Source organism: Chlorocebus sabaeus, chromosome 22 (assembly GCF_047675955.1).
Source record: "Chlorocebus sabaeus isolate Y175 chromosome 22, mChlSab1.0.hap1, whole genome shotgun sequence".
Taxonomy (NCBI): domain Eukaryota; kingdom Metazoa; phylum Chordata; class Mammalia; order Primates; family Cercopithecidae; genus Chlorocebus; species Chlorocebus sabaeus.
Genome location: NC_132925.1, coordinates 95,727,678 through 96,016,035, shown reverse-complemented (window position 1 = coordinate 96,016,035; position 288,358 = coordinate 95,727,678). Strand labels below are relative to the sequence as shown.

The 288,358-nt window shown below is 43.7% G+C and overlaps 1 long non-coding RNA gene and 1 pseudogene across 3 annotated transcripts; both read left to right on the top strand.

Moving 5' to 3' along the window:
• Positions 1–120,516: 120,516 nt before the first annotated feature.
• LOC103228631 (uncharacterized) lies at positions 120,517–245,801 on the top strand. Of its 3 annotated transcripts, none has more exons than XR_012090656.1 (5): positions 120,517–120,824; positions 124,912–124,971; positions 225,870–225,940; positions 235,658–235,790; positions 237,234–245,801. It is a non-coding gene; the product is annotated as an uncharacterized lncRNA (long non-coding RNA). The 3 variants fall into 3 exon arrangements; XR_012090655.1 differs by having other exon boundaries at positions 235,658–237,359; positions 237,562–245,801; XR_012090654.1 differs by having other exon boundaries at positions 235,658–245,801.
• Positions 192,587–192,686, top strand: LOC119626021 (U6 spliceosomal RNA; annotated as a pseudogene).
• Positions 245,802–288,358: the final 42,557 nt, after the last annotated feature.

The window sequence follows — 288,358 nt, the reverse complement described above, 5'->3', positions numbered from 1 at the left end:
CATCTTCCTACCAGGGTGAGCCACACGGTTCAGCAGCAGGGCTAAGTCTCACCATGCTGTGGGGCCCAGCTCACAGAGCCAAATCCATTTGCAAAGGAGAGGCTGTCAGAGCTGCTGTTTGTCTTCTCAAGGCTGTGCAACATCCTGCATTAGAGTCTCGGCAGCCTTCCAGGGGAGTTTTGCTTTTAACTGTATTGTAGTGGTTGGGCAACTTGGGAAATCTGAATTCCACTGACACATTTACAATCCTCTTGCCTCTCAGATCATGAAGAAAATCCATCTTATAGACACAAAGTCTTTCTTCGCTCTGGGTCTCTTAAAGGATAAAAACACTGTCTTATTGGTTGGGAAAGTAGAGAATTTCTGGGCAAAATGGTACCCAACAATGAAGATTTGGGTTCCCTGTCCTCTTGGCTTTTCACTGAGAGAGCAACTATCTGGTGTAGACAGTCTCTTGCAACTGCTCTTTGTTTACTTCAGTCACCACCATCAGCCCAAGGGCTAGGGAAAGCATGTTGGCAACACAATGCTAAAATAAAACTTTTTTTGAAATTAATATATTGATAATTAAACAGCTACAAACTGTAACATTTTGTTAGCTAGTCAACTGTAATTTAACTCATGTCCTATATTCACATGTAAATTCTATTTGCATAAAGGGTGGGCATGTTGTATATAATGTGAGATGAGTCCCTGAAAAGTCAGGAGGCTGTATTAGTCAATGTCCATTGAGGAAAACAGAATGGTCCAGGCCAAGTAGTTGAGATGAGGGGATTTAATTAATATGGGAAGGGCAAAGGGTCAGAGGAGCTAGCTGCAAAGGAAACAGGAAAAGGTGAGGCAACTGAGAGTTTGCTACAACTGGAAGGTGAGGCAACTGAGAGTTTGCTATCTGGAAGCTGCCACCACCCCTCGGGCTGGAAAGGTCAAAGGAGGAGGGGATACTCCCAAACTTGGGTTGTAGGGGCCACCAGATAGGACTTGGAAGGGGAGGACACAGTGGGAGGGCCTGTTGAGGGAAGGAGCTGAACCCATGGAGAACATACAGCCATGGCCAGAAACACTACCTGGAGCAGGGGTAGTGGGGAGAAGTACCCTGGCTCCTCCCTCTCTCCTCTCCCGATCTCTCCCCAGAGCCTTTCGATAGTCACATCTATCTGCAAGCCAGTGAGCAGGAGCTTCCAGGACACTCATTCGCCGGGCTCACCCCTCTGTGATGCAGAGAAGAATGAGGAAAAAGGACACGGCAGGAATATGAGAGCAAACTGCCCGTAGCTTAGGAGGGACATCGACAAGCAGAAGTGTGCTCGTAAGAGAGTGACAAAAGTTGTGAGGGACTTAGGTACCAATCGTATAAAGAAGAGGCAGGAATCATGAATTGTTGGCTGAACACAGACCTTCGAAGTTCAACCTACGGAAGACGTCCTTTCAGAGTGTCCAGAGAAGAAGAGGGCTGCCTTAGGAGGCAGGGAGAGATGGAGGCTGGGATGGGGAGCCAGGTCAGATGATCTCACAGACCTATCCATTCCCTGAGATTGTGATCCTGCACTCCACCACCATGATGCTGAGAGTCGGTTCATATGGCACTGGCTAGACTAGAATGCTAACACATATTTTGATGAGAGGTTTGCTGCAAAAATGACTCATAACAAACAGCCCTGATAGCTCAGTAGCTTATAGCAACCACTGATTTTGTACCCACCATGTGCTGGTTGGCTGTGGTTTGGCTGGTCTTGGCTGGACTCATCCGAGTTTGGATGAGAGGGGCTGACCCATGGCATCAGGTTGGGATGAAGGCTGTCCCACAGGTGGAGTGAGCTGTCCCAGCTTTCCGCTGGGGCTCAAGCTGAGAGCCAATGGTTTCAGGAATGTGCTTTTCTTGTGGCAGAGAGTGGAAATACCAAGAGGACTGGCAGGAACGTGCTATGCTGCCTAAGGCCTCAGCTCAGAATGACACACTCTAATTTCCATCCTCTTTCTACTGGCCAAAGCAAGCCATACGGCCAAAACCAAAGTTAAGGGTAGAGGATCTGCCCACGGGAAAATCATACCAAGGGATAGGAGGGTAGCAACAATTTCAGACAAGTAATACAATCTACCATGCATAAAAAGGATCTTTTAATAGTAATGTGGCAGTGTAGCAGAGTGGTTAAAGGGTTTGAGCAAACTGGCAAGGGTTTGAGCTCTGGCTCTGCTACTTCTGGACAAAATGGCCTCGGGCAAACTCTCTGGGCCTCCTTTTCCTCATCCAGAAAATGGAAAGCCTAGTATGCAGACCTTCCAGTGTGGCTGTGAGGCAGCGCTGGGCTGACAGATATGAAATGCTGAGTTGGGTGTCTGGCATCTAGGAGGAGCCTAATAGATGCTGGCTGGTGCGTTGTTAGGAAGAATCTATTGAAAATTGTGCCTTCTGGGGACAAGGCATGCAGCAAAGGTGAGGAGAGAAACATTTCAGGGAAATAATTTGAAAATCTCTGCATGGTAGGCTTATGAAAAAAGGAAATACCTCAGTAACTGAGTCATCCCCTGAGCTCTGGGAACAGAAAGCCTGCAGGCTGGCACTGTTCTCCACTGCAGAGTTGACAGCTTGTTGGAGGAGGAGTGGCACAAGGTGGGGAGGGGGGCAGATTTCCTCTCCCAACGACTTGCTCTGGTTCACCCACAGCCCCATGCACACAAAGGTCCAGTTTCTGGAAGCAGCCTTAGAAATTCTGTGGAATTTCTGGGTCCCAGGAACTGCCACTTTGCAATTTGAGAATTTAAATATATGTAGATGCTTAGTCTTTTCTTTTACAGAAAGATACAAATTCCTCCAAAAATACATCGTCCTCAATCATTTTTTATTCTTGTGCCTACCCAAATCAAGCCCTAAGCTGTTGAAAGAGAGAAAGTAAATAATAGGGAAAGAGACAAGCAAAAACCAGATTGAAGTCCCAAAAACCAGGTGAAAATCCCACCGGTTATCAGATGGCCTTGACTGGGGGCTAGGAGGGCAGGCATGGGTTTCCCGGGTCTCTGTGTGACACAGTGATTAGAACATGTCTTTTGGAGTCAGATTGCCTCAGTTCGAACCCCATCTCTGCTGGCCCCCAGATATGTGACTGGGTAAAGAAGCCCTGTGAATCGGAAGCCTCATCAGTTAAAATCAGATGATGTTAGCTTCTTTCTCACAGGTAATTGCAAAGTTTGCAGGAGATGCTAGTGGCTCTTGAAGCACTTGCTATGTGGTGGCCACATGCATTGCTTTTCTTTGTGAATGGTCAACACAGTTGATAAGCACTCCATTAGCCAAGGTCAAGAATTTTATTTCCACATGGCAAACAGAGTGTTTGCTTTGAGAAGAGATCAGGGGGGCTGAGGGCGGCATGCTGAACAAAATACAACTGCTGGCCAAATTCAGCCCATGGAACTAGTCTGCTGGTCCTCAGCTTTGGAGGCTCGGCAATTAGATTTGTTAACATAACTGTCTTAGTTTGAGTTCCCCAAAGCCAACCCTGAGATGAAGATTCATCTGGAAGCAATTCATTTGAAAATGATTTATTAGCAAGTGTTCCCTGGAAAAACTGGTAGACAAGGGGGGAAGCAGGACAAGAAGCAGGAGTGTGGCATCCCACCTGGAGGGTAACTTTGGCTGTTTCCCCAAGGTGAGCTCTGGAGATAGGGCAGGTGGCACCTCAGAGTGTCTGGGGGTGGGAGAAGCTGGGGATTGATCAGTCATTGGTCACAGGTGGCCCCAGGAAGAGGCACATCCCAGGCATTTCCAGCTCTCTATGCACTCAAAGTGGGTTTCAGCAGCCTGAGAGCTGTCCTCAGATGCTGGCTGTTAAGGAGAAAGCACAAGACATGTCTATGGGCACAAAAATGGTGAAGGGGATCCAAGGAGCTTGGGCAGAGCATAGCAGCAACTGGCACAACACCAAAGGTGATAGGTGCCGGGACTGACTTGCAGGAAGCAGACTCCCAACAGATGGCCACATTTCCAGGGAGAGACAGAACTAGCCAGCACTTCTGGTTCCCATGTCCAAGGATCCTCAGCCCATGTTCTCCAGGAAAGAAAACTTCTGTTATAAATGGGCATTACAGGGTAATGAGGCATTCACCACCAGAAGCTTGGTTGGATTTCATAATGGCTGAGTCCTGGAGCTTCAGTGGTGATAAGAGAAGGACAGCACTATTTGTGAGTCAGGATTCCATGTTGCCCTGCCAGAGCTGGAAGCAACAGCATCACTGGCAGTCATGTGGTGTAATAAAAGACATGCTGCACTTGGAAGTCAGGGGGAGCCACGTTCCAACCCCGTCTCTTTCATGTTTGAGCTGCGTAACCTTGGGCCTCTCTAAGCCTCATCATCTAAGATCTGTCTGGAATGCCTGTCACCCCAGCCCTGGTAGGGTCAATTCAGAATCAGTGTCTTATACCTCCTCCTTAAAGAGCCACAGGATTCCTGCTCTATTTGAGAGAGCTGTTGCTCAGAAAAGAGTACATGACAATTATTATTGCCTATGTCTTCCCCTTGGCTAGCCTCCCTGTATTTTGCTGCTCCTCTTTCCCTTTCTTTTTGAGAAAAGGGAGTTTGTCTGAAACTTCCCTGAATCCTGCCCCCTGTTTCTCCCCACCTGGGCTGCTACCCCCTCTTTTTGTCCCTCCCTTCATGTAGCCATTACCCTCTGTCTTCATTCCCCCAAGCACTGCTAACAGGATGCTGCTGTGTGTCATGGAATCTGATTGAGGCTGGGGAGTAATGAAGGGGGGTATGACAAAGCCCAGAACAGGAAGCAGCTTTCTCTGCAGTCCTGGAGATGACTGTACCGGAAGGCTGCCGGGCTCTCCCCACCCCTAGGGAGCATCTACTCTTCCTTCGTCTCCCCAGGCCTCCCCTCCCTCAGTGCTGCTGGACCCCTCTTGCATGACGGCCCTCTCTCCAGCACACCCTCCCCAAACCTCCCCCAGTGCTGGCTGCCCAAGGGCAGGTCTCAGTGCCTGTGACCCCATCAGGTGGCCAGCACAGCTATTCATGGTCTTTACCCCCTTTCCCTCTGGTCCAGGCACAGGAACCTCATTTTTCTCAACCATAAATAAACAAAAGAAAAGAAAAACAGAAGGCTTCCCCAATGTTTTGTTTTGCTTTTCTTTTTCTTTCTTTCTTTTTCTTTCTTTCTTTTTTTTTTTTTTTTTTTTTTTACAAATATACAGCAGAGCCTAAGAGGCTAAGAGGGACTTTGTATTTTTCCAAGACGTCTGGATCAAACGGCAGCTTGGTTTTCACAAGAGCGTCCCTTCCAGATGCTTATTGTTGCTCGCAACCCCACAAGCCTCTGGTTCCCTCTTCTCTTGTTCCCCCTGCGTTCCCCGCCCCCAACACACACTGCCTCTAGCTCTTGAATTCCTCCAATCACAGCAAGTCTGGGCTGCAGCCCTCCTGCCTCTTTAAGGTGACTTGGCATTTCTCTGTATGGATCCATTTTTGCATGCTTTATGGTTTAACTGGCAGAGGGATGTCTTATTTCCTGATCTCTGAGCTGTCTCAGGCAGTCTCTGCCCACACCCTGTGGCACACCATGGGTGCCCTCAGACCTTGTCCACAGCAATCAGCACCTACGCCCTCTCCCACTGCCTGGCTGCCTTCAGATGTCACCCTTAGGTTTTACCCCATCCATCACCTGCAAGGCTCTGGAATTCTTTGAAATATTTTAAAACATTTTTTTACAATGAGAATGCATGTTTATTGCAGAAGAAAAATTGAAAATGTGGGTAAGCAAATACAAATGTCAGTCTTAATCTACCATGTAGAAATAGTATCTTTTAATATTTTAGTAAACATTCTCCCAGATTTTATTTTCCATGAGTATGCATGCATATCAATCAAGACTCTCTTGGTTACAGGTGACGGAAACTCAACTCAGATCCCTCAGTACAGGCTGAATTGTCCCTTCCCACCTCCCCTCCAATTCATATGTTGAAGTCCTACCTCCCAGTGCCTCAGAATGTGACTGTGTCTGGAGATGGGGGTCTGTAAAGAGGTAATTAAATTAAAATGAGGTCATCAGGGTGGGCCCTAATCCCGTGTGACTGGTGTCCTTATAAGAAGAGACTAGGACATAGATTTAGAAGAGGGAAGATTATGTGAAGAAAGAAGGAAAAGGCGGCTGTCTCCAAGACAAAGAGAGAGGCCTCACAGGACATCAACCCTGCTGACACCTTGAGTTTGGACTTCCAGCCTCCAGAACTGTGAGACAGTAAATTTCTGTTGTTTAAGCTCCCCAGTCTGTGGTACTTTGTCATGACAGGCCTAGCATGCTAATATACTCCTCAAATTAGCCACAGCCCAAAGGGGAATTTGTTTGATGGATCATACATTGCAGGAACAACTGGTGTGCAGCTGGGCCACATGGAACAACTGGAATCAGGGATTTGAAAGCCACTAGGGGCTCACATCTATCTTCCATCTCTGCTTCTCTCTGACTTTGTCCTCCCAGAACCAGCTTCCTGTACATGGCAGGGAATGGCTCCCCAATTTGCAGCTTACAGCTTCATCACCTAGGAGGGAATGGCCTTTTGTCCCACTGCTAGTTTACAAAATCCTAAAGAAGGATTTTAATTGGCTGGCTTAAGTCATTGCCCAGCCCAAGACCAATAATAGACAAAGCAGCTAATTTGTTCAGCAACTACTCTGTGCTAAGCACTCCATTCATTCTACTAAATAATTTGCTAAACATGTGGGATTATTATCATTATGATTACTCCTTTACAGATGAGGAAGCTGAGTCATGAAGTAGTCAGGGAACTTGTCCCAGGGCACACACCGTGAGCAATATCCCTGAGTCCAATGTGGGGTGACCAATGAGGGCAGCTAGCAGGTCCTGTTTTTTGTTTGTTTGTTTGTTTGTTTGTTTGTTTTGAGACAGGGTCTCCTTCTGTCTCACCCCGGCTGGAGAGCAGTGGTGCAATCACGGTTCAACCTCCCAGGCTCAAGTGATGCTCTCACCTCAGTGTCCTGAGTAGCTGGGACTATAGGCACTTACCACCACACCTGTAATTCTTTCGTATTTTTAGTAGAGATGGAGTTCACCACATTTCCCAGGCTGGTCTTGAACTCCTGGACTCAAGCGATCCTCCCACCTTGGCCTGCCCAGCCTAGCCTGTCCTTTCTTTTTGTTGTTGTTGTTGTTGTTTTTGTTTGTTTTGTTTTGAGACAGAGTCTAGCTCTGTTGCCCAGGCTGGAGTGCAGTGGCGCGATCTTGGCTCACTGCAAGGTCTGCCTCCCGGGTTCACGCTACTCTCCTGCCTCAGCCTCCTGAGTAGCTGGGACTACAGGCGCCTGCCACCATGCCCGGCTAATGTTTTGTATTTTTAGTAGAGACGGGGTTTCACCGTGTTAGCAAGGATGGTCTCGATCTCCTGATCTAGTGATCCATCCGCCTTGGCCTTCCAAAGTGCTGGAACTACAGGTGTGAGCCACTGCACCCGGCCAGCCTGTCCTTTCTAAACCAATGAGTCAGTGCCACTCTCCTGTAGTCCCTGTAAATCTTGCCACACCTTTCAAGTATCATTCTTATGCAGCCACCTTGTCGGACAAAGGGTGCCCTCTGAGATTGTGAGAAAAGGCCATGATGACTTCCAGCTGGCAACTCAATCATGCCTTTTATTCAAAGGCTGCAGTGGCCAATACAAAGAGAGGCCAGTAGGGTAGTAAACAAACCCTAAATTGAGAGCCTGGGAACTCAGAGAGCCAGACCAGCGTCCCACCCTAAGCAGGCCTGCCCTGTGCTCAAACTAATGGAATCTCTGAGTTCTCCTCGGGCTTTCCAAGCAGGAGAGGAACTTGGCAGGTAGTCTGTAGAGTGAGTGATTCTTTTGTTTTCTACCTCTGCTTTCTCCTCTCCTTCTTTCTCCTATAACTTGTGGACTGAGACACATGCCTGAAGGCAGGTGTCCACTCTCATCCAGCCCAAGAAGTAGGCACTCCCGGGGCCCCTCAGCCCACCTCACCAGGGATGGCACTTCCTCTTAGGCCACCCAGGCTTTCTCCTTGGCCTGACTGGAGCAGGGAGCATGGCTAGAACCTTGGGAAACTGCGCAGTGACCCAGCATCTCAGGGATTCACTGGGCCTTTTCATGGAGATCACCCCACCCAGGATGCCACCTGTGTGAAGACTTGCTATATTCATATTTTTTTTTTTTTTTTTTTTACAACACTTAGTTTTAGAAGAAGAAACAAGGCCCAATGAAGTTTCAGAGCTATTCAAGGTTGTACAGAATGGTAGGGCCATCTTTCCAGCATGTCCATGCTGCTTTCTGGTACTGCTAGTTGAGCTCTATCCCCATGGACATCATTCAGATCATGTAGCTTGAGGACCCAGGTGGGGACTGTGTTGGGGCAAGAAAGGCATCACCTGGAGTGAAAAATGGAAGTGGACACCAAGAAACTCAGTAGTCAAGATAAATAACATTTTCATGCAATAGTTTAAAAAAAACATATTGGCCAACTGTGGCCCATGGGCGGGCTGTCTGTTTCTATAAATGCAGTTTTATCAGGGCACCGTGGGCTCATCCATCCTGCAGCACTTTGCTGCTATAACAATAGAGTCTGCCAAAGACAGAGTGAGCTTCCCTGAGACATCTCTTACTTTGGTGCTGAATTAGTCAGGGTTCTCCAGAGAAACAGAACCAACAGGATGTGTATATATATAGAGAGAGAGATTTATTTTAAGGAATTGGCTCGTGTGATAGTGGAGGATTGGCAAGTCCAAAATCTGCAGGGTAGGCCAGCAGGCTGGAGACCCAGGGAAGAGTTGCAGTTCAAGTCCAAAGGCGGTCTGGTCTGCTGGCAGAATTCCCCTTCTGATGGGAGGCCAGTCTTTTTCTATTAAGGTCTTCAACTGATTGGATGAGGCCCACTCACATTATGGAGGGTAACCTGCTTCACTCAAAGTCTACTGATTTAAATGTTAATCTCGTCTAAAAAAAAAATACCTTCACAGAACATATCGAATAACAAATATAGTTTAACAAAATATCTGGGTACTGTGGTCTTACCAAATAGGCACCTTCTATTATTATTGAATTTCGGATTGCCATCTTATTTTCCATATGCATACATTTTTTTTTTTTCCAGCAAGAGAAGAAAGCCCTGGATTTGGAAAGAAGAGACTGTATTTTACATGTCTTCCCATGCGCTTGTGTTTTCTAGCATAGTACTTAGCACAAAACAGACACTAAATGTTTGTTGTTTGATGGGAAACTATTAATTTGGCTACTTTTTTTGGCTTCTGAATTATTTATTTATTTGATCAGAAACTCATAGAAACTTGTGAGAAAACTTTGCTTACTTTTCAAAATCCAAGTACAAAATAGTTGAGGTACGAATATCAGAAAAACAGTCCTTTCAAGAATATTTTCTCTTGTTCTTCCAACTTGTGCCTTAAAAATCAGCCTCCAGCACTTGACCTTTGAGAGAGCTGTGTATGTGAGGAGCCAAAAGCCCAGGCAGTCTTTCTCTATGGAATGCAGGAACTATTCCTTTTGCAATTTCTTCCCTCTAAAACTTAATCCTAATAATAACGAAAGTGATTTATCAGATTAAGACACAAATTAATCCTGTCGGAACAACTCGATGTTATCACATTTAATTTCAAATTTAATTATTTTGGTATTTCATTACAAAACAGTTAATTACTTTATTGTAATTATGTATCTTTTTAAAGTAGAAAGAGGTCAAAAAATCCCTGATAATGGGCTACCCTGAGGCATAGCCATTTTTCGTTTATCTTTAACATGTATCAGCCCTGTTTCTTGATTTTCCTATAGCTTTAAGCTTCTCTCTGATGTACTTTTTAATTTCTCACTTCCTATTTGTCTTGGGTCTCTTCTTTACTCTCCTAGAAATATCCAAAGCACATTTTCGTTGCTTACACTGATTTTTACTCCTAGGCCCTTCAAAGCCTTTTGGTTGAAAATATCACCTTAAACAGCATCACTCTACCTAATTCCAAATTCTGAGAGCAAGGAGCTTGTGTGTGGTACTTTCAGTCGGGAGTTGCAAACTTCAGTGTTTTGAGTGTCATCCTGGCAGTAGGCATCCTATGCCAGCCTGCACCAGGACAGTAGTCAGCACGGGTGCTGGTCACAGTTCTGCACCACAGTCACTGGGTTTGCTAACTTTACCCCTTTGGGAATGAAGGTCCTAGGGAAGGTGCCAGTCTGGCTGATGGATGGGTTCTCACGGGGTTCAGGGAGCTGGCTGTTTACTCGCAGGCACGGGACATCTCCACCACTGGTAAAACTTTGCCAGAACACACTGCTTCAGCCTCATCCCTGCCCACAGGGACCAGGCAGGTTAGGAAAATGCATGAAGCAGGTGAGTGTTCCACGGGGGGCAGGGATGACAGGGAAAGGAGGATGTGCCCCACACCAAAAAAGTATTCTGGTGATGATCACAGCAGGAGGATTTTCCAAAAGAAAGCAAAAATCCAGGCTTTTTAAATGAGAAAATTTCAGATTTTAAAATGTTTGAAGTCAACTCAAGTTTTTGTTCAAACACCTGTGGCTCAACTGGAATATAGCCAGGGGTGGAGCTGGCCCTTGGGAGCCCCTTCCCCCAACTTTAAGCCAATGACTCTCCCTTCACCACTGGGGCTCTGTCCTCCCACCTTCTGTTTAAAAGTGAGGATGGGCTCTGGCTTCTGCTTAGGATGTAGAAAGCTGGGGAACATTACTCCCCTTATGATGAGAAAAAACTGACCATTGTGCAAATTCACAACTTTTCTTGAACCTATAGGAGAGCTGAGGCCACAGGGTAAACAACTCACTCAAAATCTAAAGAAACACAAGTACCTGCAAGGAAAGAGGGGATGTCAGCACTTGCTTACCTAGAACAGATGTCACCAGATGCCATACTAGTCAGTGAGAAGAGTTCACCTAAAATGTTTAATGACTTGCTAAAGGCTAAGTGGGGTTAGTGTGAAAATATGGAGCCCCTGGGTGCCACAGACACAGGTGCTGTATTGAAACTCTAATCCCTAAGGTGATGATATTTGGAGGTGGGATTTTGGGGAGGTACTTAGGTCATGAGGGCAGAGCCTCCATAAATGTGACTAGTGCCCTTATTAAAGGAAACCCAGAGAGACCTGGTTTCCCCTTCTGCAGCATAAAGACACAGTGAGAAGGCAGCGGTCTCCAAGGAAAGACAGCCTTCACCAGACAATGAATCTGCCAGCACCTTGATTTTGGACTTCCCAGCCCTCAGAACCATGAGAAATAAATTTCTGTTGTTTATAAGTCACGCAGTTTATGGTATTTTGTTATAGTGACCCAAAGAGATTGAGATACGAGGGAATTTGCACATCCTAGCAGGCTTTTCTTCCCTGATCTCGCCAAGCACTCATAAGAAAGATTTGGAGCCGAGGAAGAGTCCTGAGAAAGTGTCTCTCATGGTGCAGCCCTTGGGCAGGGGAACAGCAGCCGCCGCTGCAGGAACAGTAAGAGGTCCTTCCTCCCTGTGGAATGGTGGTGAGCTGCTGGGAGAAGGGCAGCGGACTCCACTGCCTTTAGAGCACCCATTGCAACTGGAGGAAAAGAACAGAAAAAAAACTCCACCCCTGAGAAAGAGGCAGAAATGCATCCTGGGCCCAAACTAATAAAGGTCTCCTACAGCTGGGGGCAGTGCAGAGTCATTTAGAAGGCCTCATTCCTGAGACACCGGCATGGTGCCTGCCTGACAGGTTGAATCAGAACAAAGAATGCTCCTTTTCCCACTCACACACTGTGACTGGGTCAACAAGTGTTGGGTAACAAGGGACACCATCTATTGCTAGGACAGGGACAGGAGCATTGCTAGGAGAGACAGCCTCTTGGAGGTGCAGGTGCAATAATACCTGAAGCTAAGGTTGAAGCAGACACAGAGAAAAACCCTCTGGAAACAATTTGCATGTCCTACAACTGGGGAATAGATTAAGAAACTGTGGTCTATTGAACAACAAAATACAAAACAGCAAGATGATGGACTGAACTGATACACTCAATGACACAGATGAATCGTACATGTGCTGTGCTAAATCCTACATACTGTAGGATTCCACATACATGACGTTCTTGCAAAGGCAGAACTATAAGGACAGAAAACAGATCACTGGTTGCCAGAAGCTGGGAGTGAGGCAAAGATTAAACACCAAAGGAGAACAGAGAAATCCTGGGGTGAAAGAATTGTTCTTTATCTTGACGGTGATAATGGTTCCAAGACTATACTTTTCTCAAGACTTGCAGAACCATACACTAAAAAGGGAGAATTTTACTCTGGGTAAATTATACCCTAAGAAAATAATTGGAAAAAAATGAGGGTCATGAAATTATCAGATCAACCATTAGTGCATATCTCTTGACCATTTTTTATTTTAAGTTGGTTTAGTTGTCCTAAAAGAAGTAGAAATCAATAGCAAAGGATGAGCACATGAATCGGTCAGGCTCCTTTTAACTGTAAACGACAGTAACTCAACTCTGTCTAGCTTAGGGCCAAGAGTAATTTGATGAGAGGACTGTCTGTGTCTCTCACAGATTGGCAGCCTAGGCACCTGGGACAGCGGGAAGCAGGAATCCATTTCTGGTCCTGTGTACATCACTCTCACTGCACACTGACTTCTTCTAAATGGAGGTGAACATGGCTCTCAGCAGCCCCCCAGCCTCACATTTCACAGCTTCAACAACAAAGAGTAACTATGTCTCGTACTCTAATTCCAGTTCAAAAGATCCCAGGGAGCATTCTGATTAGCCAACTGAAGCCAATCAACAGTGGCCAAGAGGAAGTGATCCTGTGATTAACTTCCATTCCACATGGTTGGAGGGCTAAGTACACAAAATATTAATTGTCTATTGCAGTTCAGCATAATTTTAATGCAAAAAATATTTTTTTCTTCTCCAAAAGATGCTGAAGTTCTCCTTCTGGCTTTAGGTCATTTTAGTTTTGTTTAACAAGCAACTATTGTGAATCTGCTCTGGGGTGAGAGGTAGAGGAACCAAGATGAGTAGGACAAGGTCTTTCCTTTCAAAAACCCACATCACAGTCAAATAGGGGAGACAGATACATAAGTAGCTCATTGCAGTGTCCTGTGATAAGTGCTCTGAAAGCATAGTGGGAGAGGAGCCACCTAAACAAGTCTGCGTCCCAGGCAAGGTCTCCTGTAAGAACTGATTTGGGATAGTCTTGAAAGTTGAGTTAGAAGGGGAAGGGCCTTTCAAACAGAAGTGTAAAATCCAAATGAGGACAGGGGCATTGCTCTCACAATTAATCAATTGACTGTAAATCCCTCCATGGGAGAGGTCAGGTCTTTATGATAAAGATACAAACCCTTTACTTTTTTTTTAATTTTTTTAGCACTTTATCATTTTCAGAACACTTATCTAACAGAAACATTACCACAAATAGGGAAATAAGAGCAAAACAAACTTCTGAGAAAAAGATGAGTAGATTTTCTTCAACAGTGCTCAGCCCACGCACGCCCCACTGCAGTCCCAGGAATAGGACTGGCCTGCAGGTAGGTTAATTGCTCCAAGATTGGGGCTTTGCAGGTGGGTGTGGTGGAATCTGAAAATGGCCAGGAACTTCCAAGTTGCTAAGCAATGCCTCATGGGGCCTAGACTGGGCAGGGAAGGTGGGTGCGGACCTGCGAGAAAAGGGAACATTAAGAAATTGGAGTTCTAATGAGGTTAAAGAACCAAACATGGGTATAAGGGCACAAGGAGTTGGAGGGAAAGAGGGTGAAGTCTGAGATGGAAAGATTTCTGAGATTGTGTAGTTCTAGCAGGTGGCATGCTCCACAGGACGTGGCTGTGCCAGTGGTTTGCTGAAGAGGTCATGGGGGAGATAGTTATTGGAGGTGAAGAGGTCAAGGATCTTTGAGACAAGACGTTGGATGTCATTGAGGTCATCGAGGTTTATGGATAAGCCTAGAGTGGAGAGCAAAGCCAAGAGGCAGGTGCCAAAGCCTTCAGGGAAGAAAGGAAATGACCAGGAGGCTATGAAAGATGGCCATTGGGAGGGGAGAAGGAAGTAGAGATGGATGACAAAAGCTTCAAGAAGGAGGCCTTTGCATAGGCATGGAAGAGCCAGGTCCGTGAGCAGCTGCAGAGTCGGTGGGAGACGGCCATTGTTCCACTGGCAAGATGCTCCTAAGCAAGACAGAAGAGCTGGAGATAAATGAGCGGCCCACACTCAGGAAGCATGTGACACAGCATCGGCCAGCCGTGAAGGTGCCAGCATAGCAAATATTTACCGAACACCAGATTCTGCCTGAATGTAAAGATCAGTTCAGTGTTCATCAAAGTGTAGCATTGCATCACTTTTCATGAGTGAGATGGTCATTTTCTCAGTTTAAGACTAACAATCTAAGACTAACATCTTATTCTACTGTGTATTAGAAAAAATATATGCCACTTTGGGAGGCTGAGGCGGGTGGATAACTTGAGGTCAGGAGTTCGAGACCAGCCTGGCTGGCTAACATGGCAAAATCCCATCTCTCCTAAAAATACAAAAATTAGCCAGCCATCGTGGAGGGTGCCTGCAATCCCAGCTACTCAGAAGGCTGAGGCAGGAGAATCACTTGAACCTAGGAGGCGGAGGTTGCAGTGAGCCGAGATCACACCATTGCACTCCAGCCTGGGCGACAGAGCAAGATTCCATCTCAGAAAAAAAAAAAAAAAATATATATATATATACACACACACACACACACACATATACACACACACACACATATATATATGCAATCTGCATGTTTACCTGGAGAACTCATAGATATTATTGCTTAGAATGAGGCTAAGGTTTAAAATAAGGCCAATTTAAAGAAAAATATCAACTAAATAATAAGACATGGTACACAGGTAAGGAGGAAAGTGCGAAGGTGGTATGCAAATACCCAAAACGTGAGAAACACTGGCTTATTCCATTTACTTTTCACAACAACTTGGTGAGTTAGATATAGCTGTCATTCCCATCTGTGTATCAGGGATTCAAGGCTTGGGGTGTGGAGTAACCTTCTTAACTACCAGGAAGCAGTGCAGCTAAGGAAGCTGCATCCCTGCCTTACAGCCCCGAGTCTAACCACCACGATACGCTGCACCTCCAATTCACACGAAGGAAGGAAGTCCCAGGTCTCTGTGCTGCTGAGGCCTCCACCAGTTTTGGTCCTGGGTATTCTGAAGATACACAGTCACCCATTGTATTTTTTACTGAAGTATTTTAGATGTTGGTTCAGCCTAATATCTTCTAGAAAATTTAAAACAAGAACAAAACATCCCCACAGCATGTGACCCTTCGTGTGGAACCTCGGGCTCTTTCCACAGTTGCCCCCATGCCCAGCCTGTGCCGTGATGGGCTCTGAGAAGCAGAGACCCTGTGGAAGGCTCTGGCTGCTTTCCCAGCTCCCAGACTCACATGATGAGCCATGCCGCCGGACACGGGGTCTGGCTTCCCAGAAGACGGGTAATGCAGCCCAGAAACACAAGAGAGTTGACTCCCTCACCCCTGTCCAGTGGGGGACAAGAGGTAGGAGAGAACCAGGGATAAATCCCCACTCCATTCCTCCATGATGGGCTGTTTCGAGGCATGGCATTTCTGTAAATCTGTTCAGAGACATCCCACACGGCAGAATGACCAGCTGGGCCTCTTCCAAAGCAGGGCCGGCTCAGCAAGGCAGCATCTTGCATTCCCCACACCCTTTCCCTGTGTGCCTGCCTTCACTCTCACTCTTGCTGCCCTGGGATCATACCTTCCCCTTACACAGCGCCTCACGCTCTCTATTCAAGGTTTCCATCCCCCCGCCCCCAGTCTCATCCATAGCAATTTTAAAAGCCAACTTCAGAAGTGCAGTGGGCTACTCTCTCACTTCACAGGACTTGCAGAGGAGTAAGGTGACCTGCAGGCAGGGGCTGGGAGGTGGAGTCTGCTTGAGTAGAGGGTGCCATAGCAGCCACTGTACCTCTGTAGGCCCCTCAGCATTCGGGTGGGGCATCCAGAGAGGTAGGCCACATCATCAAACGCGCAGAGATGGCAGGTGGACCCGAGTGAACAGGGTGAGAACAGCAGCCATGAGGCTGTGCAGCCTCACCCCCGCTGGGTGCTGGCTCTCCCTGCCCCTACTTGCTGGGCCATGGGCTGGCATTAAGTCCCTGGGATATTCCCCTTAGGTGGAGGAGGGGAAGCACCTTGTGGAGAGAGACCTTTGAACTGGACAGTGATCGAATTCCTGGATTAGACTAACATTTTTATTGGATTAGACTGGGCTTTGCTGGAGTGGACTGAATTTAGTGTTCCTGCTGCCAAGTGGGAATGAGAGCTCATTAAAGAAAGTACATGCAATTATTATTATTTTTAAGTGCAGTTGGACTCTCGCAGGCCCCACTTTAATTTGGCCAGGAGCCCTGTCCTTGAGTGTGAACCCTGAAGAGAGCCAACCAGACTCTGGCACTTGGACAAATAGGGTTTGTGTTTCTCTGGCTGGAATCACAAGGCCTCGGGTGAACCAGGATGCAGTCCGGCGGTCTAGCGCAGAACCTGTGTACACAAGAGGCTCACCTGTGCACCCCCGACCACAGAGCTAATGGAAATCAAACCTCAGCACTTCAAGAACACTTTTAAAATTCGATTTGCTATTTGTATTCATTGCGAACATAGTTCCAATATCAGTTTGCTGCGTTTTGTATGAGCCAGGTGTATGTGTGTGTGTAATGGTTAAGAGCCCAGGCTCTCTGATCAAATAGACCTGATTTGAGAACCAGCTCTGTCACCAGTAATGTAAGCTTGAGCAAATTCTCAACCTTTCTAAGGTTGAGCTTATCATCTGAAAAGTGAGCTAAACCATACCGACCTCACTGGACCATCGTAAGAAGCCAGACCCAGCCTCACACACCATCTCCACCATTCCTGCCATGCCCACAGCCCACCTCCTGCTGGCTACTGTCTGCTCCCACCCTGCCCCAGCCTAGATCCAGTCTCTGCCCAGATCTGTAATCTTGGGAAGGTGGACCCTGTGGACTTCACTGGGCTCCTAGCCCACTCGTCTCCGGTCGGGTTTGGCCCATGGCAGGAGCTAGCAGGGCTGAGGCAGTGGGAGGAGGGAGACTGAAGAATCTCTCCCTGCTTCTCCTCGCTCTGGTGCCCTGACTGTGTCCATGGCTGTGCCCCTTTTGTGGCTCTGGCTGTCAGTGGACTCTGATTCCCCGCTTTGACTCTTCAGGCCAAAGATGGCCTGGCAGCCCCCTGAGGTTACTCTCTGGAGACCTCAGCATTCTTTAGGGCCCCCATTTTCCCTGTCCCAGAGATCTGCAAATGATCCCTTCATAAGTATCGCCATGGGGATCTTCAGGGAGAATTATTTCTCCTACCTAACCTGGGGTGATGTGCTCCTGGATTAGTATTTAACTGGTAACTTTCTTAAAGAAGCTCGCATTTTAAGAATCTACACTAATTGTTTGACAAGAATTTCATTTCTCCATGTAATTATGGACTTATGCTGGTTTTAATCTTTCCTAATACACATTAAAATAAACAAATACCTTTTAAAGTAAAGGTGTTCACCACATTTCACCTAAAATCATCAGTGGTAGCCCCATGGCCGGTGACACCCCAGGAAAGGACTGAGTCACTGTATGTGAAGCTCTCAGCTCAGGGACACACGCTTTTTTGTCTGAATACTGTCCTTAAAATAAGGACCCAAGTTGTCACATGGCGGCAATCCAGACATATGGCAAACCCACACCACGGAGAAATGCGTTTCTTCTTAAACTACCTATACTTTTCACATAAAACACAACATATTCTCCTGTTGGTAATAAAAGATGAGTGCCTCCTACTTCACCAACACCCTCTTCTCCCCACTGCAGAAAGGTCAAGAAACGATCTACAATGGCCCAAAGTCCTGCCCCGTGCAAACATCAAGTCTTTCTGAAGTCCATCTTCAAATTACAAGCATTTTAAAAATAAACTTGGTGGAATCTTGCTGAGATTTTCAGACCAAGAGGCTGAATAGCTAAGACAGAACATACCCCTCTTTGTTAAAAAAGAATATACCCAGAAAGCTGGGTTCAACTTCTTAACTAGGTTGAGTTGCATTCTCCCTCCTCCTGCCCCAGCCCCACCCTCCCCACACGCATGCACACGCACACTCACACCCGCACCCTCACACCCCACACACTTTCATACCCACGCACAGCCCCTGTCTGCCCCCCAGTCACAGGGGCAGGGTGGCAGGTCCATTTCTGTGCCCTCTAGTACCAGGGGACTTGCTGCTTTCTACACAAATTGCCTCCGGAACAAAGCAAGCTGGCCTGTGAGAGAATTTTGCCACATCTGCTGGAGCAGTGTTGCTTAGGATCATGCAAGACTGATGACAAAACTTATTTTTAAAAATTCTTCTTGCTATTTAAGTCACAGCAGACGATGAGCTGCACTGAGATGTGCAGAGGGGTGCCCCATTGGGTGGGGAGCAACTTTGGCTTGATTTTAGGAAAGGGGGAGGGAAAATGACTTTAAGAAAAGAAACACACTTTGGTTTTTTTAGTTTGAGGCAAGCCTGTCTTCTGTACGAATACCAAATACCAGGACCTGCTAATCCCTGATGGGCTGAAGACAGCTATGTGGGTGTGATAATGCCGGGAAAACCTGGGCAACTCCTACAACCCTGAGGTCAGCTGGGCCTCTCTGGCCCTACCAGATCCAGCTAAGAGGACTGCAGACCCATAAGGCCACAATGAAGTTCAAGTTCCATGCCCTCCACAGATTTCTGCAAATTCCCAGCCCTTAGCCTCCTCCTAGTCCCCTCTGCCCTGGGAATCCAGGGTGCTGCCCTCTTTACCCCCTCAGCAGCCCTGATGTAAACTATCAACCCTTTCACTGATTTCCACAAAAAAAAAAAACCCACTCTACCCAGGCACAGCTCTTCCCTGACATAGCGTTCTCAATTTACCTCCCACAGAAAGGGCACAAGGCAAAGGGGTGTTTTGCAAAAAAGGCCTCTGCCATTTATTTCAGTTGGGAACATTTAATCCATTCCAGTACTCCAAAAGACAGTCCAATTTTTCACATAAATAAAATCCTTATAAGAAAAATCTCTAGTTATATATGAGGTGAAAAGTACAGATTTCTTATTTTAAACACCAGTCAGTTATTTCAGTAACCGAAGCAGCACCAAAAACATTCTGAATCAAAGTTTCTCATGCACTGTGAGTTTCTCCAGCAAAGTCCAGCATTCAGGCACCTTCTCTTTAAAGGCAAAACACAGCAAAGGAACAAAAACTAAAAAACAACCACCACCACAGATGCTATTATGGGGCCTCTCCTGAGTGTAGAAGTGAAAGACGGAGTTACAAGGAATCACAATGGCCAACTTTTGTAACTTGTCTGTCAGGGTTTGCTGAGAAAAACCAAGAGGGCAACATACAGGAATGGGAAGAACAGCTTCCCCACAATGACTGGCACTTACCTGGGCCAGGCATGGTGCTCAGCCTTGTTTTAAAATTTAATTCTATTTCTACCAAATTTAATACATACACATGTTTTAAAAAGTCAAACACTACTATAAGGCTAGTAAATAAACATACCTTCCCCATACCTTCCCCACCCCAAGTCCCAACTCTGCAAATACTTTTCATATTTACCTCCACTTTTCTGAGTAAAAGACATACTATTGAATCTTGACTTTTCCATTTTAGACATAATCTCCTGCCTTCTTGCTATGGTTGCTGAGGGTTTTAGAAAGGATACCTTTACCTTATCTACTTTCTCTTCTACATCCTCCCCATGTAATCATGTCACAGGTTTTGTTAAATCATTATTCGACGAACATGTTATTCTTATTAACTAAACATTGGTCAAGCTGCTCCAGAAAAGTGTTGCATTTCCTTTTGCATATGACTCTTGGTTTTCCCTGGAATTATTGACCTTGCTTCCACTTGTATAATTTATGTAGCCATCACTAATTCTCCCCACAAACTCTACGGAAGAGATGTAAAACTCCCCTGGATATACTGGAACATATCCATCCTGTCTGTACCTTGGAGATGTGCTTCCAGAAGCTGTCCTTCCTCCTGTTCCAATCAATCTGAGCTGGTGACCTGTCATCCTCGTTACCCAGTGGTCATCCAGGGGCTTCACTTACCAAACCCTGAATTCCCTTTGCCTCTCCTCTGTGTTGAATCCCTTTTCTGGATCCTATGGCATCCTCTTCCTTTGTTAATTCCTTTATTTTGGGATATCTGTACTAGCTTCCGGAGATCACCCTTGGTTGCTCAGCTGGATATAGAGTTCTAGGCTGGAAATGCTTTCCTCAGCATTTTGAAAGTCTTGTTCCTTTACTTTCTATATTCTGATGCTGCTAAGATGATTAATGCCACTCAAATTTCTCAAAAGAAGACATGCAAATGGCAAACAGGTATACGAAAAGGTGTTCAACATCATTGATCATTGGAGAAATGCAAATAAAAACTACAATGAGATATTATCTCACACCAGCTAAAACAGCTTTTATCCAAAAGTTAGGCAGTAACAAATGAGAGTGAGGATGTGGAGAAAAGGGAGTCCTCATACGTTGTTGGCAAGAATGTAAATTAGTGCAACCACTACAGAGAAGAGTTTGGAGGTTCCTCAAAAAACTGAAAATAGAGCTACCATATGATCCAGCAATCTCACTCCTAGGTATACACCCAAAAGAAAGGAGATCAGTATATCAAAGAGTTCTCTCTCTCATGTTTATTGCAGTACTATTCACAATAGCCAATATTTGGAGGCAAATTAAGTGTCCATCAACAGATGAATGGATAAAGAAAATGTGGTACATATATATATAGTGGAGCCATTAAAAAAAAAGAATGAGATCCTGTCATTTACAACAACATGGATGAAACTGTAGGTCATTATGTTAAGTGAAATAAACCAGGCACAGAAAGACAAACGTCTCATGTTGTTACTTATTTGTGGGAGCTAAAAATTAAAATAATTGAACTCAGCTCCTCTGATTGTCTGCTATTGGCTTAAATCCTCTATTGAGTCTCATGGTGAAAATTTGTTACACAGAAGTTTTTGAGAACGTGGAGCACTGCAGGTGAGCTGTGATTCCCAGGCAGCAGACTTTGTGGCCAGGCCAGGCACCTCACAAGGTGTCTGAGCTTAGACATGACCTGAAGAGAGAGTAGAAGGATGGTTACCAGAGGCTGGGAAAGGTATGGGAGGGAGAGTGGGGATGGTTAAGGGGTATAAAAAATAGTTGGAAAGAATGAATAAGACCTAGTATTTGACAGCACAACAGGGTGACTACAGTCAAACATAATTTAATTATACATTTTAAAATAACAAAGAGTATGAGTGGATTATTTGTAACACAAAGGAAAAATGCTTGAGGTGATGGATCCCCCATTCCCCATGATGTGATTATTATGCATTGCATACCTGTATCAAAATATCTCATGTGACCTAAAAATATGTACACCTGCTATGTACCCACAGAAATAAAAATAAAAAATAAAGATACAGGAAAAGAAGAAAACACTCATTATGCTGAGCACTTTTTGGGCCTGTTCAGTCTGGTAAATCACATCCTTTTGTTCTGAAATATTTCAGACTATTGTTCTCTTTGATAATTTTTTTTCTCCTCCATTTTCTTTATTTTCTCTGGAGTATTGGGCTTCTAATATGAATCTAATGTTTGTTATCACACTTTCTGAGACTTTACCCACTTTAGCCCCATCCTTTTTATTGCATTTTATTTCTGGTTTTTTTTTTTTTTTTCATTTTCAACATTTCTACTGTCCCCTAAATAGTCTTGTCTTACGGATGCAGGGCCTCCACTCCCTTCAAGGGTGGGGCAACATGATCTCTGTTTACTCTAAGTTCCTTTTCTCCTCTTGTTTTGATATTTGCTTTCCATGGTGAAGGTTTTCCTTGTAATCATTGGCTTTTCATTTATATTAGGAAGGTGGCATCCAAGGCTGGCTGGAAGCTCATTAAGTAGAATGAGCTTGCCAATGGGGTCTTTGCTGAGGATGATCAGGCAGGGGCCCTGCTGCTGTTCCTTTGGAAGATTCCGCCAAAATTCAGTATTTCTGCTCTTTCCTCTGGTTTCTGGCCTGGGGAATGTAATCCATTCTGGGAGCCTACTGGGGAAATAGGACTGAAGTGGGGGTAAAGTTGCACAATTTCATTTAACCTTGTTTCTGTCCAGGGCCTCACCTCCACCCCAGCTGTGCCTGGCAACTCTGGGTTGGAAGCCAGCCTGGATCAGTTTCTTCGGAGGGTAAAACTTCAGGCTTCTGCTGGGGCAAGGAAGGCCTTGAGCTCAGGTTGTGTCAGGCAGGGAGTTAACGACTCTTCACACAGACGTATCAAACCTTCTTCCTTCAGCTCCTATTACCCCAACTTTCAGAGGTTCCTGGTCCTTCAATTCTTGAGTGTTTCTAAGTGTCTGCAGCATGAATGGACTTGTTTCTTGTTGCCATTCCCATCTGCAGGCTTCCAACAGCAGAGAAAGTTGAGTGTTAATTAGGTTTTATTTCTTCTCTTAGTCCTCAAGGTGCATACTTTCTTATTACTTGAATACAAGTCCTGGTGAGTAGGTTCCCTGCATTCTGTTGGACCTGTTCTCACAACCCTAGGATGTAGGTACTATTATTAACCCCAAGTAGAGAGGAGGAAATGGAGTTTGAGAGTGGTAGGTAATCTATGTTAGGGCACACTGCCATGGTTTGAACCCGGGGGGCTTGACCACCCTTTCCCTGACCACCATGTTAGGCAGTCTCATAGGGGGTGCAAAACCAGAAGATGGGGGTCAAGGTGCTAGAGAAGAGTGATCCTGGAAGCTCCTCTGATTGTCTGCTATTGGCTTACATCCTCTATTGGGTCTCATGGTGAAAATTTGTTACACAGAAGTTTTTGAGAACGCGGAGCACTGCTATTGCAGGCGAGCTGTGATTCCCAGGCAGCAGACTTTGTGGCCAGGCCAGGCACCTCACAAGGTGTCTGAGCTTAGACATGACCTGAAGAAGAAAGCATTCTGAAATTAGGGGTTTTCAAATGTACCACATGTTACAATCGCCTGGGGAGCCTTTCACAATCCAGATGTTTGGGAGCCCTGCCTCCCCAAATCAATTAAATTAGAATCCTTAGGCATGGGACTTTGGAATCTATATTTTGTAAAGCTTCCCAAGTGATTCCAATGTGCAGCCAAGTTTAGAACTAAGGCTGTAGACCAGCAGTTTGCAAACTGTAACATGCCCCTGAATTACCTGAGAATCTTGTTGCAATGCAGATTCTGATTCACTAGGTACTATGGTCTGAATGTTGGTGTCTTCCCAAAAGTCATATATTGGAGCTTAATCTCCAATGTAATGGTATTCAGGAGGTGATTTGGTCAAGAGGACAGGGCCCTCATGAATGGGATTAGTGCCCTTATAAAAGAGGCTTGAGGGAGCCCTTGCCTCTTCCACCACGTGAGGACACAGCAAGAAGGTACTGTCCATGAGGAATGGGCCCTCACTGAACCAGACACTGAATTCGCCAGTACCTTGATCTTGGACTTCCTGGCCTCCAGGACTGTCAGCAATAAGTTTCTGTTGTTTATAAATTACCTAGTGTAAGGTATTTTGTTATAGCAGCCTGAACAGACTAAGTCACTAGGTCTCTATCCACCTCCCAGGTGATGCTGCATGTCCAGGACCACACTGTAGATAAAACTGCAGGAAGTTATTTCCTAGGAGGCAGCATCTAAGGTTGGCATTGAGGTGTGAATTTCAAGTTAACAGTTAACTTTTTTTTCATAATTACTATAAAAATTCATGTATTGCAAAACGGGATATAAATTCTATAACAGAGTTCTTCTAAAAAATGTAAGGAGAATATTCATTAGCAAAGGCTTTTATGCTTTTATAAAGCAGATGTCACTGAAGATTTCATAAGAGAGGTGATGCTGGTTTCCACCTCACATTAAGTTTATAACCTAAACAACCAGCTGAGCACCCCAGGCATCCCCAGCCTCAGGATATCCAGGGGCCACTGCACCTCTCTGTGGCTTTATGTCCACTCAACTCTTCCAGCCACTTTTTCCTGCTGAATCCCCTTCAAGAGCAACACAAAACCCCTCCCCTTGAATAAAAAAGGAATAACCTACTCTCTCCCTTGGAAGCACCACCTTGATGTTCCAAACACAGATCAATGCCTGTTCTCAAACAAAAGCAGTACTGTTTCTTAAAGAAATTGTAATAAGGTAAATACTCCTATGTCATTAGATCATGAGAAGAAATTTAGGTTTACAAAAATAATTATGTTTTTGTGCATTCCTATATGATGGCTAAATAATCCTAGATGCACCCCAAGGAGTCCAAACATCCAGGGAATTTCTAGGGCTATGAAATGACCTTTATTTATTTATCTCACCTTTCTCCCATCTCGCCTGTCTTCTCATATTCTCTTTGCTTTTCTCCACCAGCAGACACAGGTATCACATATCAGAGCGAAAGAATAGTTCCAGAGGAAGTTTGTATTGTCCTTATTTCATAAATTGGGTTTAATAATTCATCTAAAAGAGAATTTTTAGCAACAAGGTTTGCATAGAAAAGGAGAACATGCCTTCCCTAAATAGACATCTGTTACTCTTGCTGCAACGCTGAGTGGGGAGAAAAAAGGCCAGTTGGGTCCAAGTGCATCTTTCAGATTCACTGAGGACATCATGGTCTCCAGTCCCTTAGGCAAAAGTGATTTTAGAGCAAGCTGTGCAAGGAAAGGAATTTAAACCACACCCGAAAAGTCTCCTCTTTGTCACTGCAGAAATCCACCTAGAGGTCATTGTGGCAAACATGCCTATTCCTAAAACATCTGCAGATTATATGTCCGTTCATTTCCTGGTCATAAAATGCCACCTGCCTAGACCCCCACTGTTGCCTCAAACACCAAACCAATGTTGTCTTGTGGGGCAGACGGTGGCAGGTTTGGGGTCTGCAGGTCTCCACATGCACACACAAAGCTGTTTAGAATGTCAAGAAAATCAGTCATTCAAATAGCTGTGCTGCTCATGCGTGACAGGCTGACTTTAAATATTTGTCACTCCAACTTGCTGACATAGGGGGAGGGGAAGCTGATAGAATGAAAGGGGAAGAAAATTAACAGAAACCCTAATTACCCAGGTTTGCTGCCTTGAATATTTCTGCAGCAGCTCTGCGGCAAGCAGCACCATCAACGTTTTCAGACCTGACAATGGGAAAGTTGCCAGGGAGCCAAAGACCCAGCCAAAGAGGCAATTAATACTTCCTTTTTTATTTTAGAGACAGCATCTATCTCTCTGCCTTGAAAAACAAAAAATGGCTTGAGAATTCTTTCCTAGTTCCTTTTTCCAAAGTGCCCCTATTTTACCATGTCCTTTGCTGGGTCTTGTGCAGTCCTGGCAGCATCTGAATAAACTGAATTTCCCAAATGTTTCAAGTATCTGCAATCATATAAAGTTTTTCTCTTGAAACTTGGCATAGTCTAATGAAATAACTGAGGTATTTTTTTTTTTTCCTTGAAGGCTGTAATTTGTTTATTAAGAAAGATTGCCTGGGGCAATAACACCCAGAATTGAGAAAGAAAACGGGCACACTTATTCTACCTGGAGGTGAGTGGACTGAGCCCATCTTTCTAGATAATCGTTTGACCCCTTTAAAAGTGTGATGATCTTTGACCTGAAAACCCCTTTCGTCCTAAGGAAATAGTCATAGTGTATACAAAAAATTGTTGCATTCCGGCATCCATCATTTATAATAACAAAAATTGGGGAGCAACCTAAATGTCAAAAAAAAAAAAAGGCTAGTGGTAAGTCATGGCAAATCAGTGCAATGAATATGGTGTAGTCATTAAAAACATTTGTGGTAGAATATTTGATATGGGGAAATGTTCGGCACGTATTATTAAATATAAAAATTACAAAACACTATGTATATTATGATACTGTTTTAAATTCCTTTTAATCAATTTTATGACAGCATATACTTAGAAACAAAATCATTAGATTTTCAACAACGTATAGTATTATGGGGTGGACAGCTGAGATTAAAGGGAACTTTTAGTTTCTTCTTTGTCCTTTCCTGTATTTTCCTAATATAATGCATCACTTAAAGTCAGGGAAAAAAAAATCAGAAGTGTTATCAAAGTTTATGTATTGTCACATTTAAAAGATGCTACGAATCAGTTTAACATGCCGGTGCCCTTTATTTGATAAAGTACCGTGTGTGAGATCCCACTTTGCCACGCCAAAGTCAATGACTCTGATGTTTTCCGTGCCGCTGAGTCACACGGTGGGCTACTTCTGGGTTTTCGATGAACTGAACTGATATTTTAGAAGGCAGGCGAAAAGGATTCATTATTCAATGCGTTTCAAACCGGAGTCCGGGGGGGCCTGCGTTTAAAAAATAACGCGTAATGGGGTTAAGATGCAGATTCTGGAGCCAGACTGTCTGAGTTCAAAGGCTCCTAATAGCTGGGCGCCTTAACCTCTCTGTGCCTCACTTCCTCGTCCGGAAATTGAAGCTAATAAGAGCACCGACTTCCCCGGGCGGCGGTGGAGGGCTACCTGTGTGGATCTGAGCACAGCGAAGAGCGGAGCCTTGACCGGGTGAGCACGCCGGGTGCGCGCTCTCCCGAGCAGCCCAGCATCTCCCGCCTGCCTCGCTGCCCGCTCCAACCCGGCGCAGGGCGCCCAAGCACCCGGGTAACGCCAGCGCGCTCCCAACCTCTGGAGACAGAAACAATGTGCGCGCGCACAAGGCCCACGTGCACGCGCGCACGCCCACGCGGCACACAGGCGTGCACGTGCACACTAGCGCTTGCACAGCTCTGCGGCTCTGCTCGGGCCTCTCAGGCCCATCTTAGCCGTGCTCTAACTTACCAAACACCTGGCAGCCGGCAGAATGAAAAGGAAAATAAATCACCTGCGACGAAATAAAGCAGGCCTTTCCGCAGTCAGCCACCTCCAACAGCCAATTGGTTCCCAATGCTTTCTCGCTACCTGGCTTGGGCAAAGCCAGGAAAGAAGGGGATAGGATAGAGAGATGGGTTAACAAAGCGGGAGCAACAGACCAAAGTAACCTCCTTTTAATTTGTCCCCCCCACACCCCTCACCCCCTGGGGACACCGGCCTGGCTCCCGTGGGACCAGAATCGCCATCCCTGTTCCCTGTCCGAGACCCTCCGCTGGGCCGAGGGCCTGGCTTGGGTTTGGGAAGATGGGTGCCAGGGCCCGTGCTCAGCGACCTTCCAGAGCAACTGCATCAAATGATGGTGGCTTTCTTCCCAGCCAGTCCCCAGCCACACCCACAGGGGACAGCAATGGCAGCCCGGGACTCCATTTCCTGCCTACCCTTGGACAGCAAAGGCACCTGCAGGCGCCTTCACCTTGGTCCAGGTCTCACGCCGATGATTCAAGAAGGCCCTTTGGGAAAAAAAAATTGAATTCGCCCTTGAGAACACACATAAGAAATCAATAATCATTCTTGGTTTTTATGATGGAAACAGGCACAAAAAATCACAATTTTATATAGGTTCAAGACTGCTTCCTCTCAGCAACGCAGAGCTCTTTAAAAATAAAAATAATCTTTAAGGTTTTTTTTCTTGTGTATCTTATGGAATGTATATTAAAGTCCTAAATGCTAAAACTCCATTGAAATTTTATTTGGTTGGTGCAAAAGTAATTGCGAGTTTTGCCTTTTTTTTTTTTAATTAAATTACTTTTGCACCAACCTAAGTAGTTTTCATTATTAAGTGAATTTCACCAATTGAACAGACTTTGAAAGAAACACAAAAGGAAAATCAGCAAACACGAATATTAAAAGTCTACTATTATGTAGCTACCAATCCTGTTTGAAATCAATTCCTCTCTTTTTCTTCATACTGTCTCCCGGCCTCCCATATACTAGAGTTTTATAGATAATGTGGTCTCCCTCTGGAGCTGATTTGACCCCACTCCCCTTTTGGCAAAACTTTTATTTGCATTTCCCTTGTGCTCCCAACAGGTCTGTATATTAACAACATGCCTCGTTTTTGGCACAACAGCCTCATTAATTATGTCAGCAGAGAGCTGGCACTAGGGCTCCTCAGTGCCTGGTAATTCCCATTTCCTCACTGCTGGCTTTGCTGCCTCTGAACCACCAACCATCAGCAGCCTTCATTTTCCCTCTGCCTTCCCAGCACCCCTCCTCACTTCCATGACCCACGCCCCACCTCCTTGCCCACTTCCCAATACTGCAAAGAACAGAACATGAGGTCCCAGAAGAATGACACAGCAGAACTCTACTGGTTTTATTAATATGATTATTACTTGGCCTGAAAGTGGTAGATTTCCTGGATCCATATCCCAAGTCCTTCTGGCCCTCTTTGATAAGCTTTTAATGTTGATGATGATAACAATGGTTATCATTTATTGAGTCTTTACTATGCACAAGCCCCTGTGCTTAAAAAAAAAAAAAAAAAAAAAAAGGAATCCCGAAAACAACTTTAGAGGCAGCAATCATCATTAATACCATTTGACACATTAGAAAATTGAGGCTCAGAGACTTAAGGCCACAGGACCAATACCGGAAGGGCTAAGGTTGGACTTAAATGTGTCTACTGTCACCACTGCATGTCAGGACATTAGGTGGCCTCTTCTCTCCCAACATGAAGCAATGCTAGCAAAAAGTGGCTAGGCGCTCAGGAGGTGTGAAACTTGGAAGTTACTTTAAAATGTTAAATGGCAGATAGTGCAGTGGCCTTACAAAATATCAGAAAAGCCATCTTTAAGAGTGTCAATTTGTCAAAACAAATTATTGTCAAAACAAGAACAACAACAAAAAACTGATTATGTTTCATTTTGCTTTGTTTTTAGTTTCTCAAACTTGCAGTAAAATGCTGAGATTCTGGTCAGTAATTTCACCTTCAGACCTAACCTGCCTTGCCCAATGACTAGGTAAGTAGGGCACAAGCAGTTGTATTCTCATATTACACCTAATTTTAGTATTATACCATTGGCCAGACTACCACATTCCCTTCCCAACTGCATTTGGTATCTGGGTCGACATCCCAGGGAAAGCCTTTTAAAGAACTCAGGGCTCACCTCCCACCCCCGAAGACCTGCAGTGGCTGCCATATGGAAACAACTCCGTGGTCCTTAGGAATCCCTTGACTAATATGAGGTCTCAGTCATTTTTCAAAACATTTTAAAGTGTCAATTTTATATCAGGCACTGGGCCAGGCACTGTGGATAAATAAGTGTGGTCTCTATTCTAATTTTACTTAAAATTAATGTTTTAAAATAAATTGGAACAGCTGACTCATGGGGCAGACAGAAATCAGGGATGCAGGACAATTCATATTACATTTAAGAAAGCTAATAGCAGAAAGGATCCAAATGCATTCTGAAAAAAGAAGAGACGTTAAGGACTGGATTTTTTCATTGTTTAAAAAAGATGAAGAGACCTTCTCAGGAATGCACAGGACAGGTTTCTTGTTCATGCCACAGGGCAAGGCATCTGGTTTATCATAGCAGCAAAATTACATTACTTTCTAAAGTTACCAAAAGAGTATATGCTTGATGTGAAAAATTCAAGCCCTATAGAAATATTAAAAGGTAGTAGCCCTTTCACAGTATTAAAAGCAATAGCCCTTTCACAGTCTCCCCAGCTACAATTTCACTCTAGGGATGACTACTGTGAACAGTTTAGTGTTGAATCAAAGGAGTCTAGGCTTCTTTGCTGAATATGACAGAAAAATATAATCCTAAGGAACATGACCCAGAGGAAAACTGAGACCACAGAACTTATGGAGTCTCAGCTACTGGGTTTCAAGATCCTTCCTAGTGGGGTAGCTTATCCATGCCTGATCCTTGACCTCTGTTACCTGCATTGTAAAAAAAAAAAAAAAAAAAAAAAAAAAAAAAAAAAAAAATAGCCTAAGATGGATAACATTTACATGCGATTATCCAGGACTTGGTGACAGTCAACAGGGAAACTACCATTCCACCCTCTGGCTAAGGCATTCCAGGTTCTGGTTAGAGGCCAAATGTGTTCCTCTGGCTGCTGCCACAGTCAAGCCTTAGCCAACATTATTGTCTTTGTTAAATTAACTCATCACATTAGTGATGTACAGAATCTTGGGTAATGGAACAGGTACAATTTAAGGCAGGAGGAAGAAAGTGAGGCTGATGAATCAATGCCTGGGGTGAGGCACTGGGATAGGGGCTCTGGGCAGCTGGCGTTCTGGAGGGAATTTGAAAAGGAAAAAATGGGAACGTGGCTCAAGAGATGGGCTAGGTTTAGACCATAACTTCACTCACTTTTCACTTTTCCTTGGAGCACATCAGTATAATATGAAGTTAGATTTGGGTTAGTTTCCATCAGTTTCCATCAGCACAGATTTAACAAAGGACTCCACATATTCTGCTCCAGAAAGTTGACCTTGAAGGTTAGGAGGAGGAGGAATAGCCACAGCTGCCGCCAGGCCCCCCGATAGCCATTCTGCCCTGCACGGTCCATCATAGAAGGGAGACTACATGCCCCAGCCTCCCTTGTTCAGTGTGGTCATGTAACCCTCTTCTGTTGCAAGGTAATTCGTGCAAGGGATGTGTGCGGTATCTCTGAAATGTCCTTTATTTTAGGCTGGCTTCCCCAGAAAGAGATACTAACACAAAACCTTGAGTACACGTTGTTTGTCTGGGAGGTGATTCCAGGAAGCATTAGTAGGAGAGTGGGGGGAATGTGTTAGTGTGAGTCTTCTGAGAAGTAGTTGCCAAGATGGGATTACACATGAAAGGATTTTATTAGGGTAACTGTCAATGTGAGGGAGAATGGGGAGGGAGCCACATGAGGCTGAGAGAACTGCCATACCTCCAGCCAAGTCTGACCCTGAGTGAAAGAGAGGGGGAAAGAATGTCTTAGACTGCCAGGCTGTCTATGGAAGGGTCAGCAAAGCCATTATGGAACCCTGGAGCCAAAGCCAGGGTTAGAGGAGCCCCACATCTCCTAGGAACGACCTGCATTCCATTTGAGTGTCCCTGCTGTGCTCAGTCACTGACTGGGAGCAGCCCTTGGGAAGCATGTCCTTGGGCTTCCTAGTGCAGCAATTGCCGGGCTCTTGGTTACCAATACTCCCTCTAACTGAATGCAGGACTGCTAGGCACATTCTCATGGGCACTACAGGAAATGAGGTAGGAGAGGGAGGCAGGCATCTGAGCGCACTGGTGAGCAGGTGACCACTGCAGGCAGCTGAGGTGCTGTCCTGGTTGACCTCTAGGAGACTAGCATCTTCCTCACTTGAAGGGCACAGAAGGCGAGAAATAAACTCCCAATCCCTGGAAATCACAAATCACTGATTTGTTGGCCTTCCCTATTGCCGCTAGAGTCTTAATTAGCACTGGGGTTCAATACCAAGCGTGAATGTATTAGAGATAACCTTTTTGTTTTGTTTTTGTTTTGTTTTGTTTTGAGACAGAGTTTCACTCCTTGTTGCCCAGGCTACAGTGCAGTGGCATAGTCTGGGCTCACTGCAACCTCTGTCTCCCGAGTTCAAATGATTCTCCTGCCTCAGCCTCCTGCGTAGCTGGGATTACAGGCAAGTGCCACCATGTCCTGCTAATTTTTGTGTTTTTAGTAGAAATGGGGTTTCACCATGTTGGCCAGGCTGGTCTTGAACTCCTGATCTCAGGTGGTCCACCTGCCTCGGCCTCCCAAAGTGCTGGGATTACAGGGTTGAGCCACCATGCCCGGCCTAGAGATACCTTTTAAACTCCATTTTGGTAAGGCATTTGCACTTGCTCTTTCCAGGAACCTTTTCACCAAAGCTACTAACAAACTGAATGTATAACTGATCTAAATTATGTTTCTTCTCTTTCCACACTCTTCTCACACCTCCTGCTTCCTTACCTGCTACAGAATCAGAAATGCATGATAGCCCACAACGTGAGGAACACAGAGCAAGGGATTCTGGGTAAAACCATGCAGAAGAATCCATCCCCTCTCCTCCCCTCCATCCCATAAGGACATACTACTAAGTCTCTGATTATAACCATTTCTCTTCTTCACAACTCTATGTAAAAACTTATGTCCCTCCCCTCCAAAAAAAAAAAGGGGGACAAATGGAAATACACCAAAGCAATACCTGGTTTTAATAAGGTGGTTGAATTACAAATATTTTTCTTTTATTTCTTTTAATGATTTTCCATAATGAAATGTGATTTTTACCTTTTAAATTTAAGTGTTTACATTATTTTTTTCCTACTTTACACTTAAAATTTTTCATAATAAAAATTATGTTTTAAAATTTCAGAGCAATTGTACCTCTTATCCTTCTGTACTATTTCAGCTCAGACTGCTATAATAAAATGCCGTAGATCAGATAGCTTTTAAACCACAGAAACTTATTTCTTACAGCTCTGGAGGTTGGGAAGTCTAAGACAAAAGTGCCAGCAGACTTGGTGTCTGGTGAGGGCCTGCTTCCTGGTCCCTAGGTGGCCATAATCTAGCTGTAATTTCATGTGGCAACAGGTGTGAGGGAGTTCTCTGAAATTTCTTTTATAAGGGCACTAATCTCATTTATGAAGGCCTCATCCTCAAGACCTAATCACCTAACAAAGGCCCCACCTCCTAATACCATCATGTTGGGTGTTAGGATTTCAACATGTGAATTTGAGGAAGACACAAACATTCAGTCTATAACACCTTCCCACCTTTGCTACCTTAATATCCTCTGCTCTCTGGCCTTCCCTTCACTCCCTCATTCTTCCTGATGCCAAAACAAAAAACATACCATCTTCTCTAAATCCTTGGTGGTTGTTAGTTCACTTGTGATCTTGGGGCAGATGTCAAACCTTGGTCTTTCCTGGCTGAGCAGTTCATTGAATCTAAGGGGTGATAGTGGAAGTGTCTCTCCTAAGGGTATGCTGGCAAATGAAATCTGGTCTGAGTTTACATTCCTCTAATTATGTCACTTTCTGTAGTAGAAACTAACTAGCTGGTCATCAAATCTATCCTCTTTTCCCTGGGAATACCAGAGGACCACGTTCCCCCAAGTTCCCTTGCAGCTCACCATGTCCATGTGACAATTACAGCCAACAGAATATGAGTGGAAATGTTTGTGCCACTTTCAGAGTTCAAGATGAAGGGAGCAGGAGCATGGATCCCCAGTCACCATTTGGAGGGAAGCTGCCCACCCAGCAGGAATACCTAGTCTGGACTTGACTTGGCAGAGAAATGACCTTCAATTGTAGTAAGCCACAAAAATGCTGGGGCTTGTTTGCTACAGCAGTAAGCCTACACTAACCAATACACTGTTAATCTTTCATGTCTGCTAGACATGCCTCATAATGGTGCTCTGAATTCATGTAATTAGAAGTAAATTTGACTGCAGAGATCAGGAAGCTCTCCTTTTTGGAGGACTTGCAACCTGAGCAATTTTGTAATCATACTACAATAGGGAGGTATTGCCCTTGATATTTCCCATGAAATCTCATAGCATTTTCCAGATAACTGTATCTTTCCTCAATGGAAGCAGTTTTAGACAGGGAGCCTAGATTCTCTGCCCCTAATTATCAGCAGAATGATGCATGAATCAGCCAACCCCTACAAGCCTCAGAAATTATACAATCATTTTAGAGATGGACAATAACAACAGTTGTAACAACTAACTGTGGCTGAGTTACAGGTAGGGTTAATACATTAATAGACTAACTCATTTAATCTGCACAGGCACCAGTGATGTGGGTAATATTATCATCATTTCGAAAATAAGGGAAACTGAGGCACAGAGAGATTAAAACATTTCCCAAGGCCACAGCTAGTAAATATAATGAAATGTAATGGGCAATGTAACTCTAGGGTCAGAAACACAATTCTCTGGATTCTAAAATGCTGAGATTTGCACCAGGATGATTTTTTTCTGTGATTGTGATGTGCTTGGTACTGGTTTTGTGATATGTCTGAACTTGGCCATTTTCTCATGCCATCACTGTGTTGCCATCCTGCTCTTGACATCCAACCTTCTCCCACTGATGGCTCTCGCTCCGGAAATATACAGCCTTGCAAGGGAAAAGATGATCTCCTCTTCCTTGATCTACTTAATCTGATTAGACACAAACTGTAATATGCCTTGATTCAGAGAACTTCCTTTTGCCAAATGAAGTCCCCTGAGATCTCTCACACACAAAACTTATTTGTGAACAGAAGACTCTTGCAGTCCTCTGTGATTTTCTTTATTGAAACTATGCAATGCCAGCTCTCAAGCAAAAGACAGCCAGTGGTGAAATGTTGGTTTCCTATGAATTCAGGGAATTCAGAGAACATCGAAGGTCGTATGTTTCAAATGCAGAGTAAATCACTTTGACTTTACTCACCGGAATAACAATTAGAAAATGACAACCGGATGAGCCCTGGGCTTTAATAGGACACCTGGCTTAGAATTGAAATACTAATCAAATTATTTGTTATGACTATTTTCAGTAATTTAGCATTTCACTTATAAAATGTCTCATCCACTCTGAATTTCTCCAGTTGTAGTACATGGTGCATCATCCTGGACCATGATGAAGATAAAAATATCTACCACTTATTAAGCACTCACTATGTTCCCGACACTGTGTCAAACAAAGAAACTCTAATTACCTTTTCATCCCCATTCTGTAGATAAGGAAACTGATGTTTAGAGAGGTTACGTTACCTATCCAAGGTGTGGTAGGGAAAATAATGGCTCCCCAAACATGTCCATGTCCTACTCCCCAGAACCTGTGAATGTTACCCTGCAAAGCAAAAGGGGCATGGCAAATGTGATTAAGTTAAGAATCTTGAGGTAGGAAGATTATCTGGATTATCTAGTGTACCCAATGTCACCACAAGTGTCTTTTTAAGAGAAGGAAGAAGGCAGGAGAGGCCTAGAAGATGTGACAATGGTCAGAGTGATACAGTGCCGCAAGTCAGGAAATATGGACAGCTTCTTGTTATTATGAAGCTGGAAAAGGAAAGGAAACGGATTCTACCTTAGAGCCTCCAGAGGGAACACAGCCCTGTCAAACCACTTTAGATTATGACTTCTGGAACTGTAAGACATTATATTTGTGTTTTTAAGGCTGCGAAATTTGTCGTAATTTGTTACAGAAGCCATAGGAAACTGCTCCAAAAGGTCCCATGGATGTTGAGTGGTAAAGGCAGGAATGTGAACTCTGCTCCCTGTGATGCAAAGACCATGCTCTTTATTTCTAGGCTAAATGGCCTTGGAGTTTAAATATTTGACTTAAAAATTGTGAGTTTTATATTATAACAAACATATTATGAAGCAAAATATAAAACCTGAAATATGTTTAAAAGATATAAGATGTCAAAAAAATGAGATGTCAAAAAAATACAAAGGGACAGAATAGAGGGCAGAGAACCAGGCTCTTCTCTACCTGGTAAATTGGTATAATGATGAAGGTGGTACCACAAAGCCATGGGGAAAGGATGGATTGCTTAGTTGACGGTGGTGGGAAATGGGATCATTATGTGTAAGAAAGTAGCCTTACTTACACCATGGGGCTAGAAGCCCTGCCTCACACCCTCTGCAGGAAAATTCAGGGTTGATTAAAGTCCTAACTGTGAAAGGGAATACAATAGAAGAAAATATATGAGAATATCTTTGCAACCAGGAGATGGGCAGAAAAAGATAAAACCAAAACGTTTAGTGGATTCAACTATATTAAGTGAAAGCTTTTCTCTTCAACAGGCAGATATGATAAACAGGTGTCAGCCTGGGGAAAACTGGTTGGAATGATTTAAAAAGATAAAGAAGCCATTTTTATACTTTACAAAGAACTCTTGCAAATTAACAAGAAAAAGACAGAAATCCCAAAGAAACTAGGCAAAAGATATGTAGAGTCAATTCACAAATGAGATTCTCAGACTCACTAATAAGCAGATAAACACAACAAAACAATGGACATAACATAGCTCACCCATAAGAAGAGAGGAAAAATCAAGAGATAATGAGCAATAAGGGTTAATAAGGTTGTGGGGAGGTAGGTTTGCACACTACTGGTGAGGGGGGAATCTGGGACAGTCATTCAGGAAACCTATATGGTATATGCCCTGGGACCAATGACCCCCACTTCCTGGATAAATATCCTAAAGACCTGCTCAATCAGGTCTGTGAGGGGGATGTATAAAGGTGTTCACCTGTGTGTCGTTTGGGTGGTAGAGCATTAGAGGCCATCCAGGGGCCATGCCTGGGGCAGTGAATCAGTGTGGATGTACCCACAGCATGCTCTGCAGCAGTCAGCGCCACACTGGCTGCACAGTGATGTGGATACATCTTAAACAGGACGTTGAGTGAAAAAATAAAGAAACTGAGCAAGGTCCCTTACCCAATGCCATATGCACAAGTTAAAACACGAAAAGGCACTACATAGTCCACAAGGAAACATACATTTAAGGACTTTCATCAGATCCATTGAAGTGGGTGTCTGTGGGAAGAGAATAAAAGCGATAAGGAATAAAAAGGAAAATAAATAAAGTGAACTGGAGCGATGACTCCCACAGAGCCATAATGCTAATACAATATATAACCTGAGCTCTTTCTGCACCTGAAATAATCGTTTAAAAACGAGAGTACCCATTTTTGCAAGAAGCCACACCAAACTACAGGAGCAGGTTCCCAAGGGTAGCTACTTTTCATTGTCATGTTGGGTAGAAAATATGAAACGTGAATGTCATTTGATTCTCTAAAATACTTTGAGAGTCAGCAAGAATAAAACGGGGTGACTTGTGCCTGGAAAAGACCTCTTAAAGTAAATCCACTTAAAATGAGGACCAAAATGTCATTTCAAGTAGTTAAAAAAAAAAAGAATGGAGTATGCTTAAGCTTGAAAAGTAAAGCTAAAAATTATGAAGATGGATTTTATCTCATATTTTAGAAAGTTGTATTTTCAGTGTAACTCTGGTCTGCTGTATTTCTAGGGCTCAGAGCCAAAAATTGTGCAATACATATTTGTTGAGTGAATAAATGAACAATGATGACCAGTTCTTAGAACCAAGAATGAATCAAGGGTTACTTTTGTCCCCATAACTTCCTATCTCATTATTTTTTCAACTTTTAACTGGTTTAACTCCAGTTAATGCCACCACCCTCAGGTTAAAGTGACAAAAGGAGAAGGTGAGGTTAGCAGAGCCTGGGGACCGGTGTCACCTGGGAATGCTGAAACCACAGCAGGCCTGACCAATAGGACCTGAAGCCACAGAGGAGATGCATTGGCTGCTGAAGGCCCAGCTGAAGAATTTTAGTTTTTGCTAACTTTGCATGTCACTTTTGCAATTCTCCAACTTCACAATTGTTATCTTTATGAAATCCTGACTCTTTGTAGATACTGTGATTTCTCTTTACAAGAGGAACAGACAAGGGCATTTCAATGGGACCGAATTTTGTACACGATCATTCAGAGGTGACTATTTCATTATCTTTATTTCTGCTCACCGTGCTACCCTAATTCTCTGAGGACTCTAAGAATACTCAGATTACAGAAATGCTCTTGACTACCCCCACTTTGCAGATAAGAAAACTGAGGCTCACAGAAGTTACGTGGCTTGCCCAAAGTCCCATTGCTTGAAAGTGCCAAACTATGGAAAGCACAATGGGAGGAAGATCAGGAGAGACAGGCCATATCTAAAACCCTGCAGAGGGTATGAAGGGATGGATAAAGCTGGCAAGCAAGTGCTTTCTGTGTGCTCACTCTATTATTAATGAGTTTGTGATAATATAATAATAGTTATGGCAAGTAAAATATAGCTTCTTAGTCATATATTGAGCCATCCTTTCTCTTGGGCCCTTTATCCTGTAGGTGCAAAGAAACCTAACTGTGTCAATAGGTGATAGTTCAGTCCCTCTGAGTCCAAGCAGCTTCCTTTGAGTTTCCACTGCTCCTCCCTTCTCCGCTCCAAGAGGGCTGTTGGATGCATGGGGAGTTTACTGTGTGCAGGTGGCAGAGGGGGAGGCAGAGGGGGACCTGCCTATGTAGATCTGGCATCCCCTGTCCACCTGGCCACTGCCTGCCCTGCTGGCGTCAGCCAAGGCTGTGGCTGCTGAGGCTTGGGATCTGCACTCTCTTGGTTTATTCCAAGGGCCTGGTGGTTCTCCTGCTGCTTTGCCAGGGCTGCAGCCCTGGGGCTCAGTTCCCAGCCCCAGTGTCCAGACTTCTAGCCCCCATGGCGGTGATCCCTTCTAGAAGAAACCTCAGCCCTCTAGGGCATGTAACACCACAAGAGCTCTGAGAAGCTAGGAGTTCTCTGAAAAGACCACACGGCACTACTACCTTCCTCAGTGGTATGTCCCACAAGGGTGCCGGGTAAGAAACGTTCTCCTAGATCCCTGCTGTAGTCAATATTCAACCAGAAAACAGAAACTCCTTGGCGATCCAAAACAGAGGGGTTCTAGTACTGCTCAGTGGCAACACAGATGATGGAAGAGCCACGAGGCCAAGCAGGGTGGGGTAAGACACCCAGGATTAGCAGTGGCTGCCACCATCCTCAGGCTAGAGTGACAAAAGGAGAAAGTGAGATTAGCAGGGCCTGGGGACTGGTGTCACCTGGGAATGAGGAAACCACAGCAGACCTGACCAATAGGACCTGAACCCATGGAGGAGATGCATTGGCTGCTGAAGGCCCAGCTGAAGCAGAGAGGCAAGGGGAAACACCCCGGCCTGTTCCTTCCTCTGGTAGCCTGCCTTCCTCCAGGGCCTCCCATGAGCAGAACCTACCTGACACAGGAGACTGGGAAACAGAGCTGGCAGCAGACACCCAGATCCAGAGCTGGGCAGGGCAGGGCAGGGCAGGGGAGGGATGGGTCTGAGGGCAATGGGCCCAGGGCCAGCACAGCCCCCAGAGGGAAACAAAAGCCCCTCCTCTCGTTCTGCCCGCATAACATGCCATCTTCCCACCAAGGCTTTTACCTAGAGAAAAGAGAATAGGACCTCCGTACATCCCTGTCTGCTCCCCACTCTGCCTCCTGCTTTCTGTAATCCACAGGCAGCTTCCCACTCCTCTGTGTCATACTCTGTTCCTAATACAACCTTAGGGGAGTTATCTCCCAGGTCTTACTCTTGAGTGACCTAAAAGGAGTTAAAAGGTATTTTTTCTCCCTAATGCCCAGGTTTCAAGACAATTGTCTTAATATGAGCAAGCTGGCTTTGAGTCTCAAGTTGATCAATGACAACTTTTTCTCTTTCCTTGGGGTCATAAACCTCTTGGTTCACTTCAGCCTTAGCAGTGGAAGGCTGCAAAGTACATGATAAAGGAGGAAGTGAAAATACATCAGCTAATAGCCCCAGAAATAGTACACCCGTTATACTCCCACTTAGGAAACGGTTCCTGTGTGACAGCAACAGGAGCCAGGATTGCTGTCACTCATCAAGCAACTTTATCATGGGGTTTCTAGCTTTGGTTCCATTTTATAGATTTGGTGCTATTGAGGCTCAGAGAGATTAATTGCCCATCCAGAATCTTAAGAAATAGAATGAGATTTGAATCCAGATCAATTTTCAATCTTCATTTCCAGCTGCTGCTGCTTCTCCCTCCTCCCCTGGTTTCCCAGTTCTTAATTCTTGTTCACAATCTCATTCCTACCCTCCTCCCTGTACCATTCCCTCTTTAGGCTTTTGGAAAGTTTGATTCAAGAAATAGAGTGGTTGGTGATCATCTCTGATGATCAGTCCCAACTTGGCATTTTCATTTGTAAGTATAAACATTATTATTACAAAGTCTTTATTAAGCATCAGTCTGTACATGTGTCTTCACCTGGGTCCTCCCCACCCCAAAAGCAGACTCTGAGGGGGAGACTTGAGTGCACATGGGTTTACCTGGGAGGTGATTCCAGGGAGCCATAGTGAGGAAGAGTGAGACAGGGAGTGAGGGAAAGCCACTGGAAAATTGCCATATTGAGGTCATCACTAACAGCAGCTTGGGATAGACCTCTTGGGAACATAGAGGATGTTCCCAAGGCCAGAAGCTTCTCCCCTAGCCAGAAGCATTCATCCATCAGCTCCCGCCCTCCGTGGATTGAAACTCTCCTACACCTCCAGGCTGAGCATGTATGGTGGGTGCTGCAGATAACCCCAGACTCCCTAGCAGAGATGAAGGTTTATTTCCACAGCTGCCCTTCTGGGGGTGCTGCCTGAGAATGCCCCGAGATGCCAGCCCTCCTGGAGATGCTTCTAGTGATGAACACTGCCTCATCCAAGGCCATGCTTCCTTCCAGGGGGAAGCCCACACACTGCTCAACAATGGCAATATAGAAGCCTGGCCTGTCCCTCTAAGTCGGGTGACTGCAGGGCCTTCCCAGCTCCAGAGCTCCTGAGGGTCAGCTCAGGCCTTTATAGGGACTGCATCACAGCTCAACTTCTTCCTCTGCCCACACCTGCCTCCATAACTGCCCTTCCTCAAGGCTGACACCCAGAACACTTCCTAATAAGCACCCTGCATGCTACTCTGCTTCCCAGAGAACCACACCAGCCACAGGTGTGGGGTCCACATACCTACCCTCGAGATAGGGGAAGTCCTGGAGAAGGAAGCAGAGAACATGTGACTGGCAGAGAGAGGCCAGGAGCAGCAAGTGGCATGAGGACTCAAGGCTCACCCAGGATGGTCCACCATACCTGTGTCTGCAACTTAGGGCTGGGAGGGTGTAAGGCAGTGGCCAAGAGGCAAATGATACAGCTTGAATCAAAGCTGATTCCAAAACCACTGAACAAATCTAGATCTAACCCTATTGAAACTGAATAGTAATAATTATACACTGTCATTATTTTTTAGCATCTCAATGTGCCCAGGTGAAATGATGTTAATGGGAAGGAAAAGGGAAGATTATGATTTCAAGAACAGTCATGATGAGAACGGACATATGCCAGTGAAGAAAATCCTGTGCCTTTTGTGAGCCTGACAGCCGCCTTCAGTCCTGCTGGTCTGACCCCTGGAGTGACATCAGGAAGAGTCCAGAAAGCATCAGCATTCCACTCCCACTTTCCCAGTGCAGCCAGGAAAAGGCCTAGTCACCAAGGAGGGCCTGCTTCCAGTTCTTTTTTCCCAAGTCACTCACTGAGAGGAGCCGAGGCCCATAATCAGAGGAAGCAAAAAGGCTTCTCCCCTTATTGCCAAGAGAATCCTGCCAGGGGATGCAGAGTGGCTCCAGGAGGAAAATTATGCTGAGCTGAGGCTTAGCCATGGAGGAAGGCCCAAGGGCATCATCTATGAACGTGTACGAAGTCACCTAGGGTTTTACATGTGTGCAATGCTCGGTGTTTTGTTATTGTTAGGGGGTTTTATAATTACCCAAATTACCTTGTTTCAACCTATTTGACAATCATTTAAAGGAGCTCTCCTAATACGTGAAAGGCCAGAAAAGACAGCAGATTATAAATTCCAATAGGGGGCCGGGTATGGTGGCTCACACCTGTAATCCCAGCACTTTGGGAGGCTAAGGAGGGAGGATCACTTGAGGTCTGGAGTTCAAGACCAGCCTGGCCAACACGGTGAAACCCCGTCTCTACTAAAAATACAAAAACATTAGCTGGGCGTGGTGGTGCACGCCTGTAGGCCTAGCTACTTGGGAGGCTGAGGTGGGAGAATCACTTGAACCTGGAAGGCAGAAACTGTAGTGAGCTGAGATCGCGCCATTGCACTCCAGCCTGGGCGACAGAGCAAGACTCCATTTCAAAAAAAAAAACCAAAACAAAACAAAACAAAAAAACAAAAAAAGAAAAGAGAGAGAGAGAGAGAAAAAATCTAATAGGGGACACAGGAATTTTCTTTTATTTGCCTAAGAACAAAAGACAAGGAAACATTATAATAATCAAAATAATCCCAGCAAAGGTAGTGGAAAAATAGACTGGACCAAGATGATATTGAAGGACCTTCCCAGTAACTAAACTGTGTTCAAGATACTTAGTCTCTTGAATGGGGGCCAGTGGCCCCTCCCCGGTGAATATAAAGTCTGGGGGTCTGTGAATCCAGAGATGCTCCAGATTACATATGGGGAAAGAGAGAGTCACTTAATAAAGCAACAAAGGTGAATAATTGTACAAAATATCTAGTGATATCTTAAGTCATGGTTGTTTGGCATGGAGCCAAGCAGAGTGGGATTTTTCAACCTCTTTCTTCTCTTTTAAATGGAAATTTAGCTAACACTATTCAAGGGAAGAAATGTTCACAGACTCTGAGGATCTAACATGGCAAAAGTAAGACTCAGAATTTCCCACAGCCAAGTTCGTGGTAGTGGAAGCTTCTGGTAAAGTAGACCTTGGGTTTTACAAAGTCAGGTACCCCTCACTAGAGGAAAGCAACACTGGGAATTATCCAGATCATCCAGAAGACAAAGGCAAAACTATGTGGTTGTCACGTCACTGCTGATGACCTTTAATGGATTTTCCAATTTACCTACCTGAGAGAGGCTTTGCATGGATTAGTCAAGCCACACAATCACTACCTAACCCTCCTTCATGGAAGGAACTGAGCCTCCCTTTAAATGATTGAGTTTCTGAAGGGCAAGGCCTGGGTCCCTTGCCTTCAGCACACAGCCCATGCTGAGTCTGTTAGCTGAAAGGATAAAGGCAAGTGGAGGCTGCCGGGAATACTCAACCTCCCTCACTCTTCCTCTTGCCACCTTCTTTCATCTTACTCCCTATTCACAGATGACTCCGGGGCCTTGTTCCTCAAAACTATATTACCTACCATTGGGATTTGGTTTGGGCCACAATTTTTCAGATAATCATATCCAAGAGATCTGCAAAGCAAAAGGTTAGTGGCAAACAAAGATGTGGAACAAATTGCACCCATATTCCAACAGAAGAAATCCAAATCCTAAGCAATTTGAATACAAATTCAGGAGGCGAAGCAGGGCTGTGGAGCAGAGGGGGATCCATAATGCTGGTTTTGTAAAATTTAATAAAACGTATAATTGACCTTCATTAGATTTATTCACATTACCAAAAGAAAGCGTTTGCTAATGAGAAAAAGCTTTATTTCCCAAATTTCAGCTCACGAATTCATTTTCCCTCTTCTTTGCTGGTTTGGCACATTTTTGAATGGCTTGGTTAAAACAATTATTAATCCTAAATTAAATATCAGTGACGATTAATCCCCTCAGAGCCAAGAAAAGTTGCTCCTGCTTTCTACTTCATTTTCTCCCTGACCAAAGAGTTATTTTCTCTCCCCGATGCTGCTTGGGAGCTATATTAAAGCAGAAGAAATATGCTCTAGGTTAAAGGGACAAAAATAAAAAAAAATAAAATGGAGACAGTGAAAACATTTGTTAACTGGGCCACAGGCATTTTTAGGTTTGCTCCTGTGGACTTTCCATTAAGGATTATATTTAAATATGAAAAAGCAAGTTTTATTATTAGCTGTGTAACTCATCTGTAAAATATGAAAAATAATTGTAGCTCATAAATTGTTTTGAGGTTTAAATTAGTTAACCTATGTAAAGTGTATATGATAGTGCAGAGCTCCAAAGCCTGGTTCCCCATCAGCTGTTATTATTAATTCTGCACACTAAGTTCTCATGAGGCACTTAAGCTACTATTTTGGCACTCCTTCAAATAACATTTTTAAAAAATATCTATTCAACATTCAGTTTGTAGAGGCTCTGATAAACTAATTTTCTATTAATAAACACATATTTTTCTATGTTTAAAATTAAAGTAACTATTCACATTGGTTATATGCAATTTTCTGGACCAGAAAAATTGGGCAGCATTGGACATGGTTTAAATATTTAGATAATAAACCATTCCTGCCACTATACATTTTTCTGGTTCCAAATTTCAGCAACAATAGTTGCTAAATTCACCCAGAGCAGCTGGCTAGACTTGCAGTTGGTGGTCCTGCTGCTAACATTCCACCTCTCACAAGTAAATGACAAAAATACACAACAGAGTACAGCCCGTCTTGGCAGTGTATTTCTTCTCAAGGTCCTGCCTTGCTTGGCAGGAATGGGGCTAACTACTTTTTGTCAACTGTAACAAACCTCAATAGAGTTGAGGGAGGGAGGGTATTTTATTTTGGCTTGAGAGTCATCTTCCTCCCCAGCTCTCCAACTCCCGCCCCAAAGTAAGCCCAATTTACATTTTACCAGTCACACCAGATGTCACTTTTGGAAACCTGGGTTAAGGGGCAGCATATTTTCTGAGATATGTTTAAGTACTCCTTCCTGACTGGACATCTAATCAGTTGCCCTGGTGGTCCACTCTTTAACTTAGCTTTATATGACCCCCAAACCAACTCCAACCTGATTAACACTCTTTGCAAATTCTCCATTTGATTGAGCCTCATTCTTTTTGCAGAACCTTCACGTTATTTCACGCAGGGCCAAAGCCACCAGCAGAAAGCAAAGAGAGGAAGGCAGAGGTTGATAGGGCCAGAGCACAGGAGCGCAGGATTTCTGGATGCAGATTTCACTCTGAGCTGGAAATGATTTGCCTTTTGGGTTCCAGTAAAATCTGTGCCATTTATCCGCCAGCCTCTCAGAGGTTGCAAACTAGAGCATCTCCCTGCGGGTAGTCACCTTGACCGTGAAATGGGCAATTTCTATCCTTGTACCATTTCGTCCTCATAGCCGCTTTGTTTCAGTTGCACCCACAACTGAGAGAAACCTAAGTAGAGTGATTTAACCAAAATAAGGGTTTTCTTTTCCTCACGTGATGAAAAATTCTAGACACGTAGCGGCCCAGGGCTGGTACAGCTGCTTAGGAATCATCAGGAACCCAAGACTGTGCACCACCATCCCTGAGCAGGTGGCTCCCAACCTCCTTGTTGAAAGATGAATGCCCTCCCCCAAAACAGCATTTGTGCTCCAGGCGAGAAGAAAGAGAAGGGCAGAGAGTGAAAGGCCTGCGCCAGTTGGGTCTGTCTCTATTTATAAGAAGCCACACATTTATAAGAAGCAAGCTTCTGGTCATATCCCATTGGCAGGGGCTGATCATGCAATCACTGCTGGCAACAAAGGAGCCTGGAGAGCAGAGCATCTTAACTGGAACCACTGCCTTTCCAAACAAGGTCGGGATCTTGTGGATAAGAATGAAGGCAGAAAGGATGTAGAGGGGGAGCAGTGTCTACCATGGTACTATTCCTCTTTTACTGACGAGGAAACAGATTTGAAAGAGTTTCAAGACTTCTTCCAGGCATGCAACTGGTCAGTGGCAGAGCCAGACTTCCCATTCAGGAGCTCTGTCCATACACAGTGTAGTATGGGGTAATGCAGTGAATAGGAGAAAAACAAAGCAAAACAAAAAAAAACCCAAAAAACCCTTGGTGTTTTTCCTTTACCATGATATAGACACAGCCTAAATGCAAATGAGAGGAAAGACTGACCTTGTATGGCCCTGAGTAACCTCTTACAGTTATTTGCCTGCAAAGTGGATATATTGCTGCTTTCAGCTGTTTTACCAATGGAAAAAATTTCAAGTGACTTACTCTAGCTATTAGTCAGTGGTGGCCCCAGAAGCAGCACCAGACTTTTGATGAGTTGAAGAGAGACAGGCACTTCTTGGAGACATGACCCTGCTCCATGAAATATACTGATACTATTTGGCGCTGTGTTCCCACCCAAATCTCATACCAAATTGTAATAATTCTCAATGTTCGGGGAGGGACCCGGTGGGAGGTGATTGGCTCATGGGGGTGGATTTCCTCCTTGCTATTCTCATGATAGTGAGTTCTCACATATCTGGTTGTTTAAAAGTGTGTAGCACTTCCCCGTTCACTCTGTCTCTCTTACCACCATATGAAGATGTGCTTGCTTCCCCTTTGCGCTTCAGCCATGACTGCAAGTTTCCTGAGGCATTCCCAGCCATGCCTCCTGTACACCCTGTAGAACTGTGAGTCAATTAAACCTCTTTTCTTCCATAAATTACCCAGTCTCAGGTAGTTCTTTCTAGCAGTGCGAGAACGGACTAATACAGATACCCTAGAAAAACCAAAGAAGTAGAAGGCCTCTGGAGTCAATAAATATCTTCATTATTTTTCTTAAATGAGATTGAAACAAGAATTGAAAATTACTTCCAGGGGCTGCTGGACTTAGGTCTATGACCTTCAAAGAAGTAGGAGATGCCCTGGCAGAATAGGCTAGAGAGCTATTTGGTTCATTTCAGCAGCGCTAGGATGCCACAAGTATGTGTCTACTTTTACAGCCACATGAGCTGCACAGTGACTAAATCAGCCCCAGCACAAACCTCAGCCCTGAATTTTCTTCTTTTTTTTTCTTTTTGAGACAGAGTCTCACTCCATTGCCCAGGCTGGAGTGCAGTGGTGCAATCACGGCTCACTGCAACCTCAAACTCCTGGATTCAAGTGATCCTCTAGCCTTAGTATCCCAAGTAGCTGGGACTTCAGGCATGCAACACCACACCCAGTAATTTTTTTTTTTTTTTTTTTCAAATAGTAGATTCAGAGTCTCACTATATTTCCCAAGCTGATCTCAAACTCCTGGCCTCAAGTGATCCTCCTGCCTTGGCCTCCCAAAGTGCTGTAATTACAGGCCTGAGCCACCACACCCAGTCAGCCCTGAATTTCTAATTTGGTTCTGTCTTCTGATCCAGCTTTACTCTCCTTCTTGGCCATCTAGGCTCACCCATCCATTGCAAAGTCTCCCATTTGTCTTGTGCTGTATATATGGATAGCACAGTCCTGGTCAGCAGAGTCACGCATTCCAAACACCGCTCTTCAAAGGTTATCAGTTCATAAAGGTAGATCCATGGCCAAAACTACTGCACTCCTCTGATGTAGCTACTCCCATTCCATAGCTTTTGTCCATGAGTGTCCCAGCTACCTTCAAGCCCTTGCCTAGGTGAGACCATCTGCTAAACCTGACATTTCTTCTTACTATAGTCTCCACCAGATGAATCCTTTCTCATCCTTCAGTCTCCACTTAGCTATCCCTGGCTCTCTAGAAGGGAGTTAGGATCCCCTCCAAAGGACTGTTATAGTGCCCAGTTCTGTCCAAAGTCAGAACCAACCACACTGTGATTAGTGGATTTCTGGTGTGATCATGTCATTTTTCATCCAAACTAGAACGCTTGAGAAAGAAATGTGCTATTTTTCATCCTAACTGGAACACATGGACAATGAGCATAAACAAAAACATGTGCTCAACCCCACTGATAGCAGAGATGTTAAAATATGAAGAAGAAAGAGTGTATCTTAGAATCAGTAAAATATGGCATTTAACTTTTCAGTATTCTGTTTGGAGCAGTGAAACCATGATTTTACATGGCCTTTGTGAGTATTCTGTGGTTATTGTTTATTTATTTTGTTGTTGTTTTTTTTAATGACATGACCTAGAATCAGTGAGATTTGGAGAAGCAACCACTTTGGTGCACTGCCTTGTAGGAGTAGAAATTGGTTCGGTGCATTTGGATGATATTGGACACTGTGCATCAAAAGCCTTAAAATCATTCATGTCCTTTGACTCAACAATTCTCTCTGGACTATTCCATAATCCTTTGGAAATAATAAAAGTCCTGCAAAAAGAATTGTTCATGTTCATCATAGCATTTGTAAAAAACCAGTAAATACTTTAAATATTCAACCTATAAAGCTGGTTACATTATGGTACAACTCTCTCTCTCTCTCTTTTTTTTTTTTTTTTCAGACAGAGTCTTGCTCTGTTGCCCAGGCTGGAGTGCAGTGGTATTATCTTGGCTCAATGCAATGTCTACCTCCCAAGTTTAAGTGATTCTTAAGCCTCAGCCTCCTGCTAGCTGGGACTATAGGCATGCATCAGCATGCCTGGCTAATTTTTGTATTTTTAGTAGAGATAGGGTTTCGCCACGTTGGCCAGGCTGCTCTCGAACTCCTGACCTCAATTGATCCTCCTGCCTCAGCCTCCCAAAGTGCTGACATTACAAGCATAAGCCACTGTGCTCAGCCCAGTACAACTCTTTTGATATAAGGAGCTATTCAAAAATTATGTCATGAAAGTTGGTTTAATGGCATGTTGTCAAGTAGGAAAAGATTTAAAAAATAATTTATACATAATTCACTTTAATTTTTAAACTGTAAAAGTAAAACTATAGATTTTTTCTCTGTATGTCGGAAAAAAGTAGAGAGATGTATACATCACAATGTTTATAATAATTTTTTCCTTTATGCTTTTCAACATTTCCCAGTGGTAAACATAAATAACTTAAAATGACAAAACAATTCTAATATGTACTTTTAAGTAGAAAAAAAAAAAACCATTTTGGATGGTGTTTCTGTGTTTCTATAATTCCTCTGACTCTCAGAAAAGAGAGGTATTTTTGAAACACAATCCCTCATAGGCTGGGCACTGATTTGGGGTAACAAAGCCTATAGTGTCTTGTCTTGCCAAACATTCTCTTTCTGTCATACAAAGAGCCAATGTTTTATGTAAGATCATATTTTTATAGTTTTCTAAAGAAAATTTTAAGAGAAAAAATATGTTTTCATTTTGTCTTTTTTTAATGGAGCTGTACAAAATTGGCTTCAGAGCCACCTTTCATAAACATGTAGTGTTATGGGCTGAATACTTGTGTCTCCCCAAACTTCCTTTGTTGAAATTCTAACCCCAAAGTTGATGGTATTAGGAGAAAGGGCCTTTGGGAGGTAATTAGTCATAAGGGTGGAGCCCCCTTGAATGGGATTAGTGCCCTTGTGAAAAAGAGCCAGAAGAGCTCTCACACTTCTTTCCACCATGTGAAGATACAAGAACTCGCAGTCTGCAACCCAGAAGAAGGCCTTCACCAGAACCTGCCATGCTGGCCTCCTGATCTCAGATTCCAGCCTCCAGGACTATGAGAAATAAATTCCTGTTGTTTATAAGTCACTCAGCTTTAGTATTCTATTATAGCAGCCCAATTGACTAAGGCACACAGAAAACTTGTATGTGTCTTCCAGCAAAAAAGCTGAGTTCCTCCAGGCCTTAGGGCCCAAGATTCCAGCTGCCCTGAAGGATGATGCTATCATATCATGGTTAGTTGTAGCAATGAGAGGAACTTTTCCAGTGCAGATCCCAATGCCTTAGCATCAAGCTTCCTGAACATCAGAGGATCTGTGCTAAGCAACAGATCAAAATTTAGGATGGGTGTTTCCCTGTGCAGGTTATTTCTGTTGTCTTTCACCCCCACCCTTCTATATGCTGCTCTGTAAGTTCAGGGCTGGAAGACTGTAAACTATATTCCCAGAATCCCTGCTGGCAGGCTCTCTGTTAGGCTCGGCCAATGGAGACATTGGCTGAAGATCAATGGGAGAAGAGAAGCCATCTGCTTCTGGCTCCCATACTGTGACAGTAGCTGGTGGTGCTATGGTGGCAATAGGATTCCAGATTCAGCAGTAGAGTCAAGGCAGTCCTTTTCCATAGTTCCAGGCTTGGTCTAAGAATAATCTTCTGCGTCAGCATCTTCACAGCACAGCAGCAGGTGCGGGCTCATGGGCAGAACCCATACTGATCTTTGTGTAGCACTCCTTCTCGTTATTGCTCTTCCAGCCCTTCCAGGGCCTTTGTATTCAATTTTCTGTACTAAATTCTCTCTGTTTAATATACCTAGATGGTTTTCTATTTTCCTGATTGGACCGTGGGTGATATACCATTAGCAGTTTGGATGACCAAATTCAAGGTATTTATATTTTAACATTCTGGAAATTGATATTTAACCTCCAATACCCTTCCAAGAAGTTGGAAACCCCAGTTGGAGAATCTTCAACCTCCTCCATGTTTCAAATGCTCTTTGCCTTTGGGATGGGAGCAAAATAATGCTATGGCAACTGCTGGGTGTGTAAGGGCCTGGGGGCCATAGAGGGTCTGAGTGACTGTTTCCAGGTTGTAGCCAACCATAGTGAGGATTCCCCCTCCCCATACCCAAGACCCAGAAAAAGGACTGGACAGGAGAAATACCATTGATAACCAATCAAAATATGCCTGAGCGATAGCTGGCGGCTGCCACTGGAACTTTCTTTATATTGGGCTTGGGAGAATGGCATGTCCTGGAGGAGTGGGAGAGGAAAGGCTTACAGAGAAAAATGTAGAAGCTGAGAGAGTTTGAGTAGTTGGAAATTGAAAATGGAGGAACAGTTACATGGAATACTGTGAAAGCTTGGTCCCCCTAACAAGGAAAGTTAGCTAAACAAATCCTCTGAGTCTGTATGATTTGGGGTTTCAGACTGGAATTCTTTCTATAGGCATTGTTTAAAATACCATCAAAGGCCATTTTGTATCTAAGATACAGAAAACTAGCAAAGCATATTTAAAAGGGATAAATACCTATTTCTCACACACACACACACACACACACACACACTCCACTGTCTTCTGTTGGACTCTATCCTCCCTTCTCTCAGATTAGCAGAAGAAACCCCAAGCTGGAGAGACTGACCCATTCCCTTCATTTTTCCTCCTGCCCAGAAGACAGTGTGGGGCTCCCCCAGTATGTGGGGCAGAAAAGAGGAGACTGGGAAAAGAGTTATGATCCAATATTGGGATAACTGAGGGCCAGTTTCAGGTCCCAGTCATTTCTATAACCCAGCAGAATAGCATGTAGTCAGCACCCAATAAATGTTTATTGAATCAAATTCAGTCTGCGCTTCCGTGCATCTTCTCTCCAAGTCTACCAACTGGAAAGCACTTTGCAATTTTGTTTCTGAGCCAATATACACACCATCATTTCTTTTAGCAACCTTCTGGGACTTGGATTAGCTTTGAGAAATCCACTAGCATTAGGGAGTCCTATGAAAGGGTGTGAGGATAAAGAAAGACAGTGATCGATATATTTTTGCTGACTATGTGCAGCTCGGATGTTGATGAGCAGTATCAAGTGGGCAGGTCTCATCAGACATACAGCGGCAACGAAGTGGCTCACTTCTTGGGCGAGACTAACTTGAAATTGCTCTAGAAGAAAGAGGGTAGGAGATGAGCTTCCCCTTCCGAGAAGTAAATTGGCAGGGCTGACTAATTAAAGTTAAAAGCAAATGTCTGAGTCACACTTCCTGGCTTTCTGGCTCCCTCCTTTTGGTCTCCCACTTATTTCTGAAACATGTGCTACTCCACTGGAAAACACTGCGGATAACACATTTGACACTAATGTAGACACTAATGATTTTAAGTTTCTCCAACCAAATCTGAGGATTTGTCTGTGATACAAATAAATATGTGCTTTGGGCTGTGATTTTGGAGTTCCACACATTTGTTTTCTCCTTTTTTCTCTAAAGCACAAAGGTTTTCATAAATGCAGGGTGTCTGTATTGGGAGAGAGGACAATGTGGGAACTTACTGAGCCCTGAGTTATTAACATCCTGTGGGAATGTGAATGTCACTGTCACTTTCCTCACAGGTAAATGGAATGGAAACTTTCAATTCTTGGTCTCACGGCACACATTTCAGAAGCAGCCTCCTTATGGTTTTGTAACTGATTTTCAAATTGTTTTTTAAGTAAAATAATGCTACAAGTCTGGCAGTAAAAATCATCGGTTTTTTTCCTCTGCTTTCCCAACCCCCACGTCCACTCCCCAGAGACAACCACTTAGTTCAGTGTTTATCCCGAGGACTCACCCTGTTATTTCTAACTAACATGCTTATGCTTCAGTTTCTTGGTTTATAAGTGTTAGAAATGATCTATTGACTTTCTATTAGGTTATACGTGAATTTAGCCCTCTTAGAGATCACTGCCCCCCTCCGCCCCGCCACCACCCTGCCATTTTACCTGTTCTTCTAATATGCTATTTCAGAAATTAAATAAGTAGCCAGTGGTTATATTATTTATGACTATGTAAATATCAGTCACTGCTGAGGCAGGGAGATACTTTCATCTTTTCATTGCTTGTACAAGTTTTTATTTTTCCTGGAGCTAATCATTGCCTTGGTCTTTTCCATTTACTTCATTTTTTATGTACTTATTTTTATTTTTTTCTCATATCTTTCAGTGGATCTGTAAAGCCTATGAACAACATTTTCTAAATGACCAAGCATGTCAGATGCTTTATCAATTGTGTTGACTTCCTAGCGACCTCTCTTCTATAGCTCTCCATCCTTCTCCTTTATTCTGGACTGGTTATGGACTACATTCCTGGTTTCCCACTATGATTCTTTTGGACTGTTTCTCTGGCTTGTTGGATCTATTTTCTTCCTCTTTTTTTTTTTTTTTTTCCTGTTTTCTCTCCTCTTTTGCTTAAGCACATCCTCCAGTAGCTTCCCAATAATCACTTGCTTGAGAAGCAAAAATTTTCAGCTTGTACCCATCTAAAAATATTTGCTTTCAAATTTGATTGATAGGTTAGAAATATTAGTTCCTTGATTCAAAATTATTTCTCCTCATTCTTTAAAATGCATTGTTCCATTGTCATAGGCTCCCATTGTGCTCTTGAGAAGTTTAATGGCATTATGCGTCCCAATCCTTCATGTGGAACCATTTTTTTGTCCCTCCCTGGAGGCTTTTAGAATCTTTTTTAAAATCCCTGATGTGCCTTGATGTGGATCTTTTTCCCATTTCCTGAATTGGATGATGATTGTGTCTAAAGTCTGGAAATTTTTTATGTAATGTTTCTTTAATAGTTCCTTTCCTGCTCTTGTCTCTCATTTCCCTTTATGGAATTCTGGATTGATCATCTCATTTTCTTATCTCCTCTGCCCTTTCATCCCTATTTTTGACTTTTTGTTCTATTCTCTAGGAGAGTTCTTACACGTTATCTTCTAATTCTGCTATGTAACTTTTGAAAATTTTAGTTACATTTTTGATTTTCAAGGCTGCTTTTCTATTTTCTGTTGCTCCTTTTCAGTGACATTCTGTCCTTGTGTTTTTTGGCTGAGATACATCTTTTCTCTCTGAGGTGAATAACTTAATGCATATGCACATTTGTGCGGTGGGGGGCCAGGTCTAGGGGTATCTCTCCACTCTGAGTATGCGCAGAGCTTGGGAACTAGTCAGCCTCAGCAGGGGTGATCGGACTGCATACAAGCCTAGTCTCCAGCCCAGTGCCAGGATCAGAAAACTTTCTTCTGAGGTTATGCAGGTTCTTCAGGGGAACCTTCCCTTCTCCTAGCTTTCTGCCTGGAGTAGAGGCGCCCAGATCCCCATACTTAGCAACAAGGTAAGGAAACAACAGAGGACCCTGCTCAGGACGCAGACTTTCTTGTCACCTGCCTGCTGTGCACTCCACACCTTTGAATTGGAAATGTCTGAAGGGAAAGAAATCTCTCATTCCTGTGGCTGGTGGGTGGGACCTAGGGTTCATCCACTGTGTATGTAAATAAAGCTAATGTTTTACCCTTTGTTTTCCCTACAACTTCTGCAGTTTTGGTGTTTTAAGGCCCTAGACTTTTCCAGAATTCTCTAGGATGAACTGTCTCATTCTTTCTCGACACTAGAACTGAGACTGTCCCTATGTGCAAAGTCAGAGACCACACCCCCAAATGCTATTTCCAAAGATTTTTAGAAATCTCTCATCTGTGTCTTTTTGCTTCTTGTCCTCACTGTTAGAATGAATCTAATTTTATCATTTTGCTGTCATTTTAGGAGAGTTTCAGGAGGGAGAAAAGATAAAGATTTATTTAAAATATTTGCAAAACATATCTGATAAAGGTCTAGTATCCAGAATACATAAAGAACTCTTACAACTCAACTTTAAAAAGACAACCCAATTAAGAAGTTGCCAAAGGATTTGAATAGGTATTTATTCAGAGAAGATATACAAATGGCCTATAAACACATGAGAAGATGCACAATATCATTAGTCACCAGGGAAATGCAAATCAAAGCCACAATGGGATACTACTTCACACCCATTGGGATGGAAATAAGTATAAGTATACACACACACACACATATATATTTGAGTAACAAGTGTTGACAAGGATGTGGAAAAATTGGAACCTTCATATATCACTGGTGGAAATGTAAAACGGTGCAGCATTTCCCCCAGCAGGAAAAGAGAATCTAGGCTGTTAACCACCCATCCATCTACCCAGTCATGCCTTCACTTTTCAAAAGGTGTTTATTGAGCACCTACTATTTGCCTTACTACTACAAGGGATTCAGTTAGGAAAAAAAACAGACCCCATCCCTGTCCTCATATAGTTTTCAGCTAAGATGGGGAGATGAACACTAATCAAATAGGTGCACAAATATAGAATTATAGCCATGATAAGTGCTGCAAAGGAAAAGCTCTGGGTTTCTACAGGACAGTGTAATACACGGCTCGATTGGGCTTTGTGGGGACTGGGAAGGCTTCCCTGAAAAAGTGACCTTTGAACTAAATTGTGAAACGCAAGTGGGAGCTCATAGAGGTGATAAGAGTGTGGTAGGCAGAGAAGAACGTTCTAGATGGGAACAAAGACCTCAAGAAAATAGTGCATGTATCAGCCTGGGCAACATGGCGAAACCCTGTCTCTACAAAAAATACAAACAACTAGCTGGGCGTGGTGGCACACGCCTGTAGTCCCAGCTACCCAGGAGGCTAAAGTTGGGGGATTATCTGAGTTTGGGAAGTTGAGGCTGCAGTGAGCTGTGATTGTGCCAGTGCACTCCAGCCTGGGCGACAGAAGGAGATCCTATCTTAAAAAAAAAAAAAAAGAAAAAAAAAGAAAGAGAGAAAGAAAGAAAAGAGTGCATGTGGCGTGTTTGAGGAACTCACAGCAGACATGGTAGCCGGCACAGCTCAGGAAAGAGTGAGCTGAGGCTGAATCAGTGACCCAGGGCCAGAAGGGCCCTCGAGGCCACAGCCTCGAGTCTGGTCTTTTTCTGGAAGGTAATAACAGGTCATGGAATTGTTTTAAGCAAAGGAGAGAGAGGATCCAATTTTTTGTTTAGAAAACTACTTGGGCTTCTGAATGCAGGAAAGATTGTAGGGAGAAAGCATCAATGAGAAGCAACTGTTAGAGTGGCCCACGTGAGCAAAGCCAGGGCTGGGCAGAAGCCTGGGTGGAGTTGCAGAGAAGTGATATTTAGGACGTAAGTGTTAATAGGTTTTGGCAGTGGCTCTGACGTGAGCGGGGAGGGCGAGGGAGGTGTCCAGAGTAAGTGTTGGTGCCATTTGGGCAATCTGTGGAGGGAGGTTTGTGGAGGAGGGTGGGGAGAGCATGCCAACAGTTGGCATTTGCTTCCTGTGCAGCTGTCACATGTCTTAACAAGGGCCAGGTAACGCTGGCTTAAACAAGAAATTAAAAGACAGGCAGAGACCTCAACCAAAATCTACTCTCCGCAAATGAAGTCAGTAAACAGGCTGACAGCTCACCGCGTGCCAGGCTCCATGCTGGAGGCTGAGAGGGAGTTAAGGAGTGGGGCTGGACACTCCAGCTGAACCAACAGAGGAAACCCGAATAAGAACAGGAGAACAGACCGCCATGAGCTGCCATAAATCAGCACAAAGAGACTCCCCAGCGAGGAGTAGGAAGCACCAGCCTCCTGGGTTTCTGACTGGCTGTGGAAATGAGAATACCTCAGCAGGTGTGCACCTTCCTGCCTCATCCAGAGCCCTGTGGGCATGCTTCCATCACTGCCCCTCGGCTGTACAAAGCAGCCAAGGCCAGTCTTTCTCCTGTCCCTACACCCCACAGACAGCTGGTCTCTCCCACTCCTGTGGGCCACTCTCCTTTACTCCCTTCCTCTCTCATTCTCTCTTTCCTCATCATCAGCCATTTAGAAGCAGATGTCTTCATTCCTGTGTCCAGGGGGCATAAGGACTCAGTAAATGTGAAACTCAAAGCACACCCGAAAAGTAACTATTCCAGCAGCTGTTTACAGAGGAGAAGAGCTCCAGGGTGGGTAATGAAGCCCTGCCTCAGCATGCCCAGACAACCCAACCCCCGACATCCACCCCGGGGCCTTTGCTGTAAGGTCACCAAAGACCTCATGACCACCTCACAGTTCCCGCTGGCTTCCTGACCGTCCTGACAAACCTTCAGGCCAATACCCGACTTCTGCTGGCCTTGGCCCCTTCTCTCTTCCCTTATGCACTTTCCCTGGGCAATATGCTAGAGAGAGCAGAGCTCAACCCTTCTAGTCCAGTGACCCTCTCCTCAGGCACAGTCTCCATTCCTTACCTGAGCTCATTGGGTTGGACTGAGGATTAAATAAGATAGCATGTGTTAAAGCACATGGCAAGTACTCAAAAAAGTGATGACAATTTTAACATCTCTTAAACTAAACTAGTTATCTTTTCTCCACCTCCAGATATAAATGGAACTAACAAACTTCAGTGATTTCAGACTTCGTTTCCCTTGGAAATAACTCCCAAAGTTATGCCTCTATCTGTTCGGAATGCTTTCAGACTATGTAATAGAAAACCCAATTTACAGGGGATTTATTAGATACTGAGCTGTTTTTACTCGCAGCACTTCTGACACCAAATGTGTGGGTTTTTCCCTATACCAAACAATTCTCCAACTCTCTGGGCATCAGCTGGGTGTTCCTACAATTCACCTCTGACTCTACCCAGAGTCAGCATCAGACTCCAGGTTTAAGTGCTCAGTCCCACAAGACTACCCTCATTTCAGATGCCATTCACAAGTATTGGGTCCTCAGGGTACCCACACTCTCTCCAACTTGGCTACAAGCTGAGGATTACTGAACCACCCCCTCAGGTTTGATAAATTGTTAGAATGACACAAAATTTAGGCAAACATCTTGTTTACCATTACTGGTTTATTATGAAGGCTACAACCCAAGAACAGCTGAATGGAAGTGATGCATGGGCAAAGTGTGGGAGGAACACAGAGCTTCCAAGCTCTCTCTGGGAGTGCCACCCTCCTAGCACCCCAGTGTGTTCACCAACCTGGAAGCTTTCCAAACCCCACTGTTTGGATTTTTCAATGGAAGTTTCATTACATAGGCATGATTGATTAAATCATTGACCATTACCGATTAATTTAATCTCCAGCCCTCCCTGGAGATGGCAGTTGGGGGATGGAGGGAACAGAAAGTCCCAACCCTCTAATGATGTCTTGCTCTTTCTGGTGACTAGTTTCATCCTGAAGTTATCTAAGAGTCCCAGCCACCAGTTCTCTCATTAGCATACTAAAGACTTATCACTCCAGACAGTCCAGTGGTTTCAGGAGCTATGTACCAGGAAGCAGGGCAAAGACAAAATACATGTTATTTAGGAGGCCACAAATGCAATTAATTTTTTTCCAGTATAACAAGATCTGAGGGAAGTGATTGTAATAATCAGTTCAATTACTCAACAGGGTCTTAGTGGGCCCAGGTTCTGTCCTTCTGTTCTGCTGTTCTTAGCAGGTTGGCCTTTCTCCGTTGGTTGGAAAATGGTTCCCCTCATGGGCATAATATGGCTGCCATAGCTCCAGGCCTCATATCTGTATCCAAAGAAAGGTAAACAAAGGAAGGGAGAGCGCAAATGGCATCTGTCCTTTCAGTAGGAAAATCAATCTCCCCCATCCCCCCCATGCCTTCCTGTGTCTCTATAATACACAGAAAGGGTCAGACGATCATACGTATAAGTAAGTGACAGATCATTCAATCAATTGATAGGTAGATGCACACATATCACGTATACAAAAAATATATGTATGTATCTACATGAATATATATGTATATACACACTCATAAGGTCAGATGAGTTGGCACTTCTGCTTCCTTTTTTAAGAAAAAAGAAAATTTTATTTTAAGAGAAAAGAAACAAATACTTTTATTTTTAAGAAAAAAAAAATATTTTTTTTTTTTTTGCTGAGAGCCTTTCTGTTCCAAGATTTTGTGAGCACCACCTTGAATCCTGACGAACTACCAATATAAACTTTTTATTGTCCCACTTCAGAGCTAGGGACTAAACACACCATTGGTTGGTTGTCCTGGTAGAGCAGGGCTGGGCCATACACATCTTGCTGATTTCAAAGGCAGAAGAATGCAGACTGAGGACAAGGATTCCCCAGAGTAGAATGTGTAACCCTGGGAAAAGCCCCTGAAACTCCACTGAGAACTCATGCCACCCAGGGGAAGGGAAATGCAAGTTGTAGGGCTGCTGATGGGGACCCAGAACAAGAATCTTCCTTCCCGGTGTTTCTGGGTTGGCCTCTCTAAGGCTTCTCCAGAGTCAGCCAAAACTCTTGGAGTTTTTTAAGTTCTCCGTCATGGAGTATGTCTCATTTCAGGCACAACGGAAGCTTTTTTCTCTGGCAGGAGCTAACTGCTCCCCTGCCAACTAGAACCATTAAGCTAAGACTTGAGTCCACTCTAAGTACCACATAACCCATGTACTGACAGAGAGGCTCTAAGCTTGACATCAGAGTGCCCGGTGTGATGCTGAGTTGGATCTTGGACTGGGGAAAATAAATGTTGCTGTAAAGGATGATATTGAGGCAATTAGCAAAATCTCAATATGGGCTACATGTGAAATAAGAGAGTTGGAGAAATGTTAAATTTCTCAAATTTTATCCTTGAATTGTGGTTTAAGAGAATATCCTTTTTCCTAGGAGATGCACATGAAGTATTAGATACTTAGGGTCTTGGTCTCTACAATTTACTCTCAAATGCATAGCAAAAATAAAAATAGGAATAAGTATGAATAATAATGATAAATATGAAAAATTAATAAGTATGCATAGTAAAAAATACATACATATGAAACATAAAAATAAGAATAATGATGTTCATATTTTATATGGCTCAACCTTATATACTGAAAGACAGACAGAAAGAGCATGCATGCATGCATGCACATACGCACGCACAGCCCGCCTCCCACAGCAAAATGTAAGCAATAGGTGGCTCCATGTGAAAGATATGTTGGAGTCCAGTGAAATATTATTGCAACTTTTCAGTAGGTCTAAACATTTTTTTCTAAATACAGCAAAAGAGTTAATTAATTTTAAAAGGCCATAGGTAGAATGTACATGCTGTTTTGATGTAGTAGGCATACTGAAATATTCAGTACAAATAGGAGAAAGTGGTAGCAATAATTTGCAAGCTCTGCATTGGTGTTGCCTCCCCTTCTCCACAAAGCATATCTCCGAACAGATGCTTGGATCCTGCCCAGATAATTTCAAAATCACTCACAAACTTCCTAAAACCTGTAAGTCTCAGTAGTATTGCTAATGGGCTCATCTGCTAGAAGCTACATTTCTAGGTTCTTGACATTTAGCTTATGACTTTGCCTCTTTCTCGGTTTGCTTTGAAAGACTCTAAATGGTTTTCCAAATTTTGCAGAGTCCAATCGGCCTTTCAAGGCAGAGTCTAACATAAAGCTCCATGGGCTCGCACTTTGCATCTGCAAGTTCCATTATGTTTGCCTAAACTTCATTCCTAAGGGTTGCTCCACCTACTACTACCATTAATATTAAATGGATTGGCAAAGGACCTCTGAGTAAGTGTTTCTAGAAATTGGCACATCAGGTAGATCTTCCCTTAGGTCCTCCTCAAGAGCGCATCTTCCTGAGCCTGCTGAACCCACGACACCCAGAAGGGGTTCACTTCTGAAAGATATATTGGAGTCCAGTGAAATATTCTTGCAACTTTTCAGTAGTTCTGACTCTTTTTTCTAAATACAGCAAAAGAGTTAATTTTTGAAAGGCCCTAAGGTGGAGTGTGCATGCTATTTTGATGTAGTAGGTAAACTGAAATATGCAGTACAAATAAGATAAAGTGGTAGCAATAATTTTAGAGCTCTAAGACCCATCAGCCCACTTGAAAGGGAAGCCATGGTTCCCAGGAGCTGTAGCCACCTCTCTGCATGGAACGGCTCAGGGCGGGTGAGGTCACCAGAACCCACCAAAAAAGAGTCATTTAGAGCAAGGTGCTTTGAGAGCAACCTTCTGGAAGGGTCAAAGCCAGCCAGGGGCACCCTCACTGAGAGATAGCCAGGGAATCAAAGCCCTGACTTTACACACCTCCCACTCTCTCATCTCCAGCAAAGTCTCTTCTGCTCAACCCAACTAGAAGCCAGAGGGTCTAGATCTCATGAGGGCGATGATACACTGGCCAGCCCCCAATAGCAGAGTATGTGGGCAAGGCTGGAGTGTGAGTCTGGAAGAGCAACTGGAACATATTGGGCATATTCCATTTCCTTATCTGTAAAACAGAAATAATAAAAATAATACCTACCTCACAGGGTTGTTAGGATTAAATGAGACAAAGTTAAGTGGGCTGGCCTAATTCAGTGACTGTTGTTTTTATTTTATTCCAGGAAGGAAGCCTTTAGGGGAGGGCTCTGCCAGGAGGGATTTCGGTGCCTTTGCTTGGCTTCTCCAGTAAGGAGAGAGTGAAGAGCCCATTCGTGCTGCCAGTTGGAAGACTCCTAGTTCTTCATTTCAAAACTTTCTACAAAGCTACAGTAATCAAGACAGTGTAGTATTGGCAGAAGGACAGACATAGCTCAGTGAAATAGAATTAAGAGTTGAGAAATAAACCCTTAACAATTTGGTCAAATGATTTTAGACAAAGATGTAAGGTTATTCAATGGGGAAAAGAATAATCTTTTCAACAAATGGTGCTGGGACAACTTGATGTCCACATGTAAATAATGAATTTGGGCTCTTATGTCATAGACAAAAATTAATTGCAAATGAATCTATGAGCTAAAATTATAAACTCTAAGCAGAAAACATGAGTGTAAATCTTCATGACCTTGGATTAGGCAAAGATTTATTAGATATAACACCCAAAACACAAATTGACTTGAGAAAAAATAGACTAATTTGACTCTATCAAAATTAAGAGCTTTTGTACTTCAAAGAACACCATCAAGAACCTGAGAAGACAACTCCAGAATGAGAGACTATTTTCGCAAATTATATATCAAATAGGCAACTTGTATCCAGAATGTACAAAGAATTCTTATAACTCAACAATCAAATGACAAACAATCCACTTTAAAAGTGGGCAAAAGATTTGAACAGACGTTTCTCCAAGTAAGAGATACACATAGCCAATTTTAAAAGCACATGAAAATATGCTCAACATCTTTCAGTTATCAAGGAAATGCAAATCAAAACCACAATGAGCTACCACTTCATGCCTTATAGGATGGTTATAACAAAAAAGATGGACAATATCAAGTGTTGGCCATGATGTGGAGAAGCTGGAACCCTTGTATACTGCTGGTGGGAATGTAAAATGGTGCAACCTCTGTGGAAAACAGTTTGGCAATTCCTCGCAAAGTTTAATAAAGAGTTGACTCATCAATTCCACTCCTGGATATACACCCAAGAGAACTGAAAACATATGTTCACACAAAGACTTGTACACAAAGGTTCATGGCATCATTATTCACAATAGCCAAAAAGTATAAACAACTCAAATGACCATCAACTGACAAGTTAATAAACAAAATGTGGTGTATTCATACAGTGGAATATTATTTGGCCATAAAAAAGAACAAAGTATTAACACATGGTACAACATGGATGAACCCTGAAAACATTATGCTAAGTGAAAGAGGTCAAACACAAAAGGCCACATACTGTATTATTTCCTTTATATGAAATGTCAAGAAAAGGGAATGTAAATTATATCTCAATGAAAATATATTTCAAAAACTCAACGGACAAGTTGATCTAGGGGAAAAAATAATTAATAGATAGAAAGATAAAGCTGACATAATCACCCAGAAATTGCACAGAGAGATAAAGAGATGAAAAATATGAAAGAAAATTAAGAGATATGAACAAAAGAGTGAGAAGAACCAATGTATCTTCCAGAAGGAGAATGCAAGAGAGACTAGGGAAGAATTATATTCAAAGAGATAAGAAATTAGAGGGCCGGGCATGGTGGCTCACGTCTGAAATCCCAGCACTTTGGGAAGCTGAGGCGGGCGGATCACAAGGTCAGGAGATCGAGACCATTCTGGCTAACATGGTGAAACCCTGTATCTACTAAAAATACAAAAAAATTAGCCAGGCATGGCGGCGGGCACTTGTAGTCCCAGCTACTTAGGAGGCTGAGGCAGGAGAATGGCATGAACCCGGGAGGCGGAGCTTGCAGTGAGCCGAGATAGTGTCACTGCACTCCAGCCTGGATGATGGAGGGAGACTCCGTTTCAAAAAAAGAAAAAAAAAAAAGAAAAGAAATTAGAGAACATGAGTTCTTAGACTGAAGGATAACTTTAAATCTCAAATAGATTAAATAAAAACAAACGCATATCTTGTTACAGTGTGATGAAACAAGTACATTAAATACAAATAGAGTATCTTAAAAGCTACCGGAGATAAAAGGAAGATTACTATCAATGTGATGGCTATTCTTTTGGAAGTAGACTTCTTAGGAGCAACTATAGATGCCCAAAGACACAGAAATACTTTCCAAATGCTGATGGAAAATAACTCTCCAACTACAATTCTATCCCAGCTAAACTATTACTCAAGTGCCAGCAAAACCACAGATGCATGCTGACAAGACAATGAAAGCATATACTTTCAGCAGGGAAAAAAAAAAGAATCTGAAATAGTAGAATAGAAGAACAATTGAGGAGCAAAGAAATTGACTAAATGTTGGTAAATATAGACAAGTGTTTCTAAACTTGACCTGTTTGTGATCCCTTTGGGGTAATGGGCTATTCCACTCAACTCACACTTGTAATAAAAATTCGGGTGTCATTTTCATTGATTTTTATTTGTGGCCCGTATCTGTTATGAGACCTAAACTTTTGCAAAGGACATTAGTTTCTTTCTTCCTCATTCCTGCGCAGTGTCTCCTCAGCAGACCCTGCATCCCATGGAGATGGAAATTTTGACACCTTACTCACCTCTGCATCTTCTATCCCAGGACCTGGAACTTGGTACCTGCTCCATACATTTTTGCTGAATGAACAAATGAACTTGATCAATACGTAAAACCCTGAGTTTATTTGTTTTTAAAATCAACGGTTGTCTTCTTCATGTTTCTTGTTTTGCCATTGAGTGGACACTCTCCTCACTTTAGATGGGCTCTAACATCTCATACCAGGCTGCCCTTCTGGGGGAATGCCTTTCTCACTTTGCCCAAGCTCTGACTCCCCAAGCCTGGCTGCCCCTCTCTGTGGGCATCATCCCAATCCAGGTCTCCCCACCTGCCTGGGCTTTGATGCTCCTCTTTGAACTGTCATGGCCTTCCCTGGAATGAATGTCTACCTTGCTCTCTGCCTCAGCTAATGGGTTAGGACTGCACTGTTTGGGAAGGGAAGGGAAAAATAGGAAAACAGGGAACAAATGGGGAAAGCGAAAGAAGAAGAGGACAGGCTGGGTTTTCTTTTTCTAGTCAATCTTGTTTCCTTCACGAAAACTTTCTCTTTTTTGCTTGAATCACAATGTATTGTATTCATGCAGTTCCCTCTATTTGGAATCGCCTCTGCCTTTGTTTTTTGAAATTCGACTCATTCTTCAACACAGAGGACAAGTGTCTCTCTGTGGAGCCTTCTCTGATCTCTCTCTCTCTCTCTCTCACACACACACACTCACATATACATTCATGCACACACATGCACCAATATACACATGCACCCAAACAGAAAACCATTCACTAGTTCTCCTGGGTTCCTGCATCACTATGGACAAGTTTCTCTTATAATGCTTAAGAAATTGCATTATGGGACTGGGTGCAGTGGCTCATGCCTGTAATCTCAGCACTTTGGGAGGCCGAGGCGGGCGGATCACGAGGTCGGGAGATCAAGACCATTCTGGCTATCATGGTGAAACCCCGTCTCTACTAAAAAATATAAAAAATTAACCAGGCGTGGTGGTGGGCACCTGTAGTACCAGCTACTTGGGAGGCTGAGGCAGGAGAATGGTGTGAACCTGGGAAGTGGAGCTTGCAGTGAGCTGAGATCACACCACTGTACTCCAGCCTGGGCGACAGAGCGAGACTCTGTCTCAAAAAAAAAAAAAAAAAAAAAAAAAAAAAAAAATTGCATTATGGTTGATTGCTTATAGTCTGCTGGCCTTCATTAATGTGAGTTTTTAAAGGCTGGAGTCTTCCTTTGCTAACACCTAGCACAAAGAGAGCACATAGTGAACGCTCAAAAAATGTGTGCCAAATAAACTACCCAGTTGATTTGGCATTTATGGTCAATCTTTGTGTCAGAGAGTTGATGGGGTTTTCTGTACTTCTTGGGGGCAGTGTTCTGTGTTTTACAATTTAAACTTATCTGGGTGGTTTATTTCTGGACTTGTGCTGTAGGACAGTGGGGGGCTGATTTAGTCCCATCTCATGGCGACTACTGACACCACCAGAAACTCACCCACAGCATTCTCCATGTGAACTCCAGCACTCAGCAGCAAGCTAATTACTGTGCTCATCAGTTAAGAGAAAAAAAGAAAAAAGAAAAAAAAAACTGCATTTTCGGCCTCTGTTAGCTTATAAATAAATTAACATGACAAGATTTTCAATTCAGAAAACAATGCCAAGATATAAAGAACTGCATTTAAAAAAAAACAACTCAAGTGCAATTAAAGAGGAAGAATCCAATACATCCTACAGGAATCTTTCTAACCCTGAGTTCCCATGGTAGGAAAGACTCCCCAGTATTCAACATTGGAGCTAATTTAAGCCTCTATCCTGTAATTTTAAATTCAGAAACTTGGGTTGCCCTGGCATTCATAGTTTACCAGGCACAATGAACTTGGTGTCTACCAACATGTGTATTTAGTTTCACAGTTAAATGTACACATCAGAAGCAACCATCTGCCCCCTGCATTCCCATTTCTCTCTCCTTTCTTTTCCTTTCCCTCTCCCTTTCTCAGACTGCGCTGAGTTGGGTGGATCTGGCTCTGTCCCAACTTCCACTGAACATCTGGAACAATTTTTCTATTGTTCTTGATCTGAGTTTGAAAAACCACAAATAACTTTGCTAAGCACCATTTCTCCTTCATTTTTAATACCTAGATTTTAGGCCAGGCACAGTGGCTCATGTCTGTAATTCCAGCACTTTGGGAAGCTGAGATTCGTGGATCACTTGAGGTCAGGAGTTTGAGACCAGCCTGGCCAGCATGGTGAAACCCCATCTCTACTAAAAATATAAAAAATTACCCGGGCAAGGTAGCCCATGCCCGTGATAACAGCTTCTCAGGAGACTGAGGCCTAAGAATGGCTTGAACCCGGAAGGCGGAGGCTGCAGTGAGCCGAGATTGTGCCACTGCACTCCAGCCTGGGTGACAGAGCAGCAGGACTCCGTCTCAAAACAGAACAAAACAAAACAAAAAAGAAAAAGAAAACACCTACCGAGATTTAAGACGTATTTATTTCTCATGCTTCTGACTCGTCTATACCTTGCTCATCAAAGTTGTATTTTTTTTTTTTTCAATTTTTTAATGAGCCATTTCCTACCTGAAATTACTAGGCAATCTTTGCAGTCATTGTCAGCATCTTCCAATCTTTTTTTTCTTCCAGGAAGGCAGATCATGGACAGAATAAAGGACTAGGCCTCAGGAACCCACAGCACCCCCACCTCCCCAAAATGTGTACCCAAGAAAAGTTGATTGTCCGTTCAAAATCCAGAAGCCACATGGTCACTAAACCTTCAGCTTAGCAGAGTGGCCCTCCTGGACATGAAGCCGAGGACCATTAACGTTTTGTCACAATGTATGCAGAGAAACTAGCATGATTAAAGAAAAGCATTTTTGTAAATGAAATGAAAGCAGACATCACAAACATTCTCACTAAATCACTGTTTTTAAAAAATGTTTTTTGATGTGGGACATATTCACAAAACAAAACTTCCATTTTAAACATTTTCAAGTGCACAACTCAGTGGCATTAAAAGCATTCACATTGCTGTGCAGCCATCACCACCATCCATCTCTAGAACTTTTTCATCTTTCCAAACTGGAACTCTGTCCCCATTAAACAATAACTCCCTATTACCTCCTCCCGACCCACGGTAACCACCAATCTACTTTCTCTGTGAATTTGACTATTCTAAGTACTTCATATGAGTGGAATCATACCATATTTATCTTTTTGTGTCTGGCTTATTTCACTTAGCAAAATACTTTCAAGATTCATCCATATTTTAGATTAGAACTTTATTCCTTTTTAAGGTAGAATAATATTCCATTGTTTGTATTTATCACTTTATTATTATTGTTATACTTTAAGTTCTGGGATACATGTGTAGAACATGCAGGTTTGTTACATAGGTATACACATGCCATGGTGGTTTGCTGCACCCATCAACCAGTCATCTACATTAGGTATTTCTCCTAATGCTATACCTCTCCTAGCCCCCGACCCTGCAACAGACCCCAGTGTATGATGTTCCCCTCCCTGTGTCCTCACTGTTCAGCTCCCACTTATGAGTGACAACATGCGGTGTTTGGTTTTCTGTTCCTGTGTTAGTTTGCTGAGAATGATGGTTTCCAGGTTCATCTATGTCCCTGCAGAGGACATGAACTCATCCTTTCTATAGCTACATAGTATTTCATGGTATATATATGCCACATTTTCTTTATCCAGTCTACCATTGATGGACATTTGGGTTGGTTCCAAGTCTTTGCTATTGTGAATAGTGCTGCAATAAATATATGTGTGCATGAGTCTTTATAGTAGAATGATTTATAATCCTTTGGGTATATACCCAGTAATGGGATTGCTGGGTCAAATGGTATTTCTAGTTCTAGATCCTTGAGGAATTGCCACACTGTCTTCCACAACGGTTGAATTAATTTACACCCCCACCAACAGTATAAGCATTCCTATTTCTCCACACCCTCTCCAGCATCTGTTGCTTCCTGACTTTTTAATAATCGTCATTCTAACTGGCGTGAGATGGTATCTCATTGTGTTTTGATTTGCATTTCTCTAATGACCAGTGATGATGAGCTTTTTTTCATATGTTTGTTGGCTGTATAAATGTCTTCTACTTTGCCCATTTTTTGATGGGGTTGTTTGTTCTTGTACATTTGTTTAAGTTCTTTGTAGATTCTGGATATTAGCCCTTTGTCAGATGGGTAGATTGCAAAAATTTTCTCCCATTCTGTAGGTTGCCTCTTCACTCTGATGGTAGTTTCTTGTGCTGTGCATAAGCTCTTTAGTTTAATTAGATCCCATATGTCAATTTTGGCTTTTGTTGCAATTGCTTTTGGTGTTTTAGTCATGAAGTCTTTGCCCAAGCCAATGTCCTGAATGGCATTGCCTAGGTTTTCTTCTAGGGTTGTTATGCTTTTAGGTCTTACATTTAAGTCTTGAGTTAATTCATCTAGAGTTAATTTTTGTATAAGGTATAAGGAAGGGATCCAGTTTCAGCTTTCTACATGTGGCTAGCCAGTTTTCTCAGCACCATTAATTAAACAGGGAATCCTTTCTCCGTTTCTTGTTTTTGTCAGGTTTGTCAAAGGTCGGAGGGTTGCAGATGTGTGGTGTTATTTCTGAGGCCTCTGTTCTGTTCCATTGGTCTATATATCTGTTTTGGTACCAGTACCATGCTATTTTGGTTACTGCAGCCTTGTAGTATAGTTTGAAGTCAGCTAGCGTGATACCTCCAGCTTTGTTCTTTTTGCTTAGGATTGTCTTGGCTATATGGGCTCTTTTTTGGTTCCATATGAATTTATAGTTTTTTTCTAATTCTGTGAAGAAAGTCAGTAGTAGCTTGATGGGATAGCATTGAATCTATAAATTACTTTGAACAGTATGGCCATTTTCATGATATTGATTCTTCCTATCCCATGAGCATGGAATGTTTTTCCATTTGTTTGTGTCCTCTCTTATTTCCTTGGGCAGTGGTTTGTAGTTCTTAGGAGGTCCTTCATATCCCTTGTATGTTGTATTCCTAGGTATTTTATTCTCTTTGTAGCAATTGTGAATGGGTGTTCACTCATGATTTGGCTCTCTGTATGTCTATTATTGCTGTGTAGGAATGCTTGTGAATTTTCCACATTGATTTTGTGTCCTGAGACTTTGCTGAAGTTGCTTATCAGCTTGTGGAGATTTGGGGCTGAGACGATGGGGTTTTCTTTTCTTTTTCTTTTTCTTTTTCTTTTTTTTTTTTTTTTGAGATGGAATCTTGCTCTGTCGCCCAGGTTGGAGGGCAGTAGCGCTATCTCGGCTCACTGCAACCTCTGCCTCCCAGGTTCACGCCATTCTCCTGCCTCAGCCTCCCAAGTAGCTGGGACTACAGGACAGGCGCCTGCCACCACACCTGGCTAATTTTTTTGTATTTTTAGTAGAGATGGGGTTTCACTATGTTAGCCAGGATGGTCTTGATCTCCTGACGTCATGATCCGCCCTCCTCGGCCTCCCAAAGTGCTGGAATTACAGGTGTGAGCCACTGTGCCGGCAGGGGTTTTCTGAATATACAATCACGTCATCTGCAAACAAAGACAATTTGACTTCCTCTCTTCCTATTTGAATACGCTTTCTTTCTTTCTCTTGCCTGATTGCCCTGGTTAGAACTTCCAACACTATGTTGAATAGGAGTGGTGAGAGAGGGTATCCTTGTTTTGTGCCAGTTTTCAAAGGGAATGCTTCTGGCTTTTGCCCATTCAGTATGATAATGGATTTGGGTTTGTCATAAATAGCTCTTATTATTTTGAGATATGTTCCATCAATACCTAATTTATTGAGAGTTTTTAGCATGAAGGAGTGTTGAATTTTGTCAAAGGCCTTTTCTGCATTTATTGAGATAATCCTGTGGTTTTTGTCATTGGTTCTGTTTATGTGATGGATTACATTTATTGATTTGCATATGTTGAGCCAGCCTTGCATTCCAGGGATGAAGCCAACTTAATCGTGGTGGATAAGGTTTTTGATGTGCTGCTGGATTTGGTTTGCCAGTATTTGCTTGAGGATTTTTGCATCGATGTTATCAGGGATATTGGCCTGACATTTTCTTTTATTTCTTGTGTCTCTGCCAGGTTTTGGTATCAGGATGATGCTGGCCTCATAAAATGAGTTAGGGAGGAGTCCCTCTTTCTCTATTGTTTTGAATAATTTCAGAAGGAAAGATACCAGCTCCTCTTTGTACCTCTGGTAGAATTCGGTTGTGAATTAGTCTGGTCCTGGGCTTTTTTTGGTTGGTAGGGTATATATTACTGCCTCAATTTCAGAACTTGTTATTGGTCTATTCAGGGATTCAACTTCTTCCTGGTTTAGTCTTGGGGGGTGGTATATGTTCAGGAATTTATCCATTTATTCTAGATTTTCTAGTGTATTTGCATAGAGGTGCTTATAGTATTATCTGATGGTAGTTTGTACTTCTTCTGTAGGATCAGTGGTGATATCCCTTTTATCATTTTTTATTGTGTCTATTTGATTCTTCTCTCTTTTCTTCTTTATTAGTTTGGCTAGTGGTCTATCTATTTTGTTAATTTTTTCAAAAAACCAGCTCCTGGATTCCTTGATTTTTCAAAGGGTTTTTCAGTTCTCTAACTCCTTCAGTTCTGCTCTGATCTTAGTTATTTCTTGTCTTCTGCTAGCTTTTGAATGTGTTTGCTCTTGCTTCTCTAGTTCTTTTAATTGTGATGTTAGGGTGTCAATTTTAGATCTTTCCCACTTTCTCCTATGGGCATTTAGTATATAAATTTCCCTCTAAACACTGCTTCAGCTGTGTCCCAGAGATTCTCGTACGTTGTGTCTTTATTCTCATTGGTTTCAAAGAACTTATTTATTTCTGCCTTAATTTCATTATTTACCCAGTAGTCATTCAGGAGTAGGTTGTTCAGTTTCCATGTAGTTGTGCGGTTTTGAGTGAGTTTCTTAATCCTGAGTTCTAATTTGATTGCACTGTGGTCTGAGAGACTGTTTTTTTTATTATTTCCATTCTTTTCCATTTGCTGAGGGGTGTTTTACTTCCAAATACATGGTCAATTTTAGAATAAGTGCGATGTGGTGCTGAGAAGAATGTATATTCCGTTGATTTGGGGTAGAGAGTTCTGTAGATGTCTATTAGGTCCACTTGGTCCAGAGCTGAGTTCAAGTCCTGAATATCCTTGTTAATTTTCTGTCTTGTTGATCTCATATTGACAGGGGGTGTTAACGTCCCCCACTATTCTTGTGTGGGAGTCTAAGTCTCTTTGTAGGTCTCTAAGAACTTGCTTTATGAATCTGGGTGCTCCTGTCTCGGGTGTGTATATATTTAGGATAGTTAGCTCTTCTTGTTTCATTGATCCCTTTACCATTTTTTAATGCCCTTCTTTGTCTTTTTTGATTTTTGTTGATTTAAAGTCTGTTTGATCAGAAACTAAGATTGCAACCCCTGCTTTTTTTTTTCTTTCCACTTGCTTGGTAAATGTTCCTCCATCCCTTTGTTTTGAGCCTATGTGTTTCTTTGCACAAGAGATTGGTATCTTGAATACAGCACACCAATGAGTCTTGATGCTTTATCCAATTTGCCATTCTGTGTCTTTTAATTGGAGCATTTAGCCCTTTTACATTTAAGGTTAATATTGTTATGTGTGAATTTGATCCTGTCATTATGATGCTAGCTGGTTATTTTGCCTGTTAGTTGATGCAGTTTCTGCACAGCATCGTTGGTTTTTACAATTTGGTATGTTTTTGCAGTGGCTGGTACCAGTTGTTCTTTTCCATGTTTAGTGCTTCCTTCAGGAGCTCCTGTAAGGCAGGCCTGATGGTAACAAAATCTCTCAGCATTTGCTTGTCTATAAATAATTTTATTTCTCCTTTGCTTATGAAGCTTAGTTTGGCTGGATATGAAATTCTGGGTTGAAAATTCTTTTCTTTAAGAATGTTGAATATTGGCCCCACACTCTCTTCTGGCTTAGAGGGTTTCTGCAGACAGATCAACTGTTAGTCTGATGGGCTTCCCTTTGTGGGTAACTCGACTTTTTTCTCTGGTTGCCCTTAACATTTTTCCTTCATTTCAACCTTGGTGAATATGACAATTATGCTTCTTGGGGCTGCTCTTCTCGAGGAGTATCTTCGTGGTGTTCTCTGTACTTCCTGAATTTGAATATTGGCCTGTCTTGCTAGGTTGGGGAATTTCTCCTGGATAATATCCTGAAGAGTGTTTTCCAACTTGGTTCCATTCTCCCTGTCACTTTCAGGTACACCAGTCAAACATAGGTTTGGTCTTTTCACATAGTACTGTATTTCTTGGAGGCTTTGTTCATTTCTTTTCATTCTTTTTTTCTCTAATCTTGTCTTCATGCTTTATTTCATTAAGTTGATCTTCAATCTCTGATTCTTTCTTCTGCTTGATCAATTCGGCTATTGATACTTGTGTATGCTTCACAAAGTTCTCGTGCTGTCTTTTTCAGCTCCATCAGGTCATTTATGTTCTTCTCTAAACTGGTCATTCTAGTTAGCAATTCCTCTAACCTCTTCTCAAGGTTCTTAACTTCCTTGCATTGGGCTAGAACATGCTCCTTTTGCTCAGAGGAGTTTGTTATTACATACCTTCTGAAGCCTAATTCTGTCAATTCATCAAACTCATTTTCTGTCCAGTTTTGTTCCCTTGCTGGTGAGAAGTTGTGATCCTTTGGAGGAGAAGAGGCATTCTGGTTTGTGGAATTTTCAGCCCTTTTGCAATGGTTTTTCCTCATCCTTGTGGATTTACCTACCTTTGGTCTTTGATATTGGTGACCTTCAGATGGGGTTTTTGGGTGGACATCCTTTTTGTTGATGTTGATACTATTCCTTTCAGTTTGTTAGTTTTCCTTCTAACAGTCAAGACCCTCTGCTGCAGGTCTGCTGGAGTTTGCTGGAGGTCCACTCCAGGCCCTGTTTACCTGGGTATCACCAGCAGAAGCTGCAGAATAGCAAAAATTGCTGCCCATTCCTTCCTCTGAATGCTTCATCCCAGAGGGGCACCCACCAGATGCCAGCTGGAGCTCTCCTGCATGAGGTGTCTGTCGACCCCTGCTGGGAGGTGTCTCTCAGTCAGGAGGCAGGGGGGTCAGGGACCCACTTGAGGAGGCAGTCTGTCCCTTAGCAGAGCTCAAGCATTGTGCTGGGAGATCTGCTGCTCTCTTCAGAGCCAGCAGGCAGGAATGTTTAAGTCTGCTGAAGCTGCGCCCACAGCTGCCCCTTCCCCCAGGTGCTCTGTCTCAGGGAGATAGGAGTTTTATCTATAAGCTTCTGACTGGAGCTGCTGCCCTTCTTTCAGAGATACCCTGCCCAAAGAGGAGCAATCTAGACAGGCAGTCCGGCTACAGTGGTTTTGCGGAGCTGAACTTCCTGGTGGCTTTGTTTACACTGTGAGGGGAAAATTGCCTACACAAGCCTCAGTAATGGCGGGCACCCCTCCCCCCACCAAGCTCAAGCATCCCAGGTCGACTTCAGACTGCTGTGCTGGCAGCGAGAATTTCAAGCCAGTGGATCTTAGCTTGCTGGGCTCTGTGGAGGTGGGTCTGCTGAGCTAGACCACTTGGCTCCCCGGCTTCAGCCCCTTTTCCAGGGGAGTGAATGGTTCTATCTCTCTGGCATTCCAGGTGCCACTGGGGTATGAAAAAAAAACTGCAGCTAGCTTGGTATCTGCCCAAATGGCTGCCCACTTTTGTGCTTGAAATCCAGGGCCCTGGTGGGATAGGCACCTGAGGGAATCTCCTGGCCTGTGGTTGCCAAGACCATGGGAAAAGTGTAGTATCTGGGCCAGAGTGCACCATTCCTCACAGCACAGTCCCTCACGGCTTCCATTGGCTGGGGGGGGAATTCCCTGACCCCTTGTGCTTCCTGGGTGAGGTGACACCCCACCCTGCTTCTGCTCACCCTCCATGGGCTGCACCCACTGTCTAACCAGTCTCAATGAGATGAGCCAGGTACCTCAGTTGGAAATGGAGAAATTTCCTGCCTTGTGGGTTGATCTTGCTGGGAGCTGCAGACCAGAGCTGTTCCTATTCGGCCACCTTGCCAGCCACCTCTATGTACAATGTTTTGTGAATCATTCATCCGTAGACATTTGATTTGTTTCTACCTTTTGAATATTATCAATGATGCTGCTATGAAAATTAGTGTACAAATATCTGATCAAGTCCCTGCTTTCAATTCTTTGGGGTATATACCTGGGAGTGGAATTGTTGGTTCACATGATAATTGTATGCTTAACTTTTTGAAGAACCACAAAAATGTTTTCCACTTTTTGAGGAACCACAAAATTGATGGTGTAATCATGAAGGAGTTGGTTCCTGGGGTCTGTGTCTGAGAGGTCTTGGAGGTGAAGGTGTGAGAAGGTAACGGGGTGGTGAGGGAGAGACCAAAGGGCTGGACACAGGATGACCTTGTAAAGTGCAGCTTTTGTGTGGCTTTATTTACAATTTATGATTTAATATTTACACTTTTCCTCCTTTCTGATTTCCACAAAATGCAGCTGTACCATTTTACATTCCCACCAGCAATGGTGACTGATGTTCTTTTTAACAGTCTAGATTATTAACACCATTGTAACACACCCAACTGGAATCTAAGAGGATGATCTATTTGGACAGGAGAAGAGACCAGAGCCAGGTAGCTACTGCATCTCCTTGGTATGCAGAACGTCCATCAATCATTAAAGAAACAGCCCTAGAAGTGAATTTAGGATTGGATGTTTCAGAAAACTTTAGAAAAACTAAGGAACTCATTATATTCTCAGCAAGTATGAATTCATGGGGATCCAGAACCCTCTTTCTAACGTAGTCTCTTGTTAGACAGTCACTCATGGCCAAACACACAGACATTCTAGCTAAACTATATTGTATTTTTAATATACGTATCTATTCAGTAATCATGTCCCAGCTAAAGTCCCCAGTTAGTGCACTCCGCTGCCGGTGAACTAAGTCCCCCGGTGATTTTTTTGTATTGGTTTAGGAAGCATCTCATTACTCAAACTGCAAGTAGCCTTGGCCTCACCTAGAGGCTCGACTCTAAGTTTCCACATTACTCCTCACTGTGGAAGGGGCAATATTAAGGCTGTGTCCTCCAGGAGTCTGGGCAAGGCCCACATGATCTCTGATCTCTGACAGGGACCCCCCTCTGTGAGACCAGTTAACAAGTGAGAGGAGCTTAATGAACTTCCAGGTAAAGCTTCACTTTGGTTTGCTAGGCAACCCCCACTCAAAGGCTGTGCTTTACAAGGTCGTCCTGTGTCCAGACCTTTAGGTGTCTCCCACAACACCACTGATACCTTATCACACCTTCACCTCCAAGATCCCCTAGACACAGAGCCCCAGAACTAACCCCTTTCTGATTAGGGATGGAAAGTGTCTAGGAAGTGTCCTGTGAGACAGACAGCCCCGGAAGAGATCCCACACAGTCAAACGGTACATGAATCTGGGATAAACTCCAGCCACCACACATAGTGTCAGGTGTCCCTTATTTGTATACCCTTTGGCTGTGCTGGTCACCCTTACAGGGCCTGCCAAAAAAACGATCGACGCTCCTCCTCAGGAATGCTGTAGTTTTGAATCATTTTTCTTGTGGGAGAGGTGGGCAGGTTAAGTAACTGCAGACAGATGAGCCTTCCAAATTATAAACTGGGCCAGGGTGGCCCATTTCGAAGGCATTGGGTGGAGGGCCAAGAAAACAAAGAGGCAATTTCCTATAGCCACATCAGAGAAATGTTGGGCAGGTTGCATCTAAACAGTTGCAAAGAGCTTGGGAAATGCCAGGCCACAGGCAAACCACAGCCATGAATAATTACACCCCCACAGTCTCAGCATGAGGAGGGTTCCCACCATCTCAGGACAGAGCTCCTAGCTCAGCGTGTGGTCTCCAAGTCAGGCCAGAACGTTGGGAAAGGGAGGGTGACTGGAAGCTAGATAGAACCCTGGGGAAGGGGCACTGTCTAATCGGGAACAGAAGAGCATCACAAGTACCAGGAGGCGCTGGCAACCAGACAATAAGCAGAAATGCCCGAGAGATGCAGCAGGGCACATGTGGTATATTGGAAAGGGCATTGTTTGGGGGTTGGCCAAACACGGGCTCAAATTCCAGCTTCACTATTGCCTTATTTTGAGAGTGCCCCCCAGATACAGACTGTGAGACAATGAGTTGGATGCCGACTTGGGAGATGACCCCAAGAAACATCAGTCAGGAGTGGGAAGTGAGGGGAGGCATAAGTTAGAGTGAATTATGAAGCAGTTACCACTCCAGGAAGTGAGGTTCAGAGATGTTCCCACTCCCAGCCAGAGGCGAGAACTGGGATATGTGTCCCCTAACACCCTTCCATCATCGGTTGAGGACATTCACTCTCTGGCACTTCAACTTGTCCTATATGCCTTGGAGAGGCAGGGGAATCCTGAGGCAGAAAGTTTGGGGGGTTTCCCTTAGCATTTTTCAGTGTGGAAAGGTGAATGTTGAGGGGATACCCATGGGCCCTGACAGAATCTGCCATACCCACTTACTAGCCCTGTGACCTTGGGCAGCCCAACATCACACCTGTAAGACCTGCTCTCTTGATGTGTGAAATACCGATAATAACCCACTTTTTTCTGAGGAAAGTGGGTCCCGTTCAATGGAGGGTCCCCTGTTCTGCCAACAACCTATGGGCTTGGTTTGGCTCCTTGGGTCTGAAGGCAGCAGCTCTGTAGGGTGAAGGAGAATTGAGAGCTTCTGGAGTGATCCAGAGGGATGGGGTGTAGAAACAGAGATAATGGGAAGAGAAGAAAGGGGAGGCCAGAGAGACCCCAAGAACATGTGATTCGCAGAACCCAGAGGTCTGCAAAACTTGAGAAGTTGGTGGGAGAGGCTTTCTTTGGACACCTGTGAAAGGGCTGTGTTCTGAGACCAGGCTGATTCAAGTACAAATAAGAACAACATGTCTGGATGGATGAGCCAAGAACAGAGAAACCTAAAGGCCCCTAGGAATTAGTGGAGATTCTGGGGAGGCCTTTGGACCTCTATAGGCTGCAGAGTTCATGGAAGTCCAATTCCCCCCAAAGCAGCCTCTGAGATGAGAACTTGGGTGCACATATGTTTTTAGGGAGGGGAATCCCAGGAAGGGAGTGTGTTAGTGAGTAGGTCTCCATGGTGGGCAACTAGGGCTCCACCCTTCAAGGGATCCTCTGAGGAACTGTGCAGAAGGCACCTCAGAACTGTCCCACTGGGACAGAAGGCCAGATGTCTATCTGCAGAGCCCCTGGTTGAGAGCTGTCCCTGGAGGTGCAAACATTCAGGCTGAGCAAACTCCTATGGTGCAAGAGGAAGCCTCCTGCGAAGTGAAAGAGGATGCAGGCACTGGAGGAGGCAGCTGTCAGCCTATGGGTCCTGTCCCCGGGCAGCGTGGGACACCAAGATGGGCCTGGGGAACTGTAGCATCTGCTCCACCCACCTAGAGCACTAGGGACAAGACTGTCTCAGCAGCACATGGGGCACAAAAATAATGATTCCTCCAAACAGCAAAGGTGCTTGGGGGCTGGTGGCTTCTGTGACAGTGGAGCTGCAGCCCCAGGTGAAGCCCAAGGAGTTCAAATATTTTAGAAGGCAGGCTGGCCGGGACTGCATGGAAGCTCAAGCGTGCATGGGAAGGGGCTGCAGCTGCCATTCCCCAGCCACCACCCCCGCTCCCCGCCAAACAGGGGCAGGGGAGGCCAGCAAGGATTCCTAGTCCTTTCCCCCAGTTATTTCAAAAGAAAACAAACATTGAATTCAGGGGAAAATATTAGAACTGTGAAGGACTATATCCTTTAGGATTAAGTTAGTCTGTTAGTAACAAGAGACTCAAAGTCTGGTTGCTTAGACAATATAAAAGATTATTCCTCTCTCTCAAGTAAAAGGCTGGAGCTTCTAGTTGGGGGCTAAGGAACAAATTCTGCAGGGACCCAGGCTCCTTCTGGCTCCCTGCAGTGCCACCAGGTGTGGTCTTCCCCTCGTGGTCCAAGCTGATGACTCTCACACCCCATCCCAGCCATAAGACCAAGGAAGGGATCAAGAGAAAGGAAGGAGGGGCAAAGCGCAGCACCAACTGTTTTACAGGATGATTCCCGGAAGTCGCCATGCTGTAATTCCAGTTATACCCCATTAGTCTGATCGGAACGTATGGCCACACCCATCTTCAGAAGTGGTTGGGAAGTATAGTTTGCTTCCTGTGTAACCGTGTGCCCAGCAAGAAATTCTGTTACTGAGGGAGAAAGGGAAAATGGATGTCAGGTTCTACCAGACACCTCTGCAGCAGCAACCTTGCTAATCACCTTATAGGTCAGGATGCTGAGCCAAAGGTGGTCAAGTTCATATTGGGAACATAGATTATATCCTACATACTGCATGTTCTAAGCAATACGATACAATTCAGCCCACTCCAGCGTCCCCCACCCCACACAATGGGCTAACCCTTGCAGCAGACACTATTCCCCACTCTATATCCTCTCAGCCACCTGAGTTCATCTGCAGCTGAGGGGGACAGCTCCTGCATGATGGCTGCCACCTTCTCTACCTGAAACTTTCTCCAGCACCATGAGAGCTTGCTGTGCCACAAGCAGGCACAACTGAAGTTTGGAGGCATTGACATGCCTGGAGCAATCCTCAAAAGCGGATGCTGAGAGTCGATGGATGTATGTTCCAGCCACCCCAGGCTGCACTGGGACAATTCTGAGTGTGTTCAGCATGGTTTCTCAGACAGGCCCCAGCAGAACTGAGCCCCAGTTCTCCAGTTACCACATCCATTCTTGTATTTTCTCCTTCCCTGTCCCACTCACCCTACTCCCTTACCCCTCCCAATAAACTCCCTGAACACAGGTGCTTATTTCAGGGTCTGCCTTGAGAAAAAACCCAAACTAAGATACCTTTGGATGCCTTCCCTATAATCATCCACATAGTTAGTGGCTAAATTAGAATTGGAACTTAGATCCCTAGACTTTTAGACCAGATGTTCTTTCCATAGTCCTGGAACAAGAATATGGGGGAGTTTTTAAGAACCAGTACCTTGTCAACAAATTACAATCCTGAAATTGTTGCTCTGGTTTCTGAATCAAATCATTGGCCCACAAAGAATGAATGGAGCAGATTAAAATGCAATAAAGATTCAGTCCACGTATTAAAGATAATAGCCAGGACTGGTTTTGTTAATGAATGGAGCCTGCGCCTCCTCCTGCCCCAGCAATTCTGGGAATGGCTGTTTGATTTGGTTTATTGGTTTCTTTCTTTATGAGAATGCTGTGCACAGTGGTAGGAGCTGCTACACTCAGAGGGCAAAAGCTCCACCCACAAACACAAAAGACTGTGCTCTCTGACAAAAGGCCAGGGCAGTGAGAGACCCTTTGGGGAACTGTCAAAGTCATCTATAACCTCAAGGTCATCTGTTGACCCTGTGGCACAGGAGGGGGGCCCCAAAGCCTTCCACAGTCAAACCCTGCCATCCATTTCCTGTCAAATACATGTGCAAGTAAACTGAGGCAAATGACTGAGAGGTTGCCGGGAATCCAGGGATGGGATTCTGGTCTGAGAAAGGAGCAGAAGGGGTAACACTCAGGCTGGGCCAGATGGAAAGCCTGGTAGAGTATGGCCTTGAGATCTGGCCCTGCCCCATCCCAAACCACTGCCCCTGAGCTCCTGTAGCCCTGGCTCTAGGTTGCTGCCTGTGGGCACGGGCTCACACACTGTCCCCATTCAGAATTTGTGTCTCCAGCATTAATAATAATAGTAATAGTTTTATTATAAGCACAAAAATAACAACAGTATCAACTGTTTCTGCTCTTTTTGGCTTAGTGTGTACATAACAACAGCTTTCCAGTTAATACTCCCTTGAAACCTGATAACAATCTTTATTTTACGGATGTAAAAACTGAGCCTTATCAAGGCCGAGTGACTTGGCCCAAGTCGTGTAGCTAATCGAACCAGCCCATCTGCACCCCAGGCCATGTTTCTGACACCATGCCACGTTGTCTCCTGGTTGGCTTTATGTGGCCATCAGCTATTATAGTGCCCAGGCCCTAACACAATCTTCATTTTGACTCTTACCAATGAAGACCTTGTTACCTGATTCCCTGCGTTAGATACTCTGAGAGACGGTTCAGAATAGTCTCACCTGTCACGAGACTGAGCTGTACAGGTGAAACAAGGCAAGGCCCTTCATTCCTTGGGATGCAGAGGTTCTGAAGACGTGGTATACCTGGGCTGAGGCAGGGGGCTGAGACGGGAACTGGGGTCCTCCTATTCTTTGCCTCTTCCAGGAAAGCCTGCTTGCTTCTCCACGAGTATGCTGGGCAAAACTGTGGGAAGCCAGGTCCAGGACTGTAAAGTGGCTTTGAAGGGCCCAAGACCTTTCAAGCAGAGAGCTGTCCACACTCGTCAAATGGGCAGGGAGGGCTTCTACACTGGGCGGTTCCAGCTGTCCTCTTTCGGGGGCACACTGAGCAATACCTTAACCCTGCAGAAAGATTTCTCAGAACACCCAAACGAAGCCTCCACGGTGAAATTAGGGCTGATGAATGAGAAGAAAGAAAGAACAAAAATAGGGGAGGAAGGATTCTAAAATGATCTGGGATTCATTTCTTGGAGACAGCAGACTCCTTAAATTTTTATATATGACAATGTGGTGATTAAGTGCTGCTGCCACCAGTAGCTTACAGGAATGAGCAGAGAGACGGAGCTGGGGACAGCGGGTGGTGCATCTGACCAGGTGTGAATGATGGAGGCCGTACCTGGTGAGCGGCCTTGCACCACGATGGGACCGACTTCCGCTGATCTGAACTCCAAGGACATCTCCGTGCTCCTTTGGGCTCTCTCCTGCATTCCAAATCATGGGTCGTAAATCTTCTGACTCCTGCCTATTTTCTATTTAAAGTGTGTGTGGCGGTGGGAGGATGGATAGCGTACTACATCTTGGCTGTTTCTTAATAAAATGGGCAGGTTGGTGAATGGCCATGCATATGAAGGACCAGAGGAGTGACTGGAGCCAGGGTTTTCCTAATGCTATTAAAAGCTCAGTGAACAGAGGGCTGTCTGCTGGCAGTGTCCAGAAAACGGACACAGTCGCTAATGAGCCTGTGATGGATAGGGGCTGACTCTGGCAGCTGAGTTGCAGTCCCAGAGGGGCCAGTGGCCGGAAGATGTGACTTTCCTGCAAAAGCAACAGGTATGGGCTCCCCAGACCACAATGCAGAACATGCAGAAGTAAAGGTTTCCTGGTTTCTTTGTAGCAGAACTAAGCTTGGCCTTACACAGGGATGACACTCAGATTTTATGTACCAGTAACAAGAGGCCAAGCTCCAAAGCACAAGCACTTTGCAAGTCCTGCTTGTGGAACATCTGCTGATGATTCATTGGTCAAAGTGTCATATGGCCAAGCCCATATTCCAGGGGTGGAGAAATAAATGCCTCTTCTTTATTGACAAGAAGTGGCAAAGTCACATTGCAAAGGGGCACAGTACAGCGATGCATAGAATTATTTTTAGCCATATTTGCAAACAATCTACCACATAGCAGGTCTTGCCTCTGAGATTTTGAAGCATTCTCAGATTATTTTTGTCTCACTGCAGTTCATCACTCACTTTGGTTCAGATTTACATTTTGAAAGGTCACTCTAAGTGAAACTAATGGCAGCAATGTTACAAGCGAGGGGAGTGAGGACTTGCAAAAACTCTATTGTAAGGCACCTGCACTATCTGTGAAGCAGTATAGTGTTATCTGAACGTGGACTTTGATTAGTTGTAAGTCCATATGGTAAACTCTGGGGCAAACAATAAGAACTTAAAAAAAATAAGTATAATTGATATACTAAGAGAAGAGACAAAATAGAATCACATAAAATGCTCAGTTAACATCAGAGAAGGCAGAAAAAGAGGGGAAGATTTTTTTAAAGCACCAAAGAACAACAACAACACATAGAAAACAGTTACAAATGCAATAGTTATTAATCCAGCTATGTCAATAACCACTTTAAATAGGAATGGTGTAAATATAACAATTAAAAGGCAGACTAACAAAGTGGAATGCAAAAAACAAGACACAACTATATGGTGTTTAAAAGAAATCCACTATAAGTGTTTTGGAAGATCACTCTAGAGCCTTCACTCCTGTGCTCAACAACCTCTGATGTCTTCCATAACCCCACAGGTCCAAGCTTGCTAGCATGACACTTAGAGGATCTCACAACCTGGACTTCACCTGCCTTCTCAGCTCCACTCACCTACACCCCAGAACCCTAACTAGTCTCCACACGTGTCTTCTTGTCTCTAGGCCTTTTCACCTTCTCTTTCCACCTGGAAATGCTTGCCCTTTCTTTGTTTGGTTAGTATCCATGGACTCATGACATGTAAGAATTTCATTGACAAAAATTGTCTTGCTGAAAGAGAGAGAAAAAGAGAAAATTTTAGGCACTGTCAGTGATACTAAACTGAATGGGATTCTAGTATCAAAAGTGTACTTTCTGTCATACGTAAGTTTTCACCTTTTGTGCCAGCTTTGGACTCTCCCTCTTCCAATTAGGCATCATTCTGTTGTGCCACGCATCCTTCAAGCCCAGCAGACACAGGCCTCCCCGCTCCTGAAGCTTTCTGTATGCCCAGGCTGAGTTTGTTCTTCTCTCCTCTGTGTTCTTATGACAATTTGTGTCTCCAGCTGTTCTAGCACTGCCCCATCCGATGGTAATCATCTTTTTCAAGTAGACTGAGAGATCTCTGGAAAGAGAAAGGATATATTTTCAGCTCTGGATTCTCTTGATTTCCCTTCCCCTCTCCATGTCCAGTAGCTGGAACCTAGTAGGATCATGGCAGGATGGAGGGATGGATGGAGGGACCTTATTTAGATGACCCAAAAGCAGACCCAACGTAAGGACTTGGGTGCAGGTAGTTTCTCTAAGAGGTGATTTCAGGAAGCAGAAATGAGTGGGGAAAGTAAGAGAAGGAAGGCAGAAAATTGAGTAAAGAGCATATTAATAAATGAGCTGCCATAGGAGAAAACAGAGAGGCTCAGGCCCACTGGAGACTCCCTGAGGATGAACCATATTGGGGTCTCCAAGCAGACCCCATAAGGGGCTGGGACATTTCTGTACCTCTTTTCATCCCTCATTGGTTGGTGTAATATCCTACTCTCATTCACTTCAGGTTTCTCCTGCTTGCAGCCAAGACACTTCCTGTGGCATGGAAGCCCTCAGGCAGGGCATCAATAGCATCTGCTGCGGATGTAAGTGTACCAGAAGTGTGGGCCATCAGTAATACTGAACTGTAGAGTGAAAAGATTTTCCCAAGCTCTTTCCAACCCAGACATATTGCTTTCATTGCAGATGGTCAGCATTTACTTATTTACTTGCAATCTGAAGTTCCATACTCTGCTCATGTCATAGTTAGTGTAGACATCAAGTCAACAGAATGAAGTGCACAACACAGAATCACGTCCTCAAGCACCATCATACAGATGGAAAAGAGTTCAAACATGGGTGTCCAGGAAGGAAGTGCCATTTTGTTGCAACAAAGCTGTATGGTTTTGCTGATTTTCCTCTTAGATTCAATGGTCTTTCCAGCTGTGTGGAAGATACATAAGAGGGACAGAAAGAGCAATTTGGGGTGGCAGGGGGAGAGTGGAGAAAGAGCTGTCTGAGAGCTGATAATAGAATTGCTGGGTTGAGGCATTTTCTATTGTTTTGTTTTTCTTTTGCATTTGAGGATATAAGAGAATGGGGACTGAAGTGTTACTTGAATAGATTCTTTTAGCTCAGATAGAAATTCAGAGTCACTTCGACTTGATATTGGTCTTGTTAGTAACTGGAAACCTCTACTCATCTGGGGGCCCCTAGACAGGGAAAATCTGCCTATTGTGGGTTCAAAGGCACCAATCCCAGAGAACAGCACCAGTTTGCTAAGTCACAAACACTTTTCAGGTCACTGAAATATAGTATCAAGATACTGGACAGGACTTCGGCAGAGCACATCTGAACCACATATGAGTTCCTTCAGAAGAGAGTTGATGTTCTCACCTAAACAGCACTTGGAAGAAAACAGAGCCTGAGATGGGGATTCTCAGTTGGGGGTGCCCTCAGAGAAGAATGAAGGAGCAGGGGAAGGAGCTAAACAAGGGTGTGGTCTCAGCTGGCGACCAGTCTCAGCCTGTTCCCAAGGGAGCTCTGAAGCATGAATTGTAACCCAGAGTTGTCCCACCCTGAGGAAAAGGAGTTGACCTCTGTAATTCTGTGCCAGTCACTGGTCAGGTTTGTGGATGTTACGGTGACTTGCAACCCGGGGCAGGGAGGTGGCCCCTGTTCCCTAGGCTGAGGCCAGGCCTGGGAAACAGAAGCTATGAGCTGTAAAGGTGTCTGAGTAGAGTGCCAACAGTGTCCACTACTGAAGGAAATACCAAAGTTCAGGCTGTCTTCATCCACGTTAACAGTTGACATCAATAAACACGTTTAAAAGCAATGTGAATTAAGATTTCTTGGGAGATTCTTTAACATGACCAATCCCCAGCTTGTTGTGAAAGAGGGGCTCCTTAACTGCCTTATCTCAATTTCCTATAAGTAAATATAAGCTCCTCTAGATATTTGCCATCCATTAGATTCTGATATTTTAATTATTTTAATCAATAACTAGACTATTTGACTCTGGTGAGCTTTGCCATGTTGAACTGTGTATGTTTCTGAGATAGGGCTTATGTGTGCCCGGGTCTCAACTCAACTGAGAGCCAAACCCAGAAAAAAAAATGTTAGTTTGCCAAATTCAAATGGAACCAAATCCATATTCTTTCAACTGGAATGTGAATCAAAAGCCTAAACCAGAAGCAAATGTATACAGTTTCTGAAACTACTGAAACAAAGAAAATTCTGAATATCAAAATCCTCCCAAAACTGAAAGTGATGTTTTTGGTGCAATTGCATTTGGTTTGAGTCACTTGTGGACATTTGTCCCTGATCAGCAGCTGACTCAGTTCTGTCACCATGTTCTCATCTCAGTTCTATTCATTCTGCGTTCACTCAAAAATCTCCTCATTTACCTTTTCAATGTGCCCCTTAAAGGTGAAGGAGGGAGGGCGGGGAGGGGCTAGTTTTAGAATTGGTGGAATATATAGAGAGGAAAAGAGTTGATGAGAAGAAATGACTCTTGTTTAGCTGGAAACTTGCCTGGTTGCTTTTCCTGCATATTAAAGAACAAAATTAACTCCTCAGCTTATGATTCCCTTTCCTGCCTCTTTTATCATCATCCTTTGTTCCTGTAAGAAAACCATGCTGAAGTACATTTTGGCATTGCCCTAGACACGTTCAATTCCAGGCATCTTGCTAGAGGACTGCGGCGGAACAGAGCACAGTTATCTTCTGCAACTTGGGTTGACTGTAGTTTCAGGGCCCCACTGATCATTTCCAGGCAGGTGAGACGGGAATTGAAACTGGCTTCATTTTCCTGAGGACACCTAGGCTGCCCGGAGGCTGCAACTGGCAATGAATGTCTCCCTGGGCTACAAAGGGACATGGGGCCTGCTGTTCATTTTGGGGTCTGGCAAGATCACATTGATTATTTTCTAATGCCATTTAAAGATGAGCTTCCCCCTCTTTTCTTTGAAATATTTGCTTACATACATTTTCTCACTTTTCTTTCCGTCTTCCCACCCTTCCCACGTACACACACAGAAATAGCTCACTTCTCCAGAGTGGGAGGCTGGGGCTCCAAGCTCTCCCCGTGTGGGGCTGCGGAAGCCTGTGGTCTCTGGCAAGCAGCCGGGCTGGGAGAGGGGGTTCTGGCCTCCAACCAAGGACGTAATTATCGACATGCTTAGCATCCAGCGACTCTTCTCCTGCGAGGGCTCTGCTAATAAATAACATAATCCGCCACACAGGTCTTTTGCTGAATTCATTTTATGGAGAGAGTGAGAGCTAGAGAGAGATAATAGGGTCCAAAGATAGCCCTTCTCAGATAGTCTTTGAGAAAGTTGCTGAAAATGTAAGCCCCGGACCCAGCATGAAAGTTGTAAAGAGCAAGTTGATTTCTGCATCCAAACTTAAGGACCAGCACTCACAGCATCCATTTATGTCACAAAAAATCTCACCTTGCCAAAACAGATAAAATATTTAACTCTAAAATTAAACAAACTCAGTTAATTCTAAAGCCCTGGCCAGCGACTTATGCTCAGATATGAAGGATGTACTAAATGGCATCCGAAGTCCAATAATTCCACGGGAGACATTGGGGATGGCAAGTGTGTTTATGACATTACTGTGAACATCACCAGTGCAAGTGCAAATTTCACAAAATCCAGGTAAAAAGTCCACAAAGTCCATGATAAAGTGAATGACATGGGTGAGGGGTGCAGGGCATGGAGAATGGAGAACGGTGCCAGGTAAAGGAAGCACCTGCTGTGCCATGCAGGTAAGTTTAGCTACAGGTAGAAACAAGCTGGGGTTGCCAAAAGCTGGCACTTTTTTTCCCAGAAAAACCCCAAATCCAAAATTTTACATGAAATCTCTGACTTTTAAACAGTGACCAAATACTTTTTGAGTGTCATATAGGCCAAATAATGTACCAGTTGTGAGCCAGATCTGATCCAAAGCCTTTTGACAATTTCCATAGGTTAATAAAAGCTTCCCAGAGAAATTTCTGCTGTTTATGCACTTTGCAGACCTTCTTAGTTATTGTCTACATCACTCCAGGGACAGCTGGGGAATACGTTTACATTGTCTGCCATTAGAATTCTCCAACAATACTGCTGGACTCAAAGAAACCAAGGGAAGCAAGACCTGCAATGGAAGGCTATTTCTCCAGCAGCCCAGCATGATGCAGAAGCCTGCTTTGGCTGAGCTAAGGATACTGCAGGCTGGCTCACTCAGGCAACTGCTCCACCTCGTGGGAGGGGCTCAGGGGACAGGCCTCCACCCACACACACCCACCACAGACAGCTGCTCGGGGAACCCCAGCTGTGTAAACCTTTCACCAGTGGATTCTGAGGAGAACCCTAACATCAAGCAGATTAACGCCGGGCTGCTTTGGTTAAAGCATAAGTGGAGGATCCAGGCCAGCCCCAGAGAGCCTCTCCCTCTCCCCTGCAGACATGTTCCCTGAGCCTCAGAACCTCACTCAACAGGCAGAGAGTTGAGCAAACTTGGCTTAACTGCCCAATCCCTTTGAAAGCCCAGAGTCTTCCCCTGAGGTCTCTATGAATCCCTGAGGCCCACTTTCTCAGTACCCCTCAGGGCTGCCTCTGTTTTTCTCCACCCCTACTCATCGCTGCATGTTTTAATAAACTCCACTGAAGACAGGAGTGTGGTTGCATAGCACAGAACACACCTTCCTCTTCTTATCTTCCAGATGCCCTCCTTATTCCTCTGCTGTCAGGAGCAAAGCTAATCCATTCCCAGGTGGCACATAGCAGCACAGAAGGCACCTGCTGTTTGCATCCACCCTGTGGGCCTCACCTGCTCACCATAGCTACTTTTCCGAGGACTACACTCAGGGTCAACTGACAGGCCTGGTCCAGTTGCTCAGGACCTCTTGCTTTGAAGACCCCTGCACTTGGTTAATGCTCTGCTGTCAGCATCTGGAAATTCATAACAACTTTTGAATAAGGGACTCCTTACTTTCTTTACATTGGGCCCTGCCAATTATGTAGTCAATCCTGGCTGTACTTCCTTAAACTACATAGTGCCCTAAAGGAATTTTTAGTGCATAACAAATATCTACATCTCTCTGGACCTAAATTTCTTCACGTATAAAATGGCAATATCAATTTCAAAAGATAGTTGCGAGGTTTAACTGTGACCACAAGTGGAAGAGGGTTGGCAAGAGGCCAGGTAGACAGCAGGAGCTTGTAATCTCTGTTCCTTGTAGCACGGGGGCAGGGGAGAAAGGAGCTATGAAGGGGAAGGACATGTGTGTGTTACGGGCCACATGCAGATCGCCTCCTCTACAGTGGGAAGGGCTCTGAGCTACAGAACCCTTGATGAGATTCCCTATTAATAATAACACCATTTATTGAAAACATATAATATGCAAGGCACTTTTCATTCCCTACAGTTCATCCTTAGAGCATCCTGAAAAACTGCAACATGTTATGTCCTCAACTTATAGGTGGGAAACTGAGTCATGGGGGGTTTCTTACTGGGCCAGAGAGCTGAGTGGCAGAAGAGGAATCCAGACCCTGTTCAGCCTGGCTGCAAACCCCCTGCTCTTTCTGCTCTGTCATACATCGAGAATGAAAGTCTCTCTGAGCCAGAGAAACCATGCTGCTGACCCTGTCATGAATAAGCTCAGAACCTTGGCCCAGGAGGCTTGCAGCAAATATTTGACCAATTAATAACAGGAAGCATCAAAGGGAGAGAAGTGAGGTGACCACATCATTTAACATCTAAATCGAGACACCTCTGAGACTGGACATGATCAGGCAACAGGGACTATACTGGGTACACCAGGGCATCTGCTCACCCTAAAGACAACTGCGTGAACTGACATTCTCGTTGCTCTCAGTACTTATTTCTATACTGCTTAAGGCTCCTAAAAAGACATTCAATATGCCATTTTTTGTTCAATTTTTTTTAGGTTTTTCTCTGGGCTGGTCTCTTTTCTGGTCAATTCCTGTGTTCTGCACATACTGCAGAGGATTTTCTGCCCACTGGGAAGGCTCTATGTCTATGTTGGCCTTCGTTCAGCCCATTCATGCAGCTCCCCATGACAAACACGAGAGGCCATACTGGGCTCTGTGGCTTGGCATTGGAACGTGTCAGTGTTGGACGGTGCCCCTTGTGTCCCTAAGCTGCATACAAGCTAGTGTGTTGCTCTAGTGTAAAGCACACAGTTGGTCCTCCTTAGAAGCCAAATAATCCACTTGTCTGGTATTCACCACTCCCCAGGAAAAGAAATGGGTGAAAGGGGCACCTGGTCAGGTCCATTGCAGGGAGGCAGGAAGGCATAGAATTCATCAGCTGCCCTAGGCAGAGACGGGGATTCTCAGAGAAGTCCCAGTTTCTTTTCTGTTTCTCTCCCACAAATTTTATTTTAAAAAATTTCAAATATAGAGAAAAGTTGCAATACTAGGACAATGAACACCCATATGCTCTTCATTCAGAATCACTAATTTTTAACATTTAGAACATTTGGTCCCTTTTATTCACTGTCTCTCTCCGTGTATATATGAACTGTGCGTGCGTGTGTGTGTGTGTGTGTGCGCGCGCGTGCGTAGGCAGAGTTAGGAAGAGTATGGGAGGTCTATCGGAAGGTAACACCTGTGATCGATATAAGACAGAAGCAGCAGGATTGAGCAGGGAGAGTCTCAGCTTGCAGTGCAAGGGTGCCAGAGTTTTGGCCAATGCAGAGAGGAGTTCCAAAGTGGATTGTCCATTGAAGAGATCTGTGTTGGGCAACATAGTCTGGCCTTGCTACCCTCACCATGCTCAGTCATCAGCTGGGAGTGGCCTGGAAAGCCCATGGCTTTAACTGAGGCAGAGACTTAAGGCATTCATAGCTGGGAGTGATTGCCCATTGCCCACCGTGCTCCTTCCAGCTGATTAGCAAGTCCTTTCCTGAAGAGATGCCCAATCTCTATAACCTCTTGGTTGCCACAAAAGGTATTTTTCCCCTTTTTCCCTTTGTAATTAAAAGCTTCCAGTTTCTTAAGGGACTTGTTGGGGGGATAGCTGCAGTCTTCTCATTGCCACAACTGTCACCTGAAGATGTTAAAAAAAAAAAATGCCTTTCTCCTCTTCTGCCTTCTGAGGATGGAAGGAAAGGGAAGGGGGCTCTGCGGGTCATAGTGGCCCCATTACAGGCTTGGGGGACACATGGGCTGCTTTTCTCCCTTTGTTCTGATTCTCAAAGAACCAAACACAACTATACCAGAATCTTGGCGACATTTGAAGCTTTCCCTCTTTGCATGTAGCCCCGAATGTACTTGACGCGTGTAGCAGATGTGACCAGTGCCCATCCAGGCAACATGGGGCTCATCTGGACATGCCAGGTCCCCACTTACTGAACAGTCACAGCTCTGGCTGGGCACATCCTTTCAGTCATGGCAGCATGCTCCATGCATGTGCACAGAAAGCTGGAAGTGCTGGAGAGTTGATGGCCCTGGAAGCAGCCTTCCACTAAACACAGATGGGGAGGTGATGGATACATGTCCAGCTTCCTTGTCAGCTCAGGTGGGAAAGCTCTGAGGTGTGTTCTGCACAGATTCCCATAGGTCCCAGTCAGACTGAGTCCCAGTAACCCTCAGTGGTGACCTGCTCATAAAAACTTCCTGCAGCCAAGTACAGTGGCTCATACTTGTAATCCCAGCACTTTGGGAGGCTGAGGAGGGAGGATTGCTTGAGCCCAGAGTTTGACACCAGCCTGGGCAACATACGGGGACTCCACCTCTACAAAAAATAAAATATTAAAAAATAGACTGGGTGTGCCCCCTGGTAGTCTCAGCTTCTTGGGAAGCTGAGGTGGAGGGCACTTGAGCTCAGGAGTTCAAGGATGCAGTGCGCTATGATCACACCACCGCTATCCAGCCAACCCAGAGAGGAGTTGGGTTCTTTGAGTTCCTTTTCTTCCCTGAATCACTTCTCCAACCCCTAGAGTAGCTTCCTAGGGTCTCCTCCCAAATTAGCCACTCGAATGTGAATTCTTTTCTCAGAATCGGCCTCTGGGAGAATGCAACTTAAAACAACATGTACACATTGGCCTTTTTGCTGTCCTGCAAAAGTGAATTGTTGCCTTGTATGTTAAGCAGGAGCTAAAAGATAGAATGTGAGGCTAGCAGGCCACGTGGCTCCTCATCTCCCCAAGGCCTTCTCACTACTATTTAATGGTTTGAAGCAGACACTTAACATTTGTAAGTTTTACTCTATTACATCCTATGGGAGTTTTGCCACAGTGGGATATGCAAATTTAGGGAATCTCAAAGGTTTGGGGTCATATCTTTTTGGAATATCATCTCTTTCATGGTTACCACCATCATTTTTCTCCATGCCATTCATTCAAAAAATCATTTAGTAAGCACCTACTAATACCAGGCACTGCCTTAAGAATTGCAAACAAAATAGTAAGATCTAGGTGTTGCCCTCAAGGAGTTCCCCAGTCTAGGTCTACTTGCAGCCTGCTTGTAAGCAATATCAACATTTACTTACTTTCTTTTGAAGATGAGGGTTCAGTGGTTAGGATTTTAGATTGATGCTGCAAGAGAAGAAAACACTGCCTGACTTGATTGGCACACTGCTTTATACAATGAGATTGGCAAAACTTGCTTCAGCCCCATGGGTACAGACAATGTCCACTAGCAGCTGTGGAAAATCTGAGAGCCTGATCTTCATGCCAGGCTTATTTCAGGAGAGACAAGATCAAGGGGGTGACACAGCTCTGTTTTGTTTTGTTTTGTTTTGTTTTGTTGTTGAGATGGAGTTTCACTCTTGTTGCCTAGGCTAGAGTGCAATGGTGCAATCTCGGCTTACCGTAACCTCTGCCTCTCGGGTTCAAGCAATTCTCCTGCCTCAGCCTCCCAAGTAGCTGGGATTACAGGCATGCACCACCATGCCCAGTTAATTTTGCATTTTTAGCAGAAATGGAGTTTCTCCATGTTGGTCAGGCTGGTCTTGAACTCCTGACCTCAGGTGATCCACTTGCCTTGGTCCGGACCGACACAGCTCTTTAGACAGTGCCAAGGCCATTGGGTGACCACAGGGATGTTGTTAGGTATATCCAGTTCTGTTTAATGTAGGTCTGAAAGGTTCAGCAGCTGGAGACACAGTTATTTAGGGAAGAGTGTCTTTGTCTTGGTTAGTTCCCCTTCTATGTGGGCTCAGGGTTCTGCCAGAGAGAAAGGGGTTCCTAGGCCCTTGACCACCCCCATCCCCATCAATTTCGTGTCATACATCTGCCTAACAGGGATGTGGTACAGTTTGCACACACAGTCTCTCCAAATCTGTCTCTAAATGACTGTGCTTTGGGGAGCACACACACAGGAAATTGATCTGTGAGCAGCAGAACCACACAGTCACTGAGAGCATAGGCTCTGGAGTTGGGCAGATGCCCACTGGAATCCTCGTTACTTACCAGTGGGGTGACCTCAGACAAGTTATTTAGCATCTCTGGGTCTCACTTCCTTCAGCTCTAAAAGAGTAATAACTATCACTGTTGCCATCATCATACTATGTCACGGAAGAGGAGTAGATGGATTAAACATCATGAAGGTAAAACCAACAGAATTTGCTGGCATGTTGGATGTAGAGTGAGAGAGAAAAGGAGGCCAAAAGGGTGATAACAAAGATGAGCTGAGCTATTTCTACTGATGTGCCAGGCATTGTTATAAGCACTTTTGCACGCATTACCTCATTTAATCTTCACATCATCACTAGGAAGTACTCAGAGTATTCCTATGGCAGATTCCATCAGAGCCCAACCACGTCCCTACAGCCCATCAGAAGGCTACCTGCAGACAGTCCTCCAACATGTAGACCAATGCCTGAGGTCTTCTGGTCCCAGGCCAGGCCCATGCACAAGACAGGTCAGAGTGACCCTAAACCAAGAAAGGCAAGGAGTCTATAGAATATAACTGAGATTCATCCTACTCATGGGCCAGTTATAGTAATAAATGCTGGGGTATTTATCCCCATCCTCTCTCACAGAGTCCCCAGTGGAATTTACCACTGTTGACAATCAGGATCTATTTTGGGCTGTTTCCCTGTTTTACTCTCCCTACTCTCTCTTCCTGGGATCACCTCCCAGATAAAATACTTTTGCCCAAATCTTTGTCTCCAGGTTTGTTATAGGGGGAACCCAAACTACAACGTCCCCATTTTTAAGATGCAGGCACAGAGGCACTGAAGAACCTCAAGATTGCACAGCTATGATTGTAGCCCAGGTAGTCTGGCTGTAAAGCCTGAACTCTTAAGGCCTAGCACAGAGGTTCTCGAACTTAACTGTGGACTAGATTCACTAGCAGGCATGTTAAAACCCAGGTGGCTGGACCTGACCCCCAGAGTTTCTACAATAATTCAGCAGGGTGGGATGGGGCACTAGAATTTGCATTTCTACTGGTTTCCAGTAATGCTGCTGCTGGTCCAAGCACCACACTTTGAGAACCACTGTTCTAGTACTTAGTGTATTTGGAGCTCTATTTCACCATGCTGTTGAAGATGTCTGTTAGAATGGCTCCATCTCATCAGAAGGATAGTGCCTGTTCCCAATTCAGGTCTCATGCCCCAGGGGAACAGGGCCTTGGTGTGGCTACTAAAGTTTGTAGTATGCTCACATATACTATCTACGCACTCCAACCTGTATTTTCTGAGTACCCACTGTTTTGGCATTGTGCAAGATGCTGTAGGGATACATAAACGCGTGAGACCAAATGTCTGCCTTGGAAAATGTGGATTCAGTCTAGGGTGGAGCTTTCAAGTTCAGGCCCAAACCATGACACCAGGCAGATTTTAAAAACAGTAGAGTGTTTGATGCTTGAATTGGTCTCAGAATGGAGAGGCCAAGACCCAAAAACTCACTAAATCAATCATCAGAGGAAGTGGGAAGTCAAGCGTTGGCAAGGCGACCACAGGGCAGAGGTGAGCTGAGGACGTGTCTTTTGATTATGTGATCCCTATTTTATCTGTGGTTAATTAATACAGCTCTGGGGGCTGCATCGGAATGAGACTGCCATCAGAAAGCCTGAACCCACTGCAGTTTTGATTCCTGACATTGGAACTTGTTACTCTATAGTCTTTATTGTGCTGGCAAAAGGAGATTAATTCACAGGATGAAAAGAAACCATATTAATGAAAGGGACAATATAAATTTGTATTCAGCAAGGCAAATCAGCAGTGCTCTGCAACTACAGGAGCAGGAGGCAAAGAATGACATGTTAAATTACTCCTGTCTTGGGCTGTCAATTTAAAACACCTTTTGTGCATTCTTTTCTTTGACCAAATACACGTACATTTCACGCACAGTGTGAAGGCAATACATGCTAACCTGCAGCACCAGCCCCTCTCCCCAATATAAAGAGTTCAGTAGCAAAGGTTTGTAAGTTTAACTAGAGAAATCGCTTTTATTGGAAGCATTTTTCATGTATAAATGTAAGGTGGCTATTAATGTATGTGTTGCGCGTGTGTGTGTTTATGTGCACGACTTAGTTGCAATTAAAAAAATAAAGACTGCAGTGGTTTGAATCATAATGATTTGCAACTAAAAATCCATTAGCCCTGTCTATGGATGATGCTAAATATACCAAATGTCAGGATGTGGCAGGCTGGAAGGGCAGCCTTAAAATAGTCTCTTTGAAAATAGCCCCTCCGGGTGGCTTTTCTCCACAGATCTATCTCCTTGACACACATTCCTGGGGAGGTAAATCTAAGAAGCAGGGTGCAGGGCAGATTCCATGGAGGGAGGAACAAACCTGATTGTTTCACAGTGTAAATAAAATATCAGGGGTGCCAGGCCACAGGTCCCCACACCCCATTTGGGGTTGCTCTCCAACCTCTCAGGTTTTGGATGCTGGTCTGGCCAACGCTGACACCCTCAAACCCTGGAACTATTTGAAATGGTTAGAGATGGGGGTAGGGCTTCTAGTTCCCATAGGCACAGTTTTCTGGGGAGCTAGCTCTTGCTGCCACTTTGCTGCTTGTGCAGCAGACCCTGAGTGCCAGGGTAATCACTCCACCTAGAAGCAACTCATATCCAAAGAGCTGTTGCATGAATACACTGGCTCCCTTGCCCTCAGGCAGGACAGATCTAAGGTGTGTATTTCACACTTATTCTTAGCATTGCTCAGTGTTCCAGGTACTCACAGAAGTAACCTGCTTTATTCCACATTCTTTACTGACTGCCTTCTCTTCCCTGTCTCACTTCACTACTCCACTCCTGGTGTTTCCCGGGATCATCTCCCAAATAAACTATTTGTACTCAATTCCTTATCTCAGGGTTGGCTTCTGAGGGAACCCAGTAAGACAAATGTATTACTTCCATTATGCTTAGGCAGAGTTTTTTCCAGAATACAGATAAAAACCATAAGGGAGAGTGCCAGATATGTGCATTTCTGATTGTCTAGAATTATGTATCATGACCTCAAGATAGAAGCTGGGAACTAAATCGATGGAGAGAAAAAAGATTGAGTGGATGCAGGAGAACAACAGCATTGGCCTCTAAATAGAACTTCCATGTTTTCTTTAGGTTACAAAAGGTCAGCTTGGAACTTCTGCATCTCAGGAACTCTAGTATGTCAAACTAGACTACCAGGAAATTTTTTTGTTTTTGTGTTTGTTTTGACATAGAATCTTACTCTTTTGCCCAGGTTGGAGTGCAATGGCATGATCTTGGCTCAATGCAGCCTCCGCCTCCTGCGTTCAAACAATTCTCCTGCCTTAGCCTCCCGAGTATGTGAGATTACAGGCGCCTGCCACCATGCCCGGCTAATTTTTGTATCTTTAGCAGAGACAGGGTTTCACCATGTTGACCAGACTGGTCTCAAACTCCTGAACTCAAGTGATCCGCCCGCCATGGCCTCCCAAAGTGTTGGGATTGCAGGCATGAGCCATGGGGCCCAGCCTTCGTGAAGTCTTTTATATGGTCTTTTGTGTGGAGTTGAGCAGATTGAAGACTTTGAGACTATGGATCAAGACGAGGATGTAGGCTTGGGAAGAACAGAGGCTGCCCAGCTCAGCCTCCCTGTCACGCAGAGCCCTTGTGTCAGGACTTGGGTTTTAACTCCCTGTTTAAATTCTGCCTCAAAACACGAGCCTATATGACTAGCAACCCTTTGCCACCCCGAACACATTCCTTCTCTCCCTACTCAAAGCGCGATCTGTGATTCGGGAGATCTGAGAGGGCGGCATCAGTGTCACCTGAGAGCTTGTCAGAAATGCAGATTCTTAGCACAGTCTGCAGACCTAATACTCAGGATTTGCATCTCAATCGGTCCCCAGGTGTTTCACCTGCACACCTGGCGTTTAGAAGTGGTTGCCTCTGAAAAGAGGATTAGAGTGGGAACTCAATAATTGAAGGACTGGGCTATTGCTTTTAATCAGGTGGGCATATGGCTTTGATAAAAATGTAAACACCACTATAGAGAAAGGAATAGATACTTTAGAATATGGTTTAAAGCTATAAAGTATAAAGATAGAAATAAAAATTTAAAAAGATATGATTTGTGTAAAGGCAGGGTGAGGGCATCGTTCATGTAGAGGAGCCAAAATATTTAAGTCAAGAAATAGAGGTATAGGCATGTTATTTAGAAAAATGTAGAAAACCGCCAGAAAAAAAATAGAAGCAGAATCATTTTAAAGCTATTGGCTCCAGGGAGCAGCACTAGTGGAGAGGTGGTGGGCAGGAAAGAAAGCTTTTATTTTTTATTTTAGGCTTCCTGTACTGTTTGAATTTTTATTGGCATGTACATGCATTAATTCCCTTGTTATTTATAAAATTAAGTTTAAAAAAGAAAGAAGAGAACTAGATTAAAGCCAAACAAGGTTACAAGGGCAAGAAAGGGTTTTTTTTTTTTTTTCAAGAATATAAGAGTTTGGACATATTTATAGGCAGAGGATAGTAAAAAAGAAAGGATAGAAAAATATTAAAGACAGAAGAAAAGAAATGGCAAATAGACATTGATTCTTTACTTCCATCTGTGCCTCTGCCTGACCTTGACTAGAACCTACATTTTCTGAATCCTAGAACATCACTACATAATTTCTCTGTTAAAATATATTATTATATTTTTAAATTACAAAAGCTACTCCCGTTCTGCTCCCCTCCTGAGAGGTAAGCTATGTTATCAGTTGAGTGTGTTCTATTTCTCTCCGAGTTAGCTAATGCCACAGAACAAAGCTTCACTGGCACACAGCAAGGGGTGTTGATTGCTTACATGTCTAGTGTGGTCTGTACTCATTTTGACTGGGTTTGCCCACAAATCTGAGGGTCACCTGACTAATCTAGGTGACAATCTAGGGTAGACTCAGCTGGGACAACTGGGGAGACTGGACTTTCCTCTATCTCTCTCCCCATCCAGCAGGCTGGGCTGGCATGTTCTCAGAGTAATGGCAAAGGCACAACAGCAAGCAAACTCCATTGCATCAGTGTCGTTCAAACCTCTACTTGCATCAACCTCACCAAATCGAATCTCTCATCCTATTGATTCAAAGCAAATTGCTTAGCTAAACCCAGAGTCAGAAGGAGAGGACAAAAGAAAGATACAGAGCAGAGTATGAATACAGGAAGGAGTGAAGAATTGGGGCCATCACTGCAATCAATGACACTTCTAGATCAGAGGTTGGCAAGTTAAGGATCACAGGCAGAATCTGGCCCATCGCCTGATTTTGAAAATCAAGTTTTATAGGAACACAGCTATGTTCATTCATTTATTTGTTGTCTGTGGGTGCTTTTACACTATAATGTCAGAGTTAAGTAGTTGCAACAGAAGTGATATGGCCTGCAGGGCCTTAAATGTTTACTATCTTGTCTTTTACAGAAAAACACACTTTTTGTTCTAGATCTTTTCCCAAGCCTTTATACACATGTATATTTATACACATATCTTGCTAACTGTTGACTTTCAAAATTCTTACATAAAGAATAATATGTTTTACATTTTATTCTATAATTTCATTTTCTACTTTGAAATATACCTTGGAGATCTTTCTGTCTCAGTACAAATAGATCTAACTCATTCTTTTTTGTAACTTGATCCCAAGAACAAGCCCACGAGGGCGGGGACCAAAACAGACCAAATGAGACAACAACCCCATATAAAAAGATGAATGGGTAGCTTCACACATGCGTGCGCGCGCGCGCACACACACACACACACACACACACACACACAGATGAAATGTTTAGACAGAAGCACATTTCACGTGGTCATTTCTGTTTCTTTTTAAATACGGGTTTGTGGGGTGGTATTTTGGTTTTTCCAGGTATAAAAAAAGGCCCAAAAGTGCATGTGTGAGGTGGGAAAGGCAGAAATTAAGCAATAAAGTAGTTTTGCCTGGAGGCACATGAGCAGGCGAAAACAGGAGGCAGTGCTGGGAGAATGTACTTTGCTCACCACTAGGCTTCTTGTTATTCTTATTATTGGTCCACAAAAGTTATATTCACATTCTAGCTTTGATGCATCTTTCCTGAGATAATATGGGCTGAAAGACCTCTGTGAACTGTACGGTAGACCAGGGGCTCAGCCCAGCACAGTCCTCAGGGCTCTGTGCTCTGTGGATGGTTCTAGTAAGGAATGGATGCCCAGCAGCCCCTGGGTCCCTCAGCATCATTGTGACCGTCCCTCCTTTCTCTGGGGTTGTGAAAGAGAACGGCCCCTAGTTTTAGGACAGGAGGGGTAGAGGCAGGGCCTGCAGCAAGATTCCATGACTGGCTCCCATTGTCTGGGAAGGAGAATTAAGCTGAGAGAATTAAGCTGAGAAGAAACAGTGAAACAGGCTGTTTCTTGCTGCTCCTTCCCCTGACTCACCACTCTCCCAAACTCAGGTCCTCTAAGGGGATGTGTTCCTGACCTTTGGTCCCCAAATCCACATTGTGCTTTGAGATCAAGAGGAAACAGAATGTACCACCGCCACCCAAGACTCTCAAGAGATTCTCTGCCTCACCCAGCCCCTAAATTGCCCAGTGTAAGATATTCCACTTGCCTCCACCTAGGCTGGGGCCAGAAAGGAAAAGGGATAGCACAGGCAGAGCCTCCTCATCCACAGTCTTTTCCTCAACCTCTGATTTGAGGCAAATATCCCCAAATCAATTAACAAGCAGTTGACAAAAACACCCATTATTACTGATTGTTGAACAGGCCAACACCTTCAAGTTCTGCCCCTCACCTGTGGGTACAAGTGTGCAAAGGGACAAGAGGCCAGCGGCGGGGCCTGGTTGGGCTCAGGGTGAAGATGGGATGGGGACTCCCAGGGGGTGACAAGAACTCAAGTGAGGCCAGGGTTGTCACAGCCACCCGTGAGCAGAGAGCAAGAAGTGGATATAACATCATCTTTCCCTCCCCATCCCAGAGACTGTGCTTCCAGTTTTGCAGCCCTGGGACCCTCTTTCTTGCTTCAAGGGAGCTTTATGTAAGTGAGGGGGAGGTCTAGAGGAAGATCCCCCAGAGTGAGACACCCACAGTGTGGGTGACACAGGGTCCTTCGGGCACTATATTCTGCAGTCCCAGACACAGAAATGGGGAAAAATATGCCTGGAATGATAGAGCCTTCCCCCAGCCCTTAGCCCCAGCAGGCTGTAGACCCAGCAACAGCCCCTACCAACTCCACACCAACCTCTTATCTTCCACCCTGCACACTGCAAAGGGCAAATTGGTGGGCTTCCTCCACTCAGAGATGGGGGAAGGAGGATCTTCATTCCGAAGTTCCTAAGGAATTTCTCTCCCCCAGGCGCCCTCCCCTCTTGCTGTGGGTTCTGAAGAAACTCTGAGGGGAAGAGTTTAAAACACATGATTTAAAAATATCATTTCAAGTTGTTTGTTGCTGGTGCACAAAAACACAATTTTGGTATATTAACTTTGTATCCTGTAGCCTTACTAAATTAACTTCTTAAATAGTTACTTTACAGATTCCATAAATTTTCTACCTAAGAATCATGTTATGTGTAAATATAAACATTTCATTTCTTTACCATATTTACACTTTTATTTCTTTTTTTGCTTTATGGCAATGGCTAGCATCACCAGTACAAGACTGAATAGAAGTGATGAAGGTAGGCATCCTTGCCTTATTCCCAGTCTTAGAAGGAAAAGGTTCAAAATGTCATCATTAAGCAGGATGTTAGCTATTAGTTGTTAATAGATTCATCTTACCACATTGAGAAATATCTTTCTATTCCTAGGTTGCTGTGAGTTGTTATTATTAATAGATGTTAACTATTTCCAAATGCTTTATCTGTATCTACTCAGATGATAATATGGGTTTTTCCCATTTATTTCCTTAATGTGGTAAATTATATTGATTGATATTTTTTAAATGTTAAACCAACCTTGCATTCCTCAGATAAACAATACGTTGTCATGATATATTATTATTTTAATACAATGTTGGACCTAATTTGCTAATATTTTATTTCGGATATTTGTATCTATATTTATGAGGGATATTGATCTATAATTTTTTTGTAACGTCTATGTCAGATTTTGGTATTAGGGTTGTATTAGCCTCATAAAATAAGTTGGACAGTATCACCTCCTTCCTTATTTTGTGAGTTTGTATAAAATTAGTATTATTTCTTACATGTTTAATAGAACTTACCAATAAAAACAGCTGAGCACAGAATTTTATGTGTCAGAGAGTTTTTTTATGATTAATTAAATTTCTCCACAGTTATAGGACTATTCAGATTTTGTTTCATTTTGTGTTTATTTTGGTAACTTGTATTTGTCAAATAATTTGAAGGAATTTATCTGTTTCATTTAATTTATCAAATATGTTGGCATAAAATTATTTATATTATAATATTCTTTTGTTATACTTTCAATGTCTATGGGATCTGTAGCAATAGCCTTTCTTTCATTCCTGGTATTGGTAATCTGCATTTCTCCTTCTCTTCTATAGTTATAGAGCTCTCTAGCTGGTTGATCTTTGTAAATGATAAACTTTTGGCCTAGTTAATTTATGCCATTCTTTGTCAATTTCTATTTCACTGATTTCTGCTCTTTTAAATTTTAAAATGTACTACTTAATAGATTTCAGGAAGTAAAAACTACCAGTATTCACTACCAACAACATGTGTAAGAGTACACAATTCTACCTTGCCCTCTTTAATTGATATTTATCAACATGTAACACTTAAAATTAATTGAATGGTTTAGACTGATATCTCATGGTTTTAATTTTCATTTTTCTAATTTCTGTTGAGATTAAGCATTATGTCACATGTTTATTGGCCGCATCTTTTCTGTAAACTGTCTATTCACATTATTTTTCATTTTTAATTGGGCTGTGTTGAGGGGGGCTGGAGTGTTAATTAGATATTCTCAACATTAATTCTTTGTTATATATGTTGCAAGTTGTTTCAGGTCAATAGCATGTGATTTAGTTTTCTTTCTCACATACCTTTATCATGCTGTAGTTTTTTAAGGTAGATTTTTTTTAGTATTTTACATTTTGTGTCTTGCTTAAATTACTCTTGCCTAATTAACTCTTAAAGCTATAAACATACTAATTCATAGCACCTTACTTGTCTAACAATTGCTCCTCAATTACCTGGAATATTTTCTACCTGGAATAAAATCTAACTTTGTTTCTCTCCAAATGGATAGCAAATTATCTTAACCGTGTTTACTAAGTAGTCCATACCTTTGTCACTGAATTAAATGTACCACTGGTACATTTAATTTTCTTATACAAAATTCTAATTTATACCAATTTGTATCTGAACTCCCTTTTCTGATTCTATTACTTTGTTTATTCCTGGGCTAATACCACACTTTTCATTACAAAAGCTTTACAGTATGCTTTGGCATTTGGGATGCTTCATTGTTTTTCTTCTTCAAAGATATGTCTTGACTCTTCTTACTTATTTTCCATTCCAGATTAATTTTCAAATCAGTTTGTCATCTTCCAAGGCAAATTCTGTTGAGATTTTGTTTGAATTTATATGAAGCTTATAGACTAAGTCATAGAAAATAAACATCTCTATTACACTAGATCTTCCTAATAACATAGTATGTCACTTTATTAATTCACATCTTTTAAATATTTCAGTGAAGTTTTATAAACTACATATAGATTTTATACATCTTTTGTTGGATTTATTTTGAATAATTTTATTGTTTATATTGTTATTATAACTGAGATTTAAAAAAATTTCACTCTTTATTATTGCTGGTGTAAAGGAATGCTACTGATATTTTTCTGTTATTCTATGTGGCAAATTTGCTGGACTCTCTCATTAACTTGAATAAATGTGAAAGAAGACAGTGTAAGCAAAACAACCGAAAAAATAACTTCCAATACCCATAAATATAACCTTAACAGAAGGTAGTTTCTTGAGATGGAATCTACTCCTGCTGAAGATGCTGAGAATATTGTTGAAATGACAACAAAGGATTTAGAATATTACATAAAATTAGTTGATAAAGCAGCAGCAGGGTTTGAGATGACTGACTCCAAGTTTGAAAGAAATTCTACAGTATCACATGCTACAGAGAAATCTTTTGTGAGAGGAAGAGTGAATTGACGTGGCAAACTTCATTGTTGTCTTATTTTAAGAAACTGCCACACCCACTACGCCCTTCAGCAACCACCACCATGATCAGTCAGAAGCCATCAACACTGAGGTGAGACCCTCCACCAGCAAAAAGATGATGACTCACTGAAGGCTCAGATGGCTGTTAGCAATTTTTTTTTTAGCAATAAAGTGTTTTTAAATTAAGGTATGCACATTGTTTTTTAGACATAATACTATTGCACACATAATAATCTACATATAATGTAAACATAACTTTTATATGCACTGGGAAACCAAAAATTTGTGTGACCCACTTTATTGCAATATTTGCTTTATTGCAGTGATCTGGAACAAACCCACAATATCTCCAAGGTTTACCTGTATTAGTTTTTCTCTGCTGTGTAACAAATTGTCACAAACTTAGTGGTTTAAAACCACACAAATGTAACATCATCTCACAGTTTCTGTGGGTTAGGAGTCCAAGCATTGTTCTGCTGGTTCCTTTGCTCAAGGTGTACAATCAAGGTGCAGGCCAGGGCTGCAGTCGCTCTGGAACTTGGTGTCCTCTTCCAGTGTCATTCAGCTCGTTGGCAGAACTCAGTTCCTTGCAGCAGCAGAACTCATAGTGGCTTCTGTTTTTGAGGTCAGAAGAAAAGTGTCTGCTTCAGCTTGAGTCAAGGAGACCTCTGCCTCTGACCTCTAGACCTAGATATGGTTAGTTCAAGCTCACCCAAGAGAATTCCCTTTTTGATAAACTCAGAGTCAACTGATTAGGGACCTTAATTACATCTTTGCTATACAGTGGAACCTATAGGATTGTGGGAATTTTATTCCATCATGTTTATAAGTCCTACTCATGCTCAAGGGGAGAGAATTATGTGGGGTATTATACCAGGGGGTGGAAATAATATTCACTGTCCCTGTTCTGTCTCCTCATGTCCTCATTCTGGCTCTCTCTCCCTCCCCTTCCGAAGTTTCTCTACCAAAGGTCAATTGAACTCCTAATAACCACATATTAGCATTCCTTTGACCAGGAGGGAAATACAGCTTTTGTCCCTATTCCTTCAAGGGTAGGTTTGTTTTTTGTCTCTTTGTTTTTATTTTGAATTTCACTCTTTTTCTGCTCCTCCCATACTCCCTTTTTTTAAGACAGAGTCTCACTCTCTCACCCAGACTGGAGTACAGTTATATGATCTCAGCTCACTGCAACCTCCACCTCCCTGGTTCAAACGATTCTTGTCTCAGACTCCCAAATAGCTGGGATTACAGGTGTGCATAACCTCACCCAGCTAATTTTTGTATTTTTAGTAGAGAACAGGGTTTCACCACGTTGGCCAGGCTGGTCTCGAACTCCTGGGCTCAAGTGATCTGCCTGCCTCAGCCTCCCAAGGTGCTGGGATTAGTCGTGAGCTACCATGTGCCCGGCCTGCCCCACCTTTTTCTGTAAGTTTTGGATTGTTAATCTTATTCTAACTCTTTATTGTAACCTTTCCCAAGTCATTTTGTTTTAGGTGTATCTATTATAAACAATACATATCTAGTTTTGATTTTTTAAAGCCAATTAATTTTGAAATGGGTGACTTTCAGGTGAATTTAAGCCATTCACAATTGTTTTGATTACTGATATGTTTGCAGTTCATCTTATTTTTTATTTTCTCTTTACCATACATTTTTATTCTTTCTGTTTTCCTATTCTTTTATTGACTTGATTGCATTTTCTTTGTTCCATCTTTTCTCCTGCAATAATCTGGAAGAAAAAGACCCTGTTTTTCTAGTGAGTGTTCTTAAATCATAATACACAATTAAATTTGTATTTGTCTACCAATTGTTAGAAAGATTCACTGTCTATATCCTCACTCTAAGAAGACAATAATGTTGTCATGGTTTCATTTTGTGACCCTCATTCTCATCCCCTGGTTTACCTCCTCTATTGATACCACCTAGGAGACCAGCCCCAGCTAATTTTTTTTTTTTTTTTTTTTTTTCAGATGGAGTCTTGCTGTGTCACCCAGGCTGGAGTGCACTGGCGCGATCCCAGCTCACTGCAATCTCTGCCTTCCGGGTTCAAGTTATTATCCTGCCTCAGCCTCCCGAGTAGCTGGGACTACAGGCACCCACCATGACGCCTGGCTGATGTTTGTATTTTTAGTAGAGACGAGTTTCATCATGTTGGCCAGGCTGATCTCCAACTCCTGACATCAGAAGATCCACCCGCCTCGGCCTCCCAAAGTGTTGGAATTACAGGTGTGAATCACCGTGCCCAGCCGCCCCAGATAATTATTAATGTCTTTCTCTCCCTGGCTTTTTTTTTTTTTCCAACCAGTTGTTATTCATACCCAGTGATAATTTTTACTAGGGAATTTTAGTCACCACTGCTTTTTGGATCCTATTTCTTTTCCTTTGATTTTTTTGTCTTCATGTAAGAAAACAGCTTTCAGGAGTTTTTTCACAGAGCACCTGAGGCTGGTAAACTGCATCTCCAAAAATGTCATCATTTCAATCACATTTACTTGAGAGTTTGGCAATCTATGTTTAAAACCTCCAAACCACACCACCTCACCCTGCTGACTAAAATTCTGTGAGTTTAATTGATGTTACTCTTCACAGTGTGTTTCCTGAAAAGTGCTCCCATTCTCACATCAGTGTTGATCCCCTCAAAGGCTCTCAGAAAACACTTTTCATTTGAGTAGGAAATGGATTTTGAACATATGCAAAGAATGCTGACATCCTCCCACCCTTAGTACCGCTACTTCCACCTGCACATCTTCAGGTCTGAAAAGGAAAAGGAGGAGCCATTTTTCAGTCTAAATGGGCTCCCATTTTTACAACCACATAACTCTACGTGCTTAAGACCAAGTTTTCACATCAAGCAAATTAGGGGTAATTTTTTTCTTTATAAAAGTTATTCTTTATTGTACAAAAGGATTCAATGCAATTTTATTTTTAATATGCAAGTTCTCTAATACATTTCAAATACGATTCCATTTCCAATAATTCGTTCGGCTTTTTTTTAAAAAAGGAATACATCCATTGTATAACAACTGTAAAACAGGTATGCCTAAAATTTCCTCTTTATAGGTTTTTATGTCTTTGAAGTTCAAGGATGAAATCCTATAAATTTATACAAGATACTGGAGGACCTGCTTATGGTTTCTGGACATGGAATCTCCCACCGAGTTATTCAGATGAAAGAAAGTGAAATAGAGGAAAATCAGAAGCTACTCTGAGACTTTATAATCTATATTCATTCTCTACTTTTGATAATGTCATTTTTGGGGACAGATATTATCGTCATTACAGTTTTGCAAAACAATAGCTATGACAGATAATTTAACTTGAACTTCTGGAGCCAACTTCCTTCCTAAAGGTTTTCAGGTGAGTAATCCTCTTGTGCCCACTTAATAACCCAGGAAATCAAGGTCTCAAAGACTGAGGAGCTGCCCAGGGTGACAGATTCATCTAAGTGACCACTGTGGAACACATAGCCAAGGGCCTGTCATCTATTTGGTGCTCAATAAATAATTGTTAACCAAAGAAGCTGAGCCTTTTTTCCAGCCAGTTTTGTAGACTTTTCACTTTGTTGTACTGCCTCCCAGCTCATCAGGAAGTATTCATTAGAACAAACTACTAGTGAGGGACTAACTGCATGGCAGGTCAGAAGGTTGGCCTCCTGTTGATGTTATTTGTGCATAAAAATGCAACCCACACACACAGCTTCTCAATGTGCTCAGGCTGGTCAGTTAACTTAAATGTCTTCCAAAGGAGTGGTATGGGGGTGACTTTTCACATATGACCAACAGGGCTGGCTTCATGACAGCATGCAACCTGTTTTGTTGTGCTCAGAGGGGCTTCGTGCTTCATCTGATGCTCTGCTTTCTCTGCTTTAAAATTCTTAATAAGTTTTAAACAAAGGGCTCTGCCTTTTTGTTTTGCCCCGGACCCCATACATGATGTAGCCGACCCTGTGGTTAGAGACCAATCTTGGAAAAAAGAAATTAAGCCATTTTATATGAGTGATACCTACATGGGTAAGATTTTCAAATGTCATATGAAGAAAACTTTTATTACAAAATATGGAATATTCTCTGCAGCAAGAGAGGAGGATGAATATTTGTCACAGGGCAACATTTCCAGAACCTTTTATCTTCCCACTTTGAATGTGAAAGATCCTTTGGAGTTCTCTAGTCCACCTGCTCTGATCACGGACAGCAGGCCTCCAGAAGTGGCCCAACAAGCCCATGCCCATGCAACCTGGCTAAGGGCGAATCCCAGGGCTCCTGTGTTCTCATGCTGCCCATATTGCATCACGCTCTCAGCATCAGAAAGCAGTAGGTCAAAGAATACAGTTTCTGTTCTTTTGATGGTGTAGGTATACAGATTTTAAGTTATTTTAATAATTGTATTTTATCCTTGCAATAGTACAGCAATAATATTAGTGAAAGCTAAAACTATCCAAACCACCAAAGAAATCTGAAGAAAAAAAAAGAAGTTAGTTTTCACTTAGCCCACATATTTGTGTTTGAGAAGGCAAGTCAATGGGACTGGCAAGGCCCACACAACCTTGCTAAGGGCAGATCCCGGGGCTCCTGGGTCTCAATGCTGCCCATATTGTACCATGGTCTCAGTATCAGAAAGCAGTAGGTCAAAGCATGTATCAGAATTTCATTGCTTTTTAAGACTGAATAATATTCAATCTATGTACATACTACATTTTGTTTATGCACTTTTCTGTTGATGGTCATTTGAGTCGTGAATAATGCTGCTATGAACACCCATGTACAAGTATGTGATTGTTTGAGTCCTTGCTTTCTTTTGAATATATGCTTAAAGGTGGAATTGCTGCTATTCACTGAGGGCAATATTGTCTTCAGTGACCACATAAGTTGGCAGATGAAGAGACGACACTTCCTGAGCAGAGCGTTGATACTCCTTGGCTATTTTTGTTCCTATCATCATATGGTGGCAAAATATATATATACACCTTCTAATTGATGCAGCAGGAAACCTGAGTGAAATAGATTCAAGTTGCCAAAAGTAAACAAAAACAAAATTGGGATCAGGTAGGGATGGGGAAGGAACTCTTGACAGTGAGCCATCATAAGCTGCATGGAGACACTTTAGTCATACAGGATAAACACTTCTAAAACATCAAACCATAAGCTTTTTTTGCATAACTTTTATTGTGATAAATATACATAACTTTTTTTCTTAACCATTTAACCACTGTTAACAGTGGTTAATAAGTATACTTAAGTACTTAAGTATACAGTTCAGTGGCATTACAACATTCACAGTGTTGTATAACTATCACCACTAAACATTTCTGGAAATATTTTTTATCATCCCAAACTGAAACTCTGTACACATTAAAAAATAACCTCCGTACCCTACTCTCTCCACTTGGTGGTAAACACTACTCTACTGTCTCTATGCATTTGTCTATTCTAGGTATTTTATATAGGTGGAAGCATACAATATTTGTTCTTTTGTGTCTGGCTCAATTCACTTAGCATAATGTTTTTAAGGTTCATCCATGTTGTAGCATATGTTAGAATTTCATCACTTTTTAAAAACTGAATAATGTTCAATTTATATACATACTACATTTTGTTTATCCATTCTTCCGTTGATGGACATTTGAGTTGTGAATAATCCTGCTATGAACACAGAAATACAAGTATCTAATTGTTTGAGTCCTTGCTTTCAATTATTTTGAGCATATGCCTAGACGTGGAATTGCTGCATCATCTGGTAATTCTGTGTTTAATTTTTTTGAGGAACCACCACAGAGTATTGTTTTCCACAGCAGCTGCACCATTTTACATTCCCACCAGCGATGCACAAGGGTTCCAGTTTCTCTACATCCTTGCCACCACTTATTATTTTTCTGTTTTTGGTTGTTATTGTTGTTTTTAATAATAGCCATTTTAAAGGGTGTGAAGTGGTATCTCATTGCGATTTTGATTTGTATTTCCTTAATAACTAATGTTGTTGAGCACCTTTTTGTTTGCTTATTGGCCATCTGTATAACTTCTTTAGTAAAATGTCTATCCAAGCCCTTTGCCTATTTTTTAATTGTATATATTTATGGGGTACGAAGTGTTGTTATGATACAGGTATACAATGTGGAATGATTAAATCAAGCAAATTAACATGTCTATCACCTCAAATACTTAATTTTTTGTGGTGTGAACTTTTGAAATTTACTGTTAGCAACTTTGAAATATACATAATTATTAACTATAGTCACCATATTATGCAATGGATATCAAAAAACTTACACCCCCATCTAACTAAAACTTTGTACCATTTGACCAACATCTCCCAATTCCCCTCACCCTTCACCCTCTGGTAACCTCCATTCTACTCTCTGCTTCTATGAGTTTGATTATTTTAGATTCTACACATAAGTGAGAAAATGTGGTTTTGTCCTTCTGTGCCTGGCTTATTTCACTTAGCATAATGCCTTTCAGGTTCATCGTGTTGTCATAAATGACAGAATATCCTTTTCTTTAAAGGGTGAATATTATTCCATTGTGAATATACATCACATTTTCTTTATCCGTTCATCCATTGATAGATACTTAGATTTACTCCATATCTTAGCTATTGTGAATATTGTGGCTGAAATGAACATGAGAGTGAAGATATCTCTTTGACATACTGATTTCAAATCCTTTGGATACATACCTAGAAGTGGGACTGCTGGATCATATGGTAATTCTATTTTTAGATCTTCAAGAAAACTCCATACAGTTTTTCATAACAGCTGTACTAATTTACATTCCCACCAACAGTGTACAAGGGTACATTTTCTCCACCTTCTCAACACTTATCCTCATTTTTTTTTATAGTAACTGTTCTGATAGGTTTGCGATGATATCTCATTGTGGTTTTAATTTGCATTTTCCTAATGACTGGTGATATTAAAGATTTTTTCATATATATGATGGCCATTTGTATATCTTCTTTTGAGAAATGTCTATTCAGATCCTTTGCCTATTTTTAAAATCAAGTTATTTGTTTTCTTGCTATCGAGTTCCTGATTTATTTTGAATATGAACCTCTTAATAGACATATGGCTTGCAAATATTTTCTCCCAATCCATAGGTGTCTCCTCATACTGTTGTTTCTGTTGCTATGCAGAAGCTTTCTGGTTTGATGTAATCCTATTTGTTTATTTTTGCTGTGTTGCCTGTTCTATGTCAAACCTAAAAAATCATTGCCTAGACTAATGTTGTCTAGCTTTCCCACTATGTATTCTTATAGTAATTTTATAGTTTCAGATCTTAAGTTTTAATCAATTTTGAGTTAACTTGTGTCTATGGTGTGAGATAAGAGTCCCGTTTTATTCTTCCGCATGTGGATATCCAGTTTCCTCAACATCATTATTGAAGAGACATCCTTGTCCCATTGTGTGTTCTTGGCACCTTTGTTGAAAACCAACTGATCATATTGACTATAGTCAATCTGTTGTGCTATCAAATAGTAGTCTTATTCATTCTTTCTATTTATTTGTACCCATTAGCCATGCCCACTTCCCCTCCAGCCCTCCATTACCGTTCCCAGCCTCTGGTAACCATCCTTCTACTCTCTGTGTCCATGAGTTCAACTGTTTTGATTTTTAGATCCCACAAACAAGTAAGAACATATGATGTTTGTCTTTCTGTTCCTGGTTTATTTCACTTAACATAATGATCTCTAGTTCCATTCATACTGTTGCAAATGACTGGATCTCATTCTTTTTATGGCTGAATAGTACTCCATTGTGTATATGTACCACATTTTCTTTATCCATTCATCTGTTGATGGACACTTAGGTTGCTTCCAAACCTTAGCTATTGTAAACACAGCTGCAACAAACGTATGAGTGCAGGTATCTCTTAGATATACTGATTTCCTTTATTTTGGGTATATACTCAGCAGTGGGGTTGTGTGATCATATGGCTCTACCATACATGTATGAGTTCATTTCTGACTTTGTATTTTATTCCATTGGTCAATGTGTCTATTTTTATGCCAGTATCTTTTTATTTTAATTACTATAGCTTTGTAATATAGTTTGAAACCAGGCAGTATGAGGCCTCCAGTTTCATTCTTTTTGTTCGAGATTGTTTTGGCTATTCAGGGATTTTTTGTATGGTTCTATATTAATTTTAGGATTTGTTTTCTATTCTTGTGAAAAAATGACACTGGAATTTTGATATGGATTGCCTTGAATCTGTAGACTGCTTTGGGTAGTACGGACATTTTAACAATATTAATTCTCCCAATCCATGAACATGGAGTTTATTTCCATTTATTTGTGTCTTATTCCATTTATTTCATCAGAGTTTAACAGTTTTCAGTGTACAGATCTTTCACCTACTTGGTTAGAATTCTTCCTAAGTATTTTTTGTAGCTATTATAAATGAATTCTTTTCTTCTTTTTCAGATAATTCATTGTTAATGTATAGATGCACTACTGATTTTGTGTATTGATTTTGTATCCTGTGACTTTATTCATTTATTAGTTCTCACAGTTGTTTAGTTGAGTCTTTAGAGGTTTCTGTATATAAGATAATGTTGTCAGTAAACAGAGACAGTTTGACTTCATCCTTTCCTATTTGGTGGTATGCTTTGAATCCTTTTTATGTTTTGTGTATGTACTACAGATTTTTACTTTGGTTTACATGGAGCTTTCAAAAAAACATCTTTAACAGGCAATTTTTCAAGCTGATAGCAATTTAATGTTGATTTCAACAACTCTACACTTCTATTCACCCACACATTTTGTGTTTTTCCGTTTGTTTTTTACTTTTAGGTTCAGGGGTACATGCATAGGTTTGTTATATAGGTAAACTTGTATCATGGAGGTTTGAGATACAGATTATTTCATCACCCAGTTACTAAACCAGTATCCAATAGTTATTTTTTTTTCTGCTCCTCTCCCTCCTCTCACCTTCCCCGTTCTTCCACTAGTAAGCCCCAGTGTCTGTTGTTTCCCTCTTTGTGTCCACATGTTCTCATCATTTAGCTCCCACTTATAACTGAGAATATGCAGTATTTGGTTTTCTGTTCCTCATTTTATGTTTTTCATGTCAAAATTTACATCATTTTACAATTTGTGTCCCTTAACAATTTATTTTAACTATAGTTGTTTTTAATGGTTTTGTCTTTTAACCTTCATACTGAAAATAAAATTGCTCTATACACCATCATTGCAATATTATTCTGAACATGACTCTGTACTACTTATGTCATTGAGTTTTGCGGTTTCACATGCTTTATATTATTAATTAGCAGCCTTTCCTATCAGATTAAAAAACTCCCTTCAGCAATTCCTATAAGACAGGTCTGGTGATGATAAACTCTCATAGCCTTTGTTTGTCTAGGGAAGTTTTTATTTCTTCCTCATTTTTGAAGGACAGATTTGCTGGGCACAGTATTATTGGTTGACAGGTTGTTCTGTTTTCGCTTCAGCACTTTGTATGTATCATCCACTCTCTCCTACCCTACAAGATTTCTGCTGAGAAGCCCATTGTATTGTTACTCACTTGTATGTAGTAAGTTTTTAAAAATCTTTTGCTTCTCTTAGAATTTTTTCTGTCTTTGATTTTTGACAGTTTAATAATGTGTCTTGATGAATTCTTCTTTAGCTGAATTTGATTGGTGACCTCTGCACTTCTGGTACCTAGAGGCTGTCATTTCCCCGGATTTGGGAAGTTTTCAAGCATTATTTCTTTAAATATGCTTTCTGGACCTTTTCCTCTCTCATTTCATTCTTTATTCCTATTATGTAAATGTTATTTCTCTGGATGGTGTCTCAGAATTCCCATAGGATTTCTTTATCCCTTTTCATTTTTTTTTTCCTTTTTCTCCTTTGACATATAATTTCAAATGTTCTCTCTCCAAGCTCACCAATTCTTTCTTCTGCTTAATTCAGTCTGCTGCTGAAGCTTTCTACTTGTTTCTTTGGTTCAGTCACTGTATTCTTCATCCCTAGGATTTCTATTTGTTTAATGTTTCTATTTCTTTGTCAAAGTTCTCTATTTGTTCACATATTGCTGTCAAAATTTCATTTAATTTCCTATCTATATATTCTTACAGTTTGCTGAACTTCCTTAAAAATGATTATTCTGAATTCTTTGTCAGTCATTTCATAGATCTTCATTAGTTCACGGCCCATTATTGGAACTTTATTAGTTTCTTTTGACAGTGGTATGATTCTCTGATTCTTTGTAATTTGTGTCCTTACACTGGCATATGTGCATTTGAGGAAACAGCCACCTCTTTTGGCCTTTATAGGTGTTCTCCGGCAAGGACAGACTTTTTTTATTTAGTCTAGCCTGGAATTCTGGAAGGGCTAGCTGACAACAACCCAGGCAGGCAGAGTTTGCTGCCAAGTTCTCTAGTTGGCCAGGCTACTATGTCTGCTCTGAGGTTGAGCAGAGCTGAGTAGAGGCTGGGCTCTGCTGCTCAGCAAGGCCACTGCCTTGGCTCTGCAAGCAGGCAGAGTTACTTGCTGAGCTCTGTGATCACTTCTGATTGGGCACAGTCACGGGGTGTATTTTCCAGCTGGGTGGTGCCACTGTTGGAGCTCTGTAGTTGGACAAGGGTATAGGCTGTGCTCAAAGATTAGGTGAAGTCACAGCTCCAGATAGATGGGTCCAGAGGCTATGCTCCACAGAAATGGATAGTGTGGCAGGTGTCTCCCCGCCTGGGAAGTACCCTGGGCTGAGGCTGAGCAGAGCTACTGTTTGTACTATCAGGTTGAACAGGACTAGCCCCTTTACTCTGCAGAAATTCACTGTGGGTGGCATCTTTCTGCCTGGGCCAGGCTTTGGGATGTCTGCCTCCTTTAAATTGTATTGTTTTTGTTGTTGTTATTGTTGAATTTTAAAAGCTATTTTTATAGTCTGGCTATTAATTCCTTATCTCATATATTATTGACAAATGTATTCTCCTATTCTTTGGATTGCCTTTTTATTCTCTTAATAGTATCCTATGATGCACAAAAGTTTTTAATTTCAATACAGTCCAATTCTTTTGCTACCTATACTTTCAGTATTATAGTCAAGAAATCATTGCCAAATCCAATGTCATGGAACCATAAACTTTTTATTGAACAAAATGAATTTTAGAATTTCATCAATTGCCAGCAAAAAAAAACAAAACAAAACAAAAAAAAACCTTAAAATATTCATGAATGTCCAAATTCTACAATATAGGTAGATTGAAATTAAAGGGATGGAAAAAGACATACCATTCAAATATTAATTTTAAAAAGCATAAGTGCTTTTTAAAGCTAATGCCAGGTAAAATAGAGTTCAGAGCAAAAAAATTTATTAGAGACAAGGATGGACATTATAAATGGTAAAAAGATCAACCTACTAAAAAGACGTAACAATCTGAAATGTGTAAGCACCAAACCACAGAGCCTCCAACTATACAAAGGAAAACCTGATGAACTGAAAGGAGAAATAGACAACTCTACAATTATAGTTGGAAATTTCAATACTCCCTCTTAGCAACTAATAGAACTACTACACAGAAAATTGTTAAGGACATAGATGAACTCAACAAAATCATTAACCAACAGAAGCTAATTGACACAGGTGGGACACTCCACCCAATAACAACAGAATATACATTTTTCTCAAGAGCCCATGGAACATAGACCATATCTTGGCTCATTAAAAAAAAAAAAAAAAAAAAAAAAACTCAGCAAACTTAACTGAATCATACAGAGTGTATTCTCTCACCGTAATAGAATAAAACTAGAAATCAACAGAAAAAAGATAACAGAAAAAATCTCCGAACATTTGGAATGTAAACAACACACTTCTAAATAAATCAGGGGTCAAAGAGAAAGTCTCAGAAAAAAATTTAAATGTAATAAAGCTGAATGAAAGTTAAAACACATGTCAAAATTTGTGAGACACAGTTAAAGCAGTGCCAGGAGGGCAATTTATAGCACTAGATGCTTACATTAGAAAAGAAGAAAAGTCTCAAACCAGTAACGTAAATTCCTATTTAAAGAAGCTAGTAATGTACAGCAAAATAAATGCAAAGCAACAAGAGGAAGATAAAAAATAAAGAGAACAAAAATCAACTAAATTGAAAATAAGAATAGAGAAAAATCAATGAAACAAAAAGCTGGTTCTTCAACAAAATCAATAAAATGGATAAATCCCTAGCAAGACTGACAAAAATAAGGCCAAGTGTGGTGGCTCGTGCCTATAATCTCAGCACTTTGGGAAGCAGAGGCAGGAGGATCACTTGAGCCCAGGAGTTCAAGAGCAGTCTGGGCAAAATAGGGAGACCCTGTCTCTATGAAAATTAGCAAGCCATGGTGGTGCATTCCTGTAGTCCCAGCTACTTGGGAGGCTGAAGTGAGCCCAGGAAGTTAAGGCTGCAATGTGCTAAGATTGTGCCACTGCATTCTAGCCTGGGCAAGAGAGGGAGACCCTGTCTCAAAAAATAAAAAACAAAAACAACAAAAACAAAAACAAAAACTGATGAAAATAGGACACAAATCACCAGTTTCAGGAATGAAACTGGTATATCCCCACAGGTCCTACAGTCATTATAAGGGAAATCTACAGACAGCTTCATGTTCAACCCATTAGAAGAAATTAAAAAACTTAGAAAATTGAACCAATTTCTTGAAAACCGTAAATTACCAAAACTCAACCAAGACGTAATAGATAATCTGAACAGTCCAATAATTATTACAGAAATTACATTTGTAATTTATAACCTCATTAAAAAATGTCCAAGGTCAAATTATTTTATTAAAGGATTCTACCAAACATTTAAATAATTAATAGCAATTTTACACAATCTCTTCCATAAAATAAAAGAGGAGGGAACACTTCCCAATTCATTTTATAAAGCCCTGATACCGAAATCACAGTAAAAAAGAAACTAGTAAAGTTCATGTCAGTATCCCTTATGAACTTAAATACAAAAATCCTTAACAAAGTAGAATCCAAGTATGTATAATAAAGAATTCTATATCATAACCAAGTGGGATTTGTTCCAGGTGGGCAAGGCTGGCTCAACATTTGAAAATCAATCAGTGATATCAATTCACCATATCATAGGATCATATCATTTGATGCAGAAAAAACATCTGACAAAATCTTATACACATTTATTATAAAAACTCAAAGCAAGTTAGGAATAGAAATTACCTCAATTTCTATTACCTTAAATGTACGAAAACCCTGCAGCTAATATACTTAAAGGTGAAAGACTGATTATTTTTCCCCTAAGATCAGGAATAAAACAAATATATCTGCTCTCACCACTCATCCAACATGGTTTTGAAAGTTCTAGCCACTTTGAAATAAGACAAGAAAAAAAAAAAAAAGAAAGACATACAGATTGGAAAGGAAGAAATAAAACTGCCACTATTTGCAGATAACATGATTGTTTACTCAGAACATACCTAGAAGTGATAAGTAAAATCATCATGGTTGAAGTATACAAGATCAACACTAAAATAAATCCACACAAATATGCCTGTTGATATTTTAAAAAATAAATTTGCCAAAGCAATTCACTGCAGGAAAAATAACCTTTCCAATAAATGATGCTGTAACAGTTGGGTATCCACAGGCAAAAACTGTACCTCAACCTAAACTTCACATGTCAGAGACAAATTAACTGAAAATGGATCACAGATACAATGTAAAATGTAAAACTAAACTTACTCTTAAAATTAAAGAAAGTCTTCCAGATTTAGGGCTGGGCGAAAGTTCTTAAACTTGATACCAAAAGCAAGATTCAAAAACGAAAGATTGGTAAATTGAGTCTCCTCAAAATTGGAAAGTTTTGCTCTGCAAAAGCCCATGTGAAGAGAATGAAAAGACAAGCTGGAGACTGGAACAAAATATTTGCAAACCATGTATCTCACGAAGGACTTTTCCTAGAATATATAAAGAACTGTTCGAAATGCCACAGTAAAAAATAAAAACAAACCTCTAATTAGAATATGGGCAAAACATGTGAACAGACATTCCACGAAAAAAGAAATAAAAAGAAAAGTGTATACAGATGGCAAATCAGCACATAAAAAAGATTACCTTTGCCACCAGGAAAATGCAATTTAAAACCACAATGAAATATTACTTACCTATCCAAATGACTAAAATAAAAAAATAGTGACACCACCAAATGCTGCCAAGTATGAAGAAAAAAATTGATCACACCTACATTGCTGCTGGGATTGTAAAATGGCACAGGCAATCTGGAAAAGAGTACGGCAGTTCTTACAAAACTAAACGTGTGCTTAACATACAACCCAGCAATTGCCCTCTTGGGCGTTCATCCCAGAGAAAACTTATGTTCCCACAAAAACCTGTACATGAATGTTCATGGCAGCTTTATTTGCAACAGCCAAAATCTGGAAATAACCCTGCAGCAAGTCCTTCAATGAGAGAATGGTTAAACAATCTACTGTTGTGGTACCTCCATCCCATGAACACTACCTACTAATAAAAAAGAATGATTTATTAATAATACATAATAATTGGATACATTTCAGGGGAATTATGCTAAGTCAACAAAGACAATCCAAAAATACTACATTATTGTATAACTTCATTAATACAACATTCTTGAAACGACAAAATTGGAAAAAATTGAAGGTAGATTAGTAGTAGTTGGGGATTGCCACTTACCCTCCAGGTAGGTGTGATTATAAAAGGCAAAAAGAGGGATCCTGTACTAAGTTTAGTTCTGCATCTTGACTGTGGTGGTAGTTGAATTTACACATGTGATAAAATTGTATAGAATTATTACACACACAAAGAGGATGGAGAAGAGAGAAATGAGTACAAGTAACACGGGAAATCTGAATAAGATGGGTGGGGTTGTATCAGTGCTAGTATCCTGGTTGTGATAGTGCACCACAGTATTGGGAATTGTTACCACTGGGGGAAACTGGGTAAAGGGTGGGTGCCCAAGATCTCCGTGTATTATTATTGTTTACAACTGCACGTGAATCTGTGATAATCTCAAAACACTTAAATATATATTTTTGAATGTGTGAATGCTACTGGGCTATATTTTTTTAAAAAAAAAAGAAGAAAAAAAAGAAGTACAATCCTCTTACGAACGCAAAGGCCAAGGGGCAGAAGGCCATTTTTTAAATTTTAAGAAATCACCTAGTTCACAAGTGCCACCTCCTTACTTTGCTGTCAGCGACGTGATGTGCTCTGCAGTGCCGGAATTCAGAGTTTGAGAGAGAGATACCGGTCCTGCCCTCTCGGTGTTCAGGTGTCTGTATAGGTGGGCGTTGGTGTGAGAATGAGACAGAGAAAGCGGGAGAGCGAGAGCTATGCCTCCCTTACTGTCAGGGAGGGTGGCCGGCTGATGAAGGTGCTGTGCAGAAAGCCGGGGAAGGGCTTAAAGAGGGTGCTAGCGCCTCGGGAACGCCCTCCCGCTGCACCCTACAGGAGGTCGTGGGCGGTGGCTGAACAGCCCCGGTGCAGTGCTTGAACTCCACCTTCCAGAAGGAAAGGTGAGTGGGGGACCCGGGCGGGAGGTGAGGCCTCCCGGCAGCGGCCCTCAGGCGTGTTGGGCAGTACGGCTAGCAGAGGCGGCGCCTGGTCTTGGATGCGGCAGCAGAGACGCCAAGGAGACTGAATGCAGGCAGCGAGGCGTAGCGGCCGCGGAGGGTGGGGCCGCCCGGAAATCCAGGCGGCGCCAGCCTTGTAGCATCTGCAGGCCGGGGGCGCGCACACGAGGGGCACGTGGGTGTGGAGGAACCCGCGCCGCAGGGCCTCCTTCCTGCAGCGCCGCGGCGGTCGAGTGCCGGCGCTGGAGGAACGGCTAGTGGGGTGCCTGCCCCGTGCAGGCGGTACCCGCAGCTCCGCACACAGCAGGCACAGCCAGGGACGGGGACCGTGGCCCAGCGCCTGGTGGAGCTCTCCACGCGCGTCTCTTTCCCGATGCCGGGGTGGGAAGCCAAGTGGCTTTGTCCGGAGATGCCAGGGGATGTGGGCAGGGGACGGAGACTTCCCAACTGGCCAAACCCTGGCTTGGGGGAAAGACTGAGGTGGTCATTGACCCGTGGGAGCGCCCTGGGGCTTCGAGGGAACGGCGCCCGCAGCCGAGCCCGGGAGACTCGTGTTGGGCACCCGCGGTGGCCGGCGGGTTCCACGTGGGTGGACCCCGAGCTGAGGGCAGCGGTAGGGTCGCGGATCGCGGACGTGTGCGCACCCTACTCCTGCACAAGGACACCTGCACATGGACCCGGGCTTCCACCCGCTCCTGGCTGGGTTGGCGCCGGGAGCGCGCAGGGGAGGGACGGCGGCGGATTGCGGGGTTTGGCGGGTGAGGTGGGTGAGGTGTGGCCGCGGGGGAGGGGGCGAAGGCACTAGAAGGCTGCGGCCGCGCTGTCGCTGCTGTTCCCACCGTCGGCGCGGGGCGCGGAGGGGGCGGAGATGTGTCTGCCAGTCGCACTGCGGTCCCTTGCCAGCGTTAACCTGCCCTAGGGGTGAAAAGAAAAGGGTCCATGTAAAGGAGAAAGGGCAGGCAGAGACTCTTGCTGGTTCCAGCAGGCGTGGAGGGATGTGGCCGCGGGGACCTGGAGTTTGGAGGGCAACGATGGGTGTCATAATGCCGGAGCTGACCCTGGGCGCAGCGGCGCTTCCACTTGGGTAGAGCTGCAGAGAACGTGGCCCGAGAAGGGGAGCTTCCTTAAATTGGACACATCGTGTGTGGTCCGAAACCTAGCATTTACCCCCTCCCACCCCGCTCCCCCAACCTCCAGGGTCCTAGCGGAGTCATTTAAGGGCGCAGTACCACCAGCTTCATTTTAGGTAAAAAGACCAATTCTGCACTTTATTAACCTCCTCGTCCCCAAGTCACCACGGGGCAGCTTTTCACAGCCCTAAGGCGTGGTCACTCCAAGCCCACAGCGAGTTGCTTGTGTCCTCGGCTTCTACTCCGCAAATCTCGGACGATGCCACGGGAGGACGCTGAAGGCAAAGGCTGGTGGGGCCGGGCGCCGGCGAGACTGCCGCGCTAGCACAGCTTCCGCGGGAGCCGAATGCGGACGGGCCTCGCGACCCCCTCCCGAGGGCAAACGGCTCGGCCCTGCGGGGACACTTGGTCAGTGTCACTCTCTCCCTACCGGGTGTCGCGCATTTTCTCCACAGAACGTGACCCCGTAGACGGACGAACTCGGAATCGGGAAACCCCGCCTGCCCTTGTCTAGTTTCTCTGCCCGCCACACCTCTGCCCTTCACTGCGGACTGCGCCGTGTGGGCTCCGGGACCGCCCCTGCACCTTCGCCCACAGCTCCCCATTCCCAAGGCAGCCGGAGAAGGATCTTTCCGAGTTACCTGTCTCACGTCAGCAGCCACACCGAGGCGGTCCCCCTCGCACCGCTCCCCAAGGGTAGAGCCCCTGAAAGTCCGAGGCTCCTGTGCCACGCACCCTCCCCCTTGCGGGGCGACCCCGCTTGTGCGTGTGTGTGTCACGCGTTTAATCGCACAGAGTAACTCCCAGACGTGCAAGACAAAGCATTTCAAGCAAAGATGGTCCAGAGTTCAAGTTGGAAAGCACATCTCGAGGCGCTGAATCTGTTCTCGCCGTCTGCCTCGGTCTCTGGGGCGTCGCATCCAGGAGAAGGGTTTTAAACTCTGAATCCCTGCCAGATCCGCTCGGAATTAGCTCTTCTGGCGGTGCAGCAACAAGTGGCCCCGCCGCCTCCCTTGTGCACCCGGAGGGACGACACCCTCCTCCTCTCCCAGCCCCTAGTCCTAACAGGAGTAGGTAATGGCGGGGAAAGGGGGAGGGGACGAGAGAGGGTAGAAGGAAGTACATATTTTTCAATTGTGAAATTGTCTGCGTGCTGTGCTCAGGGATTCTCTTGTCTCAATCGACTTCAATTTTAACGTGGCCGTAACGTTAAGATTAAGACCTAGAAATGAAAACGTACCCACCTTCCTTATTACAAAGGTCGTTTGTTGTTGTTTGTTTTTTAAGAACACCAAGTATCCCCCCTACGGACTTACACTTTGTTTATGAGATTTCTCCAACCTTGGTGGTTTGGAGAAATGAGGTGGGGGAGGGGAGGACCAAGGGCAGCAAGACGTCCACCTGGAAAATAAGATACTTACATTTAATAGGGCCGTTCCTTTTTACATAAGATGCTCCCCCACCCCCCAACAATTTACAACAGGTAAACTCTGAGCTTCCTCAAAGTTTATCTAGCGTTTATGCCCGTAGCTTTACGAATAAACTCCCTTTCCAGGTAAACTTGCTCATCCCTTGTCCTATGCCCAGCGAAGCCCAGGTACGATGGGTCAAGGACCCCCGGTTCCCACATTGTCTGAGTCACGTTCCAGTTGGAAAGGCCATCTTGGGCGAGGGACGTGTTGCCCGACTGGTCTAAATAAGGAAATAAAGTGGAGTACCAAAGAATCAAGGGCCTCTGTTTCTCCCCATCCCGCCACCACCACCACCGGTCCCCGGGCTCTGCTGAGCGCTGCGGCTGTCTTGGCTGGAAACTGCGTCCCCGCCCAAATCGAGCGCAAAACTCCCTTGGACAGAAGTTTGAAAGAATCCAGCGTAGAAACAGACTTATCCGTCCAATTTGGTTTTAATCAGTAATCATATAAGTAATCATATACCCACATAACCACCTAAGTGGAGAGCAGACGCCCAGATTCATGGTCCCCACGTGTTGCTGGAGTTGGCGCAGACGCGTGTGCGGGCATAGCGGCGGACGTGACACCGCATTTTCTCCGAATTCCTGCCATCTAGGGTGGTGTCGCCCCGAGAGGGGGCCGTGGGGAGGTGGGGAAATAGGCTGCGGAATCCACTTGCTCTGGGGGAGCACTTAAGGTTCAGAGCAGAGCGCAACTCCGGGGTGCTCTTGCACAGCCCCATTCTCCCACACCAGAAAAGCAATGCTCGTTATGGATGATTAATAGCCAGGCTTCTCCTGACCATGCGGCGCGTTCCTGCCGGCACCACTTAGTTGTTTTAATTTGACCTTTATTAGCCACGTGCTCCCAGAGGCTGCGAATTGGATTCGCACCACGATAACCGCCCTCTCCCCTTCCACCGGGTCGGCTTCCTGAGGAGGATCGGGGACTGCAGCTTCCGCGACGCCTCCTCCTTCTGCGTAAGGAGCAGGCCTGAGTTCCTCCACGTAATGACCTGGGAGCCCTCAGGCATCCTGGGGCCTGGTCGGAGTGTCTTCGGGCCCTGGAGCTGGGCGGTGTCTGCAGTGCACCGCCGTGAGTTTCTCTCGGGTACAATGTGCTGGTGTGCAGAGAGGAGGAAAGAAAAAAAAAAAAACACTACTCTTAAGTGGCACTGGCATCTATGAAGTGGAGGTGGTCTACACTGAGCGTGCCCTTGCCTGGAGGTGTAGGGGGCGGTTACTGCAGCCGAGGGGAGGGTACTGCGGCCAAGGGCAGGGCGGGAGGACAGTCAAGGCCGGCTGGCCGCGTGGGAGCCTTTCCTCTCCGGGTTCAGCAGCCGGCATCACCAGCACTGCGGCTCAAGGGGCTGGTAGGCTCTCCTGCACCCCGCGTGCTCCTCCGCCTTCTCTGTGTCCCCCGGCTTTTCCAGGAGGAAGATGGGGTGCCCATCGTGAATGGGGCGCGCTGGGCCGCCTGGCCGGGCGGTCACGTGTCCCCCCTCCCCCGCCACTGCGGCGGGAGTTCCAATCAGAGCTCGCCAGGGGGCTCCTCCCGGGCAGGAACCACCCGGCTCGGCGGCGGAGGGTGGGCCGCCGTCACCTGACCGCCCGCCCCCGCCCCCCGCGAGTAAGGGGCGGTGGTAGCGTCTGCTCGGTTACAAATGGCCCCTCCCGCCCGGCTCGCCCGCTCGCTCGGGCTCGGCGCGGACCCGCCTGGGCGTGCTCCTCCCGCCGGCTCCAGGCGTCCCACCGCCCTGCCCGGCGCCAGCCCGCGGTCCCAGCCACTCCTGAGGGTGCGCCGGGCACCCAGCGCGTAGGCTCACCCTTGGTGGTCGCCACGGAAGTCTGGACCGCCGAGGCGTGTGGCTTGTCTACCGGCAGGTGAGCGTGCACCGCGGGCGTGGGATGCTGTGGGTACAGTGCGGGGGACGTGTGGGGTCCTCGGATGCGAACGCGAATCCGTGCTATGCCCAGGTCAAGTTTGCGGAGAGAGTCCGAGGTGTCTGTCTCCTCGGCCTCCTCTTGATGCTCCCGCGGGTTGGGGGCTCGGACCAAAGCTTCGATTTGGGGGAAGGGCTTCAGGATGTTCTTGCCTTGAGATACTTGACAAAGGTTGAAAAGACACATCAGGTGGGAGCTGGTAGCTGCTGCTGACGGGGTGAGACAGGTGCAGTCGAGTGTGCATGCATATGTGTGGCTCCTGGTTAAGGGTCAGCTCTAGATGGGGAGAAGCCACTGCGACGGGTCATTCTGTCCTCAAGAGCCACTTAGATGCTGGAGAGTGAAATTGAGTGGCTCTGAGGTGGTCACTAGATGTTATGGCAGCAAACCAGTGACCCCCAGTATTTCTAATATGACCCTGTAGTAACAGGAGTGCAGATGGTTCAGTACAGAGTGTGAGGTTTTAAGGCACCCAGAAAAGATTCCTTTTACCTTATAACTTCTTGGCAGAAATTAGTATTAAAAGTGCTGAATCATGCAAAAAGATGAGGAAAATAATTTACTTCATGTTTTGGTAAAGTTTTCCAAAGCTAATAATATCTGCATTTTTGGATCAATGCTTTAAATTTAAGATGTAGGCACTAGGTATTTCAAATCATATTTTAAGACTGTGCCCTTGGCTTTATGACTATCGGTTGCTTTTTTTCCCTTTATGATGAGTTGTATCCATTCATTACTTCTTACCACTTTCACTACCCTCAAAACAAACAAAACCCCAGAAAACGAGACATGGGATTTTTATTTTTATTTTATTTATTTATTTATTTTTGGTGTGTTCATGATTGTAAAGGGAGTGGAGGTATCAGTCCTAGGAAATAAAAAATTCGTCCTCTGATGAATGCAGTGATGGGCAATTTGATCAATTTGATTTGTCATATGCCACTGAAGGGAATGTCAAGCTGATAACATGCAGACTGGAGAGAAAATGAAACAGGAGTTGCCCATTGAGGAAGAAATAAGCCCTTATCCAGTTGCACTCAGTGAAGGAGCTGGAGGGTAGTCCTTCCACATTGGAACCTGAGTCCTTGTTGGTGGAGGTGCAGTTTTTGATGCAAGTTCTGGGGTCAGACACCATGTAACATAAAGATGAATTTTTAAAAAAATCAGAGTCAGAATTAGTAAAATGGGTGTGTCCAGCGACAGCCTTTGCCCATTTACTCTGGGCTGCACTGTCTGAAATGCTCAGTGGCCTGCTGACTCATACGGAGAACAAGCATGGCTTAGCAAGATTGGATTTTACTTGTAGACTCTAAAGAACTGTACTTGTTAAAAAAAAAAAAAAAAAAAAAAAAAAGATTTTTGAAAAGCATCATCGGAGACATCCATAATAGAGAAGCTAGTCTTTCTCATATCTCTTCTTCCAGGAGGTTTCTCCCTGATTCCTTGACTTGTCACCTTTATTTCAATACCTGTCATCCATGCTTGTGCACAGTACATTTGGTTTGACACAAAGGTTTTAATCTGAATCTTAACATGAGAAACAGTGGTACTCTTAGCAACATGATTATTTCAAAGGTATTTTTGAAGGATACTGAAAAACTGGAATATGAACGATTAATTGAGTTTTCTTTACAGCACAGACTCCCTTAACATTGCATGCAAGACCAGGGAGCCCCACCCTGTTTCTGAGCATCTGCATGAAAGACCAGGAAAGGAATTCGACAATTGCAGTGGTGCAGGGAGAGGCAGCTTCTAGGCTTGGGCATTACCTTTATTTAAATAATTACTAACAGTTTTGGAGGGTAGGCGTTAATCCATAGGCAGGTCTTGAAAAGCACAGTGTTACTTCTTTTCACCTGTCAGCTTGTTAAAATGTCCATTTAACTTTGATAGGTTGATTTTGATAGAAAAGGGATACCGATCGAGAGCTTCCAAATTTTAAGATCCTAGGGCTAAAAGGCATGATTGATTGGAAGAACACATATTAAAGCATACAGTGAAGCCAAAAAGAGTTATTTTTCCTTTGATATTCTTAATAAATTTTTTTTTTTATAAAACTAAGTTTTTTAGAAAGAGGGGGCTCCTTTTTAGGCAATGCATGGAATAAATCAGCTTGTGTGACAGACCAGCACCTGGCATCTCAGTTTGAACAGAGATGCATAATTGGAGCAAGAAACAGATGAATGAGCTTACCTTTTACTGCTCGGTCCTTCAAACAGAACCCAGTCATTTCACATCAGATTAGAGGAAGGCCATTTCTACAACAAGACAAGGAGATTTCAAATCTTGTTTCAAATCTATGGGAAAGAAAATGTTTTGAGCTGCTCTGAAGAAAGGCATTATAAATTTACAGTTCATTATTATAGTTATGCTTATCCGCATCGTCTACTGCAGATAGCGGGTCTGACCAAGAAGAAAAGAGATAAAAGACTTTTTTTCTTTCCTTTTTTTAAGTCAAAATTTTCAAAAGGATCCCTACTTGGTTACCTTCCATTTTTTAAGGTAAATATATCATTTACAGAAGAGAAAATGATACCTTTTGCCTTGATGGCTAGAGTGAATTAATGCATTTTCAGACCTGAATGTTGTGACCAGTTAGCAGTATCTCAACAGTTCCTCCAGTATAACGTGATACTCTAGGTGAAAATCGCAGTTTCTGTTCTGAACTCATAATCTTAAGCTGCCGAAACTACCTTCTGCTTTTTTCCTGTTTTTTTTTTTTTTTTTCTTGTATTATCTTTCCCCTCTTTTAAATCCACAAACTACACCTACAAATCCTAGCACCTAGAAGGCTTTGAGAGTCATCAGGAACACACAATCAGGTAAATTGCCTGTGATTGCGGGTCATTCTAAAATCAAAATAGATTTCAGCAGCGGCTTCAAGAATCAAATTGGTAGGACGTCTCTGGTGCTTTGCTCAGATGCCAGCGCCCTAGCAGCCTGCTTTCAAAGAGGGTCTTTTCCTAAGATATGCAGTGATTATTTTGTGGAAATTAGCTCTACCCACTTGCACAGTTAATTGCAGTGTGAGAAGGTTCCAGAACAGTACCTCCTTGAGTTCGACAGTAAATGTGCACACATCATTGTATGACGAGCATTCCAGAACACCCACCTCCCAGTGAAGTAAATGTGCTGGCTAAATAAACACCTGGGCTGCTTTAGCCCACAAATGCCAACAAGTCTCATGTTTTACCACAAATGTACACTGAGCCTTTTTAGGACACTGCAAAGCCTTGTAGCATGGAAAGGGGCATCTGATGTCTGATTTCTTTTAGAGTTGGCCTCCAAGAATCTCTATTTTTCCATTTGAGGATGTCAGGTTATGAGTGTTTTGCGAGGAATTTGAAGAAAATTGTTTCTCATCCACTTATTACAAGGAATTGTAGAGTTAGTAATATCTTTGGCTTTAAGGATTTAAAAATTAATGATATTTTTGGGTGTGTGAGTGTTGGATTGAGGCAATAGAGAGTATCCTTTAGAAAACCATTTGGAAATTGCTTCTCCTTTAAAATTAGGTGACATTAAACACTTGTACATACATCTCTGCAAAATTCAAGAAATGTGCTTTGGTGTGCACATTGTGCCACATACACATGCATCCTACACAAACTGGAATTGCTATTTAGGACTGTTTAACTCTTCATTTTGAGGAGACTTAATTTGGGTAGTGGTGAGGGTTTTTATTTGTTTCTTCCCTAGTAGAAGTGGGCTCTGAATCTGTTGTGCTTAGGTATCTTAGTAGGTAACACCATCAAGAAAAGACAGTGAATGAATAGTTCTTATACGTAGATAAAGTACTTTTTTTTTTTTTTTTTTTTTTTTGCAGTGTGTCATCATTTAGGTTGCTAATTTAAAAGTATTTCAGCTCTGGATTTTAGAACTAAAAATATCATGAGAAATAGTTTTCGTTCAGATGTAGCTCAAGATGCATCTCTCCGTTGTTCAAATTACTATGCATCCTCTTTGCTTCTCATGGAATTTGGAAACTATCCCAACTGCTAATAATCTAAACATTTTGGTCTTACAGGTGTTCTTTTGATCACAATGGATAGTGACTCTTCTCTTCTGCCTGAGAGTGGTTCAAAATGTAAGTTCAGTAAACTAAATAATTAAATATTAATAATTCTGAACATCTATGCAGAGCAGTTCTTCCCATTTTTCATTCCTTCTGCCTAAGGACTCTAGCTTCATAAATAAGATACGGGAAGTGCTATACCCTTGAGTAGGGAGTGGGGGGAGCCTAACCTAGATGAACATCTATTCACTACCCAGCAGTGTAACTTTATATGACTGCAATCACAGCCATTGATTCCTGTGCACCCCCACTGCCCCCATGTTATTTTCATGGTAATAGAATACGAACCTTTGGTGCCTGGGTAATGCTGAATTGACACTTCCCCAGATGTCATATGTTTCTGTGTGGCCCTGCCTGTTCTAATCTTCTCTTGGTTCAAGCAGATGGCTTCTGATATGTAGAAACATCCAGGCCCAGAAACAGAGGGGTTTTTTGTTTTTGTTTTGTTTTGTTTTGTTTTGGGGGGGGTGGCCAGATGAAATCCTATGGCTACTGTCAAGCTACCTTTCTTACCGAATATACATTAATCAAAATGCTATAGCCCAGCTGATGATGTTTATGCTGTTAGGATCTGGTATACATAAATTATAAAATGGAAAGTGTTAAAGTATACAGGAAGCCATTGCTGTTTCACGCAGAGTTTGAATGGTGAGGGATTTTACAGATTTCCCAGGGCTGGATCCACCTTTTCCATTTGAAGGATATCAAGTACTTCCAAGTATGGCTGTTTAAATAGTGAACTCTCAGTCTCTGAAAGGAACCTAGTGCTGATTTGGACCCCTCCCTTCCTCTTTAGAGATCTCAACACATGATTTAAGATATTTTTGAAAACTTCTTAGGCATTTGATGCATTTTATCAGTAGTCAGACTCTAGAAAGCTGATTTTTGTTAGGAAAAATATCTCTTCTACCTTCTCTTATCCCTTGCTTTTCTGTCTTCCTGTCTGTGCTCCCTTGCCCAAAATGTAGATTTTCATGTAATTCAGTTCACTAAATATCACTTCCATTTTTGCTTCTCTGCAGAGTTTATTGCTAGAGCTGCTAATAGACTTTCAGTGCAAATAGTATATTGATCACTTGAAATCTCATTTGAGCTTGACTGAATATACATAACGGGGTGTCAATCGGGGAAAAATCTCATAATAAATGGCAGGTGACTTATATTCATGAGGGAAAAAAGTCTTGGGCAGCACATAAAATACCATGTTTATTGTAGCATGACAGACTGATTTTGCTCGTCTCCATCACATTCATCTGGTGGGTGTTTAATAGCAAAGGCAAGGTTAGAATACCAAGATCCTGGAACCTTTCTTTCTTTGTTTATGTGGCAAGCATTTTTGTACACTCTATACAGTATAAGCATCTTCTAGAACTACAGCCAGCAAGAAAGATCTTTTCTACCTGAGAAATTCAGAAATTGCAAACAAATCTGTTTAAGTTGGTGTGTATTTAAAATCAGCTACTGATTTATGCAGTCCATATTTTTTAAATTTTTACCATGTGTGTATCAGTGCATACACTCACTGTATGCAAATATCATTTTCAGTGTGTATATGGGAGAGCACAGTATATTTAGAGAAAAGTCTGCTTGACATAAATTATTTTTAAGAACAACGGAGCAGAGGAGTAGCCATGCGTTAGGAAAGGCAAATCTTTTTTTTTTTTTTTTTTTTTGTTTCCCATTGAATGATAAGTGAAGGAATTTCTCTTTTAAAGTTTTATATGTAATTCTTTAAAATCAATTTTCCTGATAGAGCAGTCATTACGGTGGAAGATATGTCTGGGAAGGTGATATTTTGAGTTGCTTTATACAGCTGACTTGATAGCTGACTTTATTGTGGCTGATTGTCTGGAAACATGGGGGTATCTATCATATTAGCTGTAACCTTGCGTCATGCCAGGACAGTGTGGGGTACATCATGTTTTTCCCAGTCTTCTAGGTGGAGTGCAACTCAGCTTCCATCAGGAATTCTTCATCTTCTGTAAATGAATGAAATCAACTGGCTTTTTGCTAACAAGGTTCTAATTTGCTTTTTTTTTTTTTACAGTCAAAAAAATTAATAATAATCGTACCCTGGACAAACGTCTCCTTCAGTCCTTGTGCAATATCTCAAGATTTTAAAAAGTGTGTTATGTCAGAGTTCTCACCTTTTTAGCCTCAGGTCATATGTGATAGCCAGAGGAATCTGCTTACCGCAAAGAGTATGCAAAATAGGACAAGTGAGATTATTAAGATATAAAAGACATGACATCAAGCCCTGATCATACATACTGTTTTTCCATAGCAAGATTTTTTGCCGTTTTCATTTATTTTACTGAAATGCTTCTGATTTGTTTTTTAAGGTTTTTGATTAGCAGTAAGAGAGAATGTAAATATGCTGAGAAATGGAATTATCTGAGAACTAACCAGTTGCAAAGGTTTAACAATATATAATTACACGAGTGCTACGTATTTTAGTAATAGCTTCTACAAGTAAAATCTTATATCCACATATTTCCTTATATATGTACCAATAGTTCTGTACCAATTAGAAACTATTTGTAGTATGTGGCTTTTTGCACAAAGAGGCAATCAAATTTGATAGCTTAAGCTTGGGAAATTATGCTTTTGAGATTTAAGCAGAAGCTAGGTGATACAAGAACTTTAAACTCAGGAATTAGCTGTTTGAATATGCTTCATTAATTTTAACCTACAGAGAAATTTATGTCTGCAAATGTTAAAACTGGGACTTACTGGATGTCACCAATAAATGGGAAAAATTAAATCCCAAGGAAAAGAAAATCGGAAAGAAAAAAATTTCCAGAGAAATTTGAATCTGAAACCTGCATTTATAGGCCTTGCTGCTGTCTTAAATTTTGGACAGTTTTACTAATTTATTTTGATTAACTGAAAGGAGAAAGAGTAATATGAACTAAGAAGTTGCATGAACTATTTTCTGTTGAAAAGATATTAACATCTTTTGGAAATACCATATCCAGCTTGGTAATAGAAATACTCAGTTTTAATAGATTGCCTCCTCACCAATCCCTAACATTTTACAGTGAGATTTTTTTTTTTTTTTTTTTTTTTTTTTTCCGGAGACAGAGTCTCATTCTGTCGCCCAGGCTGGAGTTCAACGGTGTGATCTTGGCTCACTGCAAACTCCGCCTCCTGGGTTCAAGCAATTCTCATGCCTCAGCCTCCTGAGTAGCTGGGACTACAGGCGTGTGCCACCAGGCCAGCAAATTTTTGTGTTTTTAGTAGAGATGGGGTTTTGCCATGTTGGGCAGGCTGGGCTCGAATTTCTGGCCTTGAACTCCTGGCCTCAAGCAATCCACCCGCCTTGGCTGGGATTACAGGCATGAGCCACTATGCCCAGCCCTTACAGTGAGAATATTTAAAGACAAATGAAACAAAGTACATATCTTTTATATATATATCTTATCAGTGGAATTAAAAACAACATCCATATACTCGCCACGTTCTTGGTAAGACTTCTAAATCATTTAAAAAATATTAAGCATAAATTTGGAAAATGGAGTTGAATTTATAGCAATTTCACAGAAATGGACATTATATTAAATAATTCCTAGGGTTTGATTTTTATATATGCCAAAGCAAGACTAGGAAATGACTGGAGCTCCTGTATTTTTGGGTTTTTTGCAACTGCTATCATTTTCAGAAACCAAAGAGAGCTCTCTTCCACTAGATGCGGCGTATTTAAGTTATGTTCATGTAATACAAGCACAGCAGTGGGACTACTTTTTCTTCCAACAGTGATTTAAATAAGAACTAGGCTGATGTCATGGATTAAGGATAATAGGCTTTTTTAAAAATTGTGTTTTTTTCACCTTAATGAAAAACATCTGGGTAAAGAAAAATTGCAATGAATTAATTCAGTTATTAGCAAAGTAGTAATTTGGTATATATTACTTTTAATAGTTTAGCTTTATATTTAATACAAAGTTTATATTCAGGTTTAATTGCTTGCTAAGACAAAATCAACAAGATGATTTGCTTACGCCCTGTTTTATGTAAGTTAGTTTCACTAAGGAAAATATTATAACTCAGAAAAAACTTTTAGTGCACCTCCATGTGCTTTTTAAGAATATATATCCCCTAAAAGAGGAGAATAACTTAGGGGTGGTGGCCAGCCAGATAACTTATTAGATTATGTTTATTGATTATATTAATATATATTACACATATGCATATATAACATACGTATCCCAAGTATATTGTAATGTTATATTTAACTGTACTTAAATGTATATGCCATTTCAAATGAGCCTAAACCATTCTTGTTTCACTAGAAGCCCAATACTTAGACGTGATCTCTTGCCCTATGACATTAAAGAAGACAGGCTTATTTCCCCTGCTTAGTTTTTGTTTGACATACATGCTGTGGCAAAAGTTATTTTCTTAATGATAGGCAGATCCGCCATGATTGTGTAGGAATTTAGTGGAAAAGTAATGGGTGATAGTTTTTTGTTGGTTTTGGTTTTGGGGTGTGCATGTGAGTACATTTGCAGGAGTGAAATTCTAATTTTTAAAAATCAGAAAATCCAGTGCAAACAGTTGATCCTGCTTTCCAGTTCAGTTTCTTTCTCCACCTTGCTGTCGTCTTGGCCACCTTCAGATTGTGCTTTGGTCACACTGACATGTGACAACTGGACATGCAAACCCAGTGTCTGATGGACCTGATTTTGTTTCATCCAAGCAGAGGGGGTACCCATTTTATGAATTCTGTCCCCAAGGATTTGAATAGCCAGTGTTATTTTCCATTAAGGTAGCTACACTCTCTTCATAATTACTGTTTTGTTGGTATGCTCTTGTTATACCACTGCAGATGCCTATGCTTTTTCACAAGTTCTTCAAAACCATTTCTCTGTTATTAAAAACAAACGAATGCAGAATTCAAAGTAAGACTGAAAAATATGAAACCTGCTACAGACCAACATTGTCAGACTCTCTCACTCTAATATAACCCCTGAAAATAATTTTTGGGAGCATGAAATTTAAGCCCAGCAGAAGCTCCAGCTACATCATGAAGGCTCTAGCCTTCATTAATCCCCTTAGGAGATGTTCTTAGCCCAGTATTTATAGAGCTGGGATGTTGGGCTGCTGTTTCTTTTCTTTTGGAGATAGTAGTAAATGCAGGAAAATCTGTTACATTCAAGCTTGCTTGCCTGCTTGCTTGCTTGCTTGCTTGCTTGCTTGCTTGCTTTCTTTCTTTCTTTCTTTCTTTCTTTCTTTCTTTCTTTCTTTCTTTCTTTCTTTCTTTCTTTCTTTCTTTCTTTTTTTCTTTCTTTCTCTGTCTTTTTCTTCTTCCTCCTCCTCCTCCTCCTTCTTCACTTCTTTTCTTTTCTTTTTTTTTTTTTTTGGTAATAGCCCAGGGATGCCACTAATGGTGGCCACAATTACTAAATATTCTTAATTTTTCTAGATCTAAACATGAGACTGACAAGGCTCCTTATAGAGCCTGTATCTTGAACAGCATTGTCCAATGGAGGTTTGCACAATGGAATTTTCTTCACCTTCTGCAGTGAAGAAACCGTTCTATATCTCTGTTCTCCAATGAGTGCCTCTAGCCACTTTTAGCAGCTGAGCACTTGAAATGTGGCCAGTGTGACTGAGAAATTGAATGTCTTTATCTTATTTAATTTCAATTAAAAGTTAAACTTAAAAAGTCACACGTATCCAGTGGCTCTATGGTGTTGGACAGGGTAGCCTTAGAAAATCAGGGAAATGAGCCACTTTGCTATGAAGTCCTACTTGTGGACTGTGTAAGCCATGGCAGCACACACTCCAGAAATTGGAGACTGGTCAGTGCTGACCATGGTGTGCTCTCAACCTGGTAGGCACTGCACAGCTGCCCTGCAAATCATGGTGGTTCTTGTTGGATTTTTGCATTTACATTTTTTTTGTTTTTGATATGGAGTCTTGCTCTGTCGCCCAGGTTGGAGTGCAATGGTACAGTCTCGGCTCGCTGCAACCTCTGCCTCCTGGGTTCAAGCGATTCTCCTGCCTCAGCCTCCTGAGTAGCCGAGACTGCAGGCATGTGCCGCCACACCCGGCTAATTTTTGTATTTTTAGTAGAGACGGGGTTTCAGCATGTTGGCCAAGATGGTCTCGATTTCTTGACCTCGTGATCCACCCGCCTCAGCCTCCCAAAGTACTGGGATTACAGGCGTGAGCCACCACGCCCAGCCACATTTTTAAATAGAACTGAATCCTCCTAGTCTGGACACAATGCAATTGTGCAAGCACAATTGCTGCTGCTCTCAGTCTCAGTCCCCAGTTGGACAGTCTCAGTTGTCCCAGAGCCTCTCCAGGTCTTGACTAGTTGGTCTGGCTTTGAGGGCACATCCAAAGTGCTTGTAGAGTTCTGGCTTTGGGAGAAGGGGTTTAGGGACAAAAGTCTGGATTCACCCTTCCAGAGAAGTACCCACTACTGTTTCATCTTCTCTTTGTCACCACATACCTTGGTGTCACACATAGTGAAACTTTGCCATCTGACTTGCATTTCGACCCCTGTGTTTGAAAGAAATTTACCTTGAGTGTGTTTAAAAAACAAGTGCTACTAACTTCAGTCAAGCAAGACCAGTTAAGAAGTTGTGACAATTCATTCACCCACAGACATAGATCTCTCACTCAAACTAGGTAAATCTTTCCTCATAAATTATAGTGAGTCTTCCAACTTCAAATTGACCAGGAAGCTTTCAGAGCCTCTTGAGGAACACAAGAGTCCCCAGGTGAGTGGACTTACTCATGGGGGAGCTTGCTTTCTTCTGCTCGCACCATTGTAGGACCTTAAAAATGGGTGTGTGGGGAGGGGAAGAGGGTGAAGGATGCAGCTGTGACCATTCCCTTTGTCCTGCCCAGGGTGACCCCATGCTGCTTGACACACACAGGAGCCTGAGACCTGTGTGGGGAGAGACAGATGCTGAACTGGGGGACTGAGGAGGATAAGGCAGGTCACGTCCTCCAGAGGCCCACAGTCTGCACCCCACCTTTTTCCACTAGAACCAGGATCCTCCATGCCTCAGAATCACCCAGGAGATAGTTTAGGGGGGAAAAAAAAGTATTATTAAACAAATTCCTGTCCCTACCTCTATTTGTATAATTAAAACATTAACATTTATCTCAGTCCTCTGAAATCTGTCTTTACGGTTATGATGATCTTTGGGCTTCTCCATCATGCTGATGTCAGGGTACCACCCCAGACTGACTCAGTCTCAGGGAAGGAACTAAACACTGAAGGATGCTGAAGTCCCCTAGGTGTCTTTTTTGTTTGTTTTGGTTTTGTTTTGTTTTGTTTTGTTTTTGAGACATGGTCTCGGCCTGTCACCCAGGCTGCAATATAGATGTGAGATCACAGATCACTGCAGCCTTGACCTCCCAGGCTCAGATGACCCTCCCTCACCCTCCCAAGTAGTTGGGACTACAGGCATGTGTCAACACGTCTGGCTGATTTTTTTAATATTTTGTAGAAATGGGGACCCACTGTGTTGCCCAGGCTGGTCTTGAACTCCTGGGCTCAAGTGATCCTCCCTCCTCGGCCTCCCAAAGTGTTGGGATTACAGGTATGAGCCACCATGCCCAGCCCCCCAGGTACTTCTGATGCAGCCTGCATCTGGCTATATCAACAAAGGCGTTTTAAGGTATGCAATAAGTGTTTGGCTGGGATGTCCACTGCCCCACCCTCCTCACTTGTATGCATTTGCTGTGTAACCGCTATGCATCAGGCCCTCCTGGGCATGGTGCTGTGTTTCATTCCCTCGCTGGTCCCATGCTTCTTCCTTGCCTCCTTTGCAGCCTCACCACTTCTGCTCTGCTCCCCGGGCAAATGACCCTGAGTTCTGTGTCTAGCAGTGACGCCTCCAGAACCAGCTCTGCAGTTCCCACTGGGCATTTCCGTCAGCACGGGTGAACCTGAGTCAGTCCCCCTGCCACGCTTCTCCCTGTGAGTTGGGGTACAAATCTCAGTGTTCCTCTGCTATTCTTCCTCCCACAGTCCAGCTTGGTCCTGAGTCCTGCCACCTCCACCCCTGTGGTCCCGTGCAGTGCCTGGCTTCTCTGGTCACTCTGATGCTGGCCTCATTCAGGACTGCACTGTCTCGTACATGAGCTGTTTCACAATGCTCTCGGTTGGTTTCTGCCTCCTCAGATTGTATCTTTGTCCAGTCATCCTTCCCGAGCTGCTGAAGCATAGGTTGGCTCGCAGAACGTGTGCCACTGAAAACGTGGGAGGGCTTCTTGGCGAAGACAGGACAGTGCACATCTCCCCCATCTGCCCACACCTGCCTTCCCAGCCGCCACGTCCTCCTGCCACACCGGGCCTGCTCGCTGGGCCCTCTGAACTCTGTATCCTGGGCCTCACCACGTGGTCCGGCTGCCCATCTGCCTTCCTTCTCTGGTTTGCTGATCTGTCTCTCCCTTCGGTTCTGATTTATAGATCACCCTACAAGCTTCCTCTAATGGCTTTGGCCAAACCTCTCATTCCCCATCTTCTGCACCTTTAGTCTTTGGCCCTTTTTTCTCATCTTTCCTGGCTCATGTGTGGGTGCTCACAGGGGCGGCTCCCACTCCAGTTCCCCTGCAGGCCAGAATCACAGTCGGCCCATCACCTGTGCTGGCCTTTGCACAGGCTCTCTGGGCACCACATGCTCTCGCAGAGGCTGCCTGTGGCATGTTTTTTGGGTGCTCCGGACCAGATGCTCTGGACGGTGCCAGAGGCCTTTGGATTTTCTGAGTGTTGGTGAGTGGAGCCTTCCTCTTGGGCCCCTGGCCTACTGCTACTGCTCCTCTCACTGGCCCTGCCCAACATCCACATACATGCACACCTGCATTGTCCTCCCCGGTGAGCTTGTCCTTCCTGCTGCCACCTCTTCCCTCCCTCCCTCACACCTGCATTCTCAGAGCAGCTTCCCAATGCTTTGGTGGTACTTTTGGAAAACAATTTCCTCCTCCGCCTCCTTCTTCTATGGGGGAATGATAACTTTGAGACACAGCTGGTAAGTATCAGTACGGGAGGGGGAAAGGATGCCAGTAACTACCCTCCATCATCTCCCCATCTCCGCTGTCTCCAGCGCAGCTGACCTGCCTGGACGCCTCATGAAGCACAATCCAGCTAGTCTAGCGTCTCCAGTTTCAACCGTCCTGGGTGTACCCTGTGAGCCCCCTTCTTGGGCTGCTGCTTTGAGGGTGGCCTTTAATAGCTAAACCACACCCTCAAAGCCATCCCCGTCTTCCCGGGAGATCTCTCAGGGAATATGGGAGGACCAGGACCCTGCTGTAGACAAGTATGGGGAGACAGAGGCCATGGCCTCTACTCTTCTGTTTCCTTGGGGAGAAAGGATGGGTGCCAGTTGGCAGAAGGGCCTTTGAGGAAGTTGACCCAGAGTGCTGAGGGCCAGGATGGAGCAGCTTCCAGAGCTTGATCTTGGTGACGGAGGAGGAGGAAGGCATTAGAGACTGAGAGACCCCTATGTGGATGTGTGCAGAGGTCTGAGGGAGGGTGCGAAGGCAGGGCTTATTCAAGGAACTGCAAGAATGTCAAGCATTTTAGTGTGGGGTAGAAATGGAGAGAAGGCAGGCAGAGACCAGAGTGCCGGTGCTTGGGCTTGCCTTGCCCTGCACAGACTCTTCAACTCTATCCTTAGCGCTGCAGTCCCCAGCTGGGCTGCGTTCAGCTGCCATCCTCATTCTGCCTCTGTCTGGGAACTTTCTTCACTTGGTGTCCCTACACACACGCTCCAGGCTGGCTGCGCCAGGGCATAGCCCCTCCGTGGCTTTCACTGGCAGCCTGTGCTGCAGGTCCTGAAGTCAGGTGTGGGGACTGCTGAGGCTCATCCCTGCAGGGCTGGCACACTGACAGGCTTTCCCATCATCCCTCAGCCTCAAGTGAGAAGGGAGAACTAATCCCATAGGGAAACAACAGCAAAGCCTCAATGGGCTGTGACCATGAGGATGAGCAGTAGCTTGTCCAAACTTGTACCTCGGCCAAGAGACCCTTTGGCAGCTTTGGGAGGAAGAGCATGGCTGGTCTCCCTCCCCTAGGAGGCTTCCTCCCTGCCGCAGCCCCTTGCAGTGCCAGGAGTACACCGGGCCCTGGACTGAACAAACCGCCTTCCCAGGCCCTGTTTCTTGGCAGCCCCGTGGGCCCTAAAGCCTGACAGGAGGCGGGTGACTCTGGGTGGCCCCCCTGTGAGCACCTCCTCACAAACATGGCCAGCACCTCCCGGAAGAACAACTCTTCTCCGCTTTGCTCTCAGTTTCTGGGCTGACAATTAGGCTACTGAAAAAGGACAATTCACAACAGGCCCACACAGAGAAGGCCTTTCATGTGCAAGAATGGCCCCGTCGTCCACATTAGCACCATTATGTCTTTATTTATAGGAGGTACTGTACTTGAGAATGGTCAGGCAGCATTGCTTTAAGAAGGGTGTTTGGTCATTCGATTTGAAGCACACTGAGAGGATTCATTGTCCCCAGGCCACACAGGCCCATCCCAGCAGCCTGGGGTTCAGTCCAAGTGTGCTGAGTGGGTGGTGGAGCTGACAGGGCCTGCAGGGTTGCTCTGGCTGGCAGAGCCTTCGTAGTTGAGTCCGTGGGTGGCGGGGGGTAGGCGAGGAAGCTGTCTCATGGTGGCAGGCCTGTGACAGGCCCAGCCCAGCCTGAGATCCCTTTACAGAATGACACAGCAGTCCGTGCGGGCAGTGGGGAGCCATTCTCACCGACTCACGCAAATCCGAGAGAAACCTGCATTCATTAATGATTTAAGGTTTTATAGTATTGGAAATGGCAGCCCCCCATGGGAAGGACCCTGAGTTTTTGTAACCCTGGCTGTTGGCATGAATGCTCCATCAACCCGGGAGGACTTCCCACAAACACTCTCTGAACTTCTCACACAGACACCTTGACCTGAAGAAATTGTCTTCAGAGAGACCGGGTGCGGTTTTGGAGAGAGTGCCACCTGCAGCAGGAGCCTTTGTTCATGTGGTCCCATCTACCCTCAACCTCGCCCTGCTCCACCACCTTGGGTCACTTCTTCCGGCCTCCTTGGTCTGCAGTCCCTGCTGTGTTCCAAGGCACCAGGAGGCATGCAGAGGATGGTCAGAGTCTGGGGTCCCCTTCAGTTGAGAATCACACCCTGCAGCTGGCTCAGGCTCTAGGGATATCATTTGGATTGGGAATACCCGAGTGTGGGCTCTCCATTCCTCCCACTGGCTGATGGAGCACTCAAGCCCACATTCAAGTTACAGAAAACCATCATCCTTCCCATGTGGGGCTCTTGTTTCTAATACTGCAACCTTAAATCATTAATGAACCCAAGCTTTTCTTGGATTTGTGTGAGTTGGTGAGAACGGCTTCCCACTGCCCAGATGGGCTGCTGTGTTATTCTGCAAAGGGTTTTCAGTCTAGGATGGGGCTGTCACAGACCTGGTCTCTAAGCATCATGATCTAGGACATAAAGAGGACTGTTGGCCTTTCCACCCCTACTATTTGTTATTACTGCTGCTATTAACTATCACTTTGTTGCGTTTCCCGAGCTCAGCACTTGACTTCGATGTTTTCATTTTATCTTCATAACCACCTATGCAGTAGGTACTGTTATCACCATTTTGTAGATTAAGAAACTGGCTCAGAGAGGGCAAGCCAACGGCTCAAGGTCATACAGCTAGAAAGAGGTAGAGCCAGGCCATGTTGCCTCAGAGGCCCGGACTCCAGGCTGCCTCAGCCCAGGCATCTCGGTCCTTCTCACTGCCTCTTTCAGGTGTTTCTGAGTCATGAGCCATGGAAGAAGAAAAAGAAGGAAAAAATCACAGGCTTGGGTATACTCCAGGGGCCTCATTTTCTAACTGTCTCCTCCCAGCTGGGCCTCCAGGCTTCCGTAATTCTGTAATATGGCTCCCTAGGGCCCACTTTCCTTTGCCTCCCTACATATCAGTAAGTCATTTCCTCAACTTTTTTTTTCCTTAGGGTTTTTATCCCTATTAGAAGAAAAAGTTTCCTTCACAGTGATTTATGTCTGCCTCTGCAGATCATTTTAAAAAGTGTTTCAGAGACTTTCAGAATGATTTTTGTTGGAATATTAGACTTCTGTCTCTGCAAAATGTATAACCATATGCTGTCAACCGTGGATATTGGCTTTGGTAGAGTAGCCACCCTTAATTTTTTAACCTAGATATTAATCAAGCATTCTGTCTCAGGACAACACAAACCTTAACTGGAGAAATGCTGAGAGAATAGGGAACAGGTTTAGGCTCAGGAATACACAGTATCTGTCATCCCAGTTACCTCCATAAACCCACATTAGTAAGAAGTGAAACCAAGGTAGATGGGCACAGGCTTCAGGGGAGGAAGAGAAGGGAGGCAGGACAAGTGGCTGAAACCTTCAACACAGGGCTGAACTCTCAGGCCTATTTATGAGACTGGTGAAGCACAGGCTTGGAAGCAGATGGTCTGGGTTCAGATCCTGGCTGTTCCACTTGCTCACTGCTGTGTACCTTTGAGTAAGTAAGTTGACCTCTCTGTGCATCAGTTTTTGAATCTGTGAAGTAACAGTACTATCTTACAGGCTAGTTTCGAGGACTGAATGAGTGGATGTATACAGTACCCTGAGAAAAGTGCCTGGCACATGGTAGGTGCTCATTGTTGCTGGAGACAAGAGACTTGTTTCAGAACAAATGACTGGGGCTGTTTTTCATTTAGCGAATAACAGTAGTAATCCCTCTGTTTTATATAGGCAGAGAGGGTTGACAGGTCTGGTGAGGTGCCCACCTAAAATCAGAAAAGGTCCTTTCCAGCCACATCACAGGATTCAGGGAGATTATGTGATTTATTGTTTATTTAATTTATTTATGCCATGCTGAGTTCCACGCAGGGTCTGAGCTGTCTTCCGTCTGCTTTCTTTCCATGTTCTGTTGCTTCTTGATGAATGAGATTAGGGTAGGAATTGGCCCCAGTTCTGGAAGCTGGACTGGTCCTATCAGAGCGATCCCATTCTTTGTGTGTTTGCCTGTACTTGATGCATTGCTGTTGCCTTTGATTCCCTCTGCCTGGCGGGGGTGAGGGGTGGGGGGAGGGATTTGTCCACCTGCCATTGTGTATATCCGTGTCTTTTTGAAAGGCACCTGCTAACATGACTCTTTTTTTCTTTTAAGAAAGCCTCTCTTGTGCTGAAAAACTAAGGCCTTATCCAGTGGCAAAGTCCTCTGTAGGCCAGCCCGGTAGTGACAGCCGAGTCAGGTTATTACAGGCATTTCTGCCACATCTAAATTCCACAAAGAAGACATCAGATGGTGGCCTGAGGGTTCGTGTCATTATGTACAACAAGGGATGTGGTTTAAGGACCTCATCCACCCTTCCCTGCCCCAGTTACTCCCTTGTGGGACGTTCTTATCCTCATAGTGGCCAGAATGTGGGTACATTTCAGGGGACTGAAAATCCCTCCCGAGGTTGCCAGGCACCAGGAACCCCAGGCAGACAGTGTGTAAGCCCAACCCCGCTGTCATCCCTGGCTCCTTCATCTCCCTCCCGCCTACATCCAGTCTTTCTCCAGAGTCACCATCCAAGCACAAGATGATCCCATGCCAATATTAGCTGGTCATTCAGCGCTCCAGACTCCTGAGGGAGAACACCCTGAAATTGGTAGACATCATGTTGGACTGGGACAGTAACTTGCTGGGTCACCTCCTTCCTTCACTTTGCCTCTTCTACAAAATAGAGCTGCCACCCACCATCCTCACTGTAGTGCCACAAATGTCAAGTTTATGTAAATGCAGACAGCATTCAGGTCTGCTCTGTTTTCCTTTCAAACACAGATACTTTAACGGCTTAAACCACTCTGACCCTGTAACTCTACAGGGTAGCGTTAGTTTTTTATAATTATCATCTTGTGACTGCTCCTGAGAGACTCACAAAGCACTTGTGGTCCAACTGGACTGCCTCCATAACATGAGGATCACACACAGTCAGTAATGATTAGTGCCAAGGCCAAGAAAATGAGCATCCAGTGGCATCTGGACCAGGAGGAAAGCGCAGGGCACTAGGCTGGAAGATGAGCTGTCCCAAGTGGTCCACTCCACCTGAGGGATGCCCTCCAGTTGACAGTCCCAGGCCTACCCCCGTATAGTTGATTGCTGTTGCTCTCCATCCCAAAGTCCCTGCCCAGGTTCATCATAAAGTGAATGGACCGACTCCTCTGCAGGCTGGAGTGATTCTGCCTTAGTCTCTTTGTTTTAAGAGTGTGGAACAGTGCTCCAGGAACTTTATATCTTGTACTGTTGGGTGAAAAATAAAGAGGGGAACTCTAGCTCAGAGGCCATTAGCCAGTGTCAAGAAGGAAAATGGAGCTTGTCCTGCTGTCAGGTGAACAAGACAGTGATTTTGGTCTGAGTAGAGCCACATGCAGTTGAGACGAAAAGCTCAAAATGTTTAAACAGCTGTAAATCCTATGAGCAGTGGAAATGTCCCCAACATCCTAGGAGGTTTGTTTTTGTTGTTGTTTAAACTGTAATCACTACAATAAACATCTTTCTATAGAGGATGAAAAATCTAAATTTGAACACTGTTGTCTGTATTCTGTGTAATGGCTATGAGAATGGTGAGGTTTTTGTTTTCCCTCAGGAATGGGAAATTCATCTATATTCCCCTTAAATTTTAAAAAATATATTCAAGAGGAAATTGTTTATGTGTTCTCCCAGTGAATAGTAACTTAATAGAAAATATTTTTGCTATTAAAAAGTTATTAATGTACGACGTGGTGAGGTGTTTTCTTTTTTCCCTCCCACCAAGATGAACTTTTCCATATCTAAAATGGCATCTCAAGACAGTTGGGGAGTGGTTTTTATACTGGAAATAAGGGATGACCCTATAGTCCTACCTGGTTCAATTTATACCCTCTTCAAAATTCTGTTATTTCTTCTAATACTTTGTTCTGTGGAATACTTGCTGTGCTCCTATAGTGCCTAATCGGAAGCTTGATATATACTTTTAGCAAACCCACATTAGTTACTTTCTAAATGAATTTGAGCCCCTTCCCTTGAATGTAGATGCTTCAATATGGATGCAAATGTTTCATGATAGAAATTTGATGAATATATTACAAATTCCAGTCATACTTAACCAGTCATACTTAAAGGGAAGCAGTTTAGTTGGATGTTGAACACAGGAGTAAAATTCCACAGCTTCCCAAGCTCCAAGTTAGAATGTTAGTTGCCCCCAAAAGAGGGATTTTTTTTAAAAGGAAAATTCATTTCTAAAAATCAGCAAGCTAATCAACCACGGCAGATTTTGAATCCCAGTCCTGACCGGGAAGCAGGAAAAATAATTCTCAAATGTACTATTAAGAGGTGGCTGTATATGTGGAGAATACAAATTGATTTTAACGTTAGAATAAACACAGCATAATTTGAAATGCCAACCGAAAATACATATATTGTCTCCCCCAACCTATTTGTTGGGTGAACCTTGTCTTTGCGCCTTTCGAAGGCAGTGGTGGCGTGTGTGCCTCGCCCACACATTTACAACAGATCCTCGCTGGCTGCCATGTTCGTTTGTGAGAAATAAAGGAATCTGAAGGTGATTCGTCCCATCGTGGGCCTGATAAATTAAAAATTTGCATATGTGTGACAGTAGTTTTGCAGTTCTAGGAAAGCAAATAAGAAAGTGGAAAGCATTTAAATTAAGTGTTGCCTCTAACAAAGCTTTTAGAAATGGACAAATATAAATGATATTGATCGATTTCAATTGATTTTTTAAAAAATGTTTTATTCTGTGGAGTTTGGGAAGTGACCCAAAGCTTTGGGGGAGCTTGTGAGCGGCCAGAGTGCTGGTGGCTTTCTGTTTTTATAAAAGCTCTAGTAAATTAGAACGTAAATGCTTCTTGAACATTTTCTGTTTTCAGGAGACCCGCATGAGAAAACAGCACCCGTAAGTGGGAACAATGAAGCAATCTGCTTTGTCTGCTTATAGGGACTTTAAATGGACGCTCCAGCTATAAAATACCAACAATCTCAGCAGGCCTCCTCTCCTCATTTCACAAAATTAATTTTTAGGACGGTGTCTTCTAGGGACTCAATCTTTGTGTGTTCTCTGCACCACAGATCTGCTCTTCTTGCCTAATTTTCTTAAGCTGACCGATACATTCCTGGAAACGACTGAGGAAAATGGTGTGGTCCTGGGTATTCCTGACACTGCCCACAAGGGCTCACTGGCCTGTAGGCTCCATGCCAGCCACCAGCCCATCATTTCTCAGTGAAAAGAACCTTTCAGCTCGGTTACCTCCTGGAGAGAGCTGATTTTCCAGCAGTCAGGCTTGATCTGGGTAAATAATTAGAGAGCTGGAGAGCGAAGACATCACCCTGGTGCTGTCTGTGATTCTGCTAATGTAGCCAGACCCTGTGATTCCGTCGCTGCTGCAATCTTAAGGCAGCCTTTCTCTAAAGCGCGGAGGGAGGGCGGGAGAGAGAGACAGAAACAGCAACAAAGCCAGTTGCTTGCATTTGTCTTGAAAGAACTAATGACATTTTTCATTCTTTTGGTAAAACCAAGAAAACAGCTGCAGCTCTTTATCTGCATATAAGAAGGTGAATTGCAATATGCCTTCCTCTCCCACCACCCTCACCTACCAAGACATGCATGCCCCAATGCAATTACTTTGGCATATTGATTTATTTTTAAACCTGTATTGCCTCTAGTTTACTGGAATTTGCAGAGCTCTGGATTGTACAGGCAGATCACATTTCTCATAAAGCAGACCCTGAAGTGGTTAATAGCTTGTTCTTGAACTTTTGCAGCTGCTCATTAAAAGCCAATTAAAAAGAAAAAGCATACTGGCTGTTGTAAAGTATATGTGTCTCTCTATAAATATCCATTATTCTAAAACTTTATCCCATTTTATCCCATCCTTTTGCATGGTGCCCACGGACAAAGAAGAGCAAGAGTAAAGTATTGGACAAACTATTCTGAGGTTCTAGTGAAATTCCCAATTTTTCTCTCATTTGTGTTTTCAGTTGTAACACCTATAGATAATATGCCATTAATTCTTACTGATTGAGAATCATGATAAGAAGTTCCATCTGATTTATTGAAAAATAGCAATTGTACAAATAGTGTTTCATTACTTTGGAAAAGCATATATAATTTCGAATAAATAAGAAATAGAAAAAGGTAATTAATTAAAATAATTAAGATTCACAACAGGCATGTTTAGCATGATTATATATTAACTGCAAAGTTCCCTTAACAAATAATTCCTGGACCTAGAACTGGAAGACATATTGAAGAAACAAAGACCATTAGCTTAGGGGGCCTTCCCAGAGAAATGTGGAAGACCCTGATTATCAGGAAAGCTGGAAGTCAACTCTTCCCCCACCTAGGCTGGCCTACATAGATTTATTCATCACAGACTCAAAATCAGTGAGTTCTTAATACAGAGTTGAATGAATACACACTTTTCCAGCAAATATTAGTTGAATCTTCCATAGATGTGTGATGGGGGATGCTTCAGTCACCAACATATCAGGACTCGCTGGACATCAGTGTAGGACAAACCTAGATGGTCTGGGCCCATCTAGGGTTAAATGACCCTTGAGCCAATGCTTAGGGCACAGTCTCACACTTTGTATTTCTCCCGCTAAGAGTGTACTCAGACTGTATGTCCAAACTCTTTTTTTTTTTTTTTAACTTTTTACCCATTTCATAAAACAGTTTGTCTTCGAACTAAAAGCCGTGATAGTTGATTGATGCTAAACATGACACCTCTGAATGGACTGAAGGGAGTCCTTTCCTCCCTCTCTTTCCCTCCCTCCCTCTCTCCTTCCCTCCTTCCTTCCCCCCTTCCTTCCCCCATTCATTCCCCCTTTCCTCCTTTCTCCCTCCTTCCTTCCCTAAACCCAAGGGGCTTTTAAAGGCTGTTCTGTGGCTGGGCTGAGGAAGGTCTTTGGGGACTAGCCACCAGGAGGGTGCATGTGTCAAGAAAGATCATGGGGTGTCAGGTATCGGGGGGCCCAGGAGACTGCCAGGCATATTCTGGTCTGGCACAGGAGGATTGGGAATTTTTTTTTTTTTTTTGGAGAATCATGGGGCATGACTGTCACCCTGTCATGGGACAGTGTCAGGACTGTGGTATTTTAGGTGTCATAAAAGGAACCTTGGGAGAAAAACAACATGTAGGAACCCTTCCTCGAAATGCCACTTGCAGGTTACAGCTTTCAAAGCAAAGCCAGACTCCGGCCCTGCCCGGGGTAGGAAGTCTTTGTCTGCCTGCGCGCCCGAGCGCTCCCGGCTTGGGATTGATTTTTGGCCCCCGCTGCAGCAAGTTGGGGGCTGGTGAGGAGTGTGGCGGTGACTGGGGGCGGAGTGTGGACTCGCATCCGCTGTACGGGGAGCCCACTGCCACCTCGGGATTTTTTTTTTTTTTTCAACTTGGAATTTCCATATGACAAAAAAGAAAGAGGTTTCTCCTCAATCTAACGGAGCCATTAACATCTATTAATAACGCCGACAGGGTAAGTAAAAGAGTCGCGCTCCTCGGGGTGGTCACCGGGCTGCGTGGTCCTCGGCCGGCCTCCGGCATCCGCTGCCCCTGTGCGCTCCGGGCCGGATGCGCACGGCGGCGCAGGGACCAAGCCTGGCTGCCTGGCTGCTGGCCGCCTGCTCCTCCCCTACCCTAAGGTAAGGGGTCGTCTTTACACTCACCAGAGCTCCTGCGGGCTGAGCTCACCCCCTCCCCCGACTTCTTTGCGGGGCATTTTCTCTTGCGGGTGTATTACGTGTCATTTCTCACGGGGCATTGCCGGTCGCTTTCCTGCAACTGTCCTTTCGGATTTGGTGATCTGGTCCCGGCACAGAGGCTCTCCTAGGAGGTGGTGCCCATGCATATTCATTCTGTCTAGTAACCGGCTGGCCGTCTTGCCATTGCAGGCTGATTTATTGATTTATGTAGGAAGTGTATTTTATTTTAGTAATTAGGGAACCCTGAATTCATGGGAACCGTCTGCACTTCGCAGGCATGTTCATTGCTGGGTGTGAAAGACAAAGGTTGTCGTGCATCCCGCTTCATTTTCTAGCTAGTGACCATTGACTTTGTTGTTTTGTGGAAGGCTAATTAGGAATGGAATATTTTTCCCCAGAGGAATCGCTGAAATAAATATTAGTGTTTTTAAAGCACATAGCTTTTTTTTTTTTTTTTTTTTTTTTTTTTAAATAACATTTGACAGGTAACTATTACTGAGGTGTATTGTAAAGATTGGACAGTGTGGTGTGTTGTTTCAGTTTAGGGATGATTCTGGGATTGATGTTATGTCTGTGGGACAGTCACTGGCATGCTCCCATCAAGGTACATGAGAATAAATGCTGCCTTTTCATTACAAAGGATACCACAGTGAACAGGGAGACATCACTTCAACTGTATTTTCTGTATTCTTATTTTATTCATCAACTTTGGTTTTCTTCTTCGAATCCCTCTATCCATCCATACACAACCCCATCATTATAAAAAAAATCATCTCCACAGACTCTGCTATTTTTCGGGAACTCTATTATGCCTATAAACTTGACCTGGATTGTGTTACTAATTTGGTGGGTTATTTTGTCATACAGGAAATCACAGCCTATGGGTCGATATGTGCATATGAACCCCTCAGCTAAATTATCTAAATTGTTTTTAAAAGATATTTTTAGGCCAGTGAACACTTAGCAAAAATATCTTTACAGATCTCGATAAACCTATTTTTAGTGTCAGTACTTTAAAAGCTTGCTCAACCCAACCGGTTCTAATCGATGTAAAATGTGCTTCTAACAAAAGATGTTTATATTGTTGATGATTAAATTATTCTAAATTTCCTTTATGGAAATAATTGGTCTAACAACAATATAAATTTTAGTGTGTAAAATACTACTCTGATTTTTAACTCTGGAAAATGTATGCATATATTATATTTTTGGAGGAAGGAGCCATGTAAGAATGGATAACTAAAGTACAGTAACATTTGTTCTGGGTTCATGTTTTCTGTAAACTTGCATATTCTACTTGATATACTTCTATCACTTTTAACAAATCCACTTAATTTTTAATATACTGCGAATTTATGTATTAAATAGATGAATATAATATGCATATATACTCATATGATTTAATCTATAGATAGAAATGACAGCCATTAGGATGAGAATAATGAAGCATCTGCCTCTATGAGAAAGAACACAAGAGAGAAACCACCCCAGATAGATAACTTATAAGTAACCAGCATGAAAAGGGGCCAAAAAGCTTTTCTTTTCCTTCAGTTCTTAAATAAGCTTTTCCTGGTGGCATCATATTCATGTTGGAGTGATTAAGTAAAAACAAGAAGACAGAACATTTACTAGGCAATGTGTTGTTTTTATTTTGTATATTTACTATAAAAATTTTTGAAATGCCTTTATTGTCTGCTGAAAAGTAATCATAGAATTGATATTTTTGCAGATGGTGTGAGAATAGATTTTTAAGAGTAATGGTAGTAGATATGAGTTGGAATGTAATTGTTAAGCTTAAGGAAAAAAATCTAGCATGTAGATAGGAAGTGTGTTTGGTGTCTTCGTGCCTGTTTTATAGAAGGCACGTTACCTTTGTCTTCAAACCACAGCATTGATGTATCACACATGGAAGGAATGTGTAACGACTTAACACAGCAATAATATATTTAGCCTAGAAGCAGTACATAGATCTTTCTGAGGTCTTGAGGATAGTAGAAACTTACCACAGAGAATGTAAGGAATGAAAGATTTAAAGTGATGCTGGGCTGACTGCATTCTGAGCAAAGAGATATTATGCTTTGAAATGTGAATTTTTGAGTGAGCAGGCTGTACACACTCCCCTGCCCCACCTTTAGTGGCACTGTGTCTGCGTGGCCTTTTGTTTACTGTAGGTAAGAGTTGCCACTAAATCCCTGGGGAGGATTATGGTGAATATATACAGTCTTTTACTGATGGCCTGAATTCTTTTGTGGTCCCACGAAATACATACACACAAACACATTCATTAAATAGTAACCCAGGAGAGCATGTATTCATGAAGTCCTTTTTAAATTCATTTAAAAGACTATAATGGAATTTTAAAAACACCGCTACAAACCATTACCCTTCAGATCACTAGCTGAGACTTTTTTAACCTAGAAAGTGACCTTTTCTCTACCAGAAACTCTTGACCATTAAAAAGCATTTTTGTTTGTTTGTTTAGGCTTCTGTTCTGAGAAAGAATAGCAAAGTGGACTGTCTCTCAGTATCAGAAACATTTGAGACAAACCTTCCATTTGAGGTTTGGCTTTGAGGTCAAACTGTTGGTTCAAGGATTCGCTAGCAAAAATACTTTCCTCACTTTGATGAATAATTAAAAGGGAACTGTTTAATAGAAAAGCCTATACTCGGGCAATGGTATTGTTTTCGTGGTCTGTTATGGTTGAATCAAGAAGCAGGGGAAAGTCCCTTCCACTTTGTAGATGGTGGTGATCATCCCTTGTATATCAAGGGTGAGGTTGGGAATGAAATTACTGGCGAGTATTAGAAATTATATGCGTAGGTATTTACTGATACACAAATCTATGCATTATATTTTTAAATGTGGCCAAAAGTAAGATGGAATTCTTCCAGTGGCTGTCTGTGGGCCTGGAGCATTCTTGTTACCCCACTAGGATGTCTTGAATTTTCCCTGAGAAATTAGATGGAATGAAAAGACCTGCCTACGCTGGTAGAATGGACCTCCATTTGTAGCCAGTATTTGACATTTAGCGATCTTTTAGTCAAAGCTGTCTCTGGCCTCACTTTAACATTGTTATTTTGGAAACAGGATGATTTTCTCCCCAAAAGAACTGTGTCTTCTATGTACTTGAAAAGGGCCTGATTTTGGTAGTATTTCGCAAAACTCAGTTCCAGAGAGACCATAAAATACCTTAGTGGTTTCTTCTTTATGTAGTTTACATATTTTAAGCACTTTATTTCAGGTCAGTGGCCTATTTTGCTACTCTAGATGATTGACCAGTGTTAACAAATGCGACATATCTTGGAAAGAATAAATTAAGAACGGCTTCAGGAAGCCCCAAAGGCCCTCAGTAACTAGTTTCTAACAGATTCAAGGAAAAATCCTCTTACCTTTTCTTCAAATTTTATCCCAAATACAGTGCTCTACTGGTTGATGATCAATAATGACTCATGAGGGACTTGACTTGCAATGAGGTTTCATTGTCTCTCCCCTACACAGGATTTCTCCCTGACAGTCTCCAGGCGACTGAAGAGTAAAACAAATGCTTTTCCTCTGTGCTCCAAGGATTACAACATGAAAATCAAAGTGTACAATAGCATCAAGGTATTATTTAATTATTAGACAGCTTATGGTTTTTGAAATTAAGTGGTAGTAGTAGCATCATGGAATATCTAAATATGCATGGCAAACACTGGATACTAGATGTGGTTACACAGCCCAAAGATAAACTTTACTGATATATTATTATGCATATATTATAGCATAACCTTCACGCCATTGCAGAACTGTCATATGCACCTAAGTAAAATGTGGATGGGTAGGAAAATAAGAGTGTGTGCCAGTCTGGTCTGAGTGCTAAATTAGGCTTGGAAATTGACCAGTCTGCCTTTTACTTAACTCCAGAATCCTTAAGACAGGGACCTGATGGGGAAGTTATATGGAACAGATTCACTGACTACACACTGTAGTCATCTCTTTTGCAGATCCCCTTCTCCTGTCCTCAAGAATTTCCCTGCTTCCAAGCAAGCTAGAGGTAGTAGGAGAAACAAGAGCAAGGGAGGCAAGCAGTGTTGCTGAGGTCCTTCCTCCACTGAATCGCGTCTGAGCATGTAACCTGGTGTTGCCAGGGGCATAGAAGGGGAGTTCGCTATGTGTTGGCACAGCATGAGTAACCCAGCAGCCAGGAAAGCGGTGGAAGGGAAACAGTAACCGAGAAATCATTTGCTGTGGGCTGTGGGAGTTAAAGGGCCATGCGAGACCCCTCCTGTTATGCCTCCACCACCAGCTACCTGAAGGGTTGGATTTCTCTTCCTAGTTCAGTAGACATGCTACCTGGCTCCTTCCTGGAAGATACCATTATGGTTGCAGACCCAACATTCTTAAGATGTTGCTCTTGGTCACAATGGCAGTCCGATAGAACTGGAATCAGGTTGACCTGTATGAAATTGCCAGTGAGTTGAGCCATTTCTGACCTATAAAAATGAGAATTATTCATCTCCCTATTTCTAATCTTGCTCTACTTCTTTGCACAACAACCAGATCATGTAATTCCCCTGCCTAAAAATTCCCACTGGCTTCTCAGTGCACTCAGAATAAAATCCAGGCTCTTTACTTTGGCTTCCTCGGAGGTCCTCCAGGAGCTGGCCCCTGTCTGCCCTTCTTCTCCATCTCCCTGCTCTCCTTCAAGACACTGTTCCTCCCAGGCTGGTTTCCCACCTGTTCCTAGAACTCACCAGCCATTTTGTGCCTCGAGATCTTTGCATTTGCCCCTTGCACTCCACAGCTGGCTCATTCTCACAATTTAAGCCTCAATTCAAACTTGATCTGCTCAGAGAGGTTGTTCCTGATCCTGATATCTAAAGGAAGCCTTCCACATAACCCCATTAGCCCATGTTATTTTCTTCCAAGTACCTTATTCCTATCTAAGATACCCTGTTTTTGTTTTTGTATAGACGAGGTCTCGCCATGTTGCTCAGGCTGGCTTGTCTCGAACTCCTGGCCTCAAGCAATCCTCCCTCCTCACCTTCCCCAGTAGCTGGGATTACGGGTGGATGCGAAGTTGAAATTCCCTTTTTTATTGGCTTACTTCTTAATGGTTGTTTCCTTTGTGACAGTGGAGGAAGGAGCCAGTATGTTGCCTGTCTTGTTCTCTGCTGTGTCCCCGCCGACCTGGAGCACAGCAGGTGCTTAGTAAGCATTTATTGAGTGAACATATTGGACACCTTCTTGCACCACTGCAGCCTCTCAGCTTGTAGCCATTGCAGAACCTAGTTATAAGCAGCTTCCGGCAGCTTCTGGCAGCTTCCCTCAGGCATAATCAGGGGTGCCCTCCCAGGAGGAATTCCTGCCTCTCACTTCCTGCCCTGTGCTAGCCATCACCCTGGAGTAGGGCCCTCTCCAGTGAGGGCTGGCAGAGATCTACTTTCCCCATTCGTCCTCTACTGATAGTTCTGAAACCCATTTGTTTAGGTTCCCAGGATTGTCCTTGTAAGATCCAGTCCAGTCACCCACAGTGGCAGCCAACCCAGTGATGCCTCCTGTACTTCCGTGACCTCCTCCCCTATTCCATTCTCCTGTTCCCACTCCTGCTAAACTGTCTGCCTACCAGCCATTGTTGTAGGCAGTGCTCTTGGGGGAACCCAGACTAATGAATGGGATGAGCACCACTGCAGAGGCAAAGAAGGTACAATAGGTTTCATGACCTTTTTCTTAAAATATTTCATTCAGCAAATTGCTATACTATCCAGTCTATCTGGTAACAGCTAAAAGTTAGTACGAACTTGTAGTTGTAAGTCAAAACATTTAATCCTCATGGCAACCCCATGAAGTCTCGTTCCCATTGAATAGATGAGGAAACCAAGGCACAGTGACATTGAGTAACTGGCTCAAGGTCCCACAGCAGTCAGGGGCAGAGCTAAGTGCAGGTGAGCTAAGTGCAGGCGAGCCATGACCACCGACTCTCTTAACCTCCTTATATGACCACACTCTCCTGGCTGTTGTTACCCACAGCCTCAGTCCCTCCTTCTGAGTCCCTCTGTCTCTGCTGTTTTTCTTTGCCTGAATCCTTAAGTCTCTCAAAGTGGCATGCACACCAAGATGCTGGGAGACCACGATCTAGTACTAATAATTCATTTTTCCCCATTGACTACAAGAGTTAACTTGTGACAGGACAAGCAGGAGCCCACACAAAGCTGACCCCAGCATTCAGACCAGCTGTGTGGTCCCTCTTTCACCCTAAGGATTCCAGTTCTGTGGATTCAGCACAGTAGTGAGGGCTTTGGTGATAGGGTATCTGCACTGTCCTGTCCAGCCTTGGGAGCTGGGACAAGCCCCTTCACCATTCCTTCAGCCCCATTTCCTCTTCTTTCCTCACAGTACCCACCTCACAGCATTCTAGGGATTGAACATGACAAGGTTTGTGAAGTGCTGAAGACACCCAGCTGCTGGCAAGCACTCAGTAGACTGTTCTCAGTGGCTCAGTGGCTGAGATTGTTCTTTTTGTAGTAGTTATGGGGTGAAGGCAGGACTTGAGGTGGGCTGCATCCAGGGGAGGGGCCTGTCTTCTCTATTGTACTTTTGAAAACACTATCTGGTTTCTCCCTGCCTCTAAGCCAGAGAAGATGGAAGTGCTAGATGGAATGAGACAAGGAGACATCATCTTTACTTTCCTGCCCTCCGTAAACTTCCTGCTACTCTGTCTAGACCTGCCATGGGTTCTGCTTTTTGTTCTAGGCATCTGGAACCCTAGGCATGAGCCCATGTCTTCTCACAGCCTATGGCATGTCTGCGGGACATGTGGTCTTGCAGGGGGAAGCATAGGAGCAGTCTGTCTGTGAGGTCCTGGTGCCTGCTTGGGCAGCCCCCATGGAACTGGCCCCTGTGAGGAGACTGGTTGAGGTCTGTACATCATCCCACACTGTTGGAGGCAGAGTCTTCAGAGGCACTTCCAGAGCAGATGCCAGGCTATGAGGCCAAAGGCAGAGAGAAACTGGTGCCTGACTGGCACTCTCCGGGCCATCTGATTCCTCTGTAGGGACCCCGTTACCCGCTGTGAGTAGGCTTCCCAGCCAGAGTCAGGCTCACGTCCCCCATCTGTGAGGGGGTGAAATCAGCACAAACTGGTGACAAATGCACTTGAACATTTCCTTCCCAGTCCATGCACATGCAGGTAGATGCGCTTTCTGCACTTTCTGATTAGAGGTGATGTAGTGTACTACATGTGTACTACATGCATACTACATAGTGTACTATACTACATGTAGTATTACAGTTTCTGACTGGTTTTTATATTGAGGATGTTACCCACCCAGGGACATGGGAATTGGAGGGTATGCATTAGCTTTGAGCAGAACTGAAGTGGCTTCTCCTGCCACTTGGCCCCTGAGTAGCAGGTGAGCCACCTGGAGGCCAGTGGTTATAATAGATTGGCACACATCAGACTTCGTTTCAGCATTCATTTATGAGAACTGCCAATCTCCTTCAATGCATGGGACTCTTCACTTGACAGATATTCACTGTCCAGACACAGGGCCCCGATGCATCAGAGAAGGAGCATTTCAGGGTAGCTTTAAATGATATTCTGTTGATGCTGTTTATAAAACCAAGGAATAACACATCAGGCAAAACTGACTGATATTGAAAATAAAATATCTTTTCTTGCCAGTCCCTTCCTACGGAAAAGGTAGAACCTTTGAATAGGCAATGGATAGATGGTTTTGGTATCTCTTTATTACTCTGGATTTCTAATGTAAAACCAAGTCATACTTTGAGAAACTAATTTTCCAACTTTGTGCTCAACTCTAATGGAAGGTAGTACGGTCATTATTGAGCAAATGTGACCAGAACAACCATTTTTCTTCTTCTATGTCTTCTATTGTCATGCCCAGAAAAGAGCACTCTAAAATAACGTTGTTTTTCCATTTGAGTCTCTTTAAATCCTATTGATTCAAATAGCCCATTACCCATTATTGTAAAAGACTCTGTTGACTACCTTCGCAGGGTGTTTCCTTTAATATCATCTTTAAATCTTGCTTATGATTCTTTTGTTCTCTTACTCACCAGCAGGTCAAGTCAGGTGTCCCCAAAGCAAGGCTTTTATCTTTCTCCTTCTGTGAGGGCATGTCCATCATTGTACAGGGCTGTATGTGTTTCTGCCGACAGCTAGAGGACAAAGCCAGCAACATCTTTTGAGTAAAAATCTGCATGTAGTCTAAAGATTTTTTGTAGATCAGCCTTTATAGTTCCTTTTCTAGGCTTCATAGTTCCAGTTTATTTGTAACTCCATCTTCGTCTTGAGGAAATGTCACTGTGTTTTCAAGCCCACAGGAGAACTAGGTCAAGGGTTTTAGATCTTTTGCTTTGTTTGTTTTTTCTTTTAATCGTATTTTCATGTTTCTAAAAACTTAAAAGTGAAAAGAAAAAGCAGGAATATGGAAAAGTAAAACCGTTAATTGGGCATCAGATTAGAAGTGCAAAATTACCAATAACATAACATATCTGTGTAAATATAGAGAACTGGGACTGCCATACATAATTTATTCAAATGCTTTCTTCATTATTCCCCGTTCACTTTCAAAAGAAGGAAGTGAATTGGCCTTGTGCACTGTTGAGAGTCACTTTGCATATGAAATGGTTGACTTTCTCACCCCTCTTCCATTTGATTCTTTGTCCACTTACAGTACCATTCTAAAATCTATCAATTCCTGTTGGTCATCATTTAAAAATTCATATTGATATCAGTATAATGTGAATGAAATGCTTTACAAATTTGCATTACGATGGGAAGACACAAAGTAGCTGGCTTAGGTTACCCTATACAGACTCCATGAGTACCTCTGCTGGCTTGATTCCCAGGATTGTGGTTTAAATCTGGCCCAGGAAGAGTTACCAGATGAGGAGTTTATGGCCAGTCAAGAAACACTTCACTGGGAGATGATGGATAAATGAGAGACAGTGGAGGAGAGTGTCATATGGAGCTCCCAGTGCTGTGATCACCCAGAGATCCAGGAGTTCCTAAATGGAGGTGAGGTACATTGGAGACCACCTGGGAATGGTTTTTTAAAAATTTTGAGACAGGGTCCCACTCTCTTGCCCAGGCTGCAGTGCAGTGGTGCAATCATGGCTAAGTGCAGCCTCAACCTCCCCAAGCTCAGGTGATCCTCCCACCTTAGCCTCCCAAGTAGCTGAGACTACGAGACAGGCTTTGCCATGTTGCCCAGGCTGGTCTTGAACTCCTGGGCTCAAGTGATACTCCCGCTTCAGTCTCCCAAAATGCTGGGATTACAGGCATGAGCCACTGTGTCCACCCAGGGCTGATTATACGTTCACATCCCCAGGCCACCCCTTCACAAACTCAAGGTTCTCATTCGGTAGATCTGAAGGTGGGCTTGGTGTTCTGTATTCTAATCACTCTGGTGACTGACGAGCAGCCTATGTGGTTTCTTAGCTTCGGTTTCCACATCCCTAAAAAGAGGGTAATAACATCTATTTCACAGAGTTGTTGGCAGGAACTGAAAGAATGTGTGGGAAAGGGCCCTGGGAACCGTGAAGTGAGACAGACTAGGATGTGCTGAATTAGTGGGTTTAATTCTCAGCCTCCGTCTAAAGGAGTCTCTACCCTCCACCCCAGATTGAGACCCAGGCCCTGCCATGGGTCTCAGGATGCTGAAAAATATTTTGTTCCCAGTAGGATCCCGTTTTCAATCTTCCTCTTCCCACACCAAAATGCGAGGAGAGACCTTCTAGCTCCCTAACTCTGTTCTCATTCTTAGATCTCGGCGCAAAAGGCGCTTCTTCAAGGGAACCTTCTTTATGTCCTTGTTTAAAGCAGTCCAGTGAGAAAGACAAAGTTCCCTACAGCCAAGAGATTGTCTGTTCTCTTTTGTGTCCCCAAAACCCTAACTGTGCCTGGCACACAAAAATATGTGCATGATCAATATAGGGAGGAGGGAGGAAGGAAGAAATCAAGGAATCAGGTACTCTAAACAGGACTCAGCTTTGTGCCTTGTTTTGTAACTTGTCAATCAACCCAAAATAAGGAGCCAGGGAAGTTCATCCACGTATTCCCACTGCCACCACCTCCCTGAAGCTTTAGCCATTCTACTGTTGAGCTCATTATCTTTTCCCTAGGTCCATTCCTGCATCCCCATCTCTGTTAACAGCACAGCCGGCCATCAGGCCGTCCAAGTCACAGATCTTGGCATCATCCTTGAGTTTTCCCTCTCTGCCACTGCCCGAGGCCCATCTATTCTGCTTCTATCACTTCTCTGGTTCCATGCGTAGACTGTACAAGTTTGGGTTCAGAACTGCATGGTGATGGGGCCATTTATACCCGGTAATTCAGACGGTCACTCTCAGGCCATTCCCACAGGCCTTGCCTGTTCAGCCTTTATCATCCCATTCCAGGTATCAACTTCCCACGGGGTCTCCCTGCCTGCAGCCACAGATGTGATGATCTCCACCTTGCATTCTTCTAACACAGTTCTCAGAGATGGGGTGAAGGTAGAAACCTGGTCCTTGAGAGCTGTAGGTGACCCAGGGACAGGGGCTGGGTAGTTTTAATGTAGAGTTTGTAATATTGTCATTTTATATTTGGAATTGGGAAAAGAACACAGGCAAGCTAGTGGGCTTGTGCAGCATAAACCAAAGGACACTACCCCAACTCCCCCGGTGCACGCACGCGCGTGTGTGTGTGGTAGGGGCGCATTTCAGAATCAGGGGAGGGGGTGTGATTTTTTGGGTTACCTTTTTAGTAAGGGAGCATGGATTTAAAATGGCCGAACAGTACTGCATTAATGACTCTCAGTTGCTCCAGCAAGAGTTTGCCATTTCTAGGGGAAAGGAAAATGCATGCTGCACAGCCCCAGAATCTGCCTCCCAGCCCACCTCAGCTGCACCCTATATGCAGGGTGCTACCACTGAGCATGTATCTCAGATCTGAAAGCTGAGTCTCCAGTGGGCAGTGAGAAAGAACTGGTGCACCCCCATGTTCCTGGCATGGTTGCCCAGCATTGCAGCTGGCATTCCTAGGCCAGTCCAAGTGGGCACCCCCACTCGTCCTGCCTTTGCTGCAGAACCTCCCTCCACTCACACAGCCATTCAGTCACTCCAGAGTACTCACCTCTTTTAAAGAGGGTCTTCAGCTGGATTTTGCCAGGGGTGGGAGGCAGGCTGCCAAGACATGAAATCTGCTGGCCTTCCCCAGTCTACACCTCTGGCCAGGATTCCCAGATCCCCATTAGTATTGTGACTTCTTCCTCTCCAATATCACCAAGGCCTGTAATTCTTTATCATAGGATGTTGCAGGTCTCATGGTACAGGTAATTTCTGTTATTCATGCCTGTCTTCCTCACTCAAATCTGATCTCCTTAAGGACAGGAATCTTGGCAAATCCAGTTTTGTGTCTTTAGCACCCAGCACAGTGAGTGGTACACTAAATAAAGACTAGGTGGATGGGTGGGTGGTTGGGTGGGTGGATGGATGGATGAGTGGATGGGTGGATGGATAGGAAAGGCAGGAAGGAAAGAAGCGTTCCTGGTATTCATAAGATGAATAATGACAGCATTTGCAGTTTTCATGAGAGACAGGGGCCAGGCATACTTCTCTCCTGAAAAGCTCCTTTTGAATATAAATGTAACCACCACAGCCCAGATTGTCAATTGTGAAAAGATCAAAAGCTTTGAAGCCCACCCTTTTTTTTTTTTTTTTTGGTGACAGAGCCTTGCTCTGTCACCCAGGCTGGAGTGCAGTGGTGCAATCTCGGCTCACTGCAACCTCTACCTCCCAAGTTGAAGCCATTCTCATGCCTCAGCTTCACTAGTAGCTGTGATTACAGGTATGTACCACCATGCCCGGCTCATTTTTGTTTTGTTTTGCTTTGTTTTGTTTCTGAGATGGAGTCTCACTCTGTTGCCCAGGCTGGAGTGCAGTGGCTCGACCTCAGCTCACTGTATCCTCTGCCTCCTGGGTTCAAGCAATTCTCCCACCTCAGACTCTCGAGTAGCTGGGATTATAGGCGCCCACCATTACACCTGGCTAATTTTTGTGTTTTTAGTAAAGACCAGGTTTCACCATGTTGGCCAGGCTGGCCTTGAATGAAGACCTGCACATTTGCTGTCTGTGGGAAATCAGCTCACGTAACTGGACCTTTACATCAGTGTGCCTTTCCTGTCTTGTCCCTAGAATTGTGAGGTGTCCCCCTTGTCTGGTTGTCCTTGCTTTCCCACCCTTTTCTTGAGATTGCTGCCCTTTCTCTAGGGGTGTATGAAGTCGGCTCCCCCAAGCCCATGGTGGCTCCTGGGTGGGGTCGGTTCTCAGCCTGACCTGATGTCTGAGCAAGGGTGAGGCCAGCACAATGGACAGACACAGTGTGGCTGTGGTCTGTAGGGTGCACCTTGTTTGGTGGGTGTAGGAGGCTTTTAGGATACAGGCTTTCAGTCACTCTGCCTCAATAATTAAATAGTCCCTCCTCCCCCAGTGTCTCTTGGTGAGGTTGCAGGGATAAGAGGGAATTCACGTTTTGGCCTTCTTTAATATTATCCCTTTAAGGAACCTTAGACATTATGATAGGAAAACCAAAAATCAAAGATGACATTCTATTTCAGATCTTTTTTAAAAGAGGGAAGGTATGAGTATAAAATCCCACTCAGTAAATGTACTCGTAGCTACAGGGATTTAATATTCTTTTTATTTGAAGGTAAACTTCAATTTCTCATTATTTAAATTCAGAAATCTTAGGCTGTCGCCCACATTTCAAACAATTTACTGTTTTACAAAATAATATTAATGATAATAAGACAACAGTAAGGTGATCCTGAATGATTCTTTAACTGTATGTTACATAAAAAGTAATTGTTTAGAGGCTGGGCATGGTGGCTTATACCTGTAATCCCAGCACTTTGGGAGGCTAAGGCAGGCTGAGCCCAGGAGTTTGAGATATGTCTGAGCAACATGGTGAAACCCCATCTCTACAAAAAATACAAAAAAATTAGCCTTGCGTAGTGGTGCACAACTGTAGTTCCAGCTACTCAGGAGGTTGAGGTGGGAGGATTGCTTGAGCCCAGGAGGTCAAGGCTGCATTGAACCATGATCACGCCATTGCACTCCAGCCTGGGTGACAGAGCAAGACCCTGCCTCAAATAATAATAATAATAATAGTAATAATAGTTTAGAAACAAGTTCTTTTTTTTTTTTCATGGAGAAACTTCTCTTGTGAAATTCTAAAATAATTCTGAAGGCTTTTCTGTCATTCATTTTCCAATCAGATTGCAGAGGCCATTCCCTTTAGGCTTTTAGTCAGCAGTTTTGATATTCTTCAAATCCAGTATCCAGCTTTTGTGTCTTGGGGTTGGAGTCAAAGGCTCTGTTGTGAAGTTTTTCTGTTCTACAGTAACCACCATGCCCTTTGGAGAGTACAGTGCCTTAGTGAATGCCTCATTTCTATAACATCACCACTTTTACAAGAGCTATATGGCACACATTCATTTTTTACTTTGTGTTTTTCTCTGATTCTAAAAGGAATATATGTTCATTTTAGACAATTTGGAAAATACAGAAAACTGTGAAGGAAAAAGAAACACCAGCCATAATCATACCCCTTAGGGATATGACTGATAATCCCTTCACCTAAGTCCCTTAGTCTTGGTCTGTAGAGATACGAGCCATAAATTCGAGGTCAGCCCTACACACAGATTTATACCCCGTTTTCTTCCCACTTTTCTTTTTTATTTTGAGCATGCTCTCATATTAAACATCCTCTCTGAACACAATATGTTAATAGATAAATAATATTCTACCATGTGGAGCTACCTGAATTTATTTAATTGTTCACCTACTGCTGGATGTTTAAGTTGTTTCTATTTATCACGAGAATGAAAAGTGGTTGTTCATTGTTAGTAAATCTTCATGCATGTCTCTAGCCATGTTCATCTGCTCCTATAACTTTTTTAATTGAGGTCTATTGTGCCAGCAATAAAACACACAGACTGTTAGTGTACATACTTACATATGGATACACCTATGTGATATGCCACATCGAAGGCTCCTTTTACATTTCTCTATACATTAATTTCGCATTCGTTTATGGGTATTCAGATACAAGCCATTGCCAGGGACTTTTTATGTATGATCTCATTTTATGCTTGTGGGCACCCTCTGATGGAGATATAGCTGTCCCACCTTTCCTGTTAAGAACTTTAAGACTCTCAGCACCTGAATAGGTTGCCCGAGGTCATACAGCAAGTCAGGCTGAAGTCAGAATTGGATTCAAGTTTTGCCTGCACCCAGAACTTTAATTCTGTATATTTTCTCTTAGATAATTAAATGTAAAAGCTGCCAATATCCTTTGATAGGACAGGAAACCATTGGATTTCTTTTTGTTTGTTTTTCCCTTTACAGCTACACTTCGGGATCAGTAACTGACCACACTTCTTCTCCTGTTTGTAGCTTATATTTAAAATCGGCAGAGAACTGGCATTGCTGCTTTCTGGTTTTGGTCATGCATTTTGCTCAGGGCTGGAAAGCACTGTTGGCTGTCATCAAGTTACAAGCCCTCACCTACCCACTCACACCCCTCCCACAGACTCAGGCTTTCCCCAGTTCTGTTACCAGAGAGGAGCACTTCTGAGCACAGAAGCTGATGACAGCCACTTAGCAAGTTGTCTTGGGCTCTATTGCCGAAGCACAGGGAGAGACAACCTCAGTTAAGGTGCACAATTTAGATTGGAGGCATGGGAGAAACTTCTGGTCCATTTTTCCAGCCTGCCCAATTTACAAAGATGACACTGAGCCCAGCTGTCTGCCTGGGGAGACAGGCCATTAAGAGCAGGCCTGAGACTGGAACCCAAGGATGTCTGCCTCCCAGCATCTCATTGGGTCAGTGGACACACGCTTAGGGTAGACGACTCGGCCCTATCAGATGTCACCACTGCCTCTTGAGGACACAACCTGATTAAAGGCAGTCAAGTTGAATGGCATCCCAAGTGCATTCCCACTGATGGGAAATTTAACAAGATGGAAAAAATTGTCTTACCCAGAACTCCTCAGTGTATGTGGTTAGCAGGACTTCTAGGGCAAGGCATTTGGGGTAGGATGGAGTGAGGACTCACCAGCCCCTCAAGGAGCAGGCTAGATTAGGTAATCCATGAACTGGCATCCAAGGTGTGTGAGGCCAATTAACCCCAGGGCTCTGGTTCACTGTATGGGTTGTGCAAGTTCGGGGCCAGCGTTGCATGGCGATAGGGCCATCTGCACCCAGTAATTCAGACAGAGCAGTGGGGTTTGAGGCCTGGTTTAAGTATGAGCAAGTTGCCCTCCTTCTAAACTAGCCCCCTCATTCCAGCCCAGAGCCTGTGTTTGCCCAGGAGGATGTGTTTTCTTCAGGTCCTTTCGTCCTCTCTGGGAAGTTGAGCCAGGTGTTAGGAGGCTGGTCACCAAACCACCTGTGCCTCTCAGTTAGCTCCTGTCTTCTCAGTGGGGCTGAAGGGAATGATGATAATACCACCTTGGGGAAGTGGAGAGAATTAAATGTGTTAGTGGCTACAGAGCATGTACAGTGGTGCCCAGCCCAGTAAATGGTAACTATTGGCTTTTAGTTTCTTCCCGACTGTTTCTGACCCTTAATTCTTCTACATCCCCTTTTTTCCTTGTTTCTCTCTCTGATGCCTTTCACACTATTAGACTTCTCTGCCAGTGTTTCTGATAGAAGACTTAAACCATGATGCTCTGTGAAATTTGTATTATTTTACTTACAGTTAAACTTTCTCCCATTTTTTTCATGTTTTTCCATAATATTTTGCATTTTTCTGTTATAGGACTTAAAGCCTTGATTTAAGAGTTGCAACCTCTCACTAGACAATGCTCCTATAAGGCAGGAACTGCTGGATCCCCAGTGCTTAGCCAAGATTCTGGCCTAGAGCAAGTGCTAGCAAATGCTTATTGAGTCAATAATTTTCCTTACAAATAACGTTTAGAAAGACAAGGTCACTGATGGCTGGTGGATGTCCTCAGGTCATCCTCGGAGACACTTCTTTGCAGCATCATGTTATCACTGTCAGTGGCCACTTCCTTCTTTCCCCTGGATTGGCTTACTGCTGAAGTCCTTTCTTTCTTTTTTTTTTCTGAGACTGGGTCTCATTCTGTCACCTAGGCTGGAGTGACGTGGCACAAACATGGCTCACTGCAGGCTCGACCTCCCCTGGCACATTTTATCCTCCCAGCTCAGCCTCCTGAGTAGCCGGGTCTATAGGCATGTGCCACCATGCCCTGCTAATTTTTGTATTTTTGGTAGATTTGGGGTTTCACCATGTTGCCCAGGCTGGTCTTGAACTCTTGACTTCAAGAAATACACCTGCCTTGGCCTCCCAAAGTGTTGGGATTATAGGCGTGAGCCACTGCGCCTGGCCTGAAGTCCTTTTCTTAGCATAAGTGACTTTCCTCTGCTGCAGATTAAAAAAAAAAAAAAAAAAAAAAAATGTTCTTCTTCCATCTCTTCTATTCCTTTGCCGTAAAGGCAAAGAGAGGAGAAGATGCCAGGAGCAAAACCTGCACTAAAGACGTCTGTTTTCTCTTTCTAGCCTGGGACTTGGAGGTAGTAGGAAACCAGCCTACGTTTTTTTCGCCTTCTGGTTTGTAGCATCTCTGAGAAGTGGACAGAAAGTCAGCATTCCTTATTTGTTGAACTGGCTGCTAGAATAAAGGATCGGGGGCACCATGGGGTCACTGAAACTTGCCTACCTCAGCACCTTAGAGCTTATGCCGGCTCATCTTCTCTCACCCTTCTGGTGTGGGTCAATCATCTGGGAAATTCTGATTTCGTAGCTGGGCTGCTGGTAGAATTGACTGCTGTCACAGATTAAAGAAGAAGGTGTTAGTCATCTCAATTAATGTATGAAAAGCTTTTGATAGAAATTTGACACCTAGTCCCAATTTTTAAAAAGGTTATTTCCAATGTGATGAGAGGGCCTAATAAAGGGCATCTACCAAAAACATACAGCGTACATCCTGAATAGTGAAACATGCAGAAATAAGGCAAAGGTGCCCAACTTCACCACTTCTTTTTGGCATTGTGTACTGTGAGTCCCAGCCACTACGACACAACAGGGAAAAGAAATAAGGAGCATAAAGATTAGAAAGGGAAGAAATTTCATGTTTTTCAAACCATATGGTAGTCTACTTAGAAAACACAATATAATCTAAATGATTAGAACTATTCTGTCAATTCAAAAAGTTTAATGGATACCAGTTTGATAGCACTGCTAAGTGCTTGCAACTTCTTAGTAGAAAGTGAAATGTAAAAGATTTTATTCTAAAAACTAAGAAACTCAAAAATAAATCTAATAACAAGTATGAGATGTGTATAGAGATAACTTTTAAATGTTTTGAAAGCCAAGACAGAATGACTAAATAAATGGCAATATAAATGAATACTGTAAAAACGGCAAGTTTCCCCAGATTAATATGTTAATTCAGTACAATTTCAACAAAAGCTTCAAAAAAGGTTTTCACAGGATTTAACAAGCTAATCCTAAGGTTCTTGTAGAATACTAAAGAGCCAAGAAAAACCAATCCAAAGAATAAAGAAGATGGTCTTACCCAATGAAATAGGATTTTTTTTCTTGAAGGTATTTTTAAAATATGGTATTTTTCAGAGATCAACATGTCATATTTGGTTTCTGTAGTCTGACCCTCTGGCCTAGGGCACATCAGCATTATATTTCAGAGGTGGCATTGTCAATCAGTGGGAGAAGGGAGCCAAGTAAATTTACTATGCTAGGATGACTGATTTTTTATATAGGGAAATAGAAGAGTAGATAGCTTTCTCGTATCTCACAACAAAAATAAATTCCAGATGGATCTCAGACCTAAATGTGAAAGACAAAGTTTTAAAATGTTTACAAGAAAAACAGGCAAATATTTTTATGACCTCGGGGAGGGAAAGCTTTCTTACACAAGACACACACACAAAGCACAAAGATAAAAGGAAAAGATTAATAATTTTCATGACATAAAAGTTAATATTTGTGAATGACAGTAGAAACCATTTTTAAGAGGTGGAAATACAAGACCTTCACTGGGAGAAGATATTTGCAACACGTAACAAAAAACTAATTCAGGCTTTAGTAAGCCTAATCCAGGATTCAGTAAGAAAATCACTAACAAACAGTCCAGGCACGGTGGCTCATGCCTGTAATCCCAGCACTTTGGGAGGCCAAGGCGGGTGGATCACCTGAGGTCAGGAGTTCAAGACCAGCCTGGCCAACATGGTGAAACCCCGTCTCTATTAAAAATTACCAAAAATTGGCTGGGTGTGGTGGCGGGTGCCTGTAATCCCAACTACTTGGGAGGCTGAGGCAGGAGAATTGCTTGAATCTGGGAGGTGGAGGTTGCAGTGAGCCGAGATCGCACCATTGCACTCCAGCCTGGGCAACAGGAGCGAAACTCTGTCTCAAAAAAAAAAAAAAAAAGAAGAAAGAAAGAAAAGAAAATCACTAACAGACCAGTATCGAGATGGCCAAAGTGTAGACAAAAGCTCTTTGCAGAAAAGGGAAACTGACTAATCCATAAACATGAAAAGATGCTCAATTAGTAATCAGGAAAATGCACATTAAATCCTCTAAAAGCAACCATTTCACAGCCAACAGTTAACATGTTGACATCTGACAAAACTGAGAGGAAGCACTGAAGTAGAACTTCATACCTGGATGGCAGGCTTTTAAATTCAGACAGAGCTGCAGCGTCTAGCAAATCTGAAGACCACCCACTACCCAGCAATTCCATTTTGGTTTTCTACTCTGGAGAGACTCCTCTATTTGCACAAGAAGATGCACCAAGATGTCAGTCACAGCAACTGTGATAGAAAAAAAAAAAAGGAAAACAACCTGAATATCCATCTATTAGAGATGAAGACACACTTTATGGCACCTCTAATCAATGCAGTTCAGACTGTCTGTTAAAATGATAGGGATCAATATGAGTAAACCCCAAAATTGTAGTGATGACTGCAAGATGCCGTTTATAAAAGAAACTTTTGTATGTATATGAGGTTTAACTATACGTAATACATATGTGTAGGTAAAATATGTAGGTAAAAAGGTGGATATTGGTCAATTCCTATAGTTCAGCTTAATACATATGTAATATAAATATTAAAAGGGAAGGGAAGGTTACCTTCCAACTTCACAATAGTGATTGCTTTTGGAGAGGGAGGGAGAGGAATGAAGTCAGTGAAAACCTACAAAAGGAGTTTCAAATGTGTCTGTAAAGTTTGATTTAGCACAGAAGACTGGAACATGTGGCCAAACATAAACATTTGTGGCAGCTGAGTTGTGGGTACTTGGGTATTTTTTACTTTATTCTTTACCTTTCTCTGTGTTTAAAATATGTCATAAGTCACAAAGAAAACAAAAGGGATTCATTGGCACGGAAGGTCAGTGACAGAGTGCTTGCAGATGTGGTTTCATGTAAGTTCTTGTTCTCCTTTTGTGCTTCGTTCTCAGACAAAAGGCAAGGTCGGTGCAGTCATTGCTGGCCTGAACACTGAGTGCAATAACAGCCAAAGAAGGAGGGGAGCTTCTGTTATCTCGTGGAAGAATGAGGGACCATGTTTCCCAGAATCCCCTAGAAAACTTCTGCTGTAGTCCCATTGATCCAGAGTAGGTTACATGTCCAATCCTAAACCTAACCATGGGGCCAGGAGAATGCCAGCAGTGATGGCTGAGGCCTGTATTCCCAAGCCAATCATGCACAAGGGGATAGGATTATTCTTAGACCTGATAGGTCCTTGGGAGAAGCTGTAGGTGAAGATCAGGTGATTTGTGTAGGGGGCGAGGATGGATACATAAGAAAGCTAGCTTTCTGTTAGAAAGAGGAGAGGGAAAATGGATGCTGAGTAGGAAACCGATACAACCGTGTCTACCAAAGGGAAGACTGTCAGAGGTGAGATCCAAGTGTAAGGAAGTGTGTGCTTTAAGTTGAAACTTACGTCATCAGATTGCTTTCTTAAACAATTGAATGAATTTACATTCCCACCAGTGATGTTAAGCCATACCCAGCCTGACCCACCAGCAGTGGGATTTCTCACCTATCAGATTGGTAAAAATTAAAAAGAGTGACAGCGATAGCATATCGTTGCTGTGATTTGCGTTTCCCTGACAACCCCTAAGGTTGGGCATCCTTCCTTGTGTTTGTTGGCCATTTGAATGTGCTCTTCTGTGGACTATCAATTCATGAATCTTGCCAAAATAAGAATTCTTGTCAAGCTTTTAGACTGCATAGGATTTGAATATGTTTTAAAAGCATTCTCTGAGCTGGGAGGTGAAAAGTGATTATCCATATCTGGAAACAGCTTGGTGTGTTGGTAATAAGAATTATTCAACTACCAAGATACCCAAGATTCTTATCCTCGGTACTCTGCTCTGGTCACTTGTCACATTAGGGAACTGAGGCCCAAAGAAGGAAGGCAACCTGCCTATATGTAAAATGAAAGGGGTGCACTGTTATTTGTAAGGGACTTTCCAGCTGTGGCACTTCGTGCTACTGCTTTGGACAGGATTGAAGAACTCTGTCTGGTCTTGACTCTGTGGAAGTTCAAGTCTTCCCCTCCTACCTTGTAGTGATCCCTCACTGAATAAGGTGACCACTGTGACTAGAACCCACCATCCTGGGCAAATTGGAGTCCTTGACACAACCTGTAGTGCTCAACTGGGTTTGTGTTCCATCTTGGATTTCTCAGTAAGGAAAAAACACTTTTGTTCATTTCAGCCTTCCCTCCTTGCTCCAAGCTGTTCCGTGTAGGGTACTGATGGGAGATTCTGGTTCTGGAGGTACAAGAGAACTTTATTTATATTTTCAAAGCAACCCTATAAAAGCAAAGCCTGACTTTCGGGCCAGTGTTTGATGTCAAAGCAGCAAGGCAACAAACTTCCAGTAAGTTACCTCCGATGTTTACTTATGAATTTTGGAAGAAGCCTGTCAGTGTTTGAAGATTGTGAAAATCCACTTGGCATCATCTTCATTGACATCTGGACAGGCAAAATGCAGGCTATGAAAGTCATCTGACTGGCACGTGCAGGGGGAGTGTTTGGGGGTGGATATGATGAGGGGATTTCCCTGGGTTAGGAAGCTAACTCCAGTGCTCCTGAGTACCTAGAAGCGGGTAGTAGAGAGCAGAGCACCAACTATCCTCCTCCCCACATGGCTATGTGTCCAGGGCACATTAAATGATGGTCCAGTCCTACCAAGGGTAACTCCTACCTTCTTGCCTCCCATAGCCCCTAGGCACAACCCTGCTTTTGGTATAGGGACTTCATGGAGTTGAGCCCTTTGTGCAGCTTGGAGAAAACCTTCAAAGTTCCTACCTGTTACCTTCCTGCAGACTAGAACCTGCAGAGAATTCCAGTAATTCCCAACCCGTAAACCTCACCACTCTGTAGCCAACATGCAAACCTCCCTTCTTAGTGTCACCGAAGCGTGCCACTCAGAATGGCAGATGGCAGGTCTTTCCAACCAACAGGCGTGGGTTTCTGGGCCAGACTATTCTCTGAGGAACATGCTGCCTTTTCCTTAATGGCTATAAGGACAGGGGAAACCAGAGAAGTCATTTTTGTCGTACTTCATGAACATGCACGGTGCTCTTATTTTCCTGGTTTTAACACAATTAGAATTGTTGCTTTATGTTTTCATATATTCTTCTTGAGAAATCAGAGTCATTATTTGTATACAGTGGTTTCCATTGAAACATTATCCAGCACACATTTCTAGACATCTATAGTCAGTTTCTCAAGGCAGGGTTCAGTTATGATACCCATAAAAAGTGAGACCCCTTTAACTTGGTTCTCTCCAAAGCTTAAACTCATTGTTCACTATAACAGATGTCCACAGAGTGTGCACCATGTCCAGATAGCTGTGCTCAGCATTGGATTGATTCTGATCAATCAAAAGGTGATTCTGCCCCATTATTAATGATTTAGAATTTGATATCTTAATATAGAAGAACAAAGATTATATTTTAACCTGTCTTAGCAGATACATTATTTTTGGGTATTTTCTGTTTTCACATTGGTAGAGTTATCCTTTTTTCTTTTCAAATCCAGTCATGCTGTAAAAAAGGAAGGAAGGAGGCCAGGCGCAGTGGCTTGTGTCTGTAATCCCAGCACTTTGGGAGGCCAAGGCAAGTGGATCACCAGGTCAGGAGATCAAGACCATCCTGGCTAACACGGTGAAACCCTGTCTCTACTGAAACCCCGTCTCTACTAAAAATACAAAAAATTGGCTGGGCGTGGTGGCGGGGACTTGTAGTCCCAGCTGCTCTGGAGGCTGAGGCAGGAGAATGGCGTGAATCCAGGAGGTGGAGCTTGCAGTGAGCCGAGATCATGCCACTGCACTCCAGCCTAGGCAACAGAGCAAGACTCTGTCTCAAAAACAAAAAACAAAACCAAAAAAAAACAAAAAAAAAAAAAAGCAAGGAAGGAGACTGTGTCCTACTTAAAACCAACTCTAGTTTCCTTACTGCCTGCAGGATAGAATAAAAATGCCTTGGCCTGCGTGGTGCTTCCCAGGCAGGCAACTCTTCCTTTGGGCCTAAGCACTTTGGACTTGTCACCCTTCCCAGTCACACTGTGCTTCTGTGCACCCCATGAGCTGATTGCTGTGCTGGGAGTGTCCCTCCAGCCCCAGCTACACAGGCTGACCAGTTCCACCCATCACTACCTGGCCCCAAGGGTCAGCCCCCCACCGAAACCTTTCTGCACCCATATTAAGCGTTCCTCCACAACCTCCTACAACGTGTTCAGACCCTCATGAGAGCACCCTAGGTTGATGTTCTCTGCTCACCTTCTTTTTTTCTCACTGGTCTGTGAGCTCTTTGAAATTAGAAGCCATCATTACTTTCATCTGTCTTTCCAGCAGCTAGTTAAAAAAAAAAAAAAAAAAAAAAAAAGCCTCTAAAACAAATCACGAGAACATACAGGCTTATGTCTGTACCTTAACGATGAACTTCAGGCTATGAAGTGATCATTCATTCATTCATTTGTTCAATCATTCTTCAGCAGAGGGACCGTGTTCTTGCTTTCTGCTAGCACTGGATGTTAGATGACGTGCTGGGAACCCCAGACACTCTTAGAGCCTCTACTTGGCAAAGATGGAATTGAAGGTTAACAGACATTTTATGAGACTTGGTTTTGGAGTCACTTTAGTTTAGGGTTGATTATTTTTTAAACTTCTAATCTCCCCAGAATTGAACTTAATGAGCTATCTCCCGTCACTCAAAACTTGTTTGGAGGAACTAGAAAACCATGCAGAGTCTCAGCATTTTTTATTCAAGATTTTAAAGGCAAATCTGGATGTGGCGTTACACCAAGGTGTTTTTAGCTTTCCTGAGTGTCCTAATTGACATCAGATTTTTATGAAAACATTCCAAAACCTATGATTATTATTACTCTGACCACTGTCTATATTTATAGAGTGCTGAGCAGAAAGAGAAGAATCACCAAAGCTTTTCTATTTAGTCATCTTCTGGACAAACCATATGAAAAAATAGGGAAGTGCTTCATTCGCAGAGGTTCCTTGGCCCTCAGCCAACTGTGAAGTCCCCAGGCACGGCCACCCTGAGCCTCTCTTTGGGAAGGGACTTTCAGCCCAGGAAAGAATGAGTTCCTGCTGGTGACCTGCCAGGTGCAGGTGGTTGAGTCCACTCTACGCATCTGGCTGGGGGTTTCCAAGGTGCTGACTGGTGGAGCCCTTATGCATGTGAGTGGGTGAATGGTGGAGATTTCTGGACCCCTGCCCAGGAAGCCTCCCAGGTAGCAAATTAGCATCAGCCATATTATGCTGGCCACTTTTTTCTCTCTGGTGTTTAAACTCTAGATCTCCAAAGTGAGGCACACACAAGATAACCCCGTGTGGTACAGGAAAAATACAGACCATTTGACTACAACAGTTCTATTCTCATACATTTGATAATGGACTTAACATGTAAGTATACACACACCCACTTTATGAATAAATATGCATAAATCTGTGTTATGATTACAGTCTCTCTTTTACCACTGAGGTCATGTGCTCAAACAAGTTTAGAGACTCCTTTGTTAGCCAGTCGCCATTAATATAGAACAGAGAAGATCAGTTTTTGGTGGAATGGATGAAAATGTTAAGAGTCTTCAAACTATCAATTTTATAATCAAGTATGATAATCTTCCTCGCAGCATTGTATGGTATATTGGTGTGAACTTGGTAGCCCTTGGGTTATTTCCTGCAGAAGTCTAAGGATGGGAGATGTCATATTTTCCATATATTGTTAGCCTCTGTATGTGCATAATAGAATGAAGAACTTTCTAAAGGGAGCACAACACAGCTAGTGTTATCATTCTATATGATATAAAAATGGCAGAGGGAGAGGGTCAAGGGGACCACCATTAATATTTTGCTGTTTCAGTATTCTTTCTATAAGTATTTGCTTACATTTTTGGTTTACTAAATTATGATTATGTTGAACAATGTTTTATAACCTAGTCTTTTTCACTGTATATTTTTCCTTGTCAAAGGGTGAGAATAAGACAATAGGTTCATGATTGTGCAGGTCATTTTTGGTGGTTTGACCTCTTAGTTCTGAGACTCAGCCCTTGGAAAGTCTGCCCTTGTTGCTTGCACTTGTTTGTAAATCCAAAAATTCAACTGCTTTGCAGGCAGAACTACAGCCTCCACATGCACCATGATTCAGGTAGACCAGGAATGCCTTCTCCTTTCAGTACTAAAAACACCTGAGAAAACCATGTTGAGAAGAGAAGGCTTTGAAAAATGCATAGACTTGACCTGAACCTGGAAGTCCTCCCAGCCAGGCAGGACCTTAGGATCCCCAGACTGAGCTGTAGCCAGCTGTGCCAAGCAATGACCTACTTCTTCCAGTTCCAAATTCTCCATCAAAAGAATTCTGGACTGCTTCAGAGAAAATTCTTGTCCCTTTACCCCCACCCTGGGCATAGGCACTAGGTAATATTGTCACATGAAATAAACTTCCATGGGTATCCTTTGATTCCAACGAAACTAAGAACAAACTTCTTGGACATGAAAATAAAGCATGAAGGTACTTAGTAACTGCCACCTATTAATAGGACACAATTAATGGGAACCACTAAGGGCCATGGCATAGACAAAGTAGACTGCCCACCATGAGCAGTTCCCTGGCAGTCACCGAAATTCACCCCCTTTCCCACTCCAGCAGGCTCATCGGAATGCAAGGGATGTGATTATATGGATAGACTTGGCAATGATATTTTTAGAAGCCAGTCTTATTCTTAAAATTTTAACACTTTATTAACTCTTATTAGTTTCAAGTTACTGTGTGATACAGCTCTGTGCCTAAAAAATCTGGCTGTGAATGATATCTTCCGATTACTGGTGTCCACTGCTGATTCTCTGTAACCAGTGAAACCTGCTCCATCTCCACAGGGGAGGGCTTAGGACCTGGACAAACCTTGTTAGATTTCTGCAACCTAGCTGGGGTCCAAAAGGATTGTTAGCATCCACATTTTTTATATACCATTCAGTTAACAGCAGGGACATGTGTGTGGAAAGCTTCAGATGCCCATCCCTCTGTTAAGCATCAGGTTCCCCAGATCAAAGGGATAGGAGGGTCTTATGCAGTGTTCAGAATGGTCTCTGGGTTCCACCTTTATTAACCAAGGGAGGCTTGTGGCGGTGGTTGGTGAGGTGAGCCAGGCCACCACACAAGCAGTTTTATACCCTGTGTTGTGACTTCCTTAGTTATCTGTGGAATGCAGTTTGACAGGAAGGTTCTGACTTGCAAATAATTCAAGTTTTATCAGTCCTCTCTAGTGGCCAGTCCCTCCATTTTAATCACTTTAGAGCAACCCAAGAGGTCTTTGTTGAATGGTCATTTCAGTTCTTTGTAAATACTTCTGAATTGGAACATTTCTCTATGAACAGCCCAGATAAACAAAGGGCCCAGTGTGTTGGGTTTTGTTGATATTTTTACCAAGTTCGTTGAGCCAGCCTTCTTCATACCAGTCCATTCTTGGAATTCTAAACATAACTAATGGCAGACATCTGAATGCTACCTATAAGCACAAAGCTTTTGTAATCCACTTCCTTTAGCAGTGACCCTAGGCTTATGGTCCAAAAGCTGTTGATAAGGATATTGCTTTCTGGGTTTGGCCTGGGGGATTTTCCTTGTCACAGTAGGGTGTGCAGAAGTGAGTTGCTGCCTGAGATCAGTGTTAGGAGGTTTGAGGTTGCATCTGATTGATTAGTAATGTCTTCCATGGGCATAGGTGGGAGTAATGACCTGCTGTCAATCTGTCACCCCAGAGCCAACCTACCAATATAAGGTCTTACCCCACCAACACTTGAAACCAGCCACTGGGGACTTCACAGCACCTTGGTGAGGGGTCCTATTAGTGAGGGGCTTACCTGAGGTTACCAAAAATGAGCCTGTGACCTCTGAGCAATGTCTGATCAAAGCATTTCTTCTTTCCCAAATGGAAGATGCCTTTTCTACCTTGGAGTCTGTTTGCCTCGGTTTTCAAGGTCATTTCAGTAGTACAAAAACTCTGCAGTTCTGTGAAATGTCTTCCAGATCCAAGCACTGAGTTGATTGGTGTTCTGTAGGCAGAACTGTCGGGTTTGATCAGGGCTTCCCCCACAAACCTTTCTCTATCAAAGATAAGAACTTTAATACAGATTAAACCCCACAGCAGCAAATTCCAGGAGACTCTCTAGGTTCATCACTTGTATTAGAACATGATGGCATCAAAGTATTGACCGGGGCTTAGAGATGTTAAACAGAGATCTTCTGGTAATAGTTTTTATAAGAGGATTTGATTTGGGGATAAAATTGATGATTTTGGCCAACTTGTGTCTTTGCACTAACTTCTTTAAAACTAGAGTAAATAAGTAGATATTTTTATTTTATTCCCTTGTAATGAATATTTTTATATATCATTATATAAAGTCCCTTTTGGCTCTTGTCAGAGAGATTTTTCCTGCTTTTAAAGGAATTTTATCTTTAATTTCATTCAATGTTATTTTTCAGTCTTCACACTTTAAGGATTACTTAACTCTTACAGGTTGGAATGCTTAATCCAATTTCAAATATCAACTTTAGTCCACTCAGAAATCAACACATCATTAAATCACCAAGATTCACATGTGAAAATGCAAGGGCCAGTGGTGGAAGGGTGTCCGTCTACACGTGCACTCTGTGGACCACGCTAAGTGGAGATTACCAGAGTGTAGAGAAGAGAGCATTTGGTGGGGACATTGGAACCCTCTGGGCATTTTTACATTTCTGTCACCAAGGGACAGTCAGTCAGCGCGAGGTGCTGAGAACAGGCCATCCTGAGCAGAAAGCCAAAGTGGGCCCATTTGTTTCTTGGGACTCTCAAAGGGCACAGCCCCCACCTTTAGAAGTAAGTCGTTTGACTTACTGGAACAATGGTGTGCAAAGAACCTTGCTGTTCAATTGGTGCAGTGCGATGCCAGGGGCTCAGCTGACTTAAGCACTGTTGAGCTGCAGCCCTGACACCACTGTCTGTCTTCTGTCCCTCTCTGCCGGCCTCTCCCCAAGCTGAGCACAGTGTCCTGCATCTGGTGAGGCCTCAATACATTTTTGTTGGATTGAAATGGGTCCTTCATTACTGGTCCTTATATCCCTGCCCCAGGGGTGGGACCATCACAAAGAGCCTTCCATGGCACCATTGACGGCTATGAATCAGTCATTAACACATCCTCAGACATCTCCAGTATTGATGTGGCTGCTCACTCCACCCCTCGCCAGTCAGCACATCTGCACTGTCACTGGTACAAAGGACAGAGCCAAGGAGGCCCTGGTGGGAGCCTGATATAATTCCCCAACAAACCCTTCACTGTCTGCACAACGTTGCTGATGCAACAAGCTCCATGCATCTGCGGCTGTGGAAATGTGTTTCATCTTGAGCTTTAGGTCAATGTTAATACATTTTTATTAATAAGCCGCTGCAGGGTGTGGGATATGAAATCAGCTTTAGAACTGTATGGTATCTTATGGAGTTGCCTGGCTGATTCCCACCTTCACTTTACAGAGAAGCAAATGGAGGCATGATCCAAAATGAAATTTGATTTTTTTAAAGGGGTGAAGACTGTGTCTTTTCTGAATTTCAGAGAAACAAGCAAATGCAAACTGGACTCCGATGATAACACATTTAAAATCAATTGTTGAGCTCTTCTTTGCTCCAGGGAATAAGAGGAGGATCAGGAAGATTCAGGTTTGTGGGTGACGCCAGCCCATGTCAAGGGTCAGAGAAGCTGCATGTCTTAGGTCTCAGCACAGATCAAAGAAGAGGCCAGGAGAGGAGGAGGGGCAGGAGCTGGAGAGAGGCCCATCAAGGAAAATGGCACAGCCTCCCTTTCCCCAGGACTTAGCTCTGAGTTTCACTGATGGGAACCCTTAGGTTAATTTATCAGTGGGTTCCTAATCCCTCCCTACCCCAAGACAGCAAAGGAAATGGTGACCACAGAACACCCACAGCGGGAGAAACTGGAGACCTCTGTTTATCCAAATGAGTTTAGTCTGCAGTTAAATGTTTTCAGGCCAAAACTTCTGCCTTGTGGTTCAGGGTAACTGGGGCCCGGTGAGAGCTCCATGTTTAAGATGGGCTTCAAGCAGCCACCATTCCTCCACTATCCCTTGGACCTGCATCACACATCCAGAGCAATATCTGCCCAGCAAGGAGCCAATTCTCTATGTCCAGGTGTTCTAGAGATAGACGAGAAGTGTAGAGAGCAACTGCTTTGTAGCCCCAGCAACCTGGCGAAAAACTAAGAACACATTTCCTTTTTTACCATCTACCTATCCCACTTTAATCAGTTCCCCAGCCACAAAGCCCTCCGCCATGCTGGGGGACATTTAGGTGTTTCGCAGACCCATCCTGCCTGGGTCCCATGCCAGTTCTCTGCCTTGACCCCCACCTGCCTGAGGGGCCCTGCTGGTCCCTGGCTCATCCTCTGCAAGGCCAAGACCACCAGCTGCCCTGGCACTGGTGCTGCTGCCACCGTGTGGCCTGGGGGAAGGGAGAGGTTGTGTGTTCTTTGAGTCAGACCACACTCCTCTAGCACAGCCAAGATCAGCCTGGCACATTTAACCCAGATCAGCAGTGCAGCTGTTAAAAACAAGGGGCTAGTAACAGATAAATGGAGGAGACACCAGATACAGATCCTGCCCCTCCACAGACACCACCCACTAAGCACCTCTGCCCACTGCTGCCCTCCCAACAGGTGGAGGATGCCTGTCTTCTTTTCTTCCCCAACTGGAGGAATGACCAGCCTCTGAGACACTAGCTTCCCCCAGCCCAGAAGCCTGCCCTTCAAGTACTCACTTTCTGCACCAGCTCTGGCAGTATGAAGTTATATGCCCTCCAAGAAATACCCCACTCCAGATATGAGGGCTGGCCTTGTCCTCATTCCCTTACAAGCACAGCACCACCAGCATACAGCACGTTGCCGTATGAAGGACCTTTTGGCACAAGAACTCTCCATCAGTCTCACTGACTGTCACTTTCCAATCTCCCCCTTTTAAAGTTGACTTAGCTCTCAGGTGGCCAGCGTATTCCCCAAGTCTGAGTCGTTTGACAGAATAGCATACGCATGCATGCGGTATCCGGAGTCCAGGCCTCCTATAAGGAACTTCAGCCAGTGCAGGGCTTGGTTTGCCACCCTTCTCAGGGTCCTCAGCGTTTCCACTCTTAACTGTATGGCCAGTTGCCTCAATGAGGAAATACACCTGTCCATGCACACAGCTGAATCCCTGCAGTACAGCCAGCAATAGTGATCTACAGCATAGCCCCAGCCACGTTCCTATAAAGGAAATAAATGCAACTCACAGCCCAGATAAGATCTTAAAGTAATAAAATGGCACCTGCTGTCATATGCTGGGTTTGTTAATCACATAGATTAAAATATTCCTAATTCCAGCAGCCTTTTCTTTAAGGGTGTTGACCTGATTCTAGAGCCTGACCCCAGGCTCTTCATCCTGGCTGCACTAGAGGTGAACTTTCTTCTGCCTGATGAGAAATGCTCTCAGAGAGGCCATGCCCCTTATTACACAGTGTATAGGAGGCAAAGTCAGGATTGAATGCAGGACACTGATTTTCTTCCACAGTTGGGCAGATGTTTTTCAAAATAAGGAAATTATTTGCCCCAAAGATCCTTCCACTGACATCCAACCTTGGAGCCATTTGGAAGCTGAGAGGTGACCTGATGAAGTGTCTGACAAGAGAAGCTTGAAGTCCAGCCAAGCTTGGTTTGAAGCCTGACTCCAGGTTTTACCAGTTGTGGGACTACTGGCAAGTTTTTAAACTTTTCTAGCCCATATTCTGCTTTGTGCCTTATTTGTACAAATGAAACAGATCTGTACAAATGATCCTTCTCTTGGGGATCGTGGTAATTAGAGGTAGTAAAGATAAGGCACCCAGCAGTGCATGGCATGTGGTAGGTGCTCTCAGTGGTAGCCACCTCTCCCACTCCTGTGTTCTGATATTTGGATCTGGACTTAGAATATTTTAATTCAATGTAATGCTTTTGTGTGAGTGAAAGTACAAGTTAGTAAGTCAAGGCTAAGGGAATCTAAGCCAAAAGTGGGTGTCCAGACACAAGACTCGCCTCATATAGAAGCTGACCTGTTCTAACTCTCCTGACTGAGGGATTCATGTCCTTGCACCACCACTGCCTTCACCTGCAGAACAACCCCAGAACGCTGTTTGTTTATTTTTCCACCTCCTTGGAATAAGCTCACATTTGCTCCATGACACTCACCTGCAAGAAATTCATTGTGTTTTTCTCAATTAAACACATGAGCATTTGTTTCTTATTAAATAATATAATAAAGAGGACCTTCGATGAGAGGACTCACAAAACAGTATGACTGGGCCAAGTAAAAAAAAAATGTGTGACTTCATGCCCCTGCTGACATGTCATCTTGAGAGGATGACATCCACCTTGATGAGACTGTGCAAGTCCTGGAGGGCAGACCAGAACCGCATGGTCACTGCAGGGTTGCGTACCATCTCAAGGTGATAATCCAATGACGTACACAGCATCTCTGGTTGCCATGCTGTGTCTCCCTGCCTGGTCAGGCCCCAGGACCTGCCCACTAGCTCCTGTGGCAACGGTCTATATAATTGAGTCTCCAGCTCCCCAGAGCTTCTCCAGGAGTGCCAGGGAGCAGAGCCCAAGCCTCCTCCAATTACAGATCCCTTCTCCCAGGCTCCACTTTGCCTGTCCAAGCCTTTAAGATGCCGCCTCCCTTACCTAGCTAGCTCTTTCCCTGTTGGATTGGAAAACATAACAAATAGAAGCCTCTTAACCTGTCTCTGGATGCCAAGAAGTCCCTGACCTTCTGCTTCCCAGCTCAAATTCAGGAGAGGGGAACAAGAAACCCCTCTCATGCTTTCATGATCTTCCTGCTGGCCAAGAGAAGGCAGCCGAATTAATACTTTAATTCAGGCATCCTGCCACATGAGTTTGCTGCATCTGCCTCGTGAGATTATAAGTCTCCAGAGGGCAGGGACAAGGTCTTATTTTCTTTTCTTCGTATCAACTCATCACATTTTATCAGGGGTTTCACAAGCCTCATTGACCGGTAGCCCCTGTGTCTGTATCTGCCCATGCACAGGAACCTTCACGTTGTGTCCCTGTAAGAATCACTCCCGTTTTCCCAGGGAAGCCCCACATCCCTGGGAGAAGGGTATACAGTAGGCAGCAGAGAGCAGATTTAGATGTGACAGTGGCCCAGTGTCCAGCTCGGAGCCATCTGACCCCACCAAACCCTAGAGTAAGTGAAGGGGACCCTCAGTGCTGAGGATCAAAGCTGGGATGCTACAAGAGAGTTTCAAGGGCAAATCCAAGATTTTGTAGATTGAAGCTGTTGAGAGGCCTAGGAAAACAATCCAGTGTTTCCCATGGTCATGCCCAGCTCCCTGCTGTCATGTCCCCCACATGTGGGAGATGGTGAGCATGGGGGTGAGATCCCACACGGACGGGGGCCTGGACACCAGGCAGGAACAAAGAGCATTGGCAAGGAAAGGCAATTTGATTACCAGACAGTTCTGTTTAAACAGGATGGGGTAGGATATCAAGCGGGGGAAAAATCAGTGCCCGGTAGGAAGAAGGGATTTAAAAATAAAAGAAGTGACATTAAATCCAGAAAAGTAACCCTGCCTTCCTTTTTTCAGGAAAGTGTTGCTTTTAAAAACCTGGATCTAACACAGAGAAGGCAAGTGGATCCTTCTCTACATAGCACTTAGGGCAGCTACTGCGGATTGATTGAGCTTGGCATCTGAGATGAAATTTGAGGCCTAATCAACGCTCAGCAAGAGTCTTATAACTGATTATTAATGTCTGCCAAGGGCACGAAAAGGAGGAGGATTTAATCAAGTACTATACATTTACCATCTTTCCTAACCAGTATTTTTCACATTCTCCCATCAGTTCCCAGCTACCCCAAAATATTTTCATTAAAAAAATTAAAAAAAAAAAAAAAAAGAAAGCATAGCTGGCTCTACTAAAGCTGCAGTTAATTAACCTGGCCATTCATTTAATCATTTATTCATTGATTCAAAAAGTTACTGCAGGTTTGGGCACTGTGGCTCATGTCTATAAACCCAGCACTTTGGGAGGCCCTGGCAGAAGGCTCACTTGAGCCCAGGAGGTCAAGACCAGCCTGGCAACAGAGTGAGACCCCCTCTTTACAGAAAATAATTTTTTAAAAAATAGCCAGGTGTGGTACTGCACACCTGTATTCTCAGCTACTCGGAAGGCTAAGGCAGGAGGAACACTTGGGCTCAGGAGGTCAAGGCTGCAGTGAGCCATGATTATGCCACTGCCCTTCAGCCTGGGCGACAAAGTGATGAGACCCTGTCTCGAAAAAATAGTTATTGCATGTTGCCTGTTCAAAAAATGCCAGGTGACTGTGTTGGAGAATGCTGAAAATGCTTGCTGCTTCAGACACCTTACCATCTAAATCAAGGGATAGAATATGAAATATAATTGATTACAACACAAGAAACCACTAATTATAATACAAGACAATCTAAACTAAGCATGAGATTGAGTTTCTCAGTGCTGTCGATATTTGTTCAGTACCTGATGAGTACTTTTAAAGTGTTGCTTGCTTTTGTTCTTTGTTTGGTAAAGTTTTGAAAGCATATAGTCCTTTTCCCTCAAATGGCACAAAAGGTAATGTTTTTGGTAAAGGAAGAAGGCAGGAAAAGTTTCTGACAGATCAAGAAAATTAAGTAAATACATAGGCCTTTGACAAAGGCTGCAAATAGAACCATCGAGTGCATCATTTCTTTCTTTGAATGATACTTTATTGTCATTTTTGACATATGGGTTGTTTTTCTGAAACTGGGTTGTTTTGAGACAGTATTCTGTGACTTTAACCTTGGGGATAGACTCTCTATATTCTTTTGGCTAATCATCTCATTTTTTTAAACAAGTGATATTTACCCAATTGCAGTAACCTAAGACAGAATACCCTCTGGTTGTTTAAGAATTAATGAGATGAGCTAAACATGCCATTGAAAAGCATGTGTTTATGTAAGAAAACCAAATGACTTTATGAAGTAAATTGTGGTCTTTTACACTCTTCCTCCCTTCGGTCTCTGGAAAAGAAGCCAAGCTGATTGATTCAGCCAAGAGTCCAGCCAGAGCTGGGAATAGCCTTTTTGGAATATATCTTGCACTTCCCCACTTTGTATATGCAATCTGTAGTGTGAGGTAAAAGTTTGGTGGGTTTTTTTATTTTGCATAGACCCCCTATGGTCATGGAGGTGGGGGTCCTGTGAGACGGTTGTATACCTCAGAGTGCTCTGTGGAGACTCTGTGGACAAATAGCAGGGAATGGGGGTTTCTATGGCTCGGGACCCTGGGCTGCCACTCCTAGCCCTTGTTGTGAGCCTCAGGTTCCCCGCTGGACCCTTCATGGAGCTGTGGCTTGAAAATGGAGGCATCAGGACCGACTTGCAGGTAGCGAGGGGGAGGGTGTGTGGCTGAGGAGAGAACAGGCGGTGAGCATGCCTGATAGCCTCTTTTTTGCTGGGAAGCTGGGAATATTAATAGCTTCATCACGTTAATCTAAAAATAAGGTCTATAAAGTCCTGACACTCCCTGAAGACAGGCCCTGCTTCCTTAATCCTCCCAGATCTTTCCAGGTCAGAGCAGCACAGCGCACTTCCCCCTGGGGTCAAGAGGACCAGTTTCCCCATGCTGCCAGCGCGGGCCTCCCATCTGTGGCTGGGAGAGGCCAGGCTTCTGAGTTGGGTTCTCAGCTTCCTTTGCTTTTAAAATGGCCTCCTGTGCTCCCATTTCCTGTGCAGCCCCACAGAGCTCCTTATTTTGAGCTCTCTTTTGGTCTGTATTCTTAAGCCCCTCAGCACTTGGTGATGTCATGTTGTTTGTAACTGCCAGACTTTGGCCTCTCGTCTGTCACTTGACCCTCACCTCAGCGCTGGGGTGTGCAGGACACAGGGGAGAAGCCACCTGCCTACCTGCTGCCTCGGAGGCCAGAAATGGAGCCATGTTTCCTGTGTATTTTCTGCCCTAACCCCACCCTGCCCCCACAACCCATCATGCCATGAGTCCCAGCCACCCACCCTCAACCTGTCCTTGGTGGACACTCCTTTTGCTGCCTTGCTTTCTGGAGCCCAAGTCTTGTGAATTCTACCTTTAAAAGTCTCTCAGTGCTGACCAGTCCTTTTCACCCCCGTCGCCCTCACCCTCCTCTCTCCACCCCCAGAGTCAACCTTCCACACTAGGGCCAGTCACTTCCTCCACAGAAGGCATTTGATGACAGCCCCCTCCAAAGGGGATCAGGCTGGCCACTCCACAGCTTCCAGTGTCCACCCCATCGGGTGCTGACAGTCCTCAGATGTGCCACACACCAGGCCATCGTGGGCCAGCATTGGCCATCCTGAACACCGGAATGCCCTCCCCATCCCTCTCCTATTCCCTCCCTCGCCCTGACCCCACCAGTCGTTCTATAAGGCCCAGATGCCTCCTCCACTACTGGGCTCTCCTTAATTTCTTCTGCTTGAACGAATTCCTCCTCTGTATTCCGTAATGTTTGGTCCCTCTCTTGTGTCTGTCACCTTACTCTGCAGTTTCGTATACTTGCTTTCCTCCCTCTCGAGGTCATCAGCCTCTTAAAGGGGGCAGCCATTCCTTGTTCTTCCCCAAGTGTTTGTGGAATGGAGTTGAATGTGTTCTGTCTGGTGGGCTTCCCACCTCTGTGCAGGGAAGGTGAATGGCTTCAGGCTTCTTAGGTCAGGGTGACTACACAGGGTATTTTTAAATGTGACTTGAAAATTTGGGAAGCAACCTTACATGGTCAATTATTAAAGGAGAGGTAGGAAATCGAGTTGCTTTTTCTTTTTTTTCTTTTGAGACGGAGTCTTGCTCTGTCGCCTGGGCTGGAGTGCAGTGGCCATTACATTTTGCTTTCCATTTCTGAAGAGTTCTGTTGTGTGCCCCTGGAAGGGCCCTGGGTCAGGCACACCTCCAGTGCCAGGGGCTTCATGAAGGCTGGTCGGCATCCCCAGTGTCCCAGTTCAGCACAACCTGTCTGTTGTCCCATCCTCATTTCTGTATGCTCCTCCTTGCTTCTGTCCTGCTGCCAGCATGCCCTCTCCAGGGGGATTGTGGGTCCAGTTCTAAGGCATGGCTGTCCTTCTGGGGAGGAGGTCCTCATTCATTTAAAGGGAGTGAAATGGGAGCTCAGAAGTCAGAGGAAGCTATTCATTCCCAGGGAAGTACTTTAAGGCAGGCAGGTGTGTTGTTTTTGTTGTTTTTAAGTGAGACAAATGTGCTTTTCAAAAGACTCCGTGTGTGTGCTTACACCCCTGAGTCTGCTTGAACATCTAACACCTACCAGCTCCCTGACAAGAACATTTGTGGCAGATAAAAGGCATTAAAAAGTCCTAAGAGTGAAGCAGGATGAGTCACAGAGAGAGTGAGCCTGCCAGAGCCTTTGAGAGCAGCGGTTGCAAAGCTCGAATCTCGGTTCCTCGTTTGCTCCGCCTTGTGCCAAGCCGGGGCTCACGGGTGGGTGTGATCCCCTCCCTTCCTGGGGCCCCTACACCTACACACCTCCCACCACCTGCAGAGCTCTCTGGCCCACGGCACGCCCTGCTGGGCTCACCTGGTGCCTGAGGGTTTTGCTTGCCAGCTGGGGCTGTGGGAACCAGCCGTGGGCTGCTTTTGCCCTACAGGAGGAGACGATGAGACTGAGCTGAGAGTCACTGTTTGTCACCCTGCAACATTCATCGCAGCACAAGAAAGCAGCAGGGCGGTGTCCCCTCTCCCCAACACTCCCCCCTCCCCACCCCCGGCTGGAGAGATGAGAAAAGTGCTTGCAAAACAGCTGAGAAAATTTGCAACAGAGGCTCACAGGGAAGAGTGGGCTCAAAGCACCAGTGGCAGGCAGCACCTATTCTCATCTACACACAGCCCCTCCAGTCCCTAGTGCCAGGCGATCACTTCACCCCACTGCACCCTCCTTGACTTTCAGGATTGGGTGCCTCTTTACACCCAAAAGGAGGGAGGAGGACATGCCCAGTCTTTTGTGGAGCTGGGGATCCTTGTGGCATTTTTTTGCAGAGCCTGCTGCTTTTTGAGGTCTTTCTGTAGTTCTCAGAGCAGATTTAAGAAATGTGGATTCATCAGTGAGATTGGAAGGAGAAGGGGATACCATCATTTGTGGGGGAGGCAAATGCCTAGAGTTTTGGTGGGAGATGTATTTGGAGAGTAATGAGGATGAGTGACTTGATGGGGAAGTGGGGGTTAGTGCAGTTGGGGAGTCTTGGAACCTGCTGACCCAAGGTGCCTGGGAGGGCGACTGACCACACCTGTTATCTGTGTGTATCCACTCCTCATTAGAGCCCATCGCCAGTTCTTCCAGGGGCTTATTTCAAAGGAAGTTCTGAACCACAGGCTTGTCTTTCACCCAAGTCTAGTGGGTACCCATGGCTCAGAGCTGCACGGACACACCTGTGGCCATCGAGAGGCCAGAGACTTCACAGACCTTCAGTTATGTGTGCCCCATTCTTAGTGAAGCAAAAGCTGTTGAGGCGATGGGCCCAGCCGAGGCCTTGATCTGGAAGTGCTTTGGGGTGCACCCTACATGTGTTCAAGGGCATACCTTGGTGTACCCGACAGCTGTATTCCCCATGCTATTTTGTATTCTGAGGTCAAGCTCCTCTGAAGAACCACTAACTGCCTTTGGATGGGTTTTAGGACATTTAGTCATGGGTCAGACTATTGAGCCTCCATGGTTGTGAGAATTCCAGGGCTCTAGGCTGGGTCCTGTGTGAGTCAGGCTGTGGGGTTCTGAAATTTAATCAAACATGGTAAGCAGCTCCCTTTACCCCTTTAAATCACAGTGCTGACTATTACAAAGAAATGTACAAATAAAAATGTGTTTGCCTTTTTATTTATGCAGAAGCAGGAGATGGCAAATTTTAAACCCTATTTTCAATCAAACCTGGAAAAAAAAAAATGTTAAGATTTGAGTAACTAGTTGGAACCTTGCCTCTCTCTTTTCATTTCTGTGTAGGTCTGTTTCTTCCTGATTACTGGACTCAATAAGAGAACGAAGTGTGTGTAGTCAGCGTATAGAGTTCGTGTTACCTGTTAGACCGTAATAGGCCCACCAGACATGCAGAGATGGAACTTGATTTATTAGAAAACTTAAAAGAATCAAAAAGGGAGGAAAAGAAAGAAAAGCAAAGAAACTATCCACAGATCTGCCTCATCAAACAGCCAATCGGTGTGCCCAGCAGCATGAAAACAGCACATCCTGCAGCCAGCTGGCAACGGAGGGGGAAGCAGCCTCCTCTACCTGGTTGTTCATTTGACAGGAGCCTCGGGAACTGCATTCAGTATTTGAGTCTTAAACAAGGGGTGTCATTTGTAGAAAGGGTTTTATTTTTTAACCACTTTTTCAGGTACGGTGTTCTTACCACCATACTGCGGTTTACCTAGGAAGTTAATTGCTTTATTCTTTTACATTGACCTTGAGAGGATTTTATATCTGAGAAAAGTGACGTTTTGGTTTTCTAATTTAGAAACACAAAGGAAGTTGAGAGAGATAGTGTATGAGCCTGATTCACACTTTGGGGACAAGTGGTCTGGTTAAATTATACACTCTTAGAACTGGGAGCAAAGATAACATTATTAGACTTAGGCGTTAAATATGATTAATGGGACAACAGGGATAACGTTGATGCCCCTTCGTGTGTACAGCCAGCTTGCATTTCATCCCTGAAAACTTGTTTGGTTGAAGGGCTTGAGTACACACCAGAGAAGGTCTGTGCTCACTTACAATTCTGACTTCTCCGGCAGTCACAAGCACTAATAGTAACCCTTTGCCTACGGTTTCATAGCACGCTGTTTTAGCAAAGGAGGACGTTCCCCCAAGAAACACACTAGTAGAAATGCCAGCCCTTGGGGGAGGAGGGTCACTATGAGATGAACTCATAATGTATATGTATCCCAAAGCACTATGTTGTGCATCATCAATATGTACTGTTTTTACTTATCAACAAAAAATAAATAATGAGGAAAAACTCATGCTGGTAGCTTTTAAAAGGATAGCCAGTTTGGCTTGGCATGTTAAGCTAACAGGTTGCTTCCTGTTGGATCCCACTCACCCCTGGGCTGAGGCAGGGTCTGGTAGCTCATGATGCCAACACAGGCTTCGGGGACACATTTTGACAATGCTTTTGAGTTGTCTCACTTCTCAGTGGAAGGACCCAGAGTTCTTACTCAGCTGACAGAGAAAGCCACATGTAAAACTCAATCATTTTGGAATAATGATGGAGGGACAAGGGTAATCTATGGCTGTCACCTCCTACTCCTCTGGGGAATATGTGATGTCTTCGTCTCCTCAAAGAAGAATAAAAGACGGGGGCAGGACTTCCCCAGGGGGTTAGTGTGGTGGCAGGTGCCACCCCATACACTTTCTGTATTATTAAGGGGCTTCTGCAGCAATCCGACAGGCAAAACAAACTTGAAAGTCATTTATCTTCTTATCCACATCAAGATCAGGGTAATATTTGTGTGTGTGTTTATATACTTGAAGTAAAAATTAGTCAACCCTATTGGGAAATTTTAATACTTTCATTTAAAAAATACTTTCTTCACTCTTTTCTTTGAAAAGTACCACAAATTACTGCTTACTTTTAGATTCTTTCTTAGATTTTAATTTACCTTCTAGGCATTAAAACAAATATATCTGATATCCGTCTGACATTTAGAAATTACATTTACTGGTGTAACTTTCATTCCTTGTTATTACTGTTAATTGCCAGCACCCATTGTTCATTCATTGTGGTGTGAAAAACAAAACTGATGAAAGTTTATGTTTCTCTCCATATCCAGACCTGCCCTCTCTATCTGCCAGTTCTATCATCAAAACACTTTGGGTAGGTCTTGTTTGTTTGTTTTAATCCCTTCAAATTGCTGGTTCCTGCCCAGTAACTCCCGAGCTGGCTCTCAGGTGCTTCTCTGCCAAAATATGCTGACTGCATCCCTGAAAACTGATCGTGTATTAAGAACTGCTGAGAGACTCAGCCACTTCTAGGGCCAAGTCATCACAGCCAGGTCCACGGCGAGGGAGAGCCCTCCCGACAGGCAGCGCTGCCCTGGACACAGGAGGTCTGAGACAGGGAATATGCACGTGGGAGGTGGTAAGAGAATTAGAAGGTGCAGAGATGGGGGACCTAAGGAGATGGGTAGTAGTGGGGACAAAGTGGGAACAGAAGCAGGTAGATATGTGGAAGCTGGTGGAAAAAAAGAAGCAACCAACCAGAGAAACAGCTGATAGGATGTTGATAATATTGCAGGAATGTTTTTAAAGGCCTATTTTGCAAAAATGAATATGGGGAAAACTGAGAAATGAGAATACCAGATAAGTTCCACCTGCAGAGGCCTGGAAAGTTCGGCACATCAGTGTGGGGCAGTCACAGGTGCTGAGAAGGAGGGGCGGTTTTGCAAGGTGTGGGAAGCTGAGTGGGATGCAACTCCTAGAATTGGGGGTGACAGCCCAGAGAGTGCTGGCTGAATGAATATTCGGCTGAATCTGCTTTTCTAGCTGACCTGTTGGAATGCCTAAAGCCCAACTGCCAAGCACTTGCTCTGCACATTATCTTGAGCCCCCTTTGTGACGGTAGTACCCCGTGCCTCTGGCTTCCCAGGCACTCACTTTCCTCTAGGGAGACAGGCAGGGAGCAGGTGGGTACAGGACAGCTGTGGTATGAGATAGGGTACCTCGGGGCTGCAGGAGCACTAAGGGAGAGGTATCACCAGACTTCAAGGTTAGTCAGTGCTGTTCAAGCCAACACTGGAGGAGGGGGAGAGGGAGCTGCAGCACGAGCTCTTAGTTGTATAAAATTGAAAGTGGGTAGGCTGAGGAGGGGTGGAATTTCAGAATCTGAGAGAATTCAAAGAAGGGTAGCAGCCCGTCTTTCCCAAGTGGCATAGTCTGTTTTTTTTTTTTTTAATCCAACTATTTTTTAAATTGTACTGGGCATATGGTACCTTCCAAGACCAAGAGACAGCCAGATGGAGTTGAGAGGGATCATGAAACCTGTTTTGTTCTAGCAATTCTTGGGCTGCAAATATTGTTCAGCCTCCACTCCCTCAGGCTGCAGGAGCTCACTGTGGTGTGAATTCCCAAGGGTTCGTGCAGGCACCACTGTGTCCCCTCGGGCAAACCACTGGTCTCTCCATGCAGTTGCATCCTTTAACACCCAAAGAGAAATTATCCATTCCTTGATCATAGTAGAATGAAATGAAAGCACTATGGAAAGGGGAAGGCTGTCCACCATTTAGGGAATTCCTGAGAACAGCACACTCTTGATTCATGGCTCAGAGATGAGCTCCAGTCAGCATTCACCGTTACTGTCATTACAGTCCCACATCTGCAGTGACCCAGGGGTGCAAAGCGCCTGCACCGCAGGCACTGTCTCTCCCCAACCTCGTGATGCAGGTCAGTCAATAAGTTCCCTGCAGTCAGATCTGGGGGTGGGAGGGTGCATTGTCGTGGCTGCCAATGAAGAGGAAGGATAGAGGGAGGGGTAGAATGATTAGTAGAAAGATGGATGGAGGGATGGATAAGTGTAGGGAGGCAATCTTAGTTTCCTCATCTTAGCTTCCCCAGCTGGAGCCCTGTACGTTAAACTGGCAAATGACAGTTTCACAAGATAAAAACGAGACATTTATTAACATACGTATTGTTGGTGTACACATGGGTGCACCCAGTGATGAGTAACCAGAGGGATGGTCAGTACTTGGGCTTATAAAACATCTTAGGCTAAAACGGGCTTGTGGATTCTGGGCTGGGAACACCAGACTAAAGAGGAAAAGGTAAGAATAAGCCTTTAATTACTTGACTGCCCAGCAGCAGTGGTAAGGACCCTATACATGAGCATATAAATAACTCCTCTCCCTTACCAGGAAGAGGAAGACATCTTTTACCAATGGAAACTTTCCTTGTGAGTGTAAATTTACTTGACAGAAGAAAACCGTGTGCCCTGTTTTTGCAGCTTTGCCTGTGTCGGCTGGTTCTCAATGGCCTTTAGCTCAAAATCATCCATGTGCCGAAGAGCATATTTTGGGGTGGCATATTCTGCTGCCCTTCAGATGGAAGGAAGGACAATCTTGTATCCATAGTCCAACTTCTGGTTGAGCTTTTGCTCTTCCTCCTCCCCATAGCAATATAGAGAATCAGTGTAAGATTTAGCTTCTCTTTTAAAAAAAAATTCAACAACAATTTGCCAAGTCCCTGTTGTGTCTCTGGTACACAGTCCTCCCCTCAAGGAGTTCATAACTAAAAACGACAAGTAAGAATAATGCTTCAATTACTTGAATGCCCATCAGCAGTGGTAAGGACCCTATATACAGGCATATAAAGTAAACTAGGAGTCCCAAGGAAGGTGTCATGATTGCCAGCTGGGAGCTGACCTTGCAGGATGAGGAGGAACTGAGGATACAGATAGCCCTGCATGGAGATGCCTGCCCATCCCTGTGGGAAACTGCAAATGGTTCCTTTTGGTTTGTGTATAGTTTACTTGGAAGTGGGGGTGGGGTGTGGAGCTGGCAGAAATAAAGTAGAAAATGTAGGTTAGGACCTTATTATGAACATCCCTAAATACCAGTCTAAGAAACAGGGACTTTTTTTCTGTTGAATGTGGAGTAATTGTATACATACTCTGGAATACTGTGCTGCAATTAGCATATGTACCAACAGGAATCGACTTCTGAGACCTGTGGTTTAATGAAAAATGTGAGTTGCAAAAAATATGCCCAGTATGATATCATCAGTGAAAAAAATACAAAACAGTTCTATGTGTTTGTGTGTTTTTCTGTGGGTCTGAAAGGACCCACACCAGACTGCTAACAGCAGTTACCTTTGGGGTGAAAACAAAGAACTAGGGTTTGGGGGTGAGGAGTATTGAAGGTGGGGATGTCAGCATTTTTGGAAATCTTTTAGTTTTAACAAGGAAATGTTATCTTGCCATTAAACTGTAATTTTAAAATTCAAAAGATAATGGAGTCATTGGCCTCATTCCTGTTCTAAAATTTTCAATTAGAGCTTGCACATTCTGAGAATTGGGAAGATAGTCTCAAACCAAACAAAACCCAGGGTTTAAAAACTAAGCTCCCACCTCCCCGACTCAGAGCCTGCAGAGAGAAGGAACTCTTTGGACCGCTTTTCTCCCAGGCCTGAATGGCCTCATTTGTTTGGTTCATTGATAATCAATTTCAGGTGGTGAGGGATGCTCTTGACCCACGTTGACCTTGCAGCAGCATTCTACATTCCTGCCCATGACTGGATTCCACCCTGTGGCGGTGGCTGGCTCCGGGCAGCAGTGGTGAGTATGTTTTTCTCTTTCCTGGCACCAGGATCATTTTCTTGGAGAGTCTCTGTGGACGTTGGCAAATAGTTTTGGCCTTCTTCCAAGAGATTGGGTTTATACCAGTCTAAATGAGGCAGGCATTTAATCAGTCACCCAGGGAACAGGCTTGAGGCCCTCTGGTGTCTTCTTTATAATTAATTTTTAACATTTGTTTTCAGTATAAAATTTGGGCCTTTATCCTCTTTGAAATAAAAACATAGCATGCATATTAGACTGTATTGGCACTAAACTTCACACACCATTCTTTTATTCCCTTCCAACTATTAACTCCTATTAAGCAAGACAGAGGGATAATAAGATCCCCCTGTACCCCCCCGCCTCGCTGGCTTATGTGATGCTTCATCCTCTGTAATTGCCTTCGGTGGCCAGGCTCTTTCCTATCATTAGTGTGCATCAGAGGCTCCTTGTCAGGGCCCCGGCCACCTCCTAAGCTGCCATGCACCCCTTTTGCCATGCATCCCTTTAATGCTACGGCTTTTCCCCAGCCCAACCACTGGGAGGCCCTGGTGGACTAAAGTTCTTGTTAACAAGACACAGGGGGTATTTCTGGATTTTTAACCCTGGAACTTGAACTGCTGGAGATGATTTCCTATTTGTTCATTTGATTGACCTGCTCTTGCGTCCTGAGAGCCCAGGCGTGGGTCAAGGGAACCCGAAACATCACAGTGGTTCTGGAACCTAGATCTGTATAAACAACGCTGAGAATGCTGACTACAAGCGCAGATTCTGAGGCCTCTCCTCAGACCTACTGAGTTGGAATCTTTAGGACAAATGGAAAATTAACTGGCAACTTTTTGTTAAGCTGTGTAATTATTTGCAAGTCACTGAGTAAAGTGATCATTTTTCACTGTCTTTCAGAGAAGTTTCAGCACAAACTTATCTTTAACCTTCAATCCCCTGGACTTTCTCTTAGGGCTGTTATGTACCATTTGTGCAAATTAGAAACAGGAACCCTTCTTTCTGGACAGCAGTAGGCCATGCAGAAGGCAAGACTAGGCCTGTGGGGCTCAGGATGGATTTCAGTCCCATTTATCTCCTTGGCCAGGAGTCTCTGTGCAGTTAACAACCTACACAGTTGCACACGGCAACCCTGCTTACTCTGCTCTGATGAACAAAATAGCTACCCTTGAGTACCTACATGTGTAAGCACAGGGTCAGCTTTTTCTTACATAGTTATTATCTGTAGCACCAACAGCAACTCTTAAGGATTTATGTTGAGAAAACTGAGGCTCAGAAAATTTGATTTCCCTAAGATAACACAGTCAGAAAGAAGCAGAAGATTAAGACCCATACCAGGCTCTGATGTGGCAAGCAGTTGGATGGATAGGAAATTATTTGCAGTCAGTGCCTTGCTTCTTCAGCAAGACCATGGGTAATTCCTTGTCCTCCTTCCCTCTGAGAAAACCATTAACTCCGGAGCCTGCGAAAAGGTCCCTCAGGCCAAGAGTTAGCTGCCTGTCTTTGCTGCTGAGTGAGCAGAAGCCTCAGGCCTCCCGATGATGAATGAGTAAGTGTTTAGGAAGCACCAGGAGACCTGGGCCAAGGGCATATGACACGGTAAAGCATTAACGATTGCGTGTTTATTATTAGCAAAAGTTTCACTTTTTCCAGCCAGCCACCATGATTAAAAGTCCAGTTTCTCTTTTCATTTTGTGTAGGAATGTGAGCAAAGGGCTTTAAGTCAGAGAAGGATCACGAAATTGGAGTCAGCCAGGACTCCTTACCAAAGTTGTCCTTCGGATTATCAGCTGTTTTCTGTCTTCTGGAGTGAGGAGCTGCCCAGAGCAGAGTGCCAAATTGGCTGCCGATGAGGTTCGTGCTAGTTGCCGCTTCTCCTCGGCACCTGTACCATCAGCCACGGCTGCGTTAGGAACGCCCTGGAACTCAGTGGCTTCCACAGCACTCAAGTGTCATCCCAGGGCTGCACGGCAGCCTGGGGCTCAGCTGGTCCAGTGTTGGCTCCGCTGGGCCCCTGTGCTTCAGGCTAGGCCCTGTCCCTCCCCAAAAGTCTGTGGGTCAGCAGGGTAGTTCTGCTTCTCATGGCTGTCATTCTCTATGAACCAGCAGGGTAGCAAGGCAAGCTCTGCTCTTAACAGCAGCAGAAGAGCACAAAGGCAAGTGAAAGCACTTGAGGTGCCTTAAGACCTAGGCTCCAGACTGGCCGCACCATCCATCTGCTGAATTCTATTGGCCAAAGCAAGTTCCTTGGCCAACCTAATGATGAAGCACAGAAGTAGGGTCCTTTCCCCTCTTCAGCAGGAGAACGTGCAAAGGCATGTGACAGAAGACAGAGCTGAGGGTAAGAATTAGGGCCAGCAGTTCCCCCTAGCACAGCCCCTCAATCTCCAGAGGCTCGTTTAGTGGAACCTTCCTCTCCTTGCAGGCAGCTGGAGAGCCTGGGGCCCCCTCCTCTGTATGCTGTCCTCATCAATGTTTTTCACAGGGCACAGAATTCACCCACCAGGGGCTGGGCGTGGTGGCTCAAGCCTGTAATCCCAGCACTTTGGGAGGCCGAGACGGGCGGATCACGAGGTCAAGAGATCGAGACCATCCTGGTTAACACCGTGAAACCCCGTCTCTACTAAAAAATACAGAAAACTAGCCGGGCGAGGTGGCGGGCGCCTGTAGTTCCAGCTACTCGGGAGGCTGAGGCCGGAGAATGGCATGAACCCGGGAGGCGGAGCTTGCAGTGAGCTGAGATGCGGCCACTGCACTCCAGCCTGGGCGACAGAGCTACACTCCGTCTCAAAAAAAAAAAAAAAAAAAAAAAAAAAGAATTCACCCACCAGGTTGCTCACATTTCCAGAGAAAATCTGCCCCACGTCAAATGTTTCTCATTCAATTCTCAAAAGCTCTTCTATGTTTTTTCCAAAAAAGGCCTCCCTCACGCTCTGATATCACAACCTCAGTTTTGCTCCCTTTCTTCATTTCTAATAAAATCTGAACTAGGCAGATTGCCTTTCTCATAGCCATGGTAGCTCGTTGTTGGCCCTTCCTTGAGTGGCGTTGGTCCTTCTCAGAGGCAGAGGATGGGGGTCCCTAGCTGCCCTTGTGAGCGCATCATTAACTCTGGGAAGGGGCCGCTGGCTTCACCATGATGCATCCTTACCCCCCTCACCGAGTGAGCAGCTTCATCTCCAGGACTGTACCATCCCAGGCCAAATGGTAGTTTTTTGAGGGGTCATCTAATCTGTCAGTTCCTAAAACTAGGTGAACATTAAAATCAGCTGGGAAGTTGAATACAAATTCGGATGTCTGGGCCTAGACAACAGCAGGATGGGGCTGGAGGGTGAGCTCATTTGGGAGCTACTATCACTTTGCCTGCCGACCCATTTCCACTTGGAGTGACAGATTACTCCAGAAGCTAAGCTGCCTCTTACTATCTGTTACCCAAATCAGCAAGACATGGTGGCATTACCAGTGTTAATGCAAATGTCTTTTTTTTTTTTTTTTTTTGAGACAGAGTCCAATTTTGTTACCCAGGCTGGAGTGCAGTGGCTCGATCTCAGCTCACTACAACCTCTGCCTCCCAGGTTCAAGCGATTCTCCTGCCTCAGCCTCTCGAGTGGCTGGGATTACAGGCACTCACCATCATGCCTGTCTAATTTTTGTATTTTTAGTAGAGACAGGGATTCACCATGTTGGCCAGGCTGGTGTCAAACTCCTGACCTCAAGTGATCCACCCACCTCAGTCTCCCAAAGTGCTGGGAATACAGGCATGAGCCACCACTCCCGGCCTGATTGTCTTCTTATAAAAGCAGGAGGTTCACGTTCCTGCAGAATCTGCAGCCTTGTCGTTGTGTGACCACAGGTAATGGGAGACAGCTTGCATCCTCTGGCCCTAAGAGTCCTCTTTGATTCTTTCAGGAGGCCCAGTTGAATAAATAAGTTCAGCATAGAGAGATCAGTCACTCTGAACTTTACATTACCTGCTTTAGGGTTTAGGTTCTTCAGATCACACACTAGGGTTCAAAACTGAGCAATCTCTTCAAGTGACGTCCTACCTAAGGCAGACTGTGAGGGGAGGGTGAGCCTCTCACCCCCATTGTGTGGCTATTTAAATAATTCTTTTGAAAGGGTACTGTGACCAGCAGTTACAGACTCAGCTTTTAGACGCAACTCACTTCTTACTCTGACCTTCCTTCCTCAAGTCATTTTCCCCCTCTGGACCTCGATGTCTTCATCTGGAAAATGAGATGATTGAATTAGGTCATCTAGAATCTTGCTACTCAAAGTGTGATGAATGGGGCTTGTTAGAAGCATAGAATTTGAGGCTACACCCTAGACCTGCTGAATCAGAATCTGGAGGTGATTTATGTGCACATTACATTTTGAGAAGTGCTGTTCTATAAGGTACCTTCCAGGAGCCTCACATTTGGTGCCTTTGAAACCGTGGTTACCCTCCTGTACCTTTCCTGTCATTCTCCTCAGGTTCCTTTTGTGAAAGCCTGTCTTAAAAGCCATCTGGTTCCTGGGCCTCCTGTCGTCAGCATTGCTGCTGATTCATTGTGCCGCCTTCTAGGTAAAGAGGCCTCATGTTCTTTCATGCCAAGGATGAGGGGCCAGGAAGTCCAGAGCAACTTAAAAGCCATAAAAAGTCAGGAAGAAAACGGTAGTTTAAATTCTGAGCAAGCCTCATGCAAGTCTGGGTCACTAGACACGTAAGGATCACAAAATAGATTGAACGTTCCAAGAGTAGGGAGGGGCAGAAAGCAAGTTAGAGAACCAAAACCAACAGCAAGGAAAATATTATAGAAGCGTGCAGGAAACCTATTTTCCATTACTGCTTGTCAAAAACATAGGCTGATATACACCTAGGAAAAAAAGATTATAAATTTCCCTTGTCCTTTTCCTTCACTGTTTTGAAGAGGAGTTTCCCATGGAGTTGGAGCTGTGTTGATTGGCAATTTATTTGTGAATTGTTTCATGAAACCAAGGCTTCTCTTCTCAATTTTCTGTTGTTCACTACAATTAACCATGGTTTAGTGGAAACTTCCTTTTCCCCAAGCCAATCTTCCCACCCCACCCCACCCCACCCCACTGCACCTCCTTCAAAGGATATCAGCACTTAAATAACAGTCTCCTAAAGCTAATGGAAGATATACTTTTCCTGTGCTCTCCCAGAGCCTTCTGATTTTTTCCTGCCTCTTTGTGATAGCACATCAGCAACGATTTATTCTCATATATTATTCTCAGGGAACATGGACAGTTAGTTGATGCATAAAACAAAAGAGTTATTCTTCACTCACATCTGAAGGCTTAGTCTGGGAACCAAGGGCCCTGCAGAACTCTGAGACATTGGATTTGGGGCAAACTGACATAGTCATGACAGAAAATAAGCAAAATGTCCACTCTGTGAACCACTGTAATAAGCAGTTTATTGAACAGGTCCTGGGTGGGCCAAGCTCTTTGTAAGGAGAATTAAATGAGACAGTCTGCAGTCACTTTTCTGCAGGTAAGGAGGCAGGTGAAGTAATTGCTCAAGGTCCCAGGCCCAGCAAGTAGGGTTGAGGGTTCAAACCTAGGCCTCCTGGCTCCAAGGCTCATGCTCTGAGCCCCTGTCTCGTCCATTCTGGCTGTGAAATGCCCCTTCCTCATCAGCCTGTTTTCCTGCATATGTTTTTGTTTTCAAACTGGAAATTATTTCTACTTAGTGTTCAAGAACCAAGTGGCAGTCTCCTCTTCTGGGGAGCCTTCCCTGACTCCCAGTTACCCCCATTCCACTCCTGGCAGGGCCAGCAGCTCCTTTTTTTTTTTTAATGTAACGAGCACTCCTCTCATAGTGTCTTAAAGTGAATTCTCCAGTGGTCTTTCTCATTATTAGACTCTGAGAACCTTGAGTCAGAGTCAGCCCTGTCTAGCCATCTGTGTCCTTCCAAGTACCCAGCACAGTGCCTGGCTGGAATGTCCGTGTCTTTTCTTCCATAAGATGAGGAACGTGCAGGTTCTTTGTGTTAAAACAATCCAAATAAATGATACAGAAAAGATTAGCATGGCCCCGTCACAAGGATGCGATGCAAATTCGTGAAGCACTCCATATTAAAAAAATAATTTTTTTAAAAAACCAATCCAAATAGAAGGCATGTGTGTGCATGCATTGTGAATGGATATTTCTCTACACATGTGCTATGTTCTATTGCAACCTTGCACTTTAACATGTATAACTTATAAAAAGAGATGGGGCTAAGGCTAGTTCAGTGACTCATGGAAGCAAGATGGCAGGGGCTTGCCCTCTGTGGCAGAGAAAACCTCTGTCAAAACTCAGAGCCCTCTGACACCCTGATTAATGTTTCATAAGATGTCCGGGGTTTGTTTCTCTCCATCAAAACCTTGACTTTAGCCATTATTCATGCAAAACTGCTCTGAACAGGGGTCAGCAGAGCATGGCATGTTCAAAAAGGTGAGCAGACGTTCGTTTTTCCATGTGGCTTCCCTGTGACAGACAGCTCTGTTCTGAGGCTCAGAGAGGGAGAGAACGGACTCAGAGTTCAGTGACCATGTGAAATGCACAGATCACCCCCCAGGCTGGGCTTCTGGGCAGTTTGTATAGCATAGGGGTTAAGAATATAAGAACCTGGCTTGCACTGGATAGCCAAGTGTCTTTGAGTGATTGAAGCCAGTGAGGTGAGTTGTTTCCTCATTCTGTGATGTGAGAGTAATAGTATCTTCCTCAAGGGCTGCTGAGAGTATTAAGAAAGTTAGTAGATGTGAGGCATTTGGACAGTAGCTGACACACTGTTAGTGCTGTGGTTGTTGGGTTCTTGCTAGTCTGCCTGTTACTAGACTGGAGGCTCCAAGAAGGCAGGTCCCTCCCCATCATCAGTTTTTTTGTTTTTGTTTTACTATAGACTCCAGTGTAATACCTGAGGCCTTGGCCTTGGTGGGCAGGTTGGAACAAGTTGTGAGCTGATGGAGAAGTAGAGGCACAGGTTGGCTTTGTGGAAATTAATAAGCTCCATTTTGTAATCAATGGTTGTTTCTTAAAACAAAACTGTCCACAAGCCCTGTAACCACGGCAGGTCCCAGCTAAGATTCTCAGCTGAACCAGTGAAAAGCAGTCATCCTCTAAACACCAGAATCAAGATGGGGGATAACATGATCCATGACCTTTTAACTACATGAAATCTACTTCTAGTAAAAATAGTGTATGCAGATGGATGTTAAGGACACCTGCTCTTTTAAAAGTCCCACTGTCTCTCTTTTGCTGTTATGTTATTACTAGAGCTGTGGCTACGTCATTGTATCTTCTGCAGTTTTCAGAAAAGGGTTATGTGACAGAACGGGCCTTGCAGAAGGGAGAAAGCAAGGCAGGCTGGAGAAGGCTGGGCTCTGATGACACAGAGTTAAACTCGGGCCTCTTTACTCATCCTGTGAGCAGATCTTGTCCCTGTGGTCACAGGTACCAGCTGGGCCTGGCCAACTCGGTGTTTGGCCTGGACCAATACCTCCCCTTGGTTTGCTTCTTCCCTTGGCTGCCTAAACACGGGTAAAATAGTGATATGCCCTTGCACGGGCACGAAGGGGACAACAGAGTCCTCAGAAGGAGGGTAGGGTGAGCGTCCCTGCAGGAGTGGAATCCCCTTTGGATCTGACCACCCGTCAGGTCTCTGCCAGAGGTGACAGCCTTGGAATGGTTGTGGCTTCACCCAGCCCTTGGAGACACCACTTGGTACATTTGGGAAGTGAAGCCAGCCATGAGCCAGAAGGGCAACTTGGTTTGTCTCAGCAGGAACCCACAGCTGCCATCATGAGCTAGGAGCCCTGAGAAGGGGTCCTCCTCGCTCATTTGTAGGAGAATTTCCCGGCTGATTTGGGTCAAGATCCCCCTGCTGAGATGGCTGCCCTGCAGCTTGCTGTTCGGTGGGGCAGGGAATTGTTGCCACTTCGGGTGAACAGTGAGATTCTCAAACCAGAGAATCCGTATCGTGTGTCCCCTCCATCTCTGCCTCAGTGCATGCATGAGCTTGGTGCTGCCCTCAGTACCTTGGGTGGAGAGGAGGGTGTGAAGAGGGATAAGATATTTGGATGATTGATTAGTGTCTTAGTTTGGATTCCCCCAGCATTATAAGTTGTGTGTCTGGAAGGTAAGCCCAGGCAGCACTGGTTAGGGGAGAGGGGAAGTGAGACAGGGAAGGAAGGAGGCCAGGACAGCAGAATTCACTGGAGAGTAGGTCACTGCAGCCCCCGAGGGGTGAGGGAGCTGGGTGGAGCATTCACACATCAGCTTCCATGGTCACTGGGTCTAGGCTGCTCCTGGACTGTTAACATACAGGCACTTCCAGCCTGTCCCCTGCAGGCCAAGACAGCCTCAGGCCAAGAGTCCAGGTGCACACAAAGCCCTTGGTGGACCCAGCAGGTGCCAAGGGGACGTGGGCTGGGCAGACCCTGCTATAGTTGGCTGGGGGAAGGGGTGTTTACTTTTGTCTTTAAAGCAGATTAAGATTTAATCCATTGTACAAGAGGGAAAACCAGAAGTGGGAAGCAGCCCAAGTGTCTATGGACAGATGAATGGATCAACAAAATGTGGCCTATTTGGACAATGGAATATTATTCAGAAGGAAGGAAATTCTGACACGTGCTACATGGATGAACCTTGAAGACCTTATGTTAAATGAAATAGGCTGGTCGCAAAAGGACAGATATATAATTCCACTCATATGAGGCACCTAGAGTAGTCAAATCCAGAGGCAGAAAGTAGAACGGTGGTTACTAAGAGCTGTGGGGAGGGGAATGGGAAGCTATTGTTTACGGGGTACGGTTTGGGAAGATGAAAATGTTACGGTGTTGGATGGTGGTGATGGCTAAACAACAGTGTGAATGCACTCAGTGCCATAGAACTGTACACACAGAAATGGTTACAGTGGTAATTCTTATGTTACATGTATGTGTGTGTGTATATACATATATATGTGTGTATATATGTGTGTGTGTATATATATGTGTGTGTATATGTGTGTGTGTGTGTGTATATATATATATAAAAAACACTTACCACAATAAAAGTAAAGAGAAGAGAAACAAAGGCCCATCAATCTGAGTAACTTCTCCAGAGCTACTCAATGGTTCCCTGGGGAGGCCATGAAGAGCCTGTGGAGAGGTGTCTGCTGTTCCTGTAGGTGTTGGGACCCCTCACCTGGCTTCGTCACCTCCTCACCAGCTGAGGACTCCACAGCAGGGACAGAGCAGATGTTTCTGGGTATTATGGCTCAGATTAATTTGAGTCAAGAATGAGACTTTCTGGTATGTCAGAGAATAGGCCCCTTTGAATGAGTCACCAGGCTCCGAATTCCATCGCTGGTTTTTGGCATGAGGAAAGTGAAGCTGGCGCCTTGAGGACCCACTCTGCATAGGAATGATGCTCTGCACCAGAGGCAGAGGGATTAGATCAAAACCTCTGCCCCTTTGTTAATGTCTTACAGGCAGATGGGCATGTCCACAGGTAAGTGACATGTAGGCAGAAACCTGAAGGACAGGTTACTGAGGCTGCCAGGTAGAGGGGGACTGAGAGAGAGCTGGGGAAGGGTGAGCCATCCTCATGGGAGGGATGAAAGGTTAGAGTGGTAGAGAATGACATGATCGACTTTTCTTTTTAAAAAATCCCTTGTGCTGCAATGGGGAGAGTGGATTAGACTGGGGGAGGGTAAGGAGAGGCAGCCAGTTGGGAAGTGCCTGCAACCTTCCAGGGTGGCTTGCACCTGAGCACAGAAGTGATGTCGCTGGTCTCACATGAAGGTCTCCCAGGAGGGTCAGGATATAGAAACACTTCAGCATCTTTGGAGAAAAACATATATAAATCATAATCTACATTTAAGTAGAATTTGCAGTGTATTTAATCAGTTGTAATGAAGCCAGATTTATATAGAAAACTGAAACCAGAAATTGGAAACCTCATTTTGGGTGGTTTGGAGGCCAACAGAGGTGGAATTGACTCTCACTGCACCTTCTCTGGTGCACAGGGCATCAAGAGACTCCAGAATAGCCTTTGCCATATTTTATTCATTTATGTCCCTGTTGTAAAACAGAAGTCATACTCTGTCTTCGTATGCTTTCTGTTTGTATCTCATTCTGCTAGATGCTGAGAGATAAAGAGATACATGAAATAAGGAATTGTGTCTCCAGAGACCTTCAGTCTGGCTTGGGGAGGGGGTCAGACAGGAGCTGGTTAAATGGGTGTCTTTTGTAGCTGTTCAAGGCTGCCAAAAGTAGGACATGATTAATTGTTTAATGATAAATGGGACAGAAAATACGGGACTGTAGGAAATGAATGGGACAAAAAATACAGGACTGTAGAAAGCCTCAGGGAGAGCCCCCTAGGGTTTTCCAGGCCAGATCTGGACTCCGGAAGGATGCCTAAGATTGGGACAAATCAGGGAGGCTTGGGTGGGCTCCAGTGACTCACTGGAGCTGCAGAGGAAGATGCATTCCTACAGGCGACAGGAGGCTGCAGGCCGCCCTACGGCTGGAAAAGGACATCTCCACTGCATGCCACGGCCACTGGCTTGTGCAGACTGGGAAGCCAAGCAGTTTTGAGCTGGTGGATGATATATTCAAATAGTGTTTTTAAGACGATTTATTGGCCACAGTAGGTAGAATGACTAGAGTGAGAGACTGCAGTGGAGAAACCATCAAGGAGGCTGATGAGAGAATACCACGAGAGAATCAAGAGATGGGGTGTGGATGGGGAGGGCATGGAGGGGCAGATGTGCCCCACATTGTAAACCAGCCAGGTGAGCTGCAGGCTGCTTATCAGGTTTCAGTGCCTGCATTGGGTTGGACCAGGGGGTCTAAGGACTTGACCCCAGCTGCACAATTCTGAGGCTTTCTGACAGGGAGTTGGGGGGGTGAATTGATGGCAGGTAGAAATTAGTGTCAGGGTGGAGGAGGGGGTAAGGGGTGATGGCCCTAGAAGGAGGTTGGGGGAGCGACATGAGTTATTTCAGGTATTCTGATGTGATGTGTTGGGGGGCATGCAAAGGGGACTGTTAATCAGATCCAGTAGGAAGAGGATGAAGGGGAAAGAAACGGCCATTGGATGTATCTTTTAGAAGCCCATTGGGGCCTTCAAGAGTGTGAGGTGTGTAGGGTAACAGAGTTGTGTATCCGTGGTCAGGGGCCTAGGAGGAGACAGATGACACACTCACTTGGGTAATTTGAGGAGAGTTTAATAAAGGGATCGTGTACAGAGGTGTCACAGATCGTGTACTGCAGACTGGTGGCAGCCAGTCTGCAGGGACCAGAGGAGGGAGCTGTGTAGGGAGGGGCCCTGCAGAGTGAGCCCAGGGACCCAGTGTCCTGACCCCACTCCCCTCTTGCCAGGAGTTAAGAGGGCCATTGATGAAGTCCGATGAAGTCCCTCCCTACCACGTGTCAGCCTCCTGGAGCTCAGGGCCTGGTGAGAAAGGGAGGAGAGGGGATTGGGGAGGGGCAAGCAGAAGACATCACAACCACCCTGCAGGGTGAGGGAGACAGGGATGATGTAGCCCAGACGCAGTGGCAGGTTAATGGAGATGGGGGAAGCAGAAACGGGTGGGTCCTGGGCAGCCCAGCAGGTGATGGTTGGAGGCTAGGAGCACAGCTGTGGTGCCTGTGATGGGAGGTAGGGGGAGGGGAGTGGGGGGTGACTGGAGAACAGCCAAGATGGGAAAGGGGTGGATTTGAGTCACAGGATATGTCACTGGTCAGTCCTCCTCCCAGAAAAAAAAAAGAAAAAAAGAAAAAACTCATAATTAAAGAGAAAAGAAGAAATATACTTGAGAAACCCATGAAGACCAAGTTATAATGATGAAGGGTAAGTATACAGTGAGCTCCCAGGAACTGATGAGCCTTTCTATCCTGTGATTTGCTTTTTTGAAATCAACAGGAATGAGAATTTGCAAACTCTCCCTCCCCTTAGTTTATTTTCCCTGAAAGTCTGCCCCAACTGGTGCATGAGAATAATTTCTTTAAACAAGTAGCCTGGTAGGAATCTATTCTTCAGAATCTGCATGTCAGCAAGGTTTGGCCTGGAGCAGGGCCCCTCAAGCTTTCGTGTGCACTTGTGGGATCTTGTTCAGTGTCTGTGCCAATTCAGCAGGTCTGGGGAGCCCAAGATTGCATTTCTAACCAGCTCTCTAGTGAAGAGCTGTCGGCCTCTGGAGCCACTGTGAGTAGTGAGGTCCTAGGAGACTTTTTCTGATGATTAGGATAAAACAAACAAGAGCCTAGATGGTTGCAGGTATAAGAACTAGATGGTAAACATCTACACGAAAAAAACACACCGTGTAGCAATGAACTTGCTTCTATCCTGCCGCATCGCCCTCTGCTGCCCTTCTGAATAAATAAAGCCCTGCTTCTCCAGGAGATGTTCTCTGCTGGTACACACTGGGTGCCACTTAAAAGCAGGTGCTGCTGGAGGCAAAACCTTTCATGCACATTGTAAATTACCTGAAAAGAGCAGTGGCATCATAAATAGCTTGGCCTTGTTCTTTACTGATTTCCTTCCTCTTGAAATAGTGCTCTAGTTCACACTACATGGTTTTTTACCACCTCCCCTCTCTCCCTGACCCTCACACACTAGAAGTGGTTTCCTTCAACTTCTTGGGGTGATTTGAGTTCATAGATGGAGGCAGACATTTCATGAACTCCCGTAAATGCCTCCTTAACACCGCTAAGTGCAAGGCTGGTGTCCCCCCATCCTTCTGACTGTTGCCAGTAAATTTTTTAAAAGGCAGGTCCCCAGCGTCCATTGCACTCATTAATTGAAGAGGCCTGTTACAGTTTTACTGGATTTGAAGGGTACAGCACGTTTGAGGATAGGGATTTCTCAGACCCTCCTCACTCTGGGCCCTCCCTCACTAAGTAAAAGCCGATGGGAGAACAACCAGCAAGCATCTGGTTTCTCAACTCCCGAGGGTCAGAAATTGGAACCTGCCTTTCACTCACTATGTATTATTATTATTATTATTATTATTATTATTATTATTATTTAGTTCTAATCTTGGGGTGGCAAGTTGAGAGCTAGAGGCGCAGTTATTGTCATGAGGTAGTTTATATTGCAAACTAAGGTCTATGAGGTAGATAAACCTAACTGCCTTCCTCCAGCCCCAGATCACCCCCACACCCTTCCACTGCCTGTTCTTAAACTTCTTTTTTAAAAAGCAGATTGAAGCATTTGTTAGCCCACGTGATGTAGAAATACCTGGGTTCAGCCATCATTTTCTTCTCTCTTTCCTGATTGTATTCTTCATACCCTCTCAAACCCACCAAGCAAAACAAGTTCACCTGTAATCTCTGGCTCATGCTAGATTGTGGAGACTTAATTTACTCCAAGTGAAATCACCCCTTCACTTCAGAGAGCCCGGAGGGAAGCATCTGTGGCAGCGTCCTAATCAGAGCAAGCACCAGTGAGCAGTTACTGTGTGCTGGAGGCTATACCAGGCCCTTTACGTGCAGTCGCCCATTGCCATGTCAGATGCCTCTGTGAGATGGGGGTACAATCACTTCCCATTTCACAGAGAAAAAGACTGGGACATGCATGGATCAATACATTTGACTCGGGGTAGTCAGTTGGGTCTAGCGGCATTAGGCCTGCCCAGCTCCAGAACCCAAACTGCTAACTGCTCTCCAGCGCTAGAGCCTGCTTGAGCTGTTTGCACCCTAGCCAGATATGCTCGTTGAAAGGCTCAATCATATGGGGGTTTGGAAGTTCAGGTGACCCAGATTTGAACCGCTCCTTAATTAAAACACCTTAGTCTAACAAGGTCCCAATGTGGAACTAGGTATTTGGTGCCCTCCTCTGAGTGTTTCACAAACGTCTGTATCCAGGACTTTTGTTAAGGCACACTGTTTTAATGAAAAGTCCCATTCCTGCCTCAGGTCCCTGTGCACCTTTCAGGGACCCTGAGGAATCTGTGTTTAGGCGCTCAGCTGGTGCCCAGCCGCAGCACTGTTCCTGGGAGCCTCGGCAGCAGTCGCTTGTCTCAGGAGGGTCTGGATCTGGTGCATTCGTTTCTGTCTGATTGAGTTAGGCACCTCATATATAAAACTGCCAGACCCTGCCTGGGGTGTCTCTGAAAGCTTGGGCATTTCATTGAGTTGAGCAAATTTACAGTTCAACCAAAGTCTGTTGTGCACCTTCTAAGAGCAAGCCACAGACAGGGTGAAGTGGAAAGGCCAGATGGATATATAAAGCACAAGTCCTGTGTCTGGGGCCTTAAGGACACTGGCAGTGACAACATATGTCCCTAAAACACAGCATGGTGGCTTTAAAATGTGCAATGGAAGGCTGAGGGAGGGAAGAGAGATTGCTGATTGCTGGCCAGCAGGGAGCTGGAGAGGCCTCTTGGAGGGTGGCGTTTGAGATGAGATTGGAATGAGGCAGTAGGACTCAGGCAAATCCTCGAGGAAGTGAGGCGCTGCCAGTGGAGGCAGGGAGGCCCCCCCCTTAGGTTTTGAAGAGTGTCTGTCAGCGCCTGAGGGCCTGAAGCAGTGTTGCGATGTGTGCTTGAGAAGAGCCAGGTCTAGATCCTCTACTTTTAGCCTACATCCAGAGCTTTGGAGACATTCTCATTTAATTCTAACCCCCATCCCTCAGGGGTATAGACTTTATCATCTCCATGTCACAGGTGAAGAAACTGAGGCCTGGAGAGGCTACAGGACTTGCTCAAGGCCACACAGCTAAAAAGTGGTAAAGTGAGGGTTGAAGCCCCAGCAGGCCCTCCCAAGTGGCCATGCTTCTTATCCAAGATTTCTGCCTCATTGTAGTTAACCCTTCTCGTGGAAAACCAAGACTAGTCTGCAAAACCACAAGGCTTGAAAAGCACTGGGAGCTGCCCCTTCACCATGAATGAATTCAGGTGTCTTCAGGCCAGATCAGCCTCTGAACCTACACCCTACATGGTATAGAAGACGGAGATGCCTCTGGAACCTTCTACACAGGCCCCTACTTGGTGGCATGAGCCTCCAGGGTGGAATAGCCACACCACAGGGGCAAGTGAGTGCTGAAAACGTTCTGCCTCTGGCTGGCCATCAGCTCACTGGCCAGCCACGTGCATGCGTGTGTGCAGAGCCCCACCAGGGAGTGTCATGCCAGGGAGCTCCTGTCCCTTCTGAGCACCCTGAGGCAAAGGGAGACAAGGCATAGCAAATTAAAACAATTGAAGGCACATCACTTGTGCCTCTTTAAGGCAAGCCATAAATACATGATTCTCAAACCTGCTATTCTGATTCCAGCTAATATGTTTTAACCATGGTCTGTGGGCTCTGGAAAGCAGCTGTGAGGAGCAGAGCAATAAATTGGATTGTAAAAGCACAGGATAGAAAAATGATTGCAGCATTTTTACAATTACCTGGTTTTCCTCAGTCTATGGAGGAAGGAGTGCTTTTTCTTTGTACTTCTGCAGGAAAAGATGTATCCAGGTTAAGTCCGTGTCACTATTGTGTCATCATAATCTAGCATGTATTGATTGTTTGCCACTCACCAAGACACACGGCCTCCCAATTAACCTCGTGCCCACCCGACCAGGCAGGCTCTTCCATCATGTTTCTGCTTTTCACGCAAGTTGGCTGAGACAGAGGGGCCAAGCAGGGTTCAAAGCCACAGGGTTGGTAACTGTGGCAGCCAGGACCCCAACCCAAGGCATCAGACTCCAGAGCATGCTCCTCCCAAGAGGAAAAGTTTTGCTTTTCGTTACGTTACTGTGAGGAGAAGGAAAATAGGTCAATTTTCATTCTTCAAATCACATTTTCAACAGGGATTCAGTCTCTGGGCCCTCGGAAACTCGAGCACATGGTCCCTCTAACTGGAGCAGCCAGCTCCCCTCTTTGTACTGGGGGCTGGCAGGACCAATGCTTTGTGTGCAAGCATGCTGCTGCTTTCATTATCTTCCTGCACATTATTAAGAATCCTGCACATTACAAAAGTGAACTTAGATCCATTGTACCAAGTACAAGCCACTTTCTATTTTTTGCTCTTCTACTTAAATTTTCAAAGATTCTAAAATAGCAGTTGCCATTTTTTACCACCTTCTCTTCTGAAATATTTAATTCTTCCTTGGGCGGTTTAACATTGTGTCGCCCAAGGATTAACTTCCATTTTTTGAAGAGAGTCTATGAGCCAAGGCAGGCAGAAAATGGATTTCACCAAGTGGCAGAGATGAAGGCTGGCAGTGCAAGCGGAGGGAGACAGGGAAGCCTTGGTTTTGCGTTTATAAAGCCGCTTGCCCATCAGCAAACCTGGGACCAACTGCCTTTATTAAATGCATACTGATTTTTAAAAAGCAAAGTTTCCCTGCAAAGACTAATTTTAAGGGGATTAATGCTCAATGAATAATGCATCGGGGAAGAACTACTATAGTAATACGTAATTGTGAGAGGCAGAATCAAAGGTGGTGAAGTACACAAGTCACCTTCCAGATGCAAAGCAAGTTAGAAAGGGACGGTGGGTCTAAGGCCAATTGGAACATGTGGGCAGCTCCCAACTCATCAGCTGGAATGGGAACAGCCAGGGACATGGGCTGCTGCTGTTTCTCTAATTGTCTGTTTCTCTTTTTTTCTTTTTTTCTTCAGAGACAGGGTCTTGCTCTGTTGCCCAGCCTGGAGTGCAGTGGTGCCATCATAGCTCACTACAGCCTCAAACTCCTGGGCTGAAGCGATTCTCCCACCTCAGCTTCCTGAGTAGCTAGGACTACAGGTGTACACTACTATGCTCAGCTAATATTTAAAAAATTTTTTTTATACAGACAGGGTCTCTGTATGTTGCCCAGGCTGGTCTCAAACTCCTCATCTCAAGCAATCCTCTTGTTTCAGCCTCCTAAAGTGCTGGGATTACAGGCGTGTTTCTTAATAACTGCCAGAGAAGAGGGGAAGGAAGAAATCATGAGAAAGATGAAAGCCTTGGTGATTTTAGCCTTTTTATGTGAAGGTCCTAATCCAAGCCTTTTTTCTGCCTGTTAGATGATGAAGTCAGATGATGCTGATATAGGTAATTCTGTAAGAGCTCTTGTTTGGGTCAGTCTCTGGCCTCCATTTTCCTCTCCCCTTGGGCTAGGCCCAGGAAGTTTGAAGTTTATTCCTCTCCAGAGACAGCTTTTCCAACAGCTTCTTGCAGACAGCCGCAATGGGTTACTGCTGTCCTCCACGTGTCTTTGCCTTCTTTTCTGCTCTGTTCAGCCAACAGGACCTCACGTAATCTGTGGGGTATGCAGTTTTTTGCTTCTTTGACCCAAAGTATCAGAATTCACTTGTAGTGGTAGCGGAAGAAAGGGACAGTTTCTTCCCTTAATCCTAACTCAGAAGAGAAGTTTGTAAGCCATGATGTCAGTTATGAGGTCAGTGTGGGAAAATGTAATTCTTGGCCAATGAACTACAAGGCTGATTCCTAAATCCAGTTTGGGTAGTGATGAATTGTTAACTCTTGCCAACTTTTGTTTTCTTTTTTTCTTGAAAAATAAAAGGGACTTCTAAAAATTAAAAAAAAAATTATTAGGATCCCATCTTTAGCACATTTCTGCCTTGCTATTGGCTCCTTGGGAGACCCAGAAGACACTGCCGGTTTTCTACTTTGCTTCAGGATCACTTTCTAACACAGAGGTACAGGAGCCCCCTGGATCTGGGGAGCTGTGAGTGTTCGGGGCTTCCCGAGATGCTTCACAACAGGTTTCACCTGTAAAGGTGAGCGCCCACCCCTCCTGGGAAGGCAGGCCCTCTGGCTCCCACATTCTCAATGCTCTTTCATCCCCAGGTTTGCAATAACTACAGGGCCAGGCACAGGGTGGAGGGGGTGTGTGGAGAATGCCTCCCAACCTATAATAATACCTAGGGCTAAGGGGATCACACCTTGCTGCTCGTTAGAATTACCTGGGGGAGGGAGGGCCTTTTAGAAACCCTCTTCCAGACTCACCCTAGACTAAATTAATCAAATCTCTGGGGGAAGGGATGCAGGCATCAATACTTCATCGAACAGCCCACATGAATCCGTTGTGCAGCCACGTTTGAGAACCACTGATCTCAACAGACCTCCTGAGGCAGCACTGGGAAGAGATTGATTCAGAATGATACCTGCCTGCATCCTTGTCCCCTTGTATTTAGCAGGCTCTACAAGTCACTGTTTTCCATACTTTTCCCATTGCTTTTTACTTTGTTTTTGACACATTTATTTTGCAGCTTCATTTTCCCTCTATAGTCAGTCAGGCACAAGCTTTAATAGTCATGTTTCTCACCAAGAAGGCAGTTTAAAGCTTTAAGCGGTATGTGAGCTTATACTCGTTGTCTGACTTAGTAAATTGCTGTCTTTTAAGCAATGGTAACGAAGACTTCGTGATTCCATTGTAGTTGTTTTGTTGTACTTCACCAGATTTTCTTTCTAAAAGCAAGGAAGTGTTTTGGCTTTAAAAGATTATTATAATTATTTTAAAATTAAGGATGCCATTGACTTTGGGGCCAGAAAATTCCTTTATTCTAGAATTATTCCACCAGTGATTACAGTAGGTCTTTTTTAAAAATTCTACTAATTTTTTTTTAAAAATTACATTTAAGGACAACAGGTATGAAGTTGAAGTACTATGTGAAGCAGGAAGAACAAAATGAAGCAGCTGTCGTGTCAATCAGCCACTCCTTTTTTTTTTTTAATAAGACTGTAATAAATGTTTATGTCCCCACCAGTATGCTTTCTAGAACACATAAGTATGGTATAATGGGAGGCAGAAATCTCTGCTTCAGCTTCTGACTCATCCACTATCTAAACGTGAAATGTTAGGTATAATACCATTTCATTTATTAAGACTATTCTGCCTGCCTCACAGGGTTATTATGTGGTTCCAAAGAGGTAGAGGTGAAGGCACCTTAAAAAGCGTAGGTACTATCCATCACCACGAAGATCTCCCTCATGTTACCCCTTTGCGGTCACACCCACTCTGCTTCTGCTCACCATCCCTAACCCCTGGTGACTACTGACTTTGTCTCCATATCACACACTATGTGATATGATGTAAATCTTAAAATGTTATTAATTAAGGTTGCACTGTCTGCTGTGGCCTTTTTGTACACGAATGGGTACAAGGCTGCCCTAAAATCGGCACCTTAAAGACTTGATTTAGCAGAAGAACAGAAGTTAAAAGGGAAATTAATATAACCGATAACTTTTCAGTACCGTTTCGCTAATGGCAAAGGAAATTTACATTATGACTTGCAGAGGGTAATTAATTGGTTGAAACACGCCTAGCATTCATGACGATGCTTTAAAAATGCCTTGCACCATACTTGATAGCAGAAAGGCCAGGGGAGTTGGGAAGAGCGAGGGATTCTCAAATAGGTAGATATTTACATAATATACTCAGCTTGAATTTTTCAAGTTATTTTAACGTTAACTGAAATTGCTTTATTGTAATATGTTTGATAGGTAACGTATTTTCTCCACCCTCAGGTTAATGTTCAATGTTTTGTCAGAGACACCTTGGAAAGCAGAGAAGTGCTACGGCTGGGAAGTACAGTGGTGCACCAAGGCCTGGTCACTGCTGTAACTCGCTCACTGTTGTGTGTTTATGCCACAAGACTTACCACTGTTTAGATAGTAGAATGAACACATGGGGTAGTCCCTTATATATGGATATATTTACTTTTTTAAGGGTAAACATGTATCATACTTTTAAAAAATTATCAAGGTAGAAGGCCTTCTTTTGGAATGATGCAGGCATAAGTGAGTGAATAACATGTTCAACAACACGTTCATACTCAACAACATTTGTTGAGTATGTTTATACTCAACTCCCTTGAGAACCATTCAGGTTGTTGTGTGTATCGATACTTTGTTCCATCTTTGTGGCGCAGTATTCCATAGTATGGATGTATCACAGATTGTTTAATCATTTACCTATTGAGGGATATTTTGGTTGTTTACAGTAAGGACTATTTCAAGTAAAGCTGCTAGGAACTATTATGTACAAGTTTTCATATGAACATAAGTCATATTTTTTCAGGGACAAATGCCCAGAATACAATTGCTCGGTCACATAGGAAGTGTATGTTGTGTTTCTGAAGAAATTGCCAAACTGTTTTCCAGAGTGGCTGTACCACTTGACCCTCTCACAGGCAATATATGAGAGAGGTGTTTTCTCCCCATCCTCTCCAGCATTTTGTGCTGTCACTGTTTTTTGTTATCTGTACTAAGAAGTGTGTAGTGATATCTCACTGTGGTCTCAATTTGCTTTCCCTAATGGACAGTTCTGTTGAATATTTTTTCATGTGCTTATTTGCTACCTGTATATCCTTTGCAGTGGAATGTCTGTTCATGTCTTTTGCCCATTTTCTAATTGAATTGTTTATTTCAATACTGAGTTATTGGTATATTCTAGATAATAATCCTTTGTAGAATATGTGATTTCTGAATATTTTCTGCCAGTCTGTATGTTGTCTATTCATCCTCTTAATCGTCTTTTGCAGAGCAAAAGGTTTTAATTTTGTTGAAGTCAAATTATCAATTTTTTTTCTTTTATAGTGTCATGGTATACCTAAGGATTCTTTGCCTAGCCCCATATTCTGAAGATTTTCTCGTGGTTTTTTTCTAAGTTTTATAGTTTTATATTTAAATCTATCACCCATTTTGAGTTAATTTTTATTTAAGAGGTGAGACTTAAGTTGAGGTTCATTTTGGGTCTATGAATGTTCAGTTGCTCTAGTGCCATTTGTCAAAATGCTACCCTTTCTCTAATGAATTCCTTTTGCACCTTTGTCAAAAATCAATTGGGAAATAATTTGTGTCTTTCCCTGCACCAATACCACACAGTCCTGAGTACTATAGCTGTATCGTAAGTCTTGAAATCAGGCAGATTGATTCATCTCACTTGATTCTTTTTCAAAATTGAACTATCTAGTTCTTCTGCTTTTACATATACATTTTAAAATAATCTTGTCTGTATCTACAAAATACAGGGATTTTGTTAAGTATTGCATCAAGGCCGGGCACAGTGGCTCACGCCTGTAATCCCAGCACTTTGGGAGGCTGAGGTGGGTGGATCACCTGAGGTCAGGAGTTTGAGACCAGCCTGACCAACATGGAGAAATCCCGTGTCTACTAAGAATGCAAAATTAGACCAGTGTGGTGGTGCATGCCTGTAATCCCAGCTACTCAGGAGGCTGAGGCAGGAGAATCACTTGAACCCGGGAAGCGGAGGTTGTGGTGAGCCAAGATTGTGCCATTGTACTCCAGCCTAAGCAACAAGAGTGAAACTCCATCTCAAAAAAATTAAAAAAAAAAAAAAAAAAAAAAGAATTGCATTAAACTTTACTGTATCATTTTGGGCAGAATTGACATCTTTACTATCTCAAGTTTTCAAATCCATGAACACAATATGACTCTCCATTTATTTAGATTTTGTATTTCTTTCATTAGCATTTTGTGGTTTTCAGCATCCAAGTTCTGTGCAAGTTTTGTTAGATTTACATGGTGTAAGACGAATAAAACCATTTTTTCCCTCTACTCACACACCACTCCACATAATACTCCTGACATCAGCTCTGTAGGGGTAGTTCCCCACACTCCATGCGGTTCTTCAGAGGACACCAGCTGGGCGTTCTATAGTTCAATTCAATTGTGACACTATCTACCTGGAGATAACATCAGAACCCACCGTTGAAGGGCTCAGTCCCGCAAGATTCCCCCACCTTCAGATGCCAATCACAGGTAGTAGGTTGTCATCTATACTTCCGATTAACCAGCTCTAAATCCCAGCTCCCACACCCTCTTATTGGCTCTATTAGTTTGCTAGAGTAGCTCACAGAACTCAGGGAAACACTTGACTTACACTTACTGGCTTATTAATAAAGGGTACAGATGGACAACCAGGTGAAGGGGTACATAGGGTGAGGTCTGGAAGGGTCCTGAGCACAGGAACTTCTTTTCCATGATGTTGGGGTGCCCTACCCTCCTGACACACAGATGTGTTTGCCAACCTGGAACACCTCTGAATGCCATAGTTAGAGATTTTTATGGATGCTTCATCACATAGGCATGATGAATTCTTAACTCTCCAGCACTTCTCTGCTCTCTGGAGACTGATGGGGGTGGCTAAAAGCTCCAAGCTTAAATTAGACAGGCATGGTGGCACGTGCCTGTAATCCCAGCTACTAGGGGGGCTGAGGCAGGAGGAGCGCCTGAACCTGGGAGTCGGAGGTTGCAGTGAGCCAAGACCGTGCCACTGCACTCCAGCCTGGACGACAAAGCAAGACTCTGTCATAAAAAAAAACAAAAACAAACCAAAAAAACCCCTCCTAGCTTATAATTATGGCTTGGTTGTGTTTATGATTCTGGTGACCGCTCCCCATCTAGGAGCCCACCAAGAGTCACCTTATTAGAATAAAAGATGCATCTGTTATCAGGAATTTCCACGAGATTATAAGTTCTGTGTTAGGAACCTGGGTCAAAGAACAAATTTTAGAACAGAAGATTCCCCTAGTACCCTTATCTGTAAGATATTAGGATCTCTGTCTTAGGAACTAGGACAGAGAACAAATATTAGAACAAAAGATCCTCCTAGCATCCCTGTTGCTCAGGAAATTACAAGGGTTTTTAGGAGGTCCATGCCAGGAACTGGGAGGGTAGAGACGTACATACATACATATATACATATATATATCTCTCTCTTCATTTTCACAACATATGAGTATTTCTTTTATTTTTAGGGATTATAAATGGTATTTTTTAATTTGGCATTTACATATTCATTGCTAGCATATAGAAATACAATTGATTTTTACATATTTACTATGTTTATCTTGTATTCTGTAACCTCTCTGAACTGCCATATGAATTCTAGGAGTTTTCTGGGTTTTCTTGTTTTGCTTTTAGATTCCTTGGGACTTTCTGCGTAATTTCATGCTCTCTAGATACACGGACAACTTTATTTCTTCCCTTTTGTTCTTCATGTCTTTTATTTCTTTGTCTTGCTTTATTACACTGGCTAGAACTTCCAGTACTACGTTGAATAGGAAAGGTGAAAGCAGTCAACCTTGCCTTGTCTCATTTTATGGGGTAAGCATTCAGTTTTTCACCATGAAGTATATTAATTGTAGAATATTTGGTAGGTGCTTTTTATCAAGTTGAAGAAGTTCTCTATTTATATTTTTCTTAGTTTTTATCATGAACAGGTATTGAATTTTGTCAAATACTTTTTCTGTATAAATTGATAGGATCATGTAATTTTCTTCTTTAGCCTGTTACATTGATAGAGTTTTGAATATTGAACCAGCTTGCTTCCCTGGAATAAACCCCATTTGGCCATGATGTGTAATTCACTTCCTAATACTGCTGAATTTTATTTCCTAATGTTTTGTTAAGGAGTTTTGTATCTATTTTTATGAGGCATATTTTGGTCTGTAGTTTTCTTTTGTGTACTATCCCTGACTGGTTTTGATAGGAGAGTAATATTGTCTTCGTAAATTGAGAACTGTTTCTTTCTCTTCTGTTTACTGGAAAGCAATGTGTTGAACTGGGGTTCATTCTTCTTTGGCAGAATTCTCCTAGGAAAACATCTGAACCGGGAGATTTCCATTTCAGGAGATTTTAAATTACAAATTCAGGGCAGGCACAGTGGCTCAAGCCTGTAATCCCAGCACTTTGGGAGGCTGAGGTGGGCGGATTACGAGGTCAGGAGATCGAGACCATCCTGGCTAACACAGTGAAACCCTGTCTCTACTAAAAATACAACAAAAAAATAGCTGGGCGTGGTGGCGGGTGCTTGTAGTCCCAGCTACTCAGGAAGCTGAGGCAGGAGAATGGCATGAACCCAGGAGGCAGAGCTTGCAGTGAGCAGAGATCGTACCACTGCACTCCAGCCTGGGTGACAGAGTGAGACTCCATCTCAAAAAGTAAATAAATAAATAAATAAATAAATAAATAAATAAATAAATAAAAATTACAAATTCAATTTCCCTAATAGTTAAAGGGCCATTCCAATTATCTATTTCATGTTGGGTGAGTTTGGTGTTTTTTGAGGAATTGTTCATTTTATCTAAGTTACCAAATTTATGTGTGTAGAGTTGTTCATAGTAATTACTATCCTTTTGGTGTCCATAGGGTCCATAAAATCTCCTGTGTTTTAATTCTTGATATTGATAATTTGTTTTCTTTCATTTTTGCTTTATCACTCTTTCTAGAAATTTGTCAATTTTTTTGTTTCTTTTCTAAGAACCAGATTTCTGTTTCATTCATTTTCTGTGCTTTTCTATTTTCAATTTCACTGGTTTCTGCTTGTTACTATTTCCTTTCTTTGCTTGCTTTGAGTTTATTTTGCTCTTTTTCTAGGTTCTTGAGGTAAGAGTTTATATTATTATTATTTGGGACTCTTCTTCTTTTCTAATATAAGCATTTATGATGCCCCTGTCCTAGTTCTTTGGCTATTGAGATAATTTTGAGTTTAGGGGGACCTTTTATTCAGCATTTTTGTCTGTGCCCTGTTGCATTTCCGGGTCAATGACTTCTTCACCTCCAGGTCTGGAATAGATAAGGCAAAAAGAAAAGCCAGTAAAGTCATCACTGTCATTTTTTGGGGCCCAGCATCCCCCGCTAGACTTCTTCTCTCCGCTTTTCAGATCCGTATCTCCATAATGTGAAAATACAGATGTAGATCCAGGTATATCTAGGCACCTTACTAAACCATTTAGTCATTCTAACCACTTTCAAGTGGATGAACTTGGATTTTGGAGGGTAATAATCACAAACTTTGAAAAGTACTATGTTTTCTCTTTCTTTCCAATATTTGTACCTCACTTCGTTTTCTGGTCACCGCCTTTACCAAGACCACTGGTGTAATGTGGAAGTAATCACAATGATGGCCATTTATCCCTCTCTTACTTCTTGCATTTCAGTGTTAAATAGATTACTTTATAGGTTTCTGTAGGAATTGATGTTTTTTGTTTTTTTTTTTTTTTTTTTTTTTGAGACGGAGTCTTGCTCTGTCGCCCAGGCTGGAGTGCAGTGGCCTGATCTCGGCTCACTGCAAGCTCCGCCTCCCGGGTTTGCGCCATTCTCCTGCCTCAGCCTCCTGAGTAGCTGGGACTACAGGCACCCGCCAACATGCCCGGCTAGTTTTTTTTGGTTTTTTTGTTTTTCTTTTTTTTTTTTTTTTTTTTTTTTTTTTTTTTTTTTTTTTTGGTATGTTTTAGTAGAGACAGGGTTTCACCGTGTTAGCCAGGATGGTCTCGATCTCCTGACCTCGTGATCCGCCTGTCTCAGCCTCCCAAAGTGCTGGGATTACAGGCTTGAGCAACCGCGCCCGGCCAGGAATTGATGTTTTGAGTCATCAAATGTCGGTACTGAATTTATCAAGATGATTGTGTGGTTTTTCTATTAATTAGTTGAATCATAGTAATGGATTCTTTTAATGTTAAGTTATCCTTGCATTCCTAGGATCAATTCTTCTAGATCGTGTTGTGTTACTCTTTAAAGACACTACTGATTTTGAGTTAGGAAATTATATTAGGAGTTTTGCTTCTGTAAGCATTAATAAGATTGTGCTTAGAACCCCTCCTGCACACCAAACCAATAGCCTCTTTCAGATGGGTCATATGTTCTTCCTATGGTCACTCTATTAAATTAATATCAAATTTCCTTTTAAATATTAAATTTCTTCCTATTAAATGCTTTGCCTGGTTTTTGCAGGCATTTTGAGTTGTTGAACTCTGGTCTGTACTTTGCTATTTTAGTGCCATACTATCCACTTTTGGTATCTAGGTTATGCTAGCTTTGTAGAATAAATTGAGACACTCTATATATTTTCTATGTTCTATGCAGTCTAGCACAGGAATTAATATGTACTTTACACTTTAAAGGTTGTTAAAAGTAAAAAAAAAAAAAAAAAAAAAAAATGTAGTGAGTAGTAAAACCATCTGGGCCTGGGACCTGGCTGGTGGGAGAGTGAGATCTTTGACTATCTTTTCAACTTTTTTTCCCCTATAGTTTCTGATCTTTTCAGGTTTTCTGCTTCTTTTTTAATCATTTTGGCAGTTCATATATGTCTAGAAAATTTTTATTTCCACATTTATTCTTCCAAAATTCTTTTAAATGTACTGGTATTTGCATATATACTCTTTCATAATTTGAAATGTTATACCCTCTGTATTATTCCTAAGTTTTGTTTATTGTTTTTCATACTGGTCTTTTGTTGAACTTAACATCTTTTGGGTTTTAATGATCAAACCGACTTGTTTTCTATTTCATCATCCTACTTTTTCTTTATTGAATCCCTTCTACTTTTTTTTTAAAGGAATCTTATTGTTTAGCGCATTTTCAATCTTTCTTATTTTGCATTTTAAACTTTGACTCTGTCTTTGATGCGTCCTGTAAATTTTGAGCTGAGTGCTCTGATTATTACTCATCGCTATATGGTCTCTAATTTCAGCTTTGATTTTCTTTTATAAATTACTCTTGGGTTAGAGCTCCAAGAGATCTGTAGTATTTCTCTTTTGAGCGTTTTATTAAGATTTTATTTCTGGCTGAAATCCGAGTCAGATTTTTAAAGTGTTCTATAGAAATTTAAACATATAGTTTATGTTTGTTGAAAACTGAGTTTACATATGAAAATTATCTAGCTCAGTGTGTATTCAAATCATCCATACCCTTACCTATTTTTTCGTCTACTTGGTCTGTCAATTTCTGAGAAAGATGTGCTAAAGTTTCCCACCATGATTACAGGTTAACAGTTTCTGCTTGCATTTCTAACACTTGTTACACAGTTCCATGCTGTGTTGTTCAGTGGGGAAAGGTTTGTGGCTACTATTATCTTCTAGATTGCATCTTTAATCCATATAAAATATTCTCTTACTTTTGGCCTTGAATTCTATTTTTGTCTGACATTAATACTGTGTTTTTTGCTTTCTTTTTGACAACATTTAGTTGGTTTTTTAGTTCGTTTATCTCCAGTCATTCTATATCATTTTAAGTCTTTTGAAAATAACAAACAGCTTGGTTCTGTACATTCCCCATCTCAAAGTCTGTTAACAGGAGACTCTAAACTATATTTATTATAGATATTGGTGTATTTGGACTTATTCCTGTCATTCATTTTCTACTTAACATGCTTCTTGTTTCTCTACCTGCCTCCTTTTTCTTTATTGCTATATTCATAATGTTTTCTTTTTCATCCTTCTGTGCTTTGGAAGTTCTCCATCCTATTCTTCTTCAGTTATTTTTAGAATTATTTATTTATTTATTTATTGAGACAGGGTCTTGCTGTGTTACCCAGGCTGGAGTGCAGTGTTACAATTATGGCTCTCTGCAGCCTCAACCTCCTAAGTAGCTAGGACTGCAGGTGCACACCACTATATCTTTTTTTTTTCTTTTTTTTCCTGTAGAGACAGGGTCTCACTGTGTTGCCCAAACTGGTCTTGAACTCCTGGGCTCAAAGTGATCCTACTGCCTCAGCCTCCCAAAGTGCTGGGATTACAGGCTTGAACCACTGCACCCGACTGACTCTTTAGTTATTTAAAGCAGAGTATTTAATCCTTATCATTGATGGGAAACTATAATTTCAATCAAAATTTGTAATCTACCCTCCCCCACCAAGACAAAAATCTTTAGCACGTTTTTACATGCTTTTAACTTCCAAGGATTTCTCGTCCCGATTGTTGTTGTTTTTTTTTTTTTTTTTCCCCCACAATAACCTATTGTCGTTTTACCAGTGCACTTTGAAGAGAGAGAGTGAGTCTGTGTGGGTAGTGTATAAGTTCTGTTATCTGCTTTGGAATCTAGTTCTATTTATCCTCAACTGTCTCTATTGTGCAAATAATTTCCTTGAATATCTGATGATTCTTGTTTGTCCATTCATATTTCAAATACAGAAATGTGTGAACTGGTGTTGGTAATTGTCTTGTGTTTCCTCACTGTCATGAGCCTTGGTTTCCACTGCAGATCTCACCTCTGGAGGGAAGGGATGACTAAGAGCCACATGTCAGTAGCTGGTTTCCCTTTGGGGTGCCTGAGAAGTGAGCAGCCCACTGCTGGGACCCTCATGGGGTGCTATAGGGAAGCTTCATCCTGTGGAGCAGGTTCCCAGAGCTCACTTCTGAACAGAGTTGGTTTCTCTTTTCCTCGCCTTTTCCTTGACGCTGTCTACTGAAGTACCTTGTGCCTTCTGACTGATGTTCTAGACTCGGTATCCCAGAGAACAGTCCCTACACATTCTAAACCAATTCCCAGCCTTAAGGGCTATACTCATGGGTCAAGCTGGGTGAAGCTTGGTCACAGACACTGCCTCCAGTCTTCCACACAGTTGGGGAAGGGGCAGGAAGGATTGGTCCCTGTGTGTAGACTATGTTTTAACTTAGTCTGCTCTTCCTCCACATTTGGAGTTTTGTCAGCCTACCATTGTGAAGATTCCCTTACCTCTGCTGAGCCTACCGCTGAGCCTGTGCAGGGTAGCCGTTCACTATTGTAACTTTCCCATCAACCTGCCCCACCCGCTTTCTGTCTTCTAGAAGTTCATCAATGTACCTGGGGTGCTAATAGGGCCCACCTTTCAATGCTATTAAGGATTTATTTTATTTCTTGGTGAAGGGAAGAAAACATTTATGCCTGGTCTGCCATCTTGAACCAAAAGTCTAGAAGGGGGTTTAGGATGTTACAAACATAGCTTTTTGAGTGAAAAAACAAATCACTAAAATTTTTTTTCTATAAATAATTCTAAAAGAGACATCTCTTTTCCTTTAAATGTTAGTCAAATAAATAAAATATAGGAATGTAGTGGTGTTTGTCTGAGATTAGAATGAAGTAGTGAGCACTACTGTCCCTACAGAGGCTGAACGTTGGGGCTGAGCTTGTATTGGCAGCATTGGTCATATACACTGTCTGCCTCTATTAAAATGTAACTACTATTAGCAAATGAAATTAAATACTTCAGTTGCCTAGTAACTAATCCAATCTGAGAAAGAAGCAAAAATAGAATACATAAATTTAGAACTTTTAGGCCACGTGCCAAGCAAAATATTCTTGCTGTATCCTTTTGATCATCTGCGATTTGAATGGAAGAAAGAATATTTTGGTGTCAAGGCAACATTTGTGTTGACATTTCTTGGAAAAGTGAATACCCCTTGATAACTGAACATATATGAGAAATCATCCAGCTTCCCAGGGACCTCTGGCCACACTATCCCTCAAAATCACCAAATGGAAGAAGCTCTGACTATTAGCAATTTATTTTTCTGACTTAATTAGCCAAAGGGCATTATGTGATTTCAGCCACATTGTACTGTTAGAAGAAAAGTATAAACCATCTGCTTTACTCATTTTCATGAAAATAAAAATATCAAGCAGCTTTTCAACAAGACACAAAGAAATTAAGAAACAATTTAATGTTTTGTGTACATGAAGTAATTACTAGGGGGTCATATATTAGAGTTCAAAGAAATACCATGATATTGACATTAAATGTGACGTCAGTTACTTCAAATATTACTTTTTTCTGTCTCCATTAAAAACTGAAAAAAACATGTATTTACAGATCATGACATATTTCAAAATAGTAAGTAAAAAAGAAAATGAAAAAATTATTCCCCTCCAAACAAAAAGAATATAAAACTTAAAGAAAACTTGTAAGACTAATACAATGAATTTCATATACTCTGGACCCAGATTGATTACTTTAAAAGTTCTCTCCCTGTCTCCCTTTCTCTTTCTCTCTCTCTCTCACGCACGTGTGCGTGTGCATATATGCACATTCTCCCCTAAACCATTTGGGAATTAGTTTGTCTTTAAATATTTCATTATGTATTTCCTGAGAACATAACCAAGCACAATTATGCAATTCAGGAAATTTAACATTGATAAAATATTGTATCGGTACAATTGTGTTAGTATTGTATTGATACATATCACTATCCATATTCACATTTTGCCCCTTGTCCTAATAATGTCCTTTACAGACACTTCTTTTTCCCTTGATCCAGGATTCAGTCCAGTAGTGTGCATCGCATTTGGTTATGTTTCTTTGATCTTCAGTAATGTGAAACAGTCCCTTAGCCTTTCTTGTCTTTCACGACATTGACATTTTTTAAGAAAACCAAGAACGTCTCTTACTTTGGGTTTTTGTGATACTTCTTCATGATTAGATAGAAGACACATTTTCAGTCATTAATCGCAATCTTCTTTTGAATAATCTAAGTCCTTAAGAGGACCATCAGGTAGAAGGTGGTTAGCAAACATCAGAGCCTGTCAGTCCAAAGCGTAGCTGGGTCACATGTGGCTCTTGGCTGGGGGTGGCTGGCAACCTTGCCAGCCCAGGCTCATGTGCCGAGGGCTGTGGCCCCAGCTCTCTGGTGTATCACCACTTGGCACACAGCACACAGTAGGCACTTCCTAACAAAGTGTGCAGGGACTCATTCCAAAATAGGAAAGCAATCATTTGAGCATGAAACCTATTTTTTCCACTCTCTTTTAGAAATATAAAAGCTCATAAAAGAAGAGGCCACAAACATTAGCAAAAGTATTCGGGCTATCTAAATGGTCTTCTAATAGTTAGCAAGTTAAGTTTTATACATATGTGTGTGTGTGTGTGTGTGTGTGTGTATATATATATATATATATAAGTTCTAGGGTGCATGTGTACAACATGCAGGTTTGATACATAGGTATACATGTGCCATGTTGGTTTGCTGCACCCATCAACTCGTTATTTACATTAGGTATTTCTCCTAATGCTATCCCTCCCCCAGGCCCTGGTGTGTGATGTTTCCCACCCTGTGTCCAAGTGATCTCATTGTTCAGTTCCCACCTATGAGTGAGAACATGTGGTGTTTGGTTTTCTGTCCTTGTGATAGTTTGCTGAGAATGATGGTTTCCAGCTTCATCCATGTCCCTGCAAAGGACATTAACTCATCCTTTTTTATGGCTGCATAGTATTCCATGGTGCATATGTGCCACATTTTCTTAATCCAGTCTACCATTGATGGACATTTGGGTTGGTTCCAAGTCTTAGCTATTGTGAAAATTTTTTAAACTGATACCAACTTTAACTGTTTAAAGAAAGGTTGGCTGATAAATTGAAGGGTGAGAATTATGAGTAAACCACTCGCAATGGAAATGAGTTCATAAAGTAGGCTTAAAAGGGAAGTTCACATTCAGACCAGTGAGCTAAATGTATATAACCTGACCTTATTAAAGTCAGGTTTTGCCCCCACACCCATGTTTTCAATGATGGATTAGGTTAGGGAAGGTTTTTGTGGGAACTGTGTGTGTATGTAAGAGCTTATGTTTACATGTGGTTGGATTTGGAAGAGGAAATATTCAAAGACCTGTTTCTTGTTCTCAGGACGTAAGAGTTTCATATCTAAGTGTCCCAGGGCCACAGGTTTTTCACTGGCATGGCCTATTATCACCCACATCCACAGGCATCTGCACATTATAAATTCTGGATAGTGTCAAACAGTTCTTCTTGGCCTCTGTGTGCAACCTCTTTGTTTAGTGTCCAACTTCATTCCTTTCTGCAGGTCTTCCCTTTTGTTCCTCCATTCTCATCTTTCTGCAGTTTTTGCCAATCTCAAAGATGCAGGCCGGAAACATTATAGCAGTCGCCCCAGGGCTGTGATGTCAAGTTCTTTGGACTTCTCACCATAATGCTTTGTGCATCCTTTTTATTTGCAACTCTTATTTTATTATGGCTTGAACCTAAGTCATCGTTCTGAGCTTAAGTTCTCACCTGCTCTCTTCAGCTTCCATGCCTTCTCAACTGCTTCCCCTCTCCTCTGCTTTGTGCAAAGACCAAGGGAAGAGTGAGCAGCTCTTTGGAACAAATATATTGCTTCTCAGTCTTTTATTTATTCAAAAAGCATTTATTGAGCATCTACTATGTGCCAGGCACTGTTCTTGGCATTAGACGTACAGATGAACAGGTCAGATGAGATCCCTACCCTCCACGGAGTTTATATTCCAGTGGGAATCATGTGATAGACTAGGATATAAATACAGGAAGTTCATAGTTCCCAATGGAGATAAGCATTATGGTGAAAATCAAATGGGTTAACATGGAAGATAGCAGGAAATGCTTAGGGCACAGACCCTGGCTTCCCAGTCTGTCTTCTCAGAGAGGAAGCCCTCTCTAACTATGGGTTTTGCTCTGGTACTCCTCTGCACAAGCTGCTTGTCTGTTCCCTCTTTTCCCTTGGGCTGGATCCAGGGTAAGTATTAGGGGAGATGCCAGCTAGACCCCAGGAGCTCTTTAGGAAATGCTAAGTTACTTGGAGACAAGACAAGGTGTGTACCTCTCACAGGCATAACCTGGGGGTCAAGGAACTGAATGATCCCGTTCGATAATCTGAGAACTTACTTACTAAAGAAAAAGACTTCTAGTTCATTCAGGGGGAAGCAAATAGAGCATGATTTGTTTAACCTAATCTTTATGTGGAAAAAAATCAGAACTATGGTACAACAAATTTAGATTAGATAACATCTTGCTTATACTTTCTAAACATGATGTGACTATACTGTACTGTGTAGTTAACTCAATGATTTCTGTAACTCTTAGTAATTACCATTTCAGTTACATCTGCCCCTAAAATCGGGCCATATGCAAGTCTCTCATATATTATTTATCTTTCAAAATGAAAAGGTAACAGACTGAAATTATAACCTTAAACAGTGTAGGTTGTAGGCATTATTTTTCCCACATCTTTTCAAAAGGTCACATCTTTGGGCTAAGGTTTGAATTTTGGAATGCATCTAGCTAGCTTGGGTTGGGCATGAGAGGAAGGAACAGCTGTATCTGTTCAGGGGTTAATTGGTAACAATTCTCTAAGCCATTGAAATGAATTCTTTTCCTCAGGCTGATGCCAGAGATAGTTGTATTATCAATTTAGCTGTGAGCAATTTTATATTGTATAGTACATAAAAGAACATACACATTGTCCAATAAAAGGCATGTACTGTCACCAAAACTTAACCTAAGGCACTCATTTGGGGAGTGAGAGAGCAAGGCAGTTCTCATGCCTTTGGTAGGACAGGACCACCGCATCCAGCCAGGTCAACCTCACTTACATGTGGTGCTTCTCCATAGTTTGAAAAGGGCTTCCTTAGTCCTGCCATAGCACAAAGCTCAGATTCTCTTTGACCTTCACCGTGTCCTGCAATCCATGGACTATGTGGGCAGCCCCAGGCCAGGAAAGCACTGGTTGGAGGGCTTTGATGCCCCCACCTTGCTTTTAGGGGAACACAGGGCACTGCTCTCCTTTCCTCTGCTATCTCCTGATTCCAGAACTCCTGTAAATGGCAGATACCCAATAGCAGAGCTGAAATGAACACCTTTTTTGCATTTTCAGCTGAGGTGGCCCATGAGGGACAACAGAGGCCTCCCTGGAGAGACTGGGGCCCACATAAGTCTCACCAAGGTCAACAAAGCATGGTCAGAAGGTCAAACTTCCTGCCTTCAGGGATTTGTAGCCCTTTAACCTCTGGAGGGAAAAGTTCAAAAAGGAGGTCCCTTGAGTGGCGCAGTGCACAGATTTTATCACAGTACAATACGACACATGGACCAGGATTTCTCTACCCTTCCCACACCTGAGCAGCACCAGTCTGCAACATTGTAAGGTTCCTAAGCAAAGAAAGCATAAAACTGGCAAAACCTGAGTGTCCCTGTTATTCCCTGGTGACCTTAATAGCCCTCCCACCTCTACGCCATGGGTCCGCCACCATTTTTCCTTCTTCTGAATCCTAAATGCGGCCAGCTATGGTCTAGAAAGTGTGGACCACTCACATGGTGCCTTACCCCAAGAGCAGCCTCCTAATCCAGAGACAGACCCAAATGAGGAGGAGAAAATAAACAATCTTCCATCTGCAAGAGCCTTTTTTTTTTTTTTAGCACAATGTGAAAGTAACCTCAAAGATAAAAGTAAAAACTTGAGATTCCAAAGAAAATGAACTGTAGTGGCAAGCATGATATATACACGATTGCACTCCATGACTGTCAAAATTCAGCAGGGAGAATCATTGTCCCTTGGTAATTATGCGCATCCATTAGCATGGCATCCATTCTTTGTCAGAAGCATTTGGTGACAGTCTCTCTCCAGAGAAGCACACAGCTCAGTGTGGCCTGCAGTTAGATGGCCAGGACGCACCTCCCCCAGGGAAATGCTGCTGATAACACCCTATTAAAGGCAGAGTTTGTTGGGTTTTGTTTTTTTAATCTCAGACGCCAGTGCAGAGGCACAAGATGTTTATTATAATTTTATAGACACCTCTAACAAAAGCTTCACTCAGGAAGGAAAATTAAATGTTAAGGTTTCAGGGATGGTGGGGGTGGGGTGGTAAGCTGCAGAAGGTTGGAAAAGAGAGGGGAAGTGTCATTTCCTTTCCTTTAGGAAAGAGAAAGACGGGGCAAGCCATAAACATAGCTTCAGTCCCAAGCTGGCAATTCTTACACTTAATATGTTTTGTCAGGCAAGTCTTCAATACAGATTAAAATGAAATGCCAAGTAATTTCCACCTCTCGGCTGCTCATGTCTGCGAACAATGGAGAGTGTTTTGATGAATGTCAGTTAATGGCACTTACGCTCTTGTAGATTTCATCCTCGCAGCAAGGCCTAAGAAATGGGGGGTGAGGGGGCTATCTGTGTGTGGAGGGGAGGGGTGGGGAAGATTGGTTCATAATTCACTTCTTACTAATTTGATTCATAATGATGGAAATTGAAAGTGAACCAAAAACAAAATCAGGATGCCCAGAGAAGATGACCCTTTGTTGATAATTAGGCTCAAAGCAGAAAACATGATTTCTACGAGCTGGGTCCACTAGGAGAAGGATTTCTTCGCGTTTGCATGTTTGCCAGGCAGCTTCTTCTCCAGTGGAAGGGGCCGGCTGCATTGCTGGGGTCTAAGTCTTTGGTTCAACTGGAAAGTTTGCAGCAAGTCTCTCAATAGTCACACTTTCCAGCCAGTTCCATCCTGACACAAACCCGACGCTGCAAAACCCACAAGCTGAGCCTTGTTATCTCATTTCCCCGCACATCACTGCCTTTGCAATTTTGCATTCTGAACTCCCAGTGTGGGGTAATTTTGAAGAGTAGGATAAAAACTGAAGCGCCAGCAGAATTCTATCACCCAGGGATTTAAATCCTCACCTTCCTCACAACTGGCATGTGCAATGTACTTATTTCTCTTATCCTGTTCTTAAGCTTGATTGGGAGGATTTGGTTTTCGCTTATTCTCTTACTGCCTGGAATAGGAGCTTTAACTGGAAATTGCTGACTAATTTTATGGTTGTGTAGGTAACAGGGAACACTTCTGTCTGGTAATCATTGTGAACAACATCTCTCTGTATTCAAAGTCTAGTGAGTTACATTGGTATTCCCTTCACAGTCGCAGTGACCAGCCCATTGACTCAGCTTTGGTGCTTACATGTTTCTTGTTGGTTTGCTTTTTGGAATCACTGCTTACCAAATTTTGTAGTATCAAACCCAGCCTTTTTAGATGTTGAATCAAATAAATTCTTGGGAGGTGTGGAAAAATTATCTTCCGGAAATGGAAGTCCCAAGAGCAAGGGGAATAAAACTAAGGTGTGTTGGGCTCCTCTGTTCTCCTATGTACCCCATGCTCATTCCCTCTCCCCCACCTCATCTGCAGAAAAACCCTCTGAAGGGGTTGCTGTCCCTAGCTCACCCAAAGGAAACTGAGCTCACTGGCTTGCTCAAGACCCTGCATGGCTAGGGATGCCAGAGCAAGGCAGACTGATGGGTCTGTCTGACTCAAAGTCCAGCTCTCTCACTGAAGCCTTATCTTTTGGAAAGCTTCCAACAGTAACTCAGGAATTGAGCTTACTTGCTTAAAAAAAAAGAAAAGAAAAGAAAAGAAAAAAAAGGTTGATAAAACAACCTTCTGGTTATACTTGTACACTGATGCTGAATCCTGTTTTAAATTTTTTTAACCTTGCACATTCCGGTCAGTGATTCGTCTCAAAGCATAAAACATGATTTCCGAGAACTGAGTCCACTTGGCAGAGGATCACTTTGCATTGAAGGAATCATACATTTTCTCATGTACGTTTCATAGGCCGTGTGAGTTTTCACCTTCCTGGATAACCAGGAATGTCCATTTTGCTGCCAGTTCCAGGCTTTTCAAAACTAAAGTTTTAAAGAGGTGCCTCTAAAACATGAATAAAATGGAATGGCATGAATCAGTCTCCCGTCTTCATCGGGGGCATTTGGAAAAGCAGTGGAGAGTAGGCAGCCTGCCTGCCTGTGAGGAAAGGAAGGGCCATACTCCCTGAAGACACCTGGGGACAGGAGGACTATGGCTCAAGCACAAGCCAAATGCCTGTGACTGACCCAGAAGCCCACAGCCACTCCCCGCCATCATGATCCAGAGGCACACTGTTGTCTCGGCATCTGGGGGATGAGCGCCAGCCTCCCGGGCTTGTCATCACTATCACTGGGAGAATGGTGGAGGCAGAGGGAAGCATGTGAGTGAGGCCGAGTCTCCATTTCCTCACCCATTAAGTGGGGGCAATGATGTCCACCTTTCAGGGTTGCTGCAAGGCTTGGGGAGGGGGTATGTGGAGCACTAGGCACGGTCAGGCTTGGTGAAAGATGGCTATTGCAACCGAGGGATTGCAGAAGATTCCAGCGAAGCCAGGTATCTCTAGCCCTCCTCAGCTGCCCTGAACTCAGTTACTGCTGCTTTTTTATAGTCTGTCTCTGATAACAATTCAAGTCTTCTTGCATTTGGAGGGAGTATAAAGGTGGGAGTTTAAGGTGCCAGTGAGGTGAATATTGAGTCTTCAGCCCCGTCCTGGAAAGACTAATTCAGAAAAGCAGCTTTGTCAGGCCAGAAAGCTGCAGGGTGTCTCCTCAGGTTCTTTCCTCTGGGACCTTCTCAGGATCAGAGGGATTCTTCAGTTTCTAAATCAAAGTAAAATCTCTGGCAAAACACCAAAATAGAGCAGAGTGTCTCTGTCAGCAAGTTTTGCTTCCTGAAGAACCATTTCCGCAGGCAGAAACACCAGCGGTCACTAGAGGAGCCGGAGGGTTGCAGCCCAGGAGCCCTGCCTCAGCCTAGACCCTCCACCAAGCGGGAGGCAGGGGATTGTCTGCTTCCCAGGGCAGGAGGGGCATCCCTACAAAAGGATTGCAAGATTTTGCTAATTTGTGTTGGTGAAAACCTGAAGAATGTGAATAGGAATGGATTATGAGGATGTTGGACCAAAGATGATCCTGAGAGATCCTGAATTGTATGTGTCAGCTGAGCAGCTGGAAGTGGCTCCAAGAGATAGTTTGGTTGGTTAGCTGAAAGTGAGACTCAATGGTTCTACGTTCCATGTGGTTTCCAAAACTTCCTTGGCATCATGTAAGAGGATGGAATCAAAGGCTTAGAAGGCTGGGATGTGGGAATCGATTTATCATGTGCGCCCTGCACACCCACATTCACACTCTGTCCCTGGAGCAGGCTCAGAGGATACTCCCTTCAGTAAGGCCTTGAGCAGCCTGTCACTGATGGAGCCCCATTGGCCTGGGAGATCACTGTGGTGGTTGAGCTCTGTAGGCTGGGCACATTGGTGGGGGTGCTGCCATTGAGATAGGCTCTCTGATTTCAGTGGAGATGGTATAGGATCACCATGTGTCAGAGACCAGAGATAGGCACTTAACTGCCAGGGACAGAGTGGGCACAGTTACCTAATGGGCATCAAAATGTTTTTCAATATTGCTCTCCAGGTCTTCTACCAGTGTGAGTTGTGTGATGTTTCCTCTCTCCATTGTTTTTCTTTGCTTTTACTACAACTACCTAAACACTGTATACCCTATCTTGGCTATGAATCAACTGATACCTCTATTTTGATCCTTTTAAATTTTTCTTCCACATCCTGGAGAAAACCTCTTCCAAGGACATAGTGGGTGCCACAAATACATTATCCTTTGACATAATGGACCCTGAGGCCAGGGGCGTAATTTAGAATGAATGTGCCAAGTGTGTGCCACTCTTTCAGGACAGAGCTGACGATGGGAACTCCCCACTTTGGTGTCTGGGCTTATTTCTGTGGTATTACAGACACCTGTTAGTGAGCTGCCAATTACTGTGACTGTTGATTGAGCCCAAGGATTATCTTTTATTCCCTCTACCAGCCAAGGAGAATGTCATCCCATTTTACAGATGGAGAAACTGTCATCTAATCATTAGGTGTGTGTTGCTGAGCTTTCTCCTTCTATCCCACATACCCAGAGTGTACCTGCAAGAGCCCCTTTCAGACCTCCTAGAGTGCAGTGTGCTCATCTTAACGCCCCTGCCAACTTAGTTTGAATCAATGTCATGGAGGAGCTGACTTGCTCATCTTCACTTTGCTGGTCTGGACCCATTATAGGAGTCAAGAAAATTAAAAGCATTAGTTTCAAAGGAAAGCTAAAGATGTTTGCTAAATATGTATGGCCCCTAGCAACCTGTGGTTTCATAAAGGTTAATTGGCTGCTTTAAGCTCCACTGCCTCAGTTTCCCCCATCTGCAAGATGGGGACAAAACCGTGACCTACTTCCCATCTTGTCACATCCCATTTTATTGCCTCTCAAGGACAAGGAGAACTGAAGTGAAACCATATCATCAGCTGAGAAGATGAGCTTTGCTAAAGATTTTCTCATTTCACTCCTTTCTCTTCAGCTTTACTTGAAAGTCCCCCTTCTCCTGCCTCCAGGTCTGTAGCTATTGCCTTAGCCCCCAGGAGTAGGAACAAAGGAATGACATCAGCTAAGCTGTGGGCTTGCTGCTTGTCTTAAAGAGTATCCCATCCTTTTTTCTTTCTTTCTAGTGATGTAGAATGGGAGGGAGAAGGGGGGAGGAAAGAATGGTGTCACAAACACACACAGTCTGAGAGCACCCAGCCCTAAAACAGGAAACTCTTCATCCTCTCACCACCTGTGCTTCGAAGATTCATAAAAGCATGCCACTAGAAGCATCGCATGAAATGAGCTAAGAGGCACTTGAGGGTGCATGATAATGTTAGCTGTGCCCTGCCACTTTGTTAAAGAATGTGCAAGTGCAGGGAGAAATCCAGCACTGAGTGCCCAGGCAGGCAGAACTCTTCACCTACCACACCCTCCCTCCCTCCCCTCAACCACCTACCCCCACCCACAGTTTTTTAGCCCAGGGTTAAGATGGCAGGTCCATTATATAGTGGACCATCTTTCATGGCCCCTATGAAGTTCAGATAAGTCCCAAGGTTGCTTTTGCTGAGTCTGAAAAGGCTTGCCTTGAAGTTAAGGTGACTAGAGGGTGACTGATTCCTGAAAATTTCTTGCAGAGTGAAGGATGAGTTTGGACTTCTCAATTTGTGTCCAGAACAAGGATGGAGAGGCTCAGCAGCACCAACAGGTCAGTAGGCAGGTTTTTTCTGTGCTATATGATCGGGTTCTGAGTTGCTACAGCCATGGCCTTTGGCCAGGCACGTGATAGCCTGCTTTTGAGGCTCAAGGGTATTGTTATTTCCATCTCAGCAATAAGAAAACAAGCCCAGAGTGAGCACTGGCCGGTGTTACAAGGCTGTAGAACACAGCAAAGTCAGGGGAGTGGTCAGCTCTGGGGCATGGAGACACAACTCATGTCCCTGCCTCTCTCCACCGTCCCTGGGATTCACTTCCCATGGGGAAGGGGTCCTTGCTCTTGTCTGTGCTTCAGACGCTGTCTCAGAATATGGTCTTTCAGTGTTAACATTAAAATAGTAATACCTAGTGTTATGGAAGTGTTTTACTTTGAGCAAAGTCTCAGGGATATTTGTCTACCCATTCCTCATTCAGTTATGTCAGTAAATAATTGCACAAATAATTTTTAAAAAAATATTACCAAGGAAGCTGCATGGACCCCTTGAATTCTGTCCCCTGCCTTGGTCTCTCCCACTTTCCTGTTCTTCCTGTCTGTGCATCTGAATAAGCCCCTTCCCCAGGCATGTGAGCACATCCATTTGCAGGAAAGCTACCCCCTACCCCCAGGACTGGAGGCTCTTTTGAGGTATGGTACAAAGAGCCAGAGTTCCAGAATTCACCAGCTCCAACTCACCTGTGTCTCCCTCAGGGGCGAACAGAGGTGGATCTTTGAGCTGTTCCAATAATGACATTCTGGAAGAGTCAGTGACAACCTCTGTGCCTTGGCCTAGAATCTGGGGAGAGGACTCCCCCATGAGGCAACTGCTCCCAGCCCCCAGAAGTTGGTTAAGAACTACAGGGTGATATGGATTTGTGAGTTGTCCTTCAATTTTGCTAGTGATTTCTCTAAATAATGGCCAGGAGATCTGACAGGTCTGGAGGTGAGACTGAAGTGAGTCATTGCCGGTGTCAGCAGGTGTGTGCCAGTGTCTCCCAGCTCAGGCTGCAGAGTGTAAGAGAGGGTGACTCATTCGTTCTCAGAAGCCTGTTCTTGGTTACCTTTCCCTGAGTATTTTATGGTGGTGTTGAGGTAACTCATTTTGTTCAGAAGCAGAACTTCCCCTTACTGCTACTCTATGAAACCATGTTTCATTAAAGGGTTTTCTTCCTCCAAAACTCTATTAGCTGCTGCATTTTTTAAAGAGAGAATTTCTTGGGAGAACTACTGGAGAGAAGAGAATACAAACATATTGTTTTAGTCCTGTTCTTGCTCTGCTATAAAGAACTACATGAGTCTGGGTAATTTATAAAGAAAAGAAGTTTAATTGGCTCACAGTCCCACAGTCTGTATGGGAAGCACGGCTGGGGAGGCCTCAGGAAACTACAATCATGGTGGAAGGGGAAGCAACTTATGAAATTTCACAGAGCTCCAAGACCAGGAATTGTGGGGAGGAAGCAGGACTTTCAAAAAGAAAAATTAGGTCTCTGCTGCTAACCAGAAATGCCCAGCCAGGCCTTTGAGGTCTCAATGCCAGTGAAGTTTTCAAACAAATATACTTTCCAGATATACATTTTGTCTGACAAGCAAGCATTTTGAGTTCTCGCAACAGAAATGCGAGAGCTGAGGCAAAACAGGCGGGCATGCAGGAGGAAGTGAGAACAGCTTACCTGCTCCTGTGGACAGAGCCCAAGGGCCCCCTTCAGAGCCCCCTCTGTCTGGGTGGGCAGTCTCAGGCTTGCCGGGATGGTTTACCCCCAGGGTCCTGGGCAGGCAGCAGGATAAGTGAGGTCAGTAACCCCATGAGTACTGACCACAAGGTCAGGGTGTTTGAGAGAAAATGGAGACAGGATTGTCTTGTTCACTTATTAATAGGCATTTGTCATATGCCAGGTAAGGAAATAATCCTCCCATTGTCAGTATATCTTTATCCTCGTGTTGTCTATGACTTTCGAGGCTTGTGGGGGAGGGAAATGCTTTGTCAGAAGAAATCCCTTTTCGGAGATAATGCAGATGCACCTCCTTTTACACAATGGGCATGACCCTTAAATGAAGTGTGTCTCACACATGATATTCGGGGCAGCAAGGAAACTTGCCTTTTCAAACGGTCCTCCTAGAGCTTTTGGGGATGTGACTCCTTAGGTGGATTTCATGTAAATTGAGTTTCTGTAAAGGTTTTTCTGCAATTTGCTTGGTTTCCAAAATAGCAACAAATACTATTCAGTAAAGGCAAGGAGCTGACAATCCTTAGTGCCTCAAGTCCTAGCCATCTCTGATGATCAATATTCATGGGATCTTCACTTCCTTGTTATTACTGCCTTCCCAGCTGCCCTCTACCAGCCTGGTAACTGAGATGACCACAATTTTAAAAAAAGAAAAAAATCCAGCCACCTTAAAGCATTTAAAATTCAAATAAGAATTAGAAAAGCAGAGTTCTGAGAACAAGGTCAAAAGAAGGTCTCTTTCAGTTGTATGAAAGTATCACAGTTAAATCCTTGTGAAGAGAGGAACCCAAGCACTTCCACCCCTCAGACAGGTTGAAAGTATGGAGTATAACTCTAGAACCACCCAAAAGATAGGATTTAGACAACTTCAATTTGGCAAAAAAAAAAAAAGAAAAAAGAAGAAGACGCAACTACCTAAGGCATGAAGTTCACACTCTGGAAAAGAAGAAATCATAAATTCCTTCCCTGATGCTAAGTCGCGTTCAGGCAAAAGCAAATTTTCTGACAGTGAATCAACCACTAAAAAAAGCTTCCTGCAGCACAGGGCACAGAGCAGACTTCGCAAACACTAGTGCTTATTATTCTGCTTCCAGCCTTTATTTGTCCCACCTCTCCCCTCTGAAAGCCACGCTCAAATACAGCAATCCATCCACAGAAGAGCTACGCCTTTCCAAGATTAATTACAAGCAGGGGCCACGTGTCTGGGCTGGATATGTGATTGATCCTGCAGGAGGAAATGCAATGGGAAGCTAATGAGAAGCTAATGCTGCCTTTTATCCAGTAAGCAAAGTTCAGAGATGTTTACATTCTGCTAGTTAAGCAAGACCTAAGATGAATGGACTGTCTTCTCAGCATGAATTCTCGCCAAGGCAACACATACGTATGTCTCAGAGGACATCACCTGGGCCACAGAGGCCAGAGGGTCAGAACTCCTAATTTTGCAAATAGCTTGATTCCATCATGTTTTAATTAGCAAACTGATTCTATTCAAGAGATTGGTGAATGAAAAGTAGATTAAGATCAGTGCAACAGAATTCAGATGTATAGGATTAGAATTGGGATGTATAGACCAGTGGGAGGTATGAAGACTAGATAGGGGTCCTTTCTGCTAATTCTGTAATTGGCAGGCAAGAGAGTACTCTTAGCACACTGGATGAAATGTGCTAAGATGCTGGAATTTCCTAATTTTTACAGAAAAGGAGTCTTGTTTTTGCCATATCCTCCCCCCAGGAGAAAAATTAAAACCTGAGTACGGGATTAATCAAAACAATTAAAGGAGGAGGAAAATATTGCATGTGGCATAGCTATACCTTGGAAAAAATTAATGACAAAGAGAGTTGGTAATTCAGGAGGTCCACCCTGGACTCTGATGCCCAGCAGCTGAAATGGCATCACACCAAAGATGTGGTGTGTGGCCTGGAAAGTCCCTGGTCTCTATGGCCACTTGGTAGCTATGACTTTGGGTAAGCTAATTGTCATTTCCAAGCTTCCATTTCCTTAAGTGGGAAATTGATAAAACAGTACTATCTCAATTAAAGAAGATAATGGGCCACGCATGGTGGTCCACGCCTGTAATTCCCGCACTTAGGGAGGCCAAGGTGAATGGATCACGAGGTCAGGAAATCGAGACTGTCCTGGCTAACACGGTGAAACCCTGTCTTTACTAAAAATACCAAAAATTAGCTGGATGTGGTGGTGGACGCCTATAGTCCCAGCTACTCAGGAGGCTAAGGCAAGAGAATGGCATGAACCCAGGATGCGGAGCTTGCAGTGAGCCAAGATCGCACCACTGCATTCCAGCCTGGGCAACACAGCGAGACTCCATCTCAAAAAAAAGAAGATAATGAATGTGAAGCATCCAGGCTGGTAAGAGGAACATAGTAAGTGCTCAACTAATGATAATAGTTTATTTGTTAGACGTTCCAGCAGCACCTGGGAACAGCAGGAGGGAAAAGGCAGTGTTCAGTGGCTGGGTTGGCAAGGGAAGCATACAGCTCTTTTGTGTAGCAAAACACTTTTAACACGGAGGGCAAAAATCCTGTCCTGACACCAAATAGGTTTAATGTCCTGCCCTCACAGTTACCATAATGATGCCTAGGCACTCACATCAGGATGCACATTGAGCTCTGTCCAAACATGGGGCTTTCAAATCTATACATGCACACCATCATTTAAAACTACTCATAAGTCTTAGCAAGGATTAGACTAGAGTAACACAAAAAGGACTGTATGGAGCTGAAGGCTATTTGGAGCAAGAAATCAGCCAGGCTGAACTGTGGTTTAACAGCAGTGAGCACCGCCTCATCCCTAGAGTCTGCGTTGGAAACCGGGCCCCATGCTGGCAGCTTTCCCTCCCCAGTCCCACATAACTTTCACAACATCTACACGAAAGCTATGGGGTGATGAGGAGACAGATGGATGGAGAATTGGAGAGGGAAGCCCAGGTGCTTTGCAGGGGCTCCATAGCCATAATGACTATTATTTATGGAGCACTTATAGTGTTCCCAGCGGCATGCCATGCACCTCACATGTACTTTATTTAATCCTCACAATAACCCTGCTGTGTAAAACCAAGTCTCGCCATTGCTAATGTGGGGATTGTAAGAGTCTCACAGGTCAAGTAACTTGCCCAAAGTCACATAGCAGCAGGCTAGGACTCAGGCCCTGGGGAACCTAATCACAGTCCCAGTGCTCATACCCCCAGAATGCTTCCTCACATCCACCAAAGGCTACCAGGGTAACACAGAGACCAGTGGGAGGCATGGAGACTAGATAGGGGTCCTCACAGCCAGATTTCTGTAATTCACAGGCAAGAGAGTGCAGTTCATATCTGAAGACCCTAAAAGATATGCCCATGTGGAATATGATGCACTCTGCATATGTACTACACAAATGGCAGTGAGTTTTGACAAATTCCTCAGTCTATGCTAATATCAGCTTACATGTACCCACTGCCTGCTATATGTGTACCAGCACTGTTCTGAGTGATTGACATGTATTAACACAGAATCCTTACACAGCAGTCCCGTGTGGCCGGTGCTATGGTTATGCCTGTTTTACAGATGAGCAAAATGAGGCCAGAGAGGTAAAGCAACATGCTTGGTGTCACAGAGGTAGAAGTGGTCCAGCTCCCAGGCTCTTACCCGCACGGGGACACGAACTAGAAGAGTCATACACTGTGGGGCCTGGAGATTCAGCTCCTCCCTGTGTCAGGTGAATACCTGACAAAGGCAACTGCAGGAAGGGAAGTGCCTCATCTAATAATTCATGTTAATGATTCCACTAAGCCTTAAAGAGGACAGCACCAAAGACAACAAGTGACAGGCATGCTTTCCATCCTCAAGCCCTTCTCGTCCTTTATGGTAACTGTGAGGGTGGAACGTGAAACCTATTTGGTGTCAGGACAGGACAGGATTTTCCAGCCATGGAAAAGAGATGTTTAGCTGATCTTCCTGTTTTAACCCTTTTCACTTAGCATATTTAGCTGACGCTGGGTGGGGCTGCCAGAAACACTTCGGAGGCATGCTGAGCGGCGCCGTGACATCCTTGTCCGAAAGACATGGCCACTGGCTGGCGTCCAGCACTGTGGTTGACTTTCAAACCATATAATTGAAATCATTTTTTTTTTAAAAGGAGGGGTAGGTGCCAGAGTAGGAGAAAGATCTTGGCAAAAACCTTATATGCGCTTTTTCCACCATTGGATTGACCAGACAGGGCCACAAAGCTGATACAACAGGATTAGCAGAACTGCATTGTTGGACATAGGCACAGCGTGACAGGTGCTACAGCAAAGGCATTTGGCAGGATTAACCTGCCAAGGATAAAGATGTAGCAGACAAGGGGCTGAATTAATCGACTGGCATGACCGAAGCAGGGAAATCTATTTGCATGCGATATTAACTGTGCTAATAAACTCCAGGCTGAGCTCGGCAGGCCAGGCAGCCTCTTTGAACTAGGGGTTTTATTTTTCACCTAGAAGGCTTCTGCCAAGGTAGGCTATGCTTTACAGGTTGCCTTTGGTTTTTTTGCCGTCATCTTAAAGTAGACGTGCTGTCTTAAATTCCTACAACAACATGTGTGCTTTACTGACCATGTAGAATGATTCTAATACCTCAGAATTTGGAAGCCAAAAGGTCCTCCATTTAGAGGGTGATTGTCTATGAAAAAGCAGTGAGGAAATATAGATAGAGCACACTCTGGAAAACATCTACTTGGGATAGGTTGTCTTGTCTGAGTTTTATATGCTGATTTCCTGAAAGTCAGGGTGGGTCTGGAGTGAGCAGGCAAGATGCCCAGGATGCAGAACCTCAGAAGCACCCATGGTCTAGCTCAGATGAGAGCAGGATCAGCACGGAGGGTGCCTCTCTCCTCTCGCCCTGGCCCCATCCTGGCAACAGCATAACATCCACCCATTCAAAACCATGAGTGGAGGCTGGGCGCGGTGGCTCAAGCCTGTAATCCCAGCACTTTGGGAGGCCGAGACGGGCAGATCACAAGGTCAGGAGATCGAGGCCATCCTGGCCAACACGGGGAAACCCCGTCTCTACTAAAAAATACAAAAAAACTAGCCGGGCGAGGTGGCGGGCGCCTGTAGTCCCAGCTACTCGGGAGGCTGAGGCAGGAGAATGGCGTAAACCCGGGAGGCGGAGCTTGCAGTGAGCTGAGATCCGGCCACTGCACTCCAACCTGGGCGACAGAGCGAGACTCCGTCTCAAAAAAAAAAAAAAAAAAAAAAAAAAACCATGAGTGGACTTGAATACGCTTCACACTGACACTAACTGCACTGCTGAGTGTTGGGAGGTGGTCCAGGAAGCGTTGTAAGAGACTGAGGAAGGGAGCCACTAAAGGTTATCCATCAGGTTACTGCTGCTGGCACATGCGGACCTCTGTGAGCTGGTGTAGAACACATCACAGGGTTATCCCACCCAGGGCGCCAGAGAGCCGGGTGTTTATCCACCAACTCCTGTCCGTCATTGGTTGATGCTCCTTGGAAATGTTAACTCCTTGGCCCCCAGCCGGCCACATGCAGCCTGAACACACTCCTGCTCCCATTCCTGACCCAAGGAAGCCCCTAAGCCAAGAGTCGCACCCTATATATATAGGAACGGAGGTGCTAGGCACAAACAGTGCTGGCCACATGGGCAAAATTTAATTTTCTTCAGAAGTCAAAGCCACATCAGACTCCCACTGAACTCAGGTCCATCAGGAACGTCAGTTTTTAACAGAGCCCTAGATTTAGAGCAGCAGTTCCCAAGTCTGGTTTATCAGAATCCTTGGGGTTGGGGGGTGAATTCCTGGACTTCACTCCCAAGCTGGCTGAACCAGGATCTTGGAGTTGGGGGTCCAACGCTGAATCACCCACTCCCCACCGTGCAGACTTCCTGAGCTGGCCAGAGTCAGTGGCTGATGGCAAACTCTGAATGGAATTCATGCTGATCCATGATGACCCTAGGAGGTGGTTGATGAGGAAACACATCCTGCATTTCTATTGCAGTTATCTTTTTCCAGAACAGGCGAAAAATGTTTTGTTGATTTGAGACCTCTGATGTTACAAAGCTTAGATAAATGTCATGTCCTTGGTATTGCCTGCACCAAGCAATCATTATGTGATGTTTAAAAAAAAAAAAAAAAATTAGCTGACCTGACCCTCCCAAGCTAGTGGTGAAGGAGGACTAATGTAAGCAGGCCAAATTGGAAAGTAATAAGAGATAAAGGCTTTGGTTAAAATTGGCACAGGATTATTGGAATATTAGATATCTTGCATTCTCTTAAAGTGCCCTTGGAGTAGCTGAGGTGCTTAAGGAGGCAATAGCAGGTAAAAAGCCCTGAGGTGGGAGGGTGCAGGGTGTGTTCCAGCTGAGCTTTAGTCCACATGCCACTCGGGATGTGGCATGTCACACACCCTGTCAAGTGACATCTTCTTTAGCTCAAAAGAGGCTCCATCCACAAGAAAGGCCTGATCTTTTTACACTGCAGAAGACACCATATGGTCTTGCTCTATGTTTCAAGATCTGAGAGACAGCGCAGCCAGAGCCCAGGAGGAGGGAATGATGGTGGACGGGCAGGAAGGGCTGGACCCACAGGGGCTTGTGGGCTTTTGCAGGAAATTATTTTATACCATGTGTGATGGGGAGCAAATGAAGGTTTGAAGCAGGAGAGAGACATCTTCTGATTCATATTTTAAGAGGGTCACTCGGGCTGCTGTAGGAAGGTTGTGTTAGCCCCTTACTACCTAGACCAGACAAGAAGTGGTGGGGGTCTGGACTGGGAGTTTGGGTGGCCATGGAGATGAAGAAATCCACTTAATATGGCAAAATATTGGAACTTTCTGGATATTCTGATGATTCATAGGGGACACAAAGAACAGATTTTTACCATCATGGTGCCCTTACACCCCCTGCTTTGCAGGACCCCCTCATGGAATAGAAGCACATCCAGGCTGAAGGCCCCTGTGTTCCAGGTGCTGTGTAGGTGCTGACCTGCCAGGTGACTCCATGATGGCTTCCATCCTCAGGGTCACCATCAACTAAGACAGACTGAAGATGTAAATAGTAATGGAAGGACATGAAAGGTACAAGAGTCAGAGGCCAGGCCAAGAGCGCAAGCTGAGCAAGGGACAAGGAAGGCTCCCTTGATGGCTGGGTCCAGAACCAGGACTGCAGAAAGGAGTTTTCTGGATAGAAAGGGGTGTGGGCCTTCCAGTCAGGTTCAGATCCACAGAAGCATGCACATGTGGTATGCTAGGGGCACCACCGTGCCATCAGGGAGGGCATGCTGGAAAAGAGGCTGCAGAATCTGGGACTCACTCTATCCTGGGGCAATGGGGAGTTTAGGAGAGGGTGAGTCAGATCAGTGTGGTGTTTGCCTAGAGTCAGGAAGATGAGTTAAGAGGTCTGTTGAAGTAAAATTATTCATTACAGAATAGCACCGTGTATGTTTCTAAAATACTTGGTGCCGTATTTATTCTCCTAAGGGATTCATCTGAGCACTTAGAAAAGAATAACTGGGCCCTTGAGTCTTGGTTGCAATCATTCATTCATCCAACCAGTATTCATCAAGTGTCTCCCACATGGCCAATGCTGGGGACCCAGTGGTGAAGTTGGAGGAGACTTCACTCGCACGCCATGAGAAGTGCTTTAAAGGAAGAGGACCAGATACCTGTAGAGCATGTTACAGAGGAGTCAGGTCTGGTCTGGGGTTGGAGGTCCAGGAAGTGACTGGAGTTGAAGCTTGAAGGAGTTGGTATTCAACATGCAAAACTGGGAAAGAGGTATTCGAAGGAAGTAGCTCGTGTGAGGGCCCTGGGGTGGGAGGGAGGATGGTTCATTTGAGAAGTTAAGAAAGCGCAGAGAGTAAGGAGGAGAACAGGGAGGGTTAGGGGAGGAGGGGGTAGGGCCTGTGCCAGGCCTGGCCCTGCCCTTTAAGGTGCCAAGTCCTTACAAGCATTTGAAGTTAAAACATGATGGCCATTTGTTGATGATTTCTTGATCTCTCTGTTTCCCCTTAGGCACTGGTGGATTCTCGACAGAACCACAAAGTGGAGTTGGCTACAGATGAGTCTGTTCATGGCCTCAGCTTCCCACCTATTCCTGAGTCACCTTTTGCCCCTCAGACAGAGATGGGATAGCGCCAGGATGTGGGTTTGTGTTATCTAATTTCTTGGAGTTTCTACAGGTTTTACCTGGTACCAGTGTGACCTTCCCATGTACCCTCTTGGTCAGCAACTCACAGTCTACTTGCTTTATTTTATAAGGAGTTAATCCCACTTTCTGGAACTTGCTCATTCTCAAAGTGAATCTAATTTCTTGGAGTTTCTACAGGTTTTACCTGGTACCAGCGTGACCTTCCCATGTACCCTCTTGGTCAGCAACTCACAGTCTGCTTGCTTTATTTTATAAGGAGTTAATCCCACTTTCTGGAACTTGCTCATTCTCAAAGTGAGTGGTTGTTAGCCCTCAAGACAGTCTGCAGAAATTTCAGCCCCCTGGGAAAGAAAAAAATGCAGGTCTCTACCTGATGCTTGGAAAGCCAGCCATGTTAACTTTGTCAACACCAATGCTCATCAAATATGCACATTTATCTAGTGTTCCCAACCTAGATTCCCAGCCTGGGATTCTGTGGGCCAGAGGCCCCAGGGTAGAGATTATAGCCTAACATCCCAGCCGAGAATCTTTGATTGCAGATAGGAAAAATCCAGACATTTCTGAACTCCAAGACCACAGTGATTTATGTGGCTTGGTGATAAGCTATTACTGATAAATTACTCGAAGTTTCTGCTTCCCCCGACTCTGGCAAGAACTTTGGCAGAACTTCTACGCCATATCCAGTACTAGGAACTTGCCAAGTTTATGTCCTTAAAATAAAGTGGGTTCCAAGATAGATGGCAGAAAGTGGGAAATGTGATTTTTCTTGATTGGGTAACTAAGAACCACACAGCAGGCGGGAGCCATTTTGGGCCAAAGAGCTGTTCATTTAAAGTGTTATATTGACACCTGGAAATAGGGATTAAACTTCAAATGCTATTTTCACGTCAAGTTTATGCTATATAATTTCAAAATGGTGATAAAATCCAGGCAGCTACCAAAAGGAGAGTTCCCAAGTGATCTTACTACTGGGTCTCCCTAGTACAGACATCCAGGATCCTGGACCAGCTGAAGCCGGGGGAGGAAGCACCCCGGTGGGTCACCGGCTGATGGAAAGGAGGCGCCATGATGGTTAAGTGTTTCCATGTTGGCTACCTGATTTCTTTTCAGCCGGTCTCAGCTTTGGTTGGTTTGTATGACTGCCTCAAATTCTCGGTGGTCACCCTTATTTTTTATTTGGAATGTGTTCCCCACTCTGTAGAGGACTGAGTCAGGGAGATTGCTGTGCATCCTTGAAGGGTTCCATTTTGACCCTGATCATCCTCCGTAGACATGGGTGCTACTCCAAGCGTGGCCTTGGAGGTTTGGGGACCCTGGACAGCATACAAATCAAGAGGTGAGGGACAGCCAAGGGAAAGAAACTACTCAGAATATGCGGTAAGAACCATGTCTGGTTTCTGTTTGGCAACACAATAATGGGATTCCTTGCATTTCTCCCAGAAAAGCATCAGTGGGGAAAAAACTTTGTTCTGGGAGGTGCAGTGATCATCAAATTCTATGAAGGCCCATCATTGGACATACTAAAGCTGTGGAGAGCTGTTTTCCCAGAGAAATACCAATGCACAGGTAAGTTTGTATTCAGGACCCAGGACTCCTTGGAGCCATGGATACCCACCCATGACCCCTATGGGATGGGGAAGTTCACAAAAGGCACAACAAAAAAAGTCTTTCAGGTGGGGCTAGGGAGGGCAGTGAAATGTTGGCTTATGCTTGCTTCCCGGTTCTCACTTCTGGCTGTTCTCTGTCCTCTCTCCACCTCCTCCTCCAGCAGCAGCAGCACAGAGGCATCTCTGCGCCCATCGGCCTGCCCCAGAGACCTCCCCAGCATGGTGTGGTGGGGCAGCTGGTGTTGTGAATCAGGCCGTTGCCAATCAGAGAACGGCTACTTCACAACACCAGGGCCGCACCACACTACAGGCAGCATTCCGGCTCCAGAACCTGCAAGGGCGCCCTCTGGCGAGGCAGCCACACCCACCGCAGAGGACCGTCAGCTCCAGAACCCAGGCAGTTCTGGGCTGGCTGCTGCAGCTCCCCTGCAGACACTGGCCTCCTGAGGCTGCTGTTTATCCCCCAACACAAATGCTCTGCTTTTAAAGAAAAAGACACTCCTGGTAACATTAGCTTCCTACAGAGAAAATGATGTGACCAGGCTTCCCACTGTGAAAATGAAGTTATGGGCCATCAGGAGGGTTAAGCGCCACTCAGCTGAACATTTCCTCCTAGGTGCCAAAACACCTAGGTGCGGAGCTGGGACTGTTGTTTTGATACTTGGTGATGGTAGCTTTGAATAGGGCAAAGTAGAGGAAAGGGAAGACCTAGTAATAGGACAGTGGCCTCCTGGAGAGAGGAAGGCTCTTTGTAGCCACATATATAGGTAATGCATCTACTTCCTAGATGATCCCAGGGTCCCTGGAGAGCAAACACCTTTCTTGGCTGGGGAGAGTTCCACAGCTCTCCATCAGCGCATATCCCAGTGACCTGAGTGCTGGATAAGAACCAAGCACGGGATTGTTCCTAGGGCACTGATCTGCCAGATACTCCATCAAAGGTAATACCTGCCATTCATTACCTGTGCTGACAGATGGGCTTCCTTTCCCCAGGTCCTTACAGCCATGGACCCAGCAGAGCTGGAAAACTAATGGAGGTCTCTAGAGTTGGAGTAGTATTTCATGCCTAACTTAAATCTTATATGTGACATCACCATTTTTCAGAGCCCAAGCAAGAGTTTTCAAGATAGAGTGGCTGAGTTGGCTAGTATCCTTTCCAAAACACTAATAAAAAGGAGGATGTTCCTCTCTCTAGCTTTTTATAGGACAAAGATCCAGAGCCACTCCGATTAACTCAGGCCCAGTCTATAGTCTGTTTGTATAGGGATCTTGCTGCTCTGAAAACCAGAGAGAGGGATAAAAACAAGCACCATGCAAACCGTGCATAGCACCCAGGTTACATAGAGCCTGAGTTAACCAGAGCCACCTGCATCTGTATCACCTTAGAATTCTGGAAGGTGAGTCTACTTCTTTAAAGTTCTATCCCTCACCCCATCCCTATATTGTTAATGGCATCTCTGAAATTTGTACTAAATTATGTTTAGGGACAAATATCTTCAAAGCAAAATAGTCCCAGTTTTCAGAATGGGCTTCTTGCCGTCTCCTTCATCCAGTTACCAACTCACCTACCACCAACGGAGTCCAAGCCAGAGCCACTCACGGTGTGGTCCATGGACAGCAGCTTCAGCATGTTGGAAAAGTAGGATCCCAAGGGCCACCATGCACCTGCTCCACCAGAATCTCCAGTGGCCAACTCGGGGAACATAGCAAGACTAAACTCTACCAAAAAAATGTTTTTAAAAATTAGACGGGGGTGTGGTGGCACACACCTGTAGTTCCATCAGCTACTCAGGCAGCTGAGGTGAGAGGACCTTTTGAGCCCAGGAGTTTGAGGCTGCAGTGAGCAGAGATTGTGCCACTGTACTCCAGCTTGGGTAACAGAGCAAGCCCCTGTCTCAAAAAAAAAAAAAAAGTCTCCAGTGGGGACAGCAAGCTGGGCAGGAACTCTGTTACAGGCACTCCAGGGGATGCTTCAAAACCACTTCCACCCGCTTTTGGGTCTCCCCACAACCTCTCCAGCTTCCATTTCAGCCTTATCTCTTCCACACATTATAACCAGAATGATCTTTTCAAAATGCACTCCTAAATCATGCAAATGCCTCCCATTCCTGGCCTTGTAACTGCTTAATGGGTTATCCTCACGCTAACTTCAGTGGGACCTGTGAATGACATCCACTCCCCTCCCCACCCCTCCTCCCTTTCCATAAGATCCCTCTGGCCCCTGCCGCAGGACCTTCATTCAGCTCAGCCCTATCTAGAAGGCTCCCAGCTGCCTCTAAACTCCCATCACTGATGCCTGACCGTCCTCCAGGTTTTAGACAGAGCTAACTCCCATTACCCAGAAGGCCAGGTCAGGTAACAGCTCTTCTGTGCACTCAGCAAGCTGAATTCCATCCCTTCAGAGCATTCATCTCATTTTGTCATTACTCGTTCATGAATGGGAATCTTTGCTGAATCTGTGTCTTTCCCACTGGCCATAAGCTCCTTGAGGGCAGGGTTATTCAGCTTCATTCACTGCTGTACCCTCCAGCCTAGTTCAGTGTCTGGCACTGGTAGACACTGAATAAATCTGTTCAATGAATGGAGGAGCACAGCCCAAGCCCAGTGTCCTTCAAGGTGAGACCCTCTTGCTATTTGTTGAAGCCCTGGGTCTTTGTTTCCTTTCAGTGGCATCATTATTAATAGTAGCAGGCAATTACAGAGTAGAAACTGCCAGCCACTGCCCTGAGCCCTCCATGTACATTTAGCCATGTACTTGGTGCCTCCATTTCCTCCTCATAAGCAGGCAGGTCATGTAACCACCCTATCAGGTAAGTACCAAGACCACACCATCGATATTGTTGGTGATTGGTGTCACTACTGTTTAAACCCAAGCATTCTGGCCTCAGAGTCCATGTGTTGAGCCACTGCCTCCTACTGCTGAGGAACCAACGTGAAGGGGACAAAGGTGATGACGGAAGTCCAGGGCTGCTCCCAGGGACTGAGCAAAAAAGCCTTCTCCATTCTCAGAGGCTTCCAGTCTGGTTTCTTAAACCAGGTAGACCAGGCAGTGTTCTCTCCCTTTGTGCATTTGTAGATTCTAACATTGTTTAAAACACTTCATAATGGAACCTGATTAAAAACCTAATAAAATATAAAATGGGGTCAAGTCCAGAGAGAGAATGAGACAACCATTTAAGATCCAGAGGATGCTCTACTTAATTTTGGTATTGAGCTGCTGAATTCATTTGAAGTTTGCACAGTGACCTTCAGAGGTCGAGACCACAAAGGCAAATTGTGCTCCCCACCCACCTCACCCCACCCCTGTCCAGAACTGTTTCCTCAAGACTAGCCTAAGCGAGCACAACCTTGGGCTGCCTCCCGCGCATGCTTAGATCCAGCCAGAGCGCCACCGCTGGGCCACAGACCTCCATTCACATTGTGGCTTCTTTTCCAAAGTGTATTCACCTCATTGAGAACAGCCTCTCCCCTCCTGAACATTCCAGACCTTCCACTTAGGCTGACTTAATGCCACCTGGCCAGAAAAAAACAGTGTCCATTCCCCCTTTCCTAAAACCTTGATTTTGTGATCATTTGAAGCTCTGACTTTAGAATCTCTGTATTATAACTTCCTTGGGATCCCGCCTTTGCAGCTAGCCACATTGCAAATTATAAGACACTCTCTGGAGGCCAGTTGTAGACAACCAAAAGCCCTGGTGATGTAGGGAGCTCGCTAGACACACACTTTTATACCCACCACCTTGTCTTAAGGTGGTTACCATCTGCTGACCCCAGTCAGCTCTTCTGGGAAAAGCTGGGTTTGGGAAAGGAGTTCCCCAAATGTATTTAATAGCAAATGGAGCAATGGTTCTCAAAGTGTGCTCCCTGGAGCAGCAGCGGCACCAGCATCTCCTGGGAACTCATTAGACATGCACATCCTCCAGCTGCACCCACCCCTGCTGAGTTAGCAGCTCTGGGGTAAGGCCAGTGCACTCAAGTTTGAGAACTACCAAAATAAAGTAAAAGATGGGGTAGAAAACCCCTCGAGTATCAAACGTTAGAAGGCCACAATAGTGGAGCGTCTGTGCCTACCATTTGCAGAAATGTGGCAAGTTTAGGGTGTTTACTAATGCATGTTGAATAATGATTCTCTTAAAACTTTTGTGAATTGTAAAAGTAAATCCCTAGGGATGCTGGGCAGTGATAACCTGACTCTCCCATTTTCACCTGCACACACATGCCCAGAACATCCTCTTCTCCTTCATAACAGGGAAGTTGGAAGGTAAAAGTTATTTTCTACCAATATAAAGTCTTATATTTTTATTTATTAAATTCTTAACACAGTATATGGCACAGTTACCTTTTAAAGGCTTTCCATTTATTTAATCTGAGCCCACAACAACCCCATTTAAGGAGAGGAACTAAAGCCAGAGAGATTTAGGAGCCAGCCTGTACCTCAGGGATGAGAGACATTACTTGCTGGAGCAGAGGTCTGAGCTCAGCAATGCTCCCAGACCCACACTTGCCCTGTGCTTTTGATTTTCTACCTCCCTAATGAACAAGTGGGGATCATAAAGTCAGCTGTGCCCAGCTTAGAGCACCTGTTTCTGTCTGAGCAATGAAAAGCCATTTGATTGGCAGTCAACTTGGAGAAACTCTGACCTTAAATGATAGTGCCATAAAGACCAAACACACTGGGCAGTCATATCGTTTCAACTTGACAAAATTTGTCATACTTTTTTCTCAAGGCGGCCTTCTGGTTTTTTTTGCTAGTGGCAGGGGTAGATTTCCTTGTTTTACTGGTAATTATCACCTTTTACCTTAGACTTCATAGGTGGTCTTTTATGCATTCCTCGTGAAAGCCATAGCCAAAAGCCTTTTCAACCCCAAGCATCTGTCTCTTGGTAGGTACTGGCTTCAGGCAAGTGGCTTCTGTCATGAAGAAAATATAATAATTTGAGTGTCATTGCTACAAGGCAAGTGTTCCTATGTACTCCATCACACCAACTGCAGTGAGACTATCAGGAAAGCTTTGGGTACCCTCCCTGGGAAAACTGCACATCACTCTGCTGAAATTTCAGGAAAAGTTTACGGGTCTCAAGGACAGAGCTGAAGTCAAAAAATTTCCCCTTCATGTTAACTTTTATGGATTTTTAAGGGGAGGGGCAAAAAAATTCATTTCACCATTCCCTTTGTCTTCTTAAAACTCAGAAGAAACCTCACACACCAATGAGTTTGAAATCGCTATTTTAAAAGGCATAGCAGAATTTTGATAGAAAAATAGAGCAAAATAAGCAGTAAAATCTCATCCCTAACATTCTCCAGCTGCCTGACATCCTGGTTCAGTTCCGGAGACTTTGCATTGCTCCCTAGTTCCAGGGGGTGGCACAGGAGCCAAAAACGAGACCTGAGGCTGAGGCCCAACAGAAGATGAAACTTGGGAGCAGCCTCAGCTCCAGGAATCCTCACTTCCTGGCACAGCAGGTTTGGGTGCCGCAGAGCCCAGGGCTAGGCGCCTGCCAGCAGTCCATCAGTCACAGTCTCAGATGAGTGGCATCAAGGTGGAGCCCACTGAAGTGAAAGGAGCTATGAGGGACACCTGCAGCAGAAATGTCTGCCCCCCGCCTTGTCCCACTGAGGCTCCATCTCACAGTTGGAGAAGTGGAAGCAAAGGAACCTGTCCTAGACCACACAGCCTGGCCCTCTGTTTCCAGAGCCAGATCTTTGTGCTCTGGAACAAAGACAGTGATCCCATTAACCCACTGGCACGCACTCTGTGCCAGGCACTTGGTCTGTGTCGTCTCATTGCGGCACAGAGCAGCCCTGGGAATGGAAGCAGTATCATTCCCATTTTTCAGGTGAGGTACAGGCTCAGAAAGGTCAAGAAACTTGCTCACGGTCTCACAGCTGGTGAGTAGGTTGTCAGACTCCAAAGATGTGTGCTGCTAACCCTGCCCAAAGGGACTTCATCCTCCTCCCTCCTTCCTAGACAGTTCTCCCGACCACCGCCAACAGGCAACGTAGGTGTGATTGCCTTCAAACGTTTTCTACCTGCCTTCAAGCTTGAAGCACTAGCGACTGAGGGAAGAGAGAACTGGAAGTGAAGGAAGAAAAAAGAGCTATTGCCCTCCTGCGGTGAACCTCCAAGGTTGTTCCCTCAGGCCTGACTGGACTGGAAGAAGCAGGGTGTGGGTGTGTGTGGGTGTGTGTGTGTAATTGACTTTGTGACCATGAAACTGAGTTAATACTCTTCTGTCTTTGCCTATTTCTTCTTGTCCATTGCCTAGAGGAATACCCATTAATGTTTAAGAGGCATGGAATGATAGAAAATAACACTGTTCAAGGACCAAAAATTTTAAAATTGCTGACATACAGCATAGAATGTGAAAGTCCCTGATAATCTTATCCTTAGGGATAACCACTTGCCATTTTTTACAATTTGAATTTTTTTATGATTACAAAAGTCAGACACATTTAAAAATACTTTAAAACAAAATAAAAATAAATGCTTCATTGCTCAGGTTACCCTAGTACATGCAAGGTCTGAGACCACATCCATCAATGCAATTTGCTGCATGGATTACCAGATCTCCCCACCATTGACCTCTTGATTTTTTTTTACTCTGAGAGCAAACAGAATGGGCAAGGGCTGACCTGAAATCCTTTTGAAACACAAGCTGGATCCTAGGGCTTTGACCTCCACTGCTCACTGCCACACAGGATCCATCTCTGTGCCCCACTCCACCCCACCCCACTGGCCTTCCTGCTGCTGCTCACACAGGCCTACTCCTAAGGCTTCTGCATACTCTGTTCCCTGCAGAGGCCTCTCTTCCTCTGAACAAATGTGGGACCCATCTCTGCCAAGGCTGGGAAGCAAACAGCCCCCACTTTGCCTTGCCAGCCTGTGTTTGCACCATTCCTGTGGTGGCCTCTCCCAGCTGCTTTCACGTGGCATTTGAGCTCTGGGAAGCTGGAAGTTTGTGGAGTCCAGTTCCCTCATTTTGCATATATGGACGATAAAGCCCGCAGGCAAGGGCTCTGACAAAAGGAAAAATGCCTTCCATTTGGCATTGTGATGCAGAGGCTGTCACAGACAAGCCTGGGAATTTGGGATACATCTTGCTGAGCCTAGAGACAGAAAAGAGCTTCCAGGCTGCCTTCCCTGAGCCCCAGGCCAGGCCCCTCCAGGACACACTTGCATGGCACCCTGTTCTTCAAAACACTGCACACTAATGACGATGCAAAGGATTAACTGACTTTTCCATATTCTTGTTTTCTACCAAGCGATAAGCTTCAGAAGGACAAGGTATGAGTCCATTTTGCTTTTTGCCTTCCCCAGCACATGGCACAATGCCCAGCACATAGTGTTTTGAGAGACGGCTGACTGGCTGTCTCATACAAGGTCCTGCTCTGTTGGGCACAAGGGCTGCTTAACACATTCCTGTGCTACAAAAGACGGGTAGTGCTCCTCTCCTCTAGGAGCCACCAAATAAATTCAGATACGAATGCCAAAAAGAGGGCAGCGCCAGCTTAGGGAGAGAGTGCCTTGATAAGGCACTGTTTCTATCCATGGAGGCAGTGTGGAATGATAGGAATGATCCAGGACCTAGAAGAGAGAGCTTAAGTCTTATTTGCAGCCAAAAGCCTTCAAACCTGAGCTAGCCAGAACTGTTGTGTCAGAATTCTCACCCATGACAAGCAGCCTGGAGGTAGGGAGTCCAGGGTTGATGCATTGACTTAAGGTGTCATCAAAAGCTTAGACTACCCTTCTGCTGCACCACCCTTATCACCTCGTGATCACAAGAGGACTACTGTTCAAGTCATCACTTCCACATTCCAGAAGGAAGAAAGGAAAGGTAGAGGGGCCAGAAGTATCTCCACCTTTTATCAGGAGGCATTAGCTTTCCCAGAAACTTCCATGTCCACCCAGCAGACTTCCACTTACATCTCACTAGACAGAACTCCTATCACTTGGCCACCCCAGCAGTCAGGGAAGCTGGAAAGGTGAGCATTCAGCTGTAGAGAGTGGAAACACCAGCAGCGAGGGAAGAACAGGTCAGTCATCACTGTAGAGTTCCCTGCCCTGCAGCAACTGCCAAAACTAGGTAAATTATTTTTTACCATAACAGTGTTTTTGTGGATTTTCTTATTACAAAAGCAATGCCTATACATTGTTACTTTAGAAAATAAAGATTTTAAATCTTCAACAAGCCCATTACTCAGAAGTGACAACTGTTATTCCTGGTTTATTAGCTTTCTAGATCTTTGTATTTTTTTTTTTTTTTAACATGGGTGGAACCACAATATGGGTTGCTTTGAAATTAGCCTTTGCACTTGGCATTGTGAAAAATCTTTCCAAATCATTAAATGTTCTCTGCAGAATTACATTTTATGTATTTGTGTTCCATTGAATAAGGCACATAATTTGTTTATTCGGTCTCTTGGTGTTAGGCATGTTTATAAAAGTAAAATGTGAGAAACCAAAACTAGTGATTCTCCTTGTAGCTTAATCTTTGACCCAGGTGTTCCCTGTCTAGGAACGTCTTGGAGTATTTGTGGATGTGTACATCTTCACAGCTTTGGAAACTTCCCACAGAATTGCCTTTCTAGATGAACTGTTCCAATGTACAATCCCAAGAAATGAGATTGCCCATTTCCACCTCCTAAAATTTTCACCAACACTTAAAAAAAAGGACTGGGGAACAGGAATGGTAACCTAGCCCGGCCCTCTTGTTTCCCAGATGAGAGAATAAAGGGAAGTACTTGCGCAGGACATACAGCGTGGCCAACCCTGGAACCCAGGCGGCAAGATGGAAGGCCAGGCCCCTCCGGGGTTCTCAAGGAGAGACAGACAAGGTCAGACTCAGGGGCATGATGCCTTGTAGACCGTGGGTGTGTGCAGTCCCAGTCCCTGGTCTGGCAGTTCCTGGGTGGACAGATTTGCTTATTACTCAGCATTGTATTTCAACTCAAGTTGTGTGACCCTAAGCTGCTCACTTAACTGTTTCTGGGATCAGTAAAAAGAGGAAATAGGGCCCAGAACCAGGTCCTGTTGTCAGCCATCATGTCTGTCAGGGACTGAATTGTGTCCCCCTGACATTTATGTATTGAAGCTCTAACCCCCAATGTGATTGGAGATGGGGCCTTTAAGGAGATCATCGAGGTGAAATTAGGTCATAAGGGTGGGGCCCTAACCCAATAAGACTGCTATTCTCTTAAGAAGAGGAAGAGACTCCAAAAAGGTGAGTTACCAGAGGAAAGATCATGTGAGGACTCAGCGAGGAGGTGGCCTTCTACAACCCAGAAAGAGAGGTCTTGGGAGAAACCAAACAGTCCAAGCTACGTTGATCTTGGATTTCTAGACTCCAGAACTGTGAGAAATATCTTCCTATTGTTTTAGCCAACCAGTCTGTGGTATTAGGGCAACTGTAGAACACTCATACAGTGCCCCAACAGGTGTAGCAATCACTGCTACTTTTCCTGACTCCCAAGCCACAAGTGTCAGATACCCTAAAACGGGAGTCAGATTCTTTTCATAATCCTTGAATATGCATGTGGCAGATGCTATGAACGCCCCACCCAGGACTGCGATGGACATTTCCCTGCATGCTGACTGCATCCATGCCACCCCTCCCCAGCTATATATACCTGAAGTTCTTGCTAGTGCCCTGGGAGCCGCTTAGCCTACATATAGGCCATAGGTGCTAAGTGCCTGGGAACCAACGCCCATGAGGCTGTATTCCACCAGTGAGGAATGGAAGTCAGAATTGTCCCAACATTCTGCTCAGCTCCTCAGATGGTCTCCAGCAGGATGGAACTCCAGTTGCCCATGTGGACTGGTTCATTGATGCCCTTTATTGGCTCATATTCCTCTCCTCTCACACCTCCCTCCCCCACAAACTCATTCCAGGACCACTTCCTGGAATGTCCTCTCAGGTAAACTACTTGCCACAGCATCTGCCTTTGAGGGAACCCAAACTAAAGCATGTGAAAAAGCTGTGGAAGGAGTTGTTGTTTTGTTTTAATAGACTATATTTTTAGAGCAAAACTGAGTGGAAGGTACAGATTTCCTATGAACTCCCTCCCCCATACCTGCACAGTCTCCCGTTATCAGCGTCCCCCACCAGAGTGGTATATTGGTTGTAACTGATGAGCCCACCTTAGCACATCATTACCACATAAAAGTCCATAGTTCACATTAGGGTTCACTCTTGATGTTGTATATTCTATAGGTTTTGACAAACTTAATGACATGTGTCTTCCACTATAGTATCATACAGAATAGTTTCACTGCCCTAACTATTCTCTGCACTCCACCTATTCATCTCTCCCTTTCCCCTAATGCCTGGCAACCACTGATCTTTTTACTTTTGATGTTGTATATTCTATAGATTTTGACAAACATATAATGACATGTGTCTTCCACTATAGTATCATACAGAATTGTTTCACTGCCCTAAATATTGTCTGTGCTCCACCTATTCATCTCTCCCTTTCTCCTAACCCCTGGCAACCACTCATCTTTTTACTTCGTTTTGCATTTTCCAGAATATCACATCGTTGGAATTATACAGTATGTAGCCTTTTCAGATTGGCTTCTTTAACTTAGTAATATGCATTTAAGGCCCTTCCACGTTTTCTGTGGGTTGAGAGCTCTAAATGACCTTAGGTTTCGCAATGACTTCTTAGATACGACACCAGAGTCATAATCCTTGAAAGAAAGAATTGGTAAGCTGGGGCCGGGCGCGGTGGCTCACACCTCTAATCCTAGCACTTTGGGAGGACGAGGGGGGCGGATCACAAGGTCAGGAGATCAAGACCATCCTGGCTAACGCAGTGAAACCCCATCTCTACTAAAAAATAGAAAAAATTAACCGAGTGTGGTGACAGGCGTCTGTAGTCCCAGCTACTCTGGAGGCTGAGGCAGGAGAATGGTGTGAACCTGGGAGGCGGAGCTCGCAGTGAGTCAAGATTGTGCCACTACACTCCAGCCTGGGCGACAGAGCGACACTCTGTCTCAAAAAAAAAAAAAGTAAGTTGGGCCAGGCGCGGTGGCTCACGCCTATAATCCTAGCACTTTGGGAGGCCAAGGTGGGTGGATCACCTGAGGTCAGGACTTTGAGACCAGCCTGACCAATATGGTGAAACCCTGTCTCTACTAAAAATACAAAAAGTAGCTGGGCATAGTGGCGTGTGCCTGTAGTCCCAGCTACTGGGGAGACTGACACAGGAGACTTGCTTGAACCCAGGAGGCAGAGGTTGCAGTGAGCTGCAATTGTGCTACTGCCCTCCAGCCTGAGTAACAGAGCGAGACTTTGTCTCAAAAAAATATAAATAAATAATTGGTAAGCTAGACTTTACTAAAATTAAAATTTTCTCCTCTGTGAAAGACACCGCAAAGAGAATGAAATGACAAGCCACGGACTGGGAGGAAATACTGCAAAAGACATATCTGATAAAGGACTGTTATGCGAAATATATGAAGAACTCCCGAAACTCAACAACAAACAACCCAGTTTAAAAATGAGCCAAAGACCTGACAGATACCTCACCAAAGAATATATACAGGTGGCAAATAAGCATAGGGAAAGATGCCCCACATCATATGTCATGAGGGAAACACACATTAAAACAACAATGAAGTACCACTACACCCCTATTAGAATAATCCAAGTCCAGAACACTGACAACACCAAATGGTGGTGAGGATTGGAGCAACAGGAACTCTCATTCACTGCTGGTGGGAATGCAAAATGAGACAGTCACTTTGGAAGATGTTTTGGCAGTTTCTTACAAAACTAAATATATTCTTTTCATATGACCCAGCAATAACACTTGTTGGTATTTTACCCAAGGGAGTTGAAAATGTATGTCCACACAAAAACCTGCAGATTGATGTTTATATTATAGTAGTTTTATTCTTAATGGCTAAAACTTGGAAGCAACCAAATGTCCTTCAGTAGGTGAACAGATAAATAAGCCATGGTACATCCGGACGATGGAATATTATTCAGTGCTAAAAAGAAAGCTCTGTTTTTAACCCAAGATAGACCCAAGTGCATATACACACACACCACCCAAATAGAGCATTTTGCTTAGGGGGCAATGAGCAGCCCCCGAAGCTGCAGAGCCCAAGTCCTTATTATGGGGATGATGGCAGTTGAAGCAATGGCCTCTGCCACAGGACGTCAAAGCAGGAGCCTTGGAGTTAGACATAGCTGGGTCCCAATCCCAGCACTCACACTCACTAGCAGGAAAATCCTGGGGGATAACTAGCTAAGTCTGCATTTCATTAACTGGGGGAGTGGAAATAACATCAACTTCACAGGATAAGTGAGAGGCCTGAGAACAAGATGAAACGGTGTCAAGATAAAACTGTGCTCAGTGGAAGGCAGCCATGGAGCAGTGCAGCAGATCAGATCGCCCTACCAGGAAGGACTTGCTGTTCAGCCACAAGGAGCACAGTGAGCTGACAGCCTCCTGCTGCAAAGCCTTCAAGTATGCCTCAGCTGCTTTTGAGCAGAGGCCATATTCTTTCCGGGCAGCCCCCAGCTAAAGACAGAGCACAGTAGAGTACTAGGGCCTGGCCATTTGTATCCAATATAGGGCTTCCCAAAGGGGAAACCTGTGTGCAGGAGCTCTATGTTGAACTGGCTGAGACCTTCAGGTTATATTGCAGGCTGAGGTTCTCCTGCCCAATCCTGCTTCCCCTCCTCTTTCTTTCACCGGCATCCCACTCCTCCTGCCCCCATGCAAACCTCTCTCACTCCTGCTTCTCTCTCAGCTGGGTCCACTGAAAGAGGATGCTAACACATCTTTCTCTTCCTCCCTTGTTTCTGTACCTACTGCACAAAGTAGCAGCAACAGAGGCAGGTTTTCATTGGGTTTCATTTGACAATCTCTAGATATTTAATCATGATGGGATCCTCCAAAGGAATCACGATCATTCAGGGCTCGTCCATTGCAACCGAGAGAGAGACCCCAGTTAATTGGATAAGAAAAGGCATAAGAATGCGTTGGAATACCATGGGATACTCAGAGAACTTAAGGAAAAGCTAAAGAACCAGACTCTGAAAGGGTAAGAACCTGATGATCTCACAATCTCTGAGAATTAGTAAGCTCTTTTTTTTCAGACCACCACTGTTGACAGCAATAAGCTCCAGTAAAATTTTTGTCCTTGTAACATCCCACTCAGGACTCAGATTCCAAGGAGAAGGTGTCTACTTGAACCAGGAGGTGGTGGGGTGCTCTGAGAAGCAACTATTCTTCCACTAATGGACAGACCCACTGACCTTGTATCCAAAGCAAGATCAGGGCACCTGCCATCAGAAGGTGGATGGACCTGCCAGGTGGCTAACTCTACCCACAGCATCCAACAGAATCTAATGGGAGAAGAAAAAGTGTCCACTCTTCTCCAATTCCTGCCAAGAGCTCAAATGTATCTCCAATTCATTTCCACCTAACCACCATCTACTCCTCCCCTAAGAGTTTGAGTTTCTTGGGTTCAGTATCATTGTGCCTAATCTTAAATTTTTTCATCCTCCCAAGTATCAGAAGGAGTCAAGAAGGATATAATCAAACACTCTCAAAAATACTTATTTGGGATATAATAAGCTGCTTTTCTTGCCTGCAAAAGAAAATAAGTCCTCCCTGACCCAACCCCTCCCACACTTGCCACCAGCACCACGATGGAGGACAATCAGCCTTGAGAGTACCAGTTTCATCACCAGGCCCTCAAAGGTCTCAGGATTTATTGAAATATTTAAAGGCCATTTCATGTTCCTTTAACTTTCCAAGTTAAATACCAACACAAAAAGCACTTCTGATAGCTGGGGATATTCATTGACATCCAAGAGGTCCACAGCAGGAGATGTGGCACCCTGCCCATATCCTCTAGGCAGGTATTCACCTTTAAACCTTACAGGCTGCTGCCTGCCCACTCTCCGCCTAAGAACTTTTGTGGGGCTTTATTTTTGTTTTGATTGCTCAAAGGTCATACTGGAACTGCAGAGAGTAAATCACCCCTAGGAGAAGCTCTCATCCAGTGACAGATGGGGACCAAATAAATGCACCAACTCCCTTGTCCTTGGGGGAATACCGTGTGCTTACACAGTTTCCCAAGTTCCTCGGTGGGACTAAGCTCCACTTGCCCACAACAGTCACTTTTGAAAATGCACCTGTACTGGCCACTTTCCTTTCCTGTCTCACTTTTCCTCTCTACTGCTGCTTCCTTGGATCCCCTCCCAAACAAATTACTTGCACATAAATCATTGTCTCAGTCTGTGTTCCCCTAGAAGTAGACTCCGAGACAAAGCCCATCTTTAATCAGTTAAAGTTTCTGTCTAGAAAGACTTAAAGCACAGCAGCTTCCCTCTGATGCTGGCAGAAGTCAGGGAAGGAAGCACCAGGCAGGAGCCCCTGGCCAGCTGAGGGACACCTGCCTGTGCAAGTCACCCACCTTCTCCCCTAAGCTACTCAGGAGCCCAGCCCTTGTGTCACAGCGGTGGGTTCTGCCCTCTAGGCCTGGGGGGTTCTAGGAGGATGCTGCTAGGAATGGAAGGGATGCAGATGCCAACAGCCTTTCACTGCCTATAGGCACATTTCACACTGACAGGCTACCGGGGGTGTAACACTATTTTTATTTAAAACACCGGTTGCCATAGTAACATCCACACGACCCAATACTTATTCTAAGTCACACAGAAAATACCCTTGGGAAGGGAATGAGAGAAGCACTGTGTGAGTGCAGTGCAGCCCTGGGAATCAAATAGCAAGCAGGCAGAGCCTGGAAAAGAAAATGCCACCACAGCCCACCTGTCTGAGCTCCTCCTCCAAACACCTGCCCAAGTCTTCCTGTGGTTTGTTTCACTTTGCAATTGATGAAAATGTTCAGAGGCCTATGGAGAGTGCTGCAATCTGCCCAGGACTTGTGAGCTGCAGCTCTTCTCTGGAGGTCAGAAGTTTCCTCCAGAGTGACCTCAGCCACAGGTCAAGATGGGTACTAAGAACAAAACCTTCAGCCCTAGGCACAGGGTGGTGAAGCATGCAGGAGGGCAGGCTCCCAGCTGCAGCCAGCTTTCCACAGCAGCTAAGGAGGCAGGGAGTTTGCATCCCCACCACCCTGCAATGGGAAGTCCTGGTCTGGACCATGTCACCTGGGGGGTACCCCCAAAGGAGAAAAGGAAAAATCAAAAAGGAATTAGCTTTTAAGGACCAGAACGAAAGCTCATTCTATAGCACCCCCAGGCCTGGGCCATCAGGATTTCAGTTTTTGTGCACCGATAGCAGTTTCTTTACTTCCTCATTAGCAAAAGCCCTGGACAGAGAATGTTAACATCCGAGGCCCTCAGAGACACTGAGGACCCCTGAGTGTCCCTGTGAGGCCTGCAGGGCTCTGGACAGAGGCTATGGTGATTCAGCTCAGGTTGGGGCCTACCAGCCTGGCTGCCAGGGTAGCTCAGTGTGCCTTGCCTATGCCACGCCAGGCAAATTACTTCCCATTTCTGAGCCAGAGTTTTCATCTATGCCCCAGGCACAACAGTACCCATTTCACAGGTTTATCATAAGGATTAGATGATGATTGTAAAGTACCTACACATAGAGCAACCACTGATTAGTAATTGTTGATATGATTCTCAGGGAGCGGTGGGTATATATATCATCCTTGAGAAGCACCAACTGGACAAATCACACTGAGCTTCTCCCTTCCCCCGATGGTTTGGTGACAATAATTACAATATAACCATGGCAAGTATCTATTGGATACTTGCTGTATGCAAGTGCCTGACAGTGATTCTGTAAAGGTCTGTGTTCATACATAGTGGGAAACTCTAGTTTCCCTATCACAGATGGTAGATAACCTACCCAAGCAGCTAGTATGCTGTGGAGCTGGGACTTGAACCCGGATCTGGCTCCTGAGTATGTGCTTTTAGACATCATGCTATGAAAGTGATCACCTGGGACTGCCTTACCCAAGAAGATGGTAGCAAAAGAGCAGGTAGAGATGTTTGCAGAAGCAGGGCGGGCCAGCCCTGGCTTTGTGGGTGATGACAGGGCTGAAGAGAGTTTAGCGCTGGCTGCTTGTATATTAGTCTCAGATCTGTGCCTGCCACTATTATTGTCTCTCTGCCCCCTCCCCCTCACCCAGACCTGATTTTGCAGCCATAAGGACTCTTCCAGATTATCAATATCTATGATTCTGTGGCCAGACCTAGAAGAGGGTGGAATGGGCCCAGAGGGACAATTGAGAAGGTGCTGCTGTATTTTGAGTCACTGAAACATTTGTCCTGGGCCACAAGTGTGGGGTCCCCAGAGTGAGGACCCTCATGGGCACCAGGCTCTGTGGGGCAGATAGGGGGCTCTTGTGGGACAGCTCCTGTCTATGGTTGCTGCCACCAGCAGTGTCACAGAGGCAAGAGGAGGTTCCAGGGCTATAGCAGGGCCCTATCAAAGCTGCAGTCTGCTCTTCCTTACTCTGGTGGCTATTGGCATCACTTTGAAGATGGAGGCAGTTTCAATGGGCCCTGGACCCCATTAACACTTCCTCTTAGAGAATGTTCTAAGAGAAAAAAACATCAAGTAGGGTCTTAGTCTGACAGATCTGGGCAAGATGATCTGTTTGACATTGGAAATTCTTTAACCTCTAGAAGTCTCTGTTTTCTCATCTTTCAAGTGAAAGTAATGCTCACCTGTAGCAGACACTGTCAGGCCTCACCCACAGCAGGTTGCCAGGGGACAGTTTCAGAAAGACCACGACTTCCTGCCTGAGGCTGTCCTCTGGCCACAGAAGTGAGCTCAACTGCAGGTGGTGGGGGTAGGGGGCAAAAGTGCCACAGAACTAACGCTCTAAATGCAGCTCTCAGCCAATCAGGGCTGGGAGACTGGGAGGTGGACACCCTGGGTGACCACTGAATACCCCGCGCACTAATGCACCTGTATCAGCTCCCCTCCCATCCCTCGATCACCTCCCCATACCATTATCAGGCTTTCTGGGAGCACACCCCCAATAAACTATTTGAGCCTTCAGCTCAGGGTCTTCTTTGGAGAGAAGCCAACTTAAGATACCACCTCATATGGCTTGGGGAGAACTGAACAAGGATGCATGTCCAGCTCTCCACACAGTGAACACTTTAATAATGTTGGCTGACTCTTGCTATATAGAATACTTAGGGATAGAGTAGAGTTTAGCTGTGGGTTTACTTTGCACATTTATGAGCTAATTAGTTATTCTAAATTCCCTGTCCTAGAAGTCCTCTAATTTGGGCTTAAATTTGGCTGTAGATCCTCCTCCAACAAATTCTTTATCCTCACATGGGTCACTGAGAAATATTCTATCTTCTAGGTCAGTTTTTCTAATAAAATTTCCCTATAACCTAGAGCAGAAGTCACATGGAGCGGGTAAGACCTTAGGCAAAACTATTCAGAATTAATAATTTTGGAGTCAACACCCTTTTCCACTCACCCTTCAGACTCAAACTACCTTCCTGCTGTCCAAAGAGAGCCCCTCCCCTATGCAGGAGAGACCCTGCACTCCCTAAATCTAACTTAGCTTAGCTATTGAAAATAAAAGTATACTGTGTACAAATCTGTACTCAGGTGTGAATGACTTCCATTGTGGTAGGGAGCTCTAACTGAGGAGCGGAGTGAGCGTGTACCTAGGTCAGGGATAGCTGGAAGCAGGTATTCCTTCCCCTTTACACTTCTACAAGCCTTAAAATTTCTTTTGAATGTCCTGCTTCAGCTGAAGCTCACACATGCTTTTTTAATTCGACTCCATAAGTACTCATATTTTAGAAAAAAAAATAGAATTAGGGTCATAAGCCTGCCAACATGTTGAATATGAGTCACATTCCCTGACCTCTCATATGAAACGCCTTCATTGTGTTTAAGCTGTTGGCTTTTTCATCCTCTAATTCCACAGGGCTGCTTTGTGTGTTTTTAGAAAAGAAAAAAAGAAATCAGACACAAGCAACAGAATATTTGAATCAGAAAGTTAAAGAGAGGTTTGCCTTCTCCACTCATGGCTTCCTGTCCTATCTAGAGCCGAGATCCTCAAACTTTAGTATAGATCAGAGTCATAGGGAAAGGAGATTTTTTAAATGCAGTCCTCAGACTCACTCCAGGAGGCTGATGTTGTTGATCAGGGGTAGGCTTTGAGATTTTTTTTTTCCAAGCTGGGATGCTGGTTATTGCAATGAAAGTTATCTCTGGATTTTCACTTTGTTCCTTTAAATCAGTATTTCTCACAAAGAGGTGTCCCTAGAACACCCTTATGCCCACCTCTGCTGTGGTTCCACTAAGCTCCCAGAGATATTCAAGTAGATCAGAGAGTGCTGCTTTTTGCTTGTCAAAAGCGAACAGCTTGAAAATCCAATGCTTCACAAAGAATCATGTACCTCAAGGATTACAAGCCTACAAATGAACCAGTTTGTTCATTTCTATTCTATTGCATGAATACAATCTTTTTTTTTTTTTTTTTTTTTTGTCCTCTGGATTCCTACAGACTGTTGCCTGTTGCAGATGATGGTAACTCACTTCTTCTCTTTAGTCTCCAAGAGTTGCATGGACAATTTCATGAGTCACTCCACACGATTACAGCATTTCCCATTGCTCATTTGTAAATGCTGATTGACCAGCCCAAGCCCACCTGAGCTTTCTGCATTATGCATCCTTGAGCTTAGTTTCAGGTGTTCCTCCTGGAATAGCTTTCCCTTAGCAGTAGTTTCTCACAGTGGAGCTTGTTTCTGAAGCAAGGTACAGTGCTGTAGAGGCAAAACAAGGAAAGGCTGTTGCGATGATTTTCACAGCATCCAGATGACGAGTTGCCTTCACAAAGGGAAACCATTCAGGATCCATGACTTTCTCAAGGGATCGCCAAGCATCTCTGAAGTTGGGGTTTTCATCAATTACCCACAGAATCTAAATGAGTATAGAATCAATATCTTTAAGAAAGTTATTTATTTCCACAATTGTTGTCATCTGTGACTCACAGGCTATGAAGTGAACTTCAACCATTAACGGTTGTCCAGGTCCTCCAAATTTTTCAGACAGTATTCCAATCAAGGTTTTATGACACCAGCTGTATCCCACCATTTTTGCAACATAGGCAGAAACGTCAAGCTGTGGGTAATTGACGTGCATGTCGCTGATTCCCGCAGCAGCTTTGAATGCATTAAATCTATTTTCAGCAGCCCTTACATGGGAGTTGTTTTGTGAATCTCTGTAAAGGGCAATAAGAATACGTAGCATTGCATGATATAATCCAAGCCTGTGTGCTATATTATCTGGCATTGTTGGAATCTTGCATGTGTTCATTCCATATCCTGTTGGTAACCAGGTTAAAGGACTCCCATCAGTTTGGGTTAGATGGTCATCAACAGGAAAATGTTGCTGTAATGATGGTGTGATACTGCAAGCAACGGTTGTGCACATTGCTGTATTCCCAGCAGCATGCACAACCGTGTGTATTGACTCATTTGATATCAATATAGTATGGAGACACTGCACATTATCATTGTACAGTATTAACAAGGCCGGAATATGGCCTTCTGCTGTGGGGGAAGTGGTAAGTGTGACTTGCACTGCGATGAGTGGGAGGTTTTCCCCAAGGGGTACAGAGACTGGCACATGTTCCATGTCTTGAGGGAACCTGCCTTTGTTTCCTTTGGCAGGTTCCTGCATGAATATGATTTTTAAAATCCATGATTCTTTATAGACATTCCAGAACTATGAGCTAGCTATAATGTACACCCCCTAAAGAGAAACTTCATTATATAAAATAGTAACAGAAGAAACAGGCTGCCCCAGGAAGTGTTTGGCATGGACATGGCAAGTATGCATTCTGCAGAAAGGAGCCATTGGGGGTTTCTTGCCATCAGGAGGAAAACATTTCTACCTTCATCCAATATTCTTGCTTAATTCTGTTCAAAAATCTTCTTTGGCACACACTCATCTCCATTTGGATGAAGATTCAGAAAAATAAATATCGGCATCAAAATTGCTAATGATCAAATAAATTTTTCAAAAACTGATCACCTTTCAGCATGATCCAGCCCAGCAGCACCAACTAGAGAAGCTGATTTGTCAGCTCCCAGTGGGCACCAAGCAAAAGCTTTCTCCTTCACAGTGAATCAAGGGAGTGATTTTAGGGGATAGGAGCCTCCTGGTCTGGACACTTGTTTTAGGTTAGCATTACAGACTAAACTGTTAGGAAGGGAAGGGCCTGGAGTCAAAGAGCCCTGGAATCCCAGTTAAAGAGAAAGATCCAATATGTTCCCATCCATATCAACCAGTGCTATCATAGATATGGAGGGATCCATAGCCCTCATTAAGCCTGTTTCCTCCCAAAGAAAGATGAGGTTCACTCACTTCAAAGAAGCAATCATTCTTATAGTTAGAAGAGTTGATTGAGCACATGGTGTATTAAATCACTTTACTTTTCTATCACATCTCCATCACTTCTCATTAGGTGGAGTTCACGAGTACCATATCAGTACATTTCCTATCAGCTTCCTTCCTCCATCTCTTGATTTCCCAAGCCCCACAGTTTTTCCTCTTCCTCCCTCCCCAAGGTCCTGGCTCTGTTTCAAGAGGCAGCATGATGTTGCTAGAGGAAGTTCTTGTTCTGTGTATTCCAAACACTTCCCCATGGGATTACTCAACTGTTCTCAGAGCACAGCTCCAGCAAGTTATATCTTAATTTGGGTTCTCGCAGAAGCAGATCCCATGACAAAGATTTGGGTGAAAAAGTTTTCTGTAGGAAGTGGCCAGGAAACATGGCTAGAGGCATGGAAAAGTGGGATGTGGAAGGGCTCAAACTAGTCACCTGTGGGGGCCACTGGAACTTAATACCTCCCATAGGGATACTCTGGGAGCTGGTGTAGAATATACATCTCAAAGAACTGGGATATTCATTAATTGAGGGCTACACCTACGGGCTAATTCCCTGGAGCTTCCTGCGTCAACAAAAATGTCTTATGTTGCCAAAATAAACTTCAGGCAACAAAATGCATGTGCAGGTGGCTGAGAAAGTGTGAGCAGGGCACCAGCAGCAGGAACTACAAATTTTGAGGCTAATAAAATTCTCTGGCTCTTCATTATCTCATCAAAGACCACTTCCTATCAATTGTGAAACTAAGGGAAGGTGGAAGGGAAGAAGGGGAGAAAATCCACTCTCTTACATTTCTCCAACGTAGCAATCATTAAGATAAAGCAAGAAGGTTTATTTCTAGAGGAAGACAACTTGTATGAAAGCACTGTAATATAATTTCACATGTGGCTATGATGTACAATAATTTTTATAATATAAATGCAGAAAGAAGTGTTAAGGGAAGTCTATTTGCCATACATAGAAGACAGAACAGTGATCCCCAAACTGGTTAGCCTTAGGGAATAGACTCTTGGGACAGGTGCCAGATCTTGAGAAGTTTGATGATTATCCACAAGTAGCATGGATTTTAAAAGGCTGGGATGTGCTGCCAGCAAAATGAGGCCAAGAGGCTGAACACCATGTGACCAGAGACCCTGTTAAGTAGATGAGAACCACCTTGTGATTCAAAAAGATGAGGCACTTTAAAATAGAATGTGTTGGATAACCTCAGGAAAACAAGGCCGGCACCATCCGAGTTTCACCTTGGTGGGAATCTTAGCCCTATAGCCCGGAGTGTCATTTCCATCTTAGAGTTCTCTCACTCTGAGGACTTCCTGAGAACCCAAATGCTCAGCTTCTCAGTCATGTCATCCTGATCTGCCCACAAAATCAGATTCTGGGATGAAGGCTTGTGTGAGGGTAAGTAGAGTGATCCCCCCAAGCAGGAGTGAGATAGTCGGAAATGGAGGAATGGAGGAAATGACAATAAAAGATGCATTGATGAGAGGATCACTGCTATGGGCAACTGGGCTGTATCCCACTGGGGACCTTCTGAGGCACCATATGGAATCTGTGTCAGATGGAAAGCTGCACACTCATCCACAGGTCCATCCCCCAGAGGCATGAATGGCCTTGCACTTCTAGGCTGAGTGTGTGTGCAAGTCCAATAGGCCTCACCAGCTTTGGAAAAAGCTTCATAGCAGAAAAGCACAGGGAAGCTATGGACCCACTCATGGCAGTCATGATGGTGTTCCATCCAGAGCTCCTTCAACAGGATCTGCTGCAGGGAATCTCCTATTGCTGCACCCTCAGATATGCCTCAGCACTCACCCTAAGACCACGCTTTCTCTGGCTGCTCCCAGCCAAGGGTACTGGAAGAAAACCATTCCTTCCCAGTGCAACACTCCCCTAAAGAGCAATCTTTACTCAGAGACTCACACCCATTGGCTTGGCTAAGACTGTCTTGGAACTACTCAGAAGGTCTGGGGCTCTCCTCTTCTTTCACAACTATCAGACCTGCACTACAGTGTAAGGCTTTCCCTGCTGACTCCTGCTTCCTCCCCCTTACCCTTCACAGGTGTTCCCCAAATAAACATCTTGCTCCTCTAATCCTGTTTTATCCTCTTCTTCTGGGAGGACCTCAATTGACATAAAGGTTATGGGACACCATCACCTGGGTTGGAACTGTCTGCTACTGCGGTGCTGACATGAGAAGTAGCAAAGAATACATGATGTGGGATAAAATATATCTGAGTTCTCCCTTTATGGTTGGGTAACCATTAGATGGTGCAGCATATTCTCTTGGTTCTCTTTAGCCTGGGAAAATAGCTGATATTTTCAAAGGATTTCTTCAAATGCCAAAGGGAAAATATGAGGAGGTTGCCACAAGACAACACAAAGAGTGGTTTCCATGGGTGCTGCTCCTGGAAACACAGATGCTGCTGAAATCTGCAGTCACACTCAGTCATTCACAGCTCCAGAACAAGGAGCAGAATGACTTCCATTCCTCCTCCTTTCCAGCCCTCTGCAAGTGCCTTGTATTGGCAAAGCCTGATAGAAACCCAATTGGTAAGATTCACTAGAAGAGCAGCTCCACACTTTAGTGCACACTGTAAGGGAGAGCACTAGAGAACTGAAGAAAGGAAATGAAGGTGAAGACCAACAGGCAATTCCCAGGATGGAGAACAGTGTACCCTTTAGTGTCATCAGATGGCACTGTCTCACGTGGGGTCAGGTTCTTTGCCCCACAAAGGTAGTAGTATGGAGAGGGGAAAGCACTAAGCTTGGGTCTTGCCAACAAGGCTTAAGTCCAGCTTCTGCCAGGAAACAGCTATACGGCCTTGGGCAAGTAATGTCGCCTCTCTGAGCCGCAGCAGCCTCTTTGGTAATGCATAGGTGAAACTAGACTACAGATTTTCGAACAGTGCTCCAAGGAACTCTCTAGGGTACTACAACTCCTTCAGGGGTTACTCAGCAGGTTGGGGGAGGATGCCAAATCCAGCTAACTTAGACTCACCTTTCTGATTGCCATGTTAGGGTTTTCTTTAAAGCTTAAAATAAAAGTTTCAAAACCTTAGGCCCAGGTGATCTTTAAGGCCCTTTCTATCCTTATCTTTCACAAGTCTATGAGACTAGAATCAAAATCTGGCTTCTGCCAATTATGTGTGACTGGAGGAAGCCACCTAACATCTCTCATTTTTATTATCTCTAAAATGATGGGATTATTCAACACCTGTGATACATCAGGTGATTTGCACACATCCATATTCCACATCCATCCCCCATTCGAAGGATATACCATCAGTATCCTCATTTTACGGTGGAGGTAGATGAGGCTCAGAGAGGTTAAGCAACACATCACATGACTCAGCCAGCAAATGGCTCAATATCTGTATCCTTCAGGCTTCAATATCTGTATTTCTTCAACTTTGCTGCCTGCCCAGTTTAGAGGGGTATGAGGAATAAATGAGACTATGAATGCAAAAATATTTTACAAAAATACAAATTATTATGTAAGCATACAAATTACCCCAATGGACCTAACTTTCTACCAAGACCTCCATAGTTCAATATCATGATAAAATGTCTCTGGTTTAATAATCCACTTTCAACAGCATTTACAGTTCTTGCTCATCACTTGTTCTGGACCCAGTTTGTGCACCATTCCTAACCCAATAGGCTCTGCCTCCCACTTCCACCAAGGGCGTTGGCCATTTTCCTTGCTTCTTGGCCCGAGCAGCCCTAGCCATGGTTCACACTTTCTACACTTGTAAAGGATGGTTCCCTGCCTTTGCTGCCATCATGACAGACTGGGAAGAAGTCCCCATGCTGGGGCTGACTGACAAGGAGAGACTGACTGCTATGGCTGTGCACTGGCTGCTCTGAGTGTGCAAAGCTCCAACTTCCCCATCAGCTTCCCTGGAGTGTGAGAGAGTGAATGTCCCATTGGGAAGGAACCACCAGATCAATCAAAGCCACCATTTTTCCCACAACAGGCTGTTCCAGGATGCAATCATTGCTGATGACAAATCTGATGCACTTAAAATTTAAATATTCTAGTATATTCACCAGGCTTTTGTCATAGAGCTACATTTGTATATCCCTTTTATTGTTAATCTTTCCAGATCACTATGAACTCATGACAAAACAGATTCAAGTTGTTATAGTTAACTTTTTACTATTATTCTCATTTTGATTCTCAAATTGTCACAACATGGCTAGTGGGAGGCCCTTTAAACTGACCTCCTTGTCCTTTCAGTGCTAACACAGACATTTTTGAAAGTATTCTTGCTTTTAAAAAAGAGGTTTCAGGCTCATACTGACTTTTCCTTAACAAATAAAAAACCGAAAATGATATGAGCTGCTCTCCAAGGGGCCAGTTCCTTTTCGTGGAGACTAGTGCTGGAAACCACACCAGAGGCACATATCAGATTATTCCACATAAATACTGGCAGAAGATGGAGTGACACTGCTGCAGGGTCACTTTAAGGTTGGAAAAACATTTATATTCAGCATCATGACTTTTGTGTTACTATTTCTAACTCTAACATGACTAAATTATTTTAGCCTTTACCATCTAACTTCATTTTCCTACAATATCCCTACCTACATTAATACCTCATACACTCAACACTTTTGTTTTGTCCCTTTTTTTTTTTTTTTTAAGATGGAGTCTCACTCTGTTGCCCAGGCTGGAGTGCGATGGCACGATCTTGGCTCACTGCAACATTTACCTCCCCAGTTCAAGCGATTCTCCTGCCTTAGCCTCCCAAGTAGCTGGGATTCCAGGTGTGTGCCACCACGTCCAGCTAATTTTTGTATTTTTTAGTAGAGACAGGGTTTCTCTATGTTGGCCAGGTTGGTCTCAAACTCCTGGACTCAAGTGATCCACCTGCCTCAGCCTCCCAAAGTGCTGGGAATACAGGTGTGAGCCACAGCACTGGCTGTTTTGTCCTGTTTATAGTTCTTCTATAGTCCTACAGTCATTTTGACTGAAAAAAAAATTAATAGAAAATGGACAGAAGACATAAACAGGCAAGTCGCAAAAGAGGAAATACGGTCAAGAAAAATTTTAAAGTTCAGGCTGGGCACGGTGGCTCACACACACCTGTAATCCAGCACTTTGGGAGTCTGAGGCAGGTGGATCACGAGGTCAGGAGATCGAGACCATCATGGCTAACACGGTGAAACTCCATCTCTACTAAAAATACAAAAAATTAGCCAGGCGTGGTGGTGGGTGCCTGTAGTCCCAGCTACTTGGGAGGCTGAGGCAGGAGAATGGAGTGAACCTGGGAGGCAGAGCTTGCAGTGAGCCGAGATCGCGCCACTGCACTCTAACCTGGGTGACAGAGCGAAACTCTGTTTCAAAAAAAAAAAAAAAATTAAAGTTCAAATTTATTGTTAATGAAATATACAGGAACTAAAACAATATTTTGAAGGGTAATGATGTTATCAGACTCACAAAGAAAGAATAATATCCAAAGTGGGATATTATTTGGCACCTCTGATTTCTTCTGTGTTTCTGCTTCATTCTCTTTTATGGATTGATATCCTCCATTTTCTCATAGTTTCTGCTCCCATATATCTCAGGGTTTCAAACAGCCCTTCCTGAACTATTTGGCCCATTTAGACATTTATGCTTCAGTTTCCACTACCATCTGTCTCATTTTTATCTGATTTTCTTAATTCAGAGTTCCCAGGCAGATCTAATTAGTAACACTCATATGTACATGCCAGGATCAGGCTAGCTTATGGGTTGGCTGGATCTACCTACCTCAAATCCAATCAGGTTTAGCTGTGTTATCATGTGGCACAAAACATGGCTTCCTACAATCAGGCCTCATAATACCTGGCCTGTCCATATACTGTGAGAGATAAATTATATTTTTGCTTATGTTGTTTCCCAGTTTTTTACTCTTACAATGACCATACTATGTACATGATTCTAAAAATAACATGAGAAAAAGAAATTCAATCAAGAAATAGGATCATTGAGAGATGTCCCATTTACAGTTTAATATACATTCAGCAATAGAACAGTCACTTATTTAGCTAAGCCACCTCAAAACTATGCCCCCTCCTCCTCCTAAGTCTTAACAAGATAATTGTTACTGAGAGCCATTTACTTTATACAAACATCACCCAGTGGTTAAGGACAAGTTTGACTCTGCAGCTAGATGGCCTGGGTTTGAACTGGCTTCTCCATTTGTAAGTCTTGTGGCCTGCAGTAAGTTATTTTATCTTCTTTGCATCTGCTTGTTCAGTTGTTTCAGTGAGTTTAGGCAGCTATACCGTTTAAAGAACAGTCCTCCACACAAGACTACTTACTTAGAGATGGAGTCTCATTCTATCACCCAGGCTTGAGTGCAGTGGCATAATCACAGCTCACTGCAGCCTTGAACTCCTGCCTCAGCCTCCCCAGTAGATAGGACTACAGGTGTGTACCACCATGCCCTGCTAATTTTTTTCCCCAGAGACACAACCTTGCTATGTTGTCCAGTCTGGGCTCAAACTCCAGGGCTCAAGCGAGATTCCTGCTTCAGCCTCTTAAAGCACTGGGATTACAGGAATGGGCCACCTTGCCTGGCCTACTCTCACTTCTGACACCACTTGCAGTTCAGGGAGTTCCCAAAACCACTCTCAGTTTTGATAATTGGCTGGAAAGACTCAAGAACTTACTGAAAGCTATTGTATTCGTGGTTAATTACAGGAAAATGATACAAGTTAAAATTAGCTACAGGAAGAGATGCACAGGGCAGAGTCTGGGAGGGGTCCAAATGAGGAGCTTCAAGTTGTCCTCCCCTGGAGTCATGGATGGCGTTACCGCCTCTCAGTCATGATGTGTGACAATATGCACAGAGTGATGTCAAGCAGGGATGGTCATGTTAAGCCTTTGGTGTCCAGGGTTGTTATTGGGGCTTAATCACATATTGCCCAGGTGGCTGACCTTTAGTCCCCAGCCCCATTCAGAGGTTGGGCTAAAACCTTCAGTCATCCGTTCCTCCAGAAATCAGAAGTATACTGCATGGCCCAAAGCCCCCATTATAAATCATATTGTTAGACTGTCCAGTAGTTAAAGCCCCCAGGCAAATAAAGACATTTCTATCAGGCAGGACACTCTAGGGCCCTCCTAGTAGCTTAGGGCAAAAGCCAGACCTCTCTTAGAGTAATGCTAATTCTTCACTATACAGGAAATAACAGTTCCTATTTCATGGGGTCATTGTAAGGATTAAAGGAGAAAATACATCTATCATCCCTCATCTCCAATTCCAAAATCCCAAATGCTCTGAAAACCAGAAGTTTTCTCATAAATCATTTAGTGGAAAAAGCTTACATGAGATTGTTTATATCTTTTTATCTCAGTTACACATTTTCCAAAGAAATTACTGTGTGTGATTTTGGAGATGGTACCACAAATACCCCCCTCCCAATGGAGTATAACATGTAGTCACCATCTATCACATCTTGCTGGTCTAAAACCTGAAAATTCATCTAGCCCTGAGGAACTTAGATAAGGGATCCTTGAGCCTGTAGATGTAGGTGCTAATAACAGTCCCTAGAAAAGTCACTGCTTCATAAATGTAAACTGGTATTATTTTCTACTAAGATAAACACAAATTTAGGGAAAGAAGAAAATGCCCCCCAAAGTGATCAAGGCCAATAATTTACTATCCCTTTGTCAAAATTTTACCTCAACTTAAATTTTGACAAGAAAATTTCAGGAGAATATATACTGTAAATGGAAGCCAAAAAATCTTGTAGAAAATGTATTGTGTTAGATATGTTATCATAAATATTACATATTATGTATTTTGACATAAATAAGAATTAAATATCATCACAGGCTCAAGCCCAGTCCAGAGGCTCCTCAGAGATTGCTGAGGATGTTGGGAGCAGGGAGGGTACCATGGGACTTCGGGGGTTTAGCCACAGGCTTCCAGCCTATTGTGTATAATGATAAACTCTTACTGTGTATTTAGTTCTGAACTTCTGAAACTTGTCACCTGAAGAATTTTTTCAAACTTCCTACCAATTTTTAGACAAATTGATTTATTGCTTAATGAACCCACCAATTGTTCACATATTACTTTTTTCCTCAAAAATGTTCAGTGTGTCCTTTTATTTATGTGAAAATAGTAGAGTTATACTTGAAATTAGACCCTCAGAGAAGTCAATCAGGTTTTAAAATGTCAAAGAAGAAAGGAAAATGCACAAGAGCCCCCCGCCCCCTCCACATACACACATCACAAGCAGGGATGAAAACAGAACTATTCCAGGAGTGAATCTTTTCACATGCGTCACTGCAACACCTTCAGTCTTTCCTAGAACCAGTTGGGAAACGGATGAATATACACAGAGACCATCTCATCACGGGACCTCAGTCTCTGATTCCCAATTCCCAAACCCAAAAAGTTCTGAAAATTGAAAAATTGAAAGATTTATTTGTAACTCAGTTACAAACCTTGCCCTCGACTGATGGGAGTCTATTTTTAGTCATTATGAGATTCAGTGTGAATATTCATAAGTTTGACGGCAGAAATATTAATGTACTTGATGATAGGGTGCTCCCCCAGACTCCACTGGAGGTGTTAATAATATATATATGTTGAATTCTGAATTCTGCAATACATCAAGATTTTTGGATGAAAGATTATGGACTTACATGGTAGAAAATCCCAAGGGTAGGTGTTGCCTTCATTTTAAAGACAATAAGGTAGCTTTAGAGATGTTAAGTAACTTGCTCGAAGCCACACAATAAGCAGCAAAATATTATACACTTTGAAAGGACAAGTATGTCAACTACAACTTCCAACCAACCAGACTTCATGCGGCTTAGTCAGGGAGCTGATTTTACCTTAAGGTGGGGTTGGTACTTCTTAATAGACTGAAAATTACAAAAAGAAGTTTGCCACTGGCAAAATTACGCTGTTAAGATTGCAGACCAGCTCCCAGAGAGGCCTTTCCATTTCCACTTTTAAGGAAACTGTGCCCTCTGACTGTAAGGAGATACATTTCTTCTCATCCCTTAAAAGCAGAGGAATTTGATAAAGAAGTTGCCTGGCAAAGGAAAAAAAACCCCACTAGACCGAAATCAAAACAAATCATTTTTTGCATATTAATCAGGTGCCTGATTGAAACTGTGCTAGCTGCTTCGAGAGAGGAATATTAAAAGTAAGGCGCTGCTAATTTAAGCACAACTAATTTTAAAAGACGTACCTAGAAACAGCCACATGGGAAAATCAGTTAAGCTACATCAACCATCCGCTTCGCTTGATGGGATATGCCTTGGTTGGGAGCCCCAGTGTCATGATATTGACTTCGTCCCTGTGGGTAGGCAGGGAAATCTGTCACTCCTGTAATCTGCAGGGCTCTGGTTTTAATGGATCCATCCAAATTTATTCCTGCCTCCCAAGTGAGCAAGAGGAGCCCAGAGGGAAGTGACTGTCCAAGGAGCTGCCACAAAGCTTGAGCCCCATCCCCATGGAGTTGGCAGGCCACCCCTTCTTCCAAGAAGACAGTCCCATAGAAACTGCTGCTGGGCTCATTGGTAAACCTCACCTGTAGCAGACATTATTGAGGCTGTTCCCAGATCTCCTCAGATCTCTTTTGTGGGTTCTTTGCACCCCTCCCCAAGTTTGTGCCCACAACTCTCTAGGGAGGATTGTGCAGGGGCTGCTGGCACAGCCTTGCCTGCAGGCATTGGGAGTTTGTCCCCGGAGGTTACCTTTAGCCAGTGCCCAACTGGTAAAAGAACATGGAAGCTCAGCTCCTTTCCTTCTAGTCTAAGTATCATTTGTGCTCCAGAGCTCCTCTGTGGAACGAAAGCAAGGCTGTGACTTTGCCTGAAATCACCCCTTTCTGAGCCTCTTTCCCTTCTTTGAACTGCTTCTCCTACTCCTTTACTGATGTCTTATCCTTTAAAAAAAAATTACTGCTTCTGGTTACCCCACCTAAGAGCGTTGTACCCAAGGCTCTGAGATCTCAGTACAGAAGGTAAGTGCTATACTTTGAGGTGAACAATAAATTTCAGTTAACTTCTCTACACTTCTGGAAGGGATCTATTTACTTAAAGATCAACTATTCCACTGGCACATACATCATTTACCACCCGAACCTGCAAGGGGACAAGGCCAGAGAATAAGCTAAAACCAGAGTGGAGAACAAGATTCAGTCAGGTGCCCTTCTTTCCTCTCTCCAGAGCTATGGATAACAGACAAGCATACCTGTGGCAGAAGCTATGGGCTACCCCAAAGTCTGTTCTCCCTTCCAGGAAGCCTCCAGATATACACTGGATACATGTCAACCCAGCCAGCCTCCATTCTGGCTAGATGTGGCCACGCAGCTAAGTTCTGGCCACTGGGGTGTGAACAGAAGTGCTGCGCACAGCTTCCAAAGCATGCCTCCCTTTCCCCATTGCCCTGTGCAGATATGGTGGAAAGTCATCATAGTCCATGTGGATGAAGGCCGCATCTGAAGAATGGAGGAAAACCAAAGAAGGATCTGGGTCCTCAACATCATGGAGTTGCCTAGACTGTTTTATAAAGAGAAAGAATTGTCAATATCAGCCAAGTTAGTCTGAGTCCTTGTTAGGGCAGCCAAATCAATATTCTAATTAATACAATTATTTAGAGCAGGGGTCCCCTACTCCCAGGCCAAGGACCACCAGTTCGTGGCCTGTTAGGAACCAAGCTACACAGCAGGAGGTGAAAGGCAGGCAAGTGAGCAAAGCCTCATCTGTATTGGCAACTGCTCCTCATTGCTCCCATTACTGCCTGAGCTCTACCTCCTGTCAGATCAGAGGTGGCATTGATTCTCATAGAAGTGCAAAACCTATGGTGAACTACACATGCAAGGGATCTAGGTTGTATGCTCCTTATGATAATCTAATGCCTGATGATCTGTCATTGTCTCCCATCACCTAGTCTAGTTGGGACCATCTAGTTGCAGGAAAACAAGCTCAAGGCTCCCACTGATTCTACATTATGGTGAGTTGTATAATTATTTATATATTACAATGCAATAATAGAAATAACATGCACAATAAATGTAATGCACTTGAATCATCCTGAAACCAGCCCCCACCCTGCTCCTGCCAGGTCTGTGAAAACATTGTCTTCCTCAAAACTGGTCCCTGGTTCCAAAATGGTTGGGGACCACTGCCTTAGAGTGCAGTGGGATTATGAATTTTCTAATTGAGTCATTGATAAAGAGAAAGGAAGCTGTCTTAGGTTGTATTTCCCATAAAAGCTCCTGAGGTGATTATCCATGTCAAAGTGATTTATGATTTATTAGAAAATGTTCCCAGGAAAACCTAGGGATAGACGAGGGAAGTAAGAAGACGAAGCAGCCAAGCAAGAATTCAGCACCAGAGAAGGCCCATGGAGGGTGACTGTGGCTCAATCTCTCAGGGAGTTCTGCAGACGACAACAGCCAGACCTAAGTGTGTTACAATCACAGGCAAGGGAGCTGAGAATTTGTACCCCTGACACCTGCTAGTCCTCAGTCAATCAATACTCCCATAAAAACATAAATGTCTGAGTACTTCTGTATATCCATGCATACAATCTGAGCTGGGTCTAGCAGTCTGAGCGACCCTCCAGCAAAGAGGCACAGGTGCTGGCTGTTGGGAGTGAAAGCCCACTGGGAACCTACATGTACAAAAATGGTAAATGGATGGAGTGCTGACAGTATCTGCTAACAGAGGCCCTTTAAATTTTTGCCTGGAGGTCTCAAGTGATTACTCGTGGCATGCATTCCTGCAGCCCTTTCCATAGGAAACAACCTTGCCTGTCACCTTCACCTGGACATTTCTATTGGCTATATCTAATGTTTTCAAGTGTCTAAAATTGCGTTCTTTGGGCAACCATAATAAAATACAAGGTTATGTTTCAGAGTTCTCTGCAAGTCCTGAAAGAATAACAAATCTTATAGGAGTTCACGATAAGGTCCTTTAATCCCCACTCATGACTCAAAACCGCAGGAGAAATCATCTACCTTATTCCTGAATATGGAAAGACCCTGTTACCAAATTTATTCCATACCTACTTAGAAACAAGCACAGGCATTTTGTGATGTTTCCAACTAGAAAAAGGCTCTTGACAATATGACCTAAGGTAAATACATGCAATTCAAAACAAACTGGGCTGACGATTGATTGCTACACCCACATCTTCTTCTTAAAAAGATTACATAACATTTGCACATATAACATTGGCAAAAAAAAACAAACGAGTGATCAACAACAAACCCCAGTGACAGTGAGTTAGGATATTGGAGCCTAGATACTCTTAGATACTGCTGATGGGAATGTAAATTACTAAAATCCTTCTGAAAGTCAATATGGGAATATGTTTCAAAAGACTTAATATATGTATATACTTTGGCACCCCCCCTCAAAAAAAGTCCATGCTCAGGAAATTTGGGGGATTTATAGTTAAATGAATTTTAATACATATATTCATGTAACCACCAACACAGTAAGGATACACCAAAAAACTCTTATACTCGTTTATAGTCATCCTCTCCCCACCTTCATAATCCCTGGTAACCACTGATTTGTTCTTCAATCTCTATAGTTTTGTCTTCTTGAGAATATCGTATCAGTGAAATCACGGAGTATGCAAACTGCTTTCACTCAGCATAATGTGTATGAAGTTCATCTAAGTTATTGCATTTATCAATAATTTGTTTCTTTGTATTGCTGAATGGTATAATATGGACATACAACAGTTGGTGTAGCCATTTACTAATTGAACGACCTTTGGGAGTGTTTCCAGTTTGGGGCAATTATGAACAGGTCTACTATAAGCATTCACATACAGGTTATGTGTGAACATAAGTATTCATTTCTCTGGGATACCCAGCAGTGGGATTGCTGACTCATACAGTAAGTGTATGTTCAACTTTATAAGAAATTATTATTTTTTTAATTTTAAAAAAGTGTATTTCTAGTGAAATATACAATAATTTTTAAAGGTTGAAACAATACAGATAAGGCTAAAGACCAATTCCAGGTCCCATAGAAAACTATTATCAGTCTGGGATGCATATTTTCAAAAACATAGAAATATGGCTTGTGAACTTGTTTTATTTTTATGTTTTAAGTTGTTTTTAAGTATATGATATATACTTTTCTGCATCTTTTTTATTCAACAATGTCTGGATATTTTTATTATACTTTAAGTTCTGGGATACATGTGCAGAACATGCAGGTTACATAGGTATACACATGCCATGCTGGTTTGCTGCACCCATTAACCCGTATTAGGTATTTCTCCTAATGCTATCCCTCCCCTGGCCCCCTGGTCCCAACAGAATCCAGTGTGTAATGTCCCCCTCCTTGTGTCCATGTGTTCTCACTGATCCACTCTCACTTATGAGTGAGAACATAGTGTGTTTGGTTTTCTGTTCTTGTGTTAGTTTGCTGAGAATGATGGTTTCCAGCGTCATCCATGTCCCTGCAAAGGACAAGAACTCATCATTTTTATGGCTGCATAGTATTCCATGGTGTATATGTGCCATGCTTTCTTTATCTAGTCTATAATTGATGGGCATTTTGGTTGGTTCCAAGTCTTTGCTGTTGTGAACAGTGCCACAATAAACATACATGTTCATGTATCTTTATAGTAGAAAGATTTATAATCCTTTGGGTATATACCCAGTAATTGGATTGCTGGGTCAAATGGTATTTCTAGTTCTAGATCCTTGAGGAATCGCCACACTGTCTTCCAAAATGGTTGAACTAATTTACACTCTCACCAACAGTGTAAAAGCATTCCTATTTCTCCACGGCCTCTCTAGCATCTGGTGTTTCCTGACTTTTTAATGATTGCCATTCTAACTGGTGTGAGATGGTATCTCATTGTGGTTTTGATTTGCATTTCTCTAATAATCAGTGATGATGAGCTTTTTCCCATATGTTTATTGGCTGTATCAACGTCTTCTTTTGAGAGTGTCTGTTCATATCCTTCACCCACTTTTTGATGTTTTTTTTTTCTTGTAAATGTGTTTAAGTTCTTTGTAGATTCTAGATATTAGCCCTTTGTCAGATGGATAGATTGCAAAAATTTTCTCCCATTCTGTAGGTTGCCTGTTCACTCTGATAATTTCTTTTGCTGTGCAGAAGACTTTAGTTTAATCAGATCCCATTTGTCAATTTTGGCTTTTGTTGCCATTGCTTTTGGTGTTTTAGTCATGAAGTCTTTACCCATGCCTATGTCCTGAATGGTATTGCCTAGGTTTTCTTCTAGGGTTTATATGGTTTTACATCTTTTTTTTTTTTTTTTTTTTTTTTTTTTGAGACGGAGTCTTGCTCTGTCGCCCAGGCTGGAGTGCAGTGGCGCAATCTCGGCTCACTGCAAGCTCCGCCTCCTGGGTTCACGCCATTCTCCTGCCTCAGCCTCCCGAGTAGCTGGGACTACAGGCGCCCGCCACTGCGCCCGGCTAATTTTTTCTATTTTTAGTAGAGACAGGGTTTCACCATGGTCTCGATCTCCTGACCTTGTGATCCGCCCGCCTCGGCCTCCCAAAGTGCTGGGATTACAGGCGTGAGCCACCGTGCCCGGCCATGGTTTTACATCTTATGTTTAAGTCTGTAATTATCTTGAGTTAATTTTTGTATAAGGTATAAGGAAAGGATCCAGTTTCAGCTTTCTGCGTATGGCTAGCCAGTTTTCCCAACACCATTTATTAAATAGGGAATCCTTTCCCCATTGCTTGTTTTTTGTCAGGTTTGTCCAAGATCTGGTGGTTGTAGATGTGTGACGTTATGTCTGAGGCCTCTGTTCTGTTCCATTGGTCTATATCTCTGTTTTGGTACAAGTACCATGCTGTTTTGGTTACTGTAGCCTTGTAGTATAGTTTGAAGTCAGGAAGCATGATACCTCCAGCTTTGTTCTTTTTGCTTAGGATTGTCTTGGCTATATGGTCTCTTTTTTGGTTCCATATGAAATTTATAGTTTTTTTCTAATTCTGTGAAGAAAGTCAGTGGTGGTTTGATGGGGATAGCATTGAATCTATAAATTACTTTGGGTAGTATGGCCATTTTCAGAATATTGATTCTTCCTATCCATAAGCATGAATGTTTTTCCATTTGTTTGTGTCCTCTCTTATTTCCCTGAGCAGTGGTTTGTAGTTCTCCTTGAAGAGGTCCTTCACATCCCTTGTAAGCTGGATTCCTAGGTATTTTATTCTCTTTGTAACAATTGTGAATGAGAGTTCACTCGTGATTTGGCTGTTATTGGCGTATAGGAATGCTTGTGATTTTTTGCACATTGATTTTGTATCCTGAGACTTTGCTGAAGATGCTTAGCAGTTTAAGGAGATTTGGGACTGAGATGATGGGGTTTTCTAAATATACAACCGTGTCATCTGCAAACAGGGACAATTTGACTTCCTCTTTTCCTAATTGAATACCCTTTCTTTCTTTCTCTTGCCTGATTGCTCTGGCCAGAACTTCCAATACTACGTTGAATAGGAGTGGTGAGAGAGGCCATCCTTGTCTTAGTGCTGGTTTTCAAAGAAAATGCTTCCAGTTTTTGCCCATTCAGTATGATGTTGGCTGTGGGTTTGTCATAAATAGCTCTTATTATTTTGAGATACATTCCATCAATGCCTAGTTTATTGAGAACTTTTAGCATGAAACGCTGTTGAATTTTGTCGAATGCCTTTTCTGCACCTATTGAGATAATCATGTGTTTTTTGTCACTTGTTCTGTTTATGTGATGGATTATGTTTATTGATTTGCATATGTTGAACCAGCCCTGCATCCCAAGGATGAAGCCAACTTGATCATGGTGGATAAGCTTTTTGATGTGCTGCTGGATTTGGTTTGCCAATATTTTATTGAGGATTTTTGCATCAATGTTCATCAGGGATATTGGCCTGAATTTTATTTTGTTGTGTCTCTGCCAGGTTTTGGTATCAGGATGATGCTGGTCTCATAAAATGGGTTAGGGAGGTGTCCCTCGTTTTCTATTTTTTGAATAGTTTCAGAAGGATGGTACCAGCTCCACTTTGTACCTCTGGTAGAATTCAGCTGCAAATCCGTCTGGTCCTGGACATTTTTTGGTTGGTAGGCTATTAATTGCTGCCTCAATTTCAGAACTTGTTATTGGTCTATTCGGGGATTCAACTTCTTTCTGGTTTAGTCTTGGGGGGATGTATGTGTCCAGGAATTTATCCATTTCTTCTAGATTTTCTAGTTTATTTGCATAGAGGTGTTTATAGTATTCTCCAATGGTAGTCTGTATTTCTGTGGGATCTGTGGTGATATCCCCTATATTTTTTTTTTATTGCATCTGATTCTTCTCTCTTTTCTTCTTTGTTAGTCTGGCTAGTGATCTATTTTATTGGTCTTTTCAAAAAACCATCTCCTGGATTGATTTTTTGAAGGGTTTTTCGTTTCTCTATCTCTTTCAGTTCTGCTCTTAGTTATTTCTTGTCTTCTACTAGCTTTTGAATTTGTTTGCTCTTGCTTCTCTAGTTCTTTTAATTGTGATGTTAGGCTGTCGATTTTATATCTCTCCTGCTTTCTCTTGTGAGCATTATAGTGCTATAAATTTCCCTCTACACACAGCTTTAGCTGTGTCCCAGAGATTCTGGCACGTTGTGTCTTTGTTCTCACTGGTTTCAAAGAACATCTGTATTTCTGCCTTTGTTTCATTATTTACCCAGCAGTCATTCAGAAGCAGGTTGTTCAGTTTCCATGTAGTTGTATGGTTATGAGTGAGTTTCTTAATCCTGAGTTCTAATTTGATTGCACTGTGGTCTGAGAGACTGTTATGATTTCCGTTCTTTTGCATTTTGAGGAGTGTTTTACTTCCAACTATGTGGCCAATTTTAGAATAAGTGCAATGTGGTGCTGTGAACAATGTACATTCTGTTGATTTGGGGTGGAGGGTTCTATAGATGTCTATTAGGTCTGCTTGGTCCAGAGCTGGGTTCAAGTCCTGGATATCCTTGTTAATTTTCTATCTTGTTGATCTAATATTGACAGTGGGATGTTAAAGTCTCCCATTATTATTGTGTGAGAGTCTGAGTCTCTTTGTAGGTCTCTAAGAACTTGCTTTATGAATCTGGGTGCTCCTGTATTGGGTGCATATATATATAGGATAGTTAGCTCTTCTTGTTGCATTGATCCCTTTACCATTATGTAATGCTCTTCTTTGTCTCTTTTGATCTTTGTTGGTTGAAAGTCTGTTTTATCAGAGACTAGGATTGCAACCCCTGCTTTTTTTTGCTTTTCATTTGCTTGATAAACAGCCAAACTATTTTCAAGATTTACATTCCAAACAGCAGTGTACAAGAGATTCAGTTGCTCCACATCCTCTCCAGCACTTGATATCATATTGTTCATTATTGCCATTCTGAAAGGTAAACAGTGATATCTCATCATGGTTTTAATTTGCATTTCTCTAATTGTTAATGATGTTGGACTTTTCTCATGTGCTTATTTGCCATATATATCATCATTGATAAAATGTTCACGTATTTTGCCCACTTTTTAAACTGGGTTGTTTGTTTTCTTATTGTTAGTGCTTGAGAGTTCTTTATATATTTTGGATACAAGTCCTTTGTCAGATAAGCGATTTGCAAATATTTTCTGCCAGTCTATAGATTGCTTTTTTATTCTCTTAACAGTGTTATTTGCAGGTCTTGAAGTCCTGGGCTCAAGCGGTCCTCCTCCTGTGTTGGCCTCCTCCAGTGCTGGGAAATTATAGGCATGAGCCACCATACCACCCAGCCCTGGATCAAGAGTCTTAAATTTTAGTAAAGTCCAACTTATCAGTATTTTCTTTTGTGGATTGTGCTTCTGGTGTTAAGTCTAAGAACTCTTCACCTAACTTCAACTCATGAAGATTTTCTCCTGTTTTCTCCTACATGTTTTATAGTTTAATGTTTTATATTTAGGTCTATAATTATTTTCATTAACTTTTGTATAACATGTGAGGTTTAGGTATAGATTTTTTTTTTTTTTTTTTTTTTTTTTTTTTTTTTTTTTTGCCTATGGTTGTTCAATTGTGCCAACACCATTTGCTGAAAAGACCATTCTTTCCCATTGAATTGCTTTGAGACTTTATGAAAAATCAATTGCGCATATTTGTGTGGATTTATTTCTGTACTCCCTAACTATGTTCAATTGATGTGTCTATCTCTTTACCAATACCATACTCTCTTGGTTACTGTTAAGTCTTGCGATAAATTAGTATAATTCCTCCAACTATATTCTTCTTTTACCAACTTGTTTTAGCTATTGTGGTTCTTTTACATTCCATAAAATTAGTTTTGTCTATATCTACCAAAAACTCAGCTGAGATTTCAATTGGTATTGCATTAAACCTACAGATAAATTTGAGCAAAATTGACATCTTCTATGTTGAGCCTTCCAATCCATGAACACAGTATATTTCTCCATTTATTAGGTCATCTTTGATTTCTTTCATCAATGTTTTATAGTTTTCAGCACACAGACCCTGTACATATTTTGTCATATTTATGTGTATTTTGGGGGAAGTTAAATTATTTTTTTAAATGTTGCTTTCCAATTGTACATTGCTAGTGTATAGAAATATGAATTTTTTTGTATGTTGCCCTTGTATCCTGCAAACTTGCCTAACTTATGTATTAGTTCTAGGAATTTTGGAGATTTCCTGGGACCTTCCATATAGAAATTCATGTTGTCTATGAAAGGAAATTAATATTATAATATCTGTGTAGTTTTTGTTTTGTTGGGGGGTGTTTATTTTTTTCCTGACTGTACTAAGACTTCCAATATAGTGTTGAATAGTAGTAGATAAATTGCACATCTTGCTTTTTTCCCAATATTAGGGGGAAATCATTAAGTCTTTTGCCAATATGATGTTAGCTGTAATTTTTTTGTAGGTGTTCTGTATCAGGTTGAGGAGATTCCCTTCAATTTAATTTGTTGAGGGCGTTTATCAGTAATGGATGCTGGAATTTGACAAAAGCTTTTTCTACATCTATTGATATGATCATATGGGATTTTTTTGTAGATTGTTAATATGGTGAGCTACGTGGATCAATTCCAAATATTGAATCAGCTTGCATTCCTAGGCTATATACCATTTGGTCACAGGGTGCTAACCTTTACACATATTGCTTTTCTATCATTGCTAATATTTTATTGGGTATTTTTTCATCTATACTCATGAACAATGTTGGTATGTATGACTGACCCTTGACCAATGGTAGGGAGGGTGGTGGGGATTAGGTGCACTGACCCCTGTGCAGTCAAGATTCACATTTAACTTTTTACTCTCCACAACCTTAAAATCTTAATTACCAATAGCTTACAGTTGACTAGAAATCTTAACATAGTCAATTAACACACTTTATATGTTATACATATTATACACTATAATATTACAATAAAGATAGAGAAAATAAAATGTTTTTAAGAAAATCATAAGGAAAGCATACTTACTATTAAGTGGAAGTAGATAACAGTCTTCATCCTCATCATCTTCACGTTGAGGAAGAAGAGGAGAGTTTGGTCCTACTGTCTCAGAGGTGTCAGAGACAGAAGAAAATCTGTGTATAAGTGGACCTGCACAGTTCAAACCCATGTCAGGGTAGTGTTGGACTCATAAAATGGGCTGAGAAATATTACTTTCCTTATTTTCTGCAACACACTGTTCAGGACTGGTATTTGGTGGAATTTATCCATGAAACCATCTGGGCCTGAAGATGTCTTTTTTGGAAGGATTTTAACAACAAATTCCATTTATTTTAAAAATATAGGATTATTCAGCTTTCCCATTTTAACTAAGAGATTTGATAGTTTGTGGATTTTGAGGAATTGGTCCATTTCATCTAAATTCTCCAATTTATGTGTAGTTTGTAGTATCCCCTGATTTGCCTTTTAATGTTTGTGGAATCTGTAGTGGTATCTCCTCTTTTGTTCATTTCTAATGCTGGTAATTTATGTCTTCTCTCTCTGCCTTGTCAGTCCTTATAGAATTTTATTAATTTTATTGATCTTTTCAAAATACAATCCATTGGTTTCATTGATTTGTTTTTGTGTTCCATTTTATTCATTTCTGATCTGTCAGCCTTTTTGTTATCTCACAGGTTCCCAAGGCTCTGATCACTTTTTTCTTTTTTTTGCTTACATACATTCTGTTTATCTATCTTAAAGTTCACTGACTTTCCTTCATCTATCACTGAGTCCATCCACTGAGTTTATTTTGGTTATGGTAATTTTTAGTTCTAAAATTTATATTAAGTCTTATGTTCTCTATTTCTTAGCTGAGACTTCAGGTATTTGTTTCAAAAGTGTTCACAATTGCTTATTTGATCAATTATAGCTGCTTTGAAGTCTGTCAGATAATTCTGTCATCTGTGTTCTTGCTGTGATTGTACTTTCCCATGCACATTATTTGTGATTCTTCATATGCTGAATAATTCTGGATCGTATCCTGGACATTTTAAGTATTCTGTTATGAGACTTTGGGTCTTGTTTAAATACTATGGGTATGTTGATATTTTTTGTTTTCACAGGCAATGGACCTGGTTGGGTTCAGGCTGAAACTTCCAATATGAGGACTATGTTTCCAATATCAGTTCAGTTGACAAACTCTGGCAATGCTCTTCAGATCTGTCATATTTGTGTACCACTCAGTGTGGAACGCAGGGGATAAACTATCCATACTTTAGTTCTTCAGATCTTGAGTATGCTAACTATGATCAGATGCACACATCGTGTCTCAGGAGTAAGACTTGAAGTTCATAAACAACTATTTATCACAGCCCTATTCAAAAACAGAATCACTTTTTGAGCTCTTCCTTCTCTGCAGTTGATACTTTATTTTCTTGGGTCTCCCCCTTTTAGGTCAGAAACATGAGGCTATAGTTATCCTACTCTGCCTCACACTTCCATGATTAGGTTTACAGTTGGGCTAAGTAGTGGGAAGACAGATTTTAAAAAGCAACAAAGTTTAGTTCTACCCTGTTGGTATAAAAAATCTACCACTGCCTCTATACTATAGGATTTCCTAGGAGTTGGGGTTGGAGAGAATACAGAGAAGAGATTAAATTCAGGAGGATTTCTACTCTGTGTGTATTAGAAGTTCCCTTTCCAATTCTTGAAGCCAGAAGGATTCTCCTGGAGCCCTTCTGTGCCTTGGTGCTCACTTTTGAGTTTCTGACTGAATTGCGTTTGACTGGGAGATACTGGAGGGGGAAGAAATGGTAAATTCACTGGTAGTTTGATGGTACTTTGATTTCTGGTGTTTTTCCCCAATCTGCTTGCTGCTGTATATCTTTCAAAGTCTTCAAATAACTATGCCACACATTCTGCCCAGGTTTTAAAGTCATATTCAGTGGGATCAATGGAAAAATTGCTTTCTTCATTTTACTCAAACTAAAAGCCAGCTTTAAGAATTTATCCCAGGGCAATAATCAAAAATGTTGGCTGAGAATGCATATTCATTGGTTTTTATCACAGCATTAAGGTAGCTACAGAACCTGTGTTACTCTTTGCAAGCAACAAAATCTGGTTGTTTTAATTAAGTCTGGCTGATATAAGTTTTTAAAGGGATATTGAGTACCTTGAAGAATGCCAAGGAGAGTGAGAATCTAGCCTAAAATATTATTTGGCCTGGAACAATGCCCAAATTCATGCAACAGATACGACTTAGTGACTACCTTATAGCACCACTGTCCAGTTTTGGACATTACAAATTGCACTCTGATCACAACTAATCATACTGTTGCCATTTCTGCCTCCAGAAAATTGGTCTTTCTGCCTGTGGCATTCAAGAATCACCACCAAGGACCAACTGTCTACCAAGGACAATTCTGTTCTATTTCCACTTGTTTGCATCTCTGGCCCATTTATAGTGTCTCTTCTCTATAACACTTCCACAAGTTCACTGAAGACTTCGTGTTTTTGAATTTCTTCTTACTAACACAGATATTAACTCTAAGCACTAAATTATGTAGCAAAGGGTACAAAGGCAGTAGAATTTTAGAGGAGCAGAATACTATTGAGAACAAGAGCTGTAGAAGAGAAGGCTTTTGAAGAGTTAGGGCAGAGCTGGTACGTGAACTGTCATCTTAGGAGAAGGGCTGTATTAATCCACTATTGCTGCACAACTGAGGTGTAACAAACCACCCTTGAACAATAGTTCTCATTCATGGATTTGGAGCCAACTGAAGCAGATCTGCTTCCGATTTTAATTCTGCCCTCTCCACAGTGTCTGTGAGTTCCTGTGGCTTATATTATCTTATCTCTAACAGTTTTCAACTAGCAGCATAAGTTGTCCCAAATTTGCATCTCATCAACCTGGCCTTACCAATTCCCACAAGAATCTACTCATATCAAGTATTTTGTGACTTAGCTACACCTCACCAAGGATTTGTGAGACCATGTCAACGGGTCACATCTTGGAACAGGTGGCCTTTAGGCCATCTTGCTGGCTATTTTCTCATTCTCTCTCCCTCTTCCATTGACCTCTACTTTCCTCTTCTCCTAAACTCAAATCAACCTGAGATTTCTTCTCTTTTCTTTCACAGACCATCCTGTTCTCACCAAGGCCACTTAGGGTTTCATCTGCTTCCTAATGGCTTAACAAAGTACTTCTTTCAAATACACCCAGTGCTCTCCCCAAGATAATATTTGATAAATAATATACTCTCTCGAAGAAAGTTATGTTTCTTTATTCTTATCCCTCCAGTCAGTTATCCGTATCCAAGTCATTCAAGAATAACTAGACGTGTGACAAGCAAATGGTCTGTGGAAGACTTAACCTACTTAAAAGGGGGAGAAATGAGATGTGGCTACCTGTGTATTATCCCTTGAAGAATCTTATAAAAGTACAGCCCCAGTAGCCAGGATGCTCTGAGGAGAACCCCACTGGGGAGAACAATGGCTAAAAATAGTACTTGACCTTGGGTATCTAAAAGGAAACTGATGAAAAATGTTGACCAAAGAGTTTAAAGTGTCTTTGAAGAAAAAAGAAAAATAAAAGCACACCCACTTTTTAAAACTGCACGGAAGTCACCTTCTGCACTTTCTGGAAGGGAAAAGGCTTTCAGCCAAGGTGTGGGCTTTCAGGTATGACCTTCAAAACAGGCAAGGGGCAGACACTCTATATACCAAGCACATGGTAGAGGTGACGGGGTGGCAAAGGAGAATGTTAGATGCCCAAAAACACTGGAGAGATCACAAAAGTAAATGGCCATATCAGGAAGCAGAGCCATCATCATGGGCTCAAAACCAGCCAGGGCTGCTTTCACTGTCAGCAAAAGGACAGGTGTCAGATAGGCTGTAGGTTCTGGGATGGCTGGCATTCATGAGAACTGAATGTTTCCAAGAAGGAATGTGGGGTGAAGAATTCGATTCTAACATCTTACTACAGACAGGTTCATAATGCCAGCAATCTAGCTACCTTGCAATAGAGGGTTTTCTCCCATGAAGAAATGGAAGACCCTGAGGGGGGCTCCTTATTCTCATAACCCCCACATGCTAGCTGGTTATCATCTTTCCCTTGTGTTCCTCCCCTTTCTCTTATATAGTTAAGGACTCACCACATGCTAGGAACCATAAAGGCTCAGAAATGAATGAGACTGTTGCTATCCAGGCAGTTCATGACCCAGTAAAGGAAGCAGGCTAATAAAACATGTGTCAATGGAAACCCATAATTGTGCCCTTAGAAATGAAGAGAATGACTGGTTCACCCTTAGTGGAGGCTTCATGTAAGAAGGGGCTTTGAACAAAGCCTCGAAGAATATGCTGCATTTATATGGTAGAGCCAGCCTGGGAAGAAGGACCTTCAGCGGGTAAAGGCAAGAATATCTGTCCTGTGCTGGACATCGATGCTTTCCATGGGGTATTTAAGTTTGTTTCAATAATTTATTGAATGATACTAGATGCCAGACTCTAGGGACCCAACTCTGAACAGAAGAGTCACTTTCCTCATGGAAGTTGGAGTCTAAATGATGTGGTAGAAAGAATGATGGCTTCTCAATATGTCCACATCCTAATCCACAGAACCTGTGACTGTGTTCTGTTACATGGCAAAGGGGAATTAGGCCTGTTTTTCAGCAGACCTTAAAATAGGGAGATTATCCTAGACCAATATAATCACAAGAGTCCCTAAATGTGAAAGAGGGAGGCAGAGTCCTCTTGATGCAATATGAGAAAGACTTGATAGGCCATTGCTGACTTTGAAAATGGAAGGTGGCCGTGAGCCAAGGATAGGTACAGCCTCTAGAAGATGGAAAAGGCAAAAAAAGATTTCTCCACTAGAATCTTGAGAAAGGAACAAAGCCCTGCTGACATCTTAATTTTAGCTTAGTGACATCCATTTCAGATTTCCAACCTCTACGACTATAAGATAATAAATCTATGTTGTTTTAAGCCACTAAGTTTGTGGGAACTGAATGTTGCTGCTAATGTTGTGACCTGTTGAGGAGAGGCAGAGGGAACTATAGAAGAGGAGTTGCAGTAGAAGACAGGAGACCAGAGTGCTCATCCACCTCTACCCATAATTCATGGATTTATTCATTCATTCAGCTGAAACCATGGGCTGGGCAGAACGTCAGATGCCGGAGTAAAATAGAATAAGACATGGACATTTCTGGCTCTTGAGCCGCTTACAGTCTAGTTGGTAAGCAGACAGGAAGTCAATAAAAAGAAATAACCCAAAAGGTTATAAGCACAACAAATAAAATTACTGTGGTTCCATGAGGAATAGAATGGTCAGGGAAGTGCTCTCTGAGATGACATTTAAAGTAAATCTTTGAAAGGGGGCTGGAGAAAGAAGGGCACTGGAAAGAGCTTATTGGCATGGTCCAGGATTTAACAAATGAATTGTGTCACAGGACAACGGTAACGAGAAGGGATAAGGGAGGGGACAGATCACAAAAGTCTTGTAAGCCACAGTGAGAAATTACTTGAGAGCAATGGAAAAACAATGAAGTGTTATAAACAGAAGAGTGGCATGATCCTATCTATAGTTCACATTATTTTTTAACTTTTTATTTTGAAATAGAGTCCCAGAAAGTTAAAAAATGGGAAGTCCCATGTACCCTTTACCCAGTTTCCCCTAATGGAAACATCTGGCATATCTATAGTATAATATCACAACCAGAAAATTGACATTGGTACAGTCTGCAGGACTTATTCAGATTTCACTAGGTACACATGTACTTATTTGCTTGTATGTATATGATGTGTATATAGTTCTATTTAATTTTATCACATTAAATTCATGTAACCACTGCCACAATCAAGATACGGAACTGTTGCACCACCAAAGGGCTCCTCTGTACTACCTCTTTATAGCCACATGCATCCCCCTTTCCCACCTGACTCTTGGCAACCTATAACCTAGTTTCCATTATTATGACGTTATTATTTTAAGACTGTTATATAAATGGAACCATATAGAATACAACTTTTTGAAACTGGTTTCTTCCACTCAGCATAATGCCCCTGATATCCATCCAAGTTGTTGAAGGCATCAAAAGTATATTTCTTTTTATTGCTGAATAGTATTCCATGATAAAAATGTACTACAATTTTATTAATCATTCACCTATTGGAGGACACTTGGGTCATTCCTAGTTTTAGGCTATCACAAATAAAGTTGCTATGAACATTCATGTACAAGTTTTTATGTGAACTTAAGTTTTCTTCTGGGATAAATGCCTAGGTGTAACTGCTGGGTCATAAGGTGATTGCAGTTTCTGAGTTCTCTATTCTTTCCATTGATCTGTGTGTCTATCCCTCTGTTATACAGACCACACTGTCTTGTTGACCGTAGCTATGAAAGAAGTCTTGAAGTCAGGTAGACTAATCCCTCCCACTTTATTCTTCTTTGTCATAATTGTTTTAGCTATTCTAGGTTTTGCTTTTCCTTATGTTTTTAGAATAAACTTGTATATGACTACAAAAAAGAAAGAGCATCTTTCCTGATTAAGGATACATCTATTGAGTACCTCTCTTGCCAAGCTCTTTGATCATTATGATAAATCCCCTCAAATCAAAGCAGTCTTCATCAGTCCTGAAGCAAGGCACTTTGCTGATCAGAAAGAACCAACTGGGTTCTCTCAGTACTCTGCAGATCCAGCTATGCCTGACTCCAAATCACTGCTCAGAGGCTGGCAGAAGATTTCCAACTATGGAACCCTGTGTAGTTCCCCATCAGCTGCTGCAGTCTGCCCTGGATCACCCCTTTAGAAGCAAGTGAGGCTCCTGGAAACTGCAGTATAATCCTTGTGAGCCAGAGAACTACAATGCTGGGATTTGCAATAGTCCCCACTGGAAGGGACCCAAGTCCTCAGATGACTAGGACCTTGCTGTCGAACCCTACCCAGGGCTGTTAGGCCCACAACTCTGAGGATGGTCTTACCAAATTGCCCTCGCCCCTCCCAATGTTTCCCACACTTGTACCTCTGAGCACAACACCCATATCAGTCAAGACGCGCTAGGTTTTTCTGTGATACCAAACAAAATCTTTTCAACATCTCAGTAGCTTAAAAATAAAAGCTTGCTGCTTGCTCATGCTGCATATACACTGTGGGTCAGCAGAGGGTTCCGACTTAGCACAGTCACTCAGGGGCCTGGGGTGATTGAAGCTCCATCTCAAGAGACGCTTCCATGATCAAAGCAGGAAAGAGAAATGGAGGCAAATCATACCGCAGCTCTAAGGCATCCACCTAGAAGTTCCTTCTGCCCATACTTTCTTAGTCAAATGGCTACTACATCAGTATGAATTAACCATTAACCTTTTCTGAAGGTTAACCTTTCGATTAAATATCTTACCCTGGGCTCTCCCATAGCAGAGCTTGAGACAGTCTTACATTCAGTGAGTCTGTGATCCTAGGAAGCAGGAGTGAGGGAGAGGGAAATGAAACAGGGAACAAGGAAAAGCCAATATTATCAAGTTGAACACTGCTATTTGCAGCTGAAGTTCAATTCCACAGCACCTCTGAGGAATTGTAAAATGCATCTCAGTTCACCCCCAAGGAGAGAAAATGGCAGGAATTCATCTATAACTCCCACACCCATTGACTAACATGACCATGTGGGCATTAACGCCTTCACTTCCTGGTTGTGCATGCATGAATTCCAAGTATATTCCCACAATTGCCCCACATCTCAGCATCAGAGAAGCCCTAAGGAAGGAAACAAGAGATACACTGCATGGGACCATGACAAGGCAGTAAGGTTGCCCTGGCGCAAAGCTGTTGAAGCCTGCCCATGACTGGTTACTGCAGCAGTGGTAGAATAAGAGGCCGGACCTAGGATTTGAAGTGTTCACAAGAAAAGCCCCTGCAGTCAGATCATGTCATTCTTCTGCTTAAAACCTTTCGATAGTTTCTTGTTCACTCAGCACAAAGGCTAATGGCTTTACAACGGCCCTTACAAGGCCTACGTGATCTGACCTCTTTACTGCTTTGATCTCATATTGATAGGTGACAAAGTGCTAGCAGCTCTCACTCTCAGCGCCTCCTCGGCCTCAGCGTCCACTCTGGCGGCGCTTCAGGGGCCCTCAGGCTGCCGCGGCACTGTGGGAGCCCCGCTCTGGGCTGGCTGAGGCCGGAGCCCCCTCCCTCTGCTTGCCAGGAGGTGTGGAGGGAGAGGCTACGGCAGGAACCGGGGCTGCGCGCTGCTCTCGCTGGCCAGTGTGAGTTCCAGCAGGCTCAGGTTCGGCTCGCCCCGCACAGAGCGGCCGGCCTGCCCCAGGGCAGTGAGGGGCTTAGCGCCCGGGCCACCAGCTGCGGCAGTTGTGCTGGGTCCCCCAGCAGTGCCGGCCTGCTGGCGGTGCACTCAAATTCTCCCCAGGTTTGGCTGCCTCCCGGCGGGGCAGGGCTCGGGACCTGCAGCCCGCAGTGTCTGAGCTCCTCCCCCTGCGGTGGGCTTCCGCGCGTGGCGCCTGGTCCCCTCCACAGCCCAAGGGCTGAAGAGTGAGGGTGTGTCTCTGGACTGGCGGGCAGCTCGCCTGCAGCCCTGGTGCAGGATCCACTGGGTGAAACCAGCTGGGCTCCTGAGCTGGATGGGGACTTGGAGAACTTTTATATCTAGCCGGAGGATCATATATACACCAATCAGCACTCTGTGTCTAGCTCAGGGTTTGTGAATACACCAATTGATACTGTGTCTAGCTCAAGGTTGGTAAATACACCAATCCGCACTCTGTGTCTAGCTCAGGGTTTGTGAATACACCAATTGGTACTCTGTAGCTAACGTAGTGGACACTTGGAGGACTAGCACTTGGACTCTGTGTCTAGCTCAAGGATTGTAAACGCACTAATCAGCCCTCTGTGTCTAGCTCAAGGTTTATAAATACACCAATCAGTACTCTGTGTCTAGCTCAAGGTTTGTAAACGCACCAATTGGTACTCTGTATCTAGCTAACTCTGTATCTAACTAGCACTCTGTGACTCTGTGTCTAGCTCAAGGATTGTAAACGTACCAATCAGCACTCTGTCAAATCGGACCAATCAGCTCTCTGTAAAGTGGACCAATCAGCTCTCTGTAAAATGGACCAGTCAGCAGGATGTGGGTGGGGCCAGATAAGGGAATAAAATCAGGCTGTCCGAGCCAGCCAGCGGCAACCCGTTGAGATCCTATTCCACATTGTGTGAGCTTTATTGTTTAGCTCTTTGCAATAAATCTTGCTGTTGCGCACTCTTTGGGTTCATGCTGCTCTTATGAATTGTAACACTCACCGGGAAGGTCTGCAGCTTCACTCTTGAAGCCAGCGAGACGGCGAACTCACCAGGAAGAACAAACAATTCCAGATGTGCTGCCTTTAAGAGCTGTGATACCACGAAGGTCTGCAGCTTCACTCCTGGCAGTGAGACTGAACCCACCAGAAGAAAGAAGTTCTAGACACATCTGAACGTCTGAAGAAACAAACTCCGGACACACCATCTTTAAGAACTAACGCTCACCGTGAGGGTCTGCAGCTTCACCCTTGAAGTCAGTCAGACCAAGAACCCACCAATTCCGGACACAGTATCTTACTATGTTTTCTTTGCTCTAGCCTCACTGACATTCTCATGATCACCAAGCACTCTCAGGCCCCAGCTCCTTTGCACTGGCTATTCTCTCTACCTAGAAGGTTTTCCCCCAGATAGCTACATGGCTCGCTCTCTCTCCTTCTCTAATTTAAATTAGATCCCATCCATCTCTGTGGAACTCTCAATCTCCTCATCCTGCCCTAATTTTGTTTTCTTTTTTCCCATACTTCCTATCGTCTTTCAATGTGTAAAAAAAAAAAAAAAAAAGTGATAAATAAGTAAATTTATTAATATTTATTATCTCTAAATAGAATGGTCAACTCTTCCTTCGAGATTCTTAAAAGCTTAGACATGTGGCAGCACACGGTGCTCCCACATTTGTTGAATAAATGAATTTATTGGAAATTTTTAAAATAATGCAAATCAGCTCCAAATTTTAAGAATCTGGTATGCTGTCAATGACATTTGTCATTAACACAGAAAAATTTCAGTATTGATTTATGAAAAAGAAAATTGTCCTGAATTATGCAAAGCTTAAATTATGCAAGATTGTCAGGAATTGTATTCTTCACGTAAAGTATAAAATTTTACTTATGTAGTAAATAAACATGCCATCATTGAGACAAAGTCTTAAAAATGTATTTAGTGATATATGGAAAATGAACTCATGTTACAGTCTTGAGTTCAAATCATAGGATAGAAAACTATATATAGTATGATGACAACATTTTTGAAAGGAGAAAAAATAATTAGAAACACACAAACCCAACATATGAGCAAAATAGGGGTTTTTTTTGTTTCCGTTGTTTTTTGAGATGGAGTCTTGCTCTGTTGCCCAGGCTGGAGCACAGTGGTATGATCTTGGCTCACTGCAAGCTCTGCCTCCCGGGTTCACACCATTCTCCTGCCTCAGCTTGCCGAGTAGCTGGGACAACAGGCCATACCCAGCTAATTTTTCGTATCTTTACTAAAGACGGCGTTTCACCATGTTAGCCAGGATGGTCTCTATCTTCTGACATCGTGATCTGCCTGCCTTGGCCTCCCAAAGTGCTGGGATTACAGGCATGAGCCACCGCACCCGGCCAATAGTTGTCTTAATGCTAGCATTACAAGTAATTGTTTTTACATCCTTTGTTTCTTCCCCATTAGTGTGTAAAGTTAGTGCAATCAGAAAAAATGAGCCACCAATACATGGAGAGTAATTGGGACAGTGTTCTCTAACAGAAGGCACTTTTAAAGAGTATCAGAGACAGCACCACATAACTACCTGAAAGGTTCCAAGGCCCTCCTGGCAATTAGCTGTGCAGTAAGGGAGAAACAGGCTGCCATAGGAATGCAGGGATTTGGTCTGGGAGAATTTCTCAGCTGAATTGAACCCTGTGCCTTTTAAAGTTTTAAGGTTGTCCCCGAAGCCCTTGTGAAATGCCAGGGATTCACCCTCATTCCCTTTCCCAGCTCCTGGGAAGAAAACCTAAAGAAAACTACAACATGAAACCGACCCAACTGGCCTCAACTATGAGAAATTTATCTCACATAAAAGAAATTCAAAACAATTAGGGCAGATTCTGGATAGGCTCAGAGATGACAGGTCATGGTCTGCTTTTTCAATCCCTTCC